The sequence below is a fragment of the Anastrepha ludens genome, chromosome 4 (assembly GCF_028408465.1).
Source record: "Anastrepha ludens isolate Willacy chromosome 4, idAnaLude1.1, whole genome shotgun sequence".
Lineage (NCBI taxonomy): Eukaryota > Metazoa > Arthropoda > Insecta > Diptera > Tephritidae > Anastrepha > Anastrepha ludens.
Genome location: NC_071500.1, coordinates 20,437,197 through 20,698,325, shown reverse-complemented (window position 1 = coordinate 20,698,325; position 261,129 = coordinate 20,437,197). Strand labels below are relative to the sequence as shown.

General features: G+C 36.6%; 1 protein-coding gene and 1 non-coding gene across 2 annotated transcripts; one reads left to right on the top strand and one right to left on the bottom strand.

The window, feature by feature from the left end:
• Positions 1-52,217: 52,217 nt before the first annotated feature.
• LOC128860260 (serine/threonine-protein kinase NLK-like) lies at positions 52,218-188,385 on the bottom strand. Its single transcript, XM_054097673.1, has 7 exons — positions 188,321-188,385; positions 152,789-152,918; positions 79,559-79,614; positions 74,328-74,919; positions 74,049-74,250; positions 70,762-70,855; positions 52,218-53,407 (listed from the first exon to the last, which is right to left on the bottom strand). The coding sequence occupies exons 1-7, from the start codon at positions 188,383-188,385 to the stop codon at positions 53,353-53,355; spliced, it is 1,194 nt and encodes a 397-aa protein (XP_053953648.1). The 3' UTR covers positions 52,218-53,352.
• A 59,281-nt stretch (positions 188,386-247,666) lies between these two features.
• On the top strand, positions 247,667-247,739 carry Trnaa-agc (transfer RNA alanine (anticodon AGC)). The gene has a single exon. It is a non-coding gene; the product is annotated as a tRNA-Ala (tRNA).
• The last annotated feature ends 13,390 nt before the right edge of the window (positions 247,740-261,129 follow it).

The window sequence follows — 261,129 nt, the reverse complement described above, 5'->3', positions numbered from 1 at the left end:
TTTTGACATTGCCGTTCTTTTAAGGCTTCGTGACCATACTTTTTATGAGCTTGCGATGCGGTTTTCCCTTTGCGGAAATAAAAAAACAAAATATGACGAAAATGTTCCTTTTGATTTTACATTTTTCAAGGAACGCCAAACGAAAACTACGCTATTAAAAAACGTTTTTTACTGCATGACAACTGAGTTGCCAACTATCAAATAACAAAATGTGTTTCACATTTGTACTACGTCTGTAAACCTAAAAATTCAACCATCTAACTATAAGTGAAATCCTCAATTACTTATCATAGTTGCCAACCTAATAGTTGTTTCAAGAAGATTCCAATTTATGAATTCCACCGCTGAAGTGAAAATCTGGAAGGACTGCAAAATACGCTTCCACAGCTGTTATGACCTCATCATTTGTTGAAAACCGCTTTCCTCGCATGTATTTTTTTTAGGTTTAGAAACAGATGGAAGTCGCAAGACCCAAATCTGGTGAGTAATCCGCTGGATGCTCCAACAATACGAATTTTAATTCAAGGATTTCAGTCATAGTAAAAATGCTCTTCCGACACAGTGCATTGTCCTGAAGAAAAATTAATTTTTTGTTCTTTTGCAAACTGGGTCTTTTTCACGAATTTTTTCTTTCAGCTGATCTAAAAGGTTAAAATAATATGCAGAATTTATTGTTTTACTAGTTTGCAAGTAATCCACAAACAAAACTCCTTTCGCATCCCAAAAAACTGATGTTCTCGAAACATAGTCGAAGAACCAGGTTCACACCACTCTTTAGCCTCTTGTTTTGATTTAGGATCATGTTGATAGACTCAAGTCTCATCCATAGGGGGGAATCGGCGCCCAAAATCCTCTTTATCGTTTCGAAAACGCTCTAAATGTTGCTGAGAAAGTCACATTCGAGTGTGTTTTTGTTTCATTGTTAGCGAATGCGGCACCCATTGCGCATTTGGTTCTCGTATACCTTCGCGGTAAAACTGTTCATCTTTTGAGCTATCAAGCCCCACCAAATACATAGCATAACCATCGCAGCGTGAATATTCGGCCGAGGCGACGACGTAGAAGCATGACCGGACAATCCCCATGACTTTCTTTAATGTTCTGGCTGTAATGAATCCATTGTTCGTCACGCGTCACGATGCTATGAAGAAAACCCTTCCTTTTTTGCCGCTGGAACAGTTGTTCACAGGCGAACAAACGACGTTCAACATCCCTTGGTTTTAACTCATAAGGAATCCAAGTCACCTGTTTCTGAATCAATCCCAAAGCATGCAATCGCTTGGAAATGTATTGGCGGGTAACTCCTAATACCGAAGCAAGCTCTTCTTGCGTTTGACACGGATACTCATTCAGCAATGCCTCCAATTAAGCGTCTTCGAAGGCTTTTGACCTTCCTTCACGCGAACGGGCGGATGGTCGTCAACATTAAAATCACCGTCTTTAAAGCGACGAAACCAATCTCGGCACGTTGTTTCACTTAAAGCAGCATCTCCATAAACTTTTTGTAGCTCTCGATGCGCTTCAGCCGCCGTTTTTTTCGAATGAAAAAGGAAAATCAACACTTCCCGCAAATGACGATTATTCGGCATAAAATCAGACATTTTCATAAAACCAAAAGTATATGATACCAAAACAAAATCGCTAATGTGTCGAAGCAGTTTCTTTACCATATGTCTAATCTTGGTTTATGACGTTTAGGTTATGTTAGAATCGACTAGCACACACTGCAGGCGGCATCTATTGAGAAACTGCGGGAACTTAGTTGCGCATACAACGATTTGTTTGCTGTTTGGCAAAGGGAAGTATTCATTCGATTAACTCTTTCTGCTTTACAAAACTGTGTTAATTGTATTTTTGAGTTATAAAGGGTGGTTAAGTTTTAAGGGCCGGTGTTGATTTTGAATAAAATACAATTTTTTTAGGAAATTATTGTCATTTTTCTTTATTATGATAATATTGGTATGGCTCAATTACGTGTGGAACAAAATATCGGCCAAATGACCGCCGCGGTCTCGGCGGCACACCTCCATCCGATGGTCCAAATTTTCGATGACACTGAGGCATAATTGAAGTTCTATGCGGTTAATGTGCCGAATTATCTCATCCTTTAGCTCTTGCATTGTTACTGGCTTATCGACGTACACCTTTTCTTTCAAATATATATATATATTTTCCCGTGGTTCCTAGGTGGAACAAAGGGCCTCAATAAACAAGTTAAAGTTAAATCGATTAGAAGCTAGGAATTTTATTTGCCGCCAGGAGCGGCCTGCTTGTTGCACTTCTGTTTCTACTAGTCGCCTCCACGTGTTAGATGGTCTGCCAGGTCTGCGGCTGCCTTGGGGGTTCCAATCCAGGGCTGCTCTAGTGATATCACCATATGGCTTTCGAAGTGTGTGACCGATCCATTTCCATTTGCGGCGTCGAATTTCGAGATAGACTGGTATCTGTTTCGTTATAGTCCACAGATCGGAGTTTGATATGACGTTAGGCCAAAAAATGTGCGTGATCTTGCGATGGCTGCGGTTGATGAATACTTGCATTGCTTGTATGTCGCGTGTTGACGCGTTCCACGTTTCGCATGCATACAAGAGGACAGATTTCACATTTCTTCTTCTTTCAAATAACCCCAAGGAAAGAAGTCCAACGGTGTCAAATCACATGATCTTGGCGACCCATTGACATCGCCGCGACGTGAGATTATTCGACCATCAAATTTTTCGCGCAAAATAGCCATTGTTTCGTTAGCTGTGTGACAAGTGGCACCGTCCTGTTGAAACCACATATCGTCCACATCCATATCTTCCAATTCGGGCCATGAAAAGTTCGTTATCATCTCACGATAGCGAACACTATGATGAGGGGTGCAATTGTTGGGCACGACGACGAGTTGAGGTGGACGGCTTTTCAACCACACTATCGCGAACAGCAGCAATATTTTCTGCAGTACAAGCTGTACCAGCATGCACTGGTGTCTTCACATCTCCTACAGACGCGGTTTGCTCAAACTTTTGCACAATTTTTCCGATTGTATGCACATTTGGACGATTAAACTGACCGAAAAAATCACGAAGTGCGCGATATGCATTTTGATTTGAACGCCCGTTTGCATAATAAGCCTGAATAACTTTAACGCGTTGCTCGATTGTATATCTTTCCATAGTTCAAATTGAGTTAGTCTGAAATTGAAAAATGTGAAATGAAATGCAGAAAAAAACTTATTGATGCTTAGGTGTGGTTCATATTTAATATCGGCCCTTGAAATTTAACCATCATTTATAATTTTTGATTACTTTTGAGGCTTAGAAATTGAATACCCTGGAGGCAAAAAATGATAATTTTCGACATCTGCTCTTCTTTGCATTTCATTGAGGTCAAAAAGCTGCCGAAGCAGTCCGGGACATTTGTGACGTGTATGGAGATGAGGTATTAGGCAAGTCTAGAGCACGGAAATGGTTTACAAATTTCAAAACTCGTCACTTTGACGTCAATGACGCGCCTCGCAGCGGAAGGCCTTCTGAATTCGATGCAGAACGCCTCAAATCACTTCTGAAGGAGAACGGTCGCCAAACCAGTCGTGAATTGAACTGAAAAAAAGATCTACGATCATAAAACTATTCTCAATCACCTTTATTTAAAGGAATTTACGGAAAAATCAAAGCAACCAATGCTTTAAGGGGGTATTCTAGTCTAGAAATCGAATTTTTTTTTTTCAAAATTCGATAGTTTAAGTATTCCAAAAAATATCTCCCTAAAAGTTTTTGAAGTGAAACTTCTTTAGCGGCGGTCTGATATTTGAGCGAGAATGGAGAGTGAATTCGAAAAAATGTAACGTTTAGAGATTTCGTTACGCGAGAGAGAAAAAAAGATACAACGTAGAGAGAAGGAGAAAGAGAGCTATACATTTCCTATACCTAAGACATAGGCTTCGTTGTAAGACAGAGTATACAGATATATAACATAGAGAGAAAGAGAAGGAGAGCTATACATCATAATGTTACGCGACAGAGAAAAAATCAGAAAAAAGTTGCTGGTCATGTTGCAGCGCATAATATTAGTAAAACAGCGGTACCAATCGGACGACGCACATCAACAATCCCGCTTAACAACAACAAAACGATTAACGCTAAACGATCACATTTACCATTAGTTTGTGCTTGTGCGACGATCATTCACAAGTCTCAGGGAAGCACGTATTCTGAAGTTGTTTACGAATATGATAAAAAACATTCGCAATCATTTGTTTACGTTGCTTTATAATGAGTCACTTGTATTGAAGGCTTGTGGATTATAGCGAATGGAAATGATTTTATATTCTACCATGGTCGACGAGCATCAGTCAGTATGCCTCATTTACAAGATGAATTCCGGAGACTATCGTTAAATAGACTGGAAACTGTGGATAAACAAATAATCGATTTCATGACTCAGAGAAGAGGGCTATCTGTATATACTCTTAATTGTCAGAGCCTATGAGCAAATTCCGCAGATTTAATAGACTCTGTCATCCGCAAATCGAGTATAGCACTTTTGTCCGAAACTTGGTTAAACGATAACGAGGATATTAGTATACCAAATTTCAATTGCGTCATCAAATATAAGCGACTAAATGTTAGAGCTGGCGGTGTGGCAATCTACCACAATCAAGATGATAGCATAAATATCGTCACGCCAAACATGGAAATGACTGCAAGGCAGTCTCAGTCATATTCATCAACAGTCACACCAGTTGGCGATGTTTGCATTGAAGAATGTCAAACGCTGAATTGAAAAACTATTGTCATAGCCGCCATCTATATCTCACCGAACCAAAATCTTGATAACATAATATATTTCATTCACCGCTCACTACTGGTTTACAGCCACGCAGGTGCAAATGCACTTGGAAGAGGCGAAGACAAAATTCCATTGATTCTCGGGGGAGATTTCAACGTAAATTTCGGATCCAATGATTCATTGCCGTTGATTCAATTTCTTCGAGAAACATTCGGTTTGCAGATTAACAATAACCCTAAAGAATCAACAACAAAATCCGGAACTACACTAGATGCAATTTTGACACGTTATCTAGAAAATATTGAATCACGTACATATATTTCATATTTCAGCTATCACAAACCAATTATATCAGTATTACCAATTGAACCACCAACAGATGATAGCATAATGCATATATAGTTAATAAACTCGAATTTTGGTTACACAAATTTTATACTGTTGTATTTCTTTTGAAATTATCCCTGTCTCCTTCTCTTCCTCTCTCGCTCTTTCTCTCTCTCTCTCTTATTCACACTCATTCACACACAGAAGTTTCACTTCTACCACGTGTTATAACTACAATATTTTAGTGACGCGACAGCTAGACTGGTTTGAGCGGACGGCTGTAACAATAGGCAGATGCTTTAACGCCGAATTTGGGCCACCCATTTCGCCACTGGGCCAAAGCCTTTCCCTCCACGTTTAAGTAAATAAAATTTCCTTTTTATGTTGCATAATAATTTCCAAAGAACTTTTTTTATTCAGTTGAAAGCATTATTATTATTATTTTTTGTTTTTCTGTTTGTTTTTGTTTTTATCAGTATTTTTTATTTTCATACATAATACTCTTTATCTTGTTAATTTTTTTTTCTTTTCAATTAGTACGTCTAATTCATTATAATATAATATTTATGAATAAATCTAGTGAAAATAATATTCTTGTAAATATAGTCTATATTTATATATTTTTTACACAATTCTAAGACATTTCTAAGAAGCATTTGGAGTTGATTCACTTGAGTAGCGGTAAACGAAAACTGCATTTATGAGACGCACAAATTTTCATATTTTTTGCAAATTAAATGTATTTTTGTGTATAGTACCATATGAAACGAATGATTACAAGAAGATTACTAATTACGCACAACTACTATCGAAATATTTATATACTCGTAAATTTAAATTGTTTTTAAATTGTTGTTATTGTTTATTACTTATTTGCTTTTGTATATGCGTTAGTAGTTAGAACTTGGAATTATAAGTAAGTATTTAGTAAGTGTGTAGGTAATTAGTAAATACATATACAAATACAGAGAATTCCTGTTTACACATTGATTCACATTTTAATTGGTTGTTCTTTCCTTTTTCCTGGCCTTCTTGCTTTCATATTTTTTAGTTGCTTTTAAGCAAAAATCTTACATAATCTAAGCTAATATTAGTATTCATTTTTGTGTGTGTGTATGTACGAGTGTGCTACTAAGTACATACTTTCGAAATAATTTACAGTTATTTACACATTAATTAGCAGCACAATTAGTGCCGCCGCTTATTTACCAACATTTTGGTTGCCAATTTACGTTTTATGTTGAATCGGTTGTTAATTACATTTTGCATAGTATCATATAATTTTATACGAATGTACATATGTGTGTGTGTGCATATATGGCATTATTTTTGCAATGAATTGTGTTGGTGGATAATTATAAGAATTTTTAGTTGTATGCAAGTGAGGTTATGTATGTAGTAACCAAATCCATACAGGTTTTTGCTTTTCTGTTTTTGAATAACAAATTATTTTGAAATTTGTTATTGTTTTGTTTTTTTTTGTTTGTTTTGTGTGCCATTTTGTTTTTAGTAGCACACAAATTCGTGTACAATTAAAATTTTGCCGATTTTCATGTGCAAAATATTTAGGTGAATCATAAATTTGACACCTACATACACCTGAAGTGGCTGCCATTTTACAAGTTTTATTAGTTATTATTATTTTGCGAAAATTTCGATGAGGTGCATTTTGAGTTGCCATTCTACATTTGTGCTTCTTGTTATTAAGTGTGGTACAAAAGAAGTTATGGTGCTTGAGATACCATACAAAAAGTGTTTAGTTTTTTCATTACCCAAAAGTGCACCTCTCCCCAATATGAATACCCTTTTTAATTATTCTTATGCGGCATTGGCGCTTGAGTTGCTTGATTACTAATTTATTTGAGTTCTAAGTTCTGGGTATTAGCCATTATTGTAACTAACATTTTGTTTTTGTTGCTTTTAACTTCTCTTCTAAACACAAGCCAAGCTTGGTATGCGTTGATATTATTTTTTAAATTTTTTTTATCTTAGGTATGGGTAAAATTATTTTTTAAATTTTTTTAAATTCTTTTAAATTTTAGTTATGCGTAAAATTGTGAATTACTCATAATTTCTTTCAAAAAGTTTGTATTAATATGTTATAATAATCAAATACGTTGTAATTTAATAGACATTTGCATTTGTATTTGTATTTTTTATTGAAAAAATCCATCACTTTTTAGTACACCTACATATACATATATTTATTTACCTTAACTTTATTGAGTATTTGTGATTTTCTCTCATGTTTTTTTTTTAATAAGTTTAATTTTTCAATTAAATATTGTATACATTTTTTGCTTTTTTTGTTTAATTCTTGGTTACCCTTTTTGTATTGTTCGCTATTAAATATTGTTAACTACGCTTGTTTCTACTACCTTGTTTTTGTTAGTAATGAGAGGGTGTGTGGGAAGTACATTTGCTTGTTTATTATTTTAATTTTCTCACTTTGAATTGCAATATATTCTAAATTTTACACATACATACATAGCTGTAGGAAAATAAAAACATACATTTCTGAGTACTTTTTTCTTCTTGGCATTTCTAAAATGTTTTCTTCTCTTCACTAACTTCTATGCTTATTTTCGGTTATTTTACGTTTTATAAGTAAGTAATCACAAATTGGTTTTATACTAAATTTAAATTTTATTTATTTTTTATGCAATACAATTTTTATTTTTTAATTTATGTCTGTGTGTTTAATTCAACAAATCAGTTTGCTGAGTCTTTTGTAACTCAAAATATAGAAATTTCGTATTTAATGATTTGCTTTCACATTCAGTCTAATCACAAATTCCATGTGCACAAATCATTTATATTAAAGGAGTACATATGTCCAGAATTTTCAAAAAATCGATTTTTTTCCAGTTAATTATTCTTTATAGTTTTAGGCGTATTTCTGTGGAAGTCGATTGTAAAAATTTCCCATATATACAAAGTGATGGTAGAAAATTTAACTGCCCGACGAGAGTTTAATGCGCACAGGTAGCTTTCGCAATGCAAAACAAGTAATAGGCCCGTCGCAATGGGTCCGTTGCGGCAACGAATTTGACTGACAGCAAAATAGCGCCATAAGCTAGCTAGGGGTAGTCAAAATTACAAAACAAAAAAAAAAAAAGATTTTTTTTGCATTTTCTTAAAGTAAGGAAGTTTTAAAATATCTTAAAAATATTGTGTGAAAATTTGGAGTAAATCCGACAAACACTTTTTGAGTTATTCCACAATTAACAAAGGGCGCTCAGGCGCTCCGGAGCGTTTGTATGCTGTAAAAATGGATGCTGCACGTATGGAAGTGGCAGATAAGCCACGGGCTAACGACAACACTCGAAAAGGTAGAATGCTACGAAGGCAACAGCCAATCGATATTTTGGAAGCTGCTATGACGGCTGAAGAACTATTATATGGTCCAGAAATAGATGAAACAGTGTAATTAAATAATTCGTATAACTCTACATAAATCGATAGCAACACTTTAAGGGAACAGATGCCTGTAAAATTTCGAAAAATAATACTTTTTTTCATAAAATGTTAATATAATCCTTTAAGAATATGTCAAAAAATTCGTAGAACGTAAATTTAAGTATTTCTTATATTATAGATCGCCAACCGTGACGACTCTATTCTTTGCGTTCGAGCGTTGCGAGAGCAATTTTCATGTATTCAATCTTTAGACGCGTTTTTCTCAAAACTATTCATATTTTTCGAATTGCCGTACACGATAACTCGAAAAGTTATTGACCGATCTTCCTGAAATTTTGCACACATCTTTTTTTATGATATTACTTTCTATGTGAATTTACAATTTCGAAAATTTTCCGAAAAAAATATTTATTTCGAAGCAAAAATAGTAGGAAAATTCGCCCCAAACTAATTTTTTTTTATTTTTGAAGCAATTTATTCCGCGATTTTTTTTTCACTTTTGTTTAATTCATATAGAAATTATGACGTTAATAAACAAAAAATTTTGGTTTTTTGTATTCAGGTCACTGACGCCGATGCTACAATGCCCACCGATTGAGAAGCCCCGCTGCGATCTTCCTGGAAGATTTGAGTGTGCATTCGCCATTTTAAATGATTAAAAAAAAAATTATATTTTTTTAATGTATGCCAATTTTGAAAAAAATATATTGACTTCTTCATTTTAAATAATTTTAATGAAAATCAGGTAAAATGTGGCCGTTTACAGGTATCTGTCCCCTTAATGAGAATGGGTGCAATAAATGCGGATCGTGTCGGCTGGGATAAAGGCATTTACCCAAAAGATATATGCATTGACACACAAAATTTTCCAAATTTTACTTTCGTCGTATTCATTTACTTTAAAAATTTGAGTAATTTTGCTTCATTTATTGTGTTTTTGTGTTGCATGCCAGGTGGTCGTGGTTATTTACCAATTTCGCTCATTGCTAATACCAAATTACCTTGAGCGACGAAGAACAAAATTTAAAAAAAAAAAAAAAAAAAAAAAAAAAATATTTAAAAAAAAAATTAAATTTTAAAAGTGGCGCAAAATTAATCATCCATTTTTTTAATAACTTTTTTAATAAACAAAAAACAGGTTTTAAGTGATGAAAATCTTTATTTTAACCTCTCCGCGCTCCATGGCTTGTCTGTTTGTATACTGCAGCTCTTCAGTTCACAAGTGTCAGATATGATTGATGTACAATGCCATTTACAAAAATTATAAATCTTCCGATAGGGTGATTAATTTTGTGCCACCTTTTACGTGTACCACCTTTTAAGTGAAATATATAAATTGTTGCTCGATTTATCGCGCGCTTGAACGGATAGACAGACACAAACAGAGACACGGCTAAATCGAATCCACTCATCATTCAGAGTATTCGTGTATAAAAAATCGCAGTGGAAAAATGCTCTGAAATTTCCTTTCTGACATATTTCAAAGCAACTTATGTGAATGAGTGGTGCACATAAAATTCCTGACAAGGCTGAGTAATTGTGTTTCCACCAAATTTGAAAAGCCAATTTTCACAAGCTGCTATACTTTTGTATGGTACGTTGATTATTTTGCATTTTCTTAAGTGGTTTATTAATTTTTTCACTGGTGATTTCTATTTTATTTTTAAATGCGTTCTACATAGTAAAACTCTCACAATTTCTACAAACAGCCTTTTGTTAAATATTTTTGTTTTATTTTATCCAAATTTTACACAAATACTACTTGTCCGTACATATACATTTATGTATGTATGTAAGTGGGTATGTAATGATTTTTATTTTTCGTATTGAATTCGAAAATGGTTTTTGGTAATCATTTCTGTGCAATACATACGTGAGCCAGAAAAAATGCATACATTTAAAGCTTCCGTTCTCAAAGTACAACATCTACATATGTATGTGTGCATGCATGCGTATTTTTGAGTTTAAAGCAAAAATAATTGAAAAGCAATTAAATACAACTCAGCTCGAAAAACAATGTTGAATACAGGGGGAAGAAAGCTAATATAGCAAGAGAAGGTTGGGTAAAAAATGGGGTCTTCAACCAAAACTATCCAATTGGTCCTACACAGCCATTGTATGACCAATACTAACATATGCGACACTAGTGTGGTGGCCCGCTATGGGAAAGAAATACAACCACACCAAGGTAAACAAGATACCAAGGTCAGCATGCATTTTAACCACAGGAGCGCTTAGCACCAGTCCTACTGAAGCGCTCAATGTACTAACTCATCTATTATCATTAGACTGACATATAAAAACAATCCCCACATGCAGCGCGCTGAGACTCAGAGATATACATGGGACGCTGGAGAACAAGATTGTACGGTGACAGCACGATCCTTCTACAGGGACGCGCACTCCTAAAAAAAACAAAATTAGACTTCACAATCCTCGGCCTCAACTTCAAGAAAGACTTTACGGTACGTTTTCCACCGAGAGCCGAATGGAGGAAAGGGAAAGTGATTGGTAGATTTGATGTCGAAATATACACTGACGGTTCTAAGAATAACAGTGGTGTGGAAGCTGGCCTATATGCGGAACAGCTCAACTTATCCAAATAAATTCGATTTCCTGACTATGCCAGCGGGTTCCAGGCAGAACTATTAGCAATCAGGTATGCTTGCAAATTACTGAAACACTACAATGTTATTGGTGCAAGAGTAGCTATCTTTTCAGGCAGTCCAACAGCTATTAAGGCCTTAACTCCAACTCCGTTTCATCCAAACTAGTTTCACAATGTAGAGAGGAATTGGAACTGCTTGGTCATTGGTTTCAAATTACTTTGATATGGGTTCCCCTACATAGGAATATAGAGGGTAATTAGAAAGCAGACGAGCTAGCAAGAAAAAGTTTGACATTAGACGTAACAAAGGCGATTCAAAAAAAAAAAAAAGAAGAAAATGTGTACGCTTCCGGAGCAAACATCGGTTGAACGGTGTAACTGAGTAAATGAGATTTGTACACAAATTAAAAAAAAAAAATATTTACTCAAATTAAACGAGCAACAAAAACAATGCAAGGCGTCTTTCAAATAGGTCTACTGCAAGTTTTAGCGCAAATTATCGTAGAGGACGAGTTTCAAAATCTGTCATTTGCCAACTACAGGGCCCGCCATCTATCGTTACGGATTTGAACTAGGTATTATTTGAAGAATGATAACACTTAGCTGTCATCTGATTTGACAGAAAATTAGTTTTATTCTTCCGCTGAACGAAAATGGTTGTGTATACGCTCAAAGAACGCTGGGAAATATTGCGACATTACTTTGAAAATCATGGTAATGTTGCAGAATGTGTACGTAAATTACGTACGGCAATGGGCAGAAGAAAAGCACCGAATGAAGCGTATGTGCGTTACTTGGCGAAAAAAGTAAGAGAAACTGGGTTGCTTATTGACAAACCAACGCGTGACCGACCAAAAACCGTGCGTACACCCGAAAATATTGCTGCAGGGGCCGAGAGTGTTCGTGAATCACCAGGGACATCAGTTCACCGTCGTTCTCAACAATTGGACATTTCGGAGACATCATTGAGACGAATTTTGAGTGAAGACCTTGGTATGACGCCGTACAAAGTCCAAATTGGTCCAGTTGTGTTCCATCATTAACCGGAAGGATTGTACTTCAAAATAAAAAAAACAGTTTGGAAAAATATTGAATAGTTTCTTTTTTTATAGCATTTTTAATTTCGTAAAGTTAAATGGCGGACCCTTTATTTAAAGCGGAAACTGTATTACTATTTTAATAATTAAATAAGATTTCATGAAGCTAAGTCCTGGAACTGCTTGTGAAATAAATAGCGAAATATATTTGAAATAAGCTACTCCATCGATTCTACGACTTTTGTTTTTGTTATTTCATTTAATATTCCGTTGCATTTGTTTATGCTCTTTTAGTAATTAAATAGGGAAATATTTAGGATAATGTCTATTGCTTTGAAAAAAAGGTTAAAAGCGGCAATAGAGGGGTGTATCCCCATCTTAAAACTGAAAACCGCACCCTCCGGAGGCTTATAGTTTTGAAGTAATTTAATGTTGAAGTTCTGTAATTTAGCGAAAAGTTGGTGTTGCCATACACCTGAATTAAAAACGAAGTTCGTATGCAGAGATGTTCAGTGGAGGGTTGATTGTAAAATTGCAGTATTTTTTGCTGTAATTTAAAATTGAGAAATATTTTTGAAAATAAAAACATACAACTCATCGAAACTTAAAAACAATGATATTAAGCGTATCACAAGAAATAATAAAGTAATTAAAAGCCAAAAATTACGGTTTATAAGTGTATTGTATTGCTTCGATCAGTTTTAACAAATGGGTCCTCATGCCTTTTATAAACAGATTTTCTCCACAAAAATTCGATAATCATGTCTGTAAAACAAATAGGGTGGTCGTAGTGGTCTTTATTAAAAAACACGTTTTCTTTCAAAAAAAAGTAACCCTCATAAGTCCAACTCCGGCTACGCAATCCACAGTATTTTTGCGTAGAACTCCTTTCCGTGTTCAAACCATTGAACCTAAAATGAAATCGTCATATGCGTGTGTGTAGTAAGGAGGCACATCCCCATCATTAACACTAAAGGGGGGAGCCTGGTTTATAAGGTCAAAAAAATCAATTTTTTTTTCGTTTTAAGCGATCCCTAATATTATATATTCCAGAATATTCACACAAAGTTACAGAGCCTAATTCTCAATATTTCCGTAGATACAAAGCCAAAGGTAGGCGAGCGTTAGGTAGTTACGCTGTGACCGGACAGCTATAGTACAAACTTTATCCTCTTTTCTCGACTTTTCATTTGAATTGGCGTACATGAATGAAAAAAAAACTAATGAACCTTTTGAAATGAATCATAGCTTGTTCCCTTCAGTATTAAATTCTCTTCTATTTGAACTAACAAAATAGATAAAAAAAAATTTTTCAAGATTTTTATACCAAGTTGAAGTGAATTTTTTTTTTATAGAAAGGCATTTTTTTCTTTAAAACCTCCAAAAAGTTGAAATTTTGGAATTATCGCTCAGTTTTCTTAGTTCATCTAGATAAAAAATTATGGTAATTAGAAATCCATTTGAATTTTTTGCTTTAGATAATAATTACGCGCTGTATCTTGTACGCCAGTTGGAAACTCCAGCGTTGCAGCGCTCTACTAATTTCTATGTTAAACATTTTTTTCAACTTATTTTAACCAGTACAAAATTTTTTTATACTTTTTAAATGTTCATTAAAATAAAGCAAAACTTTGAAGTGCTAAATAAATTTTTTCCTTAAAAAAAAATCGCAAAGAGATGCAATTTTTAGACCTCATAAACGAGGCTCCCCCCTAAACTCAAATAATTCATTTTTGTTGATATTTTTGTTTTCATTTGCAGGCATCCAGCAACACCATACTGTTGTCATTCCAATCTTCTTCTTATTCGCGTTTAAAATTCGAAAGCGATTGTATGGACAAATGCATTTGCATTTAATTTTAATGAAAATAATTCGAATAAGAGCATAAAAATAAGTAAAAGCACGCGTGTGAGTGTATATTTAGTGAATTTTAGTGAAGTGTTAAAAAATATATAGTGTTATGTGCCAAACTATAGTGAAGTTACCGAGGGCACTTTGAAGGCAAATAATTACAAAATTATTATTTTTGGAATTATAAAGATTGTTCCTTAACACCGCCCTAACATCTCCACCAAGTTTCATTTATAAAGACATTATAGTTTGCCAAAAATTGCCCAATATACATTATTGCGAATCCCAGCCATTAAATATTTTAATCATGTAATTTTTTCTTAAATATGTGATTTTTTTCTTATTAGTGCTTCATAAATATTTAAATATCGAGCTGCCTGGGTTATATTATCCGTTAATACACACATATATTTATTTATCTATTGTTCTTTTACTGCTAATCAGTAATTTTTGTTGTGTTAAGTTGTTGCAATTAAATAGATGTATTTTACAGTTATTTTTTGCGGTTAGTTCACACTTTATAATTACATACACACACATGCGAATGTATGCAAGGTATTTTTTACTTTTTTTTCTAACTTTTTTATTTATAATATTTTATGTGCGTAAAATGTCGCAATAAAACATGCGTTTTTTCGTTTTCTCTTTGAAGAATTTAAGTAGTAATTTTTCATTCTGAATGCTATTGATAATTTATATTTATTGTATTTGTTGTTGTTGTTTTCTTTTTGTTACTAATTAAATGTATGTATGTATGTATGTATGTGTGAAGTTGCGCTTAATTAGATCACCTGTAATCGTTAGTAAATATTTAAAATACAATGCAATCATTTACATACATACAGTAAACAATACATAATGAGTATAGACATACATCGCTACGTACATATATACAAAGAGATACTAATTAATTTAAGTTTATAGTGTGATGCCTTAATTTCATGTTTTTTTGTCAACCTGAGCACAATTTTTTTCTTTTATGTGAAATATGAATACTTGGATACTAGTGATTTACGTACATCGAAATTCTAAAGGGTTTTATGGAATCGTCATTTTAGTAATTTTCTGTAGCTTTTACAAAACTTAAACTTTATTTTTGCCATAAATTGAAAAAACCTTTTTAAAAAAATATCTCTTGAATTAAGAGCAGAAACTTTGTAAACTAAAACATCTTTTAATTTCGAGGCCATTCCAATGAGATTCGGCAATGAGATCCCTTAGATCTAACAAAAATCCACAACGTTGATGCGTTAAATTTTCGAAGACCTGAATATCAGCATAAATGACAATTTATTTTTCCGAATTTATCGGTGTAAAGAAAAATTGGCATTGCAAGTTAAAGTAATATAAAATAATTTATAAGGTTGGTTGGGTGGTTGGTTGATTTGTTCGTTAAAGTGGTGATTCACCCAGATTCCAACTGGCGCTTCCGCACCATTTTGTTGCCACATCCTCGTTATAATTTATAATAATTTCCAAAATTTCAATATGCTGATCCAAAAGCTAATAGGCATTAAGAAAAACAGCATTGGGAGTTGTGAGTTTGTATCTGTTGGTTGGTAGCAGCGCTGCCTTTGACTGAACATCCAGCCCAGAAACCAACGTTATTTTGATGCGCTCCTCCCTTAGCACGTTTGATCTCCTCTGTTGTTACGATACACTTTTTCTTTCAAAACCCTTGCACGTAAATGCAAAGTTTTTTTCAATAAATCTCGTTTGTTCTATGACTATTATGCATCAAGCGTAGATACTCACGCAAGGTGATGCCAGATTTTTAATTTTTGCAATACGAAAGACTGTTCGATATTTGAGCTAAACATTTTCAAATGCAAATCAAATAACTGATAACTTAGCAGCAATTGTTGTTTGAGCTACAAAAATTAATTTTTAAATGAAGAAAAAACTATCACCTTTTAATTGTGTTTGAATGGCAAAAATGTACATAGGTGGCGCATTATTAATGATTCCATCGGAAGATTTAGAATTTTTGCAAACTTTCAATTATATTTGACACTTGTGAACTAGACAGCTGCAACAGGTTATGAACAGTCTAGCAATGGGGCGCGTTAAGGTCAAAATAAAAAATTTCATCACTCAAATTATTATTTTTTTTTATTTATATAAAAATTATTCAGAAACCAAATTGGATGATTAAATTTGCGCCACCTTGCAGGTAGATACAGTGAAAATTCGTTTCTTTACTGTTTTCGGGCTTGCAGCTAAGAGATATCCATTTAGATGCCACCTCTCTCAAGTACGTGGTAGACTCATTTCAGTTACCGGCAACGTTAAAAGAAAGTGTTCACCACATACATATTGATACGTTTGGACTATTTATTTTGTATTTTCAATAATTTTGAAGTGAAAACTTCTTTAGAATCGTTGGGAGTGATTTGAGACTCGATGAAACGAAAAAGCGACACTACGAAGCGTTATATGTTGATATATGTACGTATATGTATGTGGCTGCGTACTGCTGAGCCACGCTAGTATAGTGAGTATTGTAGTATGTATACTACACTGCTTATTACTTGCTTTGGTGTTTAGTTCAAGCGTCATACGTATGTATGTTTGTTTGTATGCTAGTACGTATGTGTGCGCGCCTGCGTATTACGGAGCCACGGTGAGCGAGAAGGCATTATGTATACCTATACTACACTACCTAATACTTGCTTAGACCAAGCTTCCTATGAATGTTTGTGTATATGTTAGTACGTCTGTGTAATATACGCGTTACGACGCTCATAATAGCAACCGCGTGTGCTGTATTGCGTCCGTATTTTTATATTCGTAAATATTTTCATTTTTAAATATTTACCGCAATTATGCCGAAAAATAATGCAGAAAAGTGTCGTGAATATCGACAGAAAAAAATTAATAAAGTATACACCAGAAGTATCGCGGATACTTAGAAAAGATTACAATAAAGTTCCAATGATTTTAAGAGGCGATTTTAACGTAAATTTTGCATTGGACACAGCGGCTCCTTTAATTGACTTTCTCAACACAACATTCAATTTAAAAATGTGTAACAATCGCTCTGAATCGACAACACGATCAAAAACAACAATTGACGCGGTATTTCAAAGATATGTTGACAACATCGAAACCAAAGCATGTATCATATTTTAGCTATCATAAGCCACTCGTATAATTTGTTGAAATTGAAAACATTGAGGATGAATAATAATAAAATGAAGAAAATAAAATATGAACTTTATAGCAATATTATAATGAACCTATAATTATCCCGCTCCTAATGCTGCTTTCGTCTCATTCTCCCTCTGTTTGTTTTACGGAAGGTTTCACTTCTATCGCGTCTAACCGTTAGACTGGTATTTTTTTTTTTAATAAAAAGTTAGTTCGTACTACAAAAAAACCATATAAAGCAAAGTTTCCAAAGTTTTGAATTTTGAATAAAATTCGTAAAAATTCGGCAAATTTCCATGAAATTTCCACTTTTTATTCAGAATTTTTCGAATAATTACGGCTGTGCAATTTTATAAGCCCATTAAATTTTGATACAGATGAAAGTTTCGAATTTTTTTTAAAATTGGTAAAATTTCGTCAAATTTTGATAAAAAATTACAAAGCTTTTACTCAGAATTTCTGTATGCAATTTTATAGCTCATTAATTTTTGGTATAGTGAAATGCATGTTTCATGTAGTGCAAAAATCAGACTGATTTTTTTTTTTAATCTTTTTGGCTGCGGTCTTGTGCATTTTCTCCATTTAAAGCTACCATTAACGACTTTATATGGAAGAAAATACTCAACACCGTTAGCAGAAAAAATTGTCAAAAATCAACGCAATTTTTGAACTACTTGAAACTTGCGCTTTAATCAAAATTCAATGATTTATGAAACTGCATACCCGAAATTTTTCTGAAAATTCGGAGTAAAAGGTTTAAAAAAAGCATTAAAATGCTATTTATGGTCAGTTCTGCTATTTGGTGTGGAAATATGGAAGCATTTGAATTGTGGCTTCTCCGGATATTACCTCACATCAAGGTTGGTATAAAAAAAATGAAATACGCGTTTCACTACCACTACTACTTCAGTGGTAGTTAAAACACGAATTGCATTATCACTGAATATGAAAGATAATTTAATAATTTTATTCTTCAAATTATTTTCAAATGTAGTTCAAAATTCGTATTAAAAAAAAGGTAATAATATATTATTTTAATTTTTTTATTAAATAATTGTATAATCGCTTATATTACATAAAAAATACGCATAGCAAATAAAGAAGAGGATAAAAACATGCACTACAGTCATTTGTGCCCGAGCTGGCATAGTTGTGCTAATAAGCACGTCACCGCTGTATTAAGATTTGCTTTCTTAAAGTGATTATATTTCCAGCAAAACCGCTAAACTGCTTTTCAAATGATTTTTGGAGTTCTATTATACGAGTAAATATACGTTTTACCTAAGTTTTTTAGCTGCACTTTTTATATATATTTATATTTTTTCACAACAACAATTACACGTACACTCTAAAAACGTCATCTGTTTTAATTTGAATTTTTATAGGTATTTGCATCCCATAGGGGTTTTCGAATTTTTCTTTTATCTACTAGAGTTTATTATACTAATTTTTTTCGTTTTTTCTTGTTTTTAAAGCAAATCAGAGGCGCACAATTTTTGAAATGCGGCGACTAACTTTAAATTGGCATACATAAAATTGCCTTGTGCCGCTAATACATTTCATATTTTTCTACATTCACATTTACGCATAATTAATAATTAGTTGAGTTGCTGTTTTTTTCAATGAAAAGTTTTCACTTTCACTTGAAGTGTTCTAGTGTGTGTGTGTGTTTTCAGTTTTGTGGTTTTCTAAGCCTACATTTCATTAAATATTTTTGTATTTGTTTATGTATTTTTTTTTTACTTTGTTATGCTACTTTTTGTATCTACATTACATACACAGTTTTATAAATAAATCGGTACAAAATATGCTTATTAAATTAGTACTTAATGCAATTAAAAATGGAAAAAGTCGGCAATTACCTGTATTTGTGTTTGTATGTTTTACAGAAATTCTTTGTTTTACTTACTTTCTTGCTATGCTAAAAAATATTTATTTAATTTAGTCAAATTTTTATATTACATTTAAGAGTACGCACTACTTCTGGAAATTATTACGTAATATTGTCATATCGGTTTACACTTTACACTTTATTTTGAGTATATATATATATATGTTTATATGTATATGTGTGTATGTATATTTTAAAGTATGTATATATGAGTATGCATATGTATTTATTTAAGAGCGAGACGCAAAATGACCTGTGCATTTGTTAGTTTGTGGTTTTTACTAATTAATTTATTTGTTGTAAATTTTCTGTTTTTAATTTTTTAATATTGTAATCTTTAAATTTAAAATTCAAATTAAAATACCTATATTTTTTATTTTTTTTTTTTGCCATATTTTTTTATAAAATACTATGACAAAAATGTTTGTATTGGTAAGTAAAACGCATGCGAGCGAAAAAATCGCATGCAATGAAAAAACTCTACATATTTACTATATTTACACCAAACACTCGCGCATTGCTGGTATTCAAAGCCTTGTGAAATAATCAGTTTTATCGTGAATTTCATGTGAACATATCATTCTCAAAAATTACAGCACAAAAATAAAAAAACAAATTTGTGAATTGTCTACTTAATTGATTTCTTTACAGGAAATTCCGTATCAAACGCACACAAATTTTGCATACGTGCGCTGAAAACTTTAAAACAAAGATTTATCATAATTTATAATTGAAAAGTTAGCAAACTAAGCGTGAAATAATAAATTACAGGGTTATAAAATTTAATAAATCCGGTTGCATAAGTGTCATACATTTATTGCGTAGCATTTTCTGATTTCCTATAGACTGTCAGCAATACATCGCAGGCCAGCAACATTGTTGCGAAGCAGGTGCGTACATGCGTATGTGCACATGTTTGTTCATAAAAGACATTATTGTATTCTCATATACAAGTATGCGACCTGGTCATTCAGTTGAAAAGTTTCCACCAGATACGAACCGTATGACAATATTTGTGTCTGCAACATTCCAGGATCAATATTGATATTATAATGAATCATAGAATTCCACGTACCTATCAAACCAAAATAGTCTTGCTTCATACGGGCATATGCATATGTTGATAGCTGCGTCATTCGTCAGCATTTGTAACTGTATGTTTATGTGTATCAACATATGGCATATGGCTACATTGCACCTGCCGCTGCGGCCACTTTTACTGCAGCCCGATATCAGTGAATGTTAATGCACGAATGTCTATCAACATTCTCTGCCGATAGTTTCTATCAACGATGCACGAATTTTTATGAATATTCTCTGCCGATATTATCCCCAATAATTTACGCACAACATTGTTCTGGCAACATTTCCTAACGTTTCAGTCACAAACATGTTGCTAGGGTTTCTTTTGCATGCGCAACATTCGAAAACGTTTGTACATAAAATTTGAAAGACTGAAAGGCAGCGAAATATTTGTATGGCCGATATTCTTAGCTACTTTATTCACAATTATATTTCTAATAAGTAAATAAAAAAATTGTAACGCGCATCATGTTGCTGAATATTTTATGTGCCTAACGTAGTCGATTGCTCAGAAGTGAATGATCGTTTAAGTTTTCTTTCCAGATACATTGTGTCAAATAATTTGTATGCAGCGCAACATTTGTAACTGCAACATTTTACAGGGAATGTTGCTGCTGCTACTTGCTGGCCCCATTTCATGTGAAATCCTAACTAATAAAAAGTCAAAGCCGTGAGATATGAAATAAAATATATAAACAAAATTTCACGGCAAAGTTGTACTCTGTTTACGTAGTGAAAAAATTTGCAACATTTTGTCGCTGCTATTCAAAATGCCTTTCCTATTTAAAATTTCGTGAAAAGTGAGTGTTCGTCGAATTAAAAAAAAATAAAAAATGTTCAAATTGAAATTCAACTAAAATTTAAAAAATCTGCGCACAAAGTAAGCTTTAATTATTTTAAGTTTACATTCTATAATTCAAAATTTATTTTGAATTTTGTAACTTTCAACCACTTGATGTATTGATAAACCTAGACAGGAATGTCCGGAACGAACGAATTGCCATTCTGAGGTGCAGGGAGGCGGCACTCATGGCCCTATCATCCTCTGAGATTAAATGTTCACTGGTACTTGAGTGTATCGAAAAACACAATTGCATCCGGCTATTTGTGTCAAATGCCACAGTGGCAACACACCATCAAGAAGAAGCTCAGGAGTGAAGAGCTAGGGCTAAGGGAGTTTTGCTGGTACCAAACTGTAGGGCTACGCCAGGCTAAATCCATACTGGGAGGGTTCAACCAAAATAGGTTTAAAAAACTCATAACCCTCGCCAAGGATAATCTGAGAATGTTCACGGGCATCCTCACAGGCCTCAGCAGACTGCGAAGCCATCTGCACATGATCGGGATTTGGTCTACGGACTCTTGCTGTTTCTGAGACTACTTCCAAGATACTCCAATGCCCATTCTCCTGGAATGCAGCTCTATAAGCTGCTCTTGGCCATTTGCAGCCAGAGGAAAGGCAACCCAATAGAAGTGTGCTGAGTAGAGGGCATAAAAGGCAATAAGGTCGAAGTGAAAACCTCATATATCTATCTATCTATCTAGTTGATGTATTATAAAAGACTAAAAGTCTTACAGATACAGCCCCATTTCTTGAAGAAATAAAATAAAATAAAAAATTCTTTTAAATTCTTCAATAGAGGAATGCGTAAATAATGGAAATCAGAGATGGAAGGCACTCTTCAACGCTTTAATAACAATGACACCATTTTTGTGTTACCAAGCAAGCAATAATCACGAAATTATTTTAATTTTAAATTTTACAGATTTTATTCTTTTTATTTTTCATTTCTGATTTGTTTATTTTAATTTTTGGCAATAAGCTGCTGTCAAATGTTGACGTGAGATAAAATGATGCTGCCAGCAACATTTCACGGCTGTGAACAAAGTACTACTCTTAATGGAGTGAGAGGGTGCTTAATAGCTTTCAATTGAATCGCTTAATTTTCTTTTGCTATATTGTTGAATAAGTTTTGAATCGAAATATTTGCATACGCAACATGTTGCTAATGCTATTATTGCCACTCGCTGCCCTTTTTAGGTGTCGCTCTAAATTACCATAAACCGTGTTGCGAAACATTTACTTTTGCAGCATGTTGCTGGGTCTACTGCTGCCATTACCAGCTGTTCATTTTATGAGCCTGATCTGATAAAGAAGATAGATAAAGATCTGATAGTAGTAGAACTATTCTAATCTATTCGTTTTATTATTCCAGCTAGAAGCCTCCGAAATTATGCTATTTTCGTATTAGATTAGTGTTCGTACAATATTTGCTTCTAATGCACCAATTGCTAGAGCGGTGAAGAATATAATATATAAAGAGCTCTCAAATTCTTTTGACATACATTTTTCTCTATCAAAATCTAGATTTAAGCATGTACTGAACTAGTTTTTAGTAACTACCGGGTGTTTTTTTTCAGCTGCATGTGAACGATAGATATCGACACCTATAATTTGAGAGCTGAGAATGGCAAACTGTTCAATAAGGTTTGGCAAGTCATCATGCCTCTTTTAACGACAGAACAACACTTGCAAATAGTGGAAATTTAGTTTGAAAAAATAAATAAATAAATAAATATTATAAAATAAAGAAATGTATTCGCGAAGTTCATAGAATACTGGCGGCATCATCGGCCTTTATTTTTTGTGAAATGAGGAAGGAGCTGACGCAACGGTGAATGGTGAGCGCTATACAGACACGCTGACTGAATTTTTGTTTCCAGAAAATTCATTAAATAATTAAATTAATTATATTTGTTAACTGTAAATAGTCGGTAAAGAAATTTTTATATTTTCCAGATCGTAGGTTAGGTTAGGTTATGGTGGTAGTCGGTCTGCACGACCAACTCACTTAGACCTTACAGGTCCGTTGTGATACCACGGTGCTGCACGGGAACCCCATTAACTTCCTTTGTGGAACCATTTTCTGGCTCTTATGAAACGTTGAATTGATCCCAATCACGCCAGACAGCTCTGTAAGAGAATCGTAACTAAATATGTAGATAAATAAATAAAATAAAAAAATTTAGGTAGGGCAGCTCCTCCAGCACTTTGAAATTTTCCATTTTTTTTTTGTTTTGGTTTAAAAATTCATTTACAATCTAAAGAATATATTTTCAATGTTTTAAGCTTAATAGAAAATTTGAAAAGTCCTTATAAAGTTAGTGAAGTGATGAGCGTCGCGCGAAAGATGAGTAAAAACGAAAACTTTAATCGCGTTTTTCTCGAAATACGTTTTTTTCTGCGCTGCCGAATATAACTCAAAAAGTAATCAAGATATCAACTTTAAACTTTACAGAGATATTCTTTAACATATTGACCTTATATTGTGACCTGGTCTATGAAAAGGTACCTTACGTGTCAAAAAATCATTTTTCACTTTTTTGTTGATTCGAATAGAAAGGCTCTTTAAAATGGTGAAAACCAGAAAGTCATAATTTGTTTAAAAGTTTGTTAAAAGTAAAAAAAAAAAGAAAAGTACAAATACGAAAAAGACTGATTTTTTTGTCATGATACAAATTAGAATAACGAAGACAATAATTTGTGCAAATTAAAAACTGAACCATTCCTGGACAGTCTGAGGTGTAATGAATACGATACTGAAATCTGTTTTCAAAAAATTTTTGTCATCGGGTCTTATAAGTTTTTTTTGGCATGGATGTCGGTACAAAAGCTAACTTATTTTTAAAACGATTTCTGCGATTTGCATTAACTTTTTCTTATTTATTTATATATAAAAAAAATGTTTTTCACTGCTTCTGTGATTTTATTGATACTGTGATCTATGCTGAAGAAAATAAGCCAAACCGGATTGAAAAATATTAATATTTAAAAAAGTTACAAGGGTTTTTAGAAGTTTAAACTTTAACTGCTTTTTTCTCGAAAACTTGTTTTCGCACGTAAGGTACCTTTTTGTAGACCAGGTCACATATTAGTTATATCTAAAAATATTTTTTTGATGAATTTGTTTATACAAACAAATTTTTTAATTTTTTTTTTTTTAACTTTTTCTTTTTCACGTCAAATTTTCATTTCTTCTTTTTTTCGTTAAAAATAGGTAAGTGCAAAGCGGACCTACTGATTTTAATGAAAAATGTTTATCTGCTTGATTTCAGCTGATTACAAGAGGCTGCGCAATTTAAAGGAGCCAAGTTGGAGCAGCTGCAGCGCCGCCACTTTGTTTTTTTTTTCAATACAATTTTTGTATATTCAATTCATTAAAACGTGAATATTAATTTGTAATGTTAATTTATGTTAAGATAATAAATACTCTCAGTTTTTCGCAAAAAATGATTGAAAAACTCGTTGTCTGGCGGAGCTGCGCCCTTAAATTGAAATACTGAACTTTTTTGCCGCAAATTTGAAAAAAAAAATTTAAACATAAATTTCCAGTAATTCCATTGCGCTATGTCGGGGCGCTACATTGCGTATAAAATTATCAATTTGGTAGCGCTTTTTTATATATTTTTCACTTGTCAACAATTCTTTACAAGATCAAAAATGTATATATTGTATTTCAGTGAAACTTGGTACACATACAAGATGGCGCTAAACTAATCACCCTGTCGGAAGATTTCTAAATTTTGCAAATAGCCTCGTACATCAATCATATTTGACACTTGTGACCAAGAGAATCAAAATAAAAATTTCTTCCACTCCAAAAATTGTGTGTTTGCTAAGTAAAAAAGTTATTCAAAACAAAATTGTATGATTAATTTGCATTACTATGAATTTGCCCACTTGTTCTCCTCGAAGTTTCCATTAGAGTGCTGCATTTGTTGAGCCCATTAATGTCTAGTTCTATTCCCTGTTTCAATTATTACGGTATCGCTCGTTTGTGGCATTAGAATTCTGACACTCCCTTACAAAAGGTCGCATTTAAGAAGGGTGCAGAAAGTGGAAAAATTAAATACCTTTTTCGTAAAAATCGTAGCAAAACAGAAATGTTTTCTAAAATTATAAAAAAATATATGACACAAACGGATATTGCCAATTGTATGATATTAAAACAAAAACAAAAAATGGTTTAACTTAACTCCATAATTATATTTTGCGAATTCGTTTTTAAATTCAAAACTGATCGCAAAGTTGCGAAATTTCCCCAATATGACGCCCTTATGATACCTAAGCATGAATTATTTCATTGAAAAGCGGATGCATCATAAATTTGATTGACTAAAAACAAACTCACGCCTTACTTTACTATGCTTTGCCCACGCAAGTTTGGAGTTTTGATCCCAAAGTCACGACAACCCTTACATTCCTACCTACTTGACCAATTTCCTGCATTTATTTGAATTAATTATTATTACAAGTACAGGGTGGGCCATATAGCATTTGCTTTTTGAATCATCTATTTTTTTTAGAATGGTAACACAAATGACATGTCAAAAGTGTTCATAATTTACTTAAAGGTTTGACATTTACGAAATGGGACGCTGTACGCTTGAACAAAATTGGGAAATATTGAAAACCTATTTCCAAAGTGGTGAGTCTTCTTCTTCTTTTCTGATTTTCACATCGGTGGCTACGTCAATAAGCAAAATTGTCGGATTTGGGGCTCAGAAAATCCACACGAGAAGCAAATGCATCCACAACGAGTCACTGTTTGGTGCGGTTTTTGGTCTGGCGGCATCATGGGGCCAATTTTTTTTCGAAAATGAGCGAGGAGCCGCGGTTACAGTAAATGGCGAGCGTTACCGTGACATGCTCAACGAGTTGTTTCCAAAAATACATCCGGCGGTCGCTCTAGCCGAATGCGGACGTGCACGGGCTGGAAACCCTGGGCACGAAACACCAAATGACAGAAAATGTTGCTTGTATTAGCGGCCGCCACTCGGCAGGTAATGGCAAACCTCCGATTGTATTTCTGCCATGAAAAAGCTCCTCATAAAAAACTATCTGCTGGAATTAATGAATGATAAATGGACTCTGGTTGGTAACTCATGAATGTTCCAAAGAATGTGGGAAGTACTTCCGCAATATATGTGTATTTGAAAGTCATCGGACTCAGTTTGTCAAAATGTCCATCTTTTGTGCGCATTGGTGGCAACAACCCTATAATATCCTCATTTAAGCGGTATGTTAGGATGTATTTCTTATCGTATGGTCTTGGATATATCAAGCAAACTCCTGCAAGTTCTGAAAACGATGCTTTAACCAAAAATTTTACTTTTCCTCCACTTTTACTCAAAATTTTTGAGTTAGCAACCCAGTGCCTTGCTAAGGGAGTCGATTTCTGAAGAGAGAAAGCTGCTTACTGAGCAAACCTTTTCTTATTGAATCCGGCTGGTTATGTTGCTGGTCTAAATAGCTGCTTGAGTGAAAAAGAATTCTCTATATTTCGATGAGAAAAACAAATGCGCGCTAAAATAAATAAAAAACTGTTTTTTTTTGTTTTTTGAATTTTATGTATAGTTTTTTTATTTCATCCTTACTACTTTCAAAGCGAAAATTGTCTGTGTATGTGTCTCGCATTGAAATCATAATTACTAACTAAATAATTAAAAAATTATAATAATATTCATATGAACTCTACAGCATTGTTATTAAACAATCGAAATTAATACTATTTAAAATATTACATATGAATTTGTTTTTCGCATTATTTACGAGCATAAGCTATGATTGTGATTTGTTTGTGCAAGGCTGTGTGTGTGTGTCCATACTTGCATATTTATGTATGCATGAATATGTGCGACTACAATACACTGTAGAAATACGCATGTATGTGTAGGTTTGTAGGTGGCTAGCATGTAAGGGTATTCGATGACTTATATATGTATGTACATATTCGCGGCTCATGAGAAATCCATAATTTATGAATGATTACAGATTACAATGCTAAATGATGCCACATTACATGAGTACATAAATATTTAGCTTTAATTGTGAATGTGAAAATGACAAAAATTATTAAATAATTATGATGTGGGTTGAAAAATTAGAAAAATAGCGAGAAAAAAAATTAAAAAAAGATGTGAAACACTAAAAAGAAAATTAAAAAACAAAAAAAAAAATTAAAAAAAAATTAAATAAAAATATTAAATAAAAAAATTCAAAAAAAAATAAATAAAAAAATACAAAATAAAAAAAACACAAAATAAAAAAATCAACAATAAAAATAAAAACAAAAGAAAAAAGTTTCAAAGAAAGAACAGCAACAACAATCATACCACTGTGAAGGGTTTAAAACTACTAAATTTAGTTTGTTGCTTTACTACTGCATATAAAAAAAATAAAAATAAAATAAAAAATTTAAATAAAAAACTTAAAAAAAAATTAAATTAATAAATTAAAAAAAAATTTAATATAATTAATATAAAAAATTTAAAAAATTAATATAAAAAAGTTAAAAAAAAAAATAAAAAAATAAAAAAATCAACAACAAAAATAAAACCATACAAATTCCAAAGAAAGACCAGCAACAGCAATCATACAACTGTGAAGGGTTTAAAATAAAATAAAAAAATGAATTAAAAAACAATAAAAAAAAAGTAAAATAAAAAAAATTAAAAAATACAAAATAAAAAAATCAATAACACAAAATAAACAAAAAAATTCGAAAGAAAGACCAGCAACAAAAATCATACAACTGTGAAGGGTTTAAGACTATGAAATTTAGTTTGTTGCTTTACTGTTGCGTATAAAAAAAAAAAAATAAAATAAAAAAAATAAATAAAAAAATAGAAAAAAAAATTAAATAAAAATATTTAACAAATACAAAATACAAAAAAAAATCAACAACAAAAATAAAAACAAAAAAAAATTCCAAAGAAAGACCAGCAACAACAATCATACAACTGTGAAGGCTTTAAAACTATGAAATTTAAAAAAAAATATAAAAACAAAAAAAAAAATAAAAATAAAATAAAAAAGAAAGAGCAGCAACAACAATCATACAACTGGGGAAAAACAAAAAAAAATACAAAATAAATAACAAAAAAAAAATAAGAAAAATAAAAATACAAAAAAACTCAGTAACAACAATCATACAACTGCGAGGGGCTTCAAACTATGAAATTTAGTTTGTTGCTTTACTGTTGCATATAAAAAAAAATAAAAAATAAATAAAAAAATGAAATAAAAAATTTTATAAATTTAAATAAAAAAAAAATAAAAAAAATACAAAATACAAAATAAAAAATAAAAAAATCAACAACAAAGAAAGGCCAGCAACAACAACATACAACTGTAAAGGGCTTAAAACTATTTTTTTATTTAGTTTGTTGCATACGAGTATAAAAAAAAATAAAGGCAACACTTAGTTTATTTGTAAGCTATGGTGGATGAGCGCAACATTGTTGGTGTGCTGCACAGAAGTATGCAAAGATTTTTAACTTTTGTAATATGTATGAGTGCATGTATGTGTGTATGCACGTACATAAATCAATATTAATTAATTAATAAATAAATGTTTTTGTCGGTGTTTTGTTTTTTAGGCTACTGCACGCACCATTTAAATTCTTTGATACATATGTGTGATTGTGAGTGTGTGTGTGTGTTGCAGTTTAATTTGACTTCTTTCTTCCTTTTTACACTTATTGCATAATGACTTATGATTATGAATATGTATGAATTCGTTTAATATTTTTTTTTTTGTAATTTTTTTTTCGCTTTGTATGTGTGTGTCTATATGATATTATAATTTGTATATGATCTTCTGATATATACGATTATACGAATATATTTGCTGTTAAATATCAATTTTTTCATAGCAAATTAATGCGTTGAATGCATATTAAAATTTATATATTTTTAATACGAGTGTCGGCTTTACATAGTTGATATTAATGCAAATGCTTTTAATTGTACCTTCATTATGTACACTGATTGATTATTGACACTATTGGACATACAATGGAGTGCGAAAAAATGCATGCATTTGTTGTTTTTTTTGCTTTGTTTTATTTGTGAATGTATGTAGTATGCATGTACGTAAATATATTTTTATGCAATACTTGCGTATGTATATGTACATAGTTTGTATTTTATGCGATATAAATTAAGTTTACATATTTTTAGAATGAAAAAAAAAACAAAAAAAGGTGTTATGTGTGATTATCGCCTGCCTTCAAACAGACTTTGTTGTATACCTTTCATGAAATGGCGCCCTGAGTCGATACAGACATCTCCTTTTTAATTAGCTATATTAAATTTATAATAATATTCACTTCATAATAAATTATAAAAACTCATAGATATTTGAGCTACAAACTTTTCAATACAAACGAAAGGACTGTTAACTTAGAAGCAATTGTCGTCTGAGCTAGAAAAATCAAAAGTTTATATTAAAAAAAAAAACGAACACCTTTTAATTGTGTTTGAATCGCAAAAATGTACATACATACATACAAGGTGGCACAAAATTAAACAGCCTATGGAAAGATCTATAATCTTGGCAAATGATATCATTAGTTAGTCAGTTAGTTTTAGTAAGTAGAAAATCAGTATATATTAAATTTAAGTAACGCACAATTCGCAGAATATGGACCAATAACCCTGACATCATACGTCAATCATATTTGACAAAAACAAGCAATGGAGGGCATCGTTAAGGTCAAACTACAGATTGCCATCACTCAAAATCATTTTGTCTTTTTACTCAATTTTTCTTTATTTATGAAAAATTTGTTCAAAAACCAAATTGGATGATTAGTTTTGCGCCACCGTGCACATACATCTGCGCATGTAGGAACAAGAGCTGTACGCTTATTCGCTCAGTTGCATAAGTTCAAGCAATCAATTGCTCAGCTAATTCATTATGCGATCAAAGAATTTTTCATAAATTAATAATTGCATGAATGATTACTCTAAAAAAATTTAAATATTACTAAATACTAAAAAAAAAGTGCGCTGAAAAAGTTGTATGCATTTCATTTCAGAAAAATTAATGACAAAATGGAAAACATTTTATCGACTAAAAAAAAAATGGCGTAGACCAATTCTTTTATAAAGCATACAATGACACAGCATAAAAGATGTTTAAGAAATACTATTTGAACCACAATAAATGGGTAGCTCACTAATTTCAATCGGATACAGATGAACAGAAGAATTCAGAGGTAGTGGCCAACATCAGACGATTAACCGGCGCTGAGCGATTTTGAAGCAATCAGCTCACTTGCTGGCGTAACAGGGAATGTGACAACACTTTATTTACGAAAAAACTGAGCTTGTTTTGATGATATACGAAAATACACAGCCTTCACTCGTGTTGCTGCGTTGCCATCCGAATAAGCAACTGATTGGAAGGCCGTAAAGATATCTGTGAAATGAGTGCACATAATTCTATTGCTGAATCTCCTATGACATGGCAGCCGTAGTTACTTTCAAAATTTTGCTTTGAATGGCCAAACCTTGTGACCAATCCCACTCTTGTGTGCCCAGTGTATATACTCAAATTGAGTATACAGGGTGCCCCAAAATTGTGCACACTATATTTTTGAGCATAACGTTTGAAATTTGGCGACTAAAGTTCACCCTCACGCCTACGCGCCATACTGCGCCCTCTTCCGTCAAATTATTTCAGTTTGAGGTTGTTTTTAAATGAGAAAAATTATAATTTTGAAAATCATTCTCCGTTACTAAAACAATGCAAATTTAATATACTAAGATACCCCTTTAAAGTTTGAAATTTCGAAAAAATCGAACCTTTTTTTTGCATAATTTCAAAGCCTATACATTTAAGAATTTTCTTAAATTCCTATTATTTTAAAAGTTAAGTTAGGTGACATGCCATCGGTTCCGATCCGTCTTGTCCGAAAACTTTGAACGCGTTTTTCTTCAAAACTACTTTGTGTGTGTGTGTGTTATATAAAATGTATTATAAAAATTAATAAAAAAATACACTTTTTAACACAAAAAAAAACTATTTACGTTGTATGTTTTAAAAATTGGCTCTGTGAGAAATTTTTGCATTAGAAAAATTGAAACAAGAAAAACACACGAAGAAACGAACTGGGTGCATTGGCAACTAAGAAATCTTAAACAAAGAAAGCGGCGAAAGGTAGAAAAGTGTATGCATTTCATACAAAGCGGCGCAAAATTAATCAACCTAACGGAAGAATTCTAATTTGCGCAAATGCCATATCATTTTTGACACTTGTGAACTAGACAGCTCCAACAGCTTGTGAACAGGCAATCAATGGAGCGCGTAAAGGTTAAAATGAAGATTTCCATCATTCACACAAAATGTTTTTTATTTAGTAATTTAGTGATTTTTCCCGCCAACAATTTAATAAGCTATGCATAAAACTTGCAAATTGTGTTTGTATTTGTTTTTGATATTTTTCTCTTTGAGAGCGAATTCTCGGAAATTCAGTTGCTGCATCATTTTTACATGAACAGGCCCATAGTCCATAGTCTAGCAATAGTTCCGTAGCTAATTAATAAACAATTTCGTATTTGTCAGACGGTTGAGAGCGCGAGTTCAGAGTTAAAGAATACTTTAGAGTCAAAAATAATTCACAGGTTCGTTTAAGAGTTGAATTTGAAATAAAAATTAGGTTAAAGCCCTTTTTCAGCGCTGTGAGTACCACACAACGTCCAGCATCGCTGGGATAAGTGCGCCACAGGGCGTTGCTTGTAAAGCTCATCAATAAGTAAATAAAAAATTATCTTCACTTTTCATTGAATTCCCAGCCGTCCTTCTTTTTGCTGCCTGCGCTCTTTTCGTTTCATTTCAATGCAATTTCTCAAACAGAGCCGCCTTGCTCTATGAGATCGCTGTGAAAGTTTGATACACAAAAAAATGTTGAATGTTGAAAAAGAGGTTTTTTCTCTCTTTATGTTGCTTTTATTTTTATACTTTTACTATTACTAACTAATGGCTACAGAAATTCAACTAAAAGTGTCTTATCGCTAAATGAAAATTAAAATAAAATAAAATATTTATTTACAACATTTTCAATTTGAATATAAAAATAAACCCATAACTGCATGTGCTAAATGTACGAGTGACATTTTTCAAAAGGAAATCGGGTAATTCGATGCGCTGAATGCTTGAATGTTTGAAATCAGTAAAGCGCGATTTACAGCGCTTCGAGGCTAATGGCACACAGTTCGCTAAGGGTCACGAAGTTCACTTAGGTATGTATGAGTATATTTTTTCACACCAATGAAGTCAGTTTGCAGTGTTACGTTTTTATTTTTTTTATTTTCAAACATATCTACAGAATCCCCATAATAACTGCAGAAAACCTCAAATATTTAAAGATTTCACGTAAGGTGGCGTGAAGGCAGCCAGAAGATATGGTAATTGGCACTTAGCGCTTCGAGGGCGTACACTCGTTTAAGTATCTGGGCGTCACAATGCAAAACAACAAAAGCTCATACGACACAATACAAAGCAGGATTGCGGCAGACTACTTAGCATATTTCGCTCATACCAAACTATTCCAATCTAAACTTTTTACACGAGATGGCAAACTACGTCGATGCAATTAAATAATACGGCCAGTTCTGGAATACGAATGCGAATGCTGGACAACGATTTCTAAAGATGATTAGTGTCTAAGAGTGAGGTAAGATTCGTTTGGGTTAGAATGGTTGCCCAAGGAGTATGGTTGCTTCTTAGTTAAGCAGAAGGTGCTGAGATGATTTCACCTCATCCTTCATACAACCGACGCGAAAAGGGATTTGAGGTAATTGCAATTCTCACCACATGCACACCTCGCGAATAGTGTCTTGTGAGAAAACCCATGAGGCTTGAGAGCTGAGATTTTGTCAATCTCAGAAGCTCACTCACAAGTTTGTGTACTTGCCCAGCGCTTGCTGAGTTGTCGCGAAGCCCATCTTTCCAGGATCTGCTCTTGCAGGCAGTTAGGAGGATCCCAATTCTCTCCCATTGCGAGGAAATCCCCTCACTTGTCTCTTCTTTGGTCAGCTCTTGTTCGCCTTACGGTTTCCCGCAATATCGCTGTGACCAGGAATCCAGATAAGAATTATGTCAAAGAATTCGGATGCAATCGAAAGTGAGTGTTTGGTCCGCTGCGACTGCAAGATGGTATCTACCGGATGTGCTAAAATGAAGAATTACTGTAGATAAGTCATGCCATCGAGGACATCGTGAAATACGTTAAGTTCCAAAGACTGCGATGGTTGGGTCATATTACGCGCATGAGCGATGCCCGCACCCAGAAATCAATTGTGCCATACAACTCCTCCGTAGCGCCTAAAGCATGTGAACGTCCAAGACTTACATAGTTTGAACAAGTTTTAATGGACCTGAGTGCACTGGGGGTTAGAAACTGGAGAACTGAGCCGAGAATCGAGATGCATGGAAATGTATCATGAACGAGCTAAAGGTTGCCAGGTGCTGTAAAGCTGTTCGATGATAATGACGACGATGATGATGCCATGCGCTTTGTGTCAACAACTCTCTACGCGTTTTGGACAGGAGGTTGCGATTAAAAATTCCGACTTCGGCGTAGTGAAGAACAAGGGTTCCCACAAAGAATAACTCTTGCCAACAGGCTGGGCTACTTTGGGCTGGGTAGGCAATTGAAAAGCAGGGTCTTCTCTCGATATACAAAAAAAAGGTCTTACTGTATGGCGCTGAGTCCTGGACATTGACGAACAGCGATATACGGTTATTAGGGGCTTTCGATAGAAAAATTCTTCGTAAGATCTTTGGTTCGATATGCGTGAATGATGCATATCGAATAAGGTGGAACCACAAAGCGTTAAAACTGACAATTTGTAAATTTAATTCAAACTTCAAGCTGTCAAAATTGTCGAAATAAGGTGTTCGTTCTTTTTTTTTGTAGGAAAAAATGTTAGATACCTCTGCTCGCGCGACAGTTTTTAGCCGATCATGCTTGCAAGCAGGGTTTGTATTAACTGTTTCGTAGCGGCAATATTATAAAACATTGCTCTGCTCCCGCTACTACTCTAAACTGGAACAGATGAGTAGTGGATCCGAAGCGTGGACATTGAAAGCGAATACAATTAAGCAATCTGGAAAGAAGAATACTGGGTCCAGAACGAGAAGAACATGGGGTATATCGCATCAGATATAACAGCGTGATAGAGGAGTTCCAGCAAGGCGAAAATGTTGTGCGGTTTGCCAAATCGCAGCGCATCGGATGGTTAGGGTCTTTTGCAGAATGCGAGATGAACGAATACCTCGCAAAGTTCTAAATGCGCACATGCTTGGTGAAAAGCGAAGAGAACGGCAGCTGAAACGGTGGTTAGACGATGTTGAGGACGACCTCAGAAGCATAGGAGTGATCAACTATCGTAGTCTGGCTATGGACTGAGATGCATAGAAAAGAATTGTGGGGGAAGCTAAGGCTCACAACGAGCTGTGATGCTATGAATGATGATGATGATTCTCAGTGTAACACTGCTAAATCGCATACAAAATGCATCTAAAAAAACAAAAACGAACACTGCTCAAATAGTAGCCATGGGAATAGCAGCAACAGAAGTGAGAGTAGTAGCGATAGCTGGAGTACACATGAATAATAGCACAGGCCAACAAAATCTCGCTTTTTTACAGCTTTTAAAACGGCTATGGGTGTTTCTTGAAGGTTTTTTTATGCTAACAACGAATATGGCCTTGAAAATGCTCCAGCACGTCAGGTTTTTTTGCAATTTGAGGTTAAAAGGTCTAAAAATGCAGATTTTGGCCATTTTTTTTAATTTTTTTTTGGGCAAGGTAAAGTTTTTTTTTTAATTTTCCACAACGGCATCGCAAAGTACTAGTCTTCAGCTTTAAAATCCATTTTTAAAAATATTTTTGCGATTAATATAAAAAAAGTTATACTATTTTGAATTCGCCCTTTACAGGGGCGTTAGAGAGTTAGAAAGGTTGAATTTGCATATCTAAAAGTCTCCAATTCAAAATAGAATAACTTTTTTTATATCAATCGTAAAAATATTTAAAAAAATGGATTTTAAAGCTGAAGACTAGTACTTTGCGATGCCGTTGTGGAAAATTAAAAAAAAACTTTACCTTGCCCAAAAAAAATTAAAAAAATGGCCAAAATCTGCATATTTTGACTTTTTAACCTCAAATTGCCAAAACTCCTGACGTGCTGGAGCATTTTCAAGGTCATATTCGTTTACAGCATAAAAAAACCTTAAAACCTTAGTTAAAATTATCGAAAAAGTTTTTTGGTTGTTGGCCTGTGTAGGCGCAATCGTGTATTCTATCATCCTTAAGTAAAACTATAGATCGCACGTTTTGCGCTACTTGCTCCCCTACTCAGCTATTCGAGTTCAGAGTGGTAGCGAGAGCAAACATGCAAACTAGGAAGTAGCGGCGCAATTTCAGTACCTGCTTGCAAGTTTGATGCGCTAGTATTTAAGGGGTTAGGGGTAGTCAGAATACAAAAAATACATTTCTTAAAGTATAATATCTTAAAAATTTGATGTGAAAATTTGAAGAGAATCCGACAAATACTTTTCGAGTTATTTAACAATTAGCAAAGGGTGCTCCTCGGGCGCTCTGGAGCTCGATGGCAAAACTTTAAATGCGTTTTTCTCAAAACTAGTTTTTTTGAACTGGTGATCACTGTAACTTAAAAACGGATTGGTAGATTGCAATAGGATTTATACTGCTTTTGAAAAATATAAAAGACTTGCGCCTGATTGAAGGGCATTTTTTTTCAAAAGTTTCCTTTTTTTTTAACAATTAATTGTCGGTTTTTTTCTCGAAAATCTGAAAAATATTTCCTGAGGCCGCCATATTCTTATTTGAAAGAAAAAAAAAACAACAACGCTTCGATCAGCCACAAGATTATCTATTAATAAAACTAATTTCTCTTGTCCGATTGATTTTAGATGCATTTCCAAAGACTTGTGACGATCACCGCAAGGGACTTCTGGAGAAACGGGCTCCACACAAACAGCGATAGCTTTTACAATTATTAATTTTTTTTTTTAATTTTGCTTAAGTCTAATCGAAACATGATATATAGATATAGCAATTGACTATAAAAAAAAAATTATTGAAAATCACCATTTTTTCGGGCCTCTGACTACCCCTAACCCCTTAACAGACAGCTGTAGCAGCGATTTTCAGCAGATTTTGCCCATATAAAATTAAGATACTACACACTTTTTTTGTTGTTTTATAAAATCATTAATGCGAATGTGAGAAAAGTGAACTGCAACACCTTTCGAACTGTAGCACCAGTAATGATTAGCATAAATGAAGTAGGCCCAATTTTTTTTTTTTATGACTGTAGTAGGTAATTTTATTTTGTAGCAAGCAAGTAATGATTGCTCAATGAAATAGGAAGTTAAATATTTTACGTTATTTAAATCGAATTTTACAAAATGGGTTGTCCATAAATTTGGGAAGCAATTTTACGCTTTTCGATTTTCCTTCGTTCCCGCTTAAGTTCAGTCTTAATTAAAGCAGCTAGCAAATATGATTTTTTTTTTTGTTTTAAGTAAATACATACAAATAATTGTCTATGTGAATGATGCAAACTTAACCTAACTAACTTTATTGCTATGGGTCATAACTGATATTTCGTAAAATTAACTACGAATATATGCACATAACATCTATGTTTGTATGTGTGTCTAGTAAATAGTGAAGAATAATGAATTAATGCTAGAAACTGTACGCTGCATAAAACAATCTAGCGCACCCCTCCAGCTCACGTGCAACTAAGTGGTAGTTGTTGTTGTTTTTCTCCCCCTTTTCTTTTTAGAAATGTTTAATACTGCATTCGTGCATGTATGCATGCGTGTGTGGGTGTGTGCGTGTGTGTGTGAACGGTTGGCTGCGCGACTGCACTTCGGGCGAGCGTAGCAATTTTCACTGGGCGTGGGCGGTATGTCCGTGTGTGTGGCTTCCATGCAGGCGTAATGCAATGCAATGGCTTTTTACATATAAACTTAGAAGGAAAATGGCCCATTTAGAGCAAAATATACATATATATATAATACCTGTGTGCACAAGTGCGCGCGGGTATAAATCTTAGACTTAAAATAATAATAATAATTTATTAATAACAAATATACAAATATGAAGCTAAATGGGTTTCACTAAGAAAGCTGTGTTGTTTTCTTTTTTTGCCACTTTTAAAACTAAAACTTTTCTGACTACGCGACTTTCAACTACTTAGAAAAGTACGCGAGTCTAACGCAACTTTGTAGTCTTGCGCTCATGCCGCTGTCTGCTTAGATAATTAGCTTACCTTGAGAAATGTGTGCAAATGTATGGGAAAGATACAAGATGGCGCAAAATTAGTCACCCATCGGAAGATTTACCCTATGATCCGGCCCGACGAGTTCTCAGAGGGGCCCGGACTTGAGATTAAACGTATTTATATGAATTAGACATTATTGGAAAGCGCCCGCATTTGCAATTTTCCCCCGGGGCCCGGAATTTTCCAATGGGCAATGGGGCCCGGATATGCTCTCTACGGCCCTGCCTATGATCAAAAAGTACCAGGAATGTTTAGTTTAAACGAACCGCGCACGTGGGAACCGGTCCATATTTTTTTCTTATGTTGGTAGGATTGGAAGACACACATCTGTCACTATTTATTCGTTTTGAAGCCTTTGAAAGATGCTGTACAGGGTTTGAAGGAAAAGTAATGAGCCTTCCGGCGCGGAGCGTCTGTCAAGCGATCAACCGAATCGGCTGGTGGGGCAAAATGATCGTTGGACCTTCCCCTTCCACTAGAAACCGGTCCCAGTTCGCTGGCAACAGCGGTGCAGTCAACATCGCTCCGCGCGTGAAAGATGTTTTAAAAGTGTGTTAGGAGTTTGCAGTGGCGAAAATGCAGCGATTGTTGGAGTAACGTTACTCGATCAAATTTTGCGTAAAGCTAAACAAAAGGAGTACCGAAACCATTGGGCTACTCAAGGAGGCTTACGGGGACCAATCTCTGTCTGCGATTCCGGCGGACGAGTTTAAAAAATGTTTCCTGCAGTGGAAGGACCACTACCAGCGGTGTATTGATGCTCAAGGGTCCTATTTTGAAGAATATTAGTTGTATGAGCCAAAGGTTTAATAAAACTGCTTAAAAGAAATAAGGCTCATTACTTTTCAATCAAACCCTGTACGTCGCAAACGGCCGGAAATATGGGCAAACAATACTTGGATTTTGCATAATGTTAACGCGCCATCGCATCGAGCCCAAATTGTGCTGGGTTATTTGACGAAACACCAAGTAAAACCCATCGTGCAAGCACCGTATTCATGATTTTCTAATTAGTTCGTAAGTTATTGTGCTAAGAGTTCCACTCTTGTTATTTAAAAAAAAAGGATCAAAAAGAATTTGCTGTTTTAATCTTGCACTGCTTCTTGATGGAGAAAAATACGGTTCAAGTGAAGCAATTGCTTGAAAATTGTTATGGGGACTCCACTGCATCAGAAACAACAATAAAACGAGGGTTTGCTGACTTCAAACGTAGTCGTAGAGCCACCGATGATGCACAACGCAGTGGACATCCAAATGTGGCGATAACACCAGAAAACAGGAAACAAATCCACAAAATCATTTTGAATGATCGAAAAGAGAAGTTGCTTGATTTAGCTGACATCGTAAAGATATCAAAAGTATGAGTTGGCTTTATGTTGCATGAGTATTGGACTGTGAGAAAGCTCTGCTCAAAGTGGGTGCCGCATTTGCTCACTGTTGACCAAAAAGCAGAACGTGTTGATGATTCTGAGCAGTGTTTGTCCATGCTCAAGCGTAATAAACCGGAATTTCTGCGTTGATATGGAACAAAGAATGAAACATGGATCCATCACATCACTGCGGAATCAAAATGATTGCCGTCTGAGTGGACAACAACTGGTGAACCTCGTACAAGGCACCCGAAAGCGCAACAAACGGTCGGAAAGGTTATGGCCGTGGTATTTTGGGATGTGCGTGGGGAAATATTCATCGACTATTTCGAGAAAGAAAATATAATCAACACTGAATATTAATATAGTGTGGTTGAGGCGTTTGAAGGCCAAAATGGCAAAGAAACGTCCGCATATGGGAAAGAAACAAATTTTGTTCAATCAAGGCAACGCACCGGTTCACAAGTCAATAAAAGCAATGGCAAAACTACATGAATTGAACTTATATATATATAATTGGTGCGCACACTTCTGTTGGGTGTTTGGCAGAGCTGCTCCTCCTATCTGTGGCGTGCGTCTTGATGTTGTTCAACAAATGGAGGGACCTACAGTTTCAAGCCGACTCCGAACGGCAGATATTTTTTATGAGGAGAATTTTCATGGCAGAAATACACTCGGAGGTTTATCATTGTCTGCTGAGGGGCGACCGCTATTAGAAAAAACGTTTTCTTCATTTTGGTGTTTCACCGAGATTCGAACCCAGAACCTACGTTCTCTCTGAATTCCGAATAGGCAGTCACGCACCAACCCATTCGGCTACGGCGGCCGCTTGATGAACTTGCCGGTAAGAAATCTCACTCGAATGAACTGGTTATCGCTGAATGTGAGGCCTATTCTGAGGGGCAAAAGATAAATCGTTCTACAAAAGTGTTATTGAAATGTTAGAGCGGCGCTGATTTGATTGCGTTGTTCTTAATGGAAATTACGTTAATGAATAAAGCTAATTTTGAGCAAAACACAAAAAAAAAACGTGCTTTCTTTTATAGGTCCGGTACTTTTGAGCCTATGTGTTACCTCAATCATATTTGATACTTGTGAACTACACAGCGGTAGCAGCATGTGAACAGGCAACCAAGCAATAGAGCGCTTAAATGGTAAAGTAAACATTTCCATCACTCAATATGATTTTTTTTATTTAGTAAAAAAGTTACAGAAAAAGAAAAAATGTCTGATTAATCCTATTCCCATGTCGTTCCAGCGTTCGCGACCCAGCACAAGAGCGCAAACGGAGATGGGAGGCAAAAAACACAGGAATCCTAGTACCACGCTTCTCCGATATCAGAGTTCAAACGCTCACACTCAGATGGAACTCTGAACGGTATGGTAGATGGACAGCGAGATTAATACCAGATCTAAAAAAGTGGGTAGAAAGAAAGCACGGTGAGGTTAACTATTATCTCAAACAGTTTTTGTCCGGACATGGGTCTTCCGCAAGTACGTATTTGTAGCGAATGGGAAAAGTGAGCCTACCAAACTGCATATATGGAGATACTGAGTATGATGATGCGGAGCACACACGCGAGAGGTGGAACGTAAAGAGAACAGGTCTGCAACGAGCTATTGGTGTACTTACACCTGAAGAAATTATCGAGAAAATGATGATAGTTGAAGGAAAATGGAATGCCGTCGCAAATTTTGCGGAGGATATTATCCGAAAAAAGAAGCGTAAAATGGAAAGTTATGCTGAAGAGCATTGAGCATAGGTTTCTCAAAACAGGCGACCCTGCACGCAGGGTGAGTAAGTAAGTGTCCTTCTTAGGACGCCGTCTTGGCCCTCTACCTCGAAGCAATGCGGAAGCAGCCCCAAGCAGTCCCGGGGTGGAGTGAAAAATCCAAGATAAGAAGAGGCATAGTTTTAGTGGAATCACCACACACGTAGTAGCGACGTTTACTATATAGTGCGAAGGCATTTTTAAGCCAACCTCACCGCCAAAAAAAACAAAATGGGTCGTTCGCGTCCGGCGCTTATTTCTACTATATAAACGCCAACAGAAAATTAGAAAAAATTCAAAAGGTAACTTCTAAGCTTCAACAAAAAATAACCGAAGAGAATTTTAAAAAAATTTTATTTTAACAATATTTTATCATAAACAAATCGCATGAAACATGCAGTGTGCAGGCTAATCACCTACCCTGTCAGAAACCACAGATTAACGAAACTAGCGCAAGACTGACTATTGTCGAGGCCCTATGCGGAGTGAATAGGGGGAAAAAAAAACAAAAAAAAACTGTGCAGTAGCTTCATAAAAAAAATCATGATTTCTCAACGAATTGGCTGCACGCGAACGATTCAGCGACTTGGCATTAGTGTTAATTTGGCGCCACCTTGCATTTCTTTCACGCAACTCAAGCAGAAGTATTTTTTCTGGTGTATACCTATGAAATGAGACTTTCAGCTATTAGTCCATAGATGTCGCTAGGAGTATTTTTAAACCTTCTCAAATGTCTTGTTTTTTTCGTCTGTCATCTGTCAACAATATTCAGTTCATTGTTTGTTACGTTTCATATAACAATGCATTTCTGTCGCTCTTAAAAAGGTCGAATTTCGTGCCTTCAAACTACGATTTGCGGACATCGTTGATTTTCTGTTATCAATTGAAGAAAAACGCTTCTCAAGCTCATCAAATGCTTATAGAAGCTTATGGTGGACATGCTCTAAGTAGAGCACAGTGCTTCCTTCAGGTGGTTTGAAAAATTCCGAAGTGGTGATTTTAGCGTGGAGAACGAGCGCCGTGGCCGGCCACCGAAAAAGGTTGAGGACGCCGAATTGCAAGCATTGTTGAATGAAGATGATTGTCAAATGCAAGAAATGCTGGCAGAGCAGTTGGGAGTGACCAAAAAACCATTTTCAAACGTTTGAAAGACATGGGCATGATTTTAAAGGTCGGAAGATGGGTGCCGCATGAACTGACTGACTGAAAGGCAGCAAGAGAACCGAAAAATCACTTGCGAAATGCCGCACTCCCGGTTCAAAAGGAAGTCTTTTTTGCATCGAATCGTTACGGGTAATGAAAAATGGGTGTATTTCTCCAATCCCAAGCGTAAACGATCGTATGGTCCGCCCGGCCACAAGCCAAAAACAACGGCCAAACCAAATCGTTTCGGCCGCAAGGCAATGCTGTGTGTTTTCTGGGATCAGTGTGGTATGATTTGGTACGAGCTATTAAAACCAGGTGAAACAGTAGACGGTGCACGCTACCAACGACAATTGGCCGATTTGTATAGCGCTATACACCGAAAACGCCCATAATATGCCGATCGGCGTCACAAAGTAATTTTTCTTGATGACAATGCACCGCCACATCGAACAAGAGCGACCCGGGAATTGGTGGAGACGTACGATTGCGAACCGCTGGTGCAGGCGGCTTACTCACCAGACTTGGCGCCTTCGGATTATCATTTGTTTGCAACGATGGGCCAAACACTTTCCGAGCAGCGCTTCAATTCTCACGAAGAAGCCAAAAAATGGCTCGATGATTGGTTTGCGGCCAAAGATCACCAATTTTTTAGCGCGGCATCCACAAATTAATTGCCTGAGAGATGGAGAAAAATGTGTCGCTAGCAATGGCTATTATTTTGAGGATTAAATTTGTAACCATTTTTTTTTAACAAATGCTTGAAATTGAAAACAAAGTCTCATTTCATAGGTATATATAATAAATATGCGCGCGTGTGTGTGTGTGTGTGTACGAGGGTGGATTGATAAGTCTTTAAAATTGCGACATCTATCGGTCATTAATTTACTTAATTATTGTGATCGTTAAAAGTGAACTGTCAAAAGCGAGCTGTCAAAATTTCATAACATATGGTCAAACGGTACTTTTTTGAGAATTATTTTTGCAAACCACTATTGTATTTTTATTAAAAATGGAAAAAAGTGAACTTCGTGCTGTTATAAAGTACTTTCATTTGAAAGGTTTAAACCAGAAACAAATTATTGAGGAGTTGCAGACAGTATTAGGGGAACATGCACCCTCAAACGCAATGGTTTACAATTGGGTAAACGAGTTTAAACGTGGTCGGATAAGCACCAAAGATGAGCCACGCTCTGGGAGGCCAAAAGAGGTAACGACTCCAGAAATGGTGGACAAAGTGTACAAAATTGTCACACAAGATGGAAGAATTAAATTGAGAGAGATTGCTGACATTGTGAACATTAGTTATGAACGTGTGCATAACATAATACATGATGAATTGGGTATGAAAAAGCTTTCAGCAAGATGGGTGCCGTGTTTGCTAACTCCTCTGCAAAAAATGAACCGAATGTCGACTTCAAAAGTTGGTTTAGACATGTTTAACAGAAATCCATCGGAATTTTTGCGTCGTTTCATAACGATGGATAAAACGTGGATCCACCACTATACACCAGAGTCTAAAGAACAGTGCAAACAATGGGTAGAACGTGGCTCAAGTGCTCCAAAGAAGGCAAAAGTCGTTGCATCAGCTGGTAAGGTGATGGCATCTATTTTTTGGGCTGCACAAGGTATAATTTTCATAGATTATCTTGAAAAGGGTAAAACCATCACAGCTGAATATTATTTATCTTTGTTGGATACATTGGACCAAAATATTAAGCAAAAACGGCCACATTTGAAGAAGAAGAAAATCCTCTTTCATCATGATAACGCTCCTTCACATTCATCTTGGAAAACGCAGGAAAAAATAAATGAGTTAGGCTATGAATTGCTCCCTCATCCGCCATATTCGCCTGATTTAGCTCCCAGTGACTTTTTCCTTTTTCCAAATATGAAAAAATGGCTCGGCGGAAAAAGATTTGTGTCAAATAGTGAAGTTATAGTTGAAACAAATACTCATTTTGAAGGTTTTGAAGTGAAGTTATAGCTGAAACAAATACTCATTTTGAAGGTTTTGAAAAAACTTATTTAAAGAAGGAATAAATATGTTAGATAAGCGTTGAAAGAAATGTATTGACTTAAAAGGAGATTATGTTGAAAAATAAATCAATTTTTTGTTAAAAAACCAATGTCTAGTTTTTCATTCTAAAGACTTATCAATCCACCCTCGTATGTACTCATACTCTCGCTATACACCCTGAAAACACCAAAAACGGTTACCGTACACTTTTCCCAATCCATTTTTCCCAAAAGTCATTTTTCCCAAAACTTTTGTTCCCAATAAAATAACTCCCAAACCAATTTTCCCAAAACCATTTTCCCAATTCAATTAAAATCCTATTTTTCCCAAACTTGTTTTGGGGGAAAAATATGTCATTCAAAAGTTGAATGACAATATAAGCGAGGGGTGGCATAACAGATTTCAACTTATGGTTGGAAAAAACCATCCATCATTGTACTATCTTCTTCAAGAGTTTCTGAAAGAGCAGTGTGACACAGAAACAATTTTAAGACAATTAGACCTGGGACAAAAAGTAAAAGCAGCTCCAAAAAAGAAATGGTTACAATCAAAGATGAGAATGAGAAGTATAGTGGCTCAATATGAAGATTACAAAGGGAGCGAAATTTCTGAGTATCTTCGACTCCTTGGACACAATATCAGCCTCTAAAGAATTTTTACACATTTTATAATTTGTATATCATTAATAAATAATTTTTTGCTCTTTGGAAAAAAATGTATTTGGGAAAAAAGTCTTGGGGAAAACAGTTTGGATGAAAAAATTTGGGAACATTTGCCTTTGGGAAAAGTAAGCATTGGGAAAAAAGTTTTGGGAAGAATGGATTGGGAAAACTGGTCGGCATCCATTCATTGCATTTCAGCAGCACAAAAAACACAAGCTTTTTTTTCATTTGCGTTTATGTAAAAAATTTGCGTGAATCTTTTTATTTGGAAAATTTTGTTAAATGGGTGATGATTTCGAAAAATACTTTTCAACTGTAACTCATTTCATTTTTTTGTTTGTTTTTTTGCTTGCATTTTTTCGAAATTGTCTGCTACATTTCTACCTTTCCATGCATACAAATTTACGCTTAAAATCGAAAAATGTCACTAAAATATGCTAACATCGAGTAAGAGACATAATAATTACACGTACATACATCAAAATAGGTATCATAGGTATATGCAACTTGGTAGTGAATGTACACGCAACAGTAGCAAATAGTAAGTAGAGTAAATCGTAAATCGTAAATAGTAAACCGTAAATAGTAAACCGTAAATAGTAATTGTAAATTTAATTATAATAGTAAATTGGTAGTGATTGAAGTGTAACAATTTCTTGCGTATGTACTTGTTTTGTCATACATTTGCAGCTTGACGTGTTTTTTTTTGGTTTTTTTTTTTTGAATTTAAGTCTATGCAAGATTTGAGATTTTGGAAGGTAATTTTTTTGTTTGTTTAAGACTTTATTTAAAACTACGTCATGTTTAATTAAACAATAAAATCCATTACAAAAAAATTAAGCGCCAAAAAACATACATATGGTGATTAAAATATTAAAGAGAAAAAAATAAAAAATATTATTTGAAATCAGTCCACAAGCTTAAATTGTAATCAATTAATTATTGAATTAATTAACGATGTTTGCTTATTTGCATAGTAAGTAATTCATATAAAAATATATATATATGTATATATGTATGTATATATGCCTATGTTTTTATGCACCTATATGTGTATGTACATATGTATGTGTGTCACTACAATCAAAGACACACTCAGCAAGCGTTAAACTTAAAATTTAAGAAGGACTACGGTGGCGCTTGATACGAGCGGCGCTGGCTACTGAGCTCCTGCGCAGCTGCAAACAAGTCAAGCGACCGCCAAACTTAAACAGTCCGAAGAAAAATAGTCCTTTACATAAGCACACGTTGAAAATTTACAATACATACTTTGCTATAAATCAGTTTGTGTGCCATTTTGTGTTTGCCTGTGTGTGTGTGTGTGTGTGTGTGTGTGTGTGTGTGTGTGTGTGTGAGTGTGTGAATGTGTATACCTTTTGCTAAACGTTACTAATACAAAATTTAAACATAAATTACAATCTGCATGTCTGTATATTTATATAAATGCGCACATTCAGCGCGTACTAATTTAATTTTTCAGCTTATCCTTTGCAATTTTTGACATTTCTACAATTCCATTTTAACTTATTTAGCTTTTCGCTTACATATTTTCTTTTTTCTTCTTTAGCTTACATATTTTCGCCTTGCTTTAGGCATTTTCTTACAAAACACAGCTAAAGCAGTTGGATACGTGTACATAACTTTGAGTTAAATATAATTTTTTTATACATTTTTGCTTCTGGTACTGAACTACGTTATAAAATGATTTTGTTTTTTTTTTTCTTTTGAATCTCTCAAATTTTTACAATTTAATATTTATTTAAAATGTAATGGAACAAAATTTGTTGAATAGCGCAAACAAGTTTAAGCAATTTTTGGCAGCATATTTTACAATTGAAAAATATTAAAAAATATATTAAAAAAAAATGTGTCTTTCAAAAGCGCAGTTTATTAATCTTAAATGTTTTTTATGCTGATTTGTTGGCTGCATACCGCGAATTTTACGAGTACTAATTTAACACTACGCAGTTAAGGGGGGGAAACCGGTTTAGATGGATCAAAAAATCGATTATTTTTATTACATAAATCGTTAGTATAACCACTCAAGAATGTGTGGTAAAAATTTTAAACCGAAATTCGCATTATTCCCGATTCTATGAGCACTTAAGTGACTGCCCGTCGGTTCCGCACCGTAGCGCGCATTAGTTAGAATGACGTTTTTCTGGAAACTACTTTTTTCAATTAGTGGGAATTCTAGCTTAATAAGTTATCGACCAATCGTTCTAAAATTGTTCGGGATTTTTTCTTTATTCAATTCTAATCTATATGCACCTAATTCTGGGATTGTATTATTATTTAAAATATGGTTTTTCTAGCAAAATAAATGAAAAAATATGGTTTAAAAAAAACTACTTTGTGTTCAAGCGCCTCAAAAGCATGCAATTTTCAATATTTTTTTACCACAATTAGGTTCATATTCTTAGGAAATACAATATGTTGTTAATAAAAACAAAATTGCTGTTAATTTCAGAGAAATATTGCAACTTCGTCAATTCCCACCAGCCAGACACTCGGATGGCGATCGTCCATGGACAGCACGCTCTAACGTCACTATCACCCGCGGAAATAGTTTCAAAAAAATTTGAAAGTGTACCTAAAAATATAAATAAAATATGCTCTAAACTTCAACATTTTCTGATTATTGCTTTTTTGTTCAAACAATTCTCGAAAAACACCTCCTAAACCGGTTTCACCCTTTAAGGGGGAATACGAAAAAAAGAAGGAACTGTTCTTTTCGTTCTGTTTGCTATTTTAGCGTGACGCACTTCAGAGGCGCAGATGCAAGTGCGTTCAATTTCTCTATTCGATCAAAAAGAAGTGAAAATATGATGCATTAAACTCCGTGAAAAAAAGCTACAAAATATACAGAAAAACGGCTGTCGTACGTCACGTTACAATTTTACTTTAAAAATTACCCTAAATATTTAGAAACTTGCGCACTACGTACGTTCTAACAGGAAAATTCCGAAGTTCACTATGCTACAATTTCAAATCTAAAAATGGCTGTTCGAAATATTAATGCATGCGAAATGCTAAAAGCAACGAAAGTACATTTTACATTTGCTAAAAGTAGAAGAAAAACTGCCGCGCTGAAAATGTTGCATATTTCTGGGTGTTCTTTAACCTATTGGGGACGAGTGTCGGGCTATAGCCGCCCACGCCATTTTACCGTTGAGGGCCCGTGTTGGCATATATCCGCCCAAATTAGTTCGTAGGGGACATAAGCTGGATGTCATATTCAAGCAATAAATGCCATGAAATTATCTAACAGATTATATATATATACCTATAATTGGCGTGTACACCCTTTTTGGGTGTTTGGCCGAGCTCCTCCTCCTATTTGTGATGTGCGTCTCTTGATATTGTTCCACAAATGGAGGGACCTACAGTTTCAAGCCGACTCCGAACCGCAGATATTTTTATGAGGAGCTTTTTCATGGCAGAAATAAAAATTCGGTATATAGCCTGCCAAATTAGTGCGTAGCTGCAAGATAAGATAGGCATAGGTATAGTAAAAGAGTCACGTTTTCATTCAAAGATATTTGAGGCCATTAGCGTTGAAGTCTTAACCTCCTCATAATGTAAACTAACGATGTGAGACGACAGTAGAGCCTGAATGAATTTCAATTCTTCGATTCAGTCTCTCAGTGTCACTGCCAGAGGAACCAGCAGGCTTTTTATACATTTTATCCTACACGCGATGGCTAAGCGATCTAGAGCAGTGAAATCCGTGCAATAAGGAATGCACTCAGGCATTTCAACATTAGCCGCGATAGCAGTTTGTTTATAATAATTTTTTGACTTTATGAAATTTTTTTCTTGTGCTAAATAAATCCTTAGTTTTTAGAACGTTCAACGTATTCAGTTCCTTTACTGCGCACACTAATACCTCTCGTCCTCAGCGACGCTCGCCCGTCGAGTAGCTTCGTTCCATACGAGCAAATATGAGTATTTACAAGGCTGATGATAGATTTACCAGGTTTGGCCATTAGCCAGGGTGAAAAATGACATTGAGCTGCGTAACTTCGGCTGCCACGTGCACTCGAAAGCAGAATTCTGCCCTCTCATTTCACGCCTTTCCAAACACTCGCCCAATTAGACGTTGTTCAGACGGTAAACGAAGCGAAACGAATTTCCCAATTTGTAAGTTTGTGAAATATTTGAAAAAAAAATAAAACTGTTCTTAATAAATATTAGCACGCTAAAAGTATGCGAGCGCCGTAATCGGGTGACTCAAATCGAACTTTTAAAATATTTTAAATTTTTATTAAAAAAATGCACCAACTTTGCATTTTCTTTCCTCATATCAGGAGGTATGCCTCTGTACACTTGCAAGTGGAATAGATATAAATGAATTAATACTTTCTTCGCAAAATTACTTCTGCAACGACCAACAGCGAATCATCCATATATAAGCTTTTACGCGTACCCAAAGCATTCGCAAAAATTGCATGCATGGACGTTGCAAGACATTAATATTAACATTCATTTCAAATGTGCTTAGCAAACTGCTCATTTGTGTGCTAGACTCGGGAAAAAACTGAGTGCTCCGACAAATATCTCTTTCCTCTTATTGCAATTTCTAGCCAAAAAAGGCAAAGCAAATACTAATTTTTAAGCTCATTGTTGACTAAACTTAAATTTACATTATTGTCAACACAAACATCTCAGTGACTAAAGGGCTCAGGAGTGTCTTGTGCACAGTGCTGTGGATTGCAGTGTGTATTGGAAAACTTAATTTTTCGAAGATATTTCTTGAATAACGAAAACAAGAGTTGCTCTTGTGATAGGTATGGCCTAGGGTGGAGAAAAATAGAACTTAGTAGGTTGTTCATCTATCTTGATCGACCTTCCATTATGACAGTAGTTGGCATAATCATCGGGGACTGCCTAAAGGGCGCACGGGGCAAGCGTTTGGGGATTTCCTCTAATGACTGTGAATGTGGCAGACACAGCTGCAGCAGTGAGGAGAGGTGGAAGTGGAGAGTGTTGGACGTATTTTTGCCACTGTACCTCACTTGTCAGAACGCGAGATCACTACAGTGTAAACAGTTATTTCTTTGGATGTCCGATAGACTTAGGATGCGCAACCATTCACAACCGACGTATTTAATTGTTTATTAGAGAATTGAAGTGGTTTTACCTTATTGGAAATTAAGAGGAGTAAACTAGGGTCAAGCAAGTGGTGCCTCGACAGCTTTTAGGTCTAGTGAGCCCTACCAAAGCTAATCGATCGCATCGCTGTCTATTAATATACCTTGAAGTTGGAAATTTTTGATTAAAATAAAAACCAAAATACATAAATATAAAAATAAAAAAAACAAAAAAATATATAGCGGGTGTTTTTATAGCTGCATGAGAAGTATCGATATTGATAACTATGGATTGGCAGCTGGGAATCGCAAACTCTGTTGACATTTCTATTCGGTAAGGTTTGGCAAGTCATCATAAATCGTTTAACGACAGAAAACCACATGCAAATTGTGGAAATTTACTTTGCAAAAAAAAAATAAAAAATAAAAACAAATAAAAAAAAAATAAAAATTAAAAAAAAATTTTAATTAAAAAAAATTAAATAAATAAAAGAAAAAAATTAAAAAAATCTGTTCGCGTTGTTTATAGAGTGAAGTGTTGAAGAAGACGCTAAAATGTCAATACGTGGTCGTTCTCCACTTGTCGTCTATCCTTCGACGAAAAAAAAAAATATTAAAAAAAAATTTAAAAATTTAAAAAATCTGTTCGCGTTGTTTATAGAGTGAAGTGTTGAAGAATACGCTAAAATGTCGATTCGCCATCGTTCACAACTTGTTGGCTTTTGTCCATCGACTACGTGGAAAATTTTACATACATAAGGATCTGGCCTTACCTGCCTACAAAATACAGCTCGTGCGTGCAAGATTGACGCCAAATCTCCATAGTTTGCGTTCGCATTTTTGCTGATTGAGCTCTTTTAGATTTATTATTCAGATTTATTGGAAAAAGTCAAAAATCAAAAATCGTACTGATCGAATGGACCACTTACACTTAACTCGTAGCCGCGACGGACATAAGCCGGATGTCATCGTCAAGCAATAAATGCCATAAAATGAGCTACCAGATTATAGTACAAAAAAATGCATTTCAACAATATCTCGGTTTTGTGTTATCATTTTAAGTTCTCCAGCTCGTAAGAGTACACCCGTTATAGCTATGGCATACATGGATTTGTGGTCTACTATTAGTTTGCGCATAGTGCAATGTATCGCAGTTCAGTTCGGTATTATGCATGTTGTTGTTGCTTAAGTTGTTCCAGATTCCCTGCTCTTCATATTTATGCCAGTGAGCGATACCGTAATTTTCTACACTTCAGCTCCCTCTAATCTAAATGCATGCTTTGCGCGCCCAAAGATATGCAACATTTACAGCAAACGGCAATACTTCTGTTTGTACTAATGGAATAAATATGTATGTAAATATGTATAAAAGCAACATCTACATATTTGCCAGGCTCATTTCGTAATTTTCAACCTATAGCTAATTTTGAATTTTAATGCAATTTTTTTTTTTAATTTTCGTAGCTTTTTTGTGATATTTAATTGAGAATAATTGTATGTGAAACCAAAATTTGTGCTATTCACGTTTTTACCTTGCTTTTTTTTGCCACAATTTGGTGCTACTATATAATTAACCAAATTTTCGTAACATACTTTCAGGCGTTGACTCTTACTTTTAGGCAACTGCCGCCCTCATGCGCACTCAATCGCCAAACACTTGAATTCTAAAATTATGTAGTGCAGCTTTTGAAGACCTAAATTTTTTACACGCTCCGCTGCTGCTGCATAAGATTTTAAATAAAAACGTCTATGTGTCGCAAATTTAGTGATTAATATTATAACCTGCATGTGCGACTTGTTCAAATTGCAATTTCAATGCAAGCATGTACATATGTAGGTGTGTATGTTGCATTACATTTGTTTTTGTTGTTTTTAACATACAATTATTTTGTTTGTTTTATGTATGTATTTATAGTATTTAAAAAAAGTGTTTTACTTTTGGTTTTGAGGTAAATTTGGCAAACAAATTACATTAATTATTTAATTAATTAATTACGTTCATTAGTTATATAAGTTAATCATAATATGTATAATCGTAATCGTAATTGTAATTGTAGTCGCAGTAATAGTTATATAATAATAATAATTGTTGTTACATAATAAATACATACATACGCGTACTCTAGAAGAATTTCTTCTGCCTTCCACTTTTTTTGCTTAATTTATTTGCATACTCGTATAATTTGTATGTCCATTTTTGTCAGGTTTCCTTTCATTGTTGCTTCTTACATATAGTATATATATATGTGTGTATGTATGTATGTATGTATGTATGTATGTACATATGCATGGAGATGCCCTACAACATATATTGATTTGTTGTTGTTGGTTATAACGCCAATCATTAATTTCATGTCCTCTATGCATACACATACATATGCATATATGGAGGCGTGAAAGGCGTGAATACTTTTTGTGAAGATGTTTTACGTTGCTTGTTGCTACATTTGACAAATATCCTTAGTGGTTTTGTTTTCGTTTTCTCCCTCTCTTTCTTTCTTTTTATGCATCTTTCTCCCTCTCTCTCTTTCTTCTTTCGTCCTTTTTATGACTCTTTCTCTCTCTTTTTCTTCTTCTTTCGTCCTTTTTATGACTCTTTCTCTCTCTTTTTCTTCTTCTTTCTTCTTTTTTATGCCCCTCTCCCTCTCTCTGTCCACTTTCGTCTTTTTTATACCCCCTCTCTTTCTCTCTTACTTCCTTTAACACTTCTCTTTCTCTCTTTCTTCCTTCCTCTCTTTACTTTATCTTCAGTACCTACGCATTTCTGTATTAAATTTTTACATTCATGAATTTTGTATACTTTTATACCCCTTCCATCATAATACGTATTTGCGCATGTATGCATGTGTTTAAAGTTTACATTTAATCCCGAATTATGTAATTTGCAAAGTATTTTCGTTTTTCTTAAGCTTATTTTCTTTGCTTTGCTGTTTCACTACTACATTCATACATACACTGTAACACAGAGTTGTATTAATTGCTCCCAAACACCTTTCGCGACAGTTTTGAGTATTCCCCTCTGCTGCAGCTGTATTTTTGTTGTTGTTGTGAAATTATGCTTTGCGCGTTTTGCGTTATCTCACTTGGTTAGCGGTGCTTTTCCAATATTACTCATACCCTGCAAAGGATGTGAGCGCCAATGCCATCACTGCTGCACTGATACGCGTATTGAAATGCCTCCGCGCTGCACTGCTGTCTGGTGTCTGCTGTATACGAGTATACCTCCCTTTCGCTTCGCTCAAGTCTATTTCATCAGCTATGCTTTAGCAGTTTCTCTAAAGCTCTCCTCCTTATCTTCATGGTTTCCCCTTCACTTCTTGTGTTATTTTACCTCAGGCGACTAGTGTTGCTCTAAATGACGTCCTCACTGCCCTCTCGTGCAGCACTGTTTTTGTTTTTGCTCGCTTGTATTTGCTTTTTGTTTTTTTTTTGTTTGAGTTTATTTCGGTGGTGGAATGATTACTTGTGTCTTGTGCCTTGTCACACTACTCTCTTAAGACATTCCATTTAATTACAATATATATATTTATAATATTTAGATTCACCCTTCAGTTTGCCTGCTTTGCTGCTCATCCTTTCCTTCGTAGTATCATTCCTTCAAAAAGATCCGCCTTCCCCCTCATGATTCTTTAAATTTGTTTAACTTTTAACTTAAAAATTAAAATCGTTGCTTTATCCTTAAAAATTATAGTCTATTAAAGTTCTTATTATATTTGTCGCTGTCACTCTATTTTATGTTGCTGCTGCTCTTATTACTGCCCCTCTTTGCTCTCGTCTGTGTTGTTACTCGTATAGCTACTGCTGTATGATCACGGCTGTTCTCATTTATTTCAGCGTTGTAAGTTTGTTTGTTTTGTTAAATAAATTTAAATGAAAATAATTTGGTTAAGATGGGTGGTATTGTTGGCTGTTTGTTGTAGTTATTATGGTAGTTTTGAATTAGTATCTACTTTTAGGCGGCTATGGCCTCATTTTGCCGTCATTCCCATTGATGCGGCGATGGCGGCAACTCGGAAGGATGCGCTACAGTTGAACTGTAAAAATGAACACAAAAAAATGTTTATATATAAATGAAAATCTCGAAATATTTTATATCAAATGAAATTTTTTATGCTTATTATTTATAAGAAAATATCACAAAAGTAAGCCAACTTAAAATATACAAATACAACAAATCATAATAAAATACAATACATACATACATCAAATATAATGTGACAAATATAAGTTAACTACGACTAACAAAAATGTTTCGAAAAAAAGTTTGTGATGATCTCAAAATGAAAGGCCGAGTTTATTTGAAACCAACCAATAAGGTGATGTCTATAGGAATGTGTATCTGTATGTGTGCATAAGTATTTTTGTATGAGTTTAATTGTAATGTTTTTTTAAGACAATTTCAGCCGCGCCATGACTGATTTTGACCCGCAAGAAGCGTACTAGTATGTATTAGTTTGCGCGCAGTATAGCAATTCAGGTAGTAGTCTGGTCAAATACTTTTTTTATAGATATTTTTCGGGATTTTTTTTTCAAGAACATAAAATGCGATCGTTTTGATTTTATAGCCTGTCATTCTGGCAGGTGCTGCAATAGGAGGATTTTTTTGAAAAATAACAAAAGGGCGAACTTTTGAAAAAGGTTTGTTTTTCTGTTCGGTATGTTTTGCTGAAAAGGAACGAGGGTAGCACCTGCCAGAATGAGAAGCCTACAGAATAATAATCAGTTAAACTTTTTCATTTCAGATTCCCTGAAGAGCCAAAATCGTGTTGACAAGCCATTTATCTTTTTTTTTAAGACGTTGACTTTGGCGCCAAACTATTACAAAAAAAATATGTCAAAAAAAGATTGTTTTTTTATACTATTTGATGTCAATAATAACATACTATAAAATCAAAAGGATCGCATTTTATTTTCTTAAAAAAAATTCCTAAAAGATATCTATAAAAAATGAGTATTTGACCAGACTACTACTACTTCAGTGCCATATTATAAGATGGTTGTTGTTGCAAATTAACCCCTTGCCGTGATATTTAGCTCGATGAAATTCGGACCCAAGTGTTACGCGTCAACGCGTGGTAAACAGATTAGACTGATGCGCGAGAGAGGTCACAATAAGCGCCGAAATGTAAATGCCTCCGATATAGACACTTTGCTCAATACTGCTGTTGTGGAAATAAACTCTACACCTTTTCTATTTATTATTTATCTGAAATCCATTCATTACATTACGATCTATTCACGAGTCTGGCTCGTCATATTCATGTTTGGGGCAAAATTTTCATCACGAGTCAGACTTGTTAAAGCACCGTAAGGGGTTAAGATTTTCTTGAAAAAAAAAAAAAAAAAAAAACAACTGCAATCTTCTGTTCTTGTTGTTATTCGATGCCATTCAATTGCATATCCAAGAAAACACATTTAAAAAGAAATTGTCTTACTGTCCTCCTCTAACAAAATTCGACTAGGCAAATATCAAAAAAAAAAATTAGATAAAAAAAATTTTAAAAATTTTAAAATTAAAATTATTTTGTTCTTACGAAAGCGTTCAGCGTTAAGTTATTTACTTTATTTGGCTAAAATAAATAAAATTCTTACAAATCGTTAATAAATTATAAAATTTCATATTAGAAATATAAAGAAAAATTAAAGAAACATAAATAATAGGCCTCTTCTGTTCGCTATTTCCCCGCTCGCTATCTCTATGCTCGGTTAACTTGATGAAAAATTTGCATGAACAACAAAGTTAACGAGTAAGATTCGCCGCTAGCGAATATGACTATAGCTCATTATACTGGTATACCGCACTGCCTTACCAACCCATGCAATTCAAGGCAGCTCTCTTCCCGCGTTGCCAACATCTATTCACTTGTACCAGTTGCTTCATTTATTCGCCATTTGCTAACTCTTGGCGAAAAGAAGAGGCTTAATACCCATGGAAATCAACAATTTGCTCCAAAACAGGTTCACAATTTATGGAGAACCCATTGAAAACACCAACAGCTTCACCTACCTACGAAGCCAAATCACATTGGCTGGTGGAGCAAAAGACGATATTGATGCTAGAACCAAAAACGCCAAGGCAACCTTTGCATATAGCCTATGCAAGCCTCAAAAACATCTGGTTTTCCAAACCGTTGACAACGCGCAAGAAGCTACGAATTTCCAATTTGAATCTTATATCCGTGCTACTGTATGGATGTGAAACGTGGTTGGCGTCTGTATTTGCGACGCGGAAGTTGCAAGTACTTGTGAACAACAGATGTCTCACAACTATTCGCCGTATCTGGTTGCCCGACAACTGGATTTCAAACGAGAAACTCCTTGATGGAAGCGAACAAAAGCCAATAAATATTGAAATACGACAGCGAAAATAGAAAAGGATTGGCCATTCACTGCGCAAGCCTGCGACTGACATAAGTATAATGGCGCTGGTCTAGAACACACAAGGATCACGCCGCAGGGGACACCTAAAGGATCTTGGTGACGTCGCCTTGATGAGGAATTTTTATTTGACGAATCTATCTCATAGACCCAAATTGAGACGAAAACGAAAAGTAGACAACACTGGCAAACATTTGCTTTGGTACTATGCGCGCAAAGCCGTCACGATAGCCTCTAATAATAGTAATAAAAATAATATTTTAACTAATTCCGATTCGGATTTATTTTTATTCATAATGTGACACTTATGTCCGGGACTGTAGCTGCAATCGTTTTTTGGGAGGTGAAGTTTTGTTAGAAAAACGCGCGTCTGGATAGCAGCTTCATGTTTTTACGGGTTCCTCCCCGTGGGAACGACAGAGGAAACGATCCGACTTTAAACGAGTCACCTTGGCAGCATTCCTCAAACTTTTTTAAAGAAAGTTTATGGTGTTCGAACGGCAACAACGGGGTCAATAACTTTTCGCACAATTTTGTTTATGGATACCAAATTTCATTTAGCTGAATGACTCTTACATTGCACAGGTAACAGCGGTAGAGAAAAAATAACAAAAGTAAAGTATTTTATGTAGTTTTGCTTTTGGTTGATAAAATTTCAAAATCTATAAACAAAGAGTGATAATTTAGAAACATTTACAAACAAAAACAAAAACAAATCAGCAGCTCTACCAGTTCAATGTGGCTTAAGCCGAGACATAACATAAAATTGTTTCCATATCCAACACAAAAACAAAAACAATCCAAGCATGTTAACAGTGCAATTTTTCAATTTTTTCTACATTAAATTAGGAGTTAGTGTGAGTTCCAAAACGATTTTCAGTGAGGTCAAGATCAATATATACAAGGTGGCGCAAAATTAATCATCAAATTTTTTTAACAACATTTTTACTAAATAAAAAAAAATAATAATTTTTAGTGATGAAAATCATTTTTTGATCCTTGCGCGCTTCATTGCCCATTTGGTTGTATACTGCAGTCGCCATTTGCAAAAATTATAAGTCTTCCGATGGGGTGATTAATTTTGCGCCACCTTGTATATATTAGAAGCACTGTGACCAAGTGTAAAATCCCATTTTCAGATAATTTGTGCAGACACTAATTTGTTTAGATACTAATTTAAAGCTCAAAAGCACAAAGAGCGCCTCTCAACATAAGAAAGAATTTCGTGTTTAATTTCAGTGCAGCGACAGCAACAAAATACTGGAATTTTTGGACAATTTTGGGAAACAATTTTTTCTTCTGTCAGTTTAAAAAAAAAATGCACCATATAACGAGTGTTTTTTAAGAGCTTTAGAAAAGGTAATACAAAAAGGAGATATTGTGTGTGTGAATTTTGTTTTGTATATAATCTGGTTGATCATTTTATGGCATTTATTTTTCGAATAGGACATCCGGCATATGCCGACCGCGACTACGAGTTAGATGGCCCATTCGATCAGTCCAATTTTTGATTTTTAAGTTTTCCTAATAAATCTGAATAATAAATCTAAAAGAGTTCAATCAGCAAAAATGCGACACAAACTATGATGACTGCTATTCTTAGTCGAAGCATAAACGCCAACACGTTGAGAACGAGGACGAATTGGCAATGCAGCGTCTTCTTCAACACTTCGCTCTATGAACTACGCGAACAAATTTAGGTAAATTTTCACAATTTTGAAGCGTTGTTTTGACGTTAAACGATTCATAATGGCTTGCCAAACGTTACTGAACTGAAATGTCGGTACAGTTTCAAATTCTCAGCTGTCAGACCATAGTTAGTCTATATCGATAATTTTTATGCATAATTATAATTCCGTATAATCCCGCCGTAGCCGAATTGGTTGGTGCGTGACTACCATTCGAGAATGTGAAAGTTCTAGAATCAAATAATAGAAATAGTTTTTTTCTAATAGCGGCCATCCCTCGGAAGGCAATGGCAAATCTCCGAGTGTATTTTTGCCATGAAAAAAGTTCCTCACAAAAAATATTTGCCGTGCGAAGTCGGCTTTAGGCCCTCGCCTCATTTGAAATGGTGTTTCTTAGGTGTTTCTTTAAAAGCGTGTGAAACGGAAACGAAAACAGATTTTGTATTTTTGTTTACAGAGTTTCATTTTTCGATGTATTGTTAAAAAATCCAAATTTTTTTTTTTTGCCACACGAGGTTCGTTCAAAAAGTTGTCAGCCTACAACTTTCGAATGGTACTCACGCATCAAGACGCGCACCACAAATAGAAGGAGGAGTTCGGTGAAACACCTAACAGAAGTGTACGCGCGAATTATTTATTTATTTTTATATTTCCTGTCTCCTGGTTCTAAGCTACCTCTCCACCAATTTTCAGCCAAATCGGTTCAGCCGTTCTCGAGTTATAAATAGTGTAACTAACATGATTTTCTTTTATATATATAAATTTATATATTGCTTTATATATAATTGTCGTCTACACGGTTTGTTGAGTTTTCCCGCTTAAAATACAGGAGGTAGGGACTACTTTTTGTTAGGTGTATTTTTCGAACTCAATGAAACTGAGAAGAAACACATATTGCGAAAATTGCGTGCTCTTATTTAGTTGGTATGAGGCTGTATACGTAAGCTGATTGGAAAAACTTGAGTAAACATCGTTACGTTCTTACGTAACTCAAGTTAAGTTTGCGTCTAGAGTAATTACACTCTTATACTGCATCACTTTTGATGAAGTCAATTAAAGTGTTCACCTTTGTTTAAATGTTTTTTATCTAATTTTGTGGTTTCATTTTGGTTTTCCATGTGAGCGGTGCTATTTACAACATGTGCTGCCAAGAATGTCCTGTTCAGTAAGAAATGAAAAAAAAATACGCGGAGCTGCTTTGAACATTGATGATTATTTATTGCTAATTTACTTTAAACATTACTGCAAAAGTAGAGTTTTTTCGCCTGTAACTCGAAACTAACTAAATATATACTATGTATACGCTTAGAAGGCTTAAGGCTTCCTCGTTGTAAAACCGTCTCAGAATGTCAAGTTGAACAAAAGGGAGCGAAGTTGTAGATTTTTTAATGCAGCAATCATTTGAAACATGATTTTGTGATGTACGTGATCAGATCTACCTTGTTTATTATGCCAGTTTAAAGTACAAAATTACTATAGCACGGCGTAAATGATTCGCATAAAAAATACGTAATCGTTGCTGTTGAATAATCGGTGAATGCCATATAAATTTCAAAGGCTTCATCTAAGCGTCCTTCAAACCACCATTTGGGCATTTTGAAAAAAATAAATAAAAAAATCATATATGAGCGAAAATTGTAGGCTTGGTTAGTTGTTAGTCAAATAAGGCCGTTTTCGCAATGACAAGTGAACTCATGATTTTCAATCTCACAATAGTGAGATAACTTAAGGTTAAATCCGTAAATATCATTAGTTAACACTTCTAAATTCTAAGTTGTTTTAATGCTCATTGAAATAAAAAACAAAAAAAAAAAAACCAATTGAAATATAAAATTATTCATTTAGTGAGATTTACTGTATCATTTACACAAACTATTATAGTGTAGTGTTCATTGAATACTTGTTCGGAGCCAAGAAAAAATTCGCAAAAGGGCTATAGTTTTACTCAGACCGGAAGGCATTGGTTGTATTGTCTCTGCACTTGTCGAATGTGGAATTCTGAGAGCAAACTGGCATTTAGGAAATTTTAGGGGTTACATGGGTTTCGTGGGTTCAAAAATCGATTTTGTTTTTTTTTTTGTCTTATTAATTTCTTCAACATCTCAAAAATAGTATCCTAAATTTTCAAGTCGATCCGAATAATAGTTTCGGAGATACAGCATTTGGAAGGTGTGCGCTCCAAGACACTTTTATTGTTACTCAAAACTTTAAACGCGTTTTTCTCGTTTCAAAGTCGGTTGTCAAATGTTCTCGAAAACTACTCAACCGATCTTGATGAAATTCTACACAGGTGTTCGAGATACAATTTACTCGTGCTTGGACGAAGGATGGTTTTTTTTTTCAATTACAACTATTAAAAAAAACCATGTTAAGCAAATTTGACCGAAATTTTCATTTTTTTGGAAAAATGTCTGCCAAAATTCCAATTTTTACTTTTTTTTCGTTGCTTCGTTCAAGCACGAGTTTATGGTCTTAACTAAAACACTTATTTTTGTTTTTTATTTTCGATGATCCTGTCAGGAGCTATGCTGACAACGAAGATGCACAGATGCACCTTTTTTTCGAGGGGTCACCGGAAATGACGTCACAATGGAGAAGCTTTAATTTTTTTTGTTTTTTTTGAAAATTTCAGAAATTATTCTAAAAAGTTGGAATTAAATAAATAATTTTTTACATAGAAAAAAAAATTTAAAATTTGCCTTCTTTTACCCGACGAAACCCATGTAACCCCTTGAGAATAGTTGTTAGGGATATGGTGTTACTAGGGTTGTCTTTTATATTTTGCGCCTTTGCAACACTATGTGTGATAAGCTGTAATTCGATACATTTAATGAAAAAATTTGGTATTTTTGAGCATAAAGTTACCATTAAAATTTTCACTTATGAGCTCTATTTGCTCTTTTTCCGTTAAGTTGAAAACTTCGTGTTGCCCAAAATATGGAAGTAACTCGCGAAAATTTTCTTGCGTTGATTTGATTTTCGACGTGGATTATCGTGACAGGAGGGTATTGCTCAACTTACTTCGACTTTTGGCAGCGAAGCGCTGGTACAACGAGTTCCAACGTGGCCGTCGATCCTTTCAGTGTGAATTTCATGAAAGTCATCCAAAAACGGTTGTTGCACAACAATCGATGCTGTGTGTCAATTGATAATTCAAGTTCGTCATGTGGCATATATCGAGATAGAGGCATCTATGGGCACTAGTGGCGTCAGTATACAATCAATATTGCATGAACATTTGGTCGTCAAGAAGATTTGTGCTCGTTGGATAGAGCATAATTTGGCAAATTTCCCAAAAAAGCACTCGGATTCGTGTCGATAGGTGTAAAGAAGTGTTGAAGAAATTCAGAGGAAGTGGCTCAAAGCACGTCTATGACATCATACGAGTAGCAAGTGACGCATTTTGGATCTATGCATTTGATCCCAAATCAAAACAACAATCGACAGTGTGGGTGTACCAAGTCTAAATCCAACAAAAGGTGTTCGCGGAAGACGCAATTCAAAGCAAATGCTCGCCGGTTTTGTTTAATAAAATCTTGTTATGTCGCAACTGCACTACGAAATAAACTTGAAGCAGTCGTCGCTTCTGAGTGGTACGAAACCTTTTGTTTGCCAGCAGTTTTCGAAGAATTAGGGAAAAGCAACCGCCGAAGTTGAATTATAAAGGGTGGTTAAATTTCAAGGGCCGATGTTGAATGTGAACCACACCTAAACGTCAAGTTTTTTTCTGCATTTCATTTGACATTTTTTAATTTCAGACTAACTCAATTTGAACCATGGAAAGATACACATCGAGCAACGCGTTAAAGCTATTCAGGCTTATTTAAAAACGGGCGTTTAAATCAAAATGCATATCGCGCACTTCGTGATTTTTTCGGTCAATTTAATTAATTTGATTTTCACCTCAGTGGATTCGTCAATAAGCAGAATTGTCGCATTTGGGCGAATGATAATCCAAGAGTGATTGCCGAAAAACCAATGCACCCACAAAGAGTGACTGTTTGTGCGGTTTATGGGCCGACGGCATCATTGGGCCGTATTTTTTCCAAAATGAGGCCGGTCAGGCAGTTACTGTGAATAGTGTTTGCTATCGTGAGATGATAACGAACTTTTTATGGCCTGAATGGGAAGATATGGATGTGGAGGATATATGATTTCAACATGACGGTGCCACTTGTCACACAGCTAACGAAACAATGGCTATTTTGCGCGAAAAATTTGATGGTCGAATAATCTCACGTCGCGGCGATGTCAATGGGTCGCCAAGATCATGTGATTTGACACCGTTGGACTTCTTTCTTTGGTGTTATTTGAAAGAAAAGGTGTACGTCGATAAGCCAGCAACAATTCAAGAGCTAAAGGATGAGATAATTCGGCACATTAACGGCATTGAACCTCAATTATGCCTCAGTGTCATCGAAAATTTGGACCATCGGATGGAGGTGTGCCGCCGAGACCGCGGCGGTCATTTGGCCGATATTTTGTTTTATACGTAATTGCGCCATACTAATATTATCGTAATAAAGGGAAATGACAATAATTTCTTAAAAAATTTGTATTTTATTCAAAATCAACACCGGCCCTTGAAACTTAACCACCCTTTACTTCACCAAAACCCTTATCGGCTCACACGGGAGTCTTTTTGAGCACTCAAAAGGTCAAATTAATGGGTAAACCGCCTCACAGCCGTGATTTTGCAGCTAATTAATTCATTTTTTTCCCGAACATCAAAATGAAAATGCGTGGTCAACGTTTTCCAATTCCTGAAAAAGTTCGTTTAAGCCTTTAAACAGCTCGTTTTGGAGGTATTCGCTGCCGAGTGGCAAAAGTGATTTGAAAATTAGTTGCAGAAGCGTTGCATTATTTTGAAAAATAATGAATCACTTTTTCATTACTATTTTACTATGTTTTCATTATTGGGCGCAAAATATAAAAGGTAGCCGTCTTAAAATAACCAATTTAAATTAAATTAAAATTAAAATTAAAAGTAATGTGAAGTTAATGCAAACATTTCACAACTCTATACAGTAGATTCTGTTTTTATGCGGTTTTGAAATAGTGCGGTTTTTTTTACAATAATTAAATCTAGAATTGTACATATAAACAAGATTCTAAACCTACAAGTATGGAACCGCCTGCATCACTATCCAGATCAGACGTGTACATTTCCTCAAGTGACGGAAGTGATTTTACGCCAAATCCTAAACGAATGTGCAACATGCGGGTATTGTCTGATTCTATTTCTGACGATGTAAATTTATTTTTCGATTCTGACGTTTCTTAAATAAAGATATAATTTTCAAAAATACAATTTTTTGTTTATGCGATTTTATTACATTATTTCAGATTTATGCGGTTCTTAGCACTTTATAGTTTTATTATAGAACTGGTAGCTTTTTTATGCTGTTGTTTTTTATGCTGTTTCTTGCGGAACGTATATACCGCATAAAAACAGAATCTACTGTACTTCCATTTCATTTTGTGGCCTTTCAGCTGTGGCACTTCTGCTGAATTTTAGTGTCGATGCTGCCATTTTTGGGTAAACTCTTTTGCTCACTTTTTATCAGTTATTTTACTATTTTTTATTTTTTAATATTGGGATTTTTTTCAGATTTCTCACCAGATACGGACAGAAATGACTCTCTTGACGCTTAACTCACTACTGTAAACTCGAAATCAACTCATCCATCTGAGTTGAAGATAACTTCAGCTTAACTCGGCATTGCGAAAACGGCGCTTAGTAATTTAATAAACTCCAGCTGTGTTATTATGAGTACCAGTTTTGTAAATAATAAAATACAACATGAATAGGCGTGTCTAACTAAGTGTTATCAGGAACAGTGAAGAGTTCTACTCAGCATAGATGAATAACTAAAACTACGAAAATTGCGTAATTTTAAACTAAATTGCTACGAAATTAATTGAATTCAACAAAATTAAATGATAGTGAAAGATGGTTAGATTTAATTATAAAAATACCAACGATAAAAAAGGCGATTTTCAGTTAAATGCAGTTTAGTTTAGTTTGGATTCGATTTGAGGGAAAGAAGGAGAGATAATTTATTATCTACTAAAAATCACTGCTGCATCTTTTTTTTTTTTTTTTTTTTTTTTTTTTTTTGTTTTATATATTGGATGGAGGTGGTATTTGTTTATTGCACACATACAACTATACAATAGGTTGAGAACGCGTTTGCCATATTATTGAATTGTATTAATTACATAATTGTCCTTTCGCCTGTAGCCTTTCATGAGTTAGTAATAATTTTTAATTTGTTTTTACGCAGCATTTTGATGTTTTCATGTTCTGTTGTTGTTAGACGACGCACAAAATGTAATACACAATAATGTATAATAGCGAAAAATTTGGAAAATACCACAATGCAGCGGCTATATGACGGTTGAATTGGGTGCATGTGTGTGTGTATGCGTGTGTGTGTGTGGGATGTGAATTAATTTGTGTTTAGTTTAATATTCTATATTTTATTTAGCTATGGCTTATAGTGTATGCATGATTAGCAATTTTTAGTATACAGTTACATACATACATACATACAGACATACATAAACACGAGCAGTTACTGATATTGACGGGAATGATTAATAACTTTGGAAGAGATGAATTATTGCTCTATTGATGGGCTGTTCGATTTACTAAATGGTATTGGTGAATTTGGAAGGATGTTGGTGTGGGTGGCCCCCCATGGCTTATGAACGACTTGCGTTTACTGTATAATACAAATACATTTACATATTATATACATATCCATATCCAAGGCATGCGTTCTGAATGATTGTTCTGATTGCCCAGCAGATTTTTTTTTAACCAGCATTTTTTTACTATCATCGATAACATAGAATGTACACTTAATTATTTTAGGTTAGGCTTACATTTTAAATACATTTACACAAATATACAGCTATTCATTTACTTTGAAATTCACACCTACTTAGCATCACATTTTGCTCAAAGTTGGCCTCATGAGGGGTAAAAGGTACAGTGAAGTGAGTTACAGCAGAAGAACGCGGAACTCGATATCTATAGTGGCGGTTGAAAATTGAAATTTGTAAAAATAAAGCACCAGCAGATTTGGTGGCTTCTAAAACACTCAGGCTAAAAAGCCCATTATATTTAAAACTCTGGAAAGGGGGTAAATAGTCAAGGAGGGAAGGAGAAAAGTATCAGAGAGAGAGAGAGAGAGAGAGAGAGTGAGATAGGAAAGAATAGAGACAGAGATAGAGATAGTTAGTCCTGTGAGAATTTTCCAGATTCTTTGGTAAATCTGTAAATATCCTCCAGTCCTAGAGAACGAATATTACTCATTCTCATGACATCGAACCCCAAAACTCGTAGCTGTGCTCTAGCAAATGCAGGACACTTACAGAGAAAGCGCTCAGTGCTATCCGCCTCCCGCCTCCTCTAAGTAAGACAAGCAAATCGTGTCCTCAATGATGCCAATGGTGTTCATATGCTGACCCCATGGGTTGTGTCCTGTAATAATACCGACCATCAACCGAACATCTTTCATTCCAAGTTTTAGTAGAAAGTTTGACAGTTTTCTGTTCGGACTTGTCACAAACTCTTTGCAGTTCTGCAGCGTTCTAGACCGGACCATCGCTCTTTATGTAAATTGCATACATAATCGCTGATCCAATTCATTATTCCTGTGGTACTGATTCCGATTATTGGCTCTGGTCCTTGTGGGGGAACCGCTGATCCACAGTTGGCCAATTCATCGGCAGTTTCGTTTCCTTGAACACCGGAGTGTCCTGAAACCCATATAAGTACAAGCCTGTTTTGTCTTGCGACTGAATTGAGCTTCTTCTTACATTCTTGAACAATCTTTGAGTTTGCTTCGCGTTCTCCAGGGCCTTCAGTGCAGCATGACTGTCACTGAAAACTCCAATCTGTTTCCCGCTCCATCTCCTCTCGATTACCCATTCGACTACTTTCAGGATGGCAAAAACTTCCATTTGGAAAACAGTTGCAATTTCCCCCATAGTATAGTGATACTTATTAGTATCGTTTAAGTACCATCCGGCTCCAGACCCTATTTCATTCTTGGACCCATCGGTAAGGAAAATATCCGTCAAACCTCCCTGCATGCATTCTGGATTGCTTCATTGCTCACGCAATGGAAATCTGACATCAACTTTCGTTCCAAATGAAATTATAAGTATCAGTTCGTCTTTAGGTGCCAAAAACAGTGGATACTGCTCAGATAGCAACTTAAAGAATTCTCTGTGTCCCAAAGCTCTGTCTTCGTGCCAGAAACCATATTTATGGAGTCTACACATTGCTTCTATTGCTTCCTGTTGTATCTTAAGATCCAGGGGGAGCAAATCAAGCATAGCATTTAGAGCATCACCAGAGGTTGTAATCATGGCACCCGTGATGCACAAACATACACTTCTTTGCAGCCTGTATAACTCCCGGATTGTCGACTTAACAATGCTCCGTCGCCACCAGACCACAGAAGCGTAAGTGATGATTGGTCTGATAAGTGGCGGTTAGTATTTGACATCGTGCGAAAAGAGTTGTCTGCGTAGGCTTAAAAAAAAAACCTAAAATACGATTCCAGTTGCGCCAAGAGGGCAACGCAGGTATTAACTCACTGCTTTTCGTTTATGAATTTGTCTCTGAGAGCGTAAAATTGCCATTTACGTTTTATTATTTGCAAGTATTGCGATTATTTACTTCACTTGTTACACAAAAAATTATATTTATGCTAGAAATTAAAGGTAAAGAAGTTTTCTGTACAAAAATTTTACCGCACAAAATTTAATTAATGATGTCTGTCTCCCTTATTTAGAACGTTAAGCCCGAACTCCATGCCAAGTATTCTAAGCGTTAAGGCCTTCAGCGGTTTATACTCTCATACGATTTTTCCACGAATATAGCGCGAAAAGCCATAGCGCCTTGAAATGGAGTTCTAGCTTAACTTCGTTTACTACGTATGAAAAAATCTTTTACTCTAAAAGAATCTCACTGTTAATACCATATAACATTTTCTGTTAAATTAGCAACAGCGTTCTGTAAAAGCGTTTGCGAGCTCTATTTGATATTTAAGCTTCTACTCTCAAGAGATTGGCTAATGCAAGGCAACTACATACATGTGCATGTTGGCCTCTATATACGAATATGTATATGTATGTGTGGAACGTATGACAAAATGCTGATCATAGGCCTCTTCTTTTTGCCAAACATTAGCAAGTGTCGAATAGATGTGTTGGCAACGCTGCTTTAAGTTCATGTGTTGGTAAGGCAGTGCGGGACTTACGATAACTTTGCTGTTGCTTTCGCATGAAAATTTTTCGTTAAGTTAATGGGGCATAGAGATAGCGGGTGGTGAAATGGCGAACGGAAGAGGCCCAATATCATTTGCATGCTTCCCGTGATGTCAAAAAAGGAAAGAAGATCGCTATCTAATGAATAAACTTATTTTTCAAAGTACGCATGTAATACTAGGCTGTTCAAAAAGTTCTGCGGTTCGAAAAGAGAGGGTGTTTCAACTAGCCTCATTTGTTTTTGTTATGTTGGTACACTTTTCATATAAACGTAATTGAAGTTTCATTGCAATCTGTAAATTCATTCTTTGTTTCGAAGCCATTTAGTATCGCCGTGTCACAGTATTTTCCACAATGGAAGTATTATGCGCTGATAGAATTTTTATTTGTGGAAGGTTTAAAAGCAAAGGAAATTTGTGAACGAATGTTGAAAGTATATAAGGACTTTTCGCCGTCAATTAGTACAGTAGATAGATGGGTTGCTGAATTTAAATGTAGTCGTACAAGCCTTGAAGACGATCCACGTCAAGGACGTCCAAAAACAGCAAAACACCAGAAATCGTAGAAAAATATAGACTATAGTATAGGAAAATCGTCAAGTGAGATTTAGTAGAAGCCCTAGACATCTCATTGAGCGATGTAAGTAAAATTTTGACTGAAGTATTGGGTTTCAGAAAACTGTGCGGCCGCAATTGATGCCGCATTCGCTAACAATGAAACAAAAACACATGCGAATGCGACTTTCTCAGCCACATTTAGAAGGATTTCGAACGGCTAAAGTGGATTTTGTGCATCGATTCATCACAACGGATGAGACTTGGGTCTATCGCCATGACCCTGAATCCAAACAAGAGGCTACAGAGTGGTGTGAACCTGGCTCTTCGGCTCCGAAACGAGTTCGTGTCCAGAAATCGGTCAAGAAAGTATTAGCAGCAGTGTTTTGGAATGCGAAAGAAGTTTTGTTTGTGAATTACTTGCACAATGGTAAAACAAAAAATTCTGAATATTATTGCAACCTTTTAGACCAGCTGAAGGAAAAAATCCGTGAAAAAATACCCAGTTTGCAAAAGAAAAAAATTATATATTGTATAATCAGGGAAATGCAGCGTCTCACAAGAGCATTTTGACAATGGCTGAAATCCATGAATTAAAGACACTGCATTCTTCAGATTGGGTCCTTAGTGACTTCCATCTGTTTACAGACCTAAAAAAATTCATGAATTAAAAGCGTTTTTCATCAAATGATGAATTTTTACGCATTTTGCAGCCATTCCAGGCTTTCACTTCAGGGATGGAAATCATAAATTGGAATCTCGTTGGAACAAGTGTATTGAAGTTCAGTGAGACTATACTGAATAATATTAAAGTGTATTTCAAACCATAAAATTGTGTTGTCCTTATCGAACAGCAAAACTTATTGAACAACCTAGTATTTATGTTTATATGTGCAAATATTCTGTAATGAAAAAGCTTTCCACAAAAAATATCTGCCGTTCAGAGTCGGCTTAAAACTGTAGATCCCTCCGTTTCTTGAACAACATCAAGACTAGGAGCAGGAGCTCGGCCAAGCACCAAAAAAGGGTGTAAATATGCATATATGTATATAAATATGTATACAATAATGTATATATGTATGTAATGTATAATTCTCTGTATGACATTTTCGTATTCAAAAAACTAAAAATGATGATGATTGTAATAATAATAATAATCATAATAATAATTACTGTAATAATAATAACATAAATAATTAATCCCTAGCATCTTTTCTAAGCATTTAGATATAAAAGGTTGGTTACAAAATAACTTGAACTCCGCTAAAAATAAACTGCCTATCTTGCTTCGACACCTCTAGTGTGCTCTTATCCACAAACATTCTATAGACATACATATACATATATGCATACATATGCAATGCTGTACAGTACCAGTAGATTAACAAAAACAAAACTTAACTGACTAATGTTAAAAGGATATGGTAACTTTGTGGTGTCTAAGTAACAAAAAAATAGAGCAGAAAATAATAAAGTGTAACAGAAATTATAAATAAGTTCGAATTAAATATGAACAGACCTAATTTAGAGACTTGATTTGTAGACAAAATGTGGTTGAACTAAATCTGTTGGTTGTGGTTGAAGGTAACGAAGTATTATTGTTGAGTCAAACCAGCTGAATATGTAACAAAACGTCTAAAGTTGTTGTTGCTGTTCTGATAGCATGATCACACTGCATATTTTAGCAATGACTGCATTTGTTGTTATTTGAGAATATACTTGCACACACAAATACTTAAGCATAACATAAGAACTGAAGTAACAGGATGTGCTCTCTTTAGCTGAGTACTTCGACTGCCCTTCCGACTCGCTCAGTTCTGTGCTCGAACTCGTGTTGAATTTGCAGAAATCGTAGCACTTGAAGCACTTAAAGCACACATTTGTTGTTTCTGGTATCTGTTTCTGTATCGAATGAATGAATTGTTGAAACTGGGCATATAATGGAAAATGATGGTGTGTTCACACTTCACACCGCTGTCAAATTTGAGTTTGAGTTCTCTTCTGTTACTACCGGTCTTTAACACGTTATGAGCTTCTTGTTGGCTTCATTTTCACAGCTCTTCCACTCGTCGATCAAGCGTCAATTGCTGCATGACTATTATGCCTATGGGATTTTGTTTATTTTTTTCGCGATTTTCTGGTTCTCTGCATATTTTCAATATATGTATTTATATATTTACAGAAAATGTACGTACATGCACATCAAATGCGTTTAGCTGGCATTTATGACAAGTTGTCGACGACGCATTATGCTCAAACACGTGTAATGGGATCAGTTAACGATGTTTCGAATTGACTTCATGCGATATGCGAGCAATTGCATACTTTACGGCTGAGTGCATTGAGCTGAACGATGCGTGATTGTGCGATTGTTAACTTTGTACGTAACATTATGTAGGATATTAAAAAAAGCGATTAATATGGTACATAAGTATGTATGTAGGTATAACTGGTTGCAGTTTTTGCTTTTGCGGTTTTGTGGTTTTCACTTTATGACTCTCGAGGCATTTTATAGTGGATCTTCAATTAATTTTCAATTTTTCGTTTTTACATCTGTATTTGCAGTTGTATTTGCATCTGTATCTGTATCTGTTGCACCAAACAGCGTCTCTAACAGCAGCAACAGCAGCAGTGGTTGTAGTAGTAGTAGTAGATTATCTCACTCTCATTGGCTTAACGCAAATGTAATTAAATTCAATAAATTTATTTTTAATAAAACTTTATCAATCAAAGAATTTACTATTAATGAATTCGAATGAATGCATGATTAAATAACGAATTGGTAGCAAAATGGTAGAGTGTTGATGGTGGGTAGGTGGATGGTGAGTGTTGGCGAATAAGTGAGAAATTGCGTAAAAATTAGCTGTGACTTTGTGGAAGATAACATATAAAATGCACATAAATTCAAACCAAACAAAAAAAAAAAAATTGCGAATGGATTAGGCATAGAGCACATAAGAATTTTGATGCTCAAATTTTGTCCAAAAGTCACAACGTATGTAGGCTACATCAAGAAACTCGTTCGAAAAAATATAAGAAATGCGGTATAGAAGGAGGAATAATAGTATTGTGGAGTAAAAAAAGTGTGAGATAAACGAAAAATGGCATGGATGGAGTATGAAGTTATAAAATGCAAAATGAAAATCAAAATCAAAATAATAAAAATCACAAGTGCAAATAAATCAAAAAGAAAAATTAGACAAAGTTCCAAATAAGAGATGCATAATTCAAAAACAAAAACTGAAAAATATGAAAACTAATAAAAATTAAGTAATTAAGTAAGAAGAAATAAGATAAAGCAAAAAATTACTGTATTCAAAAAACTTGTCATACCGAATTATTAAGCAAAAACCAAAAAATTTGCAAAGCAATGGAAGTTTTTAAAAACCAAAAGGATTGTTAAGGTCGTTTTTTGTTTAATTTGTATAATTTCAACTGGAGATTTCTTGTTGCTACTTATTGCAAAAGCAAGTCACTCACCTAGCAAAGCTCTTGAAGGCCGCACTTTGCGGATTTATACAGAGTGGCACTCGTCCCGTTTGCAGCTGCTCCGCAATGAATTTGTGCATTTCCTCTGTAAATTAGAATAACAGACGATTTGTTAATATTTGTAAATAAAAATTGTAAAATAAGTTAATCTGATATTTGTATTTATAAACATATTTTATGGATTAAATAACGAAATTAGTTAAAAATGAACTTAGTTAAAAAAAAACTTTATCTGCTCGAACACGTTAATCGCCGGAACGAATGAGCCGAATTGGTGAAGACGATTTACGCACATTTTTAAACTGAATATACCTTCTGCTCAAATATGAACGAGACGGTATCAATAAAACGGTCAGCGGATGACATATGGCAAAAATAATTTTTTTGTTGGATGGTAGGACTGTTATAGGCTTACATGGCAAATTTCAGCGTGATATGTCACATAGTTTGTTTTCTGTGCTACTGTAAACAAGTCAAGCTCGAGCGTGTTCTTCGAATTTAACGATGGAAATTCAAGTTAAACAAAGAATTTGTTTGAAATTTTGTTATTCCAACATGAACGTCGTCCAGCAACATCAGTAAACGACGAAAACATCGGAAAAGTAAAGGAAATTGTGCTTGAAAATCGCACAAATCGCAAAATCGGTTAACGCTGAATATTATTTAGACGTTTTAAAGCGTTTGCGCGAGAACAAGGAAAGAATTGTGGGGCAACAAGTCATGGTTCTTGCATCACGATAATGCACCAGCTCACACATCACGTCTTGTTCGCGATTATTTGAACAAAAATAATGTTAATATCGTTCCGCAAGCACCGTATTCGCCTGATATGGCTCCCTGTGACTTTTTCCTGTTTCCCAAGCTCAAGTTGCCGCTCCGTGGAAAACATTTTGAGACAATTGAAGTCATAAAAGAGAATTCGAAGAACACACTCGAGCTTGACTTGTTTACAGTAGCACAGAAAACAAACTATGTGACATATCACGCTGAAATTTGCCATGTAAGCTTATAACAGTCCTACCAAAAAACAAAAAAATTATTTTTGCCATATGTCATCCGCGGACCGTTTTATTGATACCGTCTCTTTCATATTTGAGCAGAAGATATTCCTCACAGTGGTCGCCATAGCCGAACGGGTTGCCGTATGACTACCATTCGGAAGTGAAACCCCTAGCACGAAACATCAAATGATCAAAGCAAAAGGTTTTTCAAATAACGGCCGCGCTTCTTGGCAAGCAGTGGCAAACCTTCGAGGATATTTCTGCCTTGCAAAAGCTTCTCATAAAAAGCCATCTGCCGTTCGGATGCGACATGGCGACTACAGTTCCTTCTATTTGTGTGAAGATAATCAAGACGCACACCTGAAATAGGAGGTGGACCTCAGGAAATACCCAGCAAGCGCCATATATATGTTAAGCAGAAATAACTGTTGGTCACGTGCGTAAACGAACATGCTCTCTGCTGTTCAACTAGCGATCATCATACACATACGACTATACAGCAACTCATGCAGTTACAATGCAAATGTGAGTCGGCTGCTGTGAGAGCCAGTGCAGTAACAGCGAACAGCATACGCATCGCCCGCAGTTCGCAGTTGTGTGTCGGCTGCTGTGAGAGTGAACAGAGCAGTTAACAGGAAAGAGCAATTTAGTGTGAAGTTCACCTTCATCCGATTGGAATTGTTTAATGGGAGTTCTAATGCAAATGGACCAGTTTGGGGATTTCTACGGTTGCTAGCTTTGTTAAGCTTCCAATATTATTGTAAATTCTTTTTGTTAATAAAAAAAAATATTTTACAATTTATATATTATTGAAAATCCTATTTTGCTAAGTGAAAATAAAGGCGTTTAAAAACACAAACATAAAAAACCGCTTAAAAGGCAGTCGGATAGGTATTTCGAAAAATCGTATTTCTGGTCGTATTTAATTCAAATTTAGAATATATCTACATACTAAATCTTTGTTATATGAAACAAAAGCGAGACTCTCGGCTGGAGATATTTCGAAAAGTTTTATTTATTTTTCATTTCGGTGAAAATTTAGAATGCCAGATATTGAGTCACTTTTATTTGCAGAAGTTGCTGTGTATGTAAAGAATTTTCACTTTCCATGAATTTTTAAGTATTTCAAATATTCAAGTAAAATTTCATTGAAATTTTATGCGATTGAAAATTTTAAAGGTATACGGGATATATAGATAGACACGCCAACAACATTTAGGTATTTGAAAAATGTTAAGTCAGCTAATTTTCTGCTGATGCATTGATTCAGAGAGAGCGCAAGCCGATCCTTCCGATATTGGGAATAACATAAACCGCTCCATACCTCGCAGCCATAATTGACTGAAATTTTCAACCATTTCTTGAACGCGATCGCGATTACCGAAAGAAGCAAGGAGTGCATGACTGGATAGTGACAAAGAAAACCGGCGCTGAGCACAAACAGGCTAAATGGTTACATGGAAACAGTTCTAAGGCTGGGTAAGGGACTGGAGTTTAGAACAGCTGAACTGTTACCTTTGATACCAAAATAATAAAGATTAAAAAAGAAAAGAAAAATTGCCTGGTGAAAAATTTGATATGCTGCTATTTTATTGTAGGATATAAGTTAAAAAATGCAAATATTTAACGATTCCTTTTAAGGTATGTGAATTTGCGGTATGCAGAAGGGGGAAACCAGACAAAGTACATTGTTACCTTTGTTATGGTCCACCTACAACCACAAAGAAACGTCAATACTGACAAATATGAAATGAAGGGATGTCTGCAGACTCATGGCAGTGATAACTGGCTTCTGGTCTATCGGGGAACAAGCAGCCCAAAATGGGCATTCCTCACAACACACACTGCCACAGTTGTAAATAACCAGAGCAAAAGGAAACTATTTTCTATTTCTTCTGTGAGTGCCCTGCCCTATGGAAGTAGAGAATGTCAACCCTTCGCAAACCACTGTTCCAGAGTATCGAAAAACTGGCTGGCTTACACGTCAACAACCAAATAAGGTTCTGTAAATAGCCACTAAACAAATTGGTGGCGAGGATGTGGCAACAAAATGTTGCTGAAGTGCTAATCACACTTTAACCAACCAACCAGCCACGTGAATTTGAGTTGAGGAATAATTTGATTAAAAAATAAATTTTTCTGTCAGCGCTGCTTGAACTTGCGTAAAATCCGTAAAATGTGAATTTCCTGCGCGCCTTATGAATAAAATCTACAGCAAATTGCTAATGAGATCGCCTGCTTAATCCCATTTACGGCTGCATAATAATTAAATTTTACCTTTGACCTGCTGCACCGAAGTCAGCTTACGCTCCCACAGATCATCGAACGGCTGACCAGCTGATGGCTCAAAATCGGCGGTATATTGACGCATACCAGCCGAGGTAGTGAAACAGCATTTGCACATGCACGAATGATAGCGTAAGCGACCTTCATCCAGGTAGGGATGCGCCAGAGCGTCCGTCACTGTGATCCGTTTATCCTGAAAAAGCACATTTGATTAATATATAGAAATTATTTATAATTTTTTTGCAGGTATAGTATGTGCGTGTCACTTACCGGATCAAAGACAAGCATTTGACAGAGCAGATGCACTGCTTCGTGCGTCGCATGCGAACTGAGCGTGTACAACGCCGAAAAGGATGGCAGCTTGGGTGCGCGACGTAGCATATGTGATCGGGCGCCATCGCATGCGTGACGCATATCCTCCATGGAGGGTGTGCCCAACAATTCCGTTATCAACTCCAGCTGTTGTACGGGATTCTGTGCCTGAAAAAGAATGCGACGACCGAGCAGTTCGCCGAAAATGCAACCTACCGACCAAACATCCACAGCGGACGAATAATGTCGGGCGCCCATCAAGATCTCCGGTGCGCGATAGTATTGTGTGACAACCTCTTGTGTCATGTGTTTAGCCTGATCGGGCTCTTCGACGCGCGCCAAACCGAAATCGCATATCTTCAGCACACAATTCGAGTTGACGAGCAGATTGCCGGGCTTGATGTCGCGATGAAGAATGCGCGCTGAATGCAGATACTTGAGACCGCGCAATATTTGGTAGAGGAACACTTTGATGTGATCGGCGGAAAGATGCTGTGGCGAGACGATTATCTTATGGAGATCTGACTGTAGGAGTTCGGTTATCACATATCTATTTAACGAGGGGTGACAAGTAATGAAATTACATTTGTCGAGTTGAGGAAAACCAGTTGTGCAATTGAAAAATAAAAGTTAATATACGCAGCTACTTATGCAAAAAAAAAACCAAAAATTCAAAGCAAAGTAAATTTCAAATATGGTGCGATATGTGTGTGTGCGCATTCTTCATTCCTCAATGAGTGTGGCTTGTTGAGAATTGTTGACTTAGGCAAGTTACCGATTTGGTGCACTTAAATGGCGCATCAAACTGCCTGCATACAAATCATACAAAGTTCGCGAAATGGGTGAAAACTTTTTCAATTAAATGCCATTGATTTTCTCCAATTGCTTTGCTGTTGGCTACTGGCAGAAGGCAACTTTTGGGGCAACCAACATTCACAGCCCTTTAATGGAACACGTGCATTTAAGTGTCTTCAGCAGCCTTGAGCAGCCACAAAGTTGTTACAAAAAGTGGCTATTGAAATTTGAATTTTCCTATTACGATGCCACACACAGCTATTTGGCTACTCGCTTGCCGGTTTTGTCTCCATCTTCAATGAGTTCTAATTAAATGAGCTAAAAATGCATTCTAAAATTTCATTGTATTTTGCTAATTCCACTGAATAAAACCAACAATTGCAAAAACAAACAATGACAATGTGACTCGTGTGCAACCATTTGCTCGTAAAATCGTCCTCGGCTTTAGTGGCAGCATCAATTTAATGCAATGCATTTTTAATGCCCCTAAAAGCAGACAACGCCATGTGCTACCACGGAGGTGAGTGCCAGCAGCAATGTGCTAGTGTAGTTGTAATTGATGCCAGCGGAAGTGCAGTTGCGTTATTGTCAGAATACTTTAAATGAGACGGGTAGCGTATGCATATGAGAATGGATACACAGAATGAAGGCTACACAACGGGTTCTCAATAAAATTTAAAGCTATACGACTATGCCGTAAAAAGTTTAACGAGCTACGATTGCGTTCTGGTATGGAATTTTACAAACTAATTTTATATATGTACACAACTCGGCAGATTGTGCTTAAAAATACCATCACTACTGATTGCTGTGCATATAAGGTACTTTGACATGCATCAGTCTCTGGAAAAATATGTCAATTTGACACAAAAATGAAACTAAGCTATAGGTAAGAAGTCAGTTTATTTGTACAAAACAAATCAAAATTCATTGAAAAATAAATACGACATAAAAAAATATATATGTACATATACATGCAGCACAATATATGCACAATTTTTACGCCGCATATTGAAAAATGTTCTCAAAGTCAAGCCTTACAAGATCCAAAAGGCGCATGATCTCACATTAAAGCAGCAACTAATTAGAGAGAGGGGAGGAGTTGCTTCGCTTGGCCGAAAGCGGCCAATTTCCGAACATTGTATTTTCTGACGAGAAAATTTTTCAAATTGAGCAATTCGTAAACTCCCAAAACGATAGGGTGCATTTGACCGACCGTTCATACGAGAATTTGAGTCATCGATTGGCCACCAGGAGGCAGCACCCGCCACAGATATTGGTTTGGGCCCCTGTAACCGTAGATGGGTGCTCTCCAATCATTTTCATCGAGCCTGGCGTCCAGGTAAACGAGAAATATTATCGGGAAAGTATTCTGGAGGCTGCTTTGAAGCCGTGGGAGACAAATATTTCGGTGGCAGACCATGAACGTTTCAACAGAACTCAGAACTCTCACAAAGCTCGAGTGAATGGCTCAACAAGAATGGCTAAAATCCAACGTTTCGAAATTCAATAACGTCCACACAATGGCTCTCAAATTCACCAGATGCGAATCCGATGGATTATTCTCTTTGGGCCATTTTAGAGAGCAAGGTTCGAACTAAAAGATTCACCAGTCTCAAGGCGCTGAAAAAGTCCAACGTCCGTGAGTGGGCCAAAATACCTGCAAGTCACATTCGGGGAGCTTGCGATTCGTTTCTGGAACGTCTCAAGGCCATTCGAGTGCCGGACTCTGTAATAGTCCAGAAGCCTGTAAGCGTGGCGATGAGTTAAAACAAATCTAACCCCTCCCTCTAAAAAGCTATGATGCAATTTTTTGAATGTTCCACAGCTCAATCCAGTATTGCTCCGCTAATGAAGTTAATATTTTTTAAAAATATTTAACTCACTATTCAACAAAAACCATATAAATTATTTTTGCAAACTTTGTCAAAAAATTATGAAATTGCAAACTTTTTACACAGAATTTTTAGAATAATGGTTAGTATGCAGTTTTATAACCCATTAAATTTTAGCATGATAAAGTGCAAAAGTTACCGTTAATTTTTGACAATTTTTTAAACCATTCTTAGCCATTTTCTTCCATATAAAAAAAATTGTTGAGCGTACTTTGTATGGAAGAAAATGCGTGACACTGTCAGCAAAGAAAGTGTAATTGGGCTGAGAAAACAAAGAGTAATGCCGGAGGCCTTATTATTGAAATTTTGCAGATTTGGGCTAACAGAGATGCTTATATATATGTATCATATAAGGTCCTCTAACTCCTAGTTGTAGCAAAGCGTATGAAACGCTTCTGCTGTCGACATTTATAAAAAAATATTTATTAAACACGAAGCTGCTAGGTGCACATTTCGTGAATGAGATGATGCGGAAGAACTGATAGTTAACAAAGAACATACACCTGTGCTCTCAATAATAGCAGCGCGACATATTGCAATATTTTTTTAGTACTTGTTAAAAATTTATATAATTTTTCTTACTTTTTTTATTACTCTTATTCATTTTACTAGAAGTTTCAAACGTTACACGAAATTTAAAACAATGCAAAAAATTTTTGACAAAATGTCAAACAAATTTAATCAGAAAAATTTCATGTACGCAGTTTTATAGCCCTTTGAATTTTGGAATAATAAAGTGCAAGTTTTAAGTGTCTTTTGATGGATTTTTTATCACTTTTTTCTGGCGGTTTTGTGCGTTTTCTACACATAAAAAAAGTTGAGCTTTCGTTATATAATATTTAAAACATAAATAAAAAACTCAAAATTAACGCAATCACTTTAAATTGACACAATTTTTGACCAAAATTTAAAGAGCTACAAAACGGCATACTCGAGATTTTTCTAAAAATTCTTAAAAAAAACTTTGAAATTTTATTAAAAATTGTTTACATTTTTTTTTTGAATTGTGTATAATGCTTGAAACATTAAGTTAAAAATAATAAATACAAAATAATAAAAAAGCAAGAAAAATTAAATAAAATATTGTATAAATAAGTAGCCAAATATTGCAAAATATATCGCGCTGCTATTATAGAGATCACAGGTGTACTAAAAAGTTTGAAATTATGATGGAAATGTTTAGATTTTTTTTTTTAATTTTTCTACAAAGCTGAAACTTTGAGTTATATGGCTTTTGTTGTGGTATGAACTAAAGTTTAAAAAAAAAAAAAAAAAAAATTTAACAAAAAATGAACAGCGAAAACTTTGTAATAAGCCACGTTGCCATGACTGTGGACACAGGCATTATCTTTTAATATGAGGGCCGTTTAAAAAGTCAGTGCAAAAGTAAAAACTACTTAATTGTTTAGGGCAAACTTCTTTTATATTTCAACACAGTCTCCACTTAGGTTTATACACTTCGTCCAACGCTGTTCTAGTTTGTGGATCTCTTCCGAATAATAGGATTTGTCCAAGTCTGAAAAACAGCCATGTGTTTCTCCAATCGCCTCCTCGCTTCAATAGAAACTTTTTCCCGCCAGCCGTTTCTACAAATTAGGGATAACATAGTAGGCCGAGCGATCTGAGGGAGCCTAGTCTGGAGAATAGATGGCTGTGTAACGAGTTGGAGCTCCATTAATTTTGCGACCACTACTGTTGAGGCGTGAACTGCTGCGTTATGCATTTTTTGAAAATCATTCGATTTACTCGATTAAAATGAATGCCAAACACAAATAAACAATCCGATATGGCTGAAATTTGGCGTGTGTTTTTTCAAGAGATGCTACTAACTAAACAGAACCTCGATACGCACCAGTTGTGCCATTTCTCTGACTGTGCGCGGACTTTTTAAACGACCCTCGTATCAAATGGAGTAAACAGTGAAATAAAAAATGAAAATGTAAAACCGCCAATTAAATGGTTAAGAACTGAGACATGAGGTTAGTATACTCGTATGTGAGTGACGCATAAACGAAAAGTATGAAATGACAAAACAAAAAAAATTTTCCTTGCTTCAAACACTCAGTGAAGCTGCATCGATAAGTGAAGTAGGAAAGCTAGTTAGCCAACTTGTGCTTCCGGTGCAACAACTGCAAATTGCTATGTTGCTCTTGTTTTATTGCTATTTCTGAAACGCTCAGTGGCAAGTAGCTGCTATATACGTAGATGTAGTTCGTTTTGTTGCAAAATGAACACGAAAAAAACTTCCATTCTTGGCTTAATGCAATTTTGCGCCATCGTCATTATTTGCATAACTTTTTTAAATGCTCAGTTGTATTATTATTGCTCTGTATTTGATTGTAACAGAAGCTGTTTTCCAATTGCATATTTCATCTAAAGTCTAGCTGCTGCTTTGCATTTACGTCATTTCGTTATTGTTGCCTTTTGTTTTCTACTCGCTTTGAATTATCTACATTTTGTTGTTTTTTTTTTGTTTTTATACATTTTTCAAAAGGATACATTTCTTGGAAGAAATCCAAATGAGGTGGTTGTAAAATGTCCAATGCTGAGAGTACCTGCAAATAAATGGAAAGAGAAAAAGTGTAAATGAGTGAAGCTGAAAAAAGTGGACATTTTAATTAATTACATAAAAAGAACAAAAATATTAATAATAAAAACAGCAAGACAAACCGTTTGAGTCATTCTTTTAGATAATTAAGTTATAAAGAAAGGCAAAAATATTGTAAGACTGAAAGACAGAAAGGTAGTTGAGTTTATGTGGACAATGAGCAAGACTAAGTAGGTTGTTTATGAAAGTTTTCCACTTTATACTTAAGGTAGTAGCCCGGTGTGACGGGTTCAAAAAATCGAATTTTTTTTTTAACTTTTCGGAAGAAAAACATCTTAAAAATATACTATAAAAATTTCAGACAGAAATTTTAATTATTTTTAAAGTTATAGCTAAAATAAGAGAGTAGTGTGTATGAAAGCGTGTGACACGCCAGCAGCAGCTGCTTTGAAAACTTTAACGCGTTTTTTTCAAAACCATGTTTTCGAAATTTCGGGGAATCACTGACTCAAAACTATTCAACCGATTTGGCTAAAAATTTAACCCGTTATTCTTGACACACATATATAGATTCCGGACGTTTAAAACATTTAATTTTTTAATAATAAACTATTTACTTTAAACAATTTATGAAGAAAAAAAATTAGATTTTGAGAACTTTTTTCACAAGTCCGCCATTTTGTTTTTGTTTTTTTATTTTTATGTATTTTTTAGGTTCGGGACCTAAAATAAAGTATACAGAATAATAATCTCTTTGAATTTTTTATTTCAGATCACTTTGGAAGGCTGTGTGTTTCCCCGAACCAAGGACTCCACTTTGACGTCAAAAATTTTAAACAAATTAATATAAAATTAACTTTAAAAAAATTGTTTAGATACTTCAAAACACCAATAAAAACATGTAAAAACTTTAAAACGATCGCATTTTATTTTCTTTTTAAAAAAGATTCATGAAAAATATCGAAATTTCGTTCGCTACACCTAACTACTACCTTAAATGTCGACTTGGCCTCTAAAACTTACAAAACAAGAGGAAGTGGCATCTCGTCAATTTTCTAGTCATGCGAAATTTTAAAACATGTCCCGGTGAGTATTTTTTCGCATCCAAATTTGTTCGCCATGTCCGGATTTTGAGTAATTTTATGCTAAATGCTTGAAAAATTAACACGGATTTGTATTCAGCGATCCCAATAAACCGCGAATAGTCTTTTTTATGGCTCGGCACAATCTTTTATAAGAGCGTGCAATAGTTGGCGTATGCCGATGATATTGACATCATCGGCCTTAACAACCGCGCTGTTAGTTCTGCCTTCTCCAAACTGGATAAAGAGGCAAAGCGAATGGGTCTGGTGGTGAACGAGGACAAAACGAAGTACCTCTTGTCTTCAAACAAACAGTCGGCGCAATCGCATATCGGCACCCACATCACTGTTGACAGTTATAATTTCGAGGTTGTAAAGGACTTCGTTTATTTAGGAACCAGCATTAACACCGATAACAATGCCAGCCTTGAAATCCAACGTAGAATCTCTCTTGCCAACAAGTGCTACTGTGGACTAAGTAGGCAACTGAGCAGTAAAGTCCTCCCTTGACGAACAAAACTAACACTCTACAAGGCTCTCATCATGCCCGTCCTAACGTATGGCGCAGAAGCTTTGACGATGGCAACATCCGATGAAGCGACGCTTGGAGGATTTAAGAGAAAGATTCTGCGTAAGATTTTTGGACCTTTGCACGTTGGCAACGGCGAATATCGCAGGCGATGGAACGATGTGCTGTATGAGCTTTACGACGACATAGACATAGCACAGCGAATAAAAATTCAGCGGCTACGATGGCTGGGTCATGTCGTCCGAATGGTTCCAAACGCTCCGGCTTGGAAAGTATTCGATGCGGTACTAGCTGCTGGTAATGGAGGAAGAGGAAGGCCTCCTCTGCGTTGGAAAGATCAGGTGGAGAAGGACTTGGCTTCACTTGGTGTTTCCAATTGGCGTCGGTTAGCACGAGAAAGAAACGACTGGCGCGCTTTGTTAAACTCTGCCAAAATCGCGTAAGCGGTTATCGCGCCAATTAAGAAGAAGAAGAGGTATTTTTCAGCTTAGCTCAGAATAATTTGAAGTGCGATCGTAATCACTGGGGTTTAAATGGTGCGCACCATTTTACTCAAAAAATTAAAGATTCAAGCTTTAACTTGAGTATCGGTGGGAGTCTCTGACATGTAAGGTATTTCAGAAAAACAGAGGTAAAAATACCAAAAAACCACTTTTCCAATTTTCTCAAAACCGTGACGTGAAGGGAGCTTCTGGATCCCAGAATCGTGTTCAGAATCGTAAAACAGTCCAAAATATTGGATATGGGAATAAGTTTCCGTCCTTTCTTAGCCAAAATTACGAATTATTTAAACAATTAAACAAGTGAAGTATGTGCCATTGGAGGCTACAACTTTACTCCATCTTTCAGGCAACGTAGGGATTCCTCTGACGAAAAATTCGAGTTCTTTTGACTTGATCCATTCATTGAGCCAGTTTGCGATGCTCTCGTAAGAAGTGAAACCCTTTCCAATAAGGGGTGATTGAATTAATCGGAACAGATGGTAATCCGAAGGTGCAATGTCTTGGGAATACGGTGTGTAGTGCAAGATTTCCCAATTCAGTCTAAATATTTCTGAACCTATTTAGCAACCTGTGGCCTGGCGTTGTCATGCAGCAAAATCAATTTGTCATGTCTACCGTCCCATTACAGCCGCTTTTCTTTGAGAGCTTGATTCAAACGCATTAGCTGCAGTCGGTACCGATCGTCAGTGATGGTTTAAGGGGTTCACAATAGATTACACCTTTCTGATCCCACCAGTTGTACAACATAACCTTTGCAACATGAATATTTTTTCGTTGTCGATGGACCTGGTTCACCTGCCAGGCTCCAACATTTTCGACGCTTAGAGTTATCTTAATATATCTATTTTTCATCGCCAGTGACAATGCGAAGCAGACAAGTTTTTCTTTTCTGCCGTTCAAGAAGTATTTCACACGTTCCCAAACGTCTCTCTATTTGCAAAGTTTAGGCATTTAAGAATATGTCAATAAGAAGATTTTTTTAAATTCCTATTATTTCATGAGTTATAGCCTTTTTGGTGACATGGGATCGGTTCCGATCGCTTCAACTCAACAAAAGACGGTAGGCGTTTCCCTTTGAACGCGTTTTTCTCAAAACTACTTTTTTCGAGTTGGCGGTAAAAATATCTCGAGTTCTAATGGACCGATTTACTTCAAATTTATGGAGGCTGTTCTTTATATAATATATTCCTTTATCGAATGACCCTAACTCGAAACTATCACCTTTCATTTAGTTAAAAAAAAAAAAATTGGAATTGTTGAAAAAAATATGCAAACAAAATTTTTATTTTTCAAACAGCCGCTATGTTGGGAAACCTTATTTTTAACTCGTCCAAGGCTTATTCGATAGCGGCATCTATAGTAATTAAGAATCCGTTTGGTTTTTATTTTTCAGATCACCAGGAGGCTTGGAATCATGCACGCCAGGACACCTCCTCTTTTTGAACCCCCTACTTTTGTCAATTTTAATTTTTATTTTTTTTATTAGTTTTTAATGTAATATTTAATAATCAATAAATAAATGATAAAAAGGCGAAAGAGGGTGATCGGTAGTTTAGCGTAAGTGTACTAGCCTGCCATCCCAGCGGTAGTGGGTTCGAATACCACGTAAAGCACAGCCCTCGCACTCTTATAAATTTACCTACTTTCCCTGTTTCGAAAAACAAACAAAAACAAAAAAAAGATCCCTCCAATCCCAATCCCTCAGCCCCAAAAACTTATCCTTTCCATTCTTACTCCTGCACAATAGTCTGCACATTATTTGTATTGTGGCTGCTAAAACAAGCAAACAACAAAACCAAAGAAAACACACAGTTACACATTGCATCAGTGGCGCCAGCAAGAGGAAGCGGGTGACCGCGATAATAGCGCAGACACACGAAATTTAGCAAAGTCCTCAACCATCTGTGCGATCCTTCTGCCAGAAAAATGTGAAACACAGATGGCGCTCCAAACAGTAAGAAGGCGTTGGGCCTAAGCAACGACAGATGGGCATTGCCACTACTTAGGACTGGTAGCGGCAGGCTAACCTGTCAGAAATCAAAAAACACATTAACGAAACCAACGCGAATCTGAGTCTTGTCGAGCCCTTATGCTCTCGAGAGCAATGAACAAGGAAAAAAACAAAAAAAACAAAAAAAAAAAAAAATTATAAAAAAATGAATAGTACACATTTTTTTGTTTCCTTTGTACAGCGCTTCAAAAACCGGGAGAAATTCATGTCTCTACACTAGAACACCCCTTAAGAGTTATCACTTTGTTTTTTTTTTTTGACAGCACAAAGCCATTTTAATATTTAATATAAGACATATTTTTATTAACACTTTCTGACTCAAAAACCAGTTCTTCACAAAAGCTCATTATTATTATACAAAATTAAATTACATGCCCATGTGTTTAATGCACTTCCAGCGTTCATTCAATATTTTTTTAAATTTATTTTTTCAAATCTTACATCTGACAAGAAATCTGTTTGCTGGAGGTTTAGAAAAGGGCGACTTAGAAGATTGGTGTCTTACTAGAAGTTCTAGTCTTTTTCCATACTCCCAAAATTAGACGTTAAATTTGAGATGTTCTTTCAGCTGCACGAGTGGGCTTGTCACTTAAGTGAACTATAAAAAAATGTACGCAAAGGTTACACAAAAAAATGTAAAAAGTCAAAATGTAAATTTTTTTAACAGGAAATTTGCGAAATATCTTCATAGTTAAGCAAGCAAGGAATTGATGCCAACACATTGAAGCGTCTCTGCTACTTACGCTGTCACCATGAACTTTTTGAGCCATCAAATCACACGAATAAATTAAATTGGTACATTTGAGAATTTAATATGTCTTAAAAATGTCAAAAAAGTATTTCGAATATTTTTCATTTGACTTTTCGACATAAATTATAGCAATCGCCGGGTAATGCATTTTCCCATTTATTTATTTATTTCAAGCAATAAAATTAAGTTTGCAGCTCGACCTACTTTGGATAATTTTAGTGCATACTCGTATACAACAAAAAAAAAAAAATTTGTAGCAATTTTTTATTAAGAAAAAAAAAAAGCATTAGTGGCGATTGTTTCCTACTAACCGCGGGAAGTGAAGACGCGGCGTGAAGAAAAACCTTAAAATCCAAGCAAAAGAAATAAACTACGAGTATCAAAGCGAAAGAACATTAAATGCTCGTCAAGTTTTATAAACTTCTTGTCGGCAAATGTCAATAAAGTCGCAAATGTCGCTTAAAGTTGCCGCGCATAATTGTTGGCAATCATCGTCTATAGTTGGCACTGGCCAAGAACCCTCCACTTCGATTCGTTTTTGTCGTTGTCACATAAAAATCACCCTTGAAGGCAACAACAGAATTTTTAACAATCGAGCGCGCGATGTTGCAAAGAATGTTTGCTGAGGTACATAACAAAAACAAAAAAAAAAAACTGGAAAAAAACAAAATAAGCTCCGTATTCAAAAACAATGACAACAGCGCAAATGGCATGGATAAAGAGGCAATAGCAACCAGAAAAAAAGAGAAAAAAAATATCTCAAAAAAATACTTCAAACGGCATTTTAGACAAAATCTAAGCGCTGCATGGACAGCGCTTCGTTAAGGGGCAGGATCAGATCAGCCAAAAAAGTAACTGACTCACTGTCTAAGTGGCTAACTAAATATCTGCATACATACATATATACACATATACATTTACTGCATCACTGTATTGTCAAGTACTTAGAGCATGAATGACAAAGTGACTGACTGCTGGCGGGTGGATCAACGAACCGAGAGCTCAGAGCGTTCGCGAGTGATGAACGCTGATTTATTTGGCTCGAAGGCTGAGCAGACAACAAAACGATAAAGACATAACAACAAAGTGAGGCAAAACAAAGCGAGAAACTAAAAATAAATAAGTGAATTAAAATAAATAAAAGCAGCCACAAAAAAATATGGCAAAAAAACAAAAAAAACCAAAAATGCAATCTAACACCGCCGACAGCAACAAAGTCGCAGCACTGGCAATGGATAGTAATACTCGTAATATTAGCAACAATAACATAAACAAAAACAAAGGCATGGAACAACAACCGCACTCACTGCATTGTCAGCAACAGCTCCAACGAAAATGAGTTTGGCTGCAAACAACAATGCACACAAAGTGACAGCGATATCAGTGGCAATGACAACAACAGCAATGTATAACTGTGTACGACAACCATAAATACTATGCATGTATGTGTGTGTGTGTGTATGTGTGTGTGTGTGTGTGTATGTATGCATGTAGGTGTAACCAGCAACCAGCAGTCAGTTAAGCACTTTTTGCGCCACCAAATAGCAATAGGAATCGCAATAGCAACGGCAAGAGTGGAAATGCCATCGCAGCAACTACAACTACAGCTGACAATGATGACAACAAAAAGGCAAGCCAGCAGTAAGCAAGTAAAAGAACAATGAACTGTCAGTTAATGCCGCTTGGTTTCTGCAACAGAATTTGTTTGATTGCGATATTTTCGTATGTTTCGCTTGTAATTTTCAAACTTTTGCTTCTACGTGCATACATACATCCATTTTCCGTTATTTTATTTATTAAGGTTTGGTTTTTCGACTCTCCTCACTGTAAGATTTCAACATTTTCCTTGAAGTTTTTGAGAATTCGATTGGATTGAGAAAATTCTCTGGGTTTTACTTTTGCTTGGGATACAGTATAGCTGTTTATAAAATTGACCATCAGCGACGGAAATAACAGATTTGCTGTGATGAAGGCTTTTTCGTGTCAAGTAAACGACAAGGCCGTAGACGAATGGGTTGGTGCGTGCGACTACCATTCGGAATTCAGAGAGAGAACGTTGGTTCGAGTCTCGGTGGAACACCAAAATTAAGAAAAGGGTTTTTCTAATAGTGGTCGCCCCTCGGCAGGCAATGGCAAACTTCCCAGTGTATTTCTGCCATGAAAAGCTCCTCATAAAAAATATCTGCCGTTCGGAGTCGGCTTGCAACTGTATTTCCCTCCATTTGTGGAACAACATAAAGATGCACGCCACAAATAGAAGGAGGAGCTCGGCCAAATACCCAAAAACGGGTATATATATTGTATATAAACGACAAGGAAAAAGATAAAATTGATCAGAACTATTGGGTGTGGGAATAAGTTCATAGCGCTTTTACCGAAGACTTTTATTTAAACAAAAAACAATAATTGTATGAATAAGTTAATCAATTATATATTCGCCGTTGCTATTTACAACCTCTTCCCCTCTCTCGACCAATTTTTTGATGCCGTTGTTGAGCCAGTTTTTAAAGGCCTCTTTGTTATCGAAGGTAACGCCCTTCATATGGTTTGACAAGGAGCGGAAAAGATGGTAATCGGCCAGCGCAGGATCCGGGGAATACGGTAGATGCTGCAGGATTTCCCGGTCGAGCTCTTGGAGTGCTGCTTTGACAACTTGTGCAACATGGGGTCTGGCGTTGTCGTGAAGGTCTTATCACTCGAATAGGCTTATTCACACGAAGTAGCTGGGCAATGTAGAGCTGCTTGTTGACCATGACATTCTTTTCCAGAGCACCATGCCTCCCAGTCCCACCAAACACATATCACATATGATCTTCATTAGATGAAGATCCGTCCTGACTCTCAGCTTTGACGTATCTCCTGGAGCCACCCACTCCTTTCTTTGCTTCATATTGATGTATAGGCACCATTTCTCATTTCCCCTGACGATTCGATACAAAAAGTGCTGTTTATAACCGCGTGTTGTTCGATGGCGGGCGAGATGGTTGGTTGGTTTTTGTGGTGATTCTTCCAGAATCCAACTAGCGCTTCCGCACCATTTTGTTGCCACATCCTCGTTACCAGTACCTCGAGATACTGAGAAGCAATTTGAAGAAGATTTTCTTTCTTTTTTTGGTTGAGCTCGTAAGACATCCAGGCTCCCAATTTTTCGATAAATCCCATTGAATGAAGGTGATTGAGAATCGTTTTATTATCGCAGTTTATTTTTGTCACCAATTCACGACTGGTATCGCGAGCGATCTCCTGCAAAAGTGATTTGAGACGTTCTTCTTCGAATCTAGAAGACCTTCCGCTGCTGAACGTGTCATCGACATCAAAGTCACCATTGAATTTTACAAACCAGTTCAATGCTGTAGACTCGCCTATTGAAGAGCAGGTGTCAAAAAAGTTGACTTTTGCTTCCTGTGTATGCCATTTCTAAGCCTCAAAACAAATATCAAATTAAATGCCTCAAAAATTGACATAGTTTTGTAGAGCAGACAGAATTCTATCGAATGAATGCCAACCCTTTGCTAAACATCATACAAATCGTTGTACAATAAAAGAAAATATAAAAAAGTTATGAATTTATGCTTAAATTAAAATCCCTAAACGCAAGTGAAACTGGCTTGGCCACTCCTTACGCAGATCAAACAACGACATCATCAGAAATGCAGTTGAGTGGAACCCGCAGAGCAGCCGCCGCAAAGGAAGACCGTCAAACATATGGAGACGGTTGATAGAGACGGAGATGGAGAAGACGAATAAAACATGTAGCGAAATTAAATTACTGGCGCAAAATCGGGTCCAGTGGAAACAATTTGTGAGGACCTATGTTCCATCATAAAGGAATAAAAGGATCAAATATACACTATATGAACTTATTCGCCAACCCAATACTTCTTCTATGGGCCCTTGGGCGAAAAATAATGATGATTTTAATACATATTTCAGTTACATACTAATTTGACCACCTTTCTTCGAAGAGTGAATCGTTCAACTTCAGCGATGATTTGAATGATTTTTTGATGCCCAATGAAAAAAAATAGTAAGCACTCGTACATTTCACGGAGGGAACAATGTAACATTTCGCCGATGAACAATATTTTGGGATCTGAACAATTGTGTGACTCATCTTTCACCAGCTATGAAATTCACCAGGTATGTGATATTTAAATCTGCCATATCTGCAGGTGTAGTAAAATATTTTTTTTTTTTTTTTTTATGTGATCTGATTTTTAAACAGTTATTTAATTCATTTAAGACATTTATGGCATGCAACCCGTGATGAAACAATTTACTAATTTAATGATAAATAACAACATATGGGCATTTTCACAAAAAGGTCAACCACGAGTGCAAAACTCAAACTGTTCCTGAAAACTTTTTGTTGATGAATAATAAATCGCAAATGTGTTTACTTTATAAATATAAAAGAATTTTTCTTTTCTTTTAATTTTGAGCTGAAATATACAACGAATATACAAAATTTACAAAAATCGAACTCTTTTGACCAAATATACCAACTTTTTTCCTTGTAGTATTCCCTTATTCACAGCAATACTATGATGTTTTTATAATTTAAAAATCTTCTACTGATAGTAACACAATGTTTAACAAGCAGGGAGACTTAGTGGAGATCGAATAACGGTAGTTTTTTTTTTGATTACTTCTGCTTATATTCGTATGTCGCGTCCGTTACCGAAAAATAGCATTTATTGTTCTCATTAGTGCAAAAAGTGTTGAAGTATAAATTGCTTTCAGACTTTAAGCAAATAACTTATTTCACTTAAGAAAAGTAGCCATTGACTCTCGACAAAAACGATTAATAAAATTTATTGGTGTTTGAAATTCGTCGCGTCCGTTACCGCGAACCTTAAATTTTAAATAAAGTCGTAGAGATTGCACAAGATTAAAATTGAAATTAAAAAGAAAAATTTAGCAGCTAATGAAATTGTTATTCAAGTTGATTTTGCTGAAAATTATCGCTTGACATGCCAAAACAAAATTCAAGATGCCCACTTTAATTATAACCAAGTAACAGTGTTTACGTGCGTAGCTTAGGTTCTTGGTGAAACCAAGTCCTATGCTGTTATCAGTGATAGAATGACTCACAGTAAATTCGACATTTACTGCTTTATTTCCAAAGTTATCAATATCTTACAAAACCAGTACAAAGGAGTTACCAGCATTTATATTTTCTCTGATGGAAGCACTTCCCAATTCAAAAATAAATTTATTCTTTCTAGTATTCCAAGACTTGCAGCTGAATTTCATTGCGGAATCTTAGAGTGGAATTTTTTCACCACTTCACATGGCAAAGGTGCTGTACACGGAATAGGTGCCGTAGTTAAACGAAAAGTCTGGCAAATCGTTAAAGCAAGAAATATCATTCTCGGTGATGCCTTATGCTTCTATGAATGTGCTAAGAACAACATTGATGGAGTTAAAATTTTGTATATCTCTGGAACACAAATTGATAATAGGTCTATTTATAAGTTCGTGCGGTTTTACAACAGATGGCGTAACTTGATTATTATTCCATCGATCCACATTTCCAAACATTCATTGGAGAGCTACTGTCGTAAGGCACAAACGTCAGTATAAGTTTTTTATTTGAAGCGTAAACAACAATATTTTTACCACACTTGAAAATGTCGAATTTCGTGCCAAATAATGTGTTTTTGCGGGGAATTCTTCTTCATTATTTTAATATGAAGAAAAAAGCAGCCGAAAGTCATCGTATCTTGGTGGAAGTTTATGGTGAGCATGCTCTATCTGAGCGAACGTGCCAGAAGTGGTTTGCACGCTTTAAAAGTGGTGATTTTGGCTTGGAAGACGAAGAACGCGAGGGTGCGCCGCCAAAGTTCATGGATACCGAATTGGAGGAATTGCTCGATCAAGATCCGGCTCAAACGCAAGAAGAGGTTGCAAAAACTTTGGGAGTTGATCAATCAACCATTTCCAAACGTTTAAAAGCCATGGGAATGATCCGAAAGGTAGGCCATTGGGTGCCGTATGAATTGAAGCCAAGAGACGTTGAACGCCGTTTTATGGCATGCGAACAACTGCTTCAACGGCACAAAAGAAAGGGTTTTTTGCATCGAATTGTGACTGGCGATGAAAAGTGGGTCCATTACGACAATCCAAAACGTCGGGCAACGTATGGATACCCTGGCCATGCTTCAACATCGACGTCGGCGCAGAATATTCATGGCCTGAAGGTTATGCTGTGTATCTGGTGGGACCAGCTGGGTGTTGTGTATTATGAGCTACTGAAACCGAATGAAACGATTACGGGGGATGTCTACCGACGACAATTGATGCGTTTGAGCCGAGCACTGCGAGAAAAACGGCCGCAATACGCCGATAGACACGACAAAGTTATTTTGCAACATGACAATGCTCGGCCACATGTTGCACAAGTGGTCAAAACATACTTAGAAACGCTCAAATGGGATGTCCTACCCCACCCGCCGTATAGTCCAGACCTTGCGCCATCCGATTACTATCTCTTCCGATCGATGCAACATGGCCTGGCTGACCAGCACTTCCGTAATTACGATGAAGTCAAAAAATGGATCGATTCGTGGATTGCGGCAAAACCGACCGAATTTTTCACAAAGGGAATCCGTGAATTGCCAGAAAGATGGGAAAAAGTAGTAGTAAGCGATGGACAATATTTTGAATATTAAATTTGTAACCATTTTACGTCAATAAAGTTTCAAATTTCGAAAAAAACCCGCACGAACTTATTCATAGTCCTATTAGTTTTTCTAATCAACTGTCAGAGTTATGGCAAAATGTTCCATATATCAAAGGAGTTAAAAGTATGCATTGGTTTTCATATTTCGACAGTAAATGTATTGAAGTTGCTCGGACGGCCTATTCATTAAAGAAAATAATTAAAATAGACCATCATAAAAACTAATAACTTTCTTCTTAATTTTTTAAGTCGTTTTTACTGTAATATTACTTGAGTTTTTATTTTCAATAAAATTGAAGTGTTATAATGAAAAAAATTCTATTTCCTAGCTCATGGAAAATTTTGTCGCGTCCGCTATGTCGCGTCCGTATTTCTTCTATACTCAATTAAAAAAAACGAAGAGAAAATTATCATATTTCATAAACCTACGAATAACAGTCATCTGTTCGCATTTATTAACATATATATTGTATATATATAAAAATCCTTAATTTGCTGAATTTTGTATATTTCTGAATGCGCCTCAAACAAACTTCTATTTTTTGTCGCGTCCGTATCACTTTATAATTGCTTATAACTACGTACTTATTTGTAAGAGATCTTTCCCGTATATATTAAAATCTAGCACTCCGTCAGCCATTTAAAACAATATCAATATATATAAACTTTTACTTTGTCTTCATTGTTTTGGACGCACTTAAAAGCGTACAAATGTCGCGTCCGTTACCGTGAAAATGCCCATATGTATATATAGTTACTTGTATATGTATTGTACGTAGGAAAGTGAGTCGTTCTGCTGGGAGTTGTTTCAGTAATTCTGCTTTTATGAGGTCGTATCCATAGTTCTTCTTTTTTTAATTTTTTTTTTTATCATTTCTCTAACTTCATTTTTCGAGTGAAAAAGTGAGAGTCAAAACGATCAATCCCTATTAGAGAACTTTATATTTGACGCGAGTAATTTCCAGCTGGAGATTTACTCTCGGACAGGTGTACTTTAAGGTTTCCGTTGCTTCTGTTTTTACTCATATCGGTCCACAGATCAATACCTTTATAAGCATATTATTTTATATACCTACTCAAATTTCAAACACAACCCTAAAAAGTTATGAAACTAAAAGTTAATAGCCTTTGTAATAATTCGCTTTCAACTACCGATTGCGACACAACGCCGATGGATAAATGCACTTCAAGTAAAAAAAAAAAAATTGGAAAAAAAGAAAAAAAGGGAGCAAGAATTCTACAGCAAAATAAAACAATGAAAAGAGCAATTATATTTAAACGGATAAAAACGCATCGGCAGCAGCAGCTCAACTGTGGAGCTGAGGTGTTGAGCAACAATTAAGCCTCCCAGAAGCATGTAAACGCCGAAGGCAGAGCAAAACCTAAGGATAAAATATTTGTAGTGCCGGTGCGAATGCGAGTGCGAGGTAAATCAAATGAATGCACATATATTTTCGCATAAAAATATGTATGTATTTTAGCTTTGTACCTATGTAAGTATGTACATATGTAAGTGAATGCCTGCAAAGCCATAAATGCGTTAATGTTGGACTTAATTTCTTGCTCGACTGACTGGTGTTGCGCACAATATCTCTTTTTATGAGTTGCGTGCTTGTAGTTGTTGTTCCTGTTTTTCGTCAGGAAGTTTTTGCAAAACTATACTCAGCAGAAATAATGGCTGTTGCATACCTTTAGTTACGACTATTAAGCAGCTTTTCTATTTTTTATGAGTATATTGACTCTGGGAGTAAGAAGATGAATACAGAGTTGCCAGCAGTAGGAATTTTGGTTTAGGATAATAATAGTAGGGTCAGACAGAAGATTTCTGATATTTACAATTCAGATATTCAACTGTTGCTTGCGAACTATACGAAAGCTATAAACACCACTTAGTGGCAGTCAGCCATTCAGGATAAACTGAGTTTAGCCTTGGAGTCTTGAAAAAATTAGCACATCTTGAAAACGATGATAGAAATGCGCACACAAATTCTTTTATTTAAATTTAGGCAGATCGTTGAAAGTACGAACCTTAACCTTTCACATAGCTCCATATACTCTTAAGCATAGTTGGCAGTATACTATTTGCTTTAGTCATAAACATATGTGAGCTCGCCTTACTCAAGAATCGGGTCAACAAGTACAAAAACAAAACAGAATTTGGTTTAACAACCAGCCTGATGTTAAAGGCAGCTAAACAAGATTGCTATACCGACCGACACTATTGCGTTAGGGAATAAGTTCATAGAGTTTTTATTTTTTTTTTTATTGTACAGCGATTTGTTTGCGTTTTGGCAAATGGTAAGTATTCATTCGATAGAACACCTTCTGCTCTACACAACTATGTTAATTGTATTTTTCAGTTATTTAATTTTTTATTTGTTTTGAGGCTTAGAAATGGGATACCCAGGAGGCAAATATCAACATTTTCGACACCTGGTCTTCTTTGCTTTTCATCGAGGTCAAAAACCTGCCGAAACCAACCGGTTGCCGAAGCATTTGCGACGTGTATGGAGAAGGTGTCATTTGCAAAATTCAAAACTACTGACTTTGACGTCGATGACACGTCTCACCGCGGAAGGTCTTCTGGATTCGAAGAAGAACCTCTCAAATCACTTTTGAAGGAGATCGCTCTTGAAACTAGTCGAGAATTGGAGGAACAAATGAACTGCGAGCATAAAACGATTCTTAATCACCTTCATTCAATGGGAGTTACCGAAAAATTGAGAGCCTGGGTGCCTCACGAGCTCAACGAAAAAAGGAAAGAAACTCGTCTTCAAATTGCTTCTCAGTATCTCGCCCACCATCGAACAACACGCGCTTATAAACAACGCGTTTTCGTCAGGGAAGATGAAAAATGGTAGCTACACATCAATATGAAGCAATGAAAGGAGTGGGTGGCTCCAGGAGATACACCAAAGCCGAGAATCAAGTCGGATCTTCATCCAAAGAACATCATGATATGGGTTTGGTGGGACTGGGAGGGCATATTGCACTGGGAAATACTTGAAAAGTATGCCACGCTCAACAAGGAGCTCTACATTGCCCAGCTACACCGCGCGAATGAGGCCATTCGACTGATCAGACCAGATCGACATGGTCAAATCATACTCCTTCACGACAACGCCAGGGTCCTTTTGCTTGCTTTTGGCTTGCTTTTTCGTCTTTATCAAAGAAACACTGTAAACCGAATTTTCTTTTTGTTGGCTTCCATTGTTAACACCCTGTAACTCAGAACTGGATGGAATTAACAAAAAAAAAAAAAACAGCAAAAGAATTCGTGTAGTGTGAAATGCCACCTTGACAACGAGCATAAATTTCAAATTGTTTGATTGATACTTTACGAAATATTGATCACTACAGCTATCTACCGAGAAAATAACGTATTTATTTTTCCGGTGCGGAATTCCCTTCGACGTGCTAGCCCAGGCAACCGAAGTTACTCTCGCAATATTGCTTCGGTTGGCTAAACGTTGTAATCCGTCACCAATGTTTTCCAGCATAATGCTCAGTTTTGACCCCATTTCAGATTTCGTGCGAGAGCAGCCACGAATGAATCCACTATAAACCAGCATTTCATATTGACAAAGCGGGAGCTTCAATGCTAAAAGTCGAATTTAGTTGATTTATGTACTATGTTCGGGTAAATTTACAATGAAAGTCGTAATAAATCAACGCCGAAAAATCTTCGCGACTTAAATGGTTATATACCTTTTGTTGGACTAAAAATACGAAAAATTTTGTGTGGCATGTTCTAAAAGTACATCATCTTAAAAATATAAATTCAAAAAATCATAAAGATCGGATCACTAGAACGAAAGTTACAGACCGTGGAAGCGCGCGACCTTATCCATAAAAGAAGTGCACGCAAAATATTAGACGCGATTATCTCGAAGTCGTGTTTTTTCAAAATTACAAATTATCAAAAACTATTTGACCGATTTGCATAAACTTTTTTTTAATTATTCGAAGTTACAACCTCGTTAATCTGAACGGTTTACTTTTTATAAATATTTGCATAGTTCGCTGGAATAATTTTTTTTTTTTAATTTTTCGACCCCTCAAAAATCGTTTTTTTGGTGCAAAGCGGTTTTCATATCGAGAAAAAAATTGTTTGGGTAAATAAACCGTTCAGATTCACTAAAAAACATTTTTGTACAATAATCATTTAATTTTTTTGATTTCAGTTGAGCTGCTTACGTGCTAGCGTGATCACGGCAAGCCTCTTCTAAAAAACGGCGTTTCGGGGGAGGGGCGATATCAATAATAAATAATAACATTTTTTTAAATAAAACACCAAAATGTATTCTTCGAGAGTTACCCTTCAGTATGATATATGCCTCATTTGAATAAAAGTTCTAAAACATATTTAAAAAAAATTATGACAATCGTCCATTTTTCCGGGCTCTCAAGGTATATGTATAACCCCTTAATTACACTTTTCGATCGAGATGAATTTTCCATGCAACATTTCAAAACGTTCGGAATAAGTTTTTACTACGCAAATTTTGCTGTGGGTACACCAAATCGCACCTGACAACCTCAGTGTTGCATAGACGTATAATACCTTGAGCAGTCCTTGTATTTATTAAGCGAGCTCTATTTGTTGTAGATGCTTTCCATTTCAATTCAACCGGGCTATTCGGGTCATGTTCTTCGATTTCGATGTAACTTAAATATGTTGCTCTCTGGTCAAAATAATGAGACACGTATTTTTTTGTGCGCCCGAAAAAAATTTTTTTCAAGCTTTATCGGCAATTTTGTTTTTCGCTTCAAACTCGATTTTTTTTAATTATATAAGAAACAACTTTTTTTAAATGCTCATAACTTAGTCAAACATGAACCGATTTTAATAATTCATGGTTCAAAATGATCGTCATTACTTACACGAGCGATTTCATGTATAAATAGTTGCAAAAAAGTAGTTGACAATTTTTTATTTTGCAAAAAACAAAAAGTGCGAAACAGGGTGTTTACTCAAAAATTCATTGATCAAAAACAACTCATTTTAGCTACTAGGCATGCAGCTCAATTAAAGTTTGAGATGTTTTTTTGATTTGGAAAAAGTTATAAAAAAAACAAAAATACACTTTTTGAAATATTGAATTTTGAAAAAATTTCAATTTTTTTTCTTTTTTGCTAAATAAAAAATTTTCAACTACTTTTTTGCAATTGTTTCTACATGAAGTCGCTTATGTAAGTAATTACGATCATTTTGAACCCAGAATTATTAAAATCGGTTCATTTTTGACTATGTTATGGGAATTTAAAAAAAAAATTTCTTATATAATTAAAAACAATCGAGTTTGAGGCGAAAAACAAAATTGCCGATAACTCTTCAAAAAAATTTTTTTCGGGCGAACAAAAAAATACGTGTCTCATTATTTTGACCAGAGAGCAACATATTTAAGTTACATCGAAATCGAAGAACATGACCCGAATAGCCCGGTTGAATTGAAATGGAAAGCATCTGCAGTAAAAAGTAGCCAGCAGCAATAGAACGGCACTTTAATTTTACTCGTATTATGTATACGATGCATATTAATGAATTTGACAACAATTTCAGCGGTAACTTAGGCTAAAAATTTTAGTTTTAATTTTTGTTTCAAATTTTTGCTGATTTTGGTCAGTTTCTTCAACTATTTCAACTACCAAATAGCCCTGATTATAAAAAAAAATGTATTGCAAATTTTGTTTTAAATTTTCGTGTTCTCATCAGAGAACACCAACAACTGGAGACATACCAGTTAAAGGAGCACGAGTAATATGATGAGTGGCTCTGCAGCATGAGAGAAAAAAGCATCAAAGTAATGTTGCGCGCACATGCGAAATTTCAAATGTAGCGGACTTGGTTCGAGAATATGCAACTACATACGAAACATTCATACATACAATTATGTACTTGTGCACTTTGTTGCTGCCGGCTATTGCTTACATCTATATATATATATATGTGCTTCTATGTATGTATATCTGTATATATATATCTGCACGAGTTGCCATCGGCTAACTGCAGAGTGTGCACAAGCACTTAAAGCTGTTCGCATAACAATAAAAGTTCCTCACCTGGTGGCGTGTAATTTGGTGACTCAACAAATTTTTAGATGCGACGGTAAGGCTGTGCGAGGCAAAGAGGCATACATACATATGCACGTATGTATGCACATAGCAGGATGCAGGGGCATGCAAGAATATTTGTGGCTATAGCAGCAACAAAAGATGCCGACAATGCAACTTTTATGCAATGGTAGTGCATGTGCGCGTGTATGTGTATGTGTTTGAAATAGGATTTTCTTTTACTGATTCTTTGAATATTTGGATTTTAATGCTATTAAGTTGCGATGGCATATTAAAGCGAAAATACGGTCTATAACAGCAATTCGAAAGGGGTGGAAACAAGGAAACTTTTTTTTTGTTGAGTCAGTTAAAGTTGGCTGGTGATAAAATAATAAGTATAACATTTTAAGTAAATCACAGCACTTCAGTTATATTTGCACACTGACGTTATAGTGAAGTGGCAAAAAGCTTACCCGATACGTCCTAACACTAACTGTTTTTCATCGTACACCTCGCATTCTCTATTTGCTACGCCCTTTGACTTCTATTATTGTATGGTGGACTTAGAAATGTACGCACTGTAGGTGAATAGTTAAGTTGCGTAAAGAACATGACGCATTTTTACCCTTTCACCTCGGTCGGGATGAAATAAGTGAAAAATACTCGTGCATGGACTTACAAGTTCGAGCTTTTTTTTTAAAGCTGAGCGATTCGAAGTCGAGTGATCCAGGATTTTGAGCATTGCTGTAAATTGGTTTATTTGTGGAGCCGAGTATAATAAGATGTAAAGTGAACAAATTAAAAAAATGATAATTTTGACATTTTTTCAATTTTGGTCTAGTTTTTTAGTAGTTCCTTTTACCAATTTAAATTTTTAATAAGTTTTCAGGTAACTGCTATGTACTTATTGTATGTACAATAAAATTTCCCAAAAACTTCAACAAAAAAGTAAAACATAAAATAAAAAAAAAAATTTTAATCTTTTTTGAAATTTTGTTAAAATTCGTTTAAAGCTAAAATTAAAATTTTTTTTATGGAATTTTGCTTTTCTACTTTCTTGTGAAAGTTTTTGGGAAAATTTAAGTTTTACCTGAAAAGTTGAAGAAAAATATTTGCGGTTGTTTTTTTTCAAAAATGACAAAAACAAAAAAGTAAAAGCCAAAAAGCCAAAAATGTTTAATGTTTTTTGAAATTTTGTTGAAAATCGTTTAAAACTAAAATTAATTTTTTTTTCAAATTGTGTTTTTCTACTTTCTTGTTAAAGTTTTGGGGAAATTTTAAGTATTACCTAAAAAGTTAAAGAAACATTACAAAAAAGTAAAAAACAAAAAAATTTTAAATGTTTTTTTAACTTTTGTTGTTTAAAATTTTGTTAAAATTCGTTTAAAACTAAAATTAATTTTTTGTTTTGAAATTTTGTTTTTCTACTTTCTTGCCAAAGTTTTTGAGAAATTTTAATTATTACTTAAAAAGTTAAAGAAAAATTACAAAAAAATTCCCAAGCTTTAACAAAAAAGTTAAAAACAAAATTAAAAAACAAAAAATTTAAAATGGGTTGGAAATTTTGTTGTTAAAAATTTTATTAAAATTCGTTCAAATTAAATTTTTTTCATTATGAAATTTTGTTTTTCTACTTTCTTGTGAAAGTTTTTGGGAAATTTTAAGTATATATAAAATATAATAAAAAGTTAAAGAAAAATATTTACGGTTCTATTTTCCAAAAAGTACAAAAACAAAAATCCCATAAACTTTAACAAAAAAGTAAAAAAACAAAATAAAAAAAATAAAACATTTTTTTTGAACGAAATTTTGAATTTTTTTGTTTGAATTGTTTTTTACTTTTTTGTTTAAGTTTTTGGGAACAAACAGATATTTTTTTTAATTTTTTATTAATAGCTGAGATTATGCTCAGTAATCCCGTAAAGTTTCATAGTTGGATTCCCATAACTTTGCGAATTGTATTCAAATACTTACAGCGAACCAGTGAAAAACAGTGCGAAGTATTGCTCTACCAAAGTACAAGCACACGAACTGGCATACGATATTCTGTCCATTTGCAAAGCGATTCAAGCATCGCTACGTACATTCGTAAGCAGATACTCGAAAAACTTTGCATGCGTAGTTGCGAGAGAACTCCGCAAGCGTATGATAACTAAACTGAAAGCTCAGCAGGTTTAGCTAAAAGGTGAGCATCAAAATGTCTAAGTCTGAGAGTCGCGAAAGCAGTATTGCATAAAAGTAGATGTTGAGACGATTCCTCTTAAAATTCCCGCTACTAGCGATCGATGTAGCACTGTTAGTTCTAGAAAATCGCTCGACTACTTCCGATCAAACTGCGGTCAGAAAGCAGCAGCAGCCCTGGAGGTTGCCTCACTGTCTACCTATCCAAAAGAGTAGACCGCACGTAAGCGCAGGTACTACCGCCCTTGCTGTGCATGGAGAAACCATCTCGAGAATCTCCTGTCTTTCCAGGCCGTGCCCGAAAGTGTCACTGAGACCTGACATCTATGTAAACTATCGAAACTGATGGGAGGAAAGACGTATTTAATTTGTTATTGGTAAAGTGTTGATATGCCGAAGTTTCTTGTCGGTTTTAACCAGCACAAAAATGGTGCCAATTTACCAGATCAGATGGCACAGCTTGATGACACTAATATACATATATATGAGAAGTCCCAATAGTAAAGGGAGGTTCTTTTTTAAAGTCCTTGTGGCATACTTGTTTATTTTCAAGGGAAAGTAGAGGAGACTAACGAGATCTCTGACCCTTTAGCAGCCATCAAAACCACGGTTTGCAAACGGGTTACTCTAACCCACAAGCGAACTTGGCAGTCTGAGAGAGGCTGCAGACGGACAAAACTGATGTTGCCTGTCATGTCCGACCGACTGTCGCAGTTCATCCTGTCATGAATCTGTAGGAGGCTGGTTGGACTGACTATGGGCAAAACACATGGAAAAGGTGGGCATCTCAGACAGTGCACTTTGCCCAGCATGTGGAGAGAAGGATGAGATGGCGGACCACTTTCTGCGCGTCTGCCCGGCCTTCGCTCGAATCAGGCTTGAGGTCTTGGGCACTGATGTTTAAGAAGCCACCACCTTGGCTCTTTGGCACCACAAGGTCTACTCAGATTTCATCGGAGGTCGAGCAGATTTAAAGAAAATTAAAAAGGGAATCCGAGAGCAGTACAATGTATTTAATTGTGTCTGAGTGCTGCACTTGCTAGTCTGTCCCGACAAAACAAAAAAACAAAAAGAGTCGACTGATGAGCAATTTTACACAATGGAACAACGCGTTAAAATTATTGAAACTTATTACGCAATCGAAGATCGACCATCTTTTATAACAACATATCATAAAATTCGTGTTTTTCGTGGTGGAAATAATCGTCCAAATGAGTCGACAATTCAAAGATTGGTGAACAAATTTCGAAAAACTGGTTCATCCGAGGAAATAAAGAGAACTGGCAGACCAAAAGGTGGACGTTCTGGTGAAAATATTGTTGCTGTAGCGCAAAGTGTTACTGAACGTCCTTCAACATCGATACCTCGACGTTCTCAACAATTCGTTCGTCGTTCATGAATTGACTTTTTGGCGGATTGTACCTGTAGAAGAGCTCAGTGTGGCCATTTAAATGAGGCAATATTTCACATATAATTGTTAAGAGATGTATTTGGAATAAAAGTAGTGAAACCTGAAAAAAATCTATATTTTTTCCTGTCTTATTTTAAAACAACATCTCGGCGCCTTTGCAACTATTTGCTTTCGTATTACTCTTCGAGGTCCACTTGGTACAAACATTGTAAGTGCAATTTCATAATGTTCGGTAAACGTAGTAGGCCACTTAATACAAAAATTTTAATATACACTAAAATATAAAAGCACGTCATTCAACATTTATCGATGTGCTTGATGAGTTGTCTTTGCGATTTTGAATACGCAGGCGCGCATGTGCACGAGCCTTGACACAGACTGTAACCAATCTGTACATACTAAAAAAGATACAGTACGTGTCAATGGCAAGTTAATGATATAAAAATCTTAATGCATAAAAAATTAATGAACGCATGAGCTTGAGAATTTGCTAAATGTGTGTATGAACATTTTATGTGACCATTCGGCTTTAAGCAATGATTTAATTGGAAAAGAATAACACAAACATCAGTAAATACTGGTGCATATACAATACTTATGCAAGCAAAATATGAGGTGATTCAAGGGTGATGCAGATCTGTGACAGCAATTGCTTGTGATATGCTCTTTTTTTCCGACAATTGGTACTACAGGCTTAGACAACCTTTTTCGTGGAGAGATACTCAGTTGAAAAACGCGTAAAACTCATCCAAAGTTCTATGAAAATGGTCGATCTGCAAGGGCATTCTATGCCTGCACAAGGCTTTTTGGAAACACATGGGGACTCAGCCCCAGAATGACTTATTGGACATTCACTACAGTTGTTAAACCTATTGTCAGTCACCTATGCTTCCATAGCGTGCTGGCCTAAAGTTAAGCAACGAAAGGCGGTGGATTATCTCAACAAATTGAACCGTCTTATCTATGTCGGTATAACAGGAGCAATGAAAATATGCGCAACTGACGCATTAGATGTGCTCCTAAGCATACCACCGCTTCACATCTTAATTGAAAAAGTAGTACATTTGAGCGCCTTAAGACTAAAAGGCAATACTGACCTAACAAGTGGAGATATGAAAGGACATACATATAAAGATCTTAGAAGACTTCCGCCATACTTCTCTTTTTTATAGGGGGGATATATTGTATTATCTCCCAAACCCATTTTCTTCAGAAACTTCCAAGTTCTCATTAACAAACGTACGGCCTGAAAAAATAACTCTATCACCATCAAACCCGGATATGGTATACTGATGACAGAAATTTTTTATTCGAATTTCAAACTTTTTCTGGTTATGCTGCTTTACAGCTCAAATTGCAAGTCTCAAATGACGTTGATTTTTGACAATTTGTTGCGTGTGTGGCAGATGTTCATGCAACAATGACTAATCCAATTTTATATTAACTATTCATAAGGGGGGTTATATAAAGAGACTATATCATATGAAGAGACTGAACTCGTCCTCTTCAAGCTCGTTTTTCCCCGTTGCTATTTGATGTCCAGCCGAGGCTAAGCGTGGAGCAACGGTTGATGAGGGGTAGCCCCACATTTGTCTTCAATAGAAGCACTTCCTGTGCGACGAAAACAGATATAAGTCTTAATAAAACTGGGATCCGACAGCTTTTGACTGTGAGGTTAATAAAGACTGCCTTAGCGCGGCAAATGTACACTATTTTAAGTGTCAGAGATCCAGCTAAGGACACGCATGAAGCAAGCTTTGATCAGGGTAAGAAAGTATTGCCGAACAATTCGATGCAATGATCTTCTGCCTAAAACCTATGTTTGCAGCGAGAACCGAAAAAACTCGAGAAGAGGACTCAAAGCACGAAGAATGGTTCTGCGCTTAGGTAAAAAGCCACTGAAGAAAGGTCATACTATAATGCCCAAAAAGTTCGAAGTTATGACCTTCTATACTGTATTCAAATTGGAGGGCACTAATTTTTGGGAAAAGATGTGAGACTATTGTGAAATACATCTCTCATCCGAAACGATTTTGACTGAAAGTCCTACTGCAGAAAATATCAGATCGAGGGCCTCAGTGAAGAGAGCTTTACTTGCATTTGAAAATTAATCTGGAGGATTTTCCCACGATTTTAATCCATCTCAAATAGTTTATCTGTATACTTCTAGAGCTCATGAGTGCATCTCGAAAACAGAGAAATCTACACAATCGTCCAACAAATCTTCTTGAGCATAGCTTACGGATTTGACATTACAATTTTCGTCATAACTATGCGCACACGTTCCGTGAGTACAACAAAAAAAAAAAAAAGAAGTGATTATTGTTTAGCCATGTTAGTTTTTGTGTTGAGAGTTATGTAATACCCGTACTAGTGTGGGGATAGGCAAATGTACATATTCGTATGTGTGTTGAGAAGAGTTCAAATCCAACTAGTTTTAAGCCACATTAAACATTAGTGGCATTAGTGGTAGGACACGTGTGATAATAATACGTTCATCGCTCGCAGCCAACTTTTGTGCCTACAAAAATGGCTTTGTAAATATTTATTTTCACTAGTTTGTACAAAAGCGGACAAGCGTGTGGACAGCTGCTGGGCAGAATATGCAGCGGCAGGAGAATGCGCTGCCAACAATTTAAATGAACATACAGACCGACGAAGCACCGACAAAAAGAGATTAGAAAATAGTGAGGGATTTAAATAAAAGTCCTTGAGAAGACGACAAAGTTTTGTCAACAACATCATCACTCGCAAACTAAAAGCCAAAACATTGAAATAGCAACAGCCACTAAATGCCATCACTGTCCAAACAGCAAATGGCAAATGTTGAGGATGGCTTAAAAAGTTGTTTCCCTTTTTTTCGTAACTGACACAGAGCATATGCATGCACTGGAAAATAAACTAATAACACATACATACGTACGTAGGTATGTACGCATGCTTGGATTGAGAAGCAAATTATGTTGGTAGTTTAAGTCCAACGAGTTGAAGACAAAGCCAAAGATGCATACATACGAGTACAAATGTAGTTGAAAAGTTGAGATTTTTAGCAGCCAGAAGTTCAACAGTAGCTACATACGGGTATACATGAATGCAGGAAAGGGATCATCAAAACGATCGGAATGGGAGAGGGCATTTTTCGTATTTAGTCAAATCGCTACCTACCTACCTACCTACCAAATCGTTGCATTAACATTTGAGAAACTGCGGTCATTTCTTTCCATGGACTCTTACATAGAACAAATTAATGACTCATAAGGAGCATTTTCTATTCAAGCAAGATAGAGAGTCCGTTGTAGACGATCAGCCCACAGACCGGTCGATTAAGGCGACTTGTTCAGACATTGTCGGAAAAGTCGAAAACTTGTTCAGTTTTGAACATCCTCTTTGATCATACTGTGGTGTCTAAGTGCATAAAATACTCACTCCTTACAATACACAATACATCTTCTGCTTCTTCCGTTTAATGGGCGCGATAACGGCTGTAGGGGTTTTGGCTGAGTTTAACAAAGCACGCCAGTTAGCACGTGAAAGAAATGACGGAGTTAGACACACCAAGCGAAGCCAAGTCCTTCTCCACCTGATCTTTCCAATGCAGAGGAGGCCTTCCTCTTCCTCTGCCACCACCAGCCGGAGCGTTTGTATCCATTCGAACGACATGACCCAGCCAACGAAGCCGCTGGATCTTTAATCGCTGCACTATGTCTATGTCGTCGTAAAGCTCATACAGCTCATTGATTCATCGCCAGCCATACTCGGCATCGCCAACATGCAAAGGTCCAAAAATCTTCCACAGGATCTTTCTCTCAAAAACTCCAAGGGACACTTCATCGGGTATTGTTTAAAATTGTGAAACACGAACGGCTTTCTGAATCGGATTTTCATTGAAGACGAAATTTGAGTCAAAACAGAGGTTGATGTTTTGGCACAATAAAGGTGCAACACCTTCTACAAAGTTCAAGGGGCCACAAATAATCGAGCGGAAAAATTCGATTATGAAAGATCCATTCGATTGGAAAGGTCGATTAAGAAGAAAAAAATATGTTATTATGTACAAAAGAAGTGAAAAATTGAATTGAGGTGTCCTCTCTTTGCAAGGAAATGCATCTGTTTACAAGAGTTATGTTGACACAGCTGACCTAAGTAAGAGTGGCTTTGAAAAACTAAACGACATGCCAACCCTAACCCTATAATCTGGATGCAGACAGTTATGTGCAAAAAACAATCAAAGAGAGCAAAAAAATCATCTCATCTCCTCAACCTGCATTTTGCTTCACTTTCATAACCCTCTGTACATAGGTAGTTGCCAATAGAATGATTGTAATATTTACTATATCAAGCATCCCACGCTTTTAACTCTAAATTGAATTATTCTATTTGTATCTTAATTTTTGTTATAATTCTGTTCTGAGGTAGTTGACTATGACTGATCGTTCGATTTGCTATTACTTCATTATAGGTCTCTTTGTCATTAAAATTTATTTTCTACTTTTTAGTTCGATTAGCAATAAAAGCGTGTTTTTTAGTTTTTTTTTTTAACTATTTTTTTTATATTTTTCAAGCGTAAGCAAACAAATTTTTTGGTGGCGTAAATAAACAGTACATCTGAGATCAGTTTTAACTCGTTTCTTCATATAACAAGTCTCGGGTATAGGAATTACCGTTTCTGGAGCCGACATCTTTCTTAGTCGCACCGAAGTATATCGACGGCGACTAAGTAGGCTGTTTTTCAAAATTGTAAATACTTTCACACTTAAATTCACACCGCATTCGTTTCATAACGAGCACTTTTTGATCTACCCTCGTACGTATTAATGCAACATATAAAAAACAAAAACTTTGTTGGCGTACAAAGGAAGCTATAATACAATAGATCAGACGGAGGATTTGCCAACAAAAGTTGCAAGCGCATACCCACACTTGCACAAGTTATAATATAAAAAGTTAAACAAATCAGGTGCAAGAGAGAGGATATGAGATAAGAGGATGACGTGCACTTGGCACTTGGCTAGATGCAGAGAGACAAGTTAGAGAGGGCGCGAGAGACGAAAAAAAAGAGAGAGGGGAAAACAGTCGGCAATGTACCGCCTTTGGTGCTTAAAGAAAAACTATAAAATACAAAGTAACCAAACACAAAACAAAATTTATAAAATTTTTCAAATAAAACTGTTCTAGGAGTTGCTAAGCGTGTATGGCAAACGAGCTTACCAATACATAAGCACTCATATATGTACATACATATGTAAATTTGTGTTGTTTGAGTCACATACATAGAAACATGTTTATTGCATACGGAGTTTTTGCGGTGTTGTTTGGCTGACCAGTCGTCGCCGACTTTTTCACTGTAAGCAGCCAAACTGACCGCCGCCGCCTCACGCCACACGTCTGTCGCCTTTTACAGTCTGATATTTTGAATAAAGTTCCAGACTTTTTCTTTGTTTTTTTTTTTTAATTTTTTTAGTTTTTTTTTTGACTGCTTACAAAAAGTTAACCAAGCATGCACTGGTACCGTACAAATATGCAGACTTAATTAACCTTTTTTGTGAACTTTCAACAGTAAACGCAAGGTGACAGAGTGACGTCGCATATACTGAGGAGGAGTTTGAAAGCAGAAGCGAATACGTGGACTAAGTAGAAACAAAAAGAACAACGAAGAAGGAAATCAAAGGATGGACAAAATATGAGACCAGATTGTTTTTTGTTAAAACTGCATAGTCACAAATCGAAGAAGCTAAAAAGGCAACGTTGTGTTCTGTTGTGTATATATATTTACATACATACATACTAAGTTTAAAAGGTAAACACGTTGTGATATGTACGACTACGTAGTATGTATGTGTACATACCTACATACTAAGGTGGAGCGATTCTACATGGACATAGACTTAATAATTGTTTTTTGTAATGCCAAATAAGTAAAATAAAAACAATTAGGGTTAATAAAAGCCACAATACTAAGACTTGCCATAAGTTCTGTTACAAGTTAAGAGGTCCCAGTGGTCCAGAGCTCGAAAATTTGGGGTGTTTTCAGGAATTTTTTTTTACAATAAAAAAAACTGAAAAACGATATTTAAATTTTTGAGGCACCTCTTCCAGATCTCTTAAGATTCATCAATGAATCCAAGAGATTTGTGAAAGAGTGACCTCAAACTAATTTTTCCGTCTTACTACCCACATTTTATCTTTCCTATCTCTATTCCTTCTAAAGAAATCTATCCGGATGTAGTACAATGGTCTCCTGACTGAGTGATTGAACTTGTCCAACCTCCACAAATCTAATCTTACCTAATCTAGGCTTTTTATTTAACTTCTTTTGCATACTAAAATGGACAATTTTTTTTTTAAATATTAATAATTAAAAAAATCAGCCTCTGATGTTGACCCCCCGGAAAAATTGGACTTGGACGGTGTGGTCCATTGTGGCTCTCCTAAACCAAAAAAATCATTAATCAGTATGACTGTAGCTATGTCCCGATACTAGAATAAATAATAATAAAAATTAACATTTGACAAAATGTCGCGATTTTGAATTTGACTCTCTAAAAATCGGGTTTTTTCAGTTTTTTTTATCAAAAAAGTACGAAATAATTGAAATAACAATATGATTGATAACAGGCGATAGCAATTGATGTTGTGAACAACATATTAAAATTTCAGACGATTCGGTTTAATAGTTTTTTTTTTTTTTTTTTTTTTTTTTTTTTTTTTTTTTTTTTGACAACACCAGGCCGAAAAAGTCATTTCAAGATAATTGAGTTAAAAGTTTGAGGTACAGGAGCGCGCGGCCTGCTCTCTACCTATTTAGTGAGCTGTAGAAGCTCTAATATTGGGAATTTCCGCATGAAATTTTCACAGTATACTCTTAAGGGGTAACGCCACTGTGAAGGGTAAAAAAAATAGTCGAGTTTTGGGAATTTTTTTTCGTAAGTAGGAATGATTATTCGAGGATCGGACAAAAGGCAATTTATTATATATGTATTAAACTATGTCGCTGTAAGTTTTTATTACAAAATATTGAAAGTTGACAAATTTATGTAAATAAACGTAACGTTAAAAAAAAAAAATGACGTCATCTGGTGGCAGCGATACAGCAATGAATGAAAAAATTTTGAAAATCGGCTACGTACAACGATAACCAATGCGATAACAAAAATTTTGAAAAAAAAGAAAATTAAAATCGGTTCATTAGTCTTCGAGCAATCGCTGCCATCATTTCAAAAAAAGTCGTTTCGAGAAAAACGCGTTTGAGATAAAGCATTGTATCGTAAGCGCAAGGGGCCGAACCGACGGGCGCTCACTTAAGAGCATATAGAATCGGGAATAAAGCGAATTCCGCTTTAAAATTTTTACCACATTTTCTTGAGTAGTTATACTAACAATTTATGCAAAAACAATTTTAATTTTGAATTTTCACAGTGGCGTTCCCCCTTAAGATACTAGACTTTCAAAATATCGAAAAAACAAAAAATCGATTTTTTGAAATTTCTAGACCATCCCTTAAGCCTCCTTAAGTGTGTTATGGACATGAAATTATAATACTTTTTTAATGAAGTTTGTTTTATTTGATCATGTAAATATTAAAAAAAAAAATATTTTCAATTTTCATTCGAAAGGGTCACCATTTGCTTTTACACAAGCCTTCAAACGATTAGGCCATTCAGTTATTGCAGTGCGTACTTGGGTATTGCCGTCGCTGCTCGCATCAAAGTTTGTTTGAGGCTCTCCAACTATCTGTGAGGTCTTCGAGAGGCCATTGTTCCCCAATTCAAACTACAAGCTGTAGTCCAGTGGATTCAGATCTGGACTTCTGGACTTTCAGACGTAATGAGTTATAAAAATGCATACTTGAAATTTTTTTAGAAATTCTGAGTAAAAAGTTTGAAGTCTCGAATTTCTACAAATTTTATACAAAGCTCAAAACTTTACTTTATATGATAGTTGTGGTAGTATGAACTATGTTTTTATTAAAAATTAACTGAAATTACAAAATAAAATAAAAAATAAATAACACTTCTGTTAGGTGTTTGGCCGAGTTGCTCCGCCTATTTGTGGCGTGCGTATTGATGTTCTTCCGCAAATGGAGGGACCTACAGTTTCAAGAGGGCTCCGAACGGCAAATATTTTGTTATGAGGAGACTTCTCATGGCAGAAAAACACTCGTAGGTTTGGCATTGGTTGCTGAGGGTCGACTGCTATTCGAAATAACTTTTTCTTCAATTTGGTGTTTCGCGATGTACTCCGAATTCAGAAGGGAATTCGGCTACGGCTGTTGCTCTTTTAACTAAATTAATTGAAAGTACAAAATAAACAAATAAATAGTCAAACCTTATCACACTCTTTACACTTTATTTTGACGCTGACTCGTACAGTACTCGTACATAGTTTTTTGCTGTGGAAATGAAAAGGTGGAATTTCAGGTTTTTTTGTTTTCAAGAATTACATCCAGGGGCACCCCTTAACATACGATGCGGCAAATAATGTTTTGCATCCTAATTGCTGATGTATAAATCCAGCTGCAGGTCTGCTAAAGGCAATTTAAAAATAAAAACCCATTCTCGGCACCCTCCATTCTCTCCACCCTAATGCATATTTCAAGTGTACTTACATATATACATATTTACAATATTAACATGTAAAAACAAAACAAAACAAATGCTCCGCGCAAGAAGTGTGGAAGCATCTATAAAAGTACGAGTAAGAGAAGAAGAAATAACACTTTTTCTCAGCTAATCCACAGGATCATTTGACACTTTCGCATGGAAAGCTGGCTACTTGTGTTAAGCACTCAGCCAATTTTGTTTAAGCTGAAGCCAATGTAGCAACAAAATAACAAGAAATTATGAGAAAATGGATTTCCGGTGCACAATCTTTTTTTGCTTGTTATGACTATGCAATTTAAAAACGCACACGCACACGCGCACATATTTCATGGGAAGCAACTCAAATTTACTTACAAGCTGTTACATGTAATCAGTTCGCTTGTGACATAAAATTATCAGAGATAAGCTAAGCCAGCAACAAAAACTGTAAGCGTTTCTCCGAAACTGAAAGTGAATGTAAATTTGTATGTCATCTTTTAATAATAATAACTTTTTCGAAGAAAAAAACGAGTATGCAGCTAAGTATTTATACAATTAAGTTTTAACATGAATTTTGGTTAATTCTATGATTGTTTCATAGTATATGGAATATTTGGTAACTAAGTTCTGGGTACATACAGGGTGGGCCATATAGCGTTTGCTTTTTGAACCACCTATTGTTTTGAGAATGGTAACACAAATGACATGTCAAATGTGTGGCAGTCTTTTGAACGCTATTATTTTTCATTCATAAATGAAATGTTCAATCTTCAAAATAAAAAAAAGTATGAAAAATTATTGATTAGTTTTTTTTTTATAGCCGATTCAAAAAGCAAATTTTACATGGCCCACCCTATAGAAATAGTCCCTAAATAAATTGAGTGCAGTTGTAAGTTATTTAAGTTTGTATTAGCTGCTTATTAGAAAAGTTGGTACATCGCATCTGCATACTTTCATCAAATTCATTGAACGCTTACGTCAACTAGCGGAATCTAAGCGAAATTTCAAAATATTGAAAACCGATCAATTTGATATTCTTTTGACACAATTTTGGTAGATATTCGGTACTAAGATACTAAGCAAATTCTTGAGAGCTTACACTTAAGCTAAGCGCATTTTGAAACGATTTAAAGAAGTGCTGGTAGAAGGGTGGGTAGGTGAAATGGTGGAAGTAGCACTCTAGCACTGCCGAAGTAGCACTGAAGTGCCGTTTTGATACTATTATGAGACCTGCGACAGTCAGATATGCACAGCCAGCCAGAGCTGTTGATACAATGGAGAAGATTGGTCGGACATATCTTGGCGCACTGCGAAGAAAAAAGCACACAGTGACCTTAATCATCTAGCTGCCAAATCCGGAGATTTACAGATTTACTGAGAAAGTGCTCAACAGTTGCCTTCTCTGAAAGGCCCCTACTGCTTCTGCGATGGAAATTAAATGGTAAACCCAGCTTTTCCGCGTGTGGTCCGATCGTGCAATGGCCCGTAAACACAGCTAAGAGTTTGGAAATTGGGTGGCGTGCAGTTCCAGGACTTTCTGAGTGCTCCCTCTATAATACTGAGGCCAAAGAGATTTCGAAAAAGCACCTGAAGAAATGGTGCTCCATCTTTTCTGCGCTTTCCTGAAAAATAAGTTGAGCAATTCGCCTTTAAAAACTCTTAGGGAGATGCCGATGACCGGATAGAAGGTCTCTGAGACCAATTCAGTCTCCTTCGTAGCAAGCTCAGCAGCAATTTCATTTGTCTCCATGTTCCTATGTCCTGGAACCTAGTTAAGAGAAATGTTACCTGCACACCCAAGAGATTTGATCTCCTTCTTACAGGAGTTTATTAATTTGGTTCCGCACCATGGCGTCTTTAAAGCCTTCATCGGCTTGACTGTGGGAGAAAGTGTTAATATCTCCCTTGCTCTCACGTTCCCTAAGGATCGCGAAGACTTCTGCCTGAAATATGTCAGCAGTATTCGGCACTTTTAAGTAGATAGATAAGTTGGCTGATATAGAGAAAACCCCTGCTGCAACTCTCATGCAAGCTTCGGTGTAGATTTTTTTCTCGATCCAATCGAGTCTACTCTTGCTAAGGCTAGCACGACCCTCAACCTCCAGTTTGCAGATAGAGAGATCTGTCCGAAGTTAGAAGAAATACGGTGTTAACGACTCAAAAATGCTACCATGTCCCTTCAGAGATTGCCTCCAAATGCCAACCTCCTTTAACCTCAGGTGGTGGTCAAAAGAGGCGAAAAACAAGCGATGACACTATTCATAGTGCAAAACAGAAATGCTTCAAGTCGGATGATTTTAAGAGAGGTTCAGGAATCTGGAATAAATATTTCGGAAAGAACGTTACGACGACGCTTATACGAAAATGGCATTTTTTTGCAGACGACCAGCAAAAAAGCCAAAACTGACACCCTGTATGCGAAATCGGCGGAAACTTTAGGCACAACTTCACAGAGGCTTCGACGCGGTGGATATTGGAAGAAAGTGAGTTTAAAAAAAACATTTTTTTCCTTTGTCAAATAGCAGTAGTAAGACGATGTGAATATTCACACTTTTTTGTGGTTGTGTTTTTCTTCTTACAGATCATCTTCAGCGTTGAATGCCGTTTGGAAGCGGTCACAAAATCAACAAATTTTGTTTGCAGAAGAGCCGGAGAACGATATTCTGAAGATTGTGTGCTTCCAAGGGTCAAACACTGGGGGTGTTATGGTTTGGGGCTGTATAACCTCAGAGGGACCAGGTCCGCTACATTTTGTTGAGGGAAAAATGGGCTCTGTCCTGTACGTGGAGATGCTGAAACACGTTTTAATGCAATATTTAGAAACCCTGAAGTGTCCGAGACACGAATAAACCTTTATGCAAGATGGAACTCCATGTTACATATCCAGGATGAGCATGAATTATCTGAATTCAATGGAAATAATGGTTTTGCCATGGCCTGGCAATTCACCGGAACTTAACCTCATCGAAAATTGTTGGGCATACCTCAAATCGATAGTATACCAGCGGAATAATACCACATCGAAGATGTGTGGTATAATGATCAAAACCTTAAGAGGAAGATAACACAGTGCGTAGCCAGTATGCCTCAACGAATTGCGGCCGTCTTAACAGCAAGGGGAGGAGCCACGAAATATTAGTTTAAAATAAATATTTTTAATGCAAAAATGTCAAGAAGCTTTTACTATAATAAAAACAAATATCTAAACTTTTTTAAATGCTTTAAAACCGTTTGCTTTTTGTTCGCTCGCAAAGCCATAAATATATAATTTTTATCATCGGTCATAATTCAATGGCCAGGTACTGTAGACCTCTGTGCTCATTCCTTCTAGGCCAAGCATGTCTAGTTATCTCACAAGTAGGTTCCCTTGTTCATCTACTGTTGGCTTCCACGATGGAGATCGATCCGATCAAGAGCTTGCTTGAGGATAAAGGCAATTGACTGATTTAATGTGAGTTAACTTCCAGACAACTCAACCGCGATGCAACTTCTAAGCATGGCACTGTGTCTAGCGACCCAGACAATGCTCCTCGTGCACCGCTTAGCCAACTCTTATAGACTAACTCCACATTCGGTTGCTACTTTGGATCAAGTACCCTTGCACTGTAGACATTAGAAGTTGGACTATCAGACCACTATCTACAATCGGTTGTGCTGCGTCGGACGAGTTTCCGACCAAAAATCTAGGTTATCAGGTTTCTCAGAAGAGTTTCATTTTTATTAGTTATTCTGGTCAAAAGAATTAATTCACAAAGTAAACCAGCAACAGATTGAGTCATTTGCTACTAGTTGCTTATGCACATACATACATACATACACACATACAAGCACACGAGTATATGCATTGCCAGTCAATTGTCGAATCAGTTACACCAGTCAGTTAAGCCAACAATGAATATTGATTCATGTGACAGCATGTGTGTGTATGTGTGTGTATAAATAAAAAACGAACACAACAACAAAAACGGACAATAAAATTATAAATGCATAAAATGCAAGCAGCTGCGATTAAAATTATTACAATAAAAGGAACAAAAGCAACATTTACATTGACAAACTGCTGTAATGACAGAGCGCAATTGGACACAATAATCGACACTTAATAAAGGGGGGAAAGGAGAGATCATTGTTGCATGCCACGCAGGCAATTAATCGGGTGTCAATGAAATGCATGTAAAATGTAAAATACAAAAAAATTGGCAATCAAAACCCAGCAGCGACTACCACAGAGTCTTCCAAGTTTGAGTAACTTTTTTAGCAGTGTTTTGTTCACAGTTCAATTACATCTCTTTCGACAGATGTTTAGCAGATAATATAGTATATAATTAACTAAATTGGGTTCGATTTCGCTCGAAAATCATTTGATGAGAATTAAAATCCACTAAGAATGGTTTTGCTGCGAAAAACCTGCTCTCGGTTGAAGTTCATTTCCATTTGAATGGATACGCAATCAAACAAAGTTGCCATATTTTTTACAATATATTGGAAAATCCATAGCATTGCAATATATGGAGGCCTTGGCATTCCTTTTGAGCTACTTTTTGAGGCGCAATGTGGTCTGGAATAATTTTGCTTCGAAAAAGCAGCTTTCGGAAATCAGAGACAGTTAATATTTTTTGGTCTATTGTTCATGGCATGAATATTGAGGATATGTTATTTCAAATAGTTTATCTGTATACTTCTAGAGCTCATGAGTGCATCTCGAAAACAGAGAAATCTACACAATCGTCCAACAAATCTTCTTGAGCATAGCTTACGGATTTGACATTACAATTTTCGTCATAACTATGCGCACACGTTCCGTGAGTACAACAAAAAAAAAAAAAAGAAGTGATTATTGTTTAGCCATGTTAGTTTTTGTGTTGAGAGTTATGTAATACCCGTACTAGTGTGGGGATAGGCAAATGTACATATTCGTATGTGTGTTGAGAAGAGTTCAAATCCAACTAGTTTTAAGCCACATTAAACATTAGTGGCATTAGTGGTAGGACACGTGTGATAATAATACGTTCATCGCTCGCAGCCAACTTTTGTGCCTACAAAAATGGCTTTGTAAATATTTATTTTCACTAGTTTGTACAAAAGCGGACAAGCGTGTGGACAGCTGCTGGGCAGAATATGCAGCGGCAGGAGAATGCGCTGCCAACAATTTAAATGAACATACAGACCGACGAAGCACCGACAAAAAGAGATTAGAAAATAGTGAGGGATTTAAATAAAAGTCCTTGAGAAGACGACAAAGTTTTGTCAACAACATCATCACTCGCAAACTAAAAGCCAAAACATTGAAATAGCAACAGCCACTAAATGCCATCACTGTCCAAACAGCAAATGGCAAATGTTGAGGATGGCTTAAAAAGTTGTTTCCCTTTTTTTCGTAACTGACACAGAGCATATGCATGCACTGGAAAATAAACTAATAACACATACATACGTACGTAGGTATGTACGCATGCTTGGATTGAGAAGCAAATTATGTTGGTAGTTTAAGTCCAACGAGTTGAAGACAAAGCCAAAGATGCATACATACGAGTACAAATGTAGTTGAAAAGTTGAGATTTTTAGCAGCCAGAAGTTCAACAGTAGCTACATACGGGTATACATGAATGCAGGAAAGGGATCATCAAAACGATCGGAATGGGAGAGGGCATTTTTCGTATTTAGTCAAATCGCTACCTACCTACCTACCTACCAAATCGTTGCATTAACATTTGAGAAACTGCGGTCATTTCTTTCCATGGACTCTTACATAGAACAAATTAATGACTCATAAGGAGCATTTTCTATTCAAGCAAGATAGAGAGTCCGTTGTAGACGATCAGCCCACAGACCGGTCGATTAAGGCGACTTGTTCAGACATTGTCGGAAAAGTCGAAAACTTGTTCAGTTTTGAACATCCTCTTTGATCATACTGTGGTGTCTAAGTGCATAAAATACTCACTCCTTACAATACACAATACATCTTCTGCTTCTTCCGTTTAATGGGCGCGATAACGGCTGTAGGGGTTTTGGCTGAGTTTAACAAAGCACGCCAGTTAGCACGTGAAAGAAATGACGGAGTTAGACACACCAAGCGAAGCCAAGTCCTTCTCCACCTGATCTTTCCAATGCAGAGGAGGCCTTCCTCTTCCTCTGCCACCACCAGCCGGAGCGTTTGTATCCATTCGAACGACATGACCCAGCCAACGAAGCCGCTGGATCTTTAATCGCTGCACTATGTCTATGTCGTCGTAAAGCTCATACAGCTCATTGATTCATCGCCAGCCATACTCGGCATCGCCAACATGCAAAGGTCCAAAAATCTTCCACAGGATCTTTCTCTCAAAAACTCCAAGGGACACTTCATCGGGTATTGTTTAAAATTGTGAAACACGAACGGCTTTCTGAATCGGATTTTCATTGAAGACGAAATTTGAGTCAAAACAGAGGTTGATGTTTTGGCACAATAAAGGTGCAACACCTTCTACAAAGTTCAAGGGGCCACAAATAATCGAGCGGAAAAATTCGATTATGAAAGATCCATTCGATTGGAAAGGTCGATTAAGAAGAAAAAAATATGTTATTATGTACAAAAGAAGTGAAAAATTGAATTGAGGTGTCCTCTCTTTGCAAGGAAATGCATCTGTTTACAAGAGTTATGTTGACACAGCTGACCTAAGTAAGAGTGGCTTTGAAAAACTAAACGACATGCCAACCCTAACCCTATAATCTGGATGCAGACAGTTATGTGCAAAAAACAATCAAAGAGAGCAAAAAAATCATCTCATCTCCTCAACCTGCATTTTGCTTCACTTTCATAACCCTCTGTACATAGGTAGTTGCCAATAGAATGATTGTAATATTTACTATATCAAGCATCCCACGCTTTTAACTCTAAATTGAATTATTCTATTTGTATCTTAATTTTTGTTATAATTCTGTTCTGAGGTAGTTGACTATGACTGATCGTTCGATTTGCTATTACTTCATTATAGGTCTCTTTGTCATTAAAATTTATTTTCTACTTTTTAGTTCGATTAGCAATAAAAGCGTGTTTTTTAGTTTTTTTTTTTAACTATTTTTTTTATATTTTTCAAGCGTAAGCAAACAAATTTTTTGGTGGCGTAAATAAACAGTACATCTGAGATCAGTTTTAACTCGTTTCTTCATATAACAAGTCTCGGGTATAGGAATTACCGTTTCTGGAGCCGACATCTTTCTTAGTCGCACCGAAGTATATCGACGGCGACTAAGTAGGCTGTTTTTCAAAATTGTAAATACTTTCACACTTAAATTCACACCGCATTCGTTTCATAACGAGCACTTTTTGATCTACCCTCGTACGTATTAATGCAACATATAAAAAACAAAAACTTTGTTGGCGTACAAAGGAAGCTATAATACAATAGATCAGACGGAGGATTTGCCAACAAAAGTTGCAAGCGCATACCCACACTTGCACAAGTTATAATATAAAAAGTTAAACAAATCAGGTGCAAGAGAGAGGATATGAGATAAGAGGATGACGTGCACTTGGCACTTGGCTAGATGCAGAGAGACAAGTTAGAGAGGGCGCGAGAGACGAAAAAAAAGAGAGAGGGGAAAACAGTCGGCAATGTACCGCCTTTGGTGCTTAAAGAAAAACTATAAAATACAAAGTAACCAAACACAAAACAAAATTTATAAAATTTTTCAAATAAAACTGTTCTAGGAGTTGCTAAGCGTGTATGGCAAACGAGCTTACCAATACATAAGCACTCATATATGTACATACATATGTAAATTTGTGTTGTTTGAGTCACATACATAGAAACATGTTTATTGCATACGGAGTTTTTGCGGTGTTGTTTGGCTGACCAGTCGTCGCCGACTTTTTCACTGTAAGCAGCCAAACTGACCGCCGCCGCCTCACGCCACACGTCTGTCGCCTTTTACAGTCTGATATTTTGAATAAAGTTCCAGACTTTTTCTTTGTTTTTTTTTTTTAATTTTTTTAGTTTTTTTTTTGACTGCTTACAAAAAGTTAACCAAGCATGCACTGGTACCGTACAAATATGCAGACTTAATTAACCTTTTTTGTGAACTTTCAACAGTAAACGCAAGGTGACAGAGTGACGTCGCATATACTGAGGAGGAGTTTGAAAGCAGAAGCGAATACGTGGACTAAGTAGAAACAAAAAGAACAACGAAGAAGGAAATCAAAGGATGGACAAAATATGAGACCAGATTGTTTTTTGTTAAAACTGCATAGTCACAAATCGAAGAAGCTAAAAAGGCAACGTTGTGTTCTGTTGTGTATATATATTTACATACATACATACTAAGTTTAAAAGGTAAACACGTTGTGATATGTACGACTACGTAGTATGTATGTGTACATACCTACATACTAAGGTGGAGCGATTCTACATGGACATAGACTTAATAATTGTTTTTTGTAATGCCAAATAAGTAAAATAAAAACAATTAGGGTTAATAAAAGCCACAATACTAAGACTTGCCATAAGTTCTGTTACAAGTTAAGAGGTCCCAGTGGTCCAGAGCTCGAAAATTTGGGGTGTTTTCAGGAATTTTTTTTTACAATAAAAAAAACTGAAAAACGATATTTAAATTTTTGAGGCACCTCTTCCAGATCTCTTAAGATTCATCAATGAATCCAAGAGATTTGTGAAAGAGTGACCTCAAACTAATTTTTCCGTCTTACTACCCACATTTTATCTTTCCTATCTCTATTCCTTCTAAAGAAATCTATCCGGATGTAGTACAATGGTCTCCTGACTGAGTGATTGAACTTGTCCAACCTCCACAAATCTAATCTTACCTAATCTAGGCTTTTTATTTAACTTCTTTTGCATACTAAAATGGACAATTTTTTTTTTAAATATTAATAATTAAAAAAATCAGCCTCTGATGTTGACCCCCCGGAAAAATTGGACTTGGACGGTGTGGTCCATTGTGGCTCTCCTAAACCAAAAAAATCATTAATCAGTATGACTGTAGCTATGTCCCGATACTAGAATAAATAATAATAAAAATTAACATTTGACAAAATGTCGCGATTTTGAATTTGACTCTCTAAAAATCGGGTTTTTTCAGTTTTTTTTATCAAAAAAGTACGAAATAATTGAAATAACAATATGATTGATAACAGGCGATAGCAATTGATGTTGTGAACAACATATTAAAATTTCAGACGATTCGGTTTAATAGTTTTTTTTTTTTTTTTTTTTTTTTTTTTTTTTTTTTTTTTTTGACAACACCAGGCCGAAAAAGTCATTTCAAGATAATTGAGTTAAAAGTTTGAGGTACAGGAGCGCGCGGCCTGCTCTCTACCTATTTAGTGAGCTGTAGAAGCTCTAATATTGGGAATTTCCGCATGAAATTTTCACAGTATACTCTTAAGGGGTAACGCCACTGTGAAGGGTAAAAAAAATAGTCGAGTTTTGGGAATTTTTTTTCGTAAGTAGGAATGATTATTCGAGGATCGGACAAAAGGCAATTTATTATATATGTATTAAACTATGTCGCTGTAAGTTTTTATTACAAAATATTGAAAGTTGACAAATTTATGTAAATAAACGTAACGTTAAAAAAAAAAAATGACGTCATCTGGTGGCAGCGATACAGCAATGAATGAAAAAATTTTGAAAATCGGCTACGTACAACGATAACCAATGCGATAACAAAAATTTTGAAAAAAAAGAAAATTAAAATCGGTTCATTAGTCTTCGAGCAATCGCTGCCATCATTTCAAAAAAAGTCGTTTCGAGAAAAACGCGTTTGAGATAAAGCATTGTATCGTAAGCGCAAGGGGCCGAACCGACGGGCGCTCACTTAAGAGCATATAGAATCGGGAATAAAGCGAATTCCGCTTTAAAATTTTTACCACATTTTCTTGAGTAGTTATACTAACAATTTATGCAAAAACAATTTTAATTTTGAATTTTCACAGTGGCGTTCCCCCTTAAGATACTAGACTTTCAAAATATCGAAAAAACAAAAAATCGATTTTTTGAAATTTCTAGACCATCCCTTAAGCCTCCTTAAGTGTGTTATGGACATGAAATTATAATACTTTTTTAATGAAGTTTGTTTTATTTGATCATGTAAATATTAAAAAAAAAAATATTTTCAATTTTCATTCGAAAGGGTCACCATTTGCTTTTACACAAGCCTTCAAACGATTAGGCCATTCAGTTATTGCAGTGCGTACTTGGGTATTGCCGTCGCTGCTCGCATCAAAGTTTGTTTGAGGCTCTCCAACTATCTGTGAGGTCTTCGAGAGGCCATTGTTCCCCAATTCAAACTACAAGCTGTAGTCCAGTGGATTCAGATCTGGACTTCTGGACTTTCAGACGTAATGAGTTATAAAAATGCATACTTGAAATTTTTTTAGAAATTCTGAGTAAAAAGTTTGAAGTCTCGAATTTCTACAAATTTTATACAAAGCTCAAAACTTTACTTTATATGATAGTTGTGGTAGTATGAACTATGTTTTTATTAAAAATTAACTGAAATTACAAAATAAAATAAAAAATAAATAACACTTCTGTTAGGTGTTTGGCCGAGTTGCTCCGCCTATTTGTGGCGTGCGTATTGATGTTCTTCCGCAAATGGAGGGACCTACAGTTTCAAGAGGGCTCCGAACGGCAAATATTTTGTTATGAGGAGACTTCTCATGGCAGAAAAACACTCGTAGGTTTGGCATTGGTTGCTGAGGGTCGACTGCTATTCGAAATAACTTTTTCTTCAATTTGGTGTTTCGCGATGTACTCCGAATTCAGAAGGGAATTCGGCTACGGCTGTTGCTCTTTTAACTAAATTAATTGAAAGTACAAAATAAACAAATAAATAGTCAAACCTTATCACACTCTTTACACTTTATTTTGACGCTGACTCGTACAGTACTCGTACATAGTTTTTTGCTGTGGAAATGAAAAGGTGGAATTTCAGGTTTTTTTGTTTTCAAGAATTACATCCAGGGGCACCCCTTAACATACGATGCGGCAAATAATGTTTTGCATCCTAATTGCTGATGTATAAATCCAGCTGCAGGTCTGCTAAAGGCAATTTAAAAATAAAAACCCATTCTCGGCACCCTCCATTCTCTCCACCCTAATGCATATTTCAAGTGTACTTACATATATACATATTTACAATATTAACATGTAAAAACAAAACAAAACAAATGCTCCGCGCAAGAAGTGTGGAAGCATCTATAAAAGTACGAGTAAGAGAAGAAGAAATAACACTTTTTCTCAGCTAATCCACAGGATCATTTGACACTTTCGCATGGAAAGCTGGCTACTTGTGTTAAGCACTCAGCCAATTTTGTTTAAGCTGAAGCCAATGTAGCAACAAAATAACAAGAAATTATGAGAAAATGGATTTCCGGTGCACAATCTTTTTTTGCTTGTTATGACTATGCAATTTAAAAACGCACACGCACACGCGCACATATTTCATGGGAAGCAACTCAAATTTACTTACAAGCTGTTACATGTAATCAGTTCGCTTGTGACATAAAATTATCAGAGATAAGCTAAGCCAGCAACAAAAACTGTAAGCGTTTCTCCGAAACTGAAAGTGAATGTAAATTTGTATGTCATCTTTTAATAATAATAACTTTTTCGAAGAAAAAAACGAGTATGCAGCTAAGTATTTATACAATTAAGTTTTAACATGAATTTTGGTTAATTCTATGATTGTTTCATAGTATATGGAATATTTGGTAACTAAGTTCTGGGTACATACAGGGTGGGCCATATAGCGTTTGCTTTTTGAACCACCTATTGTTTTGAGAATGGTAACACAAATGACATGTCAAATGTGTGGCAGTCTTTTGAACGCTATTATTTTTCATTCATAAATGAAATGTTCAATCTTCAAAATAAAAAAAAGTATGAAAAATTATTGATTAGTTTTTTTTTTATAGCCGATTCAAAAAGCAAATTTTACATGGCCCACCCTATAGAAATAGTCCCTAAATAAATTGAGTGCAGTTGTAAGTTATTTAAGTTTGTATTAGCTGCTTATTAGAAAAGTTGGTACATCGCATCTGCATACTTTCATCAAATTCATTGAACGCTTACGTCAACTAGCGGAATCTAAGCGAAATTTCAAAATATTGAAAACCGATCAATTTGATATTCTTTTGACACAATTTTGGTAGATATTCGGTACTAAGATACTAAGCAAATTCTTGAGAGCTTACACTTAAGCTAAGCGCATTTTGAAACGATTTAAAGAAGTGCTGGTAGAAGGGTGGGTAGGTGAAATGGTGGAAGTAGCACTCTAGCACTGCCGAAGTAGCACTGAAGTGCCGTTTTGATACTATTATGAGACCTGCGACAGTCAGATATGCACAGCCAGCCAGAGCTGTTGATACAATGGAGAAGATTGGTCGGACATATCTTGGCGCACTGCGAAGAAAAAAGCACACAGTGACCTTAATCATCTAGCTGCCAAATCCGGAGATTTACAGATTTACTGAGAAAGTGCTCAACAGTTGCCTTCTCTGAAAGGCCCCTACTGCTTCTGCGATGGAAATTAAATGGTAAACCCAGCTTTTCCGCGTGTGGTCCGATCGTGCAATGGCCCGTAAACACAGCTAAGAGTTTGGAAATTGGGTGGCGTGCAGTTCCAGGACTTTCTGAGTGCTCCCTCTATAATACTGAGGCCAAAGAGATTTCGAAAAAGCACCTGAAGAAATGGTGCTCCATCTTTTCTGCGCTTTCCTGAAAAATAAGTTGAGCAATTCGCCTTTAAAAACTCTTAGGGAGATGCCGATGACCGGATAGAAGGTCTCTGAGACCAATTCAGTCTCCTTCGTAGCAAGCTCAGCAGCAATTTCATTTGTCTCCATGTTCCTATGTCCTGGAACCTAGTTAAGAGAAATGTTACCTGCACACCCAAGAGATTTGATCTCCTTCTTACAGGAGTTTATTAATTTGGTTCCGCACCATGGCGTCTTTAAAGCCTTCATCGGCTTGACTGTGGGAGAAAGTGTTAATATCTCCCTTGCTCTCACGTTCCCTAAGGATCGCGAAGACTTCTGCCTGAAATATGTCAGCAGTATTCGGCACTTTTAAGTAGATAGATAAGTTGGCTGATATAGAGAAAACCCCTGCTGCAACTCTCATGCAAGCTTCGGTGTAGATTTTTTTCTCGATCCAATCGAGTCTACTCTTGCTAAGGCTAGCACGACCCTCAACCTCCAGTTTGCAGATAGAGAGATCTGTCCGAAGTTAGAAGAAATACGGTGTTAACGACTCAAAAATGCTACCATGTCCCTTCAGAGATTGCCTCCAAATGCCAACCTCCTTTAACCTCAGGTGGTGGTCAAAAGAGGCGAAAAACAAGCGATGACACTATTCATAGTGCAAAACAGAAATGCTTCAAGTCGGATGATTTTAAGAGAGGTTCAGGAATCTGGAATAAATATTTCGGAAAGAACGTTACGACGACGCTTATACGAAAATGGCATTTTTTTGCAGACGACCAGCAAAAAAGCCAAAACTGACACCCTGTATGCGAAATCGGCGGAAACTTTAGGCACAACTTCACAGAGGCTTCGACGCGGTGGATATTGGAAGAAAGTGAGTTTAAAAAAAACATTTTTTTCCTTTGTCAAATAGCAGTAGTAAGACGATGTGAATATTCACACTTTTTTGTGGTTGTGTTTTTCTTCTTACAGATCATCTTCAGCGTTGAATGCCGTTTGGAAGCGGTCACAAAATCAACAAATTTTGTTTGCAGAAGAGCCGGAGAACGATATTCTGAAGATTGTGTGCTTCCAAGGGTCAAACACTGGGGGTGTTATGGTTTGGGGCTGTATAACCTCAGAGGGACCAGGTCCGCTACATTTTGTTGAGGGAAAAATGGGCTCTGTCCTGTACGTGGAGATGCTGAAACACGTTTTAATGCAATATTTAGAAACCCTGAAGTGTCCGAGACACGAATAAACCTTTATGCAAGATGGAACTCCATGTTACATATCCAGGATGAGCATGAATTATCTGAATTCAATGGAAATAATGGTTTTGCCATGGCCTGGCAATTCACCGGAACTTAACCTCATCGAAAATTGTTGGGCATACCTCAAATCGATAGTATACCAGCGGAATAATACCACATCGAAGATGTGTGGTATAATGATCAAAACCTTAAGAGGAAGATAACACAGTGCGTAGCCAGTATGCCTCAACGAATTGCGGCCGTCTTAACAGCAAGGGGAGGAGCCACGAAATATTAGTTTAAAATAAATATTTTTAATGCAAAAATGTCAAGAAGCTTTTACTATAATAAAAACAAATATCTAAACTTTTTTAAATGCTTTAAAACCGTTTGCTTTTTGTTCGCTCGCAAAGCCATAAATATATAATTTTTATCATCGGTCATAATTCAATGGCCAGGTACTGTAGACCTCTGTGCTCATTCCTTCTAGGCCAAGCATGTCTAGTTATCTCACAAGTAGGTTCCCTTGTTCATCTACTGTTGGCTTCCACGATGGAGATCGATCCGATCAAGAGCTTGCTTGAGGATAAAGGCAATTGACTGATTTAATGTGAGTTAACTTCCAGACAACTCAACCGCGATGCAACTTCTAAGCATGGCACTGTGTCTAGCGACCCAGACAATGCTCCTCGTGCACCGCTTAGCCAACTCTTATAGACTAACTCCACATTCGGTTGCTACTTTGGATCAAGTACCCTTGCACTGTAGACATTAGAAGTTGGACTATCAGACCACTATCTACAATCGGTTGTGCTGCGTCGGACGAGTTTCCGACCAAAAATCTAGGTTATCAGGTTTCTCAGAAGAGTTTCATTTTTATTAGTTATTCTGGTCAAAAGAATTAATTCACAAAGTAAACCAGCAACAGATTGAGTCATTTGCTACTAGTTGCTTATGCACATACATACATACATACACACATACAAGCACACGAGTATATGCATTGCCAGTCAATTGTCGAATCAGTTACACCAGTCAGTTAAGCCAACAATGAATATTGATTCATGTGACAGCATGTGTGTGTATGTGTGTGTATAAATAAAAAACGAACACAACAACAAAAACGGACAATAAAATTATAAATGCATAAAATGCAAGCAGCTGCGATTAAAATTATTACAATAAAAGGAACAAAAGCAACATTTACATTGACAAACTGCTGTAATGACAGAGCGCAATTGGACACAATAATCGACACTTAATAAAGGGGGGAAAGGAGAGATCATTGTTGCATGCCACGCAGGCAATTAATCGGGTGTCAATGAAATGCATGTAAAATGTAAAATACAAAAAAATTGGCAATCAAAACCCAGCAGCGACTACCACAGAGTCTTCCAAGTTTGAGTAACTTTTTTAGCAGTGTTTTGTTCACAGTTCAATTACATCTCTTTCGACAGATGTTTAGCAGATAATATAGTATATAATTAACTAAATTGGGTTCGATTTCGCTCGAAAATCATTTGATGAGAATTAAAATCCACTAAGAATGGTTTTGCTGCGAAAAACCTGCTCTCGGTTGAAGTTCATTTCCATTTGAATGGATACGCAATCAAACAAAGTTGCCATATTTTTTACAATATATTGGAAAATCCATAGCATTGCAATATATGGAGGCCTTGGCATTCCTTTTGAGCTACTTTTTGAGGCGCAATGTGGTCTGGAATAATTTTGCTTCGAAAAAGCAGCTTTCGGAAATCAGAGACAGTTAATATTTTTTGGTCTATTGTTCATGGCATGAATATTGAGGATATGTTATTTCAACAAGGCGGTGCAACGAAATAATGAATTTGTTGCAAAAGATTCTCGGCAAGAATAATTGCACGATATTTAGCACGGATTTGGTCATTTGAATCGCCCATTTAATATCTTTGAAGTATTTTCTAGGCGACCACCTTAAAGCTAGCTTTGTGAAGTTTATGTGACCGAACCAGAAATAATTGAAGCTATGAAGAATATCATTCCTCTAAATCTGCGGAACATTTTCTTCTTATAATGAATGTACGACTTTTTTTTGCGAAGAACATGCAAAACAAGGACCGGGGAAAATAGTATGAAAAATCAACAAACAATTTGATTTGATTTTTCTAACGACTGGAAGAAAAGAATTCAAAGAAAAATACTTTGTTCAAAAGTTTGAAGTTTTGTTGAAAATTTGTCGGATTTTTAGAGTAGAAAATTTTCAAACTTGAATTAACTTGTAAAAAGTTTACAACTTGGATTAACACTTGGACTGACCAGTTCCGAGCTTAACAAAGAAAACAAGTTTTTTTGTTCAAAATTAGCTTCACTTTTCGATCATTCAAAAAAATTTTGTGCATTTTTTTTTATGTTTTCTGGTGTTACCGCCTCATTTGAACGTCCATTGCGTTGTGCGTTATTGGTATTTCTACGACCATATTTGAAGTCAGCAAACCATCGCTTTATTGTTGTTTCTGATTGAGAGGAGTCCCAAGAACACTTTTCAAACCAATTCCTTTGCTTGAACGGCATTTGCTCCCATCAAAAAATAATGTAAAATGAAAACACGAAATTCTTTTCAAAATACTTTCTAAAAAAAACTAAAGTATATTAGCTTCCCTCTTAGCCCTTTAACTCACGAACTAATGAATAGAATAGAAAAAGAAAAGAGGTGAATGCAAAAAAACTAGTGCCATCTATGTGTTAGGCCCAGTACTTTTCACTCCGTGTTGTAAATGGTAATAATCTTTATGGTATTCCAAAAAGTAATAAGCAAATATTGTCCCTTACGTTTCCCAGTTGTTATTTCCGTCTAACCTCTGTAGACATATCTACATATTTCTTTACCAAAATTGGAACGTCACCAGAAATTTACAATAAAAACTTCTTTGAACTCACAAAAAGGCTTAAAACATTCAAATTCATTTACGCAGATGGCTCTAAAATAGAAAATTGTGCCAGTTTCGGTGCCGTCTACTATGATGAAATAATTATTGTAGGACAGTCGCCAGCCTCTAGCTCGAATTTCACGGCCATAGTCGACGTAAATTTGCAATCGCCACAGACTCACTTTCAACTCTCGAATCGTGAAAACATAATCCTAAAAATTAATAACATTTATGCAGACAGCATAAGAAATTTACTTATAAAAAGTAAAAATAAAATACAATTTGTCTGGGTACGAAGCCACGTATAAATTAGAAGCAACGAACTAGCCGTTCTAATTGCAAAGGAGACGCCACCTTATTATGTCCAATAATCACTTAGGCAGCGACCTACAAGAAACTTTTTACACTTAAACACAATGATAAAACTACCACTTGGTACAAAAAATAAACCCGCAAAAATTAACAATGAACAAAATCTCCAAAATCGACCACAACTATCAAGAAAGGTCGCAGTAAAACTTGAAAGAGCAAGATTGGGACACTGCACTAAGGCAACCGCAGTCATCGCTGAGATATATTTTGCAATTAGACGTACGACTTTCTTAATTAAAAAATAAAAACAAAAAAAATTTGTTTTTTTCAATGTTGATTAAATCATTTGAAATAGTGGTTTTTTGGGTGTTTCTTTAAAAGCATGTAAAACGGAAAAGAAAAAAGATTTTTTTATTTTTGTTTTCAGTATCTTATTTTCTGATCCATTATTAGAAAACAAAATTTTTTTTTGGCAATACGAGGTAAGATCAAAAAGTTGTCAACCTTCAAAGAATAGTCTTCCAAAAACAAAAGGTATGTCGCTGGCGACACGGATTCCGGGGCTCACGTCTGTTTAAAATCAAAAAGAAAAAAGTCTTGTTCAGTGTGAATGTCGTTATTGCGTGAATTACGATCTTTAAAAATAAAAAATTGACAAAGTGACGGTCGTTCAAAGATGAAAAACCGTGTTTTGACCCTTTTTTGACTTGAAAGGTTCAAAAAAATACTTAATTGATTTCCAAATGATCGTAGTTCACACGATAACCACATCAATTCTGTGAAATAAATTTTATTTTATCCAAATCGGTGCAGTAGAACCGGCAATATCTGTGCCCATTGTCCATATGAAGCTTATTTTTTGAAGACTGACAACTTTTTGAACGAACCTCGTATGACAAAACCAAAATTTTTAATTTTTTACAATGGACTATGAAACAAAATACTCTAAACAAAAATAAAATTCCTTTTCCCGTTTCCGTTTTACACGCTTTTTAAGAAACATCCAAAAATCAACATTTCAAATGAGGCGAGGACCTTAAGAATTTTGAAATATTAAGGGGGGAGCCTGGTTTATAAGGTCAAAAAAATCAATTTTTTTTTCGTTTTAAGCGATTCCTAATATATTTCAGAATATTCACACAAAGTTACAGAGCCTAATTCTCAATATTTCCGTAGATACAAAGCCAAAGGAAGGCGAGCGTTAGGTAGTTACGCTGTGACCGGACAGCTATGCTCGTAGTACAAACTTTATCTTCTTTTCTCGACTTTTCATTTTTATGATTTCTTTGAATTCGCGTACATGAATGAAAAAAAACTAATGAACTTTTTGAAATGAATCATAGCTTGTTCCCTTCAGTATTAAATTCTCTCCTATTTGAACTAACAAAATGGATAAAAAAAATTTTTCAAGATTTTTATACCAAGTTGAAGTGAATTTTTTTTATAGAAAGGCATTTTTTTCTTTAAAACCTCCAAAAAGTTGAAATTTTGGAATTTCTCTCAGTTTTCTTAGTTCATCTAGAATAAAAAATCATGATAATTAGAAATCCATTTGAATTTTTTGCTTTAGATAATAATTACGAGCTGTATCTTGTACGCCAGTTGGAAACTCCAGCGTTGCAGCGCTCTACTAATTTCTATGTTAAACATTATCTTCAACTTATTTTAACCAGTACAAAAATTGTTTATACTTTTTAAATGTTCATTAAAAGATAGAAAAAACTTTGCAGTGCTAAATTAATTTTTCCCTTAAAAAAAAAATCTCAAAGAGATGCAATTTTTAGACCTCATAAACCAGGCTCCCCCCTTAATGAAAACGTGCCGAATTTTTATAACTCATATAAATAACTAATTAATCAAAATTTGTCACTATGAAGTTCAACATATGCGCTTAATTTGAATTGAAGGAAAGGAACTCCAACTTAAAAGACCCTGTACTAAAGCAAATAGAAGAGGAAGGTGATTCGAGATAGCGCAGGACATGTTTTTGTTTTTTTTAGGTTTTGCGTTTTGAGAATAACAACTACAACTGGGAAAACATCAAAGTATAATGGATAGTTATCAGGAGTCAAAAAACTACTGCATTATTAATAGTACTCGGAATTCAAAGGTATTGTTGTTGTTTAAGTTTCAGTTGGATTTGCATTTGCATGTGCTGCACGTGCAACACGCTGGGCTCTATTTCAATTTTAATACTTTTTTTTGCCTTCATATCAACTCCTTTGCTGCCTTTACTTTCTGTTGTATTCTGGGCTGTAATTTAAGCGCACGAAAATTGTTGCGTCAAAAACGTTGACAACATACAAAGAATTGCAGTTTTTTTGCTAGCTATTGTACATGCCACATGCAGCAATTTTCATGCTGATCACCGTTTTTATTGCTTTGAGTTTGCCGATTTACAAAAATATTACATTTTTATTAGAAATATCACAGAATCAACAAAAAAAGGTGCACAAATAAAAATCGAACTTAACTTTTTACATCGAAATGGTTTATTTGAAGTCAATCAAAATGGGTATGTGGCTAGTTTGTCCTCCCACCCGCAGGCAACCTGTCCTCAGCAACATTGCAACAATGCAAATCGGCAGCATTCGGTTTCGTTATTCGAGCGCTTGAAATGTTTCTGGCACCCAACGTAATGCACGTATGTAGGTATGTGTGAATGCATGTACATATGGCTGCTTGAATTTTTGTGTGCATATTTGTATGTGTGTAGGTGCATTTATCGAACTCAGCGAAATGGCAAAAATGTACCAAATTTGATGGGAGATCATTGCATTGGGTTGTCTACGGCGGCACTTTCCGCACAAATGCACTTAATTGCAACAAAGCATAGTAATACAAACACATGGGTGTCATTGTGTGTGTGGCTGTGTGTGGGCGGTTTTGTTTGTGGTTTTGCGGTTGCAATCACATTATTAGGTAATCATGCTTGCAATGCAAATATTCTCACTTGCCGCCAACGCACAACACCACAGCACTGGCCGCCGCAGCTGGAATCAACGTCCAGCTACTGTGGGTCGCCGAACAGTGGGGCACCTGGAAGTTTTGCTTAATGAAATGCAATTTTCTTATTTGCTTGCTTGAATGCGATTAAATGCATTGAATGGAGTGCGACTTTTAAGACTCATTTAACCAAATAAGCGTTGTGGGAACTTTTTACAAAGCTATGCTAAAAATAATATTTGTTGGAATCTGGTTGGTTAAAGTGGGGGAAGGCAGCTCCTCCAGCATTTTTAAATCTTTCATTATTTTGTTTGCTTTAAAAATTCATCTACAATCTAACGAATATCTTTCCAATGTTTTAAGCTTATTAGAAAGTCTGAAAAGTCCTCATAAAGTCCATGAAGTGATGACCGCCCAACGAAATATGAGAGTCCAGCACTCGAAGTGTAACCAATTAAAAAGGCCATAAATTTAGCTAGGAAAATTACTTTTATTCAAATCACAGTAAAAAGGGTGAAAATAATAAAAAATTAAGAATCAATTTACTTTTGCTCGATATAATCACCTTTTCGCCTCGACTATGGCTTTGAGACGGTCCAGAAACGAATTGCAAGCTGCTCGAGTGTGATTTGCAGGTATTTTCGCCCACCGCGAACAATGGCTTTTTTCAGCGCCTTGAGACTGGTGAATCTTTTAACTCAGATCTTCCTCCCCAAAATGACCCAAAGACAATAATCCATCGGATTCGCGTCTAGTAAATTTGAGAGCCATTGTATGGACGTTATGAAATTCGGAACGTTGTTTTTTAGCCATTCTTGGTTCATTCGAGCTTTCTGAGATGGTGCCGAGTCCTGTTAAAACGTCCGTGGTCTGCTACCGAAAGGTTTGTCTGCCCACGGCTTCAAAGCAACTTCCAGAATACTTTCCCGATAATATTTCGCATTTACCTTGACGCCAGGCTCGATGAAAATGATTGGAGAGCGCCCATCTACGGTTATAGCGGCCCAAACCATTACCTGTGGCGGGTGTTGCCTCCAGGTGGCCAATCGCTGACTGAAATTCTTGTATGAACGGTCGGCCAAATACACCCTATCGCTTTGGGAGTTTACGAATTGCTCAATTTTTTTAATTTTTCGTCAGAAAATGCAATGTTCGGAAATTCACTGATTCGACCAAGCGAAGCAACTTCTACGCACTCTCGTGTCTGACTTGTTGCTGCTTTGGTGTGAGATCATGCGCCTTTTGGATCTTGTAAGGCTTGACTTTGAGATAATTTTTCAGTATGCGGCGGATGCTACGAGTTGCAGTCTTTTGATGATCACCTCCGCGACGTTTCGCGATGCTACCAGTGCCATTGTAATGGGTGCTGGTTATCACACCAAAAACTTTCTTTATTTTAAGGTGCTCGAGCTCACGAACAATCGCTAGTTGTGTTTTTCCAGCCAAATATAATGTAAACACACTTTTACGTTGGAAATCCATTACTCTCGACAAAATGCTTCTGCGCGCTTGTAAACAATAATCTGGACTGCCATTTAGCCAACTAACAGACAGCTTATGCCCATGCATCAGCTGCGCGAGCGGTCTGATGTTGGTTACATTTCGAGTGCCGGACGCTATAGTTAGTAGCATCTCTTGAAAGAACACACACCAGGTTTCAGCCACACCGATTTATTTCTTGGCATTTGGCATTCGTTTGAATCGAGGGAGTCAAGTGATTTCCCTTTTACATCATACGACAATGCACCTGCTCATGTCTCAGTGTGGTCGAAAAATGAATGGTGTTGAGTCACTCAAATGGCATGCGCAATGAATATTAAAATACTCAAATATTCATTCATAGTGTAAAAAAACAGCAATTGTCATTTGTGAGCTATACAGTTAAAGGTTTATCAGCACTTGTTATTTATGAAAATAAGTAGGTTGTTTTCCTGTAGGCTTTGATTGAAATATTTTTTGTATATAAAGGGAAACGTTTTTGAAAAAATATTTTAAATCATAATTTAAAGTGAATAAATTAACTGATATTTCTTTGTCTTTCGTCTCAAGCAACCGAGTTTTGTCGTCATTTCGTCTTAAGCCACAGGATTTTGGTTTTGTCGTCATTTGCAGGATTTTGTCGTGATTACGTCTCAACAGGATTTTAGCTTCCTTACTGATCAACAGCAAGCTAGTGGTTTCCTTACTACAGGATTTTGGGTTTTCTGGTCAATATTTGTGCAGCCCCATTATCTACAATAAGTTTTGTGCTGCCTGGGAAAATAATCCTTGACGCAACAAATGGAAACCGGGTTCCAACTCATTTCACATCTTCCCTTTTCTCAAGAACATTCCTCGAACCGCTATTTCTTCCCCAATTTGAAGAAATGACTGGCGGGAAAAAGATTGTTTTCAAACGAAAAGGTGATTGCAGAAACGAATGTCTATTTTTAAGGTTTGAGCAAATCCTATGTGCCCATTTACACACGGAAACATTTGGAAGGGAAACATTTTGTTCGGTGGTGAAGGACGGCCGCGGAAGAGAGAAGGGAATTTGTCTCCTGTACTGGCGACACGCTTTGCTCTTCTTATTCGTATTTCTTATCTTAAAGCAATTTTTGACAGTTGCTTCATACGTTTTCTTCTTTTGTGGAAGAAAGTTCTAAGTTATGTGTTGGTTTTCAATCAAACGGAAGATAACAACGATGACAAACATCCGAACGCTGCTTGGGAAATGCACGATTATTTTTGCTAGTAAAGTAGGTATAATTTAAAATAGTTATGGGACATGTTTATGTTGATTTCTAATTTTTCCCTGCATTTCTAGATACTCGAGTTAATTTTTAGTTAATTATTTACATATGAAGTATTTTTAATTTAATTTTTTTATTCAAGTATAAGAATTTATAAATATATTTCAATAAAAAAACAACAAATTATTTATTATTTAACCAGTTTGCATTTTTCATTCATATATTTAAGAAACTGTTGTCGAACGCTCTCTGCTTTACATGTAAGCGCGTGCTAGAATACATCCGAACCAGACGATGCTAAAGTATTAAATGTCAAAATGTTGCTGAAAACAATTTTGCCAGTATGGCCGCGAATGAGACATGAAAAGAGAATTTCCAGTGTCTCCCTTCCAGATGTCTCCGTGTGTAAATCCGGTGTATTATTCGGAAGGAATCAACAAACTCGAACAGCGTTGGACGAGGTGTGTAAGCCTAAGAGGAGGCTATGTTGAAAAATAAAAGAGGTTTGCCCTAAACAATTAAATAGTTTTTATTTTTGCACGAACTTTTGAAACGAGCTTTGAATGGAACAAAAATATACCTGGATTTTTGCAGCACGAATTGTTTGGAATACGCAAATGGCGACGAAAAGTTTACAGCATCAAATAAACGGTTTAAGAAATACTCCAATAGAAATTTCAGCATCAAGTTCTTAGTTTAACATTATTTAAAACATCTCATAGACGGTCATAGAGCAATGCAGTAATAGTTTAGAAGCCTGCGCTAGTCATCAAGCCAACTAGGAAACCAACCATTGAGCCAATTGGACAAAGGAATTTTCAATTCGCAGCAACACAATTCCACATAAATCACACGCTCTCACCTTAACTTGTCCTAATAAAGTAAAATAACACAAATACACACAACTACAAATACCAACAAATACCAAGCACGTGAGGCAAAAAGAAAAATATGAATGAAAAAGAGCAACGAACACAGAATGAAAACCCAAATACATTTGCATGCAGAATGGCGCTTCCCATTGGATTTGCTGTGCTGCATAAAGATGAGCGTGCAGTAGCAACAACAATATTGGCAAGTGAATGGAGAACAACCGGCGCTATAGCACCATATCAACTAAAGCACGACAACAGCGGCAGCAGCAGCAGAAAACAAAAAAAACAACAAAAAAAAATTAAAATGCGGCAAGTGTGTTTATGGAAGCACGGATATAAATTTGTACATTAATATGTACAACTACGTACAACAACACATACACACGTATTGTATGCACAAATAGCTACACACACACACACACATGTAGAGAAGTGCTGTAAAAACTTTGTATGGAATCGCACAGGTTGATGCAACATGCAGTTAGTTAAGCCATTTTTTTACAATTTGTATCGACTATATGGATTGTTTGTATATTGACTCCGTGTGAGTAGTGAGTAGTGTTTGTAACTATTATTTTTAAGCACTGATCGATTAAGACATGACCTGTTTACGAACCCGGAGGTCTAACGGATGTTGATTACTTTTATGGCCGCGAAGTTATGAACTATTTTTATTCACTATTATCTGTGGATTTTGTTTTACACTCGTATTTATTTACGGCTATGGAGAAATATTACTGCATACATCTGTGCATATGCACAAATAAAAAAGTGTTTGTAGTGGCTATAAATGGGCAATGCAGGCACATACACACATACTCGTATGCAATGTATTAAGAGATGCTCACCCGATTTGGGTCAATGGATTTCAGGCATCCACGGGTAATGGTAATAATGTAACTAAATATGCACCATGCTGCGATATGTTTATTTATTCAAGAACATCGACTCTAAACTTTGTAGTATTGAAAACTTTTTCCAGTTCTCCTCTTGCAAACTATCGCTGCGAGCAACTTTGGTAGCTACTCAACTGAAGATGCATTTGAATAGCAGCATCATTATTGAGCATAAAGGCTTTCTACTGCGAAATTCGTCTTCGTTGTTGCGCTCAGTTCGAAGTGTGCACTACAGGGTCCGGCACTTGAAGTGTAAACAACTTCACACCGCTTGCGCAGTTCACGCCCGTGCATCAGCTGTCTGCTGTTTAACTAAATGGCAATCCAGAGTATTGTTTACAAGCGCGCGGAAGCATTTTGCTGAGAGTAAACAAAAAAAATAAATAAAATCAGTAATGGATTTCAAACGTAAAAGTGTGATTGCATTACAAAGGGTGGTTAATTTCAAGGGCCGATGTTGAATGTGAACCACACCTAAATGTCAACGGCACCGTTGGACTTCTTTCTTTGGGGTTATTTGAAAGAAAAGGTGTACGTCGATAAGCCAGCAACGATTCAAGAGCTAAAGGATGAGATAATATGCCTCAGCGTCATCGAAAATTTGGACCATCGGATGGAGGTGTGCCGCCGAAGCCGCGGCGGCCATTTGGCCGATATTCTGTTCCATACGTAATTGAGCCATACCAGTATTATCATAATAAAGAGGAATGACAATAATTTCGTAAAAAAATTGTATTTTATTCAAAATCAGCACCGGCCTTTGAAACTTAACCACCCTTTATTTGGCTAGAAAATCACAACCAGCGAATGAGCTCGTGAGCTCGAGCACCTTAAGGTACTTGACCACCTTGGAAAGCTAAAAAGTACAACATATTCAATAATTTTTTTTTCATGTTCTGTATAATATATTAAAATACATTTTTTTTTAAATTTTTATTTAGAGCTTATATAATACAAAAAAAAATTGATTTATTAAAATTTCTTTTTTTAACATATATCCAGGAGGCGCCAAAGTCGAGGCCTGAAGAAAATCATGTCTTGCGGCGGACAGTTAATCTTAGAAATGGTAATTCTAAAACAAAAGAGAGAAACAAAATTTTCAAAAGGAAGGTTCCTTGCGTGAGAATTTACCACAAACTGACAAAAAAAAAAAATAATAAAAAAATGGCGGATGTTTGAAAAAAAGTTAAGAAAACACCCCTGTTTTTCACAATGTTATGCTTAAAAAGCAATACTTTATTAACTTTTTTTTTGCAAAATGTGGTAAATTGGCATACAAAACATCTTAACAAATAAAACAAGACCAAAATCATTAAAATCGGCTAAGCAGTTTCGGAGATAAAGTGTCCGCCATTCGAAAAAAAGTAATTTCTGGAAAAACGCGTTTAAAGTTAAAACTTGCTATTTTCTTTCAGCTGAGTCAGCAAGTAATGAGTGCAGGATGCGCCTGCACATTTTCACTGATTTCACTTTGTTAGAATTCGAATTTAAAAAAACAGTTTCAGGTGATGATTTTTAAAAGTATAAGGATTGAAAAAATGTAAAAAAAAAAATTTAATTTTTTGAAACTTATAAGGTGGTCAAGTACCTTAAAGTAAATAAAGTTTTTTTTTATAGCACCATTACTCGTTACAATGATACTGGTAGCATCGCGAAACGGCACGGAAATGGTCCTCAAAAGACTGCAACGTCCCGTGAAATGGTGCAAAACGTGAAGAAGCGACTTGAGCAAAATCCCCGACGAAGTGCCAATCAAATGGCGAAAGAACTGAAAATATCCGACCATATCATCAACCGCATACTGAAAAATGATCTCAAAGTCAAGCCTTACAAAATCCGAAAGGCGCATGATCTCACACCAAAGCAGCAACAAGTCAGACTTGAGAGAGCGAAGGAGTTGCTTCGCTTGGTCGAAAGCAGTCATTTTCCGAACATTGTTTTTTTTTGACGAGAAAATTTTTCAAATTGAGCATTTCGGAAACTCCCAAAACTTTAGGGTTTATTTGACCTATCGTTCATACGAGAATTTGAGTTATCGATTGGCCACCAAAAGGTAGCACTCGCCACAGATAATAGTTTGGCTTACAACGGCTTGGGCCAATCAATTTCATCGAGCCAGGCTTCAAGGTAAATGCGAAATATTATTGGGAAAGTATTCTGGAGGTTGTTTTGAAGTCGAGGGCAGATAAACATTTCGGTGGCAGACCATGGATGTTTCAACAGGAATAGGCATCGTCTCACAAAGCTCGAGTGAACTAAGAATGACTGAAAAACAACGTTCCAAGCTTCATAACGTCCACACAATCGCTTTAAAATTCACCAGACGCGAATCCGATGGATTATTCTCTTTGGACCATTTTGTACAGCTAAGTCCAAACTAAAAGACTCATCAGTCTCGAGGCGTTGAAAAATGTCATTGTCCGCGAGTGGGCCAAAATACCTGTAAATCACATTTGGGGAGCTTGCGATTCGTTTCTGGACCATCTCAAGACCATAGTCAAGGCAAAAGGTGGTCATATCGAGCAAAAATTGATTCTTAATTTTGTATTATTTTCACACATTTTTACTTTGAATTGAATAAAAGTAATTTTCGAAACTAAATTTATGTCTCTTTTAATTGGTTACACTTCGAGTGCCGGACCCTGTAGTATAACAAAATACTGATTTACTACAGACTTTCTGAGGTGATTGCTGCTTTCAGCCATTTGCGCGTTTTAAACATTAAAAAAAAAAAATTGAAAGTTTCCAAGATTTTCAACCGAAGCTAAGCAAAGCGAAGTAACGAAGCTTATGTGGTAACGAGACCCTGTGGGCGCTAGACAACGAACTGGGTAACTGCGATTTAATTGTACCGGGTCAATTTTGGGACCAAGTATAGCGGAAACAGTCGGGTGTTGCAAAGCTCTCAGCAATAAGTCTTATGAAGAACCAAAAGGAACTGACAACTGCAAAATGACTAAGTGTTTCCTGTAAAGGCCCGACAGGGTGGTAGCCAAATTCCTTCACAGGCAGGTGAGGAGTGAACTACGAGTTCGGATAGCAATAATTACGGGGTACAATCTATGCGTATGGCATGTGTCCACCATAAGGAATATCGACGATCCACTGCACATAACTTGTTCGGAGGATGAGGATAGTATAGAACATTTTCCTTGTCGCTGTTTGGCACTTTTAGATGGCACATTTCTGGGGCAGATGAATCCAGATTGGGTGTACAACATTCTTTTGCTCTTTTCTTCTTTCCATGCAACACTGTGGAGGACTTAGGAATGTCGCTTGATGCAAAAATCTGCTGGAAAGAGCACAATATAATATAGTAAAAGAAAACGGCATACCCCTGTGGAACTGTGCTAAACAAAGACATATTGAAAAAATTCACCGTTTTCAAAACTAGTTTATAAAAAGCGCTGTAAAGACACTATGGCATGGGAGAAATTTTGATTTACATCTTGGCTTCAAGATGTCATCAGTGTCAGCAGCTGTAAACATTTCGCTGCAGCTTATACCAAATGGCTCGAAAAACATACCAACCCTGAGACTCGGCGACTTGCCACCAACCCAGGTGAGAAACGCCGGAAACTCAAACTCGTGAAACTTCTTGTTCCAGAAATTTGAAGAGGTGGCTAACACATGTCAGCTGTCTTTCAGTATATTCATGCATTTCCTGTAAATGCTTGATAGTTGTAACTAGGAGTAATTGGATGAAATGAGAATTAAGAGGTTTAAAATTTTAATATAAAGAAATTCTCCGTTGGCATGATATTTATGTGCCAGATATTAATCCATAGTTCTGTGCCTCTAAAAAACACCATTTCTACACAATTGGCGCATTCATCCTTTGTCAGGTATTTGACCGAGCTGTGTCTCCTTCAATTTGTGGTGTGTAGAGAAAATTAATATTTCAAATTCAAAAAAATTACTAATTGTGTTTATAAATGAATTAAGATTCTATAAAAAATTAAGAGAAATAGATACATATACTTGCCTTCACACACACACACACTTGCACACCTATACATACATGCATCACAATACTGCGATGTGCTAAAAATGAATGAATAATAAAGCGATTTGTAAGGGACAACAGAAATATAATAATAAAAAAGCTGAATCGGCTGTGAATGTAAATAACATTTGTACACACATATGTATGCGTATGTGTGCATACTACAATAGTATGTGTACAAATATACTGGACATGGTTGGCATAATAAGCAAAAGTAACCGAAGCCAAAAACAATTTTGGACAATATTCCTTAGAATTTTACCGAACCCGGAATAAAGAGTCTACAGCTACAACGAAATTGTAACGAAAAAATATGAGTGCAGATGATTTGCAATTTGTAAACGTAGCGATGTTGGCGCAGAAATGCAAATGAGAGTAATCGAGAGAATTACTTTACATAGCTGCAACTGTGAGAGCGACGACTTTTGAAGAAGATGGAATTGCTTTGTATTGCGAGCTTTATAGTGGCATGCAAATACAGTAAATTGCGTTTATAAAATGTCGGAAAATAAAATTACTCATTCAACAACGAAAGCAAGTTTGTGTAAGTATAGGCAAGGAAGCACCAGTGCAATATTTCCCTAACTAAAAGGAATATGAAGAAATGAAAACATCATTTTATGGAGTGACGAATTTAATATAATTAAAAGACTTCATTTATTAGACTAAATTTATATTTTTTAACAAAAATATAGAAAATTAAAAACACTGCTATTGTGCACAGCTTATTTGATACAGTTAAAATTATTTTTAAATAATTTCACATATCAGTGTTGTGGTAAAATCCTAGAATTTTGTGTGATAGCCTTTTGCCTTATAAAGAGTCTGGAGCCCGATTGGCAATGACTAGATTTCGTTTCTGGAGTGATTTTCTGCATTTCCTTGAGTAGCTTCCTCTTCAACTACTCTTTGGTCGAAACTTTGAAGCTTTGAATTATTTTTGTCTAATAGAGCTCACAAATTTTCCATAAATTTACTATCGGAAGACTGTGTCGAAGGCCTCATCAAATGCCGAAAGTCCTATATGATTTTGTATCATCATTTTGTTTAACTCGGACTTGCCCACTTATACCAAGTTTCTCGAAACTTTGAAGCAAATTATTTTTAAGAATATGCAGTTACATAATTTTGCCTTTCAATAAACGCTAAGTTTCCTAGCCCGCCATGTTTTACAATAGGTTACGTTAGGTTAGTCAGGTTGCTTGTTTAATACACGACACTCGGTGGCTCTACGGCCCATTGTGATAGCAGCATTTGTATTCCTTCCCCTGCCTTAAGTGCTTAACCCACTTAGATCTTTTTAAGAAAGTAACCAGTCCTTCCAGTGAGACAATTTGCAAATTTCCCTGGTCTTCAAAGAAGTAATCCCCACGATATTTGGCACGGCTTCTTTGAAGTGCAGGGCATTCATAGAGGAGGTGTTGTACCGACTCAATTTCTTTTTCATCTCCACAGCTCCTGTAGAAGTCATTGTGAGGTACATCCATTCTAAAGGCAGTGATCCATTATAACACCTGTGAGGATGCTGGTAGTTGATCTGTTGAATCTAATCATAAATTATGTCCTTTTAAGATTCAGTTGTAGCTAGAGCGTTTTGGTGACCCTGCAGTTAGTCGTCAGAGACGACCTTCTATTGGTTTCCACGATTTTACTCAGGTCGATCGTGGTGTATAACTCGTTTGAAGGAATGCTTATGTCTTGTACCACTCGCTGAAGGTTCAGCTCAGAGCCTATCCTTGCACACCCATCCGCTCTTTCATTTCCCTTCACTCCAGAGTGGCCAGGAACCCAAAAAAATGTGGTGTTGTGTTGTTGGGTGCATATTGTCTATTTTACAGTAGCTCTAAGCTTATTTTTGTTGAATTTCGCCCACGGGCTACTCTGGGTAACTTCCCAATATCCGTTTGAGAGCGAGCTAATGTTAGAAGGCGAAGCAAGCCAGAACGTCTGGTTGTGTGCTGGGTCAGGATATCTGATTGTGTGCTGGGTTTGAGTACCGCCATATAAAAATCTCCGAGGAGAACTGCCTACTTTGATGATGACCCCTACAAACGAACTAAGAATTATGATTTGATGGCATGAATTTGGAATGTCCGGTCACTTAATGGGGAAGGTGCCTCTGCCTAGCTGATTGATGGTCTTCTTGGTGTGTCCAACTGGCGCCGCTTAGGTGAGGTTGAGGCAGTTGTCCACTATGGGACACACTCAGGCTCATGTGATGCCACTTTGGAAACTTGTCTTTATCTCTCCTAAAACCAGTGTGTACTTTGCAAATATTTTAGAAGATCCTTGATTTCGATGCAGAAGTAACATCTTCCAATTCATTACGGAATTGTCTACCTAAGATGGTGAGTCTATGTCTTGATAGAGCAGGACAGAGGCACAAAAGGTGTGAGATGGTCTCTACCTGTTCCTCATCTAGACAACTTCTGCAGAAGTCATGTGTTTACATATCCATCCGATGGGCGCGCCTGCCGATTAGGCAATGCGTCGTTATAACTGAAATCAGAGTGCTAAGACTGTGCTTATTTTGGCTAAGCAGAAATTCTGTGGGCTTATCATTGAGAGTCGACCACAGTTGTCGGGCGATTCTGCAGGTGGTTTCATTACTCCATCTTTCGTTTGCTGTTCTTACGATTTCTTCAAGAATAAATATTGTAGCTTGCATTTTTGTAAGGGTACGCTTATGTCATTGTCTATGTACTCATCGATCACCGAGTTTCACTAGTTCGTCGACTCTGCAGTTACGCCCAATGTCGCAATGGCTAGGAGCCCATGTTACCTTTAGATGAAATTACTCAGCCCTCTCGTTAAGAGATGTGCGGTATTTTACGACTGCATTGGAGTTTATTGACTGCTTTGTGAGGGATTTTATCGCCGCTGACAGCCAGTCAGTGAAAATGCAGGTATCATCTCCAGGCATCGCATCACACTGTAGCAGTGTCACGTCTATCTTCATTGCCATCAGTTCAGCCTGAAAGACACTACAGAAGTCGAGAAGCCGAAAACTGAAAGAGATCCCCAGATGCTCGGAACATACACCTCCGCCCACCCTGTCCTCGAGCTTTGAGCCATCTGTGCATGCATGGATGAACTCACCCTGTCTTACCTCGTCCCATTCCCACTCTTCCCTCGAGAGTAGGAGGGTCGTGAGCGTCCCATCCAAGGTTTTTAACGTGACGGTATTCCGTGTTTACTCAAAGAGTTAAGCCTTCTTGATGCTCTGCGCGTGATATATCTTGCCTGCAGGTTAGCACGAGAAGAAAACGACTGGCGCGTTTCGTTAAACTCGGCCAAAGAAGAATAGTATTGTTTAAATATTTAAAACACTCCCGTTTGTGCGAACATTAAAACGCAGCATTTAGCTTTCTTGTTGCCATCTAGGCAGAACGGGCCTTCCATAAAGAGCCAGTGAGCGAGCTTTACTGCTTATTTTTGCAGGTACATAAATTGCGTAATATCGATGGATGTCTTCTTAACTTCGTATCTTTTCGTGAAATTCTGCATCTTACTGGAGTAGAAGATTTACTTAATTTTTTTTACGAAGTGACAGGGTATTCTACAAAGTCTATAACTTTTATCTACTAGACAAATGATATACTACTCATATATTGTATAACTGGATAGCTACTGGCTTGTGAACTGTTCTATTACTGCTATTCCTTGGAAGGCGATGACGTTATTGATGGTGATGGTGACGCTGTCGGTGTTGGTGGGTGTGGACAACGAGTTCGTATTGCTGCATGACCGATTAACTGATGTGAATGGCTGGCTGATTGTCAGCACACTTAGCCAAGGAAAATGGGGTGTGTACGAGCATTTGCTGCAACAATGTAAACGCGTTGAGTGTGCAAAGGGAAACATCAGCAGCAGCAATAGTTAACGCAGCGGATGGGCTGGGCGAAACGTGCAACGGAGACAGCCAGGTAGGGCAACTGACACAATGGCAAACTAACTGCACATGGGAATTATTCATAAAATTCAATCACACTTTTGAAGGGCTGCTCGGTTAAGTTTTTCAATGCATGCCATATAAACAAATGCACCGATACAGGACGCGTCAAATGAGAGTACGTCAACGTTTCGAACAGTTCTGTCTATACTTCGTTTCTTTGTTTGGAACGTTTATAAATATATTTTTTTTGTATAAAAGTATAGCTCAATGTTTGACTCATCAAATACATCTTCAGACTAACCGCAGTTCACATAGGACACTGGAAGGTGGGGGAGCACGCGGCACAATAATATTTGGCGCGGTTGTGGAGAAGTAGGAGAGCAAGCAGGAAAATCCTATTCCCTACCTTGCAATTGCTCGCGTTTATCAAGGGCAATTTTGGCAAGCTCGGCAAACCATTACTCAAAATCGTCTCACATTGAAGAAATTTCAGTACTGGATTTAGGTTTCTTATTTTCCTTTTAGACACAACGCAGTAGGAAAACGAAATAGCACTCTTGAAAACTCAACCAACAAAACAGCAGAGGATTGTGGTCAGAAGCTAATTAGGCGTTTCCCAGTTCACTAGCACTCTCAATCAAACAAAAACAACAACAACAATATATTTCATGGTCTAACAAGAATCATATAAATCCAATTTAAAAATTTTACACAAAAAGTGATAAAAATTCCACAAGCGTTTTTTACCCAATTCGGTATTAATTATAATTGAAAAATTTTTAATTATGTTTTTAATTATAATTTAAAAAATAAAATTTGACAAAATGGCGTACGTTCAAAGATGAAAACCCGTGTTTGACCTTTTTTCGACTTTAAAGGTCCGAAAAAAATGCCAAAATTTTTTTTCGCCGAATGATCGTTGTTCACACGATAACGACATTAACATGGAACAAGAACCTTTTTGTCTTTTTGATTTCAGACACCTGTGAGTTCCGGAATACGTGTCGCCAGCGACAAACCTGTTTTTGAAAGATCATTTTTTTAAGGCTATCAACATTTTGAACGAACCTCGTATGGTCAAAAATTTTTTTATTTTTTAACAATGGATCAGAAAATAAGATACTCAAAACAAAAATAACAAATCTTTTTTCCTTTCCGTTTTACACGCTTTTAAAGAAACGCGCAAAAAATGTCATTTCAAATGAGTTTTAAAGCCTTAAGTCTTGAGCTAAGAGCCTTACAGCTTATTCAATTTGAATGTAATAAAATGCAAGTTTTAAGTTACTCAAAAAGATCGTTGATTTTTCATAATTTTTTTTTTTCATTTTTATGAATTTTTCCATGTAAAAAAAATTTTGTGCATTATGGAAGTTTCTGAAATTTCTCAAATTTTTGCTTAAAATTTGTAAATTGAATTTATATGTATTTTGTTAGAAAATGAGCTAGACTTTTATACAAAAATAATGAATTTTAAACAAAGAAAAAAAAAAAAGAAAAAAATTGTCAAAATTGATCTAAACCTTGATGTGCCATCGTTTTGTCGCTGAGTGCCTGCATGGATAAATGAACTTATGAATGCATGCATGTGCGAGTATGTGTGTGTGTATGTGTTTCATAATGTGCTTTTGAAATGCGTAGGACGGAAGAGCTTGTTGCTGCGGTTGGTGGCCAACCAAACGACGGTTGCTAAGTATAAAGCCGCCACATTTTTAATTTTATTCAATGTGGTTTTGTGGGTTCAAATGTTCTTCTTTTCCTGTATATTCTTTCGTACGGTCACATTATGCACGGTGATGTGTTTTTTCATTGTCTGCATTTTGATTGATTTGTTAAAAAAAAATCATAAAAGCGCATGTGTTCATTTGTATGTGTGTGTGTGTGTGTACTTGTAATTATGCGTGCGGCTTGTGTGACGGGCAAGGTTGATTGCACTTTGACTGCGCTCAGCTCAATTAGGCAACGCTGGGGAGCGTAGAGAAGTGGCTTCCCAAAATGATTCTGAGTCACATATCCAACAAATCTACATACATATAAAAGTCGACATATGTGGGGCGTACAAAACAAAGCTAGAAGGAAAGTATTTACTAGAGCGTGGGGCGTGGCGGTTTGCATGGACAGGAAATGTGAGCTACAAAATGAATTCAATTAATAATTTCGGACCTTATATTTTCATGAATTCAGAACATTGAGTGCAACATAAAATTGAATTACTTGTTGGTATTCCAATTAACAAAATTTTTTTACTAAAGGCTTATACAATGGACTCTCTCTTAAGCGGACAGCTAGGGACTGAAAAAAATGTTCACTTACAGGAAGGTTCTCCGCTCAAGAGACAAAAATGTAAAAAAAAATTAGGGATTGGGGGTATGCCCTGAAAAAAAATGTGCGTTTATGAGAGGTGTCCGCTTAAGAGAGGTGCCCGTTAGGAGAGAGTACACTGCATATGCATTGTTGGTATGAAGTAATAGTAATAGTAAAAAATTTTAGAATACATTTTTTGAAAACACCCATAAAACTTTAAAACGACTTTGAAAATTTAGAAAAAACACCTGTTTTGAAGCCACTGATAAAAGGCCCCCCTTAAGGGGTTATACGCAGTTATGACTTTCAAAAAAATCGATTTTTTTTATTGCATTTTTGTAATGTACATATATTCAAAAGTATACGCACGAAATTTTAAGTAGATCTAAGCAATACTTTCCGAGTTTTCCTAAATATGTAGAGATGCCTCGGCACGTTTTAAGGTAGGTATTGAAACTTTAAACGTGTTTTTTTTCAAAACGGCATTTTTCAAGTCGGTGTACACGATATCTCGAAAACGACTTGTTTGATCGGTCAACCGTTTTAACTCAATCTTTAAAGATACATTTTCTAGTAATTAATCGTTCCTTTTGTAAATCTGATACTTATTTTCCATTTTATAATCAATTTACGGCCAAATTTTAACGTAAAAATCGACATCATTTCTTTTAAAAGCTGCCATTTTGTGAAAATTCACTATTTTGATTAGCCGAACGATTAATTACTAGATAATCTAATATATTAACAAAATTTGTTTGGTTTTTTGGTTTCAGATAATCCAATCCTGAGTTACGATGTACACCGTAAATCGTCTTTTTTTAAAGGAGGTTCCAGAAATCGCCTGCAGCGCGCTCTATAATCAACATTTTCATAAATAAAAAATTTTGTTACGTTCTTGAAGGATGCTTTTATAACCGCCAAAAATTTTCAAATTAAAATATTCTGAAGTTTCTTCAGGATAAATCCTTGACAACCCGTCTTTTATTTGCTTCATAACTGCGTATAACCCCTTAAGTGTTGGAACGAGAAGAGAATATTACGAAATTAGAGAACAAACAATCCACAAGTGGCAAGATAGATGCCACGTGGAAACTGTAGGAAGATGGGCACATTACTTCTGCTCAAATATGAACGAGACTTTATCAATAAAACGGTCCGCGGATGACATATGGCAAAAATAATTTTTTTGTTGGATGGTAGGACTGTTATAGGCTTACATGGCAAATTTCAGCGTGATATGTCACATAGTTTGTTTTCTATGCTACCGTAAACAAGTCAAGCTCGAGTGTGTTCTTCGAATTTAACGATGGAAATTCAAAGAATTTGTTTGAAATTTTGTTATTCCAACATGAACGTCGTCCAGCAACATCAGTAAACGACGAAAATATCGGAAAGTAAAGGAAATTGTGCTGGTTCTTGCATCACGATAATGCACCAGCTCACACATCACGTCTTGTTCGCGATTATTTGAACAAAAATAATGTTAATATCGCTCCGCAAGCACCGTATTCGCCTGATATGGCTCCTTGTGACTTTTTCCTGTTTCCCAAGCTCAAGTTGCCGCTCCGTGGAAAACATTTTGAGACAATTGAAGTCATAAAAGAGAATTCGAAGAACACACTCGAGCTTGACTTGTTTACAGTAGCACAGAAAACAAACTATGTGACATATCACGCTGAAATTTGCCATGTAAGCTTATAACAGTCCTACCATCCAACAAAAAAATTATTTTTGCCATATGTCATCCGCGGACCGTTTTATTGATAAAGTCTCGTTCATATTTGAGCAGAAGGTACATATAAAAATCGGCGACATTCGACATTGGTGTAGTAGAGTTTTCGGAGAAGTAAGCTTTTGCGTCACGCACTTTCTCTCCGGCCACGGCTATTTTAGGCAATGCCTTTTCAAGATGGGCAAAGTGGATACTCCCGATTGTATGACGCAAGCCACACATTTTTCGAATGCAAAAGACGGCAAGAAGCACCCGAATGACTCCAAGCCGTAAACGGATAATGTAACGGCTGGAAATATAGTCTCAAAAATGATAGAAAGAGAAAAAATTTGGGAAGGAATAACTTTCTATGTAGAAAACGTGCTAAGTAGGAAGAAGTACGACCTGGAAGCAGGTACAACGTGGGCATTTACTATACGTAGTGCAACAAGGGGCTCCACCCCGACGCTAGGTGGAGCGTTTGCGAGGTGGATTTAAATCCATAATGAAGATAATGTTTTTTAGTTAGTGCGAGTCCCATTTGCCACTGGTACGACGGTTCCTTTGAGATGCATACGGTATTTCTTACAGATACATATCATAAAAAAACAAAACTTTTTGTACTCACTCGCCGGTTTGGAAATTTCCGTAACTTCTTCACAAAGGTGACATTAATCATTATTTTTTATTATTGGTTTTAAAATTTTTAAATTATTTTTTTTTGTTTTGGAACAACTTTTTCACTAAATTAAGAAAAATGATTTTGAGTGATGGAAAGATTTATTTTGACCTTTCCACGCTCCATTACGTGTATGTTTGCAGCTCTCCAATTCACAACTGGCAAATATGATTGACATTCAACGCCATTTGCAAAAATTATGAATTTTCAAATAGGATGATTAATTTTGCGCCACCTTGTTTTCGCTTTAAATTCTTTGAAAAACATCAATTTTAATTGAAATTTTAAAATTGGAAACGAAATTAATTGCAAAAAATAGATAATAAAAAAAGTATCTTAAACAAATAGCATCGCGGCGTAAATAAGTGCGCCATTTCAGGATTTGCAGCCATTCATTGTAGTAATTTTTCTAGACATTTCGAAACACTCACTCACTTTACTGTTCAATGGGCACGACAAGAACAAAGAAACAGAAAATAAGAAAGAAAAAATAATAAAAAAATGCTTTGTTTTTCTCTGTTGCACATCACTTCACAAGCTACCCAGTCAAGTACCTACCTACAGTTGCTCAAAATGATAATCGAATGTTGGTGGTGCGCAGGAATACGAGGATTGTTTGAAAAATCTGTGCAAATATAAAAACTTCTTTAGCCAAGTCGGGAGCATAGGGGAGATGTGAAAGAAGTTGGAACCCTACGAGTATTTCCATTATATTTGCGACCAATACTGCTGAGACGTGAGCTGGTGTGTTGCCGTGCTGGAAAAGAATTTTTTTTTGGCCAGTCGTGGACGTTTTTCTTGCAGTTCGCTTTTCAGAAGATTCACTAACGTTGAATGATATGCATCTGTAATATAGGGTTATTCAATAGGTGCGCTTCAACTTTCTTCCGATAGGGAGGGCGAACGACGCAATATTTTTTATTTTTCGCTTGTCATTTGTAAACTTCATTAGTATACATTTTATCATGGAACGCTAAACATTTGAGCAACGATTGCAAATCGTGCAAATTTTTTATGAAAATAATCGTTCTGTTGCTGCTACTTTAAGAGCATTACGGCCATTTTACGACGATTTTTGAGCACTAACTCCTTCACTTTACTGGCGTGTTGGTCATCTGTTGACGTCGATGGTCGTCCGGAGCGCTCCAAGTCATCAACACGTTCTCGACCCTCTTTGAAGTCTTTGTACCACTTACAAACATTTTTCAACGACATGGTCGAATCAACAAATGCCTTCTGCATGCTAAACGTTTCCGCAGCCGAAATTTCATTCCGCAAACAAAATTTGATGGCACTTCTCTGCTCAATCAAATCAGACATTGTAAAAATCGAAAAATGCACTCTTGGTCGTTTGGTAAACACAAGCGTAAATATATTACTGATAATGACATTCACATGATAGTTGGCCCAGATGTTATTAACAGTGCTGCCAACTCATGAAAAAAATAACTAGAGCGAAATTTTAATCCCGCGAAGTTTGACGACTCTTTGCCCACAGTAGTATGTATCTATATTTCATTCAGAGTGACGAAACGATGCTTAAAGTCCGGTGGAGTTTTCTCGAACCGTCTTTGAAATAATTTTTTTGAAAACCACTCGACTTCCTCCAAAAAACAAGGAGGAGTTTGTAAAGTTTAAAATGAACTAAAATTTTATTAAACCTCGAGCACAATAAATCTAATTTTTTTTTAGTTTAAAAGTCATTTCTTCGTGTAATCACATTTCAGTGAATTTATTTAGGGAGGGCATCCTGCTGGTATCATTTTCCTTTTCCTTTCACTTGTTGCCATAGTTCTTTGAGGACTTGAGAAATATTCTCGCTTGCTACGGCGAACTTTTTAACTCACCATATACGAGGGCGGTTCAAGAAGTACCCGTGTTTGACGATAGAGGGCTTTCCTAAGGGAGGTTGGTGTTGGCATCGTCTGCTGCCATCTAACAAAAAACGGCGAAATAAATTTCAGACTGATTGATGGGTTAGTTTGGATTTGGCAGCTATTCGAGTAAGACGTGATTCGTGATATTCGCTAAGATGGAAAAAGAACCGTGTCGTTTGATAATTCGCTTTTTGTTTTTTGATGGGAAAAATGCGAGGAGATATAAGCAAAGTTGGATGCTGTCTATGGAACTGTTGGAACTGTCTGACCACAGTTAGATATTGGTTCAACGAATTTAAGCGTGGGCGAATCCGACTCTGATGAGGAGCGACCACGACGCCAGGCAGACGTGGCTACCGAGGAAATCATTCCAAGACTCCACGTCATGATTCTCGCTAATTGGCGAACGAAAGTGCGTAAAGTAACAGAGGCCATAGGTGTTGACCCGAATGACAATTCATACTTTACGTGATAAGTTGGCGATGAAAAAATTGTCGGACCGATGGGTGTCGCGATTGCTCACAAGCAAGAACAAGCGGATGCGGCTGTTAACTTTGAAGCAGTGATTAAAGCAATTTGAGCGGGATTCGAAGGAATTTTTGCGTCGAGTTGTCGCCGTTGATGAAACCTGGATTCATCATTACACACCAGAAACTAGGCAGCAATCTAAGCAATGGATTTCTCTGGGTGAATCTGCTCCAAAGTAGGCGAAGACAGTCCCATCGGCAGGAAAGGTCACGGCGACGATTTTTTGGGATGCGAACGGCATGCCTCATGGATTTGTTATAAATAGGAAATACGATTACTGGGTAATACTGCCGTGAGTTGCATGAGATTGGACCGGTTTCACAAAAAAATTAAGGAGACACGGCCGCATTTGATGAAAAGGAAGTTGCTGTTTCACCACGATAACGCGCCAGCACATTTATCCGGAGTTGTCGCCGCCAAACTGCCTGAATTGTGTTATGAATTGCTGCCGTACCCCCCGTATTCACCCGAACTGGTTCCGTGCTACTTTTTCTTGTTCCCTAATATGAAGAACAACTTGATGAGGAAGAAATGGCTCGCGAGAAAGAAATTTAGTTCAAACGAGAAAGTCATCGCCTAGACAGAGACGTATTTTGGACAGTTCGACAAATCCTATTTTCTGGAGGGGTTAAAAATGTGGTCGGAGCGTTGGGAGAAGTGTATCTCTCTAAAAGAGGACTATGTTGAAATATAAAAAAAAATTGTGAAAAACTGGTGCCTTCATTTCTAACACAGGTAAATACTTATTGAACACCCCTCGTATTTATTATTATGCGATTCCATTCCAATTCATTTGCAACACCGATCAATCGCAAAGTTTCAAAGTTGGTCGCACATGCCAAAGCTTTATCTAATCTGCGCTGCAACCTCGTCTGCAAATCTGAACCAAATTTTTTAGTCTCCAACTCATGCGTCCACAGTATTTTTTTGTAGTCCTCAAGGGTTTAAAATTTTATTTGTTTTTATATATTTATATAATTTTGATACTATTTTGCGTTTATTTTTCGTATTTCTATTTCGTGACCGCAATTGACGTGGTGTATTTTTCGCACCAACATAATTCAAAATATCGTGTAAATTCGATTAGTACTTTGAGTAACTGTAGATGCTTGCATACAGTGCAGTAAACGTCATTGACAAAAGCGTTCGTGCAATATTTAGTCACATAGGCTACATATTTGCAGAAATATTTTTCATTTCTCCCATTTTTGCAGTTCCCATTTTTGTTTACCGTACCTACATATGAAGCATGCAACTTTTTGTTTTTGTTTTTGTATAGATGGCACAAAGCATGTGTGCGTGTCACACTTAAAAGCGCATTCAGGATCTCGCCTGAGTTGAAATTGCGCATTTATGCATATAAATATAAAAGAACAGCAAACTGTTCGCGCCTACAGATATGCAATGCAATGCTATACAAGTTTGCAATTCAATAGAAAAGCTGGATGGTTGCTGTTTTTCGAATTGCACTATAAATGCACAATAAATAGCAAACTCTAGCAACAAACAAAGAATCAAGTCAACACGCACGCTCACACATACATGCAGGCGAATAGCGGACAATGAATTCATTTTTCATATGAAAGAATTATGCCGCTGCGTGCCATGAAAACGAAATTCATTTGGCATTTTTCGTAAATGTAAAATGGAATGCATTAATTCAATCGATTCAAATATGCAAAAGGCAAATGCAACGAATGATATGAAAAAAAAAAAAAACGTTGAGAATAATGAAAAATGAGAAAATGTTATTAAAAACTCATAGAGTTAAAGTGAACTGAAATGAATTGTAAAAAAGTAAAAGCCTTATATAGAATTTCATAAACTATTTCGTAAAGCCGTTGTTAACATTTTGCATACATACGATTTGACTCAGTGTTTACGCTTAATTTTTTTTTAATTAATTCATGATTTTTGCGCTTAAAACGTTTTTTCATAAAATAATTTGCACCTTCTTTGTAGCTTCTACAGCCCATTAACTTGGTATAGAGCGGTCCGCGCGCTCCTGTGCCTCAAACTTTAAACTCATTCATATCGAAACGATTTCTTTCTGCCTGTTCAACCAAATCGTCTGAAATTTTAATATGTTGTTCACAACATCAATGGCTATCGCCCGTACGAGAATCATATTTTTATTTCAATTATTTTGTATTTTTTTATATTTATTAAAAAACTGAAAAAAACCCCGTTTTTAAAGTGTCAAATTCAAAATCGCGCCATTTTGTTATTTTTTTTTTTATTTTAGTAGTGGGGCATAGCTTCAGTCACACTGATTAATAATTCTTTTGGGGTTTGTGTTTCAGATAAGTAGAAGCGTCAAAATGAACAAGACCGTCCAGGTCCAATTTTTCGGGAGGGTCAAATTCAGCGCCATTTTGAAAAGTATTAAAATTAAAAAGAACTTTTGAAGTGAAACTTCTTAGGCGTCGATGGACAAGCGAGAATGGAGCGTAAAATTCAACCCCCTCCCCCATCCCCCAATCTCACGTGAGATTTTTCAAAATGTGGGTTTCTTATGTAAACGCGTTAGATTGTTATTGTAAAAAGAAAAAAAATGCTTCGTGCTTTTATTTACGACTAGTTAAGACTAGTAATCAATATTGCTGAGGGTTATAAGTGTAATAAAAATTTAACAATAGAAGACTTAAATCGTAACTACTGCGATTAAAAAAAGCATATCTACTCTAATTCAGTCCATGGAGAATCATGCGCGCTTTCAAGAGAGACTATTGGGACCAACATGTCCATATGATTTTCAGTAAAATCATGTGCTCCTTCAACTTCGTTCTAATCTAGCCACTCTAAGCCGTTGACGCTTGCGCACAGTAACTCATTAGCTCGTCTTGTGACAATCCGTGAGGGTCGCACTTTGCGGAACATACGCGCTTGCTTAGCTGGTGCAATGTGAGCTGCTCTCCTGTGCTCTGCAGCTCTTGTGATAGATGCGAAGTAAATACTGCATGTACTGCAGCATATTTTCTCTAAATCATCACGTATACTTGGGCAATCGAGATCAATAGGCGTGCTGATGAAGGCATTCAGCGGTTGAATCGGTACGCATATTAGAAATGGAGCAAATGATTTTCCGTCATGTTCTTTAAAGCCCGGAATTGTCAAACGTCAACCTGAGTGATAGGGCGTTCGGCTCATAGTGGCGCGAAAACAACCGACGGGCTACACTGTACCGCAAATTCAGATTAAATTGAGCTATTTGGTATAAAACAAATATGGTGGTTTGACAGTAGCAATGTATAACGTCGAAGTATGAATGAAATTATTTTCTTTTGAACGAATTAGTGAATGATCTTAATCATACTACGATTACGCTTGAGATTAAATCTTAAGCATGTACAATTTTTTTGTTTCAATCAGAAAAAAATTGCGTGATATTTGCCGAGACCCCCCCTCTCTCCAACGTAAGATTAGATGAGATTTGACTCGTTTATTTAGATATATATTCTTTCTCTCTCTCTCTCTCTCTTGTTCTCTCTCGGCTCTCCCTCTTTCTTCGTTTGCCTTGAAAGTATCACTTCTGTTATGTGTATTACTCTACACGCACTTTTTTCATTTTTGTATGTAAAAGAAGTTAAATAAAAAGCCTAAAAAATGTAAATATTTTATTGTAAACACAATTCTTGAAAATACCAAACATTTTCTATATTTAGACCACTGGGACCCCTTAAGGAAGCATTTCTGTTAAATATACGAGCAGCGCAGCTATATTGAGTTTTATTGCATATTTTTGGGAGTGAATGAATATTTTGAGAGCAAGAACTTTTTTTACTTTCATACTCACATTTTCATGCTTGAAAAAGCAGAGCATTTTCAATTCACGGAAAACTCGTTTCGATGAGACCAGCGACTGAAAGACATTGGGAAGTTTTTTAAGAGCGACTCGTCGTCCATCGCGTGGATCCGTGACTGCCCTGTAAATGGAAAGGAAATTCGTTAATATTTAGTATGCGAAAATTGGGAAAAATATTTAAAAATCACTTTTTGGTAGCGTAACTTAGTTTTATTATGATTAATAAAAGATGTAAGAAATTAAATATAAACACACAAATCGATGAAAAAATAAATATATTTTGCTGAAATAAATTTTACTAAGCAATTTTTTTTGTAACGCAGGTTAATTAGGTAAGAAAAAAAATTGTTATTAAAATTTTATTAAGTCTCGGTTTCTTTCCCGCATTCTGCAAAGATATTCTTCGATAACGCCAAATATAAGAATCTCAATCCAAATTCATGCAATTCGACAAAAACATACAGGGTGCGCCATCTTTTAAGTCGGTATGTAAACGCTGAATAACTTTCTCATTTACCAACCGATCGACTTCAAAATACATGTTTTTGATACGTCAATTCAATACACTTTCAACCATGGATCGCTTTACACTGAAGCAACGCGCTGAAATAGTGACGCTACACAACGAAAATAGTCGTTCTATTGTTCAAACTCAATGCGCAAATCGCAAAAAGTATCGCGGCAAACAGGCATCGTCCGTCTGACAATACTATTCGTCGTTTGGTGTAGAATTTTTTTGAACACGGGACAGTAGGAGATCGTCAACATGCCGTTCATCAACGACCAAGATGATCCAATGAACCTGTTGAAGCAGTGAAGGAGAGCGTTGCCCAGGAGCCCACAGTGTCGTATCGTCGTCGAGCTCAGCATTTTGGCGTCAGTGAAACCACAATGCGGCGCATTTTAAAGGATGATTTAAATTTGTTTCCGTATAAAATGCAATTTACATAAAAAATATTGCCGACAGACCATTCACGTCGCTTGGAATACAACCAAACAGTCACTCGAATGGTTGACACTGAACCCAATTTTTGGAAGCAAATTTTAAGGACTGACGAGGCACATTTTAACCTCTCCAGAAGCGTGAATAAACAAAATTGCCGCATTTGGGGAACTGAGAGTCCACACGAGATCCATGAAACGCCATTGCATGACCGGAAAGCAACTGTTTGGGCCGGCATTTGCGCCAAAAACAACATTGGGCCATATTTTTACCGAGAAAACGAAACGGTCGATGGATACCGATATCGATGGATGTTCGGCTCATTATGTCTGCCCGCAAATACGTGAGAAAGGTTTAGACAGTTACTGGTTTCAACAAGACGGTGCGCTATGCCACACTGCGAATGCAACAATTGAACTTCTGCAACGAAAATCCTCGGGACGTCTAGTGCCAAAAAGAGCCGAGATCGACTGGCCCCTCAGATCACCTGACTTACCCTCCCCGGACTTCTTTTTGTGGGGTTATCGGAAAACTAAGGTTTACGCCAACAAGCTGCAGACTATAGACCAGCTTAAGGCAAACATTCATGCCGAAATCGACGCCATAAATCCCGAGATGCTTGACAAGGTGATGACAAACGCTGTTTGTGATTGCTAATAAACGTAGTCACTCGATTGATATTGTATTTAAAAAATAGTTTTAATAAATTGTAAATAACCAAACCAAATAAAATTACCGCACTTGCACAAATCAGTTGTTTTTTGTTCAAAGTTATTCAATGTTTTCATACCGATATAAAAGATGGCGCACCCTGTAAAACATTAGTTTTAAGCGCAAATTCTTGCAATTTCCGAAAAGAGTGTGAAACAATGAAAGTATTGCAACAAAAAAAAATTTTTTTTTAATATTGTATATTAAAACTATTCGCAAGCTAATTTCGTTTGAAACTCCAAACTATTTTCATTTTAATTTGAGTAGAAGTTGAGAATACAAAGACGAAAATTATGCAAGGTACGTCTTAATACCAAAATAAAAATAACACGTGAATTCATCTTCTGCTGCCTAGGCGCCAAAAAATATGCAAGGCACATATACTTACACAACATATATATGTATTTGCGCGTATGCACGCAATACACAGGAATTCAATTAAGTTATCCGAATTAAAAAGTTTGCGATATTATGCATATATACACACACACACACACATACCTATAGACAAAAGCAGCAAGCTCAGCCAACGAAGTTGACTAAAGATAAAAAAATATTTTCTTAGCCTGTAAATATTTTGAAGAACGGCACTTTGTTGGCAGCCATATTTTGAGACTTACACAACACAGGTTTGTGGCAGAGTTTTCCCATTTTTATGCTCGTTTTTTCTCTAACTTTTCTTTTTGAACTTTAAGACTGTAAACAAAACACTAAAGAATTGTTTACATGGCGCCACAAAAGCAAAAGCAACAACAACAACAACAACAAAGAAAGATGGAGCTTAATTCAAAACGCGACGCAATTCGAGTTGACTCGACAAAACACAACAAAGCGACGACGGCTCGGCACGCTAGCTTTTTTTCAGTTTTTTGACATAAAAAGGTAATCACATATACGTGGCGCATAAAGTCTAAAAACGCAAACATTACATGCCCACAGGGCGCATAAGTAAGTATGTATTAGTAAGAGCAGATAAGTGGATACATACATAAAGGAGCGCGCGCGCGCTGAAGCACAAAGGATTCAAAATGCGAAGTGGAGTAAGAATAAAGAATAAAACAACTAAGTGAATGTTGTTAGGATGAGTCCAGAGTGGAGTGGAGTGGAGCGGACTGGAGTACAGTACAGTGTGTGATGGCTGGCAGTGGAATGGAGTGAAGTGAATTGCAGTGGAATGGCGCGCCGTAAGTGTTGTCGTCAAAACAAAAGCGGCATGAAGGCGAGGTACGACGCGGCGCATTTGAGCGGCGGTGAGAGAAAAGGAAAATGACGCCATAACTTTAGTTCAACGAACTTGCGACACTGACTCAGAATTGAAGAGTTACCAGACGAAGGCAAAGAATATTTGATATGTTTCGTAAGCAAGGAACTGAGGATGCAGAAAAACGCTAGCAAACCCCTGCACAGTAGGCTAAGATTAAAAGACAAGTAAAATTATGGTAAATTGTGAGAGACAAGTGGATTGAAATAAAAAAATTAAATCACTATTTTAGTAGGCATTGATGGTGCCTAATAAGGGCGTATGTGTTCACAACCCCGTTTCTGGTTTATCTGAAATATCTGAATACATATTTATGTAACAAAAATTTGTCTCACTTTGATTCCTCTCCCACGCGCGTTGACCAACGAAGTGTATACCTGCGTCTAGGCGGGTAGAAAATAGCAAAGCAAGGACATTCGTCAAAACCGCAGCTACAACAACTACCCCACACATATTCACACCACCACAAGTGACATTAGCTTTCGCCTATCTGTGAGTACGTCTGTGTAGCGTTGCGCCTTCCCAGCAAACACAAGCAGGAATATTCTCTCACGCTTGATACGGGTAAGCCCATAAGTAGCGCTCAAGTTGAGTTTCGCCATTGCTTATCATTTGCTATTCACCATTTTCTCAAACCTTATTTTACCACTTATGCTGGTGTTGAGGAATATTGGAGAAATCAGGAACAACCTTTGACAGCACTTTATCGTATATGTATATTTTCTTTGCAGTTTTATTTTATAAACAAAAGTATATTATATTTAAAAAAAATCTCTAATTGCACTATAAGAAAAAAACAAACTATCGGGTATTTTTTTTTAAGAATTCGAGAGCTTAAAATGATAATACAAAGCAGAAATATTGTCGGAATGATTTTTTTTTATTAGAATCTAGTAGATGAGATTAGTGGGAACTCGGGTTCTCTTTTTTATTTCTTTTAAATCCACCCGACCTCCGAAGAAATTTGAGTAGATCTTGCGGTGCCAAGGAGCCAGAGCCGGAACAGTGCTCGGTCCTGTGAAAATTCGAGAACAGTGCTTGTCGGGCTCATTTTCAGAGTTTGATCACAATCGAGCCTCTGGCAGCACCACACTGTAACTCTTATCAAGTACAGCTTTTGATGGCGTAGAGTCAAGGGGCATGGCGAAGATTGTTTTTTGAAGTCCATGCCTACTCTGTTATCTGTTGTCCAATGCCGTACAGGGGCCGTACCAATTCCCATTGTGTTTGAGCCTACAAATGGCCCTCAAGGCCTCTCCTTGGATGAAAACATCAAGTCTTGGTAGGCTAACCAGATCATCTAATGCCGGACCTGACGTAGCCGGAAAAAAAAGAAAAAGTTCTAAGAAAGATCTTTGGGCAAATAAGAATGGATGATGGTACCTAACGCTTTCGATTGAACTCTGAACTTGACGATCTAACTCAGAACGAGACAGTTGTACGTATTAAAGCACAGCGCATAAGATGGATAGATCATGTAATCCGTATGCCTACCGTGAAGAAAGCCTTGCCAGGAAAGCTAATGGGCGTGAAGACCAAAAGCAGACCGAGGAACCGTTGGATAGACGCAGTGGAACATGATCTTAAGAAGTTGGGAATACGTAACTACGAAGCAACAGCTCAAGATAGACCGCTTTAGAGAAGCAATTTGAAGGAAGCTTTGACGCACCCCGCGTTGTAACGCTATGAAAGAAGAAGAAGAAGAAGTAGTCGAAAAAGCTCAGGTGAAACAGATTGCCACAGTGCTTTGCAGTCACAATAAGGTCCTCCTGACTCCCACGAGAGAGAGTCTACTCATCCAAACTAGTGATGCATAGGTGATAATAGGTCTTATCATAGCCGTGTAGATCCATAGGTCTTTGCTAGGAGAGAGACCCACGTCTTCCCAAAAACACCCTTGGACTGCCAGAAGGCTGTCAGTGCTTTGGATGTCTTTATTTCCCCGTGTGACTTCCAAAGCAGTTTACTATCGAGGATTACTCCAAGATATTTGATTTCTTTGGATAGCTGGATTGTCACTGCTTTTAGCTTAGGTACAACGAGTCCATCATGCTTCTTCCTTCTGGTAGGGTTTGCCGATAGCCCATTCGCATAGCACCAAGTGTCAATCATATCTAGAGTTTTCTGCACTTTGTTACAGATGTTCTTAAGCGAAGGTCATATTACCAAACAGGCAACGTCGTCCGCATATGCTTGTGCATAGACTCCCGCATCAATTAAGATGGTGAGTAGAGGATCGATCACCATGCACCAGAGCAATGGGCACAGCACACTGCCTTGGGGGTAACCTCTATCAGTCCCGGATGACACCAGCAGATCTTCCTCTGCTTGCACCGAGACAGTTCTTTGGGCCAGCTTCGAACGAATCCAATTCACTAGCTCCCGGTCTACGCCATGCCTACTAGGCATTATCAAACGCCCTCTCTATGTCCACAAAGATGCCCATAGCGTAGACCCTCCTGACGAAGGCTAGCTCCACCCTAGCAACAAGATTTTGCAGTGCCGACTCGCAGGATTTTCCACTTTGATAGGCATACAAATGGAGAAAGAGGGTGCACCTTAAGCAGTAGTCAAATTTTTGCAGAAATGGCGAAACAAATGTAGTTTTCTCGCCAATGGCATACAGAAAATGCATTTTCGACACTCGTTCGCCATTTTGTAGTGAACTCGCTGAAGATTCACATCTCACAATTCGAGACTACTAAATTCGCCTATATTTTCATTCGCTTCGTAAGTGACAATAGCAGCCTTAATGCATCAAATTTCGAAAGTTAAAGTTGACGTCAGAAATAAGTCGAAACGGAAAAAATGAGATGGTGCGTGACTACAATTCGGAAGACATAGGTTCGAATTTCCGTGAAACACCAAAATTAAGAAAACGTTTTTTCAAATAGCGGTCGCTCCTCGGCAGACAATGGCAAACCTCCGAGTGTATTTCTGCCATGAAAAAACTCCTCATAAACAATATTTGCCATTCGGAGTCGGTTTAACGTGTAGGTCCCTCCATTTGTGGAACAACATCAAGACGCACTACATTCCCCATTGGTAAATAAATAAATGGCCAAATCCAATTTCGGAGAAGCAGCCCCTAACATATATCTTAAGTGGATGCTTAACAGTTCGTGGAAGTTGTCGATTATCAGCAGGGTCCCACGACCGACGTATTCAACTATTCGCCCAAAAGCAAGATTCATTCGTGAATATTTGCCCAATTCCGCTCTGAATTTGCCTTAGCCCATGCAAATCCTTTTTCAATGTGTGATAATGAGAGCAGCGGTTTTTTCAAGGTGCTCCGGAATTTGAGGTCGTCTGCACGTCAACGTCTTCGAATCGTGTCTTTGGATACATTAACACCACTTTTGCTTCGGCTGTTTCAGAAACTCATCAATAAACTTCTGATGCTACTTTGGAATGGTATTTTTGGCCTCGTACGTTTTTAACTTTGGCATACCGGCGGCCGCCGTAGCCCAATGCGCTGGTGCGTGACTATCTTTGGAGTTCGGAGAACGTAAGTTCGAATCTCCGTGAAACACCAAAATGGAGAGAGGAAAGTGTTTTCTATGGCAATAGCAAATCTCCGAGTGAAAAAAGCTTGTTGAGAAGCTGCAAATGCAATTCAAGTTGATATAAAACAAAAAGGTTTGTTGGGTTGCTTTAGGCATTTCGCATTTGTGTTGGTTAAGTTGCACCTCCCAATTATATGTACCAGAGCCAGGCAGCTAAGTAAAGCATAAGTGGCGCCAATTGAATTGAGTTGGGGAGTGAAAACGAATGCGCATAAATAATAAATTAGACAACGAAGGCGAAGCGAAATCGATGACACAGACGGATAGCACCGGGCTTAGAGATTCCGACATGTGTAAGGAAGTAATGGAAGGACAACATAGAAATATAAGAAATAATGCAAACGATAACTAATGGATAGCAATGGAAATTTACCCCAAATGCGATATAAAATATTAAACTGACCAGACGAGGTATAGACGAACAAATTTAATTGAGTACAACTCCAGAATATGTTAGAGTAAGTGGCTGCTAATGTAAGAAAATTCTACTGAACAAAGAATTAAATTTGTCCATTATGATACAAGGCAAAGGAAAACAGAGGCAGATTGGCCGAACATTTTACATTTTGAACGATTCATTTTAAAAGGAATGCAACCCAGTGAATGCAAAAATTGTGAAATATGTAACAGATATGAACAACAGGTGAGCAATAAGTATATATGTATATCTATATTTTCCCGTGGTTACTGGAGGCGCATAGGGCCTAAACAAAAAAGTTAAAGTTAGGTTTACTCAGTGCACGAAATTTTATTTGTCGCCGTGGACGGCCTGCTTGAAGCGCTTCTGTTTCAACTCGTCGTCTCCACGTGTTGGATGGTCTCCCGCACCGGCAACTTCCATGGGGGCACCAGTCTATCGAGATAAAAATAAACCTACTTCGTCAAACTCCAGAGGTCAGTGCTAGAGATGTCAGATGTGCCAGAAAACGCCCACAATCTTCTGGAGACAACTATTGCTGAATGCTTGCAGAGCTTGTACATTGCACATTGTCGTATTCCATGTTTCGCAGCCATACAGAGCGACAGATTTCCCGTTTGATTCGTGAAGATCAATTTCGAACGCCTCGATATATGCGAAGATCTCCAACATTTGCCTAACATGCCAAGTACAACGCAACCTTTTGCTATTCGATTGCATGTGTCAGCTGCTAGCCCGCCACATCTGTTAATGATGCTTCCGAGATAGCAGAATTCGTCCACTTCTTCGATACTAATAATTCAGTGGTGTTGAGGCACATCACATCACCTTAGTTTTTGCAATGTTAATTCTCAGTCCTCAGTATCGAACTTTATCTTTTTTCTACGTCTTCACCTTAGTTTGATAACATTTTAACCCAAAATTGGCAAACACGGGGTTTTGAAGTGTTATGTTTGTTATGCCACCTTGAAGTCCATGTATAGGTATTGCGATCCCATCCAATGTATCAATCAGAGTGAAAAGTCATCGTGTAAATTGATTCTAAGATTAGTAGGCAATTCTCGCAAATCATATCTGCTGCTTCGATTTTTTGTAAAGGCATACGAATTAAAAATGTTCGGTCAAGGTTCGGTTTGTTTTATGTTTTGCCGAAGCCGGACAGAAACCGAGCAGATCTGTTGTGACCGAAGTTTGATCTTTCTCTATAGGGTTAAGTTGGACCATTTTTATCGTTTTTCAAGAAGATATCTAAAAATGTCCTTTTTTATTTGTATATGTAGAAAGGAAAACACAAAATTTCCGTACCATTAGTTTTAATAAATTATTAATTTTTAGTAATTTTTCAAACTACCCGATAGTTGGTTTCTTGTGCTTATTCAAAATGTGGACTTTCTTAAGATGCGTTCATAAAATTTTGATAAACAATTCTTAGTACGATGAAAAGCAGCTTTTTTTTATAAAATATTGTAAAAAAAAGTTTCTTTATCATTTAGAAATAAAAAAAATGAAGCTATCACAAAAAATTATACTTCTTGCATGTCGCCACCTTTCTAATGAAATGGTGTATCGGAAGTGTTGCACATCATCCCCAATGACGCGCATTCTGACGTCACATTAGCACTTTGTATTATGAGATTGACAAAATAGTGATGAAGAGAAAATGCAATAAAAGTTCTGAGATCGGGAAATTACACTATATTTATTTAGTATAATAAAACACTTTTGCTGAAACTTTCCAAGATTTGCAACCGAAGCTAAGAAAAGCGAAGTAACGACGCTTATGTGGGTGCCAGACAACTAACTGGGTAACTGCGATTCAATTGGACCGGAGTCAATTTTGTTACCAAGTATACCGAAAACAATCGGGTGTTGCAAAGTTTCAGCAATAAGTTTTATGAAGAACCCAAAAATGCAGTACTGACAACTGCAAACCGACCAAGTGTTTCCTGTTAAGGCCCGAGACTGGTAGCAAAACTCCTTCACAGCGAAGAGGAGAGTTAACTACGAGTTCGGATAGCACTAATCACGGGGTACAATCTATGCGGATGAGATGTGGCCACCATAAGGAATATCGACGATCCACTGCATATAACTTGTTTGGAGGTTGAGGATAGTATAGAACATTTTCCTTGTCGCTTTTTTTGCCCTTTTAGATGGTACATTTCTTGGGCAGATAAATACAGATTGGGTGTACAACATTCTTTTGCTCTTTTCTTCGAAAAACTGCTGAGATTCATAAACAAATCTGGAAATTTTGTTGAGGAATAATGAGTCCTCACTCCGCATGCCCCTTTTTACCGCTTTCATTCCTATCTCTAGGTCTTAAGTGCAAAGCACAATATAACTTGAGTGCTTGGAAAATATTTCTAGCCATCCACAATTCTACCTTTCCATTTCAAGTGAAGAAATAAGAAGAAGAGTTTTAAATAAAATAAATAAATAAATCAATTTCGTAAGATAACAAAGTAATATAAAAAATGAGGAAGTGGAAGAACGGAAGCATTCAGAACACAAAAAGAGAGGAGGAATGAATGTCAAAAAAAAAAAACAGAAACAAAATATTTTTACTTACATATTTTAGGGTCAAGAGCGCTACAAGAGTGCGACGTCATATAAGTAACCACCCGCACACAACAACACAGACACATCCATACGAAAGCACGTAAAGCCATTTGCCAATTTTTACAACATCAGCGAAGAGTTTACACAACAGGACGCATGTGATTCGTATCAGAAAGAGCAAAAAGTGACAGCACAAAAACAGTCTCACCTACACAAGTGCTGCATACCGTCAGGGGCATAACAGCAATAAACAAATACGCAAGACAAAAACAAATGAAAAACACACAAGCAAAGTACTCCCACACACAAAGCAATATTGCGAATTTGAAGTGAAAGGATTTGAAATCGACGCAATGCACAGCGGAGTGGCCAGCGGCAATCAGGCGCTTGCACGTGGATGGAAAAAACTAAAATAAAATACATAAATAAATAAACAAACGCCAGCAGAGTCAGAATTTTACAAGCGAAAGCGTGTGGGTGAAAAGCCTGTAGAACCATTTTCAATGGGATTTAAACGCGTAGGCAAAAGTATGCGAGACTAAATTTAGGCAATGAATCACGCAAACATGAAAGCGCAAGCTCAAAAATTCATTTGACTAACTACCACATTTAATATTCAACTCAAATGCTTTCTTATATGCTGCTGCTTAAACGTGGTATGCGCCTCAGTGTATGACAAAATGTTAAAATAAATATTTTGCTCTTCAATTTCAAATCCGATTTTAGTATTTGTGCTGCAAATTGCGTGTCGTTTGCAAAGGTTAGTTTATATGACGCAAAATCAAAATAAACATCTAAATACCTGCAAATAGGCTATAAAACTCAAATGGCTGTGCATTCAGAAGCTTAAGCTATATACAAGGGTTGTCAAAATAATAGCAGCGCGTTTGACTTCGCATTTAGTTTTTATTTAAATTTGTTTTGCTTTTTTTAGAAAAATATAGTTCAGAAACCATGTAATTCAAAGCATCAAACTTTGTACAAAATTTAAAAAACAAAAAAGTCAGCAAATTCTCATCAAAATTTCAAACTTTTTAGACAGATAAAAAGGGAGACAAGCTGAGGTGGAACAATAAAATACACAAAAAGCACACAAAGATTACTTACGTTGGCATGATGACATAACATTCCCAAGTTTAGAGAAACATCATGAAAAATGTATTTTAAAGCAGCAAATAAAATACCACACACACACACACACACACAAAAGCATTTACCCAATACTGAACTAATAGTAAAAACCTAACATTTCCCAATCGGTGTGCACTAACACATACAGATGTATGTATACCTTTATCAAGCAGCAGCTGCTGCAGTAAAGATTCGATTTGTAATGTGTGGCAACAACAAAATAAAAATTGCAAATGCAACTGTAAATGAAAAAATTGCCATCCGTAGCAACGGACGGCAAATGTACTCGTGTACTCTAGCAAGGATAGCCACAAAAATGAGACAATCAAAGAGACATGAATTTCAATCTACGGAGCTAATTAAATGCAACAATGAATCATGCAACGTTGGGAATGATACAATATTTGAGGAAAAGATTAAACAAAAAATGCGAAAAAGGAATATTAGCTGAGAAGAGTGCAACGAGAGACAATTCAAGCCACAAATGTCAACTTCCGTTTGAAATGAGACGCATCCAGGGGACAGAGGAGATCATGTACGACGTGTCCTTTTGAGATATTTTTTAATTGACAAAAGTATGAATGTCGCCTATGAGGCGTAAAGTAGATTGGTGAGGCAGAGGGAGAGTCATAATTAAATGGTAATATAAAAATGTACCACAGTCGGTTATATGAACTATAACTAAAATTAAAACTTTCAAGATGTTCACATTGGAATTCGACACTTCTGCGAACTTCTAAAACTGCTTTTTACAGTTTTTGAACTTCGGCTCTTTTCAGGATATGTTCACATAAAGGTTCATTGTAATAGCACAAATATTAGAATATAATAATATTACAATTAGAATTTTTTTTGATGGTGCATTTTCAATTCGTTCTATTAGTACGACAATAGCACAAATTTGGTGTAGTATGGATAGTACTCAAACTCCTCTTTCAATTTATAAATGACCACGAAATGATACCCTATGTTTTATTATATACATATACCGGGTGATTTTTTAGCTTTTATCTTTTTAAACAGTTGGTTTAAACAGCTGACGCACGTTTCGTGTTTTGTTTCACTGTCAAACATCTTCAGTTTGGTCTATAATTTAAACATGAATCGTCTTACAAACGAACAACGCTTGCAAATCTTTGAATTTTATTAAAAAAATGCGTGTTCTGTTAAGAAATTTTAATATCCACTTTTTTATCGAAAAATTGTGTTCGGCGACGAAGCTCAGTTTTGGATCAATGGGTACATAAATAAGCAGAATTGTCGATTTTCGAGTGAAGATCAGAAGCCAGAAGAATTGCAAGTGCTACCAATGTATCCAGGAAAGCTCACAGTTTGGTGCGGTTTATGGGCTGGAGGTATCATTGGACCGTACTTCTTCAAAGATGCTGGGAATCGTAACGTAACTGTGAATGGTGAGCGCTACCGTGAAATGATATCCAACTTTTTTTTGGCCAAAATGCAAGAGCTTGACTTGCATGACATGTGGTTTCAGCAAGACGGTGCCACATGCCACACAGCACGCATAACAATGGACTTGTTGGGAAGCAAGTTCGGTGAACATTTTATTTCACGTTCGGGACCTGTCAATTGGCCACCCAGATCGTGCGATATAACGTCTTTAGATTATTTTTTGTGGGGCTATGTTAAAGCTCAAGTCTATTCAGACAAGCCTGCTTCAATTAACGCATTGGAAGACAACATTAAAGCATTTATATGTGAGATACCGGCCAAACATTGGAAAGAGTATGCCAAAGCGGATGGACTAAGCGGATGGACCATTTGAAGCGCAGTCGGGGTCAACATTTGCATGAAATAATCTTCAAACGTTAAATTATATGGACTGTACTATCGGTTTAAAAACAAATTTCATGCATTTTTCTGAATTTTACGAGTGTTTTTGGAAAAATTTTCCTATAGCTCTTAAAAAATTAGTTATAATTGGCACGTACACTCTTTTGGGTGTTTGGCCGAGCTCCTCCTCCTATTTGTAGTGTGCGTCTTGATGTTTTTCCACAAATGGAGGGACCTACAGTTTTAAGCCGACTCCGAACGGCAGATATTTTTAATGAGGAGCTTTTTCATGGCAGAAATACACTCGGAGGTTTGCCACTGCCTGCCGAGGAGCGACCGCTATTTGAAAAAACTTTTTCTTTATTTTGATCTTCCACCGAGATTTGAACCTACGTTCTCTCTGAATTCCGAATGGTAGGCGCGAGAACTGAGCTCAAGCTACTCAATTCACATTTTAGCTTCAATTTCTTCGCAGTTACTCGGCATACAAAAGGCTGAAAATGCTAAAAAGGTTCTTTTTCAGTGTGAACTACGATCTTTAAAACAACAAAAAAAAAATTGACAAAGTGGCGGACGTTAAACTAAGCAATGTTTTTTTTTTCGAATTTTCAAATGATCGTAGTTTACACGCAATTCACATTTTAGCTTCAATTTCTTCGCAGTTACTCGGCATACAAAAGGCTAAAAATGCTAAAAAGGTTCTTTTTCAGTATGAACTACGATCTTTAAAACAACAAAAAAAAAACTGACAAAGTGGCGGACGTTAAACTAAGCAATGTTTTTTTTTCGAATTTTCAAATGATCGTAGTTTACACGCAATTCACATTTTAACTTCAATTTCTTCGCAGTTACTCGGCATACAAAAGGCTGAAAATGCTAAAAAGGTTCTTTTTCAGTGTGAACTACGATCTTTAAAACAACAACAAAAAATTGACAAAGTGGCGGACGTTAAACTAAGCAATGTTTTTTTTCGAATTTTCAAATGATCGTAGTTTACACGCTAACGTCATAAATTCTACGTCATTTAAATTTTATTTCATCAACATCAGTTCAGTAGAACCGCCTATATCTGTGCCCATTTTCATGTCAATACCATTTTTTGAAGACTGACAACTTTTTGAACGAACCTCGTATGGCTAAAAAATTTTTTTTATGTTTTAACAATGAATCAAAAAATAAAATACTTTAAACAAAAATAAAAAATCGTTTTAGGTTTCCATTTCACACGCTTTTCAAGAATCACACAAAAACACCATTTCATGTGAGTCGAGAGCCTTAAAGCCCAATATATTTTGCGGCCCTTTCTTTTTTTGTTGCATTTCAAATATTAAAAAATAGAAATCTGTGAAGTATAACTGGCATATTTCTATATACAACTAAAACCAGGTAAAAAAAACTTTTATTTTCCTTTTTCTATTAACTTTCATTGCTGAGTACTTGAAGACCGTAGCAAAGCAGACTTATGCAGATTTTCCTTAGTTTTATTAAAATCTTCGCTCCATTGAAGGTATGCATTATTTTTATTATTATTATTTTATTATCTACAAATTGTTAGCTAGTCCTCCAAAAATATGCGAAGTAATGAGATGAAGCTTTTGAATAAACTTGAAAGCAAAAAGCTCAAAAAAATGTTTGCAAACCAGTTTAGTTCAAAAGGAGAAATTCTGTCTGCCCAAACTCTGAGCTAGAACATAAGAAATAGTTCCAAATAACGTTTTCATGCATATGGATTTGAGCTTAAAAAATACAATAAATTTGTCTCGAAAACCATGAACTAAAGTAATGTTGTCTTGAAACAGGGCTAACGAGTTTAGCATGAATGAATTGTATGTATCTTCAAAATTGGGAAACACCTCAACAATCTCTGAGCTAGAACTTAAGAAATAGATCCAAATCACATTTTTACACACTATATAAGGTTCTGAGCTTGAGATTACAAAAGCTTGATATAAGCTTAAACTTTCGATGTAATCTTCAACTCAAAATAATTAGATTTGATGTAAGCTTCAACTTTCGATGTAAGCCTTAACTCAAAACAATTAGGTTTGATGTAAGCTTCAACTTTCGACGCAAGCTTCAACTCAAAATAATTAGATTTGATGTAAGCTTCAACTTTCGATGTAAGCCTTAACTCAAAACAAATTACGTATAAGCATGGGAGTTATTTTGTGCTCGTAGATTCTCTTTTATATAATAATATACCAAGTTGATCAAATTGATCCACCAAATAACCGCGAATACCCGCCAGGTGACGCTCTAAGCCAACTGATTTGAGTTTTGTCATATTTTTCTTTTGTTTTTTTGTGAGGTTGCCACATCTTATTAACATTCCTAACCAAATTTCGTAGCTATTGCTTGACATTTGTAAAAGTTACGCCGTTTTAAGTAAATCTACCTCTGTATGTGTTCTCGATGTTTTACAGATTTAAAAATGGATTTGAATTTGAATGGATTCAATGGCGCGAAAACTTTAGAAAACTTGCGGGTGGCATGAATGCTTCAGAAGATATCGAGCGTTCAACGAGGATGACGAAAGCAGTGGCAGGCCGTCGACATCGAAAACTAATGAAAACATCAATAAAGGCAAATAAAAGTTGATCAATAACCGCAAATTAACCATCCGAGAGCTGGCAGAGAACTTGAACGTTATGTATGGATCCATTCAGGAATCAGGACATTGGAATCAGCACCGTGTTCCTGTTGATCACAAAAATCTGAATTTCATGCAAAAAAGGGACCGCGTTGACATCGCCAAAAATATGATTTCCAATACTGAATCCAACCCAACAGTATCATTACTGGAAAAGAAGAGATGGGTTGATGAGTACGACGCGCTATTCGGACATCAGGCGAGTGAAGGGAGAACTCAAAATGAACCAAGACTAAACAACGCGTCGTTTTCAATCAAAAAAGAAAACAATGCTCACGGATTGTTCAGGGATTACAACGGAATTTACACCACGAAAGGACTATTATTTGGTCATTATGAGACATTTACATGAAGCAAAAAAAAGTAAATAACTCGTGGCTTTTGCATCTTGAAAACGCACCATCGCACAGGGCCATCATATCCGTGACCAAGCACAAAGCAAATAATATCCAAATTTCCTGCCATCGAATACCCCTGATATGGTTCTATGCAATTTTGTTCAATTTGATTGAGCCAAAAAGCCGTTACGGAGAACGCGTTGTAATAGCCGAAAAGAAGTAATGAAAAAATCGGATACCAAAACTAGAGTTCACGGAATGTTTCGAGAGCTGAATAAAACGCTGGAATGAGTGCGTTGTAGTTGATGGGGAGTTCTTTGAAGTTGATAATATAACTTTTTAGGAATAAAGTTGTCTTCTTTTTTGAATATATTCCCGGAGCTCAAAGTGGTAATATACCTTCTGCTCAAATATGAACGAGACGTTATCAATAAAACGGTCCGCGGATGACATATGGAAAAAATAAATTTTTTGTTTTTTGGTAAGACTGTTATAAGCTTACATGGCAAATTTCAGCGTGATATGTCACATAGTTTGTTTTCTGTGCTACTGTAAACAAGTCAAGCTTTCTCTTACAAGTTGAGTCGGTTATAGATATGAAATTATAATACTTGTTTTATTTAATCATGCAAAAAAATATTTGTAATTTTCATTCGACATGGTCACAATTTGCTTTTACACAAGACTTCAAACGATTAGGCCGGCCATTCAGCTCTTGCAGTGCCCACGGTTTCCATGGATATTGACGTCGCTGCTCGAACCACAGATTGTTTGAGAATTTCGAAATTTCTGTGAGGTCCTCGGCAGACCAGGTTCTCCAATTCTATCCACAAACTATAATCCCATGGATTCAGATCCGGACTTCAAGACGATTAATCTTCTGCGGCTTTGAACTGGGGAATGTAGTTTTTTAGTCACTGCTGGGTGGTTTTTGCTTTATGGGCTGGGACGGAATCTAGCTGTAAGATCCAGCGCTCTCCATTGAAGAGAGTACTGCTCAACTGCTTCTCTACGCCTTCTAAGACATTCTCCTGGAACACTTTTGCCCCAGTCTTAACCTCTTTTTCGCAGAAATAAAGAGATGCAACGCCTTTACAAGACACTCTCCACCAAACCATTTTGTAGGCTGGATTGTGGCCACGCTGAACCCTTGGAACATTATTTTTCGCGCCTTTAGACGTTTTAGCATAGATTTTGTCGTTGTGCTTATTAAAAACTGATTCAATAATGAAAATTTTCTCATCTGTGTAAAGTTTATTTCCATGGTCGTAGACCGCGTGCCACCGAAGAAACTGCTTGCATTAGCCGAGTCTACTTTTTTTCAAGCGCATTGTCAAAAGATGACGAGTTGAGCGCTGCAAGACTTTTATGTGGAGATCATCTCTAATTTGTCTTGATATGGGTCTAACCTGCTTTCTATGACGCAACTTGTGACGGCCAACTCCGAACTGCGAATATTTTTTATGAAGAGCTTTTTCAAGACAGAAATACACTCACAGATTTGTTTTTGCCCGACGAGGAGCGTTCGTTATTAGAATCTTTTTCTAGCATTTGATGTTTTCTGAAGCGGCTCCTCTTTCGAATTGTAGACACGCACCAACCAACCTATTTAGCTACCTTTTCGATAATCGAATATTTATTTATATTTATTGTTCGCATTAAAGACTTTCACCAGGCAATGTCTAGTGGCAATAATATCAAAATTTATCAATTATTTCTCACAATTGGATTTATTACGAAAAATTTTGCTATTTTTTCTAACCACCAACGGACCAACAAAACTTTGCTTTGCATGCAGAAAATTACAAATGCATTCACATTTATGGCAAAATGCATACAAATTGTGTTTGTCTGTATATGTGTACGCGTATATGTGTGTGTGCATTCATAGTTCCATAGCTTAGTTTCGCTTATAAATGAATCATACATGGAAAAGGCGCATTTATGTCACTGTCACTGCAGCTGATGTGGCTAAATGTCTCGCTACTGGTCAACTTTCAACTTCAAACAATCATTTTGATTTCCATCACTTCCCCCACATTGCTGCCCCCCCAGTTGCTTGCCACTTGTAGAAGTTGTTGTTGTGTTAAACACAATAATTCGTGGAAATAATCAACGATCTGACAATGTGCCAAATGAGATTCGAGAAACCGGATAAAGCGGAAAATAAGCACAAAAAAGCAAATTATGAAAACCAAAAAACGAAAATTAAAAAAAAAATTTTTATTCACATTTTCAAGTAGCGAACAACAGATTTCTGAAGTGCTGCATGGACAAAATACGCTTTTGCTTTTGCGGGTGAGTTGAGCTACTTTAGCCTGGCTATATGGACATTAACATCGTGTGGTAACAACGGCGGTCATACTCAAAATCCATTCACATGATGGATGACAGAATGTTCATTGTCTGCCGCACTTACTCATTCGCTCACTGCCCGCATATCCTGCCGACGGCAAGCAAGAAGGCATGCAGGCAGGCAGGCAGGCAGTCGGCGATCAGCCAACCGCACAAGCGAAGAAGAACATGAAGTTGCCCGACGTATTGACGTTTGCATCTTATGTTTGTTTTTTTTTTGTTTGTTCTGGTTGTTTCAATTTGTTTCATCTCCTCTTCCGAATATGTAGGTATTGCTAGTGTAATGTGCAGTTTCTGCTTTCAACTTTTTTTCTACTTTTCTTGCTTTTTATTATTTTATTAAATTTTTTTCAGAATCTCGCATTTATAATGTTCTTTCTTGCTAGCCATTTTTTGTTTCAATTTTTGTCGTTTTTAATAATGCTAACGTTGCTGTTGCTGCCCTTTTCGTAAAACGTAGTTAATGGAAAACCATTTATCATTCCGCTGTGGGGAGAGCGCGGCTGCTGTACAACCCACAATACCTTATAATCAATTGAATGTTTTGCACTGTGCTACAACAGCATTTGAAGAAGGTTTTGGAGAGATTTAGATTTTTAAACAGTTTATTCATCACACCATTAGCGGGCGTATGAACTGACTTAGTTATGGGTGGCAAGTAATCGGGCAGGAACCGCTCAAAAAAGGAGTATAAGCTATAGTTTACTTCGATATCTTAGGTGGCTTCTGAGTTTTATGTACACAAGAGAAGAAGAAAGACTTTTTTGCGTAGTTCTACAGGGTCACATTGCTTGTATCTGTAAAACAGCTCATGGCATCAACGTCAGAATTGTTCTAATGACAGTTCAATATATTGTTTATAAACCATCAAAAGCATTTGCGTCTCAGTTTTGTTGAGTTTTGTTTTTCTGTGATGGAATTCAAACGTAATAGTGTGATTGCGTTATATTTAGCTGGAAAATCACAACCAGCCATTGTTCGTGAGCTCAGTCATCTCAAAGTGAATAAAATATTTGTGTATCGCACTATAAAATGTTACAATGATACTGGTAGCATTGCAAAACGCTATGGAGGTGGACCAAAAACGACCGCAACTAAGTGGAAGAAAAATGGCCAAAGAACTGAAAATATCGCAAGACAGCATTCGACGCATATTGAAAAATGAGCTCAAGGTCAAGACTTACAAGTTCTGAAAAGCACACGATCTCTCACCCCAACAAAAAAAAGTTCGGTGCGAAAGAGCAAAGGAGTTGTTGCGCTTGCACGAACGTGGCGAATTACCTAACATTGTGTTTTCTGATGAAAAACATTTCCCAATTGAGCAGTTCATAAACACTCAAAACGATCGTGTCTACTTGACCGAACGCTCATACGAGAATTTGAGCCTACGTATGGCCACTCGAAGCAATTTCACATCGCAATTAATGGTTTGGGCCGCAATGACCGCTGATGGACGCTCTCCAATCGTTTTTATCGAGCCTGGTGTCAAAGTGAATGCGACTTATTATCGGGGAAATATTTTAGAAGCTGCTTTAGAGCCATGAACACGCAAACATTTCGGTCGTCGACCATGGACGTTCCAACAGGACTCGACACCGTCTCATAAAGCTCGTGTGAACCAAGAATGGTTAAAAAATCATGTTCCTCGCTTCATTTCGTCCACACAATGGCTTTCGAATTCGCTAGACGAAAATCCGATGGACTATTCCATCTGGTCCATTTTGGAGAGCAAGGTGAGGACTAAAAAATATGCCAGTATGGATGCGCTGAAAAAAGCGACTATACGAGAATGGGCCAAAATACCTCAAGATCACATTCGTGCAGTATGCAACTAATTTTTGGACCGTTTGAAGGCTATAGTCAAGGCAAAAGGTGGTCATATCGAGCTAAAGTGAATATGTGTTAAAGTTGTAATCATTTTTGAACAATTTTGTCTTTGAAATCAATAAAAACTAATTTGACCCAAAAAAGTTATGATGTTTTGCATAGGTAGCACTTCATATCGTTTACCCTGTAGTCAAATAATCAATATACAAGGTGGCGCAAAATTAATCACCCGTTCAAAATTGATTACACTTTTTGCAAATGACGTTGTAGGACAATCGTATTAGTCACTAGTTAACTAAACAGCTTCAGTTGCACTTGTGTACCAACAGACAAGTAATGGAGCGCATCGAAGTAAAGATTTCCATCATTCAAAATTATTTTTTATTTAGTAAAAAAGTTTAGTAAAAAAGCTAGAATGGGCTGTGAGTGAGGCCAACTTCTTTGGCCCGGAGCCCGTTCTGCTACTCCCTTCTGCAGCTATCACAACCACGAATAGCAAACGGGTTACTTTAACCCACAACCGAGCCTGGCGGGCTGAGATAGGCTTCAGATGGACAAAATTGATGTTAACTGTCACGTCCGACCGACTATCGCAGATCCTCCAGTCATTGAGCAGAGAGGACTGTACGCAGCTGGTTAAACTGATGATGGGCCACTTTGTATGGGCGAAGCACACGGAAAAGGTAGGCATCTCAGACATTGCACTCTGCCCAGCATGTGGAGAGGAGGATGAGACGGCCGACCCCTTTCTGTGCGTCTGCCCGGCTTTCGCTCGAATCAGGCTTGAGGTCTTTACCACTGTTGTGTTAAGAAGCGAAGGAGTCAAGGTTCCTTGGCACCACAAAATTTACTCAGGAGGTCGGGTAGACTTAATGTTGCCTGAGTGCTGTACTTGTTAGTATGATCCAAAAGTATGACAAAACAAAAAAGACAAAGACTTATGTCTTATTTAATTTCAATATTTTTTTTATGAAAATATATTTCATGCTCCTACAAAAACTATAGAAATCCAAGTTTCGTAAATCGTGGAAAATAAGAAAAATTCCACAAATTTTCATTACAATTTCAAACTTTTTAAGTAGAATTTTTAGAATGTTAAACATTTTTTGAGTACATTTTTATACCCCACTAAATTTTGGCACAATAAAGTTCGAGTTTAAAGTGGTTCGAGAAAAGCGTAGATTTTTGTCCTTTTTTGCCGGCGTAATGGGTTTTTTTCCATAGAAAAAGAATCCTAGCTTAGCCTAGTTATATGCAGAAAAAACGCCAGCACTTGATCTAGGACCATATAATTTCTCTATTCACTTCCCTAAAAACCCCGTGAAAAACCTATTTTCTAAGAAGCATAGAGCGAACTACTAATGGATCCGGTAAGATAATATTATATATACGTATGTATGTATGTTAGGATGCTTCACAAAACAAAAAATCGCATTGGTTTTCTATCACAATTATAAAACTTGTTATACAAGGTGGCGCAAAATTTTCATTCAATTTGGTTTTCGAATACTTTTTTACTACATAAAAAAAAATCATTTTCACCAATCGAATATGATTGACCTACGACGCCATTTGCAAAAATTATACATTTTTGATAGGGTGATTAATTTTGTATTGTAAGGCTTCCGCCGAAAATAGTTCGGAAAGGTATTACCATAAACGTGAACTGGACCGATTTAAAGGTACATAAGCAAATTTAAGTTTTTTTTATAAATAAAATTTGTTTTAAAAACTATATTTTCTAACAAATTACCTCAGATAATATTATAGAAGAAGAGTTTAAGCTTAGAAGATTTGCGTAAAAATGTTTAATAAGTTCATAAACAGAAACCAAATATTGATAGTTGTGAAAAAAATATTTGGAACGCGAATGGGTTAATTTTCCAAGAAAAAAAAAAGTTGAGCGAATAGAAGTCCTAATGGCCTAAGATTTCGCTGAGTTATTTCAGCTTTCTATCTTAAAGCAAAAAAAGTTAAACATCTAATTATTTTTTTACATTGATACATTTTTTTTACATTGCCTTGCACAGGTTAAAACCTGCCGTGTTTTTTGCAAAAAAAAAAGTTCAAAGCTAGTTCGCCCTTTACCTATGTAGGATTTAGATTCGAGTGACAAAGAAAAAGACTGTCCAGTCACGCTTCTACGTCGTCGCCTCGGGCGAATATTCACGCTGAGAAGGTTATGCTATGTACTTGGTGGGACCAAGTTGGTGTTATTTATCATAAACTTTTAAAACCAAGCGAAACCATCACTGGGGAGCGGTATCGACTTCAATTGAAGCGATTGAGCCGAGCACTGCGCGAGAAGCGGTCGGAATACGCGAAGAGGCATGAAAAAGTGATTCTACAGCCTCACGTTGCCGAACCCGTTAAAACCTACCTGGAAACACTGAAATGGGAAATCCTACCCCACTCGCCATATTTTCCAGATATTGCGCCGTCCGATTATCACCTGTTCCGATCGATGGCACATGGTCTAGCTGACCAGCAGTTCCATTCATAAGAAGACAACAAAAAATGGCTTGATCCCTGAATAGCCTCAAAAGATGAACAATTTTACCGCGACGGTATACGAGACCTATCAGAAAGATGGGGAAAAGTAGTAGCCAGCGCTGGGCAATACTTTCAATGATTCATTGTAACCATTTTTTTAGAACAAAGTTGTATTTTCATCAAAAAATAAATAAAACAGCGAGACCTTTGTTGCACACCTAATATGTAGTAATTCTAGCCCGATCTCAGTACTCGGTCTATGCCCGTAATATTTACGTATGACCCGATTACCGTACTCGGGCTTTGTCCGTCATTGTAGGTTAAGGGTGAGTGTACTCTGAGTCAAAAAAATGTCATAGAAGGTCGAGAAGATGTGAATGGCGACGCTCGCTCTGGACGCTCCGGCACATCAACAACCGATGAAAATTTTGAGAAAGTGAAGGAAATCGTTATGGAGAATCGTCGAATCACCATTAGAGCAGGTTTAGGTTGGCTCATGCTATGCAATCTTTTCAGAAATTTCGGGCATGAAGCTTGTGGCAGCGAATTTTGACAAAAAACAACGTCGACTCAGCATCACTCAGAAATTGTTGAATGGCCTTAATGATGATCCAGATTTGCTTAAAACGTTTATAACTGGTGACCAATCATGGGTATATGGTTATGACATCGAAACCAAAGCCCAATCGTCCCAATGGAAGAGTCCAGGAGAGTCCAAGACCAAAAAAAGCACGCCAAGTTCGATCAAGTGTCAAGGTTTTCCTCAATGTTTTTTTTTCGATTACCATGGCGTAGTGCATTAGGAGTTTTTACCACAAGGTCGTGCGGTAAATAAGGAGTATTACATTCAAGTTATGTGCCGTTTGCATGAAGCAAACAACCGGAATTGTGGAACAAAAATGCATGGCTTTCGCATCATGATAATGCACCTACTCACTCATCTTTGCTTGTGAGAGATTATTTGGCCAAAAATAACACCGTTATCATGCCTCAGCCACCGTATTCACCAGATTTGGCCCCCTGCGACTTTTTCCTGTTCTCAAGATTGAAGAGACCCATGAAAAGACCCTGAGGAACTCAAAGACACACCATAAAGTGTATATCAGAACTGCTTCGAGGATTGGAAAAAATGTTGGCAAAAGTGTATCTATTGTATCTGAGGGGGACTACTTTGAAAGAGATGAAATAGAAATTTATGAATAAATAAATATTTTTTGAGAAAAATGAAAATTCACCTTATTTTTGGAACACCTCGTATATGATGTCATAGTCGAAAAAAAATGTTTCAACTTTGAAAAAACTTCTAAATATTGCAATTTTTGGGGCATTTGACTTGGAATTGCGCAAAACACCTTGATATTACACCATTTTAAAAACCAGTTTCATATATAGCGTGAAAAAATGCACGAGAAATATTCCCGATTATTCTTATAACTAACTCTCGCTGGTTTTTGCTGTTGTAGTAGCATAAATATTCCCCCTACAAGCACGGGGAATGCTCCTGGAATGACACTTCTTGGCCGGATATAAATCCGGGTCGTTCCGGTAACGTAGAACCGAATCTCGTGCGAACGTTACCGCTAGTCTGTGTGATTGGCGTGCCCATCCTTTTTTAGACGTTTACCACAGCTCCTACTCTAGTTTGTGGCGTGCGTGCACAAAACGGAACATCTGCAATTAGACTTCCACAAACTCAGTTGCAGTTGCACAGTGTAATGGGCCATCATCAGTCAAACCCAAAAGCGACGGTGAAAATTCTTGCAAGTGATAAAGTTGCATGTGGTCATCTATCACTCAGCGACGGCACTCGCCATAGTTGAGAAGGCATCCAGCAGAATTGCCCAGCAAAGCATTACTTGGCACTGCATACGTACAGGCATAGATACATTCAAACATGCGTACATGCATACATACATGCAGACTGCATACTTGCACATTGTCTGGTTTTCACGCATTACGGCGATGGGTAGCATTTGATGGAATTTCCGAAAGAACGACTACAGATTTGATTGTCTTTTATTACATTAGTGCAGTAATCTTTATTCATTTATTTCGAGATGCAATAAAAGAAAATTGAAGCTTCGAAAAAAGGTAAACCATTCAACTCAAGAGCTGGATACGCATTTTTATAAAATACAATAAACAAAAAAATAAATGAAGATCTAAAGTGAAATTGAAATTAAAAGAAATAGAAACAGAAAAAAGGCCCATTATGAACGCATGAAAAGCGAGAAAAAGATTCTTGGATAAGTGCTTATGTTCGAATGTGTGTAAATACGTGAAATTAAAAATGTACACGGCAACCACAAATCAATCATTTTGAGCCCTCAGCTAACTTCAAAGTCCTTTAGCACTTATTGCACTCATTTTTCAGTCTTGCTCTCCTCATTTCCTCTTCATTTAAGCACCGCCGCTCGCGCTGTTATGGCAGTTTGCTGCCAAGCCTAGCTGAGTCGACCGACCATTCGGTTCGCTTATGAGGCTTAAATAACGCACAACAATTCATCTCGTTAATAGACAACGCGTCCATTTATGCGCCTCATTAGTATGTGTGCATGCCTATGTGTGTGTATCTGCTCGTCTACTTGACTGTTGTTAATATAAAATTACAAATTAACAAATAACCATAGAAAATTTATAATTGAATGTAACTTCAACACGAAATGCGTTTCTTTCGAAATTTTTTAAAATAATTTTTTTTATGAAAAAGTCGGTATCACATCTTAAGAATGGTAACTGAAATACTTATGCGGAATTTAGTAATGCATTATTAACGATTCTTGTCGATTATTACAGATTATATTAACACGCGTGTGCATGTATGTGTAGGTCTATATTCTACATTTTGTTCTTCAAATGCATTGGAGGTCATACACAAAGGAAAAATAGACAGCAAGAAGGTTTTCTTCGACAAGAAGAAAAAAAGCAATAGCTGTCTGACCCAAGATTTACAATACTACAGCTCAGTTACGTAGATTGATTGTTCAAAACTGAGCTTTGCTGCAATGCGCCTACTACAGTGTCGTACATAATTGAGTGCATAATGTTTTTTTTAATAGCTACGCCATGTAACTCCTTCATACAAATAATCTGAGAAAAGTAGCAAAATCTGAACGCCCAGCAATAAAAATTTAGTCTAACAAAACAATTCGTTGAGCCCTGTTTTTCAAGCTTTCAAATGGTGAACAGGACTCAAATAAAGTAAGAAATTGTCAATCCCAGATTATGGTATTAATCCCACTGTGTCCCATTTTACGAAATCTTCTCACTTTTACAATATACAGGGTGCATACGGTAGTTGAGGACATGCCCATACATACATATGCGGCTACAATTTCCCGAAATCTGTATTCTGCTCTTTTTCAGATGCGGCTGCCGTAGCCGATTGGTTTGGTGCGTGACTACCATTCGGAATTCACAGAGAGAACGTTGGTTCGAATCTCGGTGAAACACCAAAATTAAGAAAAAGATTTTTCTAATAGCGGTCGCCCCTTGGCAGGCAATGGCAAACCTCCAAGTGTATTTCTGCCACGAAAAGCTCCTCATAAAAATATCTGCCGTTCGGAGTGAGCTTTGTGGGCCAATTGTGGAACAAAATCGAAAAATACGCCAAAAAGAAATGGACGAGGAGCTCGGCCAAACACCTAACAGAAGTGTCTGCGCCAATTATTTATTATTTATTTTCATACTCTCAGCCCAGCACGTTAATTTTGGGTGTGCAGCTTTAAAGCCCATTAAATACTAGTATAAAAAAATACAGGTTTCAAGTGGCCCAAATTTTCCTTTACTTTTGACCATTTTTTTTCGTTGCGGTGTTGCTTATTTTCTTCCACATAAAAGATTTATGCTTTCGTATATGGCAGAAAATTTGAAACAACGTAGGAAAAATATTTCTAAAGGCAACTGATTAGTAAAGTTCTCTCTCGACGAACAAAATTAATACTCTACAAGGCTCTCATCATGCTCGTCCTAAAGTATGGCGCAGAAGCGTGGACGAAGACAACATCCGATGAGGCGTCGCTTGGAATGTTTTAGAGAAAGATTCTACGGAAGATTTTTGGACCTTTCCATTGGCGATAGCGAATACACTGTGGAACAAATTCAGGTCAGCAAAAATTAGGTCCATTCTGAGAGTGGCGGGTGAAAATAGAGGCGAAATTAGAAGACCCGTATCGCGCCGTTTTTTTATGTTAGTTCGAATTTTTTTTTAATCGGCCTTCGAAGTTTGCAGTCAAATGCCGATTTTCAGTATATTGTTTCATAAGTACCACAAAAATTTTCGAAATCAATTTTTTCAAAAATTGTAATTGTTGCACAGGTCTCTAGCAATAATTTGGCTTTTACAGATTGAAAAAATATCAATTAGTCGACGAGTTATAGCCAAAAAACCACATAAACAATTTTGCTCCGATTTCGAACTTCGAAGGCCGATTAAAAAAAAATTCGAACTAACATAAAAAAAGCGGCGCGATACGGGTCTTCTAATTTCGCCTCTATTTTCACCCGCCACTCTCAGAATGGACCTAATTTTTGCTAACCTGAATTTGTTCCACAGTGATATCGTAGGCGATGGATCGATGAGCTGTATGAGCTTTACGACGACATAGACATGGCGCAGCGAATAAAATTCTAGCGCCTACGTTGGTGGAATCATGTCGTCCGAATGGATAGAAATGCTCCGGCTCTGAAAGTATTCGATGCGATACCAGGTGTTAGTAGCAGAGGAAGAGGAAATCTTCCTTTGCTTTGGAAAGATCAGGTGGAGAAGGAGTTGGCTTCACTAGGTGTGGCGCCGATTAGCACGAGAAAGAAACGACTGGAGCGATTTGTTAAACTTGGCCAAAAACCCTTAAGCCGTTATCGCGCCCATCAAACAGGAGAAGAAGCAGAAGAAGAAGAAGAAGAAAACAAAAAATTGTCAAAAGCAACGCGATTGTTGAGTGACTGAAAACTTACACTCTTGCACCTTTAAGACTGAATGGCTTACAAAAATGCATTTTTTTTTTATTTTTTAAAGATTCTGATTGAAAAGTTTAATATATATTACATACTATTTTGATGAGAGTTAGCCTTGGGTTAAAGGATTTCTGGGTTCTGGAATGCACTATATTTGTATGAAAACATAACAAAATTTATATACAAAAAAAAAAAAACAAATTCAAACCTGGTATTTCAGGGCGGTCGTATTATTTTGAACACAGGTATATGTCAAAAAAATGATGGGAATTGCTCATTTAAAAAGCGCGCGTTACGTCTAGATTTTCTTGCTGGAATGTTGACACAACTGTCCTCCATAGTATCGCAGAGTTTGAGGATGATCTGTCAATAAGCTTGGTTTTGGCATTTAATTACATCAGTTAACCGCAGGTGTGCGCTGCGATTTTCACTATGGATAAAAATATCGAACAAAGAATTTGTCTTAAATTTTGAGTTTCGAACGGGATTTCGTGTGCCGAATCGTTGAAAATGTTGCAGAAAGTCTATGGCGAGTGCGTTTTATCAAAAACACCTGTCTACGAGTGGTATAAGACTTTTGCAGAGGGCTTCTCGTGGAAGATTTGCCCCGATCTGGTCGCCCATCAACGTCTTCAACGGATGAAAACGTCGACAAAGTCAAGGAAGAGGTGCTGGAAAAGCATCATTTAAGTTTGAGGGAGGTAGCTCGTGACGTTAGCGTGTCTCACGAATCAACACGCAACATTAGACGCGTGGCTGCCCACTCGTTCCAAGAGAGTTGAATTTCTTTCAAAAAATTCATCGGAAGAAGTTGGCTGAAGACATGCCTGAGCAAGTGAATTCAGACCCAACGTTTATCCAGCGCATCATAACAGGTGATGACACGTGGGTGTATGAGTTTAACATGCAAACCAGTCAACAGGCGACTGAATGGCGCTATCCACATGAGCCGAGACCCAAAAAAAACACGTAAAAGTCGGTCAAAAGTGAGAATCACGCCATTCGCTTGCTTTGATTATCTTGCTGTTGTGCACTCGGAATTCGTTCCAAATGTTTCTACGGTAAATAAAGAATATTATTTGAAAGTTATGCAAAGTTTGAGAGAGAATGTGTGTAAGTAACGGCTCAATTTGTGGAAAGAAAACTCATGGCTCTTGCACCATGATAACGCACCGTCTCACAAGGCTCATATTGTGAACACATTTTTGACCAAAAACTCAACAAATATCATCGAACAATCACTGTATTCACCGGATTTAGCCACCTGTGACTTTTTTTCCTAAAACTTTAAAGCCGAAAACTTAAATTGCTACTCCGCAGACGCCGCTTTGTGTCGATAGAGGCCATTAAGAAGAATCCGCTGAAGGAGGTGAAGAAGATCTCTTCAAACGCGTTTAAAAGGGGCTTTGATGACTGAACTAATCATTGACATCTGTGTATTTCTTCGAATGGAGCCTATTTTGAAGCCGGCAAAATAAATTTTGATGATGAAACAATTTTTTGCGTTTTATTGAACGATTCTCGGTACTTTTTTGACAGATTGTATAATATCAACAAGCACAGATTAGGGAATGTTAAAGTTTGAGTGCGCAGTGACTGACTGAGCAAGCAAGTCTGTGTAAAGGGTTCAAAATTTCATGTATTTAGAGCCAAACAAGCCAAGCAAATTTTGCAAATGAATAGCGTCCAAGATGTGGGGCTAAAAACGAAATTGTGTGCAAAAATATTAAAATGAAATTTTGTTGAAAATTGAAATGAAAATGTTGGCATTGCTAAGTGTGTCATGTGTTTGTCGTTTAAGTACACACACACACTTGCACTCATCTACGCATAAAATGCAAAAAAAAAGGGTGCTAGGCACAGGTGTACATACGCCAAAAAGGGATGATTAAATGTAAGGTGACCGGAGAAACAAATGAAGATGAATGTACACGCATACGAGCTTATTTCAGTTTTATGTTCGTTCATTGAATGAATGTCCTTCAAATGCTCAAAACACATAATTTACACATACAAGTACATTTAATTTTTACCCAAAACGGTGCTCTAAAGTCGAGTGATTACAAATTCAAGTGGGGTTGGTGCAATGCAAGCGTTAAGCACCATTTAAAATAAACTTTTATTTAATATGTGTATTGCAAACTGTTGTGCTGTGTGTGAGTGTGAGTGTGGGGTGGAGGGAGGGGTGTTAAAAAGGCACAGAGCGGACAGAATATACATTTAGTTAATGATTTCAATTACTTGGGGTGCATTTCTATAAACCTATTGCACGGTAATGGTGCGTGAAATATTAAGGATTTCGTGTATAGGAAAGTCGTGAGTTCTCAAGGAGTTACTGCATACATACATACATACATACATTCGCGAATGACGCCCACAGATATGCAACGGCTTTGCATGAAATAATTTAATAATAAAAATATAAAATAAATAAAATGTTTCTACAGTAGTGTTTTCCCAAGTGAGCGGCCTCAAGTTGAAAATGTTTTATTAGACACTTTCGTTTACAGTAACAACCTCCGTCTTTCGTTCTTGGCATCGAAATAAAAAAGCGCTAACCAAATCGATGGCATCCGTGTGGTAAATTCGATTTACTGGCTGCCGATTTACAACACCCCATTCTTCAGTAGCAATTTCCAGCAGCATCCTTTCCATATCTGCCTTCACATGCCTACTGATGCGCGATTGCACACTAGGGTGGGTCGGTTTTTTTACGGCAAACAAAAATTTATTTCTATATACATACATACGTATATACATATACATATATATATTATATATATATCTTTATATATATATAAGAAAGTCATGCTAGTTACACTATTTATAACTCGAGGATGGCTGAACCGATTTGGCTGAAAATTGGTGAAGAGGTAGTTTAGAACCAGGAGACGGACATAGGACACTTTTTATCCCATTCGAATGTGTTTCCGTGAAGTCACTATAAAATGTGGTATAAAAAAAACGCATCTGATATCGAATAACAAAACGCAAATGACAGCTAAACGTAGTTTTGTCTATGGTTAAGTAGAAAATTTGATAATATAAATTTTGTCAGAAATATATAATCACAGTAATTTGTATTCTCTTTGAATCGTCATTATCAATGCCGCAACCAAGGCGATCGAATCTTTCCCGACAAAGCCGTAATGCAAGAAGGATACGAAAAATCGCAAATGAAACGACTGACGAAGCACAAGGAATTGCCCGTGAAGAGCGCCGCGTTAGTATGACTCGACTTTGTGCTTCTCAATCACAAGATCAAAGCGAGGCAGCCCGTGAAACGGCTCGGTTGGCAATGCGAAATCGTCGAGCGAATAACAGAGATGAACAAGTAGATCATTTTCGACGCACAAGAAGAGAATTATCGAGTTTTGGCGAAACACCGGAATCCCGTCATTTTTTTGCAAACACTCAAAAATACAATGGTTGTTTCCAAATGACCTCATTTGGGGCACACATTATCGAAGAACGAGGATTTAATCCGACATTCCAAGTATTTATTGATTTGTTTTTGAACTTATTATAATTATTCATATGTATTATGTTTATGTTTGCTGATTACAAAAAAAAGTGTTTAAAAATAAAAATACTGACTTTGCTTTTTATAGATACAAGGACAGATTAACCATCGAATTGGATCATTGCAACCTCTCCAAGATGCACAGCACAAATTTTTACTAATATACTTCATGGGCAACATGGAATAACAACTTGATCGACGTCAAGGGATCAATGCAATGGGGCTCTCGCGGGTAGCAGAATTATAATTTTATAATAAATTTTTCTATTTTTTTAAGAGCCAGAACGTGAAAAAAATCATTTTTTTTTTTGTTTTGCCAATAAACAGATAAAATATCTAGAAAAAAATTTGTTTTTTTGGTAAATCTGCTACCCACCATAGCGAAATATCTTCTGATGAATAATCGACCGAATGTGTTAAATAAAGAATTGATCAAATGAATAAAAACGATTTTCAATTGATACCGATTGTTTTTCTTCAGTTTTTAAAGCTTTCAATTTTGAGTCTGTCGATCAGAAAGGTGCCTTCATTTCTCAACATAAAATACAAAAAATTGGCCACGCATTTCACTGTAATGCAAAACAAAAAACAAAAAAAAAAAAAAAACATATAGAGAATTCACGCCCGTTTCACCAGAATACAAAACATTGTCAATTTGAAAAAAAGTTTTATTTCGCTACTGTACTGCTTACTGCGCATAAAGATAATTTATTTATTTATTTATTTATATTTCATTATTTAAAGCCCACACCTCATTTCAAATGGTGATTTTTGGGTGTTTCTTTAATCCCTTGAACTGAAATGACGAGGAGAGCTCGTCATTAACTTTCCTGAACAAACTGACAATTTATAATAATAAACATTCATATAAATGTGTGACACAGATATTATTTTTAATAATAACAAATTATTTGAGCAACAAAACCGTAAGTTTCTATTTCAAATCCTTTTCTTAAAACTAGGAAAATTAAATCGTCTGCTAGAGCAGTGCTAACTGAAAATAAATTGTCGTTCAAGGGTTTAAGAGCGTGTAAAACGGAAACGACAAAAGGTTTTTTGTTCATGTTTTCAGTATTTTATTTCTTGATCTATTGTTAAAAAATAAAAATTTTGTTTGGCCATACGAGATTCCTTCAAAAAGTTTCCAACCTTCAAAAAATGGTCTTCACATAGAAAATGGACACACATATAGCCGGTTCTACTCAACAGATTTTGATGAAATAAAATTTAACTGACATAGGTAGAATAGATGTCGTTATCGTGTGAACTACAGTCATTTGAAAAAATTTTTTTTTGGTATTTTTGTTTTTTTAGTTTTTTTAACAAAAAATTTTTTCGTTTCTGTTTTACAGGCTTTTAAAGAAACGCACACAAAACATAATTTCAAACGTGCTTTCGCTTTCAGATTACGAAATTTTTTCTTCAGACGCCCTTTTCATATAATTTGGAACGTTAGTATTTTAGGAGATTTAAATTCAATATATCACAAGTTCACGGCATAGTAATGTTTTTTTATCTATATTTTTAGAGAATTTTCACCCAGAAGCGACCCATCCTAATTTATATACATAAATAATCATCATGACAACCAGCAGGCAACAATCAAGGCGGTCGATTGATATTCGTCATTTTCATCACTTTCATTTCCCTACTGAAAGAGAAAGATGGGAGAAAGCGAAAGAGGTTGGAACTAAAAAAAAACAAACTGGAAAAGTCCGCAGACTGACAGACGCAGAAAATAAAATTTATTTCTATTTTAAAAATAAGCAAAAATGTATACTCTGAAGCTATGAAGCAGGAAATGCTTAGGCTAAAGCAATGTGGAAGGTAGATACCGAAGTGTGTCTCTCGACGGTGCTTTGAAGCAAAGCAGATTAACTTATATATCGATTGGTGTCCAACGCCAGCCAGGTTATCAAGCGAACGCCAGCCAGTCAACAAAATTCTCTGAATTGAGAAAGAGCGACAAAAAAAAAAAAAAGAAACCAAAAAGAACAGAAAATAAATTATATACCTAAGAGTAAGAATCTATTGAAGATGAACGACAGCTGTGGCCAACGGCGGTCTAATAGGATTTGTGTGCCTGGCAATGCATGAAAAATAATTTAAATAGAAATCCTTAAAGGGGAAAAAATTTATAAAGGAAGAGTGGAAAGAGTGCAGATTGAATAGAAATTACTAAATGACAATAAGAAATGGGTGCGAAAAAGACAACGCGCCCTAGCAAAACGCTGTTGAGAGCAAAACTGTTTTCGCGCCTGTAAATAGGCAACAAAAATAAGTAGGTTGTTAAATCAGACTGGTACTGAGGAGTTACGCCTAAATGCGCATTCGAATTTCGCTTTACAAGAACTAGAGTGATTGTCTCTTTAGTTAGGGTACGCCTGCACGAATGGTTTAAGTGGTGCTGAAGATAATTCAAACCGTTACAGACTAAAACTAATACCGGCAAGCAATTTCCATGCACACACACACGTACATATTAGTTTTAAATCAAAAATATCTCAGCAAGTCAATGTGGAGTTTCTTGCCAACAAACCCCTCGTAACACCGAGCCAAGGAGCTGTGATCGTTATTAAAAATCGGCGCCGTAAAATATGCAAGAACATTTCGTTCGACAAGTGCTTGCACACAAACACCTCTGTGATTGTTTAAAGCCTGTAGGAAGTGTGAACTAGTGAAACAAGTTTGTGGTTCAGAATGAGTACTGTTTCGTTAATTACAAACCACTTTACTGCTACTCATTTCACGAGCGCTTTTAGAGTGAGATATTGGCAAAGCTGAAAAGTACATGCAAAGAAGTGCGCGTCTGGCGCATTGGATATTCATAATTTTTATGTCCTGGGCGTCCCTGTAAATCTTCATCGTTAATCTTTTGTAAAAATTTAGCTACCTTCCCCATTTTTTTTTTTCTGACGGGACAGACTATCACGTACAGCACTCAGACACGATTAAGTCCGTTGTACCGCAATCGAGTTCGCTTTTTGATTTTCTTTAAACCTAGCCGACCTCCGAAGGAATCTGAGTAGATCTTGTGGTGCCAAGGAGCCAAGGAGCCAAGGTGGTCGTTTCTTAACACATCAGTGCCAAAGACCTCAAGCCTAATCGAGCGAAAGCCGGGCAGATGCACGAACCTCCGAGTAACTGAGTAATAATCCCGCACAAACGCCTTCAACTACTATGGTCACTGTGTTTATGGAAGTAAAAGAAAACATGGTAACGGTTCTAAATGCACCAAAAGCGCACCAGTTCGGCACATCTGCGGTTTCCTACAGGGCAACTTGTGCATACATGTATATAGAGTATATATTGTATGTATGTAAATATTGTATGTATATATTATATGTACAAATATATTGTGTGTATGTATGCACGGTTTACAACATCCCAGTTTATATGTACATAACTCTTTCGCTGCTTCCGCTGCGCCGTTCGTCGTGCAAATTCTAAAATTGTATAAATTAATAAAAAGGTTCTTCCCTAACTGCAGGCTATTTGCAAAAATGATTACGAAAATAAATTGAAGTAGACATAGAAATAGTTCGGAAGCAGAGCAGCTGAAAGATAGACAGACAGATTGCGATTCAAGCATGAATTGCAAAAGCGGCAAGGTAAGGCTGAAGATGCACCACAGCAAAGGACATTCAGTCGGTCGATGAAGGCATTTTCATGGCGGCCAAGCGAATTTTCACTTAAGAAATATTAGTAATTTGAAATTGCGGAAGTGCTAATTTTAAATTGAATTTTATGCAATTTCAAATAGAATGTATGGAAAAATAATAAATGCAAACTTAATGTGGTCGCAGGCAGACAACCGCCCATAAGCGTGCAATTTTCTATCTTGGCAATTTGAAGCGTTTGTTGTATCGCACTCGTCGCCCTGAAACCCGCGAAGGCAGAAGCTGGCGCTTATTGCATAAGAATGTACCATCTTATCGATCCACTCCTGTGACTGATTTTTTGACCAGAAATCGCATTTTAACCATCGCCCTTTGGCTTCTACCTACTCGGAAAATTGCATGTGGCCGTGAAAGGAAAACGTTTTGCGTCCGTAGAGACCATCCAAAAGGCTTGTACCGATATCCTGATGGACATCCCTTCAATGACCTGAATCACTCTTTCGAAGAGCTTTTAGATGACGCAAAACAGTATTTCGAGGCCAGAGGGGACTATTTTGAATAAATAAACTCGAAGTTATCAGAACGAAGCTCCTTCGGTTTTCACCTTGTAAATTTGATTTGTTTGAATATTTGTGGCCCAGTTTTCATTGCCGCATAGTTTTCAATGCGTTGCAAGACATCTCAGTAGAAGACGTGGGGCCAAAATTGTAGGACCAGCGAAAAGCTGCTTTCGGGATTTCACTGAAATTACATGCAATTTTAATAAGAGCGACGAACAATAGGCAGTATGTATGTATATGTATATGTACGTATGTATGTATTATAAAGGTTCTATATACAAAGAGAAGCGTTCTAACTTAAAAGAGTTTGAGTGGCTAAGTTTTGTACTTCTACTGAGCATTCCGCTTGTACGAGTATTTGAACCACTTTTCACATCACTTCCGCCCATTCATCTTTCTTTTATATGGCTTCACGATTTGCTGGTGATTTAAATTGTATTGCGTTCTAATTTCCAGAAATTAATAAATAATTCAAATAGCCCACCCGCGGGGTGTAGACGAGGAAGCGTGAAGTGAAGGAAAGCTTTACATACAACCAGCCAACCAACCAACCAGCTAGTCGTCAGTCAGGACGTCTTTTCGAGTGTGAGTCGTGGCAAATTAATACTTTAATGCTCTTCTAATTGGCTATTATGAAAATTTTAATTTACATTTGTGCGCCACGAAGGACAAGAAAAATGTGGCAATGTCACAAAAAGGCATATTTCTCTCTACTTTTCTCCCGCACAAAGATGTACGTGTGTGTGTGTGTACGAGTATAAATGATACTGGTTTAATGAAATTAAAAGTACAATAAAATCACGTAAACTTGATTTCACCTTGACTTGTGCCGAAAGTGGTAAGAAATTATGTAAATGTCTTCGTGCCGAAAAATGCGGTACATACCTGCAAAGAGAGTAAAAGATAGAGAGAGAGAGAGAGAGAGAGAAAATAATGTCATTAGTAAAGTTTATCGAATACAAAAATTATGTTGCAAAAATGTGAATAAATTCAAAGTATATCTACAAATGACGTAAACTTAATTTTCTACGTATTTTTCATTACACGCGCACATTTCGCGCAATAACAAGCGGAATTGTAATTGGTTTTAATAATAAAAAAAACACTGAATTCTAAAATTATGTGGCATAAAATTTAATTTATGGAACTTTTTGCAATATTTTTGAAAGGTTGGCCACAGCCAAGCTTAAGCGTGACAACAACATAGCCACAAGCGCTTCTAGTGATTTTTTTAAAGTAGTTCATAATAGCAACAAGAAAAATAATAATAACGGTGAAAGGACGCGTAGAGGTGACCTTGCACACAGAGAAACGCTCAAATTGTGATAAGTGGGAAAGCGAACACCGTATGAAATGAGCCACAAGAGTAGGTCGCCTAAAAATATACCAACGAGAGGAGGATATTTTGAAAAAACTGCGTTTGTTACGTGTTTTGTGTACATTTTGATGAGGGTACTTGAAAGGGCAACTAGCTTGCGTCACAGAGTTATGTTTTAATTAGTCTATTTTGGTATATTATGAAGAGGTAAGCTTTAACTTTGCATAATTTCGGGCGTTAAAAGTGATTAAATGCCAAAGACAAAGTAAGTAAAGGAAATACTTATACTTAGAGAAACTGCGAGGTAGTCTGATTTTAGTTCGAGTTATGGTTTTGTAACTTTAATGCCGAAATGTATGAGAGTATGCACATTTTTTTTTCACGGGCCACATTACGACTTTAAGGCAAATTAATTGTGCGCAAAAAGGTGAGATTCAAGTGAATCAAAAACACAAAAAACAAAAAAAAAAAACAAAAAAAAAACTGAATGCACCACTCTATGTAAGACCGTGCGTGTATGTGAGAAAATAGGAGATGGCGATAGGAACCAAAAATCGTATGGATATAGCAGGGATATTTTGCAACTTTAGGCACTTCCTTTCTAACACCCTACATTTTCTTGATGTGGATTCTATTAAGGTTACATTTATCTCTCAGGAGAGTTAATAGTTTAAGCTGTCCAACATATGCTACGTTAACCCCCGACTTCCCATTTGCCGGGAATTATGGGGCGTAAAATTAAAAAAATTGGAAGAAATTTCTTAACTGTTTTAAATTCTGAGACTTAGTTCGCTCACTATGATCGTAAAGTAAAACAAGACGCTTAAGAGTGATGCGAACCTGGTTATACGCATCGAGTTCGTATCCAGAAATCGGCCAAGGAGGTGTTAGCAGCAGTTTGTTGGAAGGCGAAAGGTATTTCGTTTGTGGATTACTTGCAACCTTGTAAAATACTGAATTCTATATTTTTTACCGTTTTTTGTTTCTAATCTGGCAAGTACAGCACTTAGACACCATTAAGTGCATTGTACTACACCCGGGATGCCTTTTAATTTCCCTTAAATCTACCCGACCTCTGAAGAAATCTGAGTAAATCTTGCGGTGTCCAGGAGCCAAGCTGGTCGCTTCTTAACACACCAGTGCCAAAGACCTCAAACCTGATTCGAGCAAAGGCCGGACAGACACACAGAAAGGTGTCCGTCATCTCAGCTTCCTCTCCACATGCTGGGCAGAGTTCACTATCTGAGATGCCCATCTTTTTATGAGCTTCGCCCAAAGAAATTGGCCGTCATCAGTCCAACCAGCTGTCTACAGTTCCTTCTGCTTAATGTCAGGAGGCTCTGCGACAGTCGGTCGGACATGACGGGTAACATCAGTTTTATCTATCTGCAGCATCTCTCAGTCTGCCAGGTTTGCTTGTAGGTTAGAGTAACCCGTTTGCTAACCGTGGCTGTGATGGCTGCAGAAGGAAGTGCCAGAACCGGCTCTAAGGCCAGCTGGCTTAGCTAAAAGTCAGAAATCTCGTTGTCCGCAGTACTCTCGTGTCCCGGGACCCATGTTAGCATCAGGATATTATGTCTACCGACATAGTTCAATCAGGATTTACAGTACTCAACCTTGAAGTGGCTGTCCAAGGCCATGAGCGCAGTTTTGCTGTCGCTGCAGATACATACACATGCAGATGCGTGCATTCCAAGAACAAAGTGCAGTTTTGTCCGGCTGGATTCCACGTAGACACTAGAGCCAGTACTGTGCTCGATCCTGGAGCCATTCGTGCAAATGCGAGAAAATGAAAAATATTATCGCAACCGTGAAAAAAGTATCCAGTTTGCAAAAGAATTTTTTATTTTCATTAGGCAAAGCACCGTGACACAAGAGCATATTGACAATGGCTAAAATCCATGAATGAAAATTCGAATTATTGGTGCATCTACACCACCATCAGATTTAGTCCCTATGGAAGTCATTCAGTCAGATTTGGTCCCTGTCGAATTCCATCTGTTTCCAGACCTAAATACAATTCTTGCGTGGAAAGCGTTTTTCATCAAATGATGAGGCCGTAACAGCTGTGAAAGCGCATTTTGCAGCACTTCCAAGCTCTCACTTCAATGGATGGAATTTAAAAATTAAAATCTCGTTGGAACAAATGTAATGAAGTTCAGAGAGTCCATGCTGAATAATAATAAAAAAGTGTATTTCAAACCAAAAAATTGTGGTTTTCTTATCGAACCGCAAAACTCATTGAACAACCTAGTATATGCTAAAGCGATTATCAAACGAATTTTAATATGAACACTAATTTGATGGTTGCTGAATGCACAATATAGTTTTTTGTCAGGCAAAAATGGCAATGCTCTTTAATCTTGTCATCTGCCTACTTTATTCGACATTTTTTAGAATCAAAATTTCCAAATGCGCTTTACTAAGTTCATCTTCATCCTTCAGGTAATGCCTTTGAATGTTTACGCTTCCTTAAAGTATGCAACGATACAGTCGAGTTCTTAATTTATACCATCATCCCTCTTTTTTTAATTCGGTGTTGGAAATGGCAGTATGCCTAGGGTAGCTAGCTATAAATCCATATACGTAATTTGTACCTACTATTGGGTTGGGGAAAAAGAAATGTCGTATTTGTGATTAAAATTTGAGGCTTTATTTAACGTAATTAGAATTATCCGATTCAAGTCAAATATGCCCCGTTTTGTTCGCAAACTTGTTGCTATTTAGAAGGCAAATTCATTATCCCCCCTTTATAAAACTCCCCCTCCTTATTTGCAAAAAACTCAGACAACCAGTTTTCGCAAGGCTCTTTTGAGGCCAACTTGGTATCACCAAGAGCGTTTTGCATGGACCAGAAGAGATGATAGTCACTTGGTGCCAGGCCCGGACTATATGGTGGGTGCGATAGGGCTCGTAGCTTCTGGCGGGTCATCAAAGATGTGTGAGGAAGAGCGTTGTCCGGGTGGAACACAACACCATTCCTATTGACCAATTCTGGCCACTTCTGGTCAATCGCCTGCTTCAAACGGTCAAGTTGCTCACAGTAGAGGACCGAATTAAGGGTCTGGCCATAGTTGAGCAGCTCATAGTGGATAATTCCCCTTCTAATCCCATCAAACACACTGCAAAACCTTCCTGGCGGTCAATCCGGGCTTGGCGATGGTTTGGGCCGGCTCGCCCCTTCTCGACCACGATCTTTTTCGCTTGGCATTGTCGTACGTGATCCACTTTTCATCGCCAGTCACCATCCGCTTCAAAAATGGGTCAAGTTCGTTCCGTTTTAGCAGAGAATCGCAAGCGTTGATTCGGTCCAAGAGATTTTTTTGCGTTAACACGTGTAGCACCTGAACATCCAGCTTTTTTTGGAATCCAATCTTCTGAAAATGGTTCCAAACGGTTTTGTGGTCTACACCTAGTTCCTGACTAATCGAGCGAATGCTCACATGTCAGTCTCTTCGGATAATTTCAACGATTTTATCAGTCTCTGCGACGATTGGTCTACCAATACGGGGTGCATCTTCGACATCTACTACACCAGAACGAAATCGATCGAACCAACGCTGTGCTGTGCGAATCGTTACAGTATCAGGCCCATAAACTTCACAAATTTTTGCCGCCGCCTTCGTTGCATTTTTACCTCTAAGATAGTAAAAACATAAAATATGATGAATTTCTTGCTTGGTGGACTCCATCTTTGACGCGCTATAACTTAAGACTGAAACGTACGATCACAACACTGTCAAAGAGACACTTGTAGTACAGATTGTCGTCTTCAAATCGCCGTTTAGTGTGACCCGATGCAATAAGTACAACGCAAGATATGTTTAAATGTAGCGCTCAATTGACAAAATACGACATTACTTTTTCCCCAACCCAATATTTTCTAAATTTGTTCTGGTACTATGGAGATATGCTGCTGACTTTTTGTTAAGATTATCGGGGGGAAAGAGCTCTCACTGTCAAAACAGCATATGATTAAATAAACACACTATCCTCTGTGGGATATTAAGCTAAACTCTTTCTTCAATTTATGGATGTGTCTTGATGTTCTTCCACAAATGGAGGGACCTACACTTTTATGGCGCCTCCGAATAGTTGCACTTTTAGCCAACTTTGAATGGTGAGCGCGTTTCTTCTGAAAAGTTTTCAATACCAACCTCAAATGGGTATTCTAAAAGATTGCACGGGAATCCCATTAATTTATTAAAAAAAATTTTAATTTCAACAATTTTTAATTCAAGAACTAAGCGGAGTTTTCCTTTATGTCAGTTAGAATATTCTGTGTAGTGTGAATTATTTTTCCTGAATAAAGACACTTTTGCAGAAGAAAAAATCCAATAGCCCGAAAATCATAAAATCTAAGAAAATTCAGCGCGAATGGCTAAAACTCTTTACAATCTTGATTTTTTTCCTTTTCTCAACGACAACTGCCACAAAAACCTCGATAAAAGAACACTTGTAAGAAGGCACTTGAGACACACATCAAGGGCATCTCACAGAGAAAACAAATTAAAACAAGAGCAAACAGCCAAATAAAATAAGCAACTGTGACACACAAATGGTATGCAACTAAGCAGAAAGGAAAGATAGAAAAATGGTCCGAGAAAAATGAGATTTAATATAAAAAAAAATATTGCATATAAACAGAGCAAAAAGTAAAGTCCCAATGCGTCAGCAACAAATCCGCAACGCATGCACACTGGACCATTTATAAACGTGCATTTGTGTGTGTATGTGTGTGTGTGTGCGTTTGTGGGTGTATGCGTGTTCTCGATGTATGCTAAGGAGATAAATGACAGTGAAAACTCAAAAAACAAAACAGAAAAATCATAAGAAGGCAGTGAGGCGAAGCAAGAAAATATACACAAAAAGTTGAGCGCAAAAACATTGAAGAAGAAGTTGTGTGCGTACGAAAGTGAAACGGCGAAAGTGATATGTGCACATATACGAGTATGTATATATGTATAAGTATAGCGTATATATATAGGCGAATAAGAATATAAAATGCTTAAATCGGCTAGGCGCATATGCTCAATGTGGCTGCGAAAAAAATATTCCATAAGATATGATAAATTACTACAAGCGCCCGGATGAGCGGGCATTGCTGAATGAAACGATTTTACAGCGCCTGAAACTGTGCTATGTACTATTTTTTATGTATGTATGTATGTATGTATGTATGCATATATGTGTGTATATGGAGCTTTTGTCGTTGAGATCTTTATTAGCAAAATTATATTATTTATTGCTCCAAATTAGTAATCGAGATAAATTGAATTGACGGTGGGTGTGAATTGTAATTTTCCATATTTGGGCATTTTATGCTTTTAGAAATACGTAAATGCTTCGCTTTCAAAGGAATGCAATAAGAACTACTTCAATAGCGATATTATATTTTCGCAGTCAAACAAACAAAAAAATGTGTGCACTTTGCCGCAAAAGAAAAAAAGGTGCTCTACTATCCATCCGTTTTTGACTTTGCCTTTTTCCTTACAATAACACCACAAATGCAGAATTTCGCTAAGAGCAGAATCTTTTGCTTGTTATGCTATTATTCTCTCCAGTTTATTGTGCCACGCGACATTTACCCTTACGCATTTTCCACTTTGACTTATTTTTGGCGTTTAACACTTTCACGTCCACAAGGTTTACAACACTTTTTTCTCTGTAGCCGAAACTTTTTGCAAAGTTGATCATTAAAATGTACAAATATAAAATATAAAATATTTTTGTATTAAGTTTCTATTGAAAATAAAATAATTCCACTTTAACAAAATTTTGTATTTCTTAATATTTTCGTTTTTCATGGTTTGCCACAGCTGCAAAAACACGAGTATTAATCCTTGTCCTTTAGGGCCCTCGCCTCATTTGAAATCGTCCTTTTTTGGGTGTTTCTTTAAAAGCGTGTAAAACGGAAACGAAAGAAGATTTTTTGTTCTTGTTTTCAGTATTTTATTTTTTGATCCTTTTGATAGCTTTCAAAAAATGGTCATCACATGGACAATGAACACATACAGGTACAGCCGGTTCTACTCAACCGATTTTGATGAAATAAAATTTTAATGACATAGGTAGAATTGATGTCGTTATCGTGTGAACTACGATCATTTGGAAATTCGAATAATAAATTTAGTATTTTTTCGGATCTTTAAATTTTTGAACATCCGCCATTTTGTCAAATATTATTATTTTTTAAAAATCGTAGGTCACGTGATAAGGACATTCATACTGAACAAAAACCTTTTTGTCTTTTTGATTTCAAACGCTTGTGAGTCCCGCAATCCGTGGCGCCAGCGATATATTATACCTTTTTTTGGCGGACCGTTTTTGAAGGCTGACAACTTTTTGAACGAACCTTGTATGACCAAATAAAAATTTCTATTTTTTAACAATAGATCGGAAAATAAAATACTGGAAACAAATATAAATAACCTTTTTTCATGTCCATTTTACTCGCTTTTAAAGAAACACCCAAAAAGCGCCATTTCAAATGAGGCGAGGGCCTTAAACAAAGATTCCAATCTTTCGCATTTTGCATTTTTTAAATGAGCTGGTAGTCCTCGGCGAAGCCTTTTTATTCCACACACTCGGATTTGTTGTAAAAGTAAAGTAAAAAGTTGCTATTTTGCGAGCTCAATGCTGTTCCATATAGAGATGATGTCATTTTCCAAACTAATGTTTCAATAAATCCATAACGGTGTTACTTGAAGTTTGTCCAACGACATAATAAAGTTTGAAAATCGAAATATATCCACTAGCAAAATCGCATAGCATTCGGATAAGAATACCAGGATAGTGATAATGGTGGTACGGCTTCTTAGGAGGAAGCATTTGTAGGTTTTCACCCTCTAGTAGTTACGAGTCAAGGAATCTGTGTCTCATCTGGCGTAATGCCTCACAGTTGGTGATTAAGTGTTCCATGGACTCCTCTTCATCACAGCAGAACCTTTATAAACTAGAACTGAAATCTTTACTGCAGGCAAAGTGACCTGTAAGTGGCTCACAGTAAGTTCACACGCCCTTTTTATCTAGAGTTAGAGCAGGTTTCGCTCTGTTGGTATTAAAATTCAGGAACTTTCTGGCGGGATTAAGGCCGTTAATGCCGTTTCAGGATTCCTTGGTTTTTATTTGGTTGTATTTTTTGGTTAAAGCCGAAAAATGGGGTTGGCTCAATAATTAGCCCTTCCGTCCCTTTTTTGGCATAAAAGTCTGTCTTCTCGTTTCTTTCATGTCCCTCATGTCTTGATACCCAAATAAGGGAGACCTGATTAAGAGTCGCCAGTTTGTTGAGTCCGTTGTTGCACTCTATAATTGCTTTTGAATTGATCGTAAAACTATTTAAGGCTTTGAGGACTGATTGGCAGTCCGAAACTATTTTAATTTTTATTTTTTCGAGGAGCTCCGCATGGAAACTTGTGGTATCTGTACTCAGTGCTAAAGATTTGTATTGTACAGGCCCCACTATCCCTACTCCTACATCCTGGAGCGTTTTGAATCCATCTGTACACCATATTTGCTAGTCACCATATAACCATGTTCGGCTACTGTAGCAACAGTTACGGTGAATGGATTGCGCTATCGAGAGAGGATTAACAATTTTTTATGGCCGGAATTGGATGGTCTTGATTTGGATAACGTTTATTTTCTACAAGCCACACAAGCTACGAAACAAGCAACGAAACCATTGATCATTTATCAAAATAACACCTCTTATTGGAAAACCCGTTACAGCGTTTAATAATTCGAACACCCGAAGTTTGCATCTCAGAAGACTGAGTATCGCCTGCAATAAATACTGCAGAAGTTATATGGCTGAAAGCCAACAAAAGGCAGGTAAGCAAAGTCTGCGTGGAAAAGCACAGAGTCCCCTTCAAACGTTTGAATACGAACCACAGCACAATCTGATCCGAACGCAGCTAACCACTCACTTGCAAGGTAATTTTAGTGAGTTGCTCAACGCCTGAATTTTTGAGTTTTGTTTTGTCTATTGGAGTTTGCACTCACTAGCGGGCGCGAGGACTGAGCTTTTTCGAAAAATTGCATTTATGGTATGATTTGGGTCACATACATTTTATCCAATTCTAAGAGTGCAGGTACTATATGTCACTGAGATATTTTTAATAATCGTATCCATAAGAAATTAGGTCGCCGCTGTATTCGAATGAGTTGGTGCGTGCATACCACTCAGTAGTGCCCGGGTGACAAAAGTTTTAAATGATAGAGAAAAGTTTTTTCTAATAGCGGCAAAGGCAAACCGCCGCATGTATTTCTGTAATGAAGAAGCTTGAAAAAGCCATCTACCATTCGGAGGGGGGCATAAATTGTAGATGCCTCTAACTTAACAACTTGGACAAAATCAATATACCAACTTTCGGCGCATAACATCAAAATTTAGAAAAATATTTCTTCAAATACTTTTCATGCAATGCCAAACTAACGAGTCATTTTCTTCTACGCTACCAGCAGCCCCTCGGATATAAGGAGGGATGGTCAGTATTATCACTCCAGCGGCATTCCTCGAAAAATGCCTGAGGTGTGTTTTATGCTGCTACTATAACAACCGCACATTTAGTAATAAATTCCACATTTCGAAAGCCTCGCCCCTTCCAAATAGCTTATCAAATGTTTTCAACGCAAACGTAAGTGATATTCATGTGGCAAATATTGTTGGTGTACGAGTATTAGAAGTACAGCTGCGGTTAAGTTTCACTTAAATCAATTCGATGTGACGCACGAACGATGTCGATGATACTATAATTTGATGGGCAGCGGCTAATGCCTGGTGGGCTGCCGGTGATTTTGGCATAGCAGCTGCATACAATTGTGGTGGTAAATTAATTATATGCTTAATAGCGTAATTAATGCTAAAGGTCAACTGTGTAATGGAATTCGATGTGAAATTATGGAGGATGATAATGTGGCGCGCGCAGGAATATGAGATGAGCAAGACAAACAGTCAGCCGAGAGATGATGACGCACAGTCACCCGTAAACATCATTGAGATTTATGCGTTTATGAATATTCTCAATTTAAGAGAAACGCTGATGGTGACTGACTGACTGTTGATGCAAAATGTTAAAAAGGATTTGTTGCTGTTGGCTGCCTTCGTGCGGCGCTGGGCTCAAAGTGCCTCAGTGTCGGCATCAAAATAGTTGAGGTTTATTGATTATGTCGTAAATGTGCCGTAAATATACAAGTGCGAAAATGTCAAAGCAGCAAAGTGCCAAAGTGACTAAGTGGCAAAGTGCTTTGCACGCTACGAACATATGCAAGAAATGTTTACGGGTGGCGGAGAAATTTTCTGCCTTAGTCGGCTTGAGTTTTTTGTTTTTCATTTTTGCTATATTTATAAGCCAATGGAAAATGATGACGAAGTACTCATATTATATTGAAAGTGTTGTGGTCAATGAGAGGAAAGGAAAGGAAAAATATTTATCAGAATGTTGCTGACAACCGCGAGGTACTTAAACCAACAATAATAACTATAGTAATAAAGGTCGCACTTGTGCGGTTTGGTGGAGTAAAAGGCTGACTAGCATTAATTAAATGCGAGCGAATGTTTGAAAGGGCGTTGGCGCTTACTTTTCCCAAAGTTATGACAAAATTTAATTATCTCTGCATTTACAAATAATCTACTTGGATGAAGTAGTATTTAAGAAGTAATTGCGAATTTCATATGAAAGTCTGGTAAGACACAAAATGAGCGCTGGAAGGGAAACACAGATTGCTGTTTGTACGTTGCTACTGAATTTTAATAAAATTTTTAAAAAAATTTACAAAAAGAGGTGACAATAGATATACTTGGATTATTATGGATTTACTCGAGAAATCGAGTTATCTTGGCAAATTATGCTTGTGGGGTTGAGTTTTAGCCAACTAAGTGAAATCCACATCATAAAGAAAAAAATGGCAAATACGAATTTCACTGCATTTTGAATTTACATAAAATTTCGGTGAAAAGCGCAATTTGCGGCAAGTGTCTATTTTTTTCCGAGAAGGTAGGCGGCTCCTAGAAATTTGCATTGTCTGCAAAAAGCAGATATTTTTGATGAGAAAAAAAAATGTGAAAAAATGTTTCCATTTTCATCTGCTGATGCTTAGGAATTGAAGGCAGTACTTCTTTCCTGTAAGTCACCCACATATACTCCTACATGTATGTGTGTACACCTGTATTCATAAAAACAGCAACGTGGCATACCTTATTTTTTTCATTTATTTATTTAATTTTTTATTTATTTTTTATTTTATTTTATTTATTTATTTATTTAACTTTGTATATATTTTTTATAATTTTTTTTTTGTTATTTATATAAAAATATAGTGTGCACTACAACAAAAACCTTAAGTTTCTTAAAGTTTCAAACTTTCTATAAACTTTTTAGACTTTGAAGCGGCTCACGAGCTGCATTGATTTTTGACGATGTTTTTTTTTTGTTGTTGGCACTTTTGTGAATTTCTGTATTTTCTACACACTAAAAAAATTATAGCACATGGAAAAGCTGCATAATACTGAATTTAGAACTACTTTAAATTTACGTACCAGAGTTAACAGCCAGAATGACGTTAGCCTAGAGATTAAACGAGGGATAACTCTTGCCAACAGGTGTTACTTTGGGCTCAATGGGCAATTGAGAAGTAGAGCCTGCTCTCGAAAAACGGAAACAACGCTGCATAAAAGCCCAATGATACCCGTACTTGTATATGGCTTGTGGTAAGCTTGGACGATGACGACAGCTGATGAGAGAGCACTCGGAGCGTTCGAAAGAAAAATTAGCCGAAAAACCTTTGGTCCTCTTCCCGTAGGCGAGAATGCGTATAGAACAGCGAGGTGTTCTTAGCTGTACCGATAAGCGGATATAGTGAATCGAATTAAGATACAGCAGGTGGGTCACATCTCAGGGAAGGACCGAAGTGCTCCGCACGGCAGTCAAAGAGGGAACCCAGTGCTGGACGACGAGGAAGAGGGAGACATAAACTACGTTAGGGAGATTGTAGCACCAACGAACTAAGTGAGTAAGTTAAATTGGAGTGATATTATATCCAAATTGAACGGATTACAAAATTGGAAAAAAAATAAAATCTCAAAAAATTCGAAATTCTGATGAAATTTTGATGACTTTTTTCATGAAAAAACAATAAAAATTTTAAAAACCTATCAATTTGATGTGTAAGAACCTAAGGCAGAACTGCTTTTTCACCCACTTGCACAAAAGTGAAATTACTTCAAAATTTCCAAACAGCATAAACATAGTTTTACGGTAAAGGTAATCTTCAGTAAACCAATCAGTATAGCCACAGCCTTGATTCACAATAAAGTCGTTCCGTCGAAAAAGTGTCAAGTAACAAAAGAATGAATCGGAACAACAGGAGTTTGGGAAAAAGTTTGAATGCAATTCAGAATTACTCAGACCCATTGCAAAGGATAGTAGCATGAGATTTATACACTAGAAGAGTACAAAAACAAAAACAAAAACAATGAGAAATGCAAAACACGAAGCAATGATGAACAGCATACTTCAGTTTCCATGGGCTTATGGACCTTCGTCGCGATCCTGAAAGTCAAAAACTTTTTGAAATTTTGAAATTTGAAAAGGTCGAGCCAAGGAGCACCAGGAGATTTGGTGGCTCCTAAAACACTCAGGCTAAAAAGCCCATTGTATTTAAAGCTCTGGAAAGCGGGTAGATAGTCAAGGAGGGAAGGAGAAAAGTATCAGAGAGAGAGAGATAGGAAAGAATAGAAACAGAGATAGAGATAGTTAGTCCTGTGAGAATTTTCCATATTTTTTGGCAAATCTGTAAATATCCTCCAGTTTTAGAGAACGAATATTACTCATTGTCATGACATCGGAACCCAAAACTCGTGGTCGTGCTCTAGCAAAGGCCGGATACTCACAGAGAAAGTGCTCAGCGCTATCCGCCTCCTCCAAGCATGACAGGCACATTGGGTCCTCAATGATTTCAGTGGTGGTCATATGCTGACGCCATCAACCGAATGTCTTTCCTTCTAAGTTTTAGTAGAAAGTTTGACAGTTTTCTGTTCGGAATTGTCACAGAACACTTAGTCAGCCACTGTACAAGTCATGGGATCTTCAGCAATACAATACTTTGGCTCATATCAAAATGCGTCCTCAGCGGTAGCGTTGTTCGAGTGCAATCTATTTTCTGATGGCAATTCACTACTGAAGTGATGATGGATGAAAGAACTTGCAAATCTGCTTGAGAGATTGAGATTTTTTGGCAGATCACGCCTGACAACTGTCAAATTAAATACGTATTTTTTTCAGTATTCATTGACATTTCATCATGAAAAGACTTACGCCTCAACAACGTTTCTAAATTTTCCAACTATATTAAGAAAATCGCGGCCGCCGTAGCCGAATGGGTTGGTGCGTGATTACCATTCGGAATTCACAGAGAGGTCGTTGGTTCGAATCTCGGTGAAAGCAAAATTAATAAAAACATTTTTCTAATAGCGGTCGCCCCTCGGCAGGCAATGGCAAACCTCCGAGTGTATTTCTGCCATGAAAAAGCTCCTCATAAAAATATTTGCCGTTCGGAGTCGGCTTGAAACTGTAGATCCCTCCATTTGTGGAATAACATCAAGACGCACACTACAAATAGGAGGAGGAGCTCGGCCAAACACCTAACAGAAGTGTACGCGCCAATTATTTATTTTTTTTTTATTAAGAAAATCGACGCTCTGTGAAAACTATTCATCGCGCGCTTAGCTCAGCCCAACTCATGGTGTTCAACTCAGTATTCAGGCCCATTTTTGGCTTACTGGGTATGTCAATAAACAAAATTGCCGTATTTGGGCTGAAGAGCAACCCGAAGCCATTCTAGAACACCCAATACATCCATTGAAAACAACCGATTGGTGCGGCCTATAGGCTGGAGGAATCATCGGCATATATTTGTTCAAAGACGAGGCTGCCGCCAATGGAACACTGAATGGCGAACGCTATCGCGCCGTGATAAACGACAGTTGAAGCTCGTGATTCCCACAACATTTCGTTGCAACAAGACTGCGCCATTTGCCATACAGCTATAAAGCTCATGAAGCGATGGATTTACTGCTTTGCTTGCTGTCGTTTTGGTGAGCAATTTTTCTCTCTTCTCAGACCGGTAGATGATGTGTCCACCAAGATCGTGTGATGTCCGACAACTGGATTTTTAATTGTCGGGGTATGTAAAGTCCAGATGCTTTGTAGATAAACCAACTTCGATTGATACATTGGAAACCAACATTACTAAAGTTATGCACGAGATACCAATTGAAGTCCTTCAACGAATCATTCAAAATTGGCGTTACGGACGGCTGAATTAAGGTGTAGTTAAGGCCAACATTTGAAACGGATTATCTTTAAAAAATAAATTTCATGAATGGTTCTACACAAAAATAATAAAGATTGCCCAATCAATTTGAATTTTCATTGTTTTATTTGAATATACAATCCGCTACCTCTACATTAGTCACCCTTTATTTTCAGTAACAATAAACGTAATATTCGTAGCACTTGCTAAGGTGTTGGCCAAAAAGGTAAAGAAATTGGAAAATTTAAATAAACTCCGTGGGACGAGATCAAACTCACTTAAATCAGGGCAAAAATAAAACAAAAAAAAAAAAAACTATTTAGAAAAGACTTTTCACTGCACTCCGAATTAAAGTTTAAGAAACTAAATGCCATTCATCACTTAACCAAAGAAATGTTGTCCTAACTATGCCACCGAATTAGTTATGCATTTTATTTTGTGGTAAACATTTTTGATATTTTCCCTCTTAATTTTATTGCCACAACAATTATTGCCCAACCGGAGGGTGATGCATATCAGTTGACCCAAATCAATTAAAAGCTAAATTCATTGCTTCCAATTTGTACGTACATATACATATATATGTATATAAATGTACGGAGTTATGTAGAATAATTCTTTTTGTGCCCAAAGTCATCATTGCTATACATACAGCTGTGTTCACAATAATAGCAGCAATAAAAGCCCACAAACGGCAGCAGTAGATGTTGCAACTTCAGCAGGAAAAACAACGGCAGCAGCAGTTTAAGCAGCCTGGCAGTGGAAATTAACTGCTTTAGACAGACTGACGACAGATGCAGACACTTGAGTGAATCACTCACTACAGCATCAAATGGAAGACAAGTCGACAGTTTTTAAGTATCGAACAGTTGCACATTTTCCGATGTTTCACTTCCTCCACAAGCGCTTATGTACGCAGTGGGAGGAGTGGATACTATCGATGGCGTAAAGTCTTCATGAAGGAACCTTTTGTATCAACAGATATAAACAAGGCTCCATCTTGCAGCAAGTCTAAAGCGGTTCCAGGGTGGAAATTAGCTAAGAGGAAAGAATGTTAATGTTTATGACATCACCAAAAAAAAAAAAAAAAATTAAAAAAAGAGCAAACTAAAAAAAAAAACACAAAATATTTATAATAATAGCAGCGCACATAATGCCAGGTTATTACTAGCCTCATTTTTTTTTTTTTCTTTTTTTGTTATGTTGGTACACTTTTCATCTGAAGGTATGTGAAGTCTCATTTCCTCATTTCAATCTGTCAATTCATGCTTTGTTTACAAGCCATTTAGTATCGAAGTGTCACAGTATTTTCTACAATGGAAAAAATCAAGTATCGTGCAGTGATTTAATTTTGATTTATTAAGGTTTAAAAGCAATGGAAATTTGTGAACGAATGTTCAAAGTGTATAAGAGCTTTTCGTCATCACATTTTAGTACAGCAGAAAGATGGGTGCCTGAATTTTAAACGTGAAGGCGAGCCACGTCAAGGACGTCCAAAAACAGCAACACAACTAGAAATTATAGAAAAAATACCGCATATCGTATTGGAAAAACGTCAGGTGAGTAAAAGAGATTTTGTAGAAGCCCTAGGCATCTCATTGGGCAGTGTAAGCAATATGTGGAAGTGAAGTATGAAGTATTTGGTTTCAAAAAGTTGTCTGCACAATGGGTGCCGCATTCGCTAGCAATGAAACAAAAACACATTCGAATGCGACTTTCTCAGCATAATTTAGAGCGTTTTCGAAAGGATAAAGTGGGTTTTGTGCATCGCTTCATCACTATGGATAAGACTTGGGTCCATAACCATTATTCTAAATCAAAACAAGAGGCTAAAAAGGTGTGTGAATCTCGTTCTTCGGCTCCGAAACGACTTCGTGTCCAGAAATCGGCCAAGAAGGTGTTGTTTTGGGATGCGAAAGGAATTTTGAGTGTGGAATTTTGAAAATTAGTAAAACAATAACTTCTGAACATTATTGTAACCTTTTAGAAAAGGAAGGAAAACATTCGTTAAAAAATACCCAGTTTGCAAGAGAAAAAAATTATTTTTCATAGGGGACAATGCACCGAATCGCAAGATCATTTTGGCAATGGCTAAAATCCGTGAATTAAAGTTCGAATTATTGAAGCATCCACAGCCACCATCAGACTTGGCTCCTAGCGACTTCTATCTGTTTCCAGACCTAAAAAAATGCTTGCGTGGAAAGCGTTTTTCATTAAATGATGAGGTCGTAACAGCTGTGGAAGCGTATTTTGCAGCCCTTCCAGATTCTTACTTCAGGCAGAGAATTCATACATTAAAATCTCGTTTGAACAAGTGTATTGATGCCCGGGGAGACTATACTGAATATCAAAGTGTGCCTCAAACCATAAAATTGTGTTTTTCTTATCGAACCGCAAAACTTATTGAACAACCTAGTAAAACATAAACTTTCAAACTTTTTATAAAATTGAAAAAAAAAACATCAGTTTATTTAAAATCTGTTATGTGCAATTATCGGTGATATTGCACTGCGCGCAGCTGCTGCTGTTTCTGTCGCTCACTCGTATTTGCTGCTGCCACTAGCCCTACGACTGCTATCGCGTGCCTTACTTCGAGCTCTGGTGTTTTTGTGGTGAGTTGGTGTTTCCCTGGTTCTTCTGCAGTACTTTTCAGAGCATCTTGAGATAACAAAATTGTTGAGGCTCAAAAGCTCAACAAAAGCTGCTTATTAGACGAAAAGCTGCAGGAGTTAGCCACAAAAAGCGATCTTTCCGCGGTTTCGTCTAAAGTTGAGGACCAAGTCGAAGTAAGTGAATGCGTTAGCAGAAGAAAATTAGGCACTGAAGGAAGAAATAAATTAAATAAAAGCAGAGAAGGTGAATGACCAGAAAGATTTCAGAGGTTTAACGATGAAAGCAGAATGGAGAACCTAACATCCCGGGCCTTGACGGCCTTCGCACCTTTAACTTGTATCACTAATCTTTGCCGTGCAGGGTTTGATATAGAGGCATCATCGATTTGTAACGCAAGAGGCCAGTATAAGAAAGATTATAAAATGGCGGTAAAAGTGGAATTTTCAGCGGAAACTGCAGTGAAAGAAGTCTTCAACAGTATTCGTTAGCTTGCTGGCTCCAATAAACCAATATAAACGATATAAGCAGTGAAAAACAGATTGAAAAGCAAGTCCTTATGGAGCTAAAACGCAGTCTATTGCCTGCCAAACAAAAGCAGAAAATTCAGGTAATGGGCAAGAAAATGAACATAGAGGACAAGGGATTTAGAAGGGATAATGAGAAAAATCTAATATGTGATAAGGAAAATGAAACAGAAGGACACAGAAGAAAATGCATAGCACTGAATTTCGAGCTACTCTAAAAATGTGCTTTTTATTATATCAAAATTGAATGGACTACAAAACTGCAAAAAAAAAAATCGCGCTACAAAATTTGAAATTTTATTGATTATTCGCTGGGGTTATTTTTTAATTTTGTGCAAAATTGGAACCTTGAACTTACGCGGGCCGGTCAATAAGTCCGTGCCTTTTTGTATTTCTGACCTCTTTACTGAAAAAGAAATACTGCTCTCGTCAACAGGCTTCTGTCAGTTGACTCCTGTCAAAATTTGAAGGTCCTGCGTCAGTTAGTTTGTGCTTTACAGCTACCTTTATCAGACTACCCAGTAATTCACCGTCGACCACAAACGCAATCGTGTAACAACTTCACAGGAAGGTTTGGCGTTGTTTAATCGCAATATGGAGGAGTTTTTGCGCCGTTTTGTAACCGTGGACGAAACATGGATCCATCACCACACACCAGAGACCAAACAACAATCGAAACAGTGGGTTTCTAAGGGTGAATCGGCTTAATAAGCACACGAAATTCAGTTTTTTCCATTTTCTCCTCAAATTTTGACAGGAGTCAACTGACAGATGCCTGTTGACGGGAGCATTATTTCTTTTTCAGTAAAGAGGTCAGAAATACAAAAAGTCACGGACTTTTTGGCTCGCCCTCGTATATGATTTTTGTTGTAGTACAAACTAACCTTTCATTGTAATAAAAAAATGAAAAAAGTTAATTAAAAATAAATAAATAGTCTCTCATGGCACTATGACGCCGCGCTGCTATTATTGTGCACACATATGTGAACATTTGACTATTTATTTACGGCCATTATGCGACCTTTATTTACCATTACTTTTACAAATATTTCTCTGCTTTGCTTTCCACCTTTTTCTGCTTTCTTAATATTTGTGTGAAAATTTGTGCGCTCTTCTAACCAAATTTCGCTGAATAGGAATACCTCAAATGTTATATTATTCGACTACGCAAACATAAGTACTGTTACAATAGAAAAGGATACAGTTAACGATATATACACAACTTCATACACGATTGTTACACTCAAAGTATATTTTTATAAGGGTCATGACATGAATAACAGCGCTTTCTTGTAGTAGCCGGATTTCCAACATTTTTACCAGATTGTCAAAACTAATACTCACGTATGTATATATGTACATATGTATGTGTGCATATCCAGGTAAGAAAATATGGATTTGGTTTGTTTCTCTCATTGTAGGCAATTTATATTTCACACCTGGCTACATTTTTGGCAATTTTCATGACAGCTCTACACGATTACGAACTTGCCTGTGCACCCAGCAAACACAAGAACAAATATTATCCAGTGCTTGATAAACCCACAACCAGATCTACATTTGAGTTTCAGCACTCTTTATCCTTTGATATTAACCCGTTTTTTTAAATCTTATTTCTGAACTTAAGCTGAAGTTGAAGAATATTTGAGAAATCATGAACCACTTTCCGGCAGCACTAACTTTTGTATATTTTCCTTGCAATTTTATTTTATTAACCAAACTTTTACTTAAAAATGTGGCTATAATTACAATTTCAGTGGATTCTGTTAGAGGCGAAAACTAGATATAATATATAGTAACTTTAACGGTGCATGCATCAGCTCCTATGCAAAATATGGTCGGATGAAAGCATGCCTGCCGATTGGAATTTAAGTGTGCTCTGCCCAATCCATAAGAAGGGCGATCCTGCAATTTGTGCCAATTACCGCGGGATTAGTCTTCTAAATATCGCCTATAAGGTTCTAGCGAGCGTATTGTGTGAAAGGCTGAAGCCCACCGTCAACCAACTGATTGGGCCTTATCAGTGTGGCTTCAGACCTGGAAAGTCTACCATCGACCAAATATTCACAATACGCCAAATCTTGGAAAAGACCCATGAAAGGAGAATCGACACACACCATCTTTTCGTCGACTTCAAAGCTGCATTCGACAATACGGAAAGGAGTTACCTGTATGCCGCTATGTCTGAATTTGGTATCCCCGCAAAACTAATACGGCTATGTAAGATGACGTTGCTCAACACCAGCAGCGCCGTCAGAATTGGGAAGGACCTCTCCGAGCCGTTTGATACCAAACGAGGTTTCAGTAAGGGTGACTCGCTGTCGTGTGACTTCTTTAACCTGATGTTGGAGAGCATCGTACGAGCCGCAGAACTTAATCGCTCAGGCACAATATTTTATAAGAGCGTACAATTGTTGGCGTATGCCGATGATATTGATATCATCGGCCTTAACAACCGCGCTGTTAGTTCTGCCTTCTCCAAACTGGATAAAGAGGCAAAGCGAATGGGTTTGGTGGTGAACGAGGACAAAACGAAGTACCTCCTGTCTTCAAACAAACAGTCGGCGCACTCGCGTATCGGCACTCACGTCACTGTAGACAGTTATAATTTCGAGGTTGTAAAAGACTTCGTTTATTTAGGAACCAGCATTAACACCGATAACAATGTCAGCCTTGAAATCCAACGTAGAATCTCTCTTGCCAACAAGTGCTACTTTGGACTAAGTAGGCAACTGAGCAGTAAAGTCCTCTCTCGGCGAACAAAACTAACACTCTACAAGACTCTCATCATGCCCGTCCTAACGTATGGCGCAGAAGCGTGGACGATGACAACATCCGATGAAGCGACGCTTGGAGTGTTCGAGAGAAAGATTCTGCGTAAGATTTTTGGACCTTTGCACGTTGGCAACGGCGAATATCGCAGGCGATGGAACGATGAGCTGTATGAGCTTTACGGCGACATAGACATAGCGCAGCGAATAAAGATCCAGCGGCTTCGTTGGCTGGGTCATGTCGTCCGAATGGATACAAACGCTCCGGCTTTGAAAGTATTCGATGCGGTACCAGCTGGTGGTAGCAGAGGAAGAGGAAGGCCTCCTCTGCGTTGGAAAGATCAGGTGGAGAAGGACTTGGCTTCACTTGGTGTGTCCAACTGGCGCCGGTTAGCACGAGAAAGAAACGACTGGCGCGCTTTGTTAAGCTCGGCCAAAATCGCGTAAGCGGTTATCGCGCCAATTAAGAAGAAGAAGAACTTTAACGGTGATGTGAAAGTTTACGTTAGAATTTTACTTTAGTCGAGTCCAAATATCTCACCTTTTTGTGCATTTTGCGGCAAATAGGCATAGGAAACTTTGTGTTCCTTACATTTTAGATTTATGATATGTTCAGCAGTTCCATGTAATCAATAGCAGGGGGCAATTTTGTTGAATATTTTAACCGCCCAACTCCTCAAGAGATAGCTTTTTTCGGCACTTTTGCGAGAAAGGGCTAAAAAATACTTATGGCAAATATTTTTGCGACTATAAATCGCTCAATACACCAAAGCTCGAAAGTCGACTTAAGCGGTTATATACAGTTAAAATTTTCAAAAAATCGATTTTTTTATTCCATTTTCTTAATGTACATATATTTAAGAATACACACAGAAAATTTAATATCGTTCCGGTGAATATTTTCGAAGTTAGACGCAAATTTGAAAAGGCGTTTCAGAGTGCTTGAAAGTACAAGGCCGGAGCGACAGCGCGTTTTTCTCAAAGTTTCAAAGTCGGTGACCAAAATCCTCGAAAACGGCTAAACCGATTAGTCTCAAATTTTTACACGAGCTACTTAAATATTTTTTAGTAATTAATCGAAAATTTTTCCCTCTTATAAATATATTTTTTTTTTTCTAAACCATTTAAGACCGAAATTTTGATCAAAAATCGATTTTTTGTTTTCGACAAACCGCCATTTTGGCAAACAAATAGATTAATTACTAGATTCAAGATTACTTTAACGAAATCTGTTTGGTTCTTTGATTTCAGGGGATCCAGCTCAGAGATATAGTGGTCACCGCAAAACGTCTTGTTTGAGAGGAGCTCCCGGAGATCAACTGTAGCTCCTTTCCAAATAAATACTAATACTAAGTCCTAAAATACAGTTAAAAGATAACATAATATGTGTACAAATTGTTAGATCAATAAGTTTAAAAGTTTTTTCAGAAAAACTTCTGGAAAATTCGCTATTTTCGGCCTTCTAACTGTATATAACAACTTAAGTGGTTAAAGGTAGTCAGAATTTTCCCAATTTTTTGTTTTGCATTTTCTTAATGTATAATATCTTTAAAATATTGTGTGAAAATTTGAAGTGACAAATACTTTTCGAGTTATTCAACAATAAACCACGGGTGTTCGGGAGGTCCGGAAACGATAGCAAAACTTTAAATGCGTTTTTCTCAAAACTATGTTTTTTGAACTGGTGATCACTGTAACTTAAACACCGCTTGGTAGATTTCAATAAAATTTATACTGCTTTTGAAAAACATAAAACCTTTTTTATTTTTTGACTAGGCTTATACACTTCGTCCAATGCTGTTCGAACACATGGGCTGAAAAGTCCCTGGTCTTACCGTATATATAGCAATAGTTTTATTGCATTCACTTCAATTTCAGTTAGCACTAACCTTAAAAAGACAGCTGTTAAAATTTCATGATATTATATTCATTAGTTCGTGAGTTATTGTGCTACGAGTGACGCTACTTTTGTTATTTTCAAAACAATGGATCAAAAAGAATTTCGTGTTTTAATTTTACGCTGCTTTTTGATAGAGAAAAATAGCGTTTAAGCGAAGCAATGGCTAGCAAAGTTTTATGGGGACTCCGCTCCATCAGAAACAACAATAAAACGATGGTTGGCTGATTTCAAATGTGGTCGCAGAGCCACCGATGATGCACAACGCAGTGGACGTCCAAATGAGGCGGTAACATCAGAAAATATCAAAAAAATTCACACAATCGTTTTGAATGATCGAAAAATGAAGTTGTGTGAGTTAGCTGATATCGTAAAGGTATCAAAAAAAGAGTTGGCTTTATATTGCATGAGCATTTGACTATAAGAGAACTCACTGTTGACGAAAAACCAGAACGTGTTGATGATTCTGAGCAATGGTAAAACTACATGAATTGAACTGCGAATTGCTCCTACATCCGCCATATTCGCCAGATATGGCTCCCAGCAGCTACTAAGACTTAAAAACAATGCTCGGCGGTAAGAAATTTCGCTCGAATGAAGAGGTTGTCACTGAAAGTGAGGCTTATTTTGAGGGGCAAAAGATAAATCGTTGTACAAAAGTGGTATTGAAATGTTAGAGCAGCGTTGGAATGATTGCGTAGTTCTTGATGGAAATTACGTTGCTGAATAAAGCTAATTTTGAATTAAAAAAAAAACATGTTTTCTTTGTTAAGCTCGGGACTTTTCAGCCCACGTGTTTTTTTGCTGATTCCTTCCGCATAATACGATTTGTCCAAGTCTGAAAAATAGCTGCTCGTTCCTGCAATCACCTCTTTGTTTGAATCAATTCTTTTTCCCGCCAGCCGTTTCTTCAGCTTGGGGAGCAAAAGTAATACGAGGGAGCCAAGTCAAGAGTATAGAGCCGATGCGCAATGAGTTGGAACCATATTTCCATTAATTTTCCAATCACAACTGATTTACTGTTGTGTTGATTCGGAACATATTCTAGATGTTTATTTACTCAAAATTGTTTCTTGTGCCGTTGCGAAGTAAACACACCTTTCGATCAACTTTTAAGTTTTCATATCAATTAAATGACGAAAATGGAATTATTTTTTTGCTATGATTTATCAATTTTTTATCTAAATAATTTATTGAAAGCATCGATTGAAGTAAGAATTTCACTAAAATTATAAAATATTAAAAATAAAAGATTAATGAATTTGACTCTAATTGAGGTCATGTGGAGAATTTCTAATTCTCACCCTTTTGGGTATTTGGCCGAGCTCCTTCTCCTCTTTCTGGCGTGCGTCTTGATGTTGCTCCATAGAGAGACCTACAGTTTCAGGCCAACTACGCACGGCAGATATTTTTTTGAGGAGCTTTTTTCATGGCAGAAATAGACTCGGTGGCTTGCCATTGCCTGCCAAGGGGCGAACGCTTTTAAAATCTTTTTTTTATTTTGGTGTTTGATGGAGGTTTGAACCTGCGTTCCCTTTGAATTCCGAATGGTAGTCACGCTCCAACCCATTCGGCTACGGCTGCCGTTTGATAGCTCCATGGAAAAAAAGTGTCTCGAGACAGCTTGACTTGAGCATACCGCCAGTGTAATCCGCTTCAGATGTTGTTGAGAATTTAAGTTAGAGAGTCGAGAAAGCCATTCAAACGCATCTCAAGTTGATATCAAACAAAAAGGTTTGTGGGGTTGCACCTCCAGTGTATAAAACAAAATAAACATACACACATACGAAGTACATCTATTTGCATTAACTTGTGGCAATTGGCATGAATAAGCAGAAACGAAAATTTTGGCAGTTAAATAGAGAAAATATCGTTATACATTAGCAAGCAAATCAACCCACATTTCCTCCTTTGCCTTGCTGCCTCCATTTAGCACATCCAGTGAGGAAATGGGAAAATCTTCGGAGATAAATAAGCCAGACGAACACAATGAACACTGAACACTAACGTCCATATGTATGTAGTATATGCAAATGTATACAAGTGTTGCGCGTGTAGGTACAGTGCCAGGATTTAGGGCTATTATGCTACGATAAACAAAAAAAAAATCAAAACATGAACAGAATAAGATACCTTGGATGAGTGAGAGTCAATGGTTAGACCCTTCTTAAAATAACTGCATTTTCTTTTTGCCGACAAAAAAAAAAATACCAGCATAGTTTCCATTGGACATTTCTGCCACTACAATCCAGTAAATAAAACCTATGCCAAATTTTGAAATAGATTTCACTTGCGCGAATGGCCAAACTACAAAATCTTAAATCATTTTAGTTTTTTTTTTTTTTTGCTAAATTTAAAAGTATAGAAGAATAAAAATTTTCTTACTCGATTCGACTTAAATGGCGAAAGTGCTTACAAATCGTGGCTCCGACACAGCTGTGGGAGAAAGTTTTGCGACACATAAAGGACATACCGATACAGTTCACAACAATAGAATGACAAACAACTCACAAATCGAAATCTGAGCCAAACAATGGTTGGTGAAATCGAAGAATGTGTGTGTACAGAAGTATTTGTGTATATATAACTAAGTATGTGTGCATGTATTTATGTACTTATATATATTTTAACTTAACAAGAGGAGTAAATATTGTAAGCAAGTAAATAAAACTAAAAGCAGCATCGAAAGGTCATGCAAAATAATTGAAATGCTGCTGCTTTGTTGGTAGAAGTAAGCAGCGTGGTACATGGAGACACGTGTTCAGTTGTTCAATGCTTTTGGTGGAACAGTTTATTCAGGATAACCAAGGAATGCCAGAAATAATTCGCAAGTTGATATCCAACGACATTCTGGAATGGAGCTTCAACCTTTGAGAAGTTTATGATTTCCAATCCAAAATCTAATGTCATTCTGCAGTGGAGCTCCCACCATTGAGAAGTTTATAATTCCCAAGCCAATTACCAACGTTATTCCCCAAAGGAGTTCCATCCTTTCAGAAGTTTATAATTCCCAAGCCAATATCCGATGGAGCTCCAAACTTTGAGAAGTTTATGATTCCCAAGCTGATATCTAACGAGATTTTATAAAGGAGTTCCAACCTTTGAGAAGTTTATAATTCCCAAGCTGATTACTAACGTCAATCTTCAATGGAGTTTCAACTTTTGAGAAGTCTGTGATTCCCAAGCCAATAAAATATAACATTAATCTCCAGTGAAGTTCTAATTTTTGAGAAATTTATGAATTCCAAGCCGATAGCTAAAGTCGTTCCACAACGGATCTTCAACCTTTGAGATGATTATAATTCTAAAGTTGATATTCAACGTCATTTTCCAGTAGATCTGCAACCTTTAAGAAATTTTTAATTCCCAAGCCAATATCTAAAGTCGTTCTGCATTGGAAAGTTTATAATTCTCAAGCTGATATCTAACGTCAATCTTCAATAGAGTTTCAAGTCTATGATTCCCAAGCCAATATATAACATCAATCTCCAGTGGAGTTCCCATTTTTTGAGAAATTTATGAATTCCAAGTCGATATCTAAAGCCTTTCTTCAAGGGATCTTCAACCTTTGAGAAGTTTATAATTCTCAAGTTGATATTCAACGTCATTCTACAGTGGATCTGCAATCTTTAAGAAATTTATGATTCCCAAATTGATATTTAACGCCATTCACTAATGGCCATTCTCAAGTTTTAATATTAAATTTCTTTCTCTAGCATATGAATGATTCTCGTTTGCAAGTTAAGATTCAATAGAGGATAGTAACAAAACATACAAATGTCAGCACTGGCAATTACTTACTTACTTACATAGATGGCGCTATAACCCGATGTCGGCTGTTTCTGTCCTGCGCTCGCTGGTGCCAGTTAGAAATCCCGAGCGCTGAAAGGTACTGCAGCGCTTGGTTCTCCCAACGAAGATGTAATCTTCCCCTTCCTCGTCTTCAAATTTGGGGTACCGTTTCGTAGGTTCGCTTTGCTGGAGCGGATTCATTCATACGGGTGACATGGCCAAAGCAACGTAGCCGCTGTATGTTTACAAGCTTAACTAAGTCCATGTCTCCATATAGGTCGTACAGCTCGCTGTCCCACCCTATACAATATTCCTCACCAACGCGGAGAGGACCAAAGATCTTACAGAGAATTTTTCTCTCGAAAACATCCAAGACTTTTTCATCTGCTGTTGACGTCGGCCATGCTTTCAGGAAAACGCGGCAATGATGAGCCTCTTGTAGAGTATCTGTTTGGTCCTTCGAGAGAGAGAACTGTACGTCTCAATCGCTTACTAAAGTAACACCTGTTGGCAAGAGTTATCCTCCGCTTAATCTCCAGGCTGACGTCATTTGTGCGCGGTAAATTTACAACAAAAAAATGGGGCTTGATTGGGCACGCAAATTATGAATCTAAATTCTGAAATAGAGCGGTGACTTAAAAGCCTTAATCCCACGTTTATCACAGAAAATTATGACATAATCTGTTTTTGCAATAAAAATAAATTTAGTATCAGTCTCTAAACGCCATGGAGAAGAATATGGGAAATAAGGTCATCGTTCGCTTAGAAAAATTTCTTTTATGAGCAAGGTGCCAGACCCCTGCTAGGTCCGAGCGGAGCTTTTTCCTTTTATATTCTTTCAAGGAAAGAGTGGGCGGAGTGCAACATTTGGAGGCAAGGCATGGCAAACATGTTTGCGGATGGTTCGAAGTTGGGCGGAAGAGTTGGCGGTGGAGTTTTCTGCGAGGAGCTTCCCATGAAGCCCAAGTTTAGGCCTGTGGAACACTGTAGTGTTGTGCAAGCGAAAGTAGCAGCAATTAAGGAGGCAGTGGATTGGTTGCTCCGTTCGTAATTACAGTAAAGGAGGTAAATATCTACTCCGCCAGCCAAGTGGCAATTAGGGCCTTAGGCTCGTTGTTTGTGCATTCGCAATTAGTCAGGGAATGCTTGACCTCCCTCTCGATTGCATCGGAATGCTAATATGGAAGCATTTGGGTTCTCGGTCACAACGGTATGGAGAAAAACTGCTAGGCCGATGAGCTGGCTAGACAGGGGACCCTTAAGACGGCTTCATTGCAATATGAGAGGATTGGAATTGCATTTAGAACCTGTGGTTTGCTTCTGGAAAGATGCATCTCGCGTCAACTCAGTGAGCGCAGTACAAAGTCGCAAGATCTTTTTCTGCCCGCGGGTAGATCGGGAGAATTCGAGAGAGCTTCTAAGATTGATTCAAGCCCTTTCTGCGAAAACTGTCTAGACGACGAGGTGGAATCATCTCAGCACCTTCTTCTCCGTTTTTTTGCTCTCGCCGGGCTAAGGTTGAAACATCTGGGCTCTTTTTTCGCTACACCGCCGGATATTGCTAGTTTAAATATCACACATATCTGGTGAAATTCATCCGTAGCTAGAAGCGGTTAATACAAACTTAAATCGCCACTGTTGGTCGTCATCGTCTAATCCTCCTTTTTTCCAGCTGTTTGGTTTCCCCCCGTTTCCTTTTCCCCCTCCCTTCCCACTGTATAGCATCTAAATGGACACATTTTAAATTTTTGTCCAAGTGCGCCACTCGCAAAGGCAGCCTTTTAACCTTAGGTGCCAGATACTGTATTAGATGCTTTCCATTTCAATTCAACCGGGCTATTCGGGTCATGTTCTTCGATTTCGATGTAACTCAAATATGTTGCTCTCTGGTCAAAATAATGAGACACGCATTTTTTTGTTCGCCCGAAAAACATTTTTTTCAAGAGTTATCGGCAATTTTGTTTTTCGGCTCAAAATCGATTTTTCTTTTCATTATATAAGAAAACATTTTTTTTAAATGCCCATAACTAGTCAAAAATTAACGGATTTTAATAATTCTGGGTTCAAAATGATTGTCATTACTTACACGAGCTTTTTCATGTAGAAACAATTGCAAAAAAGTAGTTGAACATTTTTTATCCTGGCTTCACGTCATTTTTGAGGTTCACTTAAATTTTTGTTTTTTTTTTTTGTGTTAAAAAAACATGTTTTTTCTAGAATGTATTAAAATGTGGAAAATGCATACCAAATGTGGGCAATAGGCAGGCTTACTAGTTAGCCCATTATTCTGCTCTCTCTAGGCCCTCTAAACTGACGTCACTCTCATCAAGCGCAATACCTCAATACAAGCAATTCTCTTTCATCTTAACATTTTCGTGATGGAATAATCGAATCGAGGCTGTCAGAAAGCAAATATGATAGATTAATAAAACCAACGCAAGGCTGAGTCTTGTCGAGGCCTTATGCTCCTGAGTGGGGTGAACAAGGGGAAAAAAAATCGACTCGAAGTAAATGTAGTTAAAATTCTGAAATAAATGATTTGGATTGAATCAACTTGGAAAACAAGCAAATTTCTTGTCGCCTTACAGTACCTATCATAAGTATACTTATTTTCTATATGCACGACAAGTTTCACTTTGCTTGTTTCACATACATACATAGTTCTCCCTCCGTGATTAAGTATATTACCACAAGTTTAATTCCTATTAGAAATACACAAGAATTGCGGCAATTCCAGCTTATGCGCCTAAAAGTGTACTTGCTAATGAGGATGCATGCATACTTATGCAAGAAAAATTCATTTAAGAACTTTATTCAGTTACTCGTGTAGAGCTTCCCTGACTGCCTGCTAAAGCAAGAAATTTGAGAAACGTAAGGTTTGCGTACAATGAATGCAAACATGGTATTATGGCAGCCGCGCAGCAAGATTTGAGATGCATATAAGATCTTTTGCTACTAGCAATCTCTTAATAAAATCAAACACTTTTCTTTAAGTACATTTCTGTTGACGCTAACGAGAGTGCCGATGACAATGGTGACGGCGCCAGCGAATGCGGAGGCGAATCAGCATTTTAGAACAAAATCATAGATAATAGTAAAAATAAAATGAAAAGCAAGCGTTACACATATACATACGAGTATGTATGTATATTAACTGTGTATATGTGAATTCTTATGGGTATGAAAATTCATGTGCACAGCAGTCGAAAAGAAAATTCATCAGACAAGAGAGACTGAAAATTGTTTGAACGTGCGTAGTATTCTTCAAGGGCTCTTAGTTGACGTAACGGTTGACATATCCTTTGGGAAGCTAAGAATTTAGGGCAGCAGTTGAGAGAAGAAAAGCCAGATAAGATAATATATTTATGTAAAATAAAAAGCTCCACTTGTCAGCAGCAGCAGCGTACGAGTATGCAGTAAAAAGGGGGCAAGAAAATAAAAATAAAAGTGTAGAGAAAGGAAAATAAGAAATATTTGCAAGGAACTAACGAAAGTTTATGCACTAACATGACATATGCACAGTAACTGCTTCTATATATGTATGTATACATCGTACACACTTACTCGTATATTAGCTAGAAGGCATGTGCGTACTGGTGTGCGTGAGTTTGTATGCGTCGTATTTTTTTATTGCCCTACAATGTGGTGCTATAGTATGCCATAGATTAGCGAGTCACATACGCACACACACGCGCGCACACACACACACACACCAATGAACATACTGATAGACAGAGCTTAGCTACTTACACTTATAACCTATAAAAGTTTATGGGCCACTAAACGAGCTCAGGAGTGCTTAAATTGTTTGAAATTTTGCAACACATAAAATGTAGAAAAATTGCAAAAAGTTTTCGCTGTCGTTATATAAATTACAAGCAAGGACTTTTGTTCGAAATGGACTTCATGGAATTATTTGTCGTTTGCTGTCATGCTAGATGTTTGGCTGGACAGCTTTTCTTGAGGCAACGAGAGTTTAGTGTAACACCTTCAAACACTCCACGTATGTTCGGCGTATAAACTCTATATGCAAATCGTTTCTCGGCCTCAGTGTATGTTCGGCTCCCGTCTTATCAGGCATATTTTCTTATTCCTCTTGGTTCAGAAGAATTTGTGAAAATAAGCAGTCCAATCTAAACGTGAGAACAATGAAGTGCTTAACCGAACTTCTCTTCCAATTTGTGGTGAGTGTCTTGATGCTGTTCGACAAATGGAGGGACCTACATTTTCAAGTCGACTCAAAATGGCAAACGGTTTTTTTGAGGCGCACTTTAATGGCAAGCTGCTATTAGAAAAAACATTTTCTATGCACTTTTAGTTTACGTAAATACTTAATGGACATACATAGCTTATCTAAAGCCTAACTGTATCACTTCGCCCATTTCGCTGCATTTACGGTGGCCTTACGAATTTTGGCGAAGTGAAGCAATGAAGTGAGACACGTCACTGAACATACCAAAAAAGTGCTTGGTGGCCAAACGCTTCCAAGTTCAAGTAGATGCGACTTTCGACGGCAGACATAAGAACAGCTACGAAAGTTTAGTTCAGCGCTCAAACCGTTTTCTGTCGAATACGGTGGTACTTGGGAAATGGTATACGGAAGATAGGATACCTATTAGACCTTACAAGGAAACTACTGAGCAGATGCGCTAGGGGGAACTGTGAGACTGTTTTCCCCCGAAATGAGAGGGTACTGGGATCCACCCGACTATCAGTGATCTGCTTGTGGAAAGTTGGGACTCGCGTCCACTCAGCGAGGTGAAACTTTGACACTTAGACAAAGTAGAAAATTAGTGAGAGGGTGAAACGGAGGCACTTGTGGAAGTTTTTGATGTTGACTAAGCTTCAGCTCTCGAAATTGGCGGGCACCCTTAGCGGTCATCATTCGCGAGGTAAGCTTACTTTTTGCTTGATCTGGATGAAGGATGATTTGGAATCATCTAAGCACAACAATCATCTTAACACGACTGTAATTCAGTCATCGTTCGGATCCCATCTACGTCCACTCTGCAAGTTCATTTTTTCTTCTCTACACCTATGACCCGCGTAGGCTATGCGATATTGGTTTTCCTAGCGTTTTCTACTGTGGACATCCGACAAATTTAAAATTGAGCGTAAAAGAACCAGGCTAAGAATTGTTTTCTAAAGTTGCGGTTAATCATGATAGCAGGAGCTTTGGCACTATAATAGGCTGTATTGTATTGAAACTACTGACAAACTACTCACTTTGGGCTTACAATTTTTACGTCATCCATACCAAGTGTGCGCTCACTATCGCTACTTGGAGCTCATGTTCTGAGCCAATAATAATAACAACTAATACTAACCGATCACAGGATAGCTGGTTCCACGACAACCCTAGAGGGAGTCCTTTTGAGCATCCTGAGAACAAATATGACAGATTTATCTTTACCACGTTGGATCTTGTACAAAAGAAAACCTCTATACAATGCAAATTTTACCAATAGTTTTAAGAGAACTTGACAACAAAGAAAGCATCAACTTTAAGTTTAAGTGGAGTGGAATAAACCCTAACAGAATCGGAATTATTTATTCTTCTGACCAATATTGGACTCCGATACACTGGTGTTGGCTTACCAAAAGCTTCTTAAGCTATACGACATTGATAACGTCAGTAGAAGTGAAAGTGAAAGCTATTTGCTACGAATCGGATGCTTCTTAAACTGCATGGAAAAATTGTCCTTTCGCTTCACATATGAATTGCATGCCTTTACTTGTACATTATACAAACCAATATGGCCTACAACGACTACTCGCTCAACAATTACGCAATTCACGCCACATTCCAATGACTAAAAGTATCTATCCGCCTTATCAACACGTCCGATGACTAGGCCGCACAGTGTTGCATCCTCATGCTTAGTGTGGACAAAAATAGTGAACGTGGCTTGATTTTCATGAAATTGTGGATACGCCAATATTTCATACTACTTTAGATAAATATCTACATCAAAAAAAAAAACAAAAAAATTAAAGTCGGACAAGTGACATGCCCTCCTTCTCTCATGTGAAGTACAATTTGTTAATGCCACTTTCTTTCTCGTGCTAACCGGCGCTAGTTGAAGACACCAAGTGAAGGTAAATCCTTCTCCACTTGATATTTCCAACGCAAAAGAGGCCTTCCTCTTTCTCTGCCACCACCAGCTGGAGCGTTTGTATCCACTCCGACCTCAACATGATCCAACCAACGAAGGCGCGGCATCGTTATTCGCTGCGCTATGTTTATGTAGTCTCATACAGCTCATTATTCCTTCGCCTGCCATACTCACCAACTTGCAAAGGTTCAACAATCTTCACCAGAATCTTTCCCTCAAACACTCCAAGGGGCGCCTCGTCGGATGTTCTCATCGTCCAAGCATGAGAGAACCTTATAAAGTGCTAGCTTGGTTCGTCGAGAGATGACTTTACTACTCAATTGCCTACTTAGTCTAAAGTAGCACTTCTTGGCAAGAGAGACGGAGGATGGTGCCGTGTGTAGAAGTCCACTCAAGTGGACCATAATAATCCAAGTTTCAGTCTTTCTACACGATTTAAAAAAATTCACAAAATTTTCATCAAAATCTCAATTTTTTTTAATCAGAATTTAAAAAAGACTGGCTACGCAGTTTTATAGCTCATTAGATTTACGTATTCTCGTTTAATGAAGTCCAAGTTTAAAGTAGCTCAAAATTTGCGTTGATGTTTAATAATTTATGCCCTGAACATGTTTTACTTTTTCTGCATACAAAGTGGCGCAAAATTAATCACCATATCGGAAGATTTAAAATTTATGTTATATAACGTACGTAAACTAGACAGTTACAGCAACGGAGCAAACAATCAATGAAGAGCGTAAAGGTCAAAATAATGATTTGAATCATACGAATTCTCTTTATTTCTTCTTTAAGGGGGGAAGCTGGTATAGAATTTTGAGAAAATCGAAAAAAATTTTTTTGTGTTAAAAGGTGCTTTAGGGTCTTAGAAATAATATACCAAATGAGGGATGCCAGCAAAAATGTCTAAATGCCCAAATTTTTCATTCGACGGCAGTGCCTCGCAGGTATGCCCCGAACGCTACTTACAACTTTAAACGCGTTTTTCTCGAAATCACTTTTTTTAAACTGGCCGAAGACATAACTCGAACAAATCTTTACCGATTCTTACGAAATTTTGACAATACATTCGAAATACCTTTCTCCGGAGACGTACGTAGGATTTTTTATTTATATTACATAGTTTTTTTTTTAATCAACAATTTTATGTCGTTCTTTATAGTGAAAATTGTAACTTTTTGTTCAAACGTGCACCATTTCGCGAAAAAACAAAATATCGAAAAAATCCTACGTACGTCTCTTTCTGTTGTTATATAGAAACTAAAAAAATTTTATTTTTTGATCCAGGACAAAAATTAAGGAGTTTACGTCTTCGGCAATGGACCCACTAGAAAAAAAGGCGCCTTAGGAGAACTGCTGGACAGCGGCCATTTTGAAATTAATTCAGATGAAAAATTTTGTATTTGTACCATGAAAGCTATATTATTAAACCTATTTCACAGATTTTCGATTGATTCCTTTGTTGAGTCAAAATAAATTCATAAAATATGCCCATTTTTTGCGCTCTAGACCAGCTTCCCCCCTTAATTAAAAAGTTATTAAAAAAAAAAAAAATGGATGGTTAACTTTGCGCCACCTAGTATTTGTTTTAAAGCTTTGCAACGACTCGCATAGACTCGAACTACTTTGTACTGTTGAAATCACTCAAAATGGAAATTATTCAAAAATAAAATTTGATGATTAATTTTTGCTAGATGAGGGAGCAAATTGTGTCTTAATTCATGCCATATTTTGTCATACGGACGCATGCACGACACTTTTATTATTTATTTTTTTTATTTTTCCGCAGTTCGCCACACAGTGCGCCATACCCTCGCAAGAATGCATAGACCGGCACATTGTTATATAAATGTATGCATGCATGCATGTGTGTGTGTGTGTGTGTGTGTGTGTGTGTGGCCAGTGGCCATGCGTCCGGTTACTGGCAACCGGTTTTGACAATAACCAAGATTGTGCTTGTGACGTTCATATCTCACTCGACAACAATGCTTATGCGTTTCTGTTGACTACAGATTGGATAAAGCAGTGACAGCTACTGTTGTTGTCTATCGCATGCTTTCAAGAGTACCCACAAATACACATACATACATATGCACACATATTGTACAACATGCATGACAAGATTTTGAGCCGAACGCCCGTGAATGAAGCTTTGGCCCGCCTGATAAGGTGGAATTGTACGAGTATATTCAGCGCAAGTTTGGCACACGGATAAAAGCGTGATACTCATATACGAGTACGAGTAGGTATGTATAGGTATATAGCAAATTTCGTTAATTAAGCTAGCACATATACCTACTACCTATAGCTGCCAAATAAGCGAAATGCAGTAAAAATTCACCACACTTTGTCATGCACAATTTTATGGTATTTAAAAATTTTCTTTCTTTTGATCTGTAATCCCCAATTGTATTCTTTGTTTTTCAGCAAATTACTCATTAACATGTGCACTACATAATTGCCACAATGTGTATATATATTTATGCATGTGTATGTGTGCATGTATGTGCAAGTCTTTAGTCATTACCGAAATAATGTTTATGTGCCCGCACGCTTAGTGAAACTTTTCCGCATTCATAGCAACGTATGGACACACACACACACGCACAGTACAAAGTGTAATTATTCGATTACTCAACCGTTCGAGCAATCCTTGGTTTTGTTTTCTTTATTTCCCGCTGCTTTTACACATTTTCGTGTGATAATTTTTATTTTCATTGTTGTTGTTGCTGCTGTGGTACACAAAAATGTGTACAGAAGTTTGGTGAATGCCACACAAAAAGTAAAACTATAAACCGACTCATGGGGATAACAATTTTTGGCTGTTGTGTAGCACCAAATGAAAAGTTAATCATACGCCCTGCATGTCGACGATTGCGGCCTACATTGAATGAGTTATGCGTGTGCAGCCGCAGCAGTAGTAAATTTTGGGGGTGAGAATGAATATGTACTAAAGTGCTGACAACGGCTAATTTATGCCTTATAAAGTATTTTCTGTTGGCAATTATTACTGCATTTATGCCACTCGAAACTTTTTGTAGCTGCTCTTATGCGAGTGTAGAATAGCATATTTTTTAAAGAGCTATTCGGAACTTTTTCTATGTAGTTGAAAAATAAATGTTTTTCTGCTTTAATGTGCAAATAATTTCTTAGATATAGGAGAAGCAATTTACTTGCTAAAAGTTTTTTTTTTTTTTTCTTTATTAATGTTGAACTAATTTCTTAAGGGGTTACATCTAGTTAGAATTTTCAAAAAATCGATTTTTTTTTTATTTCATTTTTGTAATGTACATATATTTAAGTAAACACTATGAAAATTTCAAGTCATTCCGAAGATTATTTTTGAAGTTATACGCATAAATGTAACGACGCGTCAGAGCACTTTAAATTAGCTTTTAAAACCTTAACCTTGTTTTTCTCAAAACTGTGTTTTGAAAGTCGGTGACCACGATTTCTCGGAAACGGCTAAACCGGTTAGTCTGAAATTTTTACACCGGCTTCTGAACTATATTTTCTAGTACTTAATCGAAGCTTTTTTAAAACCGATAAATATTTTTTTGTTTATACACAATTTAAGGTCAAAACTATTCCAAAAAATAGATTTTTTTTTTTGAGGAGCCGCCATTTTGTCAATAAATTTTTTTTTGCTTATTCCTTCGATTAATTACAAGAATATACAATACTTTAATCAAATCCGTTTGGTTTTTTCATTTCAGATAATCCACTTCGGAGATATAGTGGTCACCGTAAAACGTCTTTTTTTGGAGGGGTTCCTGGAAATCTGCTGTAGCAGCTATAAAAACTGTTATTCTTGCAAATAAAATTTTTTTAAATATTATTCAAAGTTACCATAATATGTGTACAAAGGCTTAAAACAATTAATTCAGAAGTTTTCTCAGGAAAATTTTTTTAAAAACCTCATTTTTCAGGGCTTCTAACTAGATGTAACCCCTTAAATAAAAGTCCAAGTAAAGTAATTCAGCAACAGAGCCTGAATAAGAATGTTTTCTCTATAAGGATGTGAGTCAATAAGTTGCAGACAATTCGAGCAGATGGGCAGTGTCACCTTGAATTCAACACTTTGGTTGTCAAGCATGAACGCACCTTCATTTTCTGACTTATCTTCCAATTAGTTTTATTGACAATAAACGCAATACGTTGACATCTTCAAAGGAGCGCTTGACGACACTGAATGGCAGTACGAATGAGGTTTTTGTGACATTTCGCGATCATAATTGAATCGCACCAATTTAGACGCACCATAGCGCAGCAAAGGCCAAGACGTGTTAGGAGAAGTGAAGTTTCCTAGGTGAGTAGAATATGAAAAAGGTTAGGTTGGGCCGACTGTGTTTCAATGAGGCCTTGGTGACAGTTGCTTGGGGTACACGCGGTGCTATTCACGCTGATTACCTCAATAGAGGTTAAATAATGAACGAAGATTAGAAGCAAAGAGAATTACATTAGTAGAGGGGAAAATTTACGCGCTATGCTTTAAATTTAGACCACTGCGCTAATTTCCTCCTAAGGGGTCGAATGAAGAAAAGCTTACTTTGTCGTTCACGACATAACCTCGTTCAGTCTGCGCTTTTAATGCCTTTACAAAGTTTTACAATCGAGTAGCGTTTAGGAAAGAAGAAAATCTATATCTGCAATTCGAATTTACCAAGAATGTCAGCAAATTTTCAGTCGTGAGGTTAGACTTTAGGCAGGCTCCAGCGAAACACTTGGACCAAAGATGCAAGCCCATTGTGATACCACATTTAGCTGCATTACAGTTCTTTACTCCACTTAGTCGCCTTAATGGGCGCAAAGTTTGAGTTCTCTTAACTCGATATCCACCATCTGATTTAGAGTGACTAAAAATTGAGTTGAAACGGTGGAAAGCTGAAACCTGTTTCTACACAATTCGGTGCAGGAACGGAGAGTTTGATAGATCTGTGATACAGCTTTCACAGCAGTGCTTCGGCATGCTCGCTTATTAACCAATACCCAGTGTTAGGAGGACATAGTATATACTCGATGAGGACATATCTACTCCTTTTTCAGAGGCTACGCACCTTGTACTCGTTTCCAGTCTAGTTTCAGCTGCGTTTACCTTGAAATACTGCAAGCACCGCCTTTTTTAGGTAATTAAGATTGCAATAAGCTTGTTTTCGAAAAGAGAATGCATGCCTTGCAAGCTAATCTATCTTGTAGGTTTTTTAAGGTCCCGATAACTTGGAACCTAGGTGAGATGACATTCAGAGTGCATTCAAAGAGGCTTGCAGGATACTTTCTTTACCGATGGCTCCAAGAATGAAATAGACCCAGATGGCACTTAAACGAGAGTAGGTATAAGAGGAATGGCAACAGTTTTCCAAACGGATATTTTTGCCATTCTGAAAAGGATAATTGAGAAGATATGCAGCGCGAAACAGATTGGAGTCTTTAGTGACGGTTAGCTGCGCTAAAAGTTCTGGAGAACGCTAAGCAAACCTCAAAAATTGTTCAAGAATGTAAGAAGAACCTTAAATCTGTTGCAAGACGGAATAAGCTCGTACTTATATGGGTTCCAGGACACTGCGGGGTTAAAGTTCATTGCCAATGAATTGGCCAACTGTGAGTCAGCGGTTCCTCCACAGGGACCAAAGCCAATAACCGGAATCAGTTCTGCAGGAATCAAGAAGTGGATCACCGATTATGTAGGCAATTTACATAAAGAGCGGTGGTCCGGTCTGGAACGCTGCAGAACTGCAAAGTAAATATTTTCTGACAAGCACGCACAGCAAACTGTCAGACTTTCTTCTAAACATGGAAGAAAAGACGTTCGGTTGATGGTCATTATTACTATAGGACACAATCCATGGGGTCAACATATCGATGGTTTTCGAGAAAAGCGACACAACTCAAAATTAATTCAAATTCGGAGTTTTGCCGTTAAAAGCAAAACTCAAATATAGAGTTTTTATATTTTTATCTGGAAAAGCGTCATAAGCGAATCTTGAAGCAATTCTCAGAAATGGCGTTAGTGTCGTTTTGTCAGGTGATGGAATTGGCGCGTCAATTATCTAGAAAACTGACCCACCTCAGTATTTTGTATTTTTAAATTGTGTCATTTTTCTCGAAAACCATCGATATGACCACCATTGGAATCATTGAGAACCCGATTTGCCTGCCATGCTTAGAGGAGGTGGATGGCACTGAGCATTTTTTCTGTGCGTGTCCCGCATTTGCTAGAGCAAGGCTAAGTATTTCGGGTTCAGATGCCATGTGAACAAGTTAAATTCGTTCTCTGGAAGATATTTTGAAATTTATCAAAGAAGCTTAAACATTTTCACAGGTCTAACTACCACTATTCCTCTTTTCTATTCTATATTTTTCCTTCTGTTACTTCCCTCCTTTTCTCCTCGACTATCTCTCACTTTTCAGAGCTTTAAATGCAATGGGCAGTGATTGAGGAGTTGCCAAATCTCTCGGTGCTTCTTGGCGCGACCTTTAAAATTTGAGGTTAGACGAGGTCTGTTATGCTTGACCGCCAGAATTTGATGACAGTCCAACACAGGCTTAGCATTGAAAGTTACACGAGCTCATTATTGAAAAATATCAAAACATTAAACAGTGTTTAGTTATGAGAATCACTTCAAGCTCAATCACTTGAGGCAACACTAATTCACAGATGATTCAGCAACTGCTGATGCACCACGCGTTGTTTGAGGGCAAAATACATAATTGGATCATACTTCTTCGGAAGCAAGGAAAAATCCTGTTCTCAGCTTCACTATCGATCAGAATAGAGAATGGCTGAAAGAGATTTGCTTTCAACGGTATACGGCACATGCCTTACTGTCCGTGTTCACTGCCAACGATTTATTGAAATAATCGTTTAGTAATGAGTCTTTTTCCAGGAACGTAAGTGTATGCCAGCTTTGGCATTACCAGCTCTTGAGCTATTTGAACTCACTGGTCGATACGAGAGTGCAAAACACTATAGCACCCTCGAAATACAAGCTTTTGTGCAGCAAACGCTCGAAAAAGTATTCAACAATTGTAGATCTGGAATTATGAATGGCCCAATTTCCACCAGCGTCATAAAACAAAATCGCATTTTTCCTACTTTTACAAACTCGAAAGCAATGCTACATATATCCTTTCTTAGACATCCTTTATTCAACAGTTGATTACAATTAATTTAAGAAAACAGTTTCCCCGCAAATATTTACCCAAAACGATATTAAACTTTAACGAAGAATAAGCAAGAAGACCTTGAAAAGCGACAGACAGAAAATATATATGGGATTTAGTGTTTTGCTGAAAGCTGCTCATTTCACAACAAATACAAACGACTGAGCATTTGATGTCTATAAATCTTATGCACATTACAACTAGTGGCCTTAAAAACTGATGGGCCAATTTAAGTAGCGTAGCAGTTTAATAAAGAACTCATTTCTCTCTTGATTTTTTAATTTATTTTCCAAGCTGTAGACAATTTATGTGAATGACGGCCTGTGGATATAAATAACATGGTCATATACTCGCATATATCGGATCAAAGAGGTGGAAAATGGCGTGAAAAAAGCGTTGAAAAATTATGACTATTTGCAGAACATAAAATTCCTCAATGTGCACATTAAACGCCCAAATGCCCAAATCAAGAATATAAAAAAAAAAATCTGATATATTATATTAATAAACGCAAAACGAGAGCGGCAGATGAGGAAAAGCTGCCACCAATAAAGCTCATCACTGTCACATTATGGCATATTAAATATTAAAGACTATGTGTCATTTTACGCATAAGCTGGCGCGTGATAAATTTCACAAGTTTATCGTCATTAAAGCGGCCAACAAAGGCGCTCAGTTGTGTACAGCAGCTGAGCACGGACTGCTACACTTTCATTGGTCGGCTGTGTTCAACGACTTGTATGGAGATGTGTCGGTTGGTTACGCTGTAAGTTGTGCTTTCATGTGATGCATCGCACTCTTCTGTAGTAACTCGAACTAGTTTTGAACTAGTGCAGAATTAGCTGATTCGAATAATCTCTGATATAAGAATCTACAGTCCGCGACAAACGATAGCACTTCAATTTTAACGAATTTTAAGTATTTTTCTGTTGTTTTTTTAATATTTTTATTCTAATGATTACTAAGTTTTAGAAAAGTTGTTAAGCTCATGGGCTAAAAAAAATCCATATACGTAAATCAAAATCTCTAAATTAAATAAAAATCTCTAAATTAAATAAAAATCTGTAAATTAAATAAAAATCTCTAAATTAAATAAAAATCTCTAAATTAAATAAAAATCTCTAAATTAAATAAAAATCTCAAAATTAAATAAAAATCTCTAAATTAAATAAAAATCTCTAAATTAAATAAAAATCTCTAAATTAAATAAAAATCTCTAAACTAAATAAAAATAAATAAATAAAAAATTTCTCGATTTTTAAATCGACTTTCTAGAAAAATGATTGGTGCGCAGTTTTAGAGTGTAGTAAAAAAACAACTTACCAAAACAATCCGCTGCTTTTTTACAGTTTTTTCCCCCAAACGGTGTTTTCTTCAAATACGCAAAACAAAAGCAAAAAGTGACGTGCATTATAAAAAATAGCCAAACTAATCACCCTATCGCAATATATTATGATTTTTGCAAATGGAGTCATAGTTGATGTGGCAACGCTATTCACAAATATATTCACCATAAATAATTTTCATACCTCTTTTATTTCAGTTAACTTATTCATTAAATTGAATTGACGACTCTTTCAAACAAGTGGCAACCATCTTCAGAAATATATTCCCGCATAAGTTGTAATTATTTATCATTAATTATTTAATTTATTGAATTAAGATTTTTCAAACCAATTGCCTTTGATAGCCATAGTGTTATATTTCATTTTTTTTTTTTTATTTTTACTTGAACTGTTTTTCAAACAAGTGGCAACCCCTTAAAAAATATTCTCGAAATTAAGCGGTACTAAACCTTGTTTTGTTGCAACATTTAAACTTGCTGATTCAATTTTATTTAACTTTTTACAGGTGGAAACCCTCTTAAAAATGTTTTCGTAATTAAGCTGCCTTCAACATTCTTTCATCGTATTTGAATCAACTTATTCATTTAATTTAACTTTTTTAAAAGGTGGCAACTCTCTTAAAACTATTTTCGAAATTAAGCGGGCCTAAAACTTTTTCTTGTTGTAATATTTGAATGAACTCATTAATTTAATTTAACTTTTTCAACAGGTGGCAGCCCTCTTAAAAATATTTTCGAAATTAAGCTGCCTTCAACATTTTTTCGTTGCAATATTGATTAAAATTTATTTAACTTTTTAACAGGTGGCAGCCCTCTTAAAAATATTTTCGAAATTAAGCTGCCTTGAATATTTTCTCGTTGTAATATTTGAAGGATCTTATTAATTTAATTTAATTTAGCTTCCCTAACAGGCGGCGACCCTCTTAAAAATATTTTCGAAATAAAGCTGCCTTCAACATTTTTTCGTTGCAATATTGATTAAAATTTATTTAACTTTTTAACAGGTGGCAGCCCTCTTAAAAATATTTTCGAAATTAAGCTGTCTTGAATATTTTCTCGTTGTAATATTTGAATGAACTTATTAATTTAATTTAATTTAACTTTTTAACAGGTGGCAACTCTCCTACAATTCAAAATAAGTCACAAACAAACTGTCTGCAAAATTTTATGCAAATTCGCCGATTGAGTTACAAAAATTTAAATTCAGAAACTTACAAATATACAAAACTTCACATCTTTCAAAGGATGCGCCTAAATGTTGTTTTATAATAAAGTTATATGTGGTAAAACCCGCCAAACAATCAATTAATGAATGCCTTATCGCTTGCTGAGAACGTCGAGATATCGATGGTGAAGGTTGTGCAGCAACTATTTGCACTACAGCACTAATTTTCTCAACAGAACGTCCAGTTCCATTGGTCTGACAATGTTTTTGCTATCGTCGATATAACCAGTTTCTTGAAATTTTTCAATAACCTTTGAATTGCCCGCTCATTCGGACAATAATTTCCACCAAAAAATTCACGAATTTTGCGATTTGTTGTTCTTAAAGGTCGATCATTTTCATGACAATTTTCAATAGTTTTAACGCACTGTTCTATTGTAAAATAAAAAGGTATATTTGCCTTCTTGCCAAATGTCAAAGAAGACATAAAAAAAACAAGACACCGTCTAGGAATTATTCACTACTGACATCTAGCCGTCACTTTTGAAATTCCCTTTATTATCAGATATATGAACACCAAAATTAAATAGGCTAAAAACTGCCTAAAATAAATGCAACCCTGAGTAAAGTGAAAGTTCGTACAAATTGGAAAAAAACATTCGACTTCAGAAGAAAAGCACATATTTCATTTTTAATTTGTAGTAATTCTCTCGAATATGGCAAGTGATAATTTCCCTTTTACTTTGAGGAAACGTATTGCTCATGTATACATTTGGAGGTGACCAAACCGCCAGAGTGTCACAAAGATGCATTTATTTAGTTTTCATGGTAAAAGGTCACTGCGCTTGCACCGAGATATTAGAATTTGCAAAAGAACGCTTCCACTTCCAGCCAGTTTCCAAATGGAAGTGCGTAATAGTCAAGTCAGTGAGTAGCTCATAAGTGATCGAATGTGAAATATGAAGAGATCTCAATATATAGGCTTACAACCTCAATACGGCAAAATAAAAACACCAAACAGCAAAAGGGAGACAAATATGATGCATTCTCTAAGATAGGTTAAGTTTTGGTTAAGGGTGCATTACATAACAGTGATGGAATGGCATCCGACTTAAGAGCTATAAAAACCTTTGGCGTAGTAGCATCGGAAAATCAAACGGATTATGGGACTCTATTCGAACTTCAACACTACAAAGTAATTGAGACTACGCGAGCCATTCCAAAGCTTTGGTTCTATAAACAAATATAAAATGGTGCAAAATTAAGCATTCAATTTTGTTTTTGAATAACTTTTTCACTTAATAATGATTTTGAGTGATGGACATCTTCATTTTGACCTCACCTCCAAGCGCTCCGTGGCTCGTCTCTTTCAATACTGCAACTGCCACGTTAATAAGAGTCAAACATGATTGACGTACAACGCCATTTGCAAAAATTTTAAATCTTCCGATACGGTGAAAAAAAGAATCTTTGTTGTAAATTTTCTAATTTTAGTTTCACGTGGTATGTTTTGTGTATGAGTAAACTTTAGTTGGGCTTTACGACTTAAATTGTGGTCGCATATGATACGGTGACCACTGCTGTAGTAGTATAAGTTTTTATTAAAAGCACACTTAAGCGCACATCAGCCGAAAATTAAAGAAAATCCATAAATATTATGAGTGAAAAGATGAAAATGGATGCGTTTGTGTGGGTGATTGAGTGCCTTTTTCTGATTTAATGCATCGTGAGTTGCGTAGCCTACGTGCCGAGCTGTCTGGCTTCAAAGGAATGTACGAAATGGTGTAATAAATTTTCCAACTCAAATTAAAATTTATTATCAGTCATCCGTGAAACAGTAAATAAGGTGAAAAGTAAGCAAAATTTCTATACCACAAGTAAGGAAGTGCTAAATGCGATTCGAACTTTATCCGCTCGCGCACATTTAAGTAAAGTTTAATTTTGGCGTGAGTTTAGTGTAGCTGTTTACTATTGGCTTGGGGAATAACTACGTAGCGTTTTTATATTTTCTTTTATTTTAAAACGATTTGTTTGCTCTTTGACAAAGGGTAAGTATTCATTCGATACAACTTTTCCTGCTATATAAAGCTATGTTAATTGTATTTTTGAGTTATTTAATTTTTTATAAGTTTTGAGGCTTAGAAATGAGGTACCCAGGAGGCAATAATCTACATTTTCGACCCTGCTCTTCTTTGTTTTTCATTGAGGTCAAAAAGCTGCTGAAACAGCCCGGGACATTTGCGATGTGTATGAAGAAGAGTCATAGGCGAGTCTACAGCACGGAATGGCGACTTTGACGTCGATGTCACGTTCCGCAGCGGAAGACCTTTCGAATTCGATGAAGAACGTCTCAAATCAATTGTGAAGGAGAACGACCGCCAAACTATTCGTCAATTGGCGGACTCCGATCATAAAACGATTCTCAATTACCTTCACTCACTGGGACTTACCGTAAAATTCGGAGCCTGGGTGTCTCACGAGCTCAACAAACAAAAAAAAAAAAAAAAAATATGAGAGTCGCCTTCAAATTGCTTCTCAGCACCTCGCCCGCCATCGAGCAGCACGCGGTTATAAACAAGGTTTTTTTTACCGAATCGTTACAGGAGATGAGAAATGGTGCCTATACATCAGTATGGAGCAAAGAAAGAAGTGGGTGGCTCGCCAAAGCCGAGAGTCAAGCCGGATCTTCGTCCAAAGAAGATTATGATATGTGTTTGGTGGGACTGGGAGGGCCTGGTGCGCTGGGTAATGCTCGAAAAGATGGCCACGGTCAACAAGGAGGTCTACATTGGTCAGCTACACCGCGTATTCAACATCCATTCAACTGAAAAGACCTGATCGACATGGGCAAACCACAATCCTTCAGCATCCGCCGATTTTCCGGACCTTACATCAAACGACTATCATCTTTGCGACTCACTGCCAAACCATATGATGTGTGTTACATTCGGTAACAAAGAAGTCCTTAAAAACTGGCTCAACAACTTCTGTGACACCAGGTAATTTTTGGCGAAACGGCATCAAAAAATTGGTCGAGAGGTGAGACGAGATTGTGAACAGCAACGGCGAATATATAATTGATTAACTCATTGATATAATTATGGTTTTGTTTAAATAAACGTCTTCGCTAAAAACGCTATTTCCCCAACCTAATATCTTCCCAACACTTATTCCCCAACCTAATAGTTTCTGACATCACGCTTGGGTAAATAAGTTAGAGTTGAAACGTCAAACCAATCGCAACCAAAATGCAAATAACTCTGAGTTAATTTCAAAAGAACACTCAGGTCACATTTACATGAACGTATTGACTGAATGAAGCCAAAAAACTATTACGGCATTAGTGGGCCTTCTATTTTCAATCGACAATTTCCAACTTGCGTTTGTCAATCAACGAATATGGCTGCGAATGATTGTACGCACTAGCGTCGCTTTTCTGCAAATAATTTTCATTTTTTATTGCGAATATTCGTTGTTTACACTTCACTCAGCTTCCACAATCAATAATTTTTTTTTTTTTTTCATTTTTCATTTTTCTCTTTAATGATTGCAAATATTTATTTACATTGAACTCTTGATTACTTTGAAGGATTGATTGTCGTCGCGTTCTGCGCACCTCGTAGCATTAAGCGATGGAGATGGAGAGATACTGCGGCAGTAAGGGGTGGGAATTACGTACGAGTGTTCGTAGGTGGGTAGTTGAAATGGCAGAATAATAATTTTTATTTGCAAACTTTCCGATTTTGCATTGTTTGCTCGTTGCTTTGTGGGGTCTGCGTAGTTCATTTAAGATAAAATGGAAAATTTGCCGCAAAAATGGTGAAAGTGTTTCTAGTTGCAAACAAGCTCAATTGGTGCAACTGCAAAACCAAAAAATTACCTTAGATAAATTGAACTGAATTGCTTATGAAAGAGGGTCAGCAGAAAATATTTCCGTTCCTCTGTTTAGCGCATAAATGAGAAGGTAATGTGAGTATTGTTTATTGAGTGGGCAGGTATAGCTTTTTTGGCGCAGGCAGTCGTACAACCGACTGTTGGGAGGTGAGCTCGGAATATCTGACGTAAAGGCCAAGGATGTTAGATTACTAGGTACGCCCATTCGAATCACAATTGTAAGAGTAACTGCGGCTGCCACGTCACCGGGTACTCGTTAGCAGAATACTGCTAGCTCATTTCACACACTCGTCCAAGTCGGCCGTCGTTGTTCAGCCGGCAACAAAGTGACATGGGTGAGGGCGCGTGGATCGTTTTCCATTATCCACAACAAATTCTCAGCTTTTTTTTTGTAAACAAACCGCTGTCACGGCCCCTGTTACGTCAGCCAAGCAGCTGATTCCTTCAAAATCCGACTGAGAGTCGGCTAACTGTCTGATGTTGTCCACACCTCTTCAATCGGTACATCGTGGAAAACGTCTGTATATAAATATTCCAAAAATTGCTAGCGCTCGCGTCGAGCATATCAAATCAAAGCGCATATCACAATTAACTTAAACAAAATCATTTGAGTGTATAAAATGAAAATATACCTAAGTCTGCTTTTGAGTTCCTTCTTGTCAAGCTCTTTCTTGTCAAGCTTGACATCCTCTACTCCCCCTTCCTACAAAAATCTCACAGACCGACTTGGTCGCAGAGAAAGAATTGTTTACAAGGATTTTTTTTGCGCTTTAAGGCTTTGCTGGCGGCTATTGCTGCTGGAGCGACTAGTTTCGGGTCCATACGAAAATTTCAGTAGATCAGTTAAGCCTTAAAACATTAGAGGCAACGGGAGACAGACGTCCACCTCTTTAAACCTTCAGGCGACGCACAACATAGAGAACGACAGCTTACAGCAAATTCTAAAGACCGGACGCGATTTTGTTAATGCCTTACCTGGGTACCCAATAATATGAAATATGAGATTTATTGATTTTTGTTTTTAATTTGCACAGAGCTTTAAACTTGGAGTGAAGTTATATGGCTTTTGTAGACGAACGAGCTATATTTTCATAAAAGATTATTAAAATTTCATAAGAAACAAATAAATTGTCAAAACGTGTCAATAAGTCCCAGTGCTATAATTATTTTACGCAGCATCAAAAACTTATCCATTTTAGAACTGCAACGCCTGGCTGTACCTCAAACACTTTTCGGTAAATTTTACTAAAATTTTCTTCCTAACAAACTAAGTGATTTTTATGTTTAAGAAAATTAACAAGTTCATTCTTCAAACTTATTAATAAAAGTTCTCACTAAAAAAGTTCCAAAGTAATAAACTTTTGAGCAATTATGGAAGGAACAAGGAAAACCATGTAGAAAACACGAAATATTTCCAAATAAGAAAAAAGGATTTGTTCAGAAAATATCGCTTTAGCAATTCTCTTAAATCCCACTTTTTTTCGCAATACCCACAGAAATATGAAAACGGAAGCGCAAAATGGGACAGAGTAAATCATAAAGAAATGAGGTAGAGTCAAAATATGAATGAATGAATATAAGTACGAGCAAAGGAATCCACATCAACTTAAATTTCTTTTGCTGCTTTTACATGCACGCACGCTGTGAATGAATAATTCACAAGGCAGGCAGGCAATATTAAAACGTACACAATGGACTGCCGGACGCAACGTGGCGGATACGCAGCCTACATTCAACGGGTTGGAAATCCAGTTGCCAACTGAATTACTGTAGACATCGAGATAAGGATTTACTTACGAATTTATGAAGCAGCGACAACAACCTTGCGACTACGCTTGACTTTTGTGCTCAATTCACATTGGCGGGCAGGTGAGTTGGTTGCGTCCTAATTACATTTTTATAGAAATTATTAAATACCTTTGGTTTGTAGGTATTTTCAAGCACCTTAGCAGGTGCACGAAACCGAAAAATTTTAATAGCAAATTAGAAATACTCAACTTCGTTACTGAATAACTTGCAAAGTGCGTCATTCACGGAGGCGCCTCTATTTATTTTATTCTATTTTTATCATATTAAATACACATTCATTGCCCTCTTGCTGCTTATTTGTAGACTTTTGTGCGTGTAAGTAATCAAAAGCATAATGAAAGTGCCACTCACTGCCGGTATTATTACAAATAGAACATCATTATTGATTTGAGGTCAACTAGGCAGCTCCATTCGTAGGCAGGCAAAATGTTTTTGGGTCATTAGTTATCATTCGACTAGTCCTAGATTCGATGCTCACTATGGCCAACATTAAAGCTGAAGTGATGGTAAACATACTTTATTGGATGCCTTGATTGCCCTACAGTGCCCAATAGTGGTATAATTGATCCTGCTGTTTAGTATTTTTGCTGTGAGGCCTGCAATCGTAAAAACCTGCTTTTCTTGCAATCGGTGCTGGATTTATTTATTACACAACCAATCAGAGAAATGCGCCAAGTGCCGTCAACTGGTGGAGCATTCGAGGCTAAGTTGGACAATCGAACATTTGTGGGAAAAGTTCGCTGTATACGATTGTGAACATACGACATACAGCTGTGAACGTGAAAATAGCAGTACCCTTAAAAAGATATTTTTATAAGTCCTTACTTTAGGTATGCTTATGTAGAAGAAAATAATTGTATGGCACAAACAAAATTTAAAATTTAATGAGAATAATTTTTTAAGGACCACCCTAATACATTTTTTTAATTTTTATTTTATACATACATATTTATGTAGAAGAAAATAAGTGTTTGCGCCATACAAAATTTAAAATGAATAAAAAAATTAAGGGCCACCCTAATACATTTATTAAGTTCTTACTTTAGACATGCAAATGTAGAAGAAAATACGCGTATGCGCCATACAAAGTTAAACATTTAATAAAAGCTTACGTTATAAGGACCGCCCTAATACATGTTTTTAAGTCCAAACTTTATACATACTTACATATGTATGTCCAAAATAATTGTATGCTCTATACAAAATTTAAAATGTAATAAAAACAATTTTTAAGGACCACCCTAATATGTACATTTATTAAGTTCTTACTTTAGACAAGCAAATGTAGAAGAAAATACGCGTATGCGCCATTCAAAGTTAAACATTTAATAAAAGCTAACGTTTTAAGGACCGCCCTAATACATTTTTCCTTTAGTTCTTACTTTATACAGACATAGCGTGTAGAAGAAAATAATTGTATACTCCATACAAAATTTAAAATGTAATAGACATACATTTTTTTAGGGACCACCTTAATATACTTTTTTAAGTCCTTACTTTATGCATACATATGTATGTAGAAGAAAATAAGTCTATGCACCATACAAAATTTTAAGTTTAATAAAAGCTAAATTTTTAAGGATCACCCTAATACTTTTTTAAGTCCTTACTTTAGACATGCATATGTAGCAGAAAATACGCGTATGCGGCATACAAAGTTTAACATTTAATAAAAGCTTACGTTTTAAGCACCACCCTAATACATGTTTTTAAGTCCAAACTTTATACAGACATATATATGCATGTCGAAAATAATTGTATGTTCCATACAAAATTTTAAATGTAATAAAAACAATTTTTAAGGACCACCATAATATACTTTTTTAAGTTCTTACACTATGCATACATATGTATGTAGAAGAAAATATTGTAATTAAGTGTATATACCATACAAAACTTCAAGTTTATTAAAATCTAAATTTTTAAGGACCACCCTAATACATCTATAAGTCCTTACTTTATACATGCATATGTTTATAGATGAAAATATGTCAAAATATATGCAAATTTTAATAGGAACTAAGCTTTTAAGGACCACCCTAATGCATGTGCCCCTGTATTTACATATGCATACTAATATCCAAATAAATATAACAATAATAATAATGACAAATTCATAAGAAGCTTTATGCGGCTACCTACTTGTTGTATTCAGCTATTCAGCTTCTACACTCCTACTTAAAATTACTTCATGTGTATGTAAAACCGTTGTCATAATTATTACCAGTGATTATAAACCAGTGGCATAATCACTTGCCTCAGAGAGAATGTCGCATGTAAGTGAATACATAAATACGTACATATGTACATACACAGAAATATGTACGTACATATCCAGTTTAACATGAAGTTGCATTACTCAGTTATATACACACGTACATATTTGTATTTCCCTCTACCGAACACATAAAAATATGCACATAACAACAACATAATTAGGTATTGCTTCTGAGCTTGAATATAATTTTCCCTCATCATTAAATTGCCGTTTTATAATATACTGACACACTGCATACACACATATTGTAAAATAAAATCGCTTCAGGTTGTGAACAACGCCAGCAGTACAACAGTAACAACAAATTGGGTCAACAACAGTTGCCAATGATGACGATGATGATGGCGTTGTAGCTGATGATGTCAGCTTTAAAATGACATAGAATTATGTTCATTATTGGCAGAGGTTATTCTTGCTATTCTCTCAAGTTAATAATAGCTCGTCAGACATACATATGTAGATTTTATCATTGATACTTATTAAAAAATATATATATTTTTGTGTGAACAGCAAATCTAGAAATCTTCCACTGACTACACAGAGCATTTCTCAGAGGGTGGCGCTGAAGTTATGTGTATGTTGACCTACATACAGGGTTGCCCATATTCGACGGACCCGACGGATTTCGATGACTCTTTGGGCCCATTCCAATTGACGAAGCTTGTCCGCAGGCAACAATCTTTGCGTCAATTGAATCTTATACGGGAATAAATGCAAATCAATGCGGATAATTCGTTGTAAAGTGGTCCGAGCAATGCCCAACTGCTGAGAACGGCGATTTTGGGAAGTCCTTGGCGACGCCTTGGTCGGTTTTGATTTGGCCTCTTTGGATTAGAAAGAGCATCACCAGTCGAAAATCTTTCGTACAAACGTTTAATTGTGTTCTTAGAAGGCGCACTTTTCACATTATTCAATTTTTTATACCCACGTTGAGTTTTCACAATTGACTTCTTTTGTTGAATGTAAATTTCAACAATTTGGGAGCGCTCGAGTGGCGTGTACTGTTGTACTTGCTCTGTCAAAAGATACAGGGTTGCCAGATGGGTCCGTCGAATGTTGTGTACATAGGGGCTCAAAGTGTTTCAGAGACTGCAGTTTGTAAGGCGGGACAGAAAGTGTTTACAATTTAATTGCTTAATCTTATAAATACAAAACGTCTGTGAAGCATTCAGTCCTCTTTTCTTATTAGACATTCTTGTATTTTATTTGCTCATATCAAATCCGACTACTCGAGCTCAAAAAGCTCTTTCGCTATCCTATAAATATTCTTACAGAAATGTGTTTGCAATCACTTAATTCAATGGCCTCATTAAAAAAATGTTATTCTCATTTGCACAGTAACAACTATGAAATTCAATTAGTAATATACATTTTTTTGTATGTCGATATATCATATGAACGTGGACAACGACAAGTGGATTCTATAATATATTTGAATCTTTCTCGCGATATGACCGCTAGGGTCGAAGTACCCTTAAGAAAAAGCAGCGGCATTTAGTCAGCACTATCGAGAAAGTTTTGTGCTTCGAAGTATACCATTCAGATTTCTGATGCCCACGTCTTCCAGGAGTAGTTCAGCCTAGTCTAGGCACAGCATAGGTCAAAGGACTAACTGCACTCGCCGCAATATAGAAATGGTTTAAAAACTTATAGAAACAGAATAGCAGAAATCATTTCTGGTCATGCTAATGAGCCTCTATTGCTACTGAGTGAATTTTGCTAGCCCTAATTTTGTTCCGGTTAGTGCGACCTAACTGTGCCAACTGGCTATTCTTCAACAAACTGTACGATGCGTATTCACCATCGAACAAAATAAGTTTGAATTGTAAATTAACAAACCACGCCCACTTTGTTATGGTTTATTCAATAATTTGGATCAACTACAACCACAACACATCTGGACCAGTTGAAAATTAACAAAAAAAATAGTAATTTGCGAAGTGAGAAAAATAGAGTAGTGGTAGCAGACTGCGCTGAAGAAAACCCTCGCTGCGCTGTCGATTAGCCGCATATATCCATACCAGAGAAACCCTTTGACCTACAATACGCAAATTAATTTCGCTGATGCTATGACGAGAACTTCGCTTTGTGCCAGAAAGTCAATAATTTCAGAAGCTCTCTAGGCGAATATTCGAATTCGAGCATCTATTGCCAGAATAACCTCGCTATCATTGCGCCGAGTCAAAGAAGGAAATAATCCCACGAATGCAGCAATCAACTATTTACCAATGAGGAACTATTCCAAAAGCAATGGCATCAGTTCAGCTTAATAATAAACCAAGGCATATCAATTGTCAGATGGATCCAATCTATGCTATCCAAAAGACTGCTTACAATGGATAGAGAAAGCGATGAAGGAGTCAGGGTTGAGGTTAAGAAGGGTTGCCCAGAAGGCGGAGTACTCTCTCCCCTACTTTGGTGCTTCGTGGTGGACTCTCTTCTTAATGATTTGCAGGAAATTGGACACATCCAAGCCTACGCAAACGATGTGTGCGTAGTATTAATCTCAGGATGATCACTTGAAGTTATATGGAATAAAATGCAGGCAGTTCTAAATAAGATTGAGTATTGGTGCGAATTGCATGGTTTTTCGGTGAATCCTACAAAAACCACCTTAGTGCTTTTCACTTGGAAACACAATGCCTGTTACTACCCACATTGAAAGAGGTAACACTGCAACTGTCTTCTTAGGTTAAATGCTTTGGAGTAATCCTAGATAGTAAGCTTACCTGGAAAAAGCACGTCGAGCAGAAGGTCTTTCGAACACTAAAAGTCTTCTGGGAGTGTAAGAGAACCTTTGGCAAGACATGTGGTCTCAGGCCGGCGATAGTACACTGGCTGTACATCACCCTGATTCGACCCATTATTACATACGCCTCTGTAGTATGGTGGAAAGCCATAACGGTTAATTCCAGAGTAAAACCCCTCAACAGGCTACAGAGAAGTGTGTACTTGGGTATCACAGATGCCATGAGTACGACATCTGGGGATGCCCTTAATGCCATTCTGAACTTGCAACCTCTAGATCTTCAAATTCGAAAGGAAGCAATGAAGGCGGCGTACAGGCTCAAGTTAAAGGTAGTCTGGGGAAATGAAGTAAGCACTGGCCACTGTCAGATATACCACCAGTTGTCGGAGCGGTGCACACTGTTCTCGAGGCTGGTGGACAATCGGGTGCCTGTCGTTGACTTCGGTAGGAAGTATGATGTTTTGATCACAGAGAGACATCAATGGTTAAGTCCAGAGAACCTATTAACGGGATATCGGCACACTTTCTACACCGACGGATCCAAAACCAGTAATGGAAGCGGATCTGGATGGTACTTAGACGAAGACACTAAGTACTCCTATGCCACAGGACAGATGGCCACGGTATTCCTTACGGAGTTACAGGACACAACGCCTGTGGTCAGGATATGGCTGCCATGGGGGTCATAGACAGCTCGATATGGCTCTCTCGACACTGCAGAGCAAATACTCTGTAGCTTTCCAGAATCAGACTTAGGATATTAGGTTGCGATATACTGAGTATGGACAAAGTTCATACTCTTCTTCTTTCGGATCTCGTAAAATTCATCAATGAATCCAAGAGATTTGTGACCTCAAACTAATTTAGTCGTCTTACCATCCACTTTTTTATCTTTCCCATCTCTATTCTTTCTACTGATATCTATCCGGGTGTAGTGCAATGGTCAATCCGTTAGCACCTAATTTTACTTTTTCAAAATTTGTCTATCTTTTCCTTTTTTGCTGTTTAGAAAATTTAACAACAACAAAATACACGCCGCTGGAATGCTAGATTACAAGTTTGCGATAGCCGAGAGAGTAATTATGGTTAATTGAAATTTCAAACTTTGTAATCATTTTTTTTTTTATTTTTTATCTAATTCTAATCAAATTGCAACAAAAAACTATATAACGTAACGTTTGAAACTTTCTACTAATTTAAAAAAGCATTAAACAAATTTCCATCTAGATTTCCAGCTTTTTAATAATATGTTTTTTATCTGTTTTGTTTTTGTTTTTGGTTTTTATTTAATTATGATTTACTTTTTATAAATTTTTTAATTTCTTATGTAATTTATTTTTATTTTTAGTAACTTTTTTTGTGTTATTTTTATCTATATTTTGTTTCATTTTTAATCCAATTTTTGTTTTATTTTTTGTCTATTTTTTTTAATTTTATGCATTTAGTAAATTTTTTATCTATTTTCTAGACATTTTTTAATGTAGTTTAATTGCAACAAAGCCAATGTAACATAAAGCTTGAATTTTTTCATTGCTATAATTTTTATTATTATTTTTTTTTTGTAACTCTTTTTTATTATTATTATTTTTTTTATTATAACTTTGCTATTAAGCTTATTTTTAACATTTTACAGTGCTACAAAATCCATATGACTTCAAGTTTCAATCTGCGTAAAAAATTGAAAGAAGTTCTACAAATGTTCCTCCGAATATCAGAATTTTTAATCGGAATTAAAAAAAAAATCGAATACGCAGTTTTTCATTGCCAATTGTGGTTTGGTACCACAAAGTTAAAGTTTGAAGTAACCCGAAATTTGGGAAAATTTTTTTGCTGGCGGTCTTGGCTTTTTCTCAGTATAAAAAATATCAAAAAATGGGCTACAAAAGCACTGACATTTTTTTATACCATTGCTTTTCCTTAGCTAGAACACAACACCTTTTCCTCTGCCTGAATTTTCTATAGATGTTTGGCGTGCTAAATTTCGGCATATATTATTGATATTTTACGATGTATTAACCCATTGGGTGCCATGTAAGCCGAAGGTTATGATAAAGGTTATGCCAAAGGTGGCTAAGATACACTCACTAAAAATTTTATATAGATTTACGTGATGGCCAATGCAAATTTGTATAGTTTTATGAAATTTTCCAAGAATATTTACGGACACAATTTTCCAAGGAAAATTTTCATATGTTAATATACAAAAAGGATAATTCTAAATGGAAGTAATTTTCGAACTTTCTTCATATGCTTCTTTGAAATCTATACTAATTTTTCGAATTCGTATGGCGGCCGCCGTAGCCGAATGGGTTGGTGCGTGACTACCTTGCGGAATGCACAGAGAGAACGTAAGTTCGAATCTCGGTGAAACATCAAAATGAAGGCAATGACAAACCTCAGCGTGTATCTCTGCCATAAAAAAGCTCCTCATAAAAATATCTGTCGGTCGGAGTCGGCTTGAAACTGTAGGTCCCTCCATTTGTGGAACAACATCAAGGCGCACACCACAAATAGGCGCGCCAATTATATATATATATATATATATATCTTATATATAAAATAAAGTCAACTTTTTGTGTGTGTTCGCTAACCGGCCGTGTCTTTGCACCGAATTAAACCAAACTTACACACATTGTTAAGTAGATATTCAAGATGGTTTCCGTATAGTTTGGATACCTATTGGTAGATAGGGTCTCGAGATATAGGTCAAAACGTGGACCCGGGTAACCTTCGGCTGTGTATGTACAATATGGGTATCAAATGGAAGCTATTGGTGAATGCTTTAGTTCAGAGTATTTTTCATGCCGCTCCGTGACTAAGGTCTCGAGATAGAGACCAAAACGCGGACCATAGAATGTGTTTGTACAATATGGGTATCAAATTGAAGCTGTTGGTGAATGCTTTAGTACAGAGTATTTTTCATGCCGCTCCATGACTGGGGTCTCGAGATATAAGTCAAAACGTGGACCCGGGTAACCTTTGGTTGTGTATGTACAATATGGGTATCAAATGAAAGCTGTTGATAAGTGCTTTAATACGGGGTAATTTTCATACCTATTGATGACTAGGGTCTCGAAATATATGCCAAAACGTGGGTCCACCGTGGGTTTGCCCAGCGAAGCGGGCCGGGTTTGCTAGTATATATATATATAGTACTGATCAAGGCGTTTTGGAAAACTTGTGACATGCTGGTGTAAAACTAAGAGCTGAGATTTACAACAATTGATCTGCAGTAATGCACACATTTCAATTTTCTGATCTGTCGATCGGTGTTGTCAACCTTTTGCCTTTTTATCGAAATTTAGCTTTGCATGACTTTTGTCAGTTCAAAGTTCAGTGCAGCTGGGCACAACAACAATTGCCAATCATAAAAGCTACAGAAGTGAGCGGTCATACGAGGGTATATATGAAGTAATCATACCTTACATGTCTTTCATACCTTCTCCCTTCACCTGCCGTGCATATAAATATTCATTTGTGTTCGTGTAAGTGTCAAATAAATGATTGGCGTCACACAGCGCAAATGGAAGAATTGCATAGCCGACGGGCAGTCATCATCATAATAATAATAATTTGATGTGTTTTGTTTGCGATAATTTGCAGTTTGGTTTTTTTCACTGAATACTTTGCACTATCACTTTCCAATAAACTGCACGGATGTTGAACATATGTTGCCAACAAAAACATAAGTGCATGGGCAAAAAAAACCACAACAACTGCTGTAACCATAAGCCGCCAAGGCACAGCGAGAACACAAAAGGTAACCCAGTTTTTGAGACACGACAGCAGCTGCGGTACTAAAAAAAATGGCAAAGAGAAAGGGAAGCAAAGGAAGCGAAAAAAATATTAATAAAAATTAAAAAAAAAAAAAAAAAACTTTAAAGTGGCAACATTTTAGTGCAATATCTGCTGCAACAACTATTCACAGTTTCTTAAGGGATCACAAAAAAAAAACAAAAGGGTGACCCAAAAAACTTGCAAAGCATTGCAAGAGAATAAATAAACAAAATAAAATGCAACACAAAAAGCAACAACAATTTTAAAAAGCTTTGAAGATAGGATTTTATGCAGACAGCAGGCATAGCAATAACAACAACTGTGGTAGAAGCGTCTCGCCGCTTGCCGAGTCGCCCTTCTCTACCTGACTTGATTGAATGGCCGCCGCACGCCTGACTGACGACCAGCAAGGCAGTCAGCCAGCCAGCCATCTAAGTTGGTATTCAGACGTTCTCTTTCACTTCCCGTCAATGCGCAAACACACTCGGTGTGTGTTTATATACTGCCGTAAGCGCCATAAATTATTTAATAAACATTTTTGTATATGAGGTCATCGATATTGCCAATGCACTGCAGCAGCAGTATGGACGTTCAGAGCAGCTGTTACTCCTTAGTCGTCTACAAATGAGACTACTTTTTTATAATGGGCCTAGTTGGCAAGTGAGAGTTGTATGTTGTTGCTGCTGTTGCGGGAAGCTGTAATTGAGTCAGCTGTAATTTGATTTTCTTGCACTTTTCAGCATTTCCTGGCATCTAAGTGCTCATCAAGGCATTGAAGTGCATGCAAACTAATGAAATGAACTAACAAACACTTGCCTACTTCACCTATTTGGCTACTACTTCATGTTGGGAAATGGGCTATGGAAAAAAATTGTATTTCTATGGTAGCAATAATGGAATCTCAGTGCTTTTTAACGTCCCGGAATTGTCGGGATTAGTTTGTAAATTAGTCGAAAAAAATGTGAAATTAATACAATGAATCTGTTTGCGAAGTTCATAGAGCACTGGCGGCATCGATTTTTATTTGTTGGGAAATGAGAAAGAAACTGACCTTACCATGAATGGTGAGCACTATCGAGCCATACCGATTAAATTTTTTAGTTTCCAAAAATTCACCAGCTAAACATTGACGCCATTTGGTTCCAACAAGACGGTGCAATTTGCCATACATTGCGCTTGCAAATCAATTTATAGTAATATTCAAGCCTCCGTTGATGCCATACGGCCGCATTTGTTGGAAAAAGTAGTTAAAAAGTGGGCTGATCGAATGGACCATGCAACTTGTAGCCATAACATCCGGCTCTCCGGCTTCGAGAAATAATGCAATTATCTACCAGATTATAATGAAAAAAAAAAAAAACAAATTTATTCAAATAATATTTCTGTTTTGTAAATATTATCATTTATTATATCCAGCACTCAAATTTTTCATATTTTTTTTTTTTTGCTTTAAAAATTCATTTACAATCTAAAGAATATCTTTTCAATGTTTTAAGCTTAATAGAAAATCTAAAAAGTCCCTATAAAGCCAGTGAAGTGATGAGCATCGAACGAAAGATAAGTAAGAACGAAAACTTTAATCGCGTTTTTCTCGAAATACGTTGGTTTCCACGCTATCGAATATAACTCAAAAAGTAATCAAGATATAAACTCATAATTTTACAGGGATATTCTTTAACATATTGACCTTTGCATCTACCTCAAATTGTCTATTAAGTATCATTATTTTTGTCAATTTTTTTATTTGCTGGTCAATTGCTTTATTTTACAACAATAAAAACATAGCATTAATACATTAATTTTCGACTTGACTTTAGCAAGATCTAAAAAAAAAAATTAATAATTGTAAAAGTTATCGCTGTTTATGTGGAGCCGTTTCTCCAGAAGTCCCTCACAAGTTTTTCGAAACTCATCGAAAATCAATCGGACCAGAGAAAATAGTTTCATTAATAGATAATCTTGTGCCTGATTGAAGCTTTATAAAGCAATATGGAGGCCTTAGAAAATATTTTTCAGATTTACGAGAAAAAAACCCACACTTAATTGTTAAAAAAATCGACATTTTTGAAAACAAATCGATATTTTTGAAAAAAAATCGAAATTTTTGAAAAAAAATCGAAGGTTTTGAAAAAAAATCGAAATTTTTGAAAAAAAAATCGAAATTTTTGAAAAAAAATCGAAAGTTTTGAAAAACAACCGCAATTTTTGAACAAAAATCGAAAGTTAAAAAAAAATTGAAATTTTCAAAAAAAAAATCGAAATTTAAAAAAAAAAATCGAAATTTAAAAAAAAAAATCGAAGATTTTCAGAAAAATCGAAATTTTTGAAAAAAAAATCGAAAGTTTTAATAAAAATCGAAATTTAAGAAAAAAATTCAAAGTTACAAAAAAATCGCAATTTGTGAAAAAAAATCGAAATTTTTGAAAAAAAAAATTTTTAATTTTTGCAAAGAAAAATCGAAATTTTTCAGGCACGAGTTTTTTATGTTTTTCAAAAGCAGTATAAATTTTGTTGAAACCTACCAAGTGATCAGGAGTTCAAAACCCATCGTTTTGAGAAAAACGCATTTTAAATTTTGCTATCGATTTATGTAGAGCCTGAGCGCGAAAAGTATTTGTCGAATTCATTGCAAATTTTCACACAATCTTTTTAAGATATGGTACTTTAAGAAAATGCACAAAAAAAAATCAAAAAATCAAATTTTTTGAAAATTTTGACTACCCCCAACCCCTTAAGCATGAATATTAAGATAAAAAATACTCTCAGTTTTTCGCAAAAAAATATTGAAATACCCGTTGCCTGGGGGAGCTGCCGCCTTAAGTACTCAAGCTCTTAAAAATACACCCGATACATACAAGGGGCTTAAAACACGTTCTAGCTAGCATATGTAAACTACAACTGGCGGGCAACCTGAGTACAAGTGGAGTTGATAGCACAAGAAGTACGAAAGTTTTACTTGGGTTTTTGTGTAGATTCACTTAGTCAATCTATGCTCACCTACAGCACTCCAGAATACCAAATTGAGGCACTAATGGTGAAGATTCCAATGTTGCCTTTACTAAATTCCCTAATAATTTGCCTATAAGAATATATCAAAAACTACAAAAGAGATAAGTGGAAGAGTGGTAGTGCATGCAAAACTGTGCGATATATTTAAATGTTTAAATCTAAAGCAAAATAAAGCAATAAAACAAATAAAATTAAGCTACTTTTTTTCATATATTGCACCTGCTCTATTCGCTGGAAGCGACAAATAAATTACTTATACGCACCGAAGCGCCCGTAGTAAAGTATTCAAGCCACATACTCAGAGAGCGCCAAATGTACCTACGCATAGAATCCGCGTTCCGCAATAAGACAAATAAAAAATACTAAATGCAAGTAAATAAAAGTAATAAATAAAGGCAAAAACTTAAATGTGTGTGTGCTTGTATCGCACTCACACAACAAGAAGGTGAAGGTGGTAGGCGAAGAGCTTGTACTCTACTATGTATGTATGTGTGTATATAGTTTGTGTATGTTTGTTGCTCTTATGTCGTTTTTTGCTCTTGTTGTTGCTTGCGACAGTTGGCTAAAAAAAGTAACGCAGTGATAGTTTTTTGCGTTGACCAACTGTGGGCCTTTCTGCGAATAAGTATTCAGAAGGGGATGTAGCTCAGATGGTAGAGCGCTCGCTTAGCATGTGAGAGGTACGGGGATCGATGCCCCGCATCTCCAATTACAATTTTTTTCTACTTACTTTTTTTCTTATAATTTTTTATATGCGATTTATTTTACAATGAAGTGTTTGCTTACCTGCAAAGAGAGAAAGAAGAAAAAAAAATTTATTTTAATAAGAAGTAAATATTTTTAAAATTTACAAAGTAATTTTTTTATTTGCTTTAAGTTATTTAATTAAATATTTGCACGAAATATACAAAAGGTTTAAAAAGAAATAGTCGTTTTTTAATCAAATTTTCTAGAATATTGTTTTCGTTTATTAAATATAAATATTTGTATGCTTGTGTTCTGCCCATTCGCTAGTCACAGAGTTCGTTCAAACGCCTTTACATAAGAGCCGACAAATAAACAAGCGAGCAAACCACTGTTATATTACATTTTTTGGCCGTCACGAGGCATGATTGACACGCGTTTGTGTAGAAGCTAAATTGAAAAGTACGGTGAATGCGCATGCAGGTATGTATGTAGGTATGTCTGTATGCATAGGAATTTGCAGCAGCCAATTAATATATATTTTTTTCGCAAATGGATAAAATAAATAAAGATACATAGAAAAAAATAAAATAAAATGTTGAACAGTTCTATTACACTTGATTTAATTTATTAACTGAATCAACGTTTTTTTGACGCAAAATTTCATTCGTGAGAATGGTGAATATAAAGCTCGTTACGTGTTGTGTGATGCAACGCATGTGAAAATATCTCTTTTTCTCTCAATCTTTACATACATCTTTCTCGCTATCTACCTCTCTATCTTTCTCTTTCTATATGTGTCCCTCTCTTTCTATTTATCTTTCTCGATCTATCTCTCTCTATCTCTCCTTATTTTTCTATCTATGTCTACCTCTATATATATCTGCCGCTCTCTTTCTATCTATCTCTACATATCACTTTTTCTTTCTTTTTATCTCTCTCTCTTCCTTCTTCTCTATTTATCTATCTCTCCCTCTATCTATCTCTATCTATATCTGTCTCTCTCTTTCTATCTTTCCCGTTCTACCTCTCACTTTTTCTTTCTTTCTATCTCCCACTCTCTCTATCTCCTTCTCGATACACCTCACACTTTTTCTTTCTTTTTATCTCTCTCTCTTTCTCTCTCACTTGTTGCTATCTTCTATTTTCCTGTTACTGACATTGCATTGGAGGAAAGTCCTCAGTGCAGAGGTCTTTTTCATGCAGTTCTTCTTCAAGCGACTCAAGAAGCTCACAACTTTCGGGCTTCGCCCAAGTTTTCTCTGGGTAGCTGCCGAACACCAGCTTGCTATACGAAGGTGAAACAGCTGAGGATATCTGAAGATGAGACCCGACACGTGACAATCCTTTCCGAATGAAAAAGCAGGCAAAGCCTCGATTGAATCGGTCAAGATCGCATTAGGGGTTATCTTGCCAATTAAGAAGCAGAGATTGAATTGACAGTGCGCGAGTAGAATTATTTGTCCCTTCAAAAATTTTAGAAAGAAGTTTTCAATGTTATTAGTTTACTGTAAGAAGTTGAATGTAATTTTTTTATTTTTCGAAGTACACTCAAGCTTGTTTTTGTGCGATAGATACGGACCGCATAAACAAATAAAAGCGCGAAAATAAAAAAACAATGTCTTCACAAACTTCAACTTTGCGCCAGAAACGTCCGGATTTGGGGAAGAACAAAAACTTGCTGTTGCATCACGATAACGCCCCGGCTGACACTTCGTTGCTTGTGCGCGACTTTTTGGCCAAAAACAACACGCAGCCACCGTATTTCCCAGATCTGGCCCCCTGAGACTTTATCTTGTTCCCGAAACTGAAGAGGCCCATGAAAGGACGACGCTACGCTATGATTGCGATAATAAACGCTTTTGTTTCTGGTTGTAGTTCAGCTTCCGTTAGCCAAGTATTACTGTTAGGTTTGTCAATATTACTATTTACATGTGTGCGTTTCCATGAAGTTGTTTTTGTTGTTTCCAAATTTCTTTAATTTCCTCTATCGTTGGTTTACCTGTGATGTGGTTGCGATTATGCAGTCTAAATGGAGTTAGGTTTTTGTCTACCTGGGCTTCTGCTGTGTGAAGGGTTGTAATTTGTGAGTAAAAATATGTTCTTAGATTTTGTATTTGATTGATATGAAACTGTTGGATATCTATTAGCCCCCTCCCTCCTTCTTTTCGGGGTATTGTTATTCTTTCTTTGCATGCATGTGGGTGGTGTTTTTGGTATTTTGTAAGCTTTGTTCTGATGGCTATTTTTAGATTTTCTATGTCTGTGTCACTCCATTTGATGATGCCAAATTAGTACATATGTTATTAGTGGTATAGCATATGTATTTATTGCTTTGAAAAGGGTTTTTAAATTTAAAAAGGTTTTTGTGATTTTACTAAGCCGTGTTAGATATGCATTCTTGATATCTTTTTTGTGATTGTGGTATGGTCTATTTTAGTGCTTTGATGAAAACCTAGGAATTTGTAAAGTTCTTTTTCTTCCATGTTTTGTATTGTAATATTTCGTTATTTAATGGTTCTATTTGTATTTCTATTGCTCCATCTATTATTAATATTTATTGTTATTATTATTATTATTATTAATATTTAGTCTATGAGTAGAAGTTTCTTGCAGAATAATTACAACGAAGAGTATTAGAATAGTTTCAAACATGATTTAAATACCAAAAAATTCGAATATAAAGTAAATAAAAATACACTTTACGGAGATGATTGAACTAAACTCACTTACGGCTCGCCAAGAGGAGCACAATGCGCATACTCCGTTTTACCGTTTATTTAACACAATAGAGAGGTAGAGGCCTACGAAGATTACAAGGAAAGTCAGAGAACTGATAATCTTGCTTCCAAAAACTTTAGGTTAATCAAAAGCAAACGAGACTCATATGAAGGAATCGGTACAAAAAAGGTCAATGAACGAAAGATGGATGTATGCATATATAAATTTACAAAATCAAGGGCCGGAATTTGGAACGATTTTGCCATACAACACCTAATACCGAGTAAGCTTTCGAAATAATGTGACTTATATGACTATTAAATGAGAAGTGGCTCGAAAAGCAGAGACACCTGGCGAGACATTATTCGGTAACTTGGCAATGGCCTGTTACAGCCAATTAAGCACGTAAGTAAGAAATACTCGAAAAAATAACGCCAAGATCTTTAATTTCATTCAAAATATGCAACAAAGAATGAGAAATTGTGTAGACGTGGGTAAGACATTGTGAGTTTGCAGATACGTAACTTTAAACCATCTTTTGTGTTTTAATGAAAGCCGAGAACTACTAACTCACCATAGTTCCAAGTCGTCACTGTTAATTTGAAGCTCAAGTCGAAATTTTGGAAAATACTTTTAAATCAAATTTAAAGCAAAGATAAAAAAAACTTTGCCAGACGAAAGCATTTGCTTATGTCAGTTAGAAACGAAACAAATAATAGCGATCTTAGTACACTCTCTTGTGGAACACCGGAAGAGGAGAAGAAAGGCGCAGAACAAATGCCGTCAAGTGTTACAACGTAATTTCTGGAGCCTTAGTATGACTTCATCCAGTTTAGAAACACCGAATGAAAACCCATACAAGACAACATAAAAACGAGTAAAGTATGCGAAAATATAGCAAAAGCTGTATACTTCTTTCTTGAAACTTCTTTGAACCAATGCAAACTTACGTACGCAAACAAGTCGCGAAAAAATCAAGTAGCGGCGCTATTTGAGTGGATTTGAATGGGTAGTACCATATTCAACTTGTTTGACTTTAAATTAAGTGTTTTTTTTTTTGTAAAAATTCAAAAAAATACTTAAATTGTAATATTCATAATAAAGTCTATTACGGCGCTTAGAAGTCCCTAACCACACGTACCTTCGTATTTTGAAATGTAATTGAAATGTAATTAGTTGCAATGCAATTAAGGGAATTGCATGGTACTGCGACACCACTGAGAGTCATACCCATACCCATACCCATACACACACACACACTCACACACTAAAGCAACCAAACATATTCCGGCACATGTTGTTAAATGTTGATGGTGATAATCAGTTGCAAAGCTATAAAATAATTCTCTGCGGATACTTCCACCTCCTCGCCACAATAGGCTGCCTACAGTGGTCAATCGTCAGCGCAGTGAGACCACAGAATAAAAATAAAAAACAAACACAAACTAATGGCATTGGAAAAGAAAATTAGTCAATTTTCAATGCACAAAAATGATTTACAGCGCGTTGTCGACGTTCGCCCGCCGTCGCACATACAGGTATTTGAAAGATCTACGGGGTCAAAAGTCCATTTAACAAAACAATAAATACATTTACAAAAATGACTTCCTGAGGTACCTGACCCTTCCGAGAACAAAAGCCAGCCCCTCCCGCGCACCCTACAAGCATTTGACATACGATAACGGCAGTCGGAATTCGATCGTATCACCTCGTGTACGTTATCTGTTCTCGGCTCTCTTGCAAAACCCAAACTTTAAAAGTGAAATTTTATGTTTTTGTGTTCAACAGTGGAGTAAAGAGTTATGGATTCTGAAGCATCAGGTTAGTAATGAATGAAATCAATTAGAATCTTTATAATTTTCAAGTATTAAAGTTAACTTTTCAACCCTATAAGTACACACCTTCTCAAACTACTTTTTTTTCTTAAAATAATATTTGTTAGTCAATAAGTAATACTATCGAGATAGATCCGGTTAAGATTCGATTGTAATTGTTTAGTATGTACCTTGTTTTGACAATTCATCAAAGTATTTCATCCGGATAAGTCCGGATAAACGGTATTTTCGTACTTTGAATGTTGTTGGTTAAATTTTATGAAAAAGGTTTTTTCCATTACAAGGGATTAAGCGAAATATTTCTTTGTTGTAGGTTCAATGGGAACATCGGGAATGAGGATTGTGACTAGAAAATAGTTTATGTCTATTAAAGGATTCTCTGACAATCAAATTGAGACGTTGAAAAGCAATTTTGCACATTTCAAATCAGAATTTAAAAATCGATGGACTAAAGCTCATTATAAAGAAGCGGTATTCCTAAAAAGTAATGAATCTTGGCTGAACGGAACCTTCGCCATTCCCGTTGTTGCTGACAGTCCTTCAAATCGAACAGGACGACCGAGTAAATCTTTTGGAGATCTGAGCGAAAGAAGTAAAAGAAGAAAAACTGAGGAAATGCGCTCTAATTTTGATCAAAACCTTATCGTGCATGCTGCGCAAGTAGAATTAAGAAAGTCAGGAAAACGAGATGCTTCGAATGTGCTAAAAGAAATCATTACTTCACCAACTCGCGCAACCAAATATAAAAAGGTCTATTATCGAACAAAGTCATCAAAAGATTAAATTTGCCCCTTATCTGTCCAGGAAGCAATGCAAATGTTCATCGATGCAGATCTAACACGAGACCAATACGAGACAATAAGAAGAACAAATAAGAAATTCTTTCCTTCTTCTTTTACAAGAAGAAAAAAGAAGTGTTATCCGCCACCAGAATCTTGCACTGTAAATAGTACCTGTGCGGAAGCCGAATTGCAACCTTTGGTCGACCTTACCGTTAGACAATTATCGGACTACCTGGAAGAGGTACTAGCAACATTGAAGGTCCAAGAAGGTCCAAATCTTTCTTCATTCTCATATTATATTTCATTCAATAAATGTTTTAAGTTCATTATTTTAGTTGGTTTTATTCAGAAACATCCATTAGCCCACGTTAAACCCAAAAAATACTTTTGGCCCCTTAGATTGTTCAAATACCTCTATGTGCGTCGGGCGCCCTACGATTTAGGTAGGCAAGTGCAAGTATGTTTGCCGTTATGCATTCACCCAAGCGGGGGACACTTATTTTGATCCGATAGGCGATGTGTGCTGGCCGATCAGCGTTTTCGCTCTTATGAAAAAGTTAAAAATTGATCGATTAATCCTGAACCGCCTTAAATGACAAGAACTTTTTTTTTGTGTTCGATGAATATTCTGTGTTTGACCTTGAACAGACCACCAATTAGACCCCACAAGAGCAAACTGACAACGAATTCGGACTCAGTAATACGAAAAGCATTGTCATTAATTTTTTTTTTAATTTTGCCGCTGAATGGTGAGGTTATCGTTGAAGCTGAGGCCTATTTTGAGGCAAAAGATAAAGCGTTCAAGAAAAGTATTATTGAAATGTTAGAAAGGCGCTGGAATGATTGTGTTGCTTTTGACGGAGGTGACGTGAATTGGCCACCAAATTCTTGAGATTTGACTTTACTGGACTGGTTTTGGTGGGGTTTTCTGAAATCTTTTCGGGGTCACAATTGACGAAGTGATGCAGTATGTTGAAAAAAGGAGCCAAGGCAACACTTGGAAGCTATCCCGACGCCAACTACATACATGACCTCGACTATGCTGAAGATATTTGCCTGCTTTTACACAGGCGTTCCGACATGCAGGCCAAATTAGATTTTCTAGTCAGCCGCTGCACGAAACGTTGGTCTGCAAATAAACAGCAAGAAAACGGTAGCAATACGAATCAACAACACAAATGCCAACAATATTGTAATCGAGGAGGAGCGGTGCAGTATGTTGAAAGTTTCTGTTATCTCGGTAGCAAAATTTCAACGAATGCTGAAGCTGAAGAAGACGCAGAAAACCGTGTGCGTAAAGCTAAATCAGCCTTTAGACGGTTACAGTCAATTTGTAAAAATAGACAAATCACACAGAAAACTAAAACAAGAGTATTAAACTCATGCCTAAAATCCTCACCTTTATATGGCAGTGAAACGTGGCTGGTGTCGAGAAGCATAACGCAGAGACTACAAGGCTTCACAAATAAATGCCTTCGGATAATAGGTAACGTTTTTTTGGCCGAACACTATCCGAAATACGGACTTGTGGCAGATCACCGAGCAAGATCCAATCCCAAAGGTGATAAGTGGCCGTAAATGGTGATGGATCGGGCACACGCTCAGAAAGAACAGGGAAAGCATTTGCAGAACAGCATTGGAATAGAATCCACAAGGACACAGACGACCCGGTCGTCCACGAAATACTTGGAGGCGTTCTAAGCTTCGTAAACTAGGAAAAGTTAACCAAACGTGGGATGTCGTAAAGAGAACAAAGGGTAAACAAAACAGGATTTAAATGTTTTGTTGAAGACCTATGTTCCCAAGTGGACTAATAAAGGAATAAAAAAAAGTCCATGCCAATAAGCCGCCAATGACCGATGCACTCAAACTGCATCGCTCAAAATCAGACGGATCTATGAAGTAAAGTCATTGTTCACAATGGACCTCTGGTAGCTCTGCCATCGTGCGAGGCTACAGTGGACATTCGAAAGATGTCATGTGCCACAGATAACGGCATGCATGGGCATTTTACCTGAAAAAAAAACTTTGCTAATGTCTCAGGTATAGCTGGTTTTATAGTATTTCAACCTCAACCCGCCCATTTTGGAAAACCATAATTTGCATTTATCAAAAAATTCCCGGTCTAACAGCTATAATCGCAAAATAATCATCAGAGAGCTGGCAGAGCACTTCAGCCTTGCATATGAATCTGTCGTTCAGGACATTGTAGTTAGTGCTTTGGATTTGTGTTGCTGCAAAGTTGGTCGTTATTCTCAAAGGAACTGAATTTTATGCAAAAAAATAGACCACGTTGATATCACCAAAGACATGGTTTTCATGGCTGAATATTTATCAGGCGACCCAACATTCATCAAACGCATTATTACTGGAGACGAGACGTGAGTTTAAGAGTATGACACGCAAACCAGACATCAGGCGAGTGAGTGGGGAGCTCTGCTGAACCAAGACCAAAAAAAACCACTTCGATTGCAGAGAAAAAAGAAAGCGACACTTACGGTTTGTGTGAATTATGAATTACAACGGTACAGGGTTTGACTGAAAAGTAATGAGCCTTCCCGCGCGGAGTGTCTGCCAAGCGATCAACCGAATCGGCTGGTGGGGGAAAATGATCGTTGGACCTTCCCCTTCCACTAGAAACCGGTCCCAGTTCGCTGGCAACAGCGGTGCAGTCAACATCGCTCCGCGCGTGAAAGATGCTTTAAAAGTGTGTTAGGATTTTGCAGTGGCGAAAATGCAGCGATCGTTGGAGCAACGTTACTCGATCAAATTTTGCGTAAAGTTAAACAAAACGTGTACCGAAACCGTTGAGCTACTCAAGGAGGCTTACGGGGACCAATCTCTGTCCAGTGCCTAGGTAAAACGGTGGCACAAGTCGTTCAAGGAAGGCCGGGAGGACGTCGCAGACGAACAGCGATCTGGAAGGCCTTCGACGACGCAAACAGACGAAGATGTGAACCGGGTTCGTGAATTTTTGAACATTCATCGTCGTGTTAGTCTACGTTTTTCAAAGAAGTGCTTCTTCGGCGGAAAAACCACGTCGCCCGGGTTCGGCCCGACCTCGTCAACAATTGGACCCTTCATCACGACAATGCCCGGCGCACACCGCTTTCCTCTGCACCTCTGCATTGGTCAAGATGGTGGTTCCGGTGCTTCCCCACCCTCCCTACAGCCCAGACCTGTCCCCTACGGACTTCTTCTTGTTCCCGCGCCTGAAAAGAAAACTGAAGGGGAGGCGTTTCGACTCCATCGAGGCGCTCCAAAAAACTGTGACAGCCGAATTGAACGCGATTCCGGCGGATGAGTTTAAAAAATGTTTCCTGCAGTGGAAGGACCGCTACCAGCGGTGTATTGGCGCTCAAGGGTCCTATTTTGAAGAATATTAGTTGTATAAGCAAAAAGGTTTAATAAAACTGTTTAAAAAAATAAGGCTCATTACTTTCCAATCAAACCCTGCATTGTATGTACATCGTTAGGAGACGTTTACGTGAAGCGATTCGCAAAAAAAGAAATGATTTGTGGAAAAAGAACTCGTGAATTTTGCATCTTGATAACGCACCGTCGCACAGTGCCATCATTATCCGTCAATTTTTAACCAAGAACGAAATGAATACCGTCTAACAGCCATCGCATTCACGAGGGAACGCGTTTTAACAACCGAAAGGAAGTAATGGAAAAACCGAGGAGGGCTCTGCTAGCTACATCGAAAATAAAATTCCAGAAATGCTCCGGGAGCTCGATGAAACACTGGCAGCATAAGTGCGTTGTAGTTGATGGGGCGTACTTTGAAGGCGATAATATAACTTTTAAGGAAAAAAGTTGCATTTTCAATTTTCTGAATATATTCCGGGAAGGTTTATATGAAACATTTCCAGATTAAATATGAATTAAACAAATTTCCAAAAATATTTATACTATTTACACCTTTCCGTATACAATTTTTTGTAAGCAAGTATACATATACAATTTCTAAATTTTTTGCTATACACTTAAAATTACAATTCATCCAAATCAATAGGCCGATCAGGGAAATGAAATGCTGAACAATTTATTGAATTATTTAAATGCTAATTTTTATAGAAAACAAAGCGCAAACGCTGACCACTAATCAACTATTGTTAACTACAACAGATGCGCTAGTAGTTCAACTCGTTAGCCAACAAATTAAAATACTAAATCAATTCAAACAAAAAAAAAAAACACGATTCGTTCTGTAGTCACATAAATTATGAGGCAAATATGGGAAACATTTAGTATGCAGTAAATGGCAGATTTGCAAATATGGGATTGTGAGAAATTGTACTGGGTACCATAGGTTAAGCTACTACGAGAAACAAAAACAAAAAACAAAATATAGAGCAGAGTTGCGGTGAGTGACTTTTGCGTGCAGTAAACTAAGCGCCATAAATCACATAATAAAAATAAAACGACGATAATTAAAATTAACTAGTTTAGTTTTGTGTGAATAGAAGGAAATCAAAAAAGGTATTCGCGGCGAAATTTTTGAATACAAAACCAGAGCATGGAAATATACGTTGAAGGGCAAGTGATTTATTGTCACAACAGGGCGGTGATAAAGAAATGGTTAAATTAAAAGAAAATTAAAAGTGAAAAATGTGAGTTTAAGTTAAAAAGTCAGCACGTGTATTTACTTTAAACGTCTGCCCAAATGTGAGCCAGTTGTGTGTGTGTGGCAAAACATAAGTATATAACTCGTTTTTTTGTGTTTTTTTCTCTTATTTCGATGAAGTCATTTATGATGAAAGCAAAGCGCGAGCAAACAAAACGTAAGCTGTGAATAATGGCCCTTAAAATGACAAACAAAATGTAAATTAAACAAGAATAAAAACTCAGTTTAGGTGGAACCGAATTTTAAACACCCAAAGCATGTTTTCGAAAAGTACATTTGGATAGACTATAAGAAAAATATAAGCCTAAGGCAAAGATGATTAACGATTTTTTATGGCCGCAATTGGATGGTATTGATCTGGACAACGTTTATTTTCAACAAGACGGCGCTACATGCCGCACAAGCAACGAAACCATTGATCTTTTACGGGGAAAGTTTCCGGACAGTGTTATCTTTCGAAGAGGTGATCACAATTGGCCATCGAGATCTTGTGATTTAACACCTTGTGACTTTTTTCTTTGTGGCCACGTGAAAGTGCAGGTCTACGCCAATAGCCCAGGGTCGATTCAAGACCTCAAAGATGGAATTCGTGAGGCTATCGAGGATATAGGGCAGCCATTTTGCACTATGTTTATTCTTCTAAACCTTACACTCAACGAGAAGTTTTTCAGCATGTGAAGGAATAAGAAAAAAGCGATTTTGAAGACTAGCTCTGCCGCCGCTATGCCGCATTAGAATGATAAACGAAATTGTATTTTCATATGTATAGGCTTGGGGAATAAGTTCACAGTGTTTTTATATTTTCCTTTATTTTACAACGATTTGTTGCTGTTTGGTAAAACATAAGTATTCATTCGATAGAATTCTGTTTTCTCTACAAAACTATGTTAATTGCATTTTTGAGTTATTTAATTTTTTATTAGTTTTGAGGCTTGGAAATGGAGTACCCAGGAGCCAAAAAATAAAATTTTGGATACCTGCTCTTCCTTGCTTTTCATCGAGCTCAAAAAGCTGTCGAAGCATTTGCGAAGTGTATAGAGAAGGTGTCATAGGCGAGCCTACAGCACGGAAATGGTTTGCAAAATTCGAAAATGGGTACTTTGACGTCGATGATACGTACCACAGCGGAAGACCTTCTGAATTCGATGAAGAACATCTCAAATCACTTTCAAAGCAGAACGGTCGCTAAGCCATTCGAGAATTGGAGGAAAAAATGGATTGCGATCATAAAACGATTCTCAATCCCTTCACTCAATGGCACTTACCTCAAAAATTGAGAGCCTGGGAGCCTCACGAGCTCAACGAAAAAAAAACGAGCCAAGTCGCCCTCAAATTGCTTCTCAGCATCTCGCTCGCCATCGAGGAACACGCGGACATAAACAACGCTTTTTGTACCAAATCGTCACAGAAGATGAAAAATGGTACCTACACATCAATACGAAGCAAAGAAAGGAAGGGAGAGTCAAGCCGGGTCTTCGTCCAAAGAAGATTATGATATGTGTTTGGTGGGACTGGGACGGCATGGTGCACAAGGAAATGCTCGAAACGAACCCCACGTTCAACATGGAGCTCTACATTACCCAGCTACACAGCGTGAATGAGGCTATTCCACTGAAAGGACCTGATCGACATGGTCAAACTATACTTCTCCCCGACAACGCCAGGCCCATGTTGCACTAGTCGACAAAGCCGCACTTCAAGAGCTCAAAAGGGAGGTTCCTCAACATCCGCCGTATTCTGCGGAGCTTGCATCGACCGGCTATCATCTTTTCGGCTCCCTGTAAAACCATATTAAGAGCGTTATATATATAATATGTATATTAGACCGGGTCGATTTGTGGGGAGGCAAAAAAATCGCCCATTGCTCTGTGAAAATCATATTCTAGGGATCAAAATAAGAAACTTTGCCGAAAGCACGAAGGAACCATACCTCTAAAACGAATTCTGATGTCCCCCAATTTGGGTCGAGCTTTTTAGTTTCTTTTCTCATGTAAAGGCCAAAAATGGTGATATTTTGAAATGATTGTATGGGGAACCGCCCAGGGGAGTTCCAGGGGGTGTGCCACTGACATGGGTGGATCGGCCGTCCAAAGTTAGTGGGGGTCGGTCATACATTTGGACTCGATTGGAGCACTCTAAATGGGTCAAAGTGGAATTTTTCGTTCGACGCAAATTGGGGGACATCAGAATTCGTTTTAGAGGTATGGTTCCTTCGGCAAAGTTTCTTATTTGGATCCTCAGAATACGATTTTCACAGAGCAATGAGCGATTTTTAAATCGACCCGCCCTAATATATATATAATTGGCACGTACACCCGTTTTGGGTGTTTGGCCGAGCTCCTCCTCCTATTTGTGGTGTGCGTCTTGATGTTGTTCCACAAATGGAGGGACCTACAGTTTTAAGCCGACTCCGAACGGCATATATTTTTTGAGGAGCTTTTTCATGGCGGAAATACACTCGGAGGTTGGCCATTGCCTGCCGAGGGGCGACCGTTAATAGAAAAATATTTTTCTTAATTTTGGTGTTTCACCGAGATTCGAACCGACGCTCTCTCTGTGAATTCCGGCTACCGCGGCCGAGGCGTTACCTTCGATAAAAAAGAGGTCCTTAAAAACTGGCTCAACAACTTCTTTGACACCCGACCAGGTGATTTTTGGCGGAACGGCATCAACTAATTGGTCGAGAGGTGAGAGGAGGTAGCTTTTGTATATTTCCAAAATAGCTCCCGAGTTAGTCACCTTTTCAGAAACGTTGCAGCTACGCAAAAAAATATATTCTTTGCAACATTTTTATGTACGCTACGTTGGGGAATGCAATGCTGCGGCTAGCAGATTTAGTTTGGGTAAAAGGAATAAATCGGGCGAGGCTGGATCTGCTGAAAGCGGCGGCTGTTGGAGTTTTTTGCTTTTTGTTTGTAATTCATGCACTAAGTTTGCTCTGTTCGAAAGTGCGTTCTGGTCATACAAAATCCTTTAACTATTTTTCCACAATTCCATTCCTTTCTTGCAGATTCTCTCATGTAGACATTTCAGTACCGCCTTTGGCTTTGATTGACTTTTAACCAAACGTTATGGTGCAACAACATCAGGAAAATCGAACTAATTAAGAAAATTTGAATTCATGAATAAAGTAAGTCTGTGCCACTTAAATATTTTTGGATATCTATATATGTATATATGTATGAATGTACGTATGTATGTATTCACATACATATAAACTTTTACATCAGTTTGTATGTACCTGCGCAGACATGTGAATTCAGAGCGTGACCACAAAGCGGCATATTGTGAATAACTTGAAGTTGTGTAATTTACGAACAAACAGACTTTTCATAAATACGTAAGTAAACTAGCATATCATCCGTATATACGTAGGCACAATATTGTTTGCCAACATTTAATTTTACTTAACGCTTTGACTTTGGACTTGGATTAGTTGCGACAGC

What these genes read in the sequence shown, in the direction of transcription:
- LOC128860260 (XM_054097673.1), bottom strand. Translation starts at nt 188,385, where the DNA reads ATGTACCGCATTTTTCGGCACGAAGACATTTACATAATTTCTTACCAC. An exon ending in GCTTTTTCAAGCATGAAAAT is followed by an intron (nt 79,615 to 152,788) that starts GTGAGTATGAAA and finishes ATTTATTTGCAG; the next exon opens with GTACTCTCAGCATTGGACAT. An exon ending in GCCTTCAAGAGCTTTGCTAG is followed by an intron (nt 53,408 to 70,761) that starts GTGAGTGACTTG and finishes TCATTTTTACAG; the next exon opens with TTCAACTGTAGCGCATCCTT.